General features: G+C 38.7%; 4 protein-coding genes and 2 long non-coding RNA genes across 9 annotated transcripts; 3 read left to right on the forward strand and 3 right to left on the reverse strand.

The window, feature by feature from the left end:
• Positions 1–238: 238 nt before the first annotated feature.
• Positions 239–13,920, reverse strand: LOC132078315 (uncharacterized). Its single transcript, XR_009419244.1, has 3 exons — positions 13,874–13,920; positions 968–1,049; positions 239–396 (listed from the first exon to the last, which is right to left on the reverse strand). It is a non-coding gene; the product is annotated as an uncharacterized LOC132078315 (long non-coding RNA).
• Positions 13,921–15,577: 1,657 nt separating this feature from the next.
• On the forward strand, positions 15,578–17,833 carry SELENOK (selenoprotein K). The gene is made up of 4 exons (XM_059480117.1): positions 15,578–15,650; positions 16,200–16,290; positions 17,072–17,152; positions 17,746–17,833. The coding sequence occupies exons 1-4, from the start codon at positions 15,632–15,634 to the stop codon at positions 17,831–17,833; spliced, it is 279 nt and encodes a 92-aa protein (XP_059336100.1). The 5' UTR covers positions 15,578–15,631.
• A 2,578-nt stretch (positions 17,834–20,411) lies between these two features.
• Positions 20,412–28,859, forward strand: ACTR8 (actin related protein 8). 3 transcript variants are annotated; one of them, XM_059480113.1, is made up of 13 exons: positions 20,412–20,574; positions 20,747–20,917; positions 21,731–21,841; positions 22,107–22,211; positions 22,897–23,070; positions 23,595–23,688; positions 24,473–24,605; positions 24,938–25,091; positions 25,613–25,708; positions 26,242–26,382; positions 26,783–27,047; positions 27,344–27,507; positions 28,160–28,859. In XM_059480113.1, exons 1-13 carry the CDS (start codon positions 20,452–20,454, stop codon positions 28,301–28,303), a joined length of 1,875 nt encoding a protein of 624 aa, XP_059336096.1. In that variant the 5' UTR covers positions 20,412–20,451; the 3' UTR covers positions 28,304–28,859. The 3 variants fall into 3 exon arrangements, with proteins under 3 accessions (XP_059336096.1, XP_059336097.1, XP_059336098.1); XM_059480114.1 differs by lacking the exon at positions 21,731–21,841; XM_059480115.1 differs by lacking the exons at positions 20,412–20,574; positions 20,747–20,917 and adding an exon at positions 20,951–21,071.
• Positions 22,629–33,372, reverse strand: LOC132078158 (uncharacterized). 2 transcript variants are annotated; one of them, XR_009419233.1, is made up of 6 exons: positions 33,335–33,372; positions 29,285–29,375; positions 25,608–25,667; positions 25,342–25,393; positions 24,233–24,299; positions 22,629–23,257 (listed from the first exon to the last, which is right to left on the reverse strand). It is a non-coding gene; the product is annotated as an uncharacterized LOC132078158 (long non-coding RNA). The 2 variants fall into 2 exon arrangements; XR_009419232.1 differs by having other exon boundaries at positions 22,629–23,270.
• On the forward strand, positions 32,060–44,345 carry CHDH (choline dehydrogenase). Its single transcript, XM_059480116.1, has 8 exons — positions 32,060–32,265; positions 34,798–35,595; positions 36,003–36,154; positions 38,931–39,060; positions 39,779–39,913; positions 41,029–41,171; positions 41,961–42,063; positions 42,642–44,345. The coding sequence occupies exons 2-8, from the start codon at positions 34,851–34,853 to the stop codon at positions 43,058–43,060; spliced, it is 1,827 nt and encodes a 608-aa protein (XP_059336099.1). The 5' UTR covers positions 32,060–32,265; positions 34,798–34,850; the 3' UTR covers positions 43,061–44,345.
• A 2,480-nt stretch (positions 44,346–46,825) lies between these two features.
• CACNA1D (calcium voltage-gated channel subunit alpha1 D) lies at positions 46,826–216,268 on the reverse strand. The gene is made up of 50 exons (XM_059480355.1): positions 216,232–216,268; positions 213,780–214,098; positions 211,285–211,390; positions 153,994–154,133; positions 150,132–150,274; positions 148,576–148,728; positions 147,586–147,782; positions 135,236–135,339; positions 125,337–125,506; positions 117,440–117,527; positions 116,707–116,733; positions 114,982–115,142; positions 114,176–114,401; positions 113,824–114,031; positions 112,176–112,296; positions 110,996–111,110; positions 110,243–110,312; positions 109,584–109,653; positions 108,717–108,861; positions 107,075–107,204; positions 104,291–104,350; positions 104,151–104,210; positions 100,083–100,189; positions 98,900–98,987; positions 98,318–98,425; positions 98,098–98,150; positions 97,692–97,838; positions 96,817–97,018; positions 95,534–95,692; positions 94,748–94,858; positions 89,236–89,319; positions 88,822–88,905; positions 80,660–80,698; positions 80,115–80,243; positions 79,315–79,380; positions 78,846–78,937; positions 77,454–77,613; positions 76,162–76,289; positions 75,961–76,057; positions 74,721–74,823; positions 73,577–73,678; positions 68,648–68,778; positions 59,105–59,221; positions 57,235–57,599; positions 56,914–56,940; positions 55,877–56,026; positions 54,754–54,917; positions 51,938–52,059; positions 50,973–51,293; positions 46,826–49,441 (listed from the first exon to the last, which is right to left on the reverse strand). Exons 1-50 carry the CDS (start codon positions 216,266–216,268, stop codon positions 49,148–49,150), a joined length of 6,600 nt encoding a protein of 2,199 aa, XP_059336338.1. The 3' UTR covers positions 46,826–49,147.
• Between the last annotated feature and the right edge of the window lie 39,769 nt (positions 216,269–256,037).

Consider the following 256,037-nt stretch of genomic DNA (forward strand, 5'->3'; position numbering starts at 1 on the left):
TAACTTCATTCAGTGAAGTTACCTTAATTCAGTGATTGTTCCTAGGTATAAGCCCTTGGACAACCACATGCTTTTCTGCACATGGAACTGTGCACCCTAAGCTGTGAATGTATTTAATCTCACTGAAAGTGAGCTCACAGATCAACTTCCACTCTAGCTCCTAACAGACTTTCACATATCACTTTCACATGTTGGTGAACACATGTCTGCAATTTAATATTTGACTACTTTGAAAACTCTCCCAAGTAAAGCAACATGAGCATGTGAAGAGCATGTCTGAAATTCAGTAACAGATACATTTGTGTATTCAATGCTTCTCTAGGAATTTTGTCAGACGCAGACCCACACAAGTGCATTTCCTCTTCACTTTAAGCTCAAGGCCAGGGACTCATTCTCCTAAAGTCAAATACATGAAAATTATACAATAAGAATTTATTTTAGACATTTTTCTTACCCTTGCTCCCACATGTGAACAATGAGAGCAGTGACAGACTGATATCTTTAATTAAAAAAAAAATCAATGCACTCTTTTTCCTTCTTTTGTTACATTAGATTTCTAGCACAGAGATTCCATTATATATGATATCAAATCACTTCATTGTTTCAACTATATGAGGAATTTCAGACAAAGACTGGAAGCCACCTGCACCAATTGCTGCCTAAGTGTTTCTGTGGGTTCGTGGCTGTGGAACTAGCACCAGAACCTTTGCTCAAATTTCTACTATATGCATTTCACTTCACTCACAGGGACTCTTAAACATAAGTTGATTTTCCAAATCAAACCAGTTTAATATGCAGGTTTTGCCTCTAAGTTATCCCTAAAAGCAATATCACTGCTGTCTAGACCTACTGCACACATCTTCAGCCAGCCCTTTTAGCAGTGTCCAGCCAATCCCAATAGTGCTCCCTAGAAAATCCAGCATGGCTTGATGGATCTTTTGAATAAAAGGAACTGCTTGAGAATTACCTGGCAATTCTTCTGAACCACACTGCATCCTGTCCTTTGTAAGACCAATGAACAGATCCAGTTTTCTTCTATTCTAGGCAGTCTTGAAGATTAAAGATAAAAATATAAAACAGCACATTCAACTGGCTAAACACCAACAGGTTTGCAAACTATGGGTATAAAACCACTTGTTACTATGCCAGTGGTAGTTCAAGTGGCTAAGGGACATAGGGCTGGATTTTTTTCACCTATTAGTCCAATATAATTCTAAACACATGAAAACTGAGTAATATCTTGCGAACTAGAGAAAAATTAATATATTCTTGATTCAAGTGAATGCAGAGCATTAGTACCTCCCTTAAATAAGGCAAATGCACTAGGGAGAACAAGATGACAGTGTTAAAGTTAACGACCCAGTGCAGCAGTATTTAAAACACATTTGACGCTAGCTTAATCACATTAATTGCCACATTGGACAAAGTGGAGAAAAATGAATACATTGTCCCTAAAGTCCTGAAGCAGCATCTTGTCCATTATGTTAAGGATGCAGTGACATTCATGATCTCCAGGTAACTGGAACTTGGAGTGTACTTTGTTTGTCCTGCTACATCAGCTAACTATGAATTATTAATCTAAGCAGTCTTCAAAGTATTTTTTCCCTACTCTGTGAAGTACCTTTAACAAGGCAATCTGTCTCTTTACTTAATCACAGCAATGCTTGTCAAAGGCCATTACCAGTTTGAGGATAAAAGGGTGAGAAGAGGAGAGAGAATGTCATCTGGTGCTGCTGCCCTAAGATGATTGGCACTCAGCTTTAAGTACATGTACTCTTCCCTTTCCTAAAAATATTCACCAGGAAGGAACTGGATTTGTCAGCACCAACAGCCATTCCCCCAAAAGCAACCTCAGGTCTGCCGCGATCAGGAATCTGGGAAGTTGACAGAGCCTCATTTTATGTGAGGTTTCAAGGTGATGAAGGGCAGCTGCACTGTGCTCCTGCAGCAGTCTGAGTGCCACTGCAGCCTCATGCTGCCCACAGCCCCCTGAACAGTCTGTGCTGGGCTGGGGGGCTCTTTATCCTACAGCCTCACCATCTAAATACATCAATTAACTCATTGCCCCTCAGACATTCCTCCCTCACAACCAGCCAGCAATGCACAAGAGTTCCAACCATCCCTCCACAGGTCCAGAAACAAGGAATGAGTAGACTGAAGGAAAAAAAAAAAACAAACAGCACTGCCACACTGTCAGTCTTCTTCACTCCTGTGCAATCAATAGAAAAGACAGACATGGCAAGAAAGGCATGGACTAAGTCAGGATGCTACAAAACACATAATGGATCTGATTAACAACAATAAAGATACATAAAACAGGATGCGTGTTACAAAAATCAGAATTCACATAACTGCTATCACAGGCATCAGACATTTAAAATAGGTTCATTGACAAAAGAGAATGAGAAATAACTGGAATAGTATTTCCCATGATACAGTGAATACAGTCAGATTAAAAAGTCCTACTTTCATTCAAAAATGTCTAAGGACTATATTCACTAGTGAAATAGATAATATTATTAATCAAATGACCTTGTAGAATAAAGGCAATATTCATACCTTTTTAATTACATAAAGGTTTTCAGGAAAAAAAAAAAAAGCCAAAACTAAAACCCTGGTTTTCTTTTTCCTTAGTAGATAGAACTAACATAAAAACCTAAGAGTCTGTATTTGTCCACATCTCAGAGTTCAATTTTTAGTAAAAATCTCTTAGGAAAAGAACATCAATTTAGTTACCTTTCATTTCAGCTCCTAGATTAGATAATTTTGCCTCTTTCATTAAATTAGTCAAGTTTGTTTATATGACTATGTACACATTGCTTGAGCAACAAACTGAGAAATCTTCTAATTACATCCAAGGTCATGGAACCAAAGTGGACAATGAGACTTCCAGATTTTTTTCTGCTTACACTCTTTTCTTTTTTTTTTTTTTTGCAAGCATTATCTCTTAAGGGAAAAATCTGCTGTCAGCAACTGCAATATTTTCTGCCAAGTCATTCCACCACCTTGCAAAGATGTTTTAAAACATTAAAGTGATTTACAACAACATTTTACAACAAAATGCTGCACTAGTTCTATGAGAGATGAGCACTGTATCAATATGCAAAGAATAGGAAAGCTCCTGCAAAAAAATTTAGCAACAATCTGTAGGAATTTTGCAGAGTCACAGCAGGCCTAGGACCTCAAAGACCCAGATGATTTCAAGTACAATAAATTCTGATAAAGAACTGACCACGCTTAAGAGGCTCTGTAAAGACTATGCGTGAAGACGAATGAATCAGTAAAATTAAACTGGCTTCAGAACACCGGTTGTGAAAACTCTCTGTATACAACACATGCAGTAACTCTTGAGCCTGGAGAGAGACATTTCTGCCTTGTTCTAGCTGGTAGGAGCCACAACACAGTGTTACAGAGCCACAAAGACATTTCCTGCCTAGAGAGGGTCTTCAGACCTCTGAAGGTGACTTCTCAGCAAGGAGACAAATAGCTGCAGCTCATGCATAAAACCCACTTGCCCAGAAAACACTTTTCTCCCTTGCTTCTATATTTAATTGCTTATTTATATACTTCCTCTAATTTCTGCTTATTCCAACCATTTTGAACTTACCAGTGGCTGTGTAGATGCCATAAAATACTGAAGGAAGTAATTGCTGAGACGAGAGTAAGTGCATAATTTTCAGGGTTTTTCTTACTACGGGTCACATATATTCAATATTGCTAAAAGGAGATCTACACTTCACAGCCAGGGGATGGCAGGCTCAGGGAGGGCAGCAAGAGGGAGGGGAAAAAAAAAATCCACAAAACTTAAAAAAAGACATAGGTGCTTTTTACATTGTACTGAGGTGATTTTGGATCCCCACAATAACATTAATACTAATTCTCTAGAACAAAAATCACAATATAGAATTAAAGTTCTTTTGTTCTCACAGTTCAGATCTGTTGAGTCCATTCTAATGTAGTTTTGGTTTTGATGTACCAGCTGCACAGAGGGAAAGTTTATGTAATGACATGGAGAGGGCTGCAATCCCTGTTCTGTCCCTTTTAATTCTGGCTTTTCAAATGACATGAGGAACCCAGGTGGAAAGAATCTCTCTGCATGTCTGGCCATGTGGCAGAAGGGAAAATGTAATTGATTATTCTTATTAAGGGAACCGGTTTTTCCAGAAGTACCAAGTTTATTCAGTTTCATGCTTAAATTAAAATACGCAGTGTAGTTAAATATTCTGTCTTTATTTTAGACATAGCTTGAGCTGACTATAGGTATTTCAATGATAACCATGAAAACTGTAATGTAAACCTAAGAAAGTTAATGGAAAGGGAGTGAAGAATGCTGTGATCAAAACTCAGATCTTGAAATGCACTCACATCAAGCCTGCACACTGTCCCTGCTTCTGTTTGTAAAAATATTAAGTCACCTCAACTCATCAAAATGAAAGAATGACTAGAAAAAGACTGATATATTAACAGTAATTAACAATAAGAGACTCAAAGGCTTCAGAGGCTTAAAAGGAAGAAGTTGTATTCCAGTTTTTCTTTTATTTAAGTTTAATAATAAATTACTCCTCTGCGCTTAATCACTTTGCAGACACATCAATCTCTGGGTACCCAAATGCTGAATATATTCACCCACTGGATATGTTATCACTGCAGCATTTGTAAATGGACCAGAAACTGCTGAAGGAACAGTTCAAGGAAGGTACAGAACTGTATAAATTATTTACCCATTGGGAGAGACCCCCACATTTTGTACTGTTTGTAAGAAAACACTCAGAAGCAATCTCTGCATTTGTGTTCCCAAAGGACACCTGCTGTCAGTAGTTATCAAGAAACTGTGACTTCTATGCAAATTAGGCAATTTACTGTCCAATTATGACATTTCAATGCAAAAGCAAAGATTTCATAAGCTACTATTAAATTTTTATTTTTAAAAAAATTATTCACGTAGTCAGGTGTCATCTGAAAAAGAGATTTAGAAAATAAGTCTTGAGAGGGGGGAAAATATATCTTAAAATCAACACATGATGCTGTCAAGAAATGAAACACAGCTTAAATTTGAAGGCAACAGTGTCAGTTTTCCATGCATGGAAAGCTACTAACCCAAAGTAACAGAAGGAACTTTAGGCTATTAGTGAAGTTTCTGCGTCTCCAAAACAGCTGTAATTGACAAAAGAAAGCAACCTGACAAAGTACAGCCCATGGTTCCAGAACCTGCATTCTGCCTCTCAGCATTAAACAAGTGAACTCTGATGGGATCAGTCATATGGCAGCAGGAAACAAAGTGATAGCCAAAACTGTTCTCCATTGATTTTTTTTTCAGCTTGCCCTCAGGAGCATGTTTTGAACAGCTTAAAAAGAGAGGAATCTGGAAACAAGCATCTTCTAATGTCTATTAGCTTAATAAAGCATTGTAGTCTGCTGTGAGTTCGATTTTTTGGAAGCTTCTCTCACACTATTTTAGTTGTCATTTCTTTGATTAAGTCTAAGAGATTGGTGTACCTGGCTAACAGCCTGGAAGAAAGCCTTGTAACATAAAGGATTATGTTACAGGGTGAAAGTGTGAGCCCAGAGAAACAATCTTTACACTTTCTCTCTCCTTAATGATTTAAAATTATTAAAGGTTTGAAGGGTGCAGGATAGGTCTTCAAGAGAAGGAAATAGCCAATTAAACACAGAACTTCATCACCAACTGTCTCCTGCTTACCTTGCTGCCACTCACCTGCAGATTTTCTGCACAACAAACAAAACCAGTTGCCTCAGGCCTGGCATCCTTGTCCTTCCCTCTGGCATCCACCTGAAGAGCTGGACACCAAGCCCCTCTGCCCTGTGACCTGCTGGGGACAGTGTGTGCTGTGCTGGGTCAGCAGCAAACCCCAGCCCACAGGGTCGTGGTGCAGCTGGGAAATGCTCAGGGGCACCTTCTCCACCAGTGCCACCCACCTAAAGCATTACACAGGTGATACCCATCATCACTTAGAGCTTCAGGAGATGAATGCTGCCAAAGCAACTGGGCTGCAGCAAGTTGGGTTGGGGTACATCCTTCATAAAGAAACCAGCCATGAGACCTGCTTGTTAAAATCCTTGTGTTTTCATGCTGGTGCCTGACTTCACCCTCACAACCAACTGGTGCTCACTGGTTCTCTGCAAGACCATGTCACACAGTGGGACAGTGCAGGACAGGATTGTCTTGCCTTTGGAATGAGTTAGACAAACTCTGCCAAGACAGACTGAAAAGCTCTGTTAATGATGGGACACATGCAGCTGGAACACAAACAGAGGGAGAGAAGCCAATCCTGCAGCCCAATGGCTGCTTCTAATGCCCATAAAAAGGCTGCAGATCCACAGCAGGAGGCAGCAAGGATGACTGGAAAGTCTCTGAAAGGAGTTCCAGGCATCAAATGCTTTGCTGTATCTCTCTCCAGTACCTGCTGTCAAACACTTCAAAGAAAAGCTCAGGAGATCCCAGTTGAGATAAATCTGAGAATAAGCTCCTTAGTCAAACATCTCAGCTTAACTCCTACTGCTTGGAGACTCAGAGGTGATTGCTTATACACCTGACTGGTTTTAAAGCACAAATTTAAACACTTTGCTTAGTCAAAAGCTTGCAACTCCTTTTGATTGTCACAGATTACTTTCTTTTGTCCAACAGCAAGAAGACTGAAGGAATCCAATGCCTAAGGAAAAAATATCTTTCCTTAAACTCACCTCTACTTCTTCCAAAAAGAAATTTAGTTTTGACAGCAGTCTAGAATGTAAGCATCCTACTATGAAAGCATAAGATCTAAAATGCTTGGTTTCAAGTCTCAAGAAAAACAGTCTGACTCTGCAGGTTTTGTTGGGGTGTTTTTGTGGCAAGAACCACCTCCTTCCACATGGAAGTGCTTTTCTGTCACAAGACCATAAAGATACCATTTACCACCCACTAAATTTCCACTGTCATCAAATATTTGTTACCAAAGAAAACTAAAAATTTTCTGCTGCTTAATCCATTGACATGTTTATATATTTTGACTCTCATTTTATTTTTTCAGATACCACCAGTCTATCTCTGCCTTTGTTTCTAAAAGAAATCAACTTTTACCATCTTCTTCAATACTACTGTAAGACATTTTGTTTAATGCAGTAATTAGAATTCAACATATTACTTTATGGGAGAACTCAACAAGAAATTTTATCATGTCATTAGTTAGTCTGGCTCGCATTCTTTTTCTGTACCACTGAAGCTCAGCTTCACACTGACTGGATTGCTGGAGAACTTTAATTTTTACCACAGTTATTGATGAATAAAATTAGCACTTCAGAATTCTTTACAGGTAGGCTTTTCTGCTTCCTTAAGCACGAAACACATGATAATTCAATTGCAATTAATTTTAAATATAAAGGAGCTACTGAAGATCCTTCTGAATTTGAAACCCATTTAAGTCAGGCATAAAAGGAAGACTATTTACAGTCATGACAATATGACTGTAAAGAACTGAAACTGTGGTTTTTTCATCTAAAATCTGTCATCTGATGAAAAAGAACAAAAAATGTTCAAGTTTATATGCAATTTCTTACTGGGGGTTAGTTCTGCCTCCGATAGCGCAGAGCCCATGTACATTATCTTCTAGATTGTGAGATATAATGCAGTGGATTGCATTAAATGAGAAAAAGATGGAAAATGCAGTAAATAGGATAGTAAAGAATGTCACTTTATCTTAAAATCAGAATCTTCAGGATACTCTATCACGTGATAATGACAGAAGCAAATGTGATTTTTTGCACAAAAGCTAAACCTGGGAGGAGGCGTGTGCTCCACAACCAGATATTAGATAACACTTCTGCAATTAACTCTTTATGGTGGGTTGGACACCAGGCACCACCAAAGCCACTTTATCACTCCCCTTCACAACAGGACAGGGAAGAGAAAATACAATGAAAGGTTCATGGGTTAAGGTCCAGGAGAGAGATTACTCACTAAATACCATCACAGGCAAAACACATTTGAATTTGGTGTATTAACTGAATTTATTACTTGCAAAATCAGAGTAGGATAAAGAGAAGTAAAATAATCTTAAAACTACCTTCCTACTACGCCTCTCTCCTTCCCAAGCTCTGTCTCCTCTCCCCAGCAGCACAGGGAGACAGGGAATGGGGCTGCTGGTCTGTTCATCACAGACTGTTTCATTCACTAGTCAAAGAGTCTTTCCCCTCCTCCAACCTGGGGTCCCTCACATGGGGTATAGTCCTGCACGAACTTTTCCAACCTCCAATAATCACTTCAAAAATGCTTTTAAAATACCTGCACTGTTTGCACTCATTCAAAGGTGTTTTGATTGCACAAATACATTCCATTGAAATAAGAAATTTTTAGAAGACAAAAATTGATAGTAATACAACAAGAGAACCATGCAAGCTCTTTAGAACAATGTTCCAATTATCACTTGAACATTTCACTCACCAAATAGATTATGGAATTGGCTTCATCCACCTACTTCTGCCAAGTACCCCAGGTGCTATTTCTACCTTGGCTGTTAAGTCTGTAGCAGTTGAAGAAAGTTTAACAGCTAAAAGGATATATCAAGTATCAGAGATGCCTCTAGCCACAGCTAGAGCCTTGTTCAATTTGCCACCTTATTTGCATCACCCTTTCAAATGCAGTAAGCGAAATTCTCAAAATTTATGTTAATCTTGTCATGTACGGTTTTATACCATTTCCACTGACAAGGAAACTGCTGGCCATGACTGCTGCACAGAAAGGAAAAAACAGGGTTTCATTTGCTGAAATCTGTTGATTCCAGAACTGCTTATCCACACAGCATCTTTGCCAGCTGCCAGTCCTCAGCGTGCACAGCCCATGAGCAGAGCTGATCACTCTGTGCCCACGCTGCAGGAGAGCTCCAGCTGCTGTGCAATCTCAGCCTTGCTTCATCAGGGGAATCCACTCCTGGCACGGCAGTGGCACATTCAAGTGCCCATTAAAAGGCTCCAAATGCAGACACAAATCTCCAAACACACAGCAAAGCAAATATGAATCAAGAAGAAACACTTCTACTCACTCAGTCATCAGTGTAAATGCAACCCCTGCACATCCAGCAGGAAACAGCACAGGGATGTCCCAGCTGCACACATTTTCAGGGATAGCACATCAGTGAGGCCAGAGGACTCCAGTATCTGTTTTGTGCTGTAGTTGGCTCAGACACAAAAATAAAGATAAATGACAAACAGTAGCACCTTGCTGGAAAGCAAGTCTTCCCAGCTTCTTTTCCACTTTTCATGCAGGAGTTTCCTCAGTCAAACAGCCCATACCTCTCCCACCAGGTGGCTGATAAGAATATCCAGCTATCTGCAAGCAGCTCCACAGCATCAGTGAGCTAAAGCTTTTTTTCCCCCTCTTTTGAGTGTACTCACAACCAAGCTATCACCAAAAACAGACAGTCTAATGTATGCCAAACAATTAAGACAGCTTTTACAGATAACAGAAACACACTATATGCCCTAGCAGGCTCCAGAGAACACATTCAATGTAAAACCTTTAGAAGGACACCGGGTTTACTTAGATATTATGTCTGGCATTTAAACCGCTCTTGAGCATTTTGAGATGCCATTTTCCCCTTCAAATGTTTATCCTTTCAGTCTTTAGAGCATCTCTCCCTGATTTTCTAGTACTATCAAGCTAAACAAATCAGTACAAGCAAATTTTTGTGTGCAGATAAGACCAAAACCACAGTAGAAGACTGTGACATCAGCTGAACTACATGGTCCCCTGCAGCTGATGCACTGCCCTGGTCTGTGGGCTAAACAGTCTGGCAGAAAAGGCAACATTCACATCTGTCTTTACAAATCCATTTCCCTGGTTAATGATTCCTGTTCATTTCTAAAGACACCACAACAGAAAAATGACACCACTGCTAGTACCAAAAAGTAAAATCTAGGAGGTGGCAACAACTACACAAAATCTGTAGGTGTGTTTACAAGCTACCTTTACAAAGAGGATTTTAAAATAAAGGAACAGAGGTGGAAAAGGATAATCTGTAACGTGAACACTTATTCTTCAAATTTCATTGTAATAAATCTTAGTTTTCCTTAGAAAGCCAAATATTTTCAAAGAATTAAGAAAAGACGAAAAACACGCCAAAGTAGGCACCATGTGTGTGCACACATTCACAATCCAGACTCATCAGGTACATGAAAAATCAAATTTTCCTGTATCAGCAGAGAGCATAACAAGGCAAAGGATATTTGCCTTAAACCAAAACACTGACAGTCTGAGACTGCTTTTGCTTCCTCTACCTGACAGATTCAAGTACATCCTCAAGAAATTACATAAGTAGGAGAGTAAGCAGGGCAGTTCTATTTCAGGCTTTGCCATTAACTTACCACAAAGGTTTGAGGACTTGATTTTTATTTGCAGTTGACCCATGTCATGATCATTATTTTTCCTATCTGCTATGTTTCAAAAGATCACTATTACATTCATTTATGTTCACCTTTTTTTTCATTTATACAAAAAGCCAATTGTTCCACTAACAAAAAAGGAAGTTTGCTATCCCACTAATTGGGGGAAGTATGCGGAGCTGGAGGAAAAAAGAAAAAAGGCCAACAACACCACAAACAAAAAAAAACCCCCAATCATTCCCATCAATAAAATAATGATGCGTAAACATACAAGCATGTCTCCCACTTTACCCAAAACGCTGCCTATATGAAGCTTCTAACAAATTCTAAATTTGTGTAGCTGACACCAGTCCTCGACGCGGGAAGAATTTGCCTTTAATGCATGACAAAGTGTCAGGTGGCAGCGGAGCAAGGACTTTTCTCTAAAGGAGGATCCAGCTGTGCTGAGCCGAAGGCGCAGAGCATTCGCAGCGCAGTGGAACAAGGCAGGTCCCGTTCCATCCCAGCCGCGCTGCCGCCCGATGGACACTGCAGGCATCCCATGCCCGAATCCCGGGCATTTCCTCACTCAGTACTTCCAGCAGGGAGTAACCTGCTCTTTCCCTGCCCCAACATTAAATGCAGCACTCTCACATTAAATGCTCACTCTGCCTACAGCAATGAAGTCTCTTTCTAGGCTCTCATACAACTTTTAATTGGTGACCACCAATTTCATTCTAGGGCAGGGTAAGTCTTGGTTTTTTAGAAGAATATGTAATACACACAGTTATGGCTTTCTGTATATAAGGATATGATGTTATCTAAAGAAATATAAAAAGCACAAGGCAGTCCTTTGGCATTCCTCCAGCACAGACATGCTTTCAAACTCTTAAGTGTAATATAACACTCTTAAGTGTAATAATTTTGAACTAAAATGTGATAGATGAGTAATGCGATGATTGACTCACACAATTAACAAATTAACAAATATTTCTATAGGTTAAGAAAAGTTTTATAGATTTATAGTTATGTTTTACCCCCTCATGTGGTTATCAAGAGACAGCCAGGGTCAGGACATCTGGGAGGGCCAGCTTGGCACTATGGTGACATCTGACATCCAATGAGGATTTGAGGAAAAGATCTCTACACTGGACAGAGAAGAAGGTGATGACGGACAGAACTTTGGGAGGGGTTAAAGGGTTAAAAGGCAAAACCTCCACTGTGTAGGTGAGGACATGGTAGGGAAAACCCTTTGCTCCCAGCACAGTAGCCTTTTTCTCTATTCAGTCTTCTGCTGTATTTTTGATAAGGTTTAATAAACCTTTCTAAATTATGAAAAGCAAGCCACCGTTTCTCACAAAAGCTTCTTCATGTTTGTTATTCAGATCTCAAGAAATTGTATAAACAAACAATTTGCAGACAAATTCCTTTAGTAGAACGTCTAGTCTCTGACCAGCCAGGGGAAAAAATTGTCCACAGCATTATGTGCTTATGCACTTGACCTGATTTTATGCCAGGATCAGAGATGCTGATTTTGCAAAATGTACCTTCCAGTTGAAATCTGTACAGGATATTTTTATGTGTTGTGGGCTCTCAGTTAAAGAGATCTCTATCTGGAGTGCCAAAGTTAAAAAAAAAAAAAGGGTTTTCAATCAATTATTCAAGGGTTTAAGCTACCTAAATAGGTAAATTCTACTTAAAATTTTGTCATAAAATCAACACAAGCTAGTCCCAAGAAGTGAATATCAGCTCTTCCACAAACAGCAAATTATTTAAATTTTTCTTATGAAAGCAGTTAATAAATAGAATCCTGTGAAATATCCGCTGAGTGTTATGTTTATGTTGCAATAAACATTCCACATTCATAATGTGGAATTCAGAAGACCTTCTCATTCGAAGACATACCATATTAATTTTGTGTGCATAAAACAAATACTACATAATCAGGTCTGTTATGAATAATTCAAGTCCAAGTTAAGTTTTGAATGCTTCTATTTTAATTGTATGCTGGTGCAACAAGATAATCACTATGTGAAATAACTATAGGTCAGCAAGACAAAAAAAGTGGCTTTCCTATTTCTGCTATCATATGTGATCAGTACATTGCAAATCCTCTTCAGGGCAGGGTCAAGTTTCTGCTCATGCTGTATCACCACTCTATACACACCATTTTCAGGTTCTCTTGCACCACAACTAAAAGATCATCCCTCAACATAGAAAATGCTATCAAAATAGCTGACATGTGGTTTTGTTACTTTCCATGAAAAAATAGAACACATTGCTAAAAGACAGTAATATGTAGCTCAGACATTGGTACTTAGGTGTAGGTATGAAACACAGTTCACAAGGAATGAAAAATATACAAATGCACCTGGAACCAAGTGCAAAAAGCTCAAACCATTTAAAAACAGAAAGTAACCCATTGATAGTTCAGAAGGCATTAAAAAAAATAAATGTAAAAAACACTGGACTTTTTCAATTTCTTGTCCTAATGTACAGCCCATACTACTCTTTCATGGCATTTCACAAATATTTCCTTGGCCTATTATCAAATAATCACAGCTCCCCAGCTTCCAAAGAGCACTGCTGGTAACTTTTAGCTCTTACACACCTCTGCTCACAGCACCCACCCTCACAAGGACACCCAGCTGGTTTGCATTTCTGCTGCTGACTCTCCAAATGCCACTGCTCTTTAAGCACAGGTGCACAGCCCCTTGATCCTCTGAATCTGCCAGCCCCAAAGGGGGAAGCCCAGGTGGGGCTAAGTGGGACACAGGGCCATGGCATTCCCAGGAGTGAGCTCCACCACAGCTCATGGCACAGCTGCTGAGCCGCCAACAACACTACAAACTGTGCTTAGCACAAACTGAGCTGCACAGGGAGAGCTCCTCCCATTCCTCCTCCCTACCCATCCAAGGACAGGCCAAGACACGTTGATAATGCAATTTTTAAAAAGTTCTTTAGTTTCATTCACCAGAAGTACATGTCACAGAGGAAGATTGTCTTTTATTTATATAACCTTAGGGCACTGAACTATTACTTATCCCTGTTATTAAAAAACCTAAGACTAGATCACATTTTATTTTATTTTAAAAAGTCCTCTACCCCAAGAGAAAAAACCAAAAAAAAAAAAACAAATAACAAAAAGCTAAACAAACAACAACAACAAAAAATAGAGCACATTAAGAACTCACTAACCACCTTTGATGTTTGGGGATTTTCAGTCATTGGGAAAGCAAAAGGTACAGAGGTGGTGTCCCTGGATTATTTTAACACACTGCCTGTGTTTATGCCTGGTTTGTTGCACTCTGCAGCACTATTTTCCAAACGCTTTTGTATTGCATCTTTTATCACATTGCAGATTAGCCAGCTCTTACAATGATGACAAATACTTATTTTAGACACCTCATTACTGTCCTAGCAAGTGTCACAGCATATCTCACAGTCAAGAGAGCCACCATACACAGAGTATCCCCATACAATTTCAGAAAGTTTCAGCCCATACACAGTAACACCATACCTCTTCAGAAGGCTTCAGGAGTCTGCCCGTACAGAGGAACATCCCACCACCTCAGGAGGCTGCAGGAGTCTGTCCTTTGTTAGCCCAACCTTTTATCCCCTCCAGTTGATGCACTGCACCTGTGTGGCCTCTGCTCCCTTTGGTGGTTGGTCAGTGCACACCAAGTCTCGTTACCTTTAATGCTGCTCACCTGTTTCTCACAGCTGTAGCTCATTGGGGATGATGAGGCTCAGCCCCACCCCCAATTACCACAAACTGTGCTCATACATGTTACAGACACTCTTCTTTGCTAATTGCTTTCAGTTGTTTGCAAGAGTTTATTCATAAACATCGAACATTTATAAATACCTATCAGGTCCAAACAATTTTTTTACTGTGGGACAGCTGCACTGTCAGAAACACTGTATTACAATTCCACTTTCAGAAAACACTCTTCTGTTATTCCCCTCTTAGCAAAGGACTTTACCCCATTATCATTAGGAAAATATAGCTCTTGCAGAGGAAGTATTAAAGTGTTTTTACATAATTTTTTTAAATTGCTGTTTCACATCAGAATTAAACATTCCTTCTTTATTAGTTCAGCTTAAAAACTCAGAGACAGAAGGTATTGTATTAAATTTGCCCATAAAGCTGTATAGTTACCCCCCAACTTTACAAGTGTGTATTCTCCTAGAAAAGGAATGCTAGCCAATATTTGCAGGGCAAGGTTTTTATAAAAATAAAATAAATTAAAACAAATTCCCGAGTTAGGGTTGAACATTCCCATGAACATAATGTACGTAGCCACATGCTTGTCATTAAATACAGGGCACAAAAGTTCCCTTTGGAGAGAAATGTTAAATTATTTCTGCACTTGGTTGTAATTCTATCATTACCGCAGAAGGCAACTGAGAACACTTCGTTTTTATGAAACCGTGACAGACTATTCCAACTCCCGTTACTATCCTAAACGCGACAGAGAAGCTCCAACAGCACTGAAATGATAAATTATTATTTATTTTATTTAATAAATAATAATATTTATTTATATAATAATATTATTTATTTAATAAATAATTTAACCAGACCCGCCCCCTCGGAGGGAGGAGCCGTTCCCTGAGCACCGCCCGCTTCAGGTCGGCCCCGCCGCGGCTGCCGAGGGGTCCCGGTACTGGGGCGGTGAGGAGATCTCTCGTTAATAACAGCGGCTGCTGAGGGTCCCGGGACCGGGGATGTGAGGGAACCCCTCGTTAATAAAAGCGGCTGTTGAGGAGTCCCGGTACCCGGACTGTGAGGGGATCCCTCGTTACCAGGGGCACTGGGAGGAGCCTGGTTAATAACAGCGGCTGCTCAGGGGGACCCCTCGTTATCCAGGATGCCGAGGGAAAACTCGTTAGTAACAGGGCTGCTGACAGAATAACAGAATCACAAACTTGGAAGAGACCTTCAAGATAATCGAGTCCAACCTGTTCCCTGACACCTCAACTAAACCATAGCACCGAGTGCCACATCCAGTCTTTTTTTTAACACATCCAGGGATGGTGACTCCACCACCTCCCGAGGCAGACCATTCCAGACAGGGACCCCTCGATAACAGGCGGTCCTGAGCGGGACCCCGTTAATCTCATGCCCTTGCCCTGAGGCGAAGGGACGCGGAGCCCAGCGCCACCAAAGCACCCCGGCCGCTCCTCCGCGGGTGCCGCCGTCACCGCTCGCTGCCCATGCGCGCGGCGGCCGCGCAGGCGCAGGGGCGGGGCCGGGCCGGGCCGGCGGGCAGCCATGGTGTACATCTCGAACGGTGAGGGGCCGGGGCCCGCGGCACCGCGGTGTGTGTCCGCAGCGGTGGGGGGCCGGGCCGGGGGCTGGGCACCGACCGGGGGCACCGGGGCTGCGCTGCGCGGAGCGCCGCCCCCAGCGCCGCCGCTGCCGGGACAGCCGGGACAGCCGGGCAGGATCTGGCAGCTGCCGGTGTCGCGTCACCCGGCGCTGCCCTGCGGCCTGTGGCCGAGCCTGGTCTGCTTCTAAAGCGGATTTGGGGACTTTGACGAGTTCAAGTGCGTGCTGCAGACACCGGGAGCGTCACACGGCCACGCTTGAACCGCTTATGGGGAATCAGACTCTGCCTGGTGCTGTTTGTGGGTTTTCTGGACGGAGAGCCCCTGTGGCGGTGCTGACCCTTTTAGCTGACGTACTTGGGCAGTAACCTGCGGAAAATGAAACTCCCTGCCATGAAGAGCAGTTTCACCGTCCCAGCTGCAAACTCTGGACTTAGCAGATCTGGTTTTGTGTAATGCACTGTTCAGTGTCACACACTGAACGTCATTTCTTGTATCTGGATGTGTTACAGGACAAGTTTTGGATAACCAGAGTCGGGCTCCCTGGAGGTTGTCATCTATAACAGATTTCTTCTGGTCAATAGCAGATTTTGTGGTTCTGTTGTAAGTAGAAGTTAATTCTTTTGCTGAGCTTCATTTTAGATTTGACATAGGTAGAAGTTACACAGTGCTATCAGTACACAACAATAAAAATATTATATTTACTCTTTAGCATTCCATATGTATAAATGCTTTACTACAACTATGTGGTTGTGCCTGTTAAGCACAGTATACTTAACAAAAAGTGCATGAAAAGTGACTATAACTTATTGGCAGTTCAAATGAGTTTTCTTACATTTCATCTATGTTGACACTGCAAAAAGAAAATACACATTTTTGTTAAAAAGCATCTACTAGCTGATCAAATAATTAAGGTGTTTGGAGAATTTCTACTGGTGACAATAGATTCTGACTATGTAAAAGTAATCACACAGTAAACAAAAATTTGGATCAAAGCCAGTTAACAAACAGAAAGTTCATGTGATGTTTTCAACAGTTCTTAGTGATTTCAGTTATAAATTTATACTTTATGCATTTCTTGTATATTACCAAGGAAACTAGATTTTATAATTTTAATACATAATTTATTATTATTTATAATTTAAAACATATAATGTAATTTAGATTTTATAATTTAAGCTTCATTGTAATTTGGAATTATTTCAGATTTTAGTTTTGTATGTAGGAGACAAATTGCCAAGATTTAAACAACAGTGATCGTGAGAAGATACACTGTTCATTCCTGAACACTACTTGCTGTTTTTCAGGCCATTTCTTTCCAATCACAATATTCAAAAACTGTACCTGGCTATCAATTCACCTAACCCTTGTTTTAATTTTTCAGTTTCCAGAGCATTATTCAACCAGATTTAAGAAGAAGAGGCTACACATCTTCCTCCTATTCAGGATACCATGATGGAAGAGGGTATTTTTTTCATATTCACACATTTTCCCCTCTCTTGGTGAAGTGACATGAATCTGAGTAGATTACAGTTGTGATTTGGGTTTGAATTGGGTTGTGCAGGAAGGCTAAAATGGTTATCTGCACTATTATTGGTAACAATACACAGCTTTGGACAGCTGCAATAGCAGTACAGACAGACTAACATCTCTGAAAATATTTCTGAAGCCTGCCTAGGAGACAAGATATATCTTTGTTAAAATCTTATTTTCTTAGACATGTTTGTACTCAGCATTTGACTTGCATTAGTGCAGTCATTTCTTGTATTATATTACCTAAAGCAGAACACTGTTACAGGGGTGTAATTTCCATGAACACTGCAGCCAAAGGGTTTTGTAGGACTGTGTAAAAGCATCAGTGCTCTGTGGCCTTCTCACATCACACAGCAGTAATGAAACAGGAGAGGATTTCTGTGATAGTGGGGTTTGGGTTTTCTTACAGCTTTCCAGGTGAAACTCAACTTTAGAGATTCAGACTTTCTCGCTACTGACATCTAGAAGCAGTTATTGTATTTCTAGTTGAAAAGTTTAATGAAGGGAGAACTCCTTTCTTTTCAGGCCTCCAGCAAATCCTCGCCGTCGGATGGGCCGAATAAATCACTGGGGTGCAGGCCCCAGTCCACCACCCATGGCTGGAGGTGGATGAGGAAGGTAATTCCAAATCTGCTGCATCCTGCTTTGGAGGGTTTGGGTTTTTTTTTAATAGCAGTGTTAATGCAGGGTTAAGGTAGAATGGAGTGTTTTGTCCTCCTGCTGCACAAGTTACCAAAACAGAAAAATAACCAAAATTATTCAATAATAAAAGAAATAAAGATACTTCCAGTAAAGGGGAGAAAAAGCAGGGGGAAGGGATGTTAAAAATTATTTCGGTTTAGGAAGGGTGGGATTTCACTTTTAATTGCCCAGAAGTCGATGGACAAAGTGCAGCAAAGATTTTTGAGCACAGCTGATAAGTTATTTATAACTTCTCATCGTTTTTGGCTGCTAATTTAAAAATCGGATTGTTAGAAAATGATGCTTTGTTTGCATTTCTAATAGTTATATGACATATGATGGGTTTTGGCTAAAGTTGATATTTCTCAATAAAAAAGAAAGAAAAATATAAAGTTGTTACAAGACAGTAAAAATGGGTTTTTTCCCCCATTACAATGATACAACCATACCAATCTTGAATTCCAGTAAAGTGTAAAAATCAGAATTTCTTAAAAATAGAGGTAAAATTAAAAGAGGTTAAGATTAGAAGATTTCTTACAGCTGCCTGATATTATATTCTGTTTAATAATTAGTTTGGCTGCTGGGAGTTGCAGCTGACACTGAGTGTATTTTACAGTATGGTTTTATTTACTTTAAGACTTAAGTAAATAATCCTTGTTTTTCATCAGTCACTCTCATTGTTACTATAATAAAAGTTACAAGGAAAAAAAAACCCATGCAGGTGGTTAATACCTGTAAACCTTGGAGGAAAAAGTTCATATACCAGGAAACACAGACACCAGTATTTCAGTTCACTGGAACAAGGATAAGCTTCTTCCAAGTGGGAGAAAAACCCCAGGACGTTGTGGTGTTTTTTTTTTTTTCTTGTTGAGTAGACACAAGGCCAGCAAAGACTGTGGAGATGGCTTCTGGGTACTCACAGCAATGTGTAACCTGCTGAGAAATAGTTAGCAAGTCTTTAGCATGTCCCATTTAGCTAAATTAAAAGCGATATTATTTTAAATTTTTTACTTAATTTTATCTCACAAAGAAAGGCTTCTTTAAATGTACTGTTACTACTTTATCTTTTAGGTAAACGCCTGCTGAAGAGGCAGGCACAAGCATACACATCAGCCAGATGAAAAGAAGAGTTTAGTGCTGGACCAAATGGGGATGTGTATGCCTGACTGGAAACTGTTCTGTGATAGAAGCAGATCAATGAAGTTGTGCTGGGAACTCCTTCCTCAAGGATCCGGTGTAACTGAGCCACAGTTTCATTAAATACATGTTTACTGTCTAAAGTCTTTGTATAGTTTCTGAACATTTTACTGTAGTTGCAAAGTTGTAAGTAAATTATATTTGGCTTGTCACAAGGCTGATTTTCTCATCATTTTTAGAAACGGAAAAAATCTGAAGTACAATAAGTCTTCTGCTATTCAGATGAGATAAAAATACATATTTACAGTTGATAGAGATGGTCCCTCAAGAGTCAAAGCAGCAATTCCTAAGAGTTTTAATACTCACTCTCTCAGGACAAACACTCTCTACTTTGCTGTATTTTCCTTCTATTAATGATACTCTAAAAGCACTTCAAAAATGCTGTTAACAAATTACTTTGTTTTACAACCCTTGCTTCACTAAGGTCCATAATGGATTTTATAACAGAAACACCTCTTGAAAGAGCTTCATTCTCCACTATAAACTTACTGAAACGTGTAAAAACATTTACTGTACAAATTTTGGGGTTTTTTTACAATAAAAATAGGTGTTGTTATTATTACATGAAGAAAAAAGAGGTCAACTCAAATACTGACAGCTATCCCAGAGTAGCTATTTTCTTTCAAATAGTAACTAGCTTTTATCTTATATTCCCCTTTTCAGGATGGGAATTTCTCATTGTTCTTGCACTGAATGTATTCCTTAACAGTCCTTAGCGGGAGATTAATCAACAATGCCCCTCAATTAACAAGCCACTCCAGCAGATACCACTCCTACCTAACACAAAATCCCTCTCTTTTAGACTCGGCTGTGTAACAGCAACTTTGAGCCTTTAAAACCCACATCTCCCCCAGCTCCAGCTAAACATCCTCTCTGCACAGTTTATAAAGGAGCTCACAAACAGGGACGTCCTTACATGGTTAGCTCCTTACAGCTGTACCACCTACACCAGCTTGTATAGAATATTTTAAGCTGTGGTATATATAGAATATACCACGTACTACAGCCTTTGTATGGAGTATTTTAAGCTGTTGGAGGGCCGTATGTCCCTCCTGCAGCCCCTCCAGCAGTACCAGCCCAGCTGACAATGTTTGGCTGGTGCTCCACCAGACCCGCGGCAGCGGCGGGGCTGCTCCCCAGGCTCCCCGTGCCGCTGCCGGGCCCCTCAGCACCGGGGCCGGAGCTCCGCGCTCCGCTCCAAGCGGGGCCATCCCAGGCAGGGCCCAGGAGCCGCCGAGGCCCCTCCCGGTACCTGTTGGGGGGCGGTGCCCGGCCAGGGCCCGCCCGCTTCCGCCCCGCGCCGGGCTCGGCGCCGCTCGGGCCGGGCAGACGCGGCTTCCGCCCGGCCGGAGCATGACCCAGGCGGAGAAAGGCGAGGCGGAGAACGGCAAGGACAAGGAGCGCGACCGGGAACGCGAGCAGCGCGGCGTGAAGCGGCCCATCGTCCCCGCCGCCGTGCCCGAGTCGCTGCAGGAGGTGAGGCCGGGGCCGAGCGGCGGCTGCCGGGCGCTGCTCCCTCCCCGCTGGGGCGGGCCCGGGCCGGGCTCGGCCTTTTAAAGGCCGGCGGAGAGGGGTGTGGAAGTGCCGGGAGGGCTCCAGGTGGTCCCGGGGGCCCGCTCTGACTCCGTGCTCGTTGTGCCGCTTGCAGCAAATACAGAGCAACTTCATCGTGGTGATCCACCCCGGCTCCACCACCCTGCGGCTCGGGCGGGCCACGGACACGCTGCCCGCGGGCATCCCGCACGTGATCGCGCGGCGGCACAAGCAGCCGGGCCAGGCGGCCTACAGGGACAGCTGGCTCCTCAGGGACGGCCTCAATGTAAGCGGCACCGCCTCGCCGGAACCCGCCTGCCCACCGCCCGTTCTGCGGCGGTTTGGTTTGTTGTGCGGTGCATGTGTGCCCTTCATCCTTCATGATTTTCCAGAAGAGAGTTCATCTCCTGTCAAACTTGTGTTTCACCCCTTTAAGGACTGTAGGTGCCACCTACTGAAGTCAGTAGGCTTGGACCAGTCTGTGTTTGCGTTTTATTTGATTCGTTTGCAATGAACTAAACCCGAGGAATTGATAGGTTGAGGGTTTGTACATGTTGATTTCCCTGTGCTAAAGTCTGGTACCACAGTCAGTATTTCTTCTGCTGGAATGCCAGCTGTAGGATTCGAATGTGTTGGTTACTAGTTAGTGACTTGGGTAGCACAGCAAGCCATTTTAGTCCAGTCTGGTCAAAAGACATATGTAATAATCTGAATCTGTAAAAATCGAACTAACCTCTCTAATATTAAACGTCACAGTTAAATAATTGAGATCTGTTTTAAACATTTTTGCTCCTACTTCATATGTCTGTAGTTAAGTAGATAATGGTCTGACACGTCACTAGAGGTGAAGTCCAGTGGCCACTAAAAGCAGTTAAAAGATTCAAGTTGACTTGAATAGGTGTTGGGAACTCTAAACAATATAAACAATAGTTTATTTAAAAATGAGCGTAAGTCCATTTTGGATTGTACCAACATCTGTCCTTTCTACTGTCCAAATTCGATCAGTAATGGTTTCATTGTTTCCTAATAGCTTCAGTATTGCTAGTATACAGACATGGTTTGAAAGTATTTATGTTGCATATTTGGGGTTTTTCCTTAGAAACCTGAAAGTACTGAGCAGAGACAAAATGGCCTTAAAATGGTGGACCAAGCAATATGGTCCAAAAAGATGTCGAATGGAGCGAGGCGCATTCCGGTGTCACCTGATCAGGTAACTTGTTCTGAGGTCTTATTAAATTGTTCATTCACACAATCCTTCAGTGAGATGCTGTGCTTCAGTGGACAAGAATTAATACCCTTTCTAGACCAAACATGGATAAGTGTTATTGTGCTACCTAACTCTGAAAACATGAGAAAATTTATATTATAAGTATATTATAAGGGCTGGGTTCAAAGGGGTATCTCATTTTTCTTCCATGCATAAAAAGTGACTGGTGAAATATTTATCAACAGGATTTGGTTTGGTTACATTTCAGGCCAGGTCCTACAACAGACAGATGAGGCCTGCCATTTTGGATCACAGCTCTGGGGCCAAGTGGACAAACACATCAAATCACCCTGAGTTTTTGGTGGGAGAAGAGGTAAGATTGATTTTCCTGCTGAATGAGGCTTTGTGTGTTTTAATGCAGCCATGGATTAGTTGCAGTCTCTTAGTACAGTTGCTGTAAGTTAGTACATACTGAAAGATGTGTAAAGCTAACCAAACAAAACTGAGAAACTTTACTGTGGAGGAACTGAGTATTTTTTATCATTCAGCAAGACAAGAGGATTCCCCTATTTGCTTAACAAGTATCTTGGATCCCTTGCTACTATAAATCAGTGTTTTTGCAGGGAATAGGTGAGAACTTTACCTATATGGCATAATTCAGAGAAAAGGCAAGAAACTGATAAAAATATCACTACATGAAATTGCTGCTGAGTAACTTGATATTTGTGGGCTTCAAAGTGTTTAAACTATTTTAATTTCTAAAATGAGATAGTGGAAAAATATACCGTTATATTCACTAGATGTCTGTGGGCAAAAACATTCAAAATTCAAACAATTTAGATCATGTATTTGTTTTAAGATCATGTCTTTTTATTTTAATGGTTTATTATCAAAGCCCTGTTACAAAGAAACGTGCTGTATTGCTGTTACATCAGTCTGAGCTCTGCAGTGTCTTCTATGTGCTTCTGAAATACTTTTCTTCCCAGTTGTTCCTCATTTTGTTCCTGGTTTTTTTTTTTGGGAAAAGCAATGCCCAGGATGTAATCTCTCATTTTCAGGCCCTGTATGTTAATCCATTAGATTCTTACAACATACACTGGCCCATAAGAAGGGGGCAGCTGAACCTCCATGCAGGACCTGGTGGCTCCCTCACTGCAGTACTGGCAGACCTGGAAGTTATATGGTCACATGCAATACAAAAATACCTGGAAATACCCCTGAAAGACCTAAAGGTGAGCTGTGAACAGCACATTTTTGTGGTGTGGGCTGTATCCACTTCTCTGAGTGTTATTGTAAAAGGGAAGCAACTTGCTGGTATTGGTAGCCTCTTACTGGTGCTTTCCTTAATAAATACCTTCTTTCTGCGGGTGAGTTCCCAAGACTTCATCTGGAATTTTGTCCATGTCTTTAAAACAAAAGCTGTTGATAGAACCTTTAACAAGGATGTATAGAAATCCCATTTTAGACACTTCAGTCTTAGTCTTTGTTTGGGTTTTTTTTGTTGGCTGTAAAGGAGGCACCTGGGGAAGGGCTGCCTAATACTTGTGTAATTACTTATCCTTGGCAAGTTTGTCTCATGCCTTATGTATTTTAAACATTTTAAGGGCTATAGACTCTTGGCACTTACTTAAGAGCATGTTTTTTAAAGTATTGAAAACCTTCCTCTTTCCTAAAATTTTGATTTTTTTTTTTTTAAATAAGTTGTATATCAAATTTTATTTGAGAGCTGGCTTTAATTTACTCTTCTTGTCTTCAGTACTACAGATGCATTTTACTAATTCCAGACATCTATAATAAACAACATGTGAAAGAACTGGTAAATATGATCCTAATGAAGATGGGCTTCTCAGGTAAAAACCATAATGAAGCAAGTACTTAATTATTAATTGCATAAGGATTTTTTTTCTTTTAAAGCATATTTTTGCACATCAGTCTCAGGTTAGCTGGGACTAGCACCCTCATCTTTTGCCAATCATGTAACTGCTGTCTCTTTTAAAGGGGCAAAATGGTTGGCTAATATTGAAACAAATTTTTTGGTTTACTGTTATGCATTCCAGCTGTGGGTTTCTCATTCAGCTGAGGTACAAGCAGCATCAATCTGTTTTCTTAAATATTTCTACAATGCATGACTGTCTAGAAGGACAGACTGGAATCTCTGGTACTTCCCACGTTTAATAAGTCTGGGCTTGTGACACAAATGTAAAGGTGGATTGTAGGGAAAACAGAGGGTAAAATTGGATCTTATTTCAGAACTACTTAAAGACCATATCTGAAATGCTAATAATGCTATTTGATTAAAACCAGAAAAAAATTAGGAAAGCACTTCATGTACATCCAGTAGCCAAGACCCTGCACAACCAGATTAAAAAAATAATTGCAATTTGGAGACAATACCTTTAATTTTGTAGGAAAAGAATCATTTGACCCTGCTTCTTTAGCTTCTTTTCAGGACTTTTAAAGCCTTATTAAAAAAAAAAAAATCTCTTAAGTACCCCCACACCATCTTCACTAAATAGACAGGCTTTCAGTCAGGCTATTTGTAGCTCTTGAAAAGACATAAAAAGTCCTTTAAATGTCAGCAACATTACTGTAAAATTTGACATAAATTTCATGCAATTTTTTTCATGTTGCTAGGAATTATTGTACACCAGGAGTCTGTCTGTGCTACCTTTGGGAGTGGTTTAAGCAGTGCCTGCATTGTAGATGTGGGAGATCAGAAGACAAGTGTTTGCTGTGTAGAAGATGGTGTTTCCCATCGCAATACCAGGTACCTTGGAGTGTACAAAATTATTAGAATCTTGGACTTATTTGCTTACCAAAGATTGGACTTTTTAAAGGAGACAAAATTTATATAAATATTGGGGTTTTTTTGCTCTGAGGCATTTAACAGAGACAACTGTTACAATATAAACCTTAAAGAATTATCTTTAAAAGAAGAAAACAGGCAGAACTGATGAGAACCAATACTGTGTTCTGCAAGCTGTGGAAGTCATGATTCCAGCATGTCTAAAATGTCCCTAACATTCCTCTCCCTATTGCTGCAGTCAGCCAGTATTTCAGAAACTAGATAAAAAGATCTCTTTCTTCTCTGTGCTTTAGGCTGTGCCTTGCATATGGGGGATCTGATGTGTCAAGGTGTTTTTATTGGCTTATGCAACGAGCAGGATTCCCATACAGAGACTGCCAGTTAACCAATAAGTTGGATTGCCTGCTGCTCCAGCACCTAAAAGAGACATTTTGTCATCTAGATCAGGTGAGAAGGGGAAAATCGTGTGTTATACAAGTAATATTTTTTCTTTTACAGAATGTTACTCTGGGGATCCTTTTTGTGAGTTCAAGTTAATTTAAATATTTTACTCAGAATACTGGCAAAAGCTGTAGAAGCTTTAGACTTGAAAAGTTTAAAGTTGGTTTATTTTTCATCTAGCTGAAAGGAATCCTAACCCTTAGAAAGATAATTTCTTTGTACTTATTGCTGTAAGAATCTGATAATAGTTGCATACTTGCTGGTTTTCAACTTCAGTTCTGTAAGATCTGCCAGCAGGTCTCTTCTTCCTGCAAAACCCCCATTGCAGAGGCTTAGGCATGTAGGAATCTGTCTGGCACATCATACTGCATGGAAAAGACTTTTAAAAACTCAAGAATAGGTAAATAAAGTCCATTGTTAGAAGAGAGTTTTGTTACTTTTAGCTATTTTCTGTAGCTAAACAGATTACACAGCATGATAAAAATAAAAGATACCTTTTTTTTTGTTTGCATTGTTTCTTACCTTAGGATATTTCTGGATTACAAGATCACGAGTTCCAAATTCGGCATCCGGACTCTCCGGCTTTATTGTACCAGTTCCGATTAGGGGATGAAAAATTACAGGTCATTTTTAAATTAAATTACAAATATAATGAGACTCAGAGCCTCAATTTGTATCAGTCCAGTGCTACTAAGCCCATGTAATTTATGGATTGTTCTTAAACTGCTTGTAGATAAAACTAATTCCTGTATGGATGGGTGGGCCTAATGCAGAACTGGTGGATGCACGAGACTTTCTAAGTAGCTTTAGCCACAATTGTTGTTACTTCATCTAAATAATATCCTTCAAGTGCAAAGTATTAATGTTAATTCTGCAAGTTTTTCAGTTCACCATTGAATTTTCTAATTTTATCACAAATGACATTTGAGTACTTGTTTATCATACAATGCTAAGTCTGTAAAGAAACTTGTGTATTTACTGGGATATATTTTAATTATAAAAAACAGAAGACACTTTAGTATTTTACAGACTACTTGGAAAAAGAAAACACCTCTATTTAATTTTGAATTGTGAGAAAAATAGAACATTTCCTTTTTCTGTAGTAAATGCCATAAGAAGGAATATTGTAGTAAAATCATGCCAAATCTCTCTTCAGGCACCCATGGCTCTGTTTTATCCAGCAACTTTTGGAATTGTTGGTCAAAAAATGACAATTTTGCAGCACAGGTCACAAGGTGATCCTGAGGATCCTCATGATGAACATTATCTGCTGGCCACACAAAGTAAGCAGGAGCAGGTGTGTGATTGCTGGTTTTATTTTTCATGAACTATCATTTAATTGGGGAATTAAATGAAGACTCATTAGCTTACCTCAGAAACCAGAGTTTGTAACCTTGGTCAGAAGTATTAAAGAATAAATTTAAAGTGAGTAGTTACAGATGCCTAAACAATTTTTCAATTAAAGTGTGCATTTTTAAAGTCTAAGAAGGGATCCCTCTATTATGGGATTGAGCAATCAGATGGAGTTCAAAACAAGCCCTTACTTAGAACATGAGGATTAAAATGAAAATTAGATGAGGGAATAACGCAGGGCTTAACCTTGCTGTGCAGAAAGGTGAAGGGAAGTACAATGGTGCTTAGTTAAGTCTTTGTACTGTTCTGTGACCTTTTTGCATTTTTGTTTTCTCATTTTTAAGTCTGCAAAAGCTACAGCTGACAGAAAGTCTATGTCAAAGCCTGGTGCACTTGAAGGAGAGTTGAGAGGCCAATCCTCAGACATTTCAGAGAGGATCTACCCACAAGAAGTGGAGCTGGGCTCTTCCCAGGGTGACTGTATGATACCTGGCAATGATTCAGAGGAGCCTTTAACTGCACACATGTCCAGGAAAACTGCTATTTCCCAGTTTGAAGGCAAAGCCTTGGGCCTGGACAAAGCCATCCTTCATAGCATCGACTGCTGTGGTAAGAATTACATTTGTACCAGTCTGTGGAACAGACCTCAGGGTGGATTTATGTGACTCCTGTTTTTCACCAAAGAAAGATGTGTCCCTAGGTTTTACAGTCTGTAGAGTAGCTACACTGTTTCTTATGCTTGCATCTATGTTGATGTTTCTTGAGGTATGTATCCAAGGAATAGAAGAAGAATTTTAAAAGCAAACATCAATTTCCATCTGGTTTGACTTGCACTAAACTAATTGTAACACAGGCCATAATAACTTTAAAACACAGATCTATGTCTGTATATTCTTTCATTCCAGCATCTGATGATACAAAAAAGAAGATGTACAGCTCCATCTTAGTAGTGGGAGGAGGCCTTATGTTTCATAAAGCTCAAGAGTTCCTTCAACACCGAATTCTCAACAAAATGCCACCTTCTTTCAGAAGAGTTGTTGAAAATGTTGAGGTCATCACAAGGCCTAAGGTAACTGTTAACTGATAGCTAAGTAAATAGTAAACTATGATTGGTGGAAATCTTTGAAAGGTTAAAAGAAAAAAATTCTTTTAAAATCCCAGAGTAGTTGAATATCTGAGATTTAAAGGAGCTCTCAGCCTATAACATAGCACTGGCTGGTTAGGGACAGGGAGTTAGAGGCAAAGCAAGAGAGTGACTGGTACAGATCACTGAAGTGTTTATTAGCTCAAGGCCCTATTCTTAAAGAAGTAGTTAGTACTGGCCCATGAAGGTAACCTGTCTCCTCAGCAAGAAATTGGGATTTTTTTATTTTTAGTACTATAAAGATAATAGAAAAATAGACATGGAGATTAATTTTCATTTGGCATAAATCAGGCAAAACTTGTAAATATATTTCCATCTATTTCAGAGCCTCCACTACTGAAGGGAAGATTTTCATTATGTGCTTAGAAAGCATCTTAAAACAAAGTGACTTCTCAAAGCATCTTGAATATCATTTGAATATTTTTATCCCACTACTCTTTCCTGGATAATACTGAAAAACTCTTCCCCTGCCCCATCAGATTCTAACTAGTAAATAGTGTCAGAAAATAGGATACAGCTTTGGAGAATGATGCAGAATGAGACCACTGACTGTGTGCAATGTGTGTTTTGAATTTAGGATATGGATCCACGTTTAATAGCCTGGAAAGGAGGGGCAGTTCTGGCCTGTCTGGACACAACCCAGGAGCTGTGGATATACCAGAGGGAGTGGCAGCGCTTCGGGGTCAGGATGCTGCGGGAGCGAGCTGCCTTTGTGTGGTAAAGGAGGGGCTTACAGAGGAACCTGTGGAAACTTCACTGAAGACTCCTTTCCCCAAATGCCCTTTTTTCCCAGTGCACATGAATTGATCTTCAGATGATAACATATTTTTTGTATTTTATTAATATTAACTTCAACTGAAATTTTTCTGGATATGTTGTAAAATACCAAAAGACTTACTGAATTCATTTGACTTCAGCTACCCTTTGTCTTTTAAATTGTATGCATTGAATTCTGCATACAGACTACCACTGTCATCTCCAGAGTAACTGTATTTATATTATACAGGTAATGTATATTAAAATTGCACAATGTAGGAACTTATGTGAGAGATGTTAAGCTAAGATTCATTCCAGAAACATGTACACAGAAGCAACATTTGAAGAGTTCAGCTGTGGGTTTAATGTAATATTCTGATTGCTACTCTAATGTTACCAGGAGATGAAATTGTTATATAAGTGATCATTAGGGTAAAAGTGAAATGAAGAACTAAAACTACAGTCACTGTTTGTATTTTACTTATGTAATACATTATTTTATTCAATGGAAAAACAAAGAATTTGGAAGTGGAGTATTTTTTTCCTTGCTGTGTACTTATCATCAAAACTTCTTAGTTTTTCATTATCTATTGTAGAGTCCACTTTTTTCCTTATTTTACAAAAATCAATATAATACACTCAAAAGACCAAGCTGCAGTTTTACACAGCCAGCACATCTTCCAGTTCACTCCACCTGAGGGCAGTGAGGCTGCACTCCTCAAGCACCCTGCAACATCAACCAGACCTGGTTTGGTTGGGCAGTTGCCTTCAAAACCACAGGACTGGTTTGAACTGAAGTACTAAAGCTGGAGCTTCCTGAACAACCTTGAGAGCATTCCTATTGCAGTAATACCTAAAAGGCAGTGTCTTTCATATGACCTTATCTAAAAGGATACTTGCAGCAAAACTTTAGAATACAAAAGCTCAGGAAGGTGAGAACTCTTACCTCTGTCTGAGATGGCAATGAGACACAGTCACAAGTACAGCAGCAAGGAGAAATCACTCACATCCTCCAGCTGAATGGATTGTGAGGAGCTCTAAAAGAGAAAAAAATCACTTTGAAACAAGTCTTTAAAAGCTATCATCAGTTATCATAATACCAATATTTGGTATGTATGCATTTGTTTATGTGTATATTAATAGAATTTAGAGAAATGCACACAGATTTACTGAAATTATAATTTCCAATGTCCCTACAGTGAAAGTGTGCTAAAATGCAATGCAAAATTATTCATAATCAATATTAGAGTTGTTGATTACATTACTTAATTTATTTCATTTTCTTCCCTACTTTGAAAGAAACAAGGCATATCAGTCTGAGTCTGCTCCCTGCCAATTCCGCCCATGTCACTGGAATGTACCTCCCCCTGCAACCTGAGGTCTCATCAATCATCACCTCATCTCCTCTCTTCCTTTTTGTTTAGAGTTTTACCCTGAGCAAGAGCTACAAAATAACAAATTCCTGAAGTGCAGCATTACTCTAATGAGCATAAAACTTAGGAGGAAGGTGAAAGGAAGGTGGAAGGTGATTATACTGCCAATGCCAGTATAATCAAGTCGCCTAAGACCAAAATCATCTGCTTCTTGACAGGATTTTAACATCCAAACATCTGTATAACCAAAACATTTCTTTTTCCCAGATCTTTGCAAACATCCCTGGGAAAATCTACTGAATATACCTGATAAATATTGTAACAGGAAACAATGAGTAGTTTCAGCTTAGTTTGCAGTGAATACTGACTTGAGAATGATAAATATTCAAGTATCCATGCATTAAAAACCAGCAAATTCACCTGCACAGAAGTCTCAAAATTTCTGTTTAAAGGCCTTGTGTATGATTCAGTTGGTAACAAAGGGGTGAGATCACCAATTTCTAGTCTGCAAACCTGTGAAATACTGGGCACCTGCAGGAGCCCTTACAATGAAGTGGAAGCTCCTCTATTTTTTCACATTCCAAACAATGAACTTAGAATCTTGTGCTCTACATCTACCCCTATTTAACTGCTGAAATGCCTCTGTTACTTCATGAAACTTCTATACTCTTATACATATTTAGTGCATGTTTTCTATAGACTTTTTATTTCCTTACCAAATAACAGCATTGAAAGTGTACAAAACTTTTCCAACACTGCAAGCACACATCAGTTTCGTTTCAAGAATTCTTAATCACTGCAAAGATTAAAGACCACTTATATCAAGTACACATTTACTCACAGTTCCACAGGGAACAATTACTCTTTTCCATTAATGAATAATTATTCAGAAGTTTGGAATGTGGTGCTTGAGTGTGGATAACCAATCACCCAGAGACTGTCCATTATCTACTTATCTGATTAAGAACAAAAACATGAACAAGTAATTAAGCTAGAAAATTAATAATGGTTCTATACATTCTGAGAAGAATGGTAAGAAAGGACATGGAAAAAACCCAGCATCTAGAAGCAACATCAGATATTACAGCAAAGTCCATTGTCCTTAAATGATGTCAGGAGAAAGTACAAGATGTCACAATAATCTTGGTTTGTCTTAATTGTATCAGCTTTGTTCTGAAAGGGTAAACAAGACCCCCGAGATAACCCTCCCAGAGTGGTACTGCCTCTTCCCACAATACCAATCCCTGGCCATTTCTCGGGGAATTTTGAGATACTCTCATTACCAGCACATTTTGATGCAGTTTTGTCTACAATGAGAATGCACTACATTAGCATACACTGGAGATATTCAGAGGACAAAGCCAATAGAGAAGTAACTTATCTGAGTTATAGTGTGGAATTATTAGTCCTTCTGCCTACCCAGCAGGAAACTGTTCAGAATCACGATTCAACACACATTTTACAGTGCTACAACCAAACCCAAAAATCGTCACTGCTGAGGAAACGAATCAGCCAGCACAGGCAGCCAGGCAGGACAGCACGTTTGCTGCTCTCACTTTAACCAAGACTTTCCTCTGGGACCACGCATTGCACAGGTAAGGATTGCAATTAATTAAAGGCATTGCACGGGTAAGGATCGCAATTAAAGCCCTGAGCTGCAAGTTCCAACTCAACTTTCAGGGGCTGCCTTCGAGCACTGCGCCCAGCGCTCTCCATACAGAGATATCTCCTGTCAGCGCCGGAGCGGGGCACGGGCAAGGAGCGGGGACACCCGGGGTGTCATCCCCAGCCGCCTTGCATCTCCCAGCGCTCCCACTGAAAGCGTTTTCGCAGCCGAGGGTGGGCGAAACGTTTTTTCCTGCCCCGCTAAGAGCGGGGTGAAAAACTTGGAGCGCTCCGGGAAGGAGCGGGGTCGCCTCAGCGCGGGGCTGGGTCTGCCCCGCGCCCCGGAGCTCCTCGGGGGAGCTGCCAGCCCTGTCCCGGGGATACCTGGCGGAACTATCAGCCCTATACCGGGGAAAGCTGGCAGCCCTGTCCCGGGGAACCTGGCAGCCCCGTCCCGGGGGCACTGGCGGAGCTGGCAGCACTGTACCGCGAGTACCTGGCGGAGCTGGCAGCCCAGTCCCGGCGGGGCAGCGCAGCCGCCCGGGGACTCGGGCGGGATGGGCGAGGCCGAGGACTTCGCCCGCTGCCCCTCGGGGCGCTTTCCGCTCCTGCACAGCCCGCACAGCGGCCAAAGGGTGCGTTCCGGGGGAAGTCCCAGCCGCGCTCCTGCCCGGCCTCTCCCGCCGGGGCCCCCGCGCTGCAGGGACCACCCCGCGCTCCGCCCGCCGCGGCTCCGAGGGTCGGCGGCAGCCCCCGCACAGCAGCGGCCTCCCCGGGCTGGGACAGACGCGGCCTGTGGGAGCCCTGACCTGCGGACGGGACCGGGACAGACCCATCTCCCTCCTGCTCCCCGCGATCCCGGTCCGGTTCGGGAGCCTCAGAGCGGGGTCGCGGGCAGCCCGGAGCCGCCGGAGCCCACAGACGCTTGTGCAGAGGAGGAAGCGGCGAGGTAAGTCGGCTTGAGCACCTTCAGCCCTGGAAATGAAACTCACCACGATGTTTTTGAAAGTGAATGAACTTTCTCCCTAGCAGGAATGAAGGGAAAGTTAGTCCGAAACATTCTGCAGCAGATACATTTAAACTTGTTACACTGTCTGCAGCAGGGAAAAACAAAGAAAGAAAAAACAAGATCTGCTTCAGCCTGAGGAGCTCTTCCTCCTGCTCTGCACAGTCAGGCCTGACAGCATTCGGTGGTAACATGAAGGGTTAACGTCCTGACAAAGCCCCATTGCTCCGCTACATTATGTGTTGTCTGTGCTGTGAACATCTCTGGGAGAGGGTCATGATTTCCATCTGCCAGAGAGAATGTTCTTGTTCCTCCTCTGTCAACAGAGCAGGCAGTAAGTGTTTCAGGCACTTTCCTTTTTGTTTTACTCTCCTTTTTGTTTCAGGATCAGTTTAGAAGAAATGGGGTTAGGATAGTGCTCGTGCAGAGGGACCACTGAAAGAAGAGAGTGGGTGTGAATCAATGTGGCAATAAGAATTGTGCACTGAAACTAGTATTTTATTCCATTAAAACTAGTGTTTTAATCCATTCAATCAAAACAAGTGTGCTAGATTTATATCAAATCAGACTGACTTAATTTTTGACCTCTGCACTTCAGAACTCAAAAGCACCAAGGTTTGTGAATCATCTACACACTGACTGCCAAAGTCACTTCACTGTTAGGGCCAGGACACTGCTGACTGATTTTACTCCCAGCTCTCTTTGCAAAACAAAAATTCTCTCAGGTGTTGTTCTGCCAGTCCTGTTCCATTTAAAGTAAAATAACAACAAAATGCAAAGAAAACTGCTACAACATTTAGAAGAGTCAGCCACAAAACTATAGTTCCCTATTGGGACAGAGTGTCTTTTCCAGATTATCAGAGCCCAGGCCCATATTCTGCCAACTTCCCCACCAAAGTGGTGGTCCTGGATCAATAAAGTCCTGTGGCCCCCCAGTCCTGCAGGTTAAACACAATTATTGCAAAACCATAACCCTCTTTCTCTCAACAAAAACAAGTAAAAACCTCCCTACCTTTCTACCTCTACTGCTGCACCACAAGAAGCTGGTAAACCTTTTTCATCAAGAAAGAATCCTTTAATAGACTTCACCTGTAAAAAAAAAAAAAAAAAAACCTGACACTCCCCATCTCCAGCTGGGAACAATTTCAAGTTATCCATGTGAGGAGAATCAGCTGTGTGAACTTTAGGCTCAGAGATATCCCCAGCATCTTTTTTTTTTTTCTTTACAGAACAAATTGTTATCCATGGTTGGTTGTTCATTCAGAAGTTTTGGGGTTTGTACAGCCTCAAACAAGTTTATTACAAGTTTTCCTAAGAAAAGTCAGAGAATTATGCTTCTTCCAATCTGTCTCCCAAGAGTAAAGGAACATACTTTTGCAAATGAGCATGTATAAATTGTAATTGCGCATGGAAATTTTTTAACATTTAGCAGCAATTTGCACCTAATTTTGTTACAGAAGGTTCAACGTATTTCAGGAGAATTCTTGCTTATCTCTCTCAGCTGGGCAGTGCTGGAAGAGATAAGTGTAGTGGACTCTGGATAAGTTGCTGTCTCTAGAATGCAGGACAACAGCTTAGACTGAAGTCATAGGCCAGGGAGAAATATTATTTACAGTCCAAGGACTCCCCATTTCACTAATTGTTTAGACCTAAAGGAATGGTTTCAGAGGGAGAGAGCAGGGGAAACCCTTCAGGCTGGCCAGTACCTGTGACACACAGAAAATGTGCCACTGAGTCCTTGTGCCCAACCCAGTGGTACTTGCAGGGCTCACAGGCTTCTCTGAAAATAAAAAACTTGCCATTCTTACTCAGCCTAAGGAGTTGGTGGCATTAAATTGTAACTGTACTCAGAGTACTCTTGCAGGATCCAGGTTTAGTAGCAAGGTAGAAAGGCACAGATGGACAGATCTTGCCTTTCCCTGTGTTAGGAGACACCTGCAAATCCAGCAGTTTTCACCTTAAGGATAGCTGGAAATGGGTTTTTTACACATTTGTTTTGTGGAGACACTCTGGCAGAATGTGCACTGAGCATACTCATCATTTCCATTGTGAATTGCCTTGTGTGATATCACTGTCACAGACTCACAGAGAAGTTTTTGAAATTGTTGTTCTTAAATTCTTGCTATTAGAGGTGGATAGAGAGAGACTGCAAAGAATGCAAAAGCTTTTGCTTCTTCTGGGTTTGGCAAATGCTTAAAAATATTTATCTGTCTCAGGAACCAGAAGCAAATAAAAATCAGACTACATATAATTTATGATAGTACATTTGACTGCTGCATAGACTGTACTAAAAGAATAATAGGATAATAATAATAATGATGATGATGATGATGATGTTTACCTGGTTTTTTGCCATTGTTGTTAACTTTTTGGGTAGTGCAAATGGGTAAAGTATACCATTGTCACCTGAAAATGACTGACATTTTAGCGGTAGTAATGCTTACATTTTAATTAGTATCTTTGGGTTTTTTCTAGGGTAAACCACTGGATTTTTGTCAGAAATTCTGCGAGAGTGACCATCTGTAAAGATGTCATATTTAATGAAAGGATTTAAATGTCACAGTTCTGCGATGTGCAAAGTAGCAGGAAGCCTGTTTAGAGCACACACGTTAAAGAACACATTCGGCATCAACGAACGGCTCAAAATTTCGCGCGCATCATCCCAGCTGAGCTCTGCAAAGACAGACTCTTATAGTTACATCGTTGTGGGGGCTGGCTCCGCAGGCTGTGTGCTGGCCAACAGGCTGACAGAGGACCCGCACAGCTCCGTGCTGCTGTTGGAAGCCGGCCCCAAGGACACCGTGCTGGGCAGCACCAGGCTGATGTGGAAGATCCACATGCCCGCCGCCCTGACGTACAACCTGTGCGATGAGAAGTACAACTGGTACTACCACACCACCCCGCAGAGGCACCTGGACGGCCGGGTGATGTACTGGCCCCGGGGCAGGGTGTGGGGCGGCTCCTCGTCCCTCAATGCCATGGTCTACATCCGCGGGCACGCCGAGGATTACAACCGCTGGGACAGGGAGGGCGCTCGGGGCTGGGACTACGAGCGCTGCCTGCCCTATTTTAAGAAGGCACAGACGCACGAACTGGGGCCGGATCGGTACAGGGGTGGGAATGGCCCCCTGCACGTGTCGAGAGGGAAAACAAACCATCCTCTCCATCAGGCGTTCCTGGAGGCTGCCCAGCAAGCCGGGTATCCCTTCACGGATGACATGAATGGGTACCAGCAGGAAGGCTTTGGCTGGATGGACATGACTATACACAAAGGTAAATCAGAAAGGGTCCTCGAGTAATGTCTATTTCTGACCCAGAAATAATGTTGAAATATGGACAGATAATCTGCGCTGAATGCCATTTGAGTGTTTAGGTTACTGCCCAGCTATGGCACTCTGTATTTACACCTATTCATCCCTCAGCAGCTTGCTATCAATGTACTGTGCACTTCACTGCAAGTTGCATTGGTGGAAAAGTCCTGATTCACAGTTAAATTATGTCATTGTGAAATTTGTTATGTTAAAATAATATGTTTAATTATTATATCAAATCACATTTGCTTTGAACTCTATAAACTCTATGAAGACTTTCCCTCTGTAGGCATCCTGGTGGTTATTGGCCAAAATCTGAAGCATACTGAGCATGACTGTTTTGATGTTTAATGCAAATATGCATTGTAGGTCAAAGATGGAGCACAGCTAGTGCTTATCTTCGCCCAGCCATATCACGCCCAAATTTCTCAGTTGCAGAGAAGACACTTGTAACAAAAATCTTGTTCCAAGGAACAAAATGCATTGGTATTGAGTATGTGAAAAATGGGCAAAGGAAAAAGGTAAGAGATTTTCAATTTTCAGTATGAGAGGTATGAATCAAAGCTAAATTATATATTTTTTTTTAAAAAGTCTATTAAAAATGGCACTTTACTGTGCAAAATGTTCTCTTTTTTTTAGAGGTTGTGTTGTTACTTTCAATATATGATTCCTTGTCAGTTATTTTGCAGTAGATGATATATTCCAGTGGCATTGATTTAGAGATTAACTTCATCATCACATTTCCATCTGCCAGTGCTGAGGGGACAGGCCATAACTTGATGTTCCACAGAGTGTTGTGTAAGCCTGGAGCCTGTGGTGCAACCATGTCCTGTCCCAGCACATTGACCAGAGTGCTGCAATGGAGATGTTTCTGAAAAACAATTCTGGCAGAGGAAAATCTGTAAAAGCCAGATACTGGAATCTGAATTGCTCAAGGGATGGATGACACATCTTGCCTTATGGTTGGCTGTGGAATGAATATTTCTCAGTTTCAGTCCAACTCCTGCTGAAAATGTGATTGTGTGGAAGGAAGCTTGAATTGTTATTGCAAAATTCTGGATAATGGGTTCATTTTATGTCTCTTTCAATCCATTGACCTCTGTAAGACCCAAACCACCCTCACTTCCCTTAACAGCTGATTATGGATTAGTCTGTAACCAGGATATTGCCTAAATGGGGTTTGTATGCTAATAACTAAGATATTTGGTCAGAAAGGACTATAAAACAATTACAAAGTGTAATAATAATAATATCCTAGAGAGAGCTGAGTACAGATCTGGGTGGTTTGAGTTCAGTAACCCTTATAAAACTCAGCAGACAAGTTCTGCGACTGAGCACCTGCCAGAAGGTAAAATGCAGTATAAATAATCTGCTCTTTGATTTTCTAAAGCACAGATCAAATCTGCTGCTAAGTGGATTGCAAATGATAATCATTTTACCAATATGAAACAAAAGTTGCAGAACCTTTAACTGATTTCATAAGCTATTAAATTTCTGTGAAAACAGTAACTCTAATTGCTGTTCTCATGACATTATCAAGTTCAATTTTGTTGAAGAAAGTCTTGAAAACCCGATTACACACGATCAAAGACTTTCTGAGTACTGGACCATTTAATTGCAAAATTCCTACTAATATATGCATTAATTCTATATAGTTAATAATATATGTTTATATCATGTATTGTACAAAATACATCTTTGAAGTATTTCCCTTCCTTCTTTCCCTCTCCCCTCCTTCCTCCAGCATCAAAACTGCAGGATGAGTATCTGCTTTTACCTTCTGGAAAATTTTATACCTGTCAGGATGGAAGAACTAATAATTTTATTGCATTATGACCATCAAGATGAAGCAATTGACTACATTAAAGTGGTTTTGTTTATACAAAATATATTTATATTTCTAAAATATATTATAATATATTTTAGATATAATCTCTTTTACATCAGTCATCAGCAAAATGAAAAGATCATCAAACCTGATTCAAAAGTTATTCAGAATGTATTCACCAGCCAATGACTTGTTATTTATCTAACACTGAAGTCCTAGAGATCTCCCAGGACTCCAGTAAAAGTAGGAAAGGTAGACTGAACATTCCTGGAGGTTTTAAGTTCAGAATGAAGCTGAAAAGTACATTTCTACTTCATATTTCATATAAAAGATGAAAATGTTTTAATGTATTGTAGACTAACTCAAACAAAAGTGTATCAGTCACTTTTTCCTCTTAGCATGTTAGCTGAGACATTATGAAAAACTCTGTGGGCGAGGAATAACTACAGTGCTGACTTTGCAGGGGATTTAGACTGAGCAAGCATCATTTGAATGCTGCTCTGAAGAAACTGGTACCAGTTCTGTGTGTTCCATGGAAAATGTAAATAAGTTAAATAAGTTTGTATAACATGCAAAATACAGCTGTAAGTATTGATTCAACAGACTCTGATACAGAGTTTATTAGTCTTAACATGCTAATAATTGCCCAGAGCAAAGCAGTAACAAATACAAGGTAACAGCACTGGCCATCTGTTGGCCATATTGGATAAATAGTGTCAAAATGATTTTATTATTATTATTACCCTTGGATATTACTATAGCAATATTTTGCCATCTTTCTGTATAGCTGAGGTGTCATTCAAAAGGGACAGGGCTCCAAATTTATATGCATTAATCTGTTAAAACTCCAAGTCAAAGGCAGAGGAATAATTTAGCAGCCTGAGTCATGACCAGCTCAGGGCTCAGACCAAACCATTTGATGAAAAAACTGTCAGCAAAACAAAATTCAATCTATGCCTGCTACTATTTTATCAGTAGTGCTTTGGTGAGTGGTGGGGAGGGATTTGAGGACTACCATGAGCTGAGAAATCAAACCTTAACCTTGGCTGAATTTAAAAAAAAAGCTCTTTAGAACTTTGAGCTACCATGTCTGTGAATTCCAAATCTTCCTTAGGATTCCAGTTTTAATTTATAAGGGGTTACTGAAAATGGCAGAGAAGCTTGGCTGCCTGATCCGAGTGCCACGGGTGCTATTCCCCTGGCAAGGACAGGAGCTGAATGTTTCTGTGCCATACGGTTTGAGTGGATTGTAAAGATGGGAATAAATACAGGAATGATCAAAGCAAAAGCTTGATTACTTCTCTCTGTGGAAAATTCTGACAAGACAGAAATACATTGAAATGAGGAAAATGTGAGGGAAGGGTGTCTAATCTGGATCAGAGCAGCATATTCAAACAGCAGCCCCTGATGTTGCTCACATTCAGCTCAGGCTTTATAATCTTAGGGCATTTGTGCTCATTTCCTTTTAGGTTTTTGCCAATAAGGAAGTTATTTTAAGTGGAGGTGCCATAAATTCTCCCCAGCTGCTTATGTTGTCTGGAATTGGAAATGCAGATGATCTAAGAAAACTGGGGATCCCTGTTGTTTGCCATCTTCCTGGTAATTTTTTTCTTTCTTTTGTCTTCCTATGGATGCAACTGAATGACCATTAAATTAAATTAATCATGAAACAGAGTTTTCTTTATGCCAAGTTGTGTAGCCTGAAACACATGTTGAAAACATGTGGAAAGATGTATTGATTTTATACAAATCAGTGGAAACATGCATTGATTTTACAGCTAAGCAAAAAACTCCTTTCTTCACCACATCTGACAGCGAAAAATGCCTTTCTGAAGGCATATTTTTATAATTAAGTAGTACAGTTGTCATTAAGAGTTTTGAATTAGTTTTGATCCACTACGCATTGTGTAAACTCCCACTGTCATAAATATTCAAATATAGAAGAAATAACATGAACTTTTCATTAAAGATAAGGAGGTTAGCACAGTGTTTAGAAGTAGTGGCAATTTTACAACAACTGATATATCTTCCATTTAACTTCCCATTGTCATTCCAGTTATGTATGTAACTAGTATTGTTATTCTAGTTATGCATGTAACTAATTTCATTCTAGTTCTGTAAAACCTTACTTTGACATGAGCAAAAGGCTGATGTGACTCATGGCCTTGCTCTGTGTCACCACTGCCCTTTTAAGAGCTTGGTTTAGTTCCCACTTAAGATGTTCTCTGCTTGAAACATGGTGGGCAATCTTTCTGTGCAAAATAACTTTTTTTTCCCTCTCACTTTCTTCTCCCTCCTCTCTTTCTACCCCTTGCAGGAGTAGGGCAGAACCTGCAAGATCATTTAGAAGTGTATGTCCAGCAGAAGTGCACCAAACCTATTACTCTGTATAGTGCACAAAAGCCACTGAACATGGTGAGGATTGGTCTCGAATGGCTCTGGAAGTTTACAGGTATGAAGCAAAGTGTGCAATCACTTTACCACTGACTGATTTAGAATTATGACAGCCTTTTATCTGTGAGTTTTATAGGCTGGGAGCCTTAATATATAATCTTTTTCCATGCTCTGAGAAATAACTGGAATTTGCAAATGGATTTGAACTATTTCTTTTCTTCTATACCAGAATATTTTGAAGTTTTTATATCTTAGGTAATAAAGGACGTTATTATTGACATTCTTATATCTCATGCAAATAAAAATTCTACATTTAAAAATCAGTGCTACTAAGAAAAGCTATTGCTAAAAAGATGGAGAAAATATTCTATTTTAAATCAATGTGATGTCAATAAAAACATATTATTGAACTGACTTCTGCATAACTGTCTCAAAAGAATTAGTTTGTTGCTCTGATCAGAATCCTTTTGCCCTGTAAGTAACTGTGAATTGCCTTTCCTTAGAATGGCACATGAATTTTACAGTACCTTAGTCATAAATTGTACCTTAAAAAGAATCAGTAAGTATAATCCTTGATGGCAGTAAAATAGCTTGGCCAAAGTTGAGCTCCACATAACTAGCTGAATTTTGTTATTATTTGGCAACTTATTCTGGGTATATGTGGCTTTTGACCATGCAAGTAAATACTGAGGGCTAACTTACAGTTTTAAACAGAAATGAAAATAACATAAGGCACATTGCAGGGCTTTATCTTTCCCTTCAGGGCAGGCACTGTGGATGCTCTGCCTGTTCCTTGTGACTGATGGGACAACTGAAGTGCACAGAGTGAGCAGCGCAGGAACATCAGGATGTGCAGCCAGTTCCCTCCACTCCTGTTAGGATCCAAATCTGCTTCTGGAGGCAGAGCCGGTGACATAACTGTAACACCCCATTCTCACATCAGTGGGATTTCCAAAGTTATGCATATTTACATTTATCCAGGAATTTAAAGGCAGATGAAAGTGGTGCACAGTGCCTAAACTACAAGCTGCTCATAATGGATTTGCATTCCTTGCAATTAATACTGTACAAATCAATTATTCATGGTAGTGCATCTACAGGTTAAAAGCAAGTGGACCTGTTGCTCTTTGGAGGTATTTTAATGGCATCTTCTCCGTCCTTTGCCCTCCCTAGGTCAGGGAGCCACTGCCCACCTGGAATCTGGGGGTTTCATCCGGAGCGAGCCCGGGGTGCCTCACCCCGACATTCAGTTCCACTTTCTCCCTTCCCAGGTGATTGACCACGGTCGGGTTGCTTCCACTATGGAAGCTTACCAGGTGAGGCAAAGAGAATGTTCCAGAAAGGCTTTGTAGCCTTTAGCGAGGAGGTTTATGCTCCATTATAAATGTTGATAATTTGGCTACATACTGAAAAATACTTTGTTCAGTTTAGTATGAAATAGACTGCTTAACCTCCTTCAGAGGAGAAAACACAGCCTTGTCATTTGATATTGCCACCAAAATTATCTTCGCTTTTATCTCTGGGAAAGAAGGCAAGTATTGAATGAAGTATTCACTCTGCTGAAGTGCCCTAGTGCTGTGGGTTAGGACACAATTTTGCAATGGAACAAAACCATTCCTCTGTAGTTTAGACAAAGGTTTAAGTGAAAATGTATAGAAACATTCATTCACTGGCACAAATCCAAGCCCCTTTTTAGACTAGCATCTCCATCCAAAACTCTGAGTGATAATTCTGGGGAACTGTCACTGAGTATACATGTTTTTCCTCACTGATCTCCTTCCTTCTGAGACACAATAATTTGGTCCAGTTGCTGATTGTATTAGAGTTCTCTGATACTACTAAATTGGAATGGCTGTATTTTAAATGAAAAGAACAGCTGTGAGTTGATGTGACAGAAATATTTAGTCCCTGCAATGGAATTACATATTTAAAAAATAAATTATATAAAATGGAAAAATGCTCAACGGTATTTTCCACTATCTCTGGTTAATGTTTGTATTTGCTGAATTTGTAGTCTGTCTAAATTGAAAAAAAAACCAAAACAAACCAAAAAAGCCATGCTGAATTTGGAAGTAGACCTGGTGGAATTGTGTTGGGTGTTGCAGGTCCACGTGGGACCCATGAGGAGCACAAGTGTGGGATGGCTGAAGCTGAAGAGTTCAGACCCAAATGACCACCCCATCATTGAGCCCAACTACCTGTCAACAGGTAACTGCAGCCTCTCCCTGCTCTGTCAGCTCATTTCCTGCCTGTTTCAGGAGCTGATTTTTGTACCTACTCAACACCAGTTCAGAAGTGCTGGTTGGTACATTGTTACTTATTTCTCATTTATAAAAGTCAACTAGTATGATAAGAGGTGATTGTGCAAAGCACTGTGTAAGCTAGAAGGAATTTCCTGTTGGGGATGAAGTCAGAATTCTCAGTATCTGCTGTGTCTTGCTGTTTGTTTCATCACCACCTCTGCTTGTGAAGGAATTAATGTCTTTTGCTCCTTTGTGCTGAGTCTATTTTCCTTTTCCTAGACAGTGGGCACATCAAGATAAAGTGCAATTCCTCACAGTTCACGTCTTCCCTTTTGGGCTAGTGCAATATAAGAAACAGTTTTGTTCACAGTGGATGTAAATATCTGTGACTTTAAAAAATATTCTGCTTTATCATGGCTTTCAGCAAGAAGTGAGACTTCCAGCTTTTTTTTTCCCACAATGCTGCTTTTTTCTGTTTTGCATTCTGTGTATACTGGTAAATTAAATGAGTACTTACAATTTTCTCATTTTCTCTCTCTGCAGAAAGAGATATTTGGGAATTCCGCCAGTGTGTCAAGTTGACCAGAGAGATCTTTGCTCAGAAAGCTTTTGAAAAATTTCGTGGGCCTGAAATTCAACCAGGAAATCATGTTCAGTCTGACAAAGACATAGATGCCTTCATAAGGCAGAAGGCTGATAGTGCTTATCATCCTTCCTGCACCTGTAAAATGGGTCAGCCTTCAGACAGCACCGCCGTAGTGGATCCCCAAACAAAAGTCATTGGTGTTGAAAACTTGAGAGTAGTTGATGCTTCAATAATGCCCAGTGTTGTCACTGGAAACTTGAATGCCCCAACTATCATGATAGCAGAGAAAGCTGCAGATATAATTAAGGGCCTGCCATCACTTCAGGAGAAGAATGTTCCTGTATATAAGCCCAAGACCTTGGAAACACAGAGATAAATTAATATTCTCATCCTTTCATATAATTTGATATTTAGGCTTTTATCCACACGTTGGTATCTCATACTGAATATGCCAACATGATAAATATGCAAAACAACATATCCTATAAAAATAGCTATTTTAATTTTTTTTTTGTCTTAGACTACCTATTGGTCTTTTTAAATCAGCTGGCTTAAGTTCCTTTTTTTGGAATCATAGAATATGCTGAGTTTCATGGGACCAATCAGAATCATTAAGTCCAACTCCCGGCCCCTGTGCAGAACACTCCAAGAATCACAAATTTAATTAAATATGACCTTTTGTGGTAAATTCAAATCTTCTGTTGAAGAGAAGCTGTTTCTAAATCACAAGAAGTACCATGTGACTGTATGAGGAATGGCAGAGATTAATGTGAGCTGTTCTGAAAATGATTATGTTATTTGAAGAATTTTAACTGCTACAAATTTTACCCAGGAAAACAGCTTGTCAGTAATCACCACATCCTGCAGAGAATGGTCAAGCAAAAGTAAGCACTTATGCAATTTCAAATTCAAGAGCTGAATTAATTTGTATCAGAATTCATAGGAAAGGGAGGAACCTGCATTTGCTCAGAGTTTGTCAAACATGACAAACATTTCCTTTATGAAAGGAATGCATGGTTTACAAATAGCACCCAGATTTAGGTTTCACTAAGGTCATCAGCCTCTAAATGTAGAGCATTCAGGGAGAAGACACACAGTGTATTCATAAGAACTTATTTTTCTAAAAATGCAGAACTGGAGTTGAAATTTATAAAAATCTACTGGAAAAATTATATTCCTCTTTGTTTTGTTTTGCTTTTGACTTTTTTTTAACAAAGCACTTAGTAGAATTCTGCTCACAATTTAAGCTGATGTAGTTTTACCACTCTAGCAGTAAGAGATCTGCACTTTGTATAATATCCTTAAAGTGACTGGTATTTGCTCAGATGATTGTTTGCAAAAGATATTTATCAGTAAATATTCTGAATGGTGCTTTGCTATCACTCAAATTTTATTTAGAAAAATTACAACCAAACTATATTTAAAATTATATGTTACTCAGAATAACTGTATAAGGTCAGATATTGATGATTGAGAAGACATCTTTTTAAATTAGAAGGCAAATATCTTATTCAGTGAACAAATGCTATATTCTAGTTAGGACTTAAATCTATGCTTTTTTCGTTTTCAGATGTGTAAGTTAAGATACTTGAGCTTTCATGGCTGTTTTTGCTGTCAAACTAACTTTCAGGTACTGATTAAAAAAAAAAAAACTAAAGAAACTGAACTCACTGAAGAAAATTTATTCCATTGATTATTTTGTATTTATTAAGTATTCCAAAGTAACTTCTGACTAAGCAGATGTCAAATCATAAAGTAAAATCTTCTGCAGCCTAAGATTGCCCAGGACTTGTGGCAAAGAAAATAAACATCTTTTCTGCAAAAAAATTGGAATTTTACACAATTTTAACAGACTGTAGAAGACCTTGCTGAGTCATATGTTGGCTGGAGGGACAACTGCAGATGTTTAAGGCAGATACTTGCACCTGCTGCTGCTCTCTGTCAGGCACTGACTGGAAGCTCTGCTGAAGGAAAGGACTTAGTTCCTCAGAGCATCTGCATAAACACAAACAAAACTACTGAAGATGGAAGATAACAGCAGTGAACTCTGCTCCAAAGGGAGACAGGTAAACCCTTTCTATGTATGTGATACATTCTTTTGAAATGAGGGGAAGAACAAGAATATTTCACATCACAGGTGATTGATTAGCTGAGTTAAGGAGACAATTCCTCTGGTGAGCTCTTTGAGAAAAGCATGGACTGTGTATTGTGTACATCCTCATGGCAAATAATTCTTTCTCAGCACTTATGCTTGTGAGATTTATCTTTAAGGGTGTTCAATAAGTTCTAATGTCATTTGAAATACAATAAGGATATTTTAAGTTATATACACTGGTGAGACTTACCACAGCCCTGTGCAGTTGGAAGGGAGGCAGTTTGGCAAGGTGAGACACTGAAATTCCTGCATTTGCAGATTTACAATGTGGGCTTCCACTCCAGGCATGCAAGATGGGATTGTTATTATGCAACTTCAGAGGATTAACTGGCCACTGGCTTGCATAACTTACCACTGAACATGCACAGACCTCTCTGCTGTTATGCCAAGCTCTAAAAACAAGGAGTAAATGGCAAGGTTAGATGTTCATGTGTATTATCCTCATTGCTGCACTGAGAAATCAGGTAATCAGGCATTTCTTCTGAAATATCATCATCTTTTCTTGCAGTTCTAACCATCCACAGACATCTTGTAGATTCCTCTCCTTCTAAACACTTGAACATTTTCATTGCTGTGAGCTATTGCTTTACTAATTCCAGCCTCACTGCTGTAGAACACTGAGGCTCCCTCAGGAGATTGCTTTGATGCAGTGCTGGAGGGTTTGTTGCCCTGGGGAAATCTTTAAGTAGAATCAATTTAGCATTACTTTGTCCTGTGTTGTACCTGGCTGCTGTTATTGAATTCCTGTTAAAATTGTACTGACTTCCAGCAGAGTCAAGTCTGCCAAAGGGTTCTTAAACCAGGTCTAGGTTATTCTGACACATCCTGTGGAGCACTGGCAGTCTCACAGCTGCAATTAATCATCTTTTACACCTTACTGGACTGCAGAACACAGCTTGTAATTCCAGAGTTTTACCTATTTAACAAAACAACACAGTCTGATTATTCCCAATTCTACCCAGATATAAATTCTATAAATATGTAGATAATACATTATATGTTCAAAACCAGTTAACCGTAAAAGTGGTTTAATTCAAGAATTACTAGACCTGCCAGCATGCTTGGACCAGCAATGGTACTGCAAGAGAGAACACCAGCATCTCCTTGGCAATGGCTTGCTGCAGATGCTCCAGGCAGCTGGAGGTCTCTGGCTGGGAACAATGAGATTGAGAAAGAAAAGAGACCAAAAACGTTTCTTTTGTACACACATTTCAACTCAATTTGTTTCAGTATGAGAAGTGCTTTTAAAAGCAGCAGAATATAGCAGTATTTGTAAAATTGCATTGTATTCAATTTATGTAAGATTTTGTAGACCACAACCTTAAAATCCTTGCCAAGTGCCCACTGTCAATTAGTCTGCAACCAAATTAGGCAGGTATAGGAGCACTGGAAAAGTGGGCTTGGAATATACATCTTCTATAAAATAAACATGGATTCTATAAAATAAAAACGGATTTTGAGGAATAACAAAAGCATAAATATATTAAATTATATAAAATTTAGATATATATCATTAAATGATAATAAAAGTAATTAAATACTTTTTATATTATATTTTAAATGAAGAGGGAGAACACAAGCATATCTTATTACATTATTACAATTTTTAGTCTCAATTCTTCTGTCAGCCAGGCTCCAAAAAAAGACTCTGTTCAAATATGAATATGTTATAGATTCACTTTTTCAGTGAATTTACTTCACTGTAGAATACTTACCAGTGTTTAATTCTTTACTAGTATTTTGTGTCATTAAATACATATATAAAAAAATTTGGAGTCTCATAAACAATGATTTAATTGTTGAGAGAACTTCTAGGTTTTTAGTACTAATTACTACGATTTGGTAGTATTCTAAGGATGCCAATTACCACACAATTATGCATATATTGATTACTTGTTACCACATTTGTCCATGTATGGACAAAATACAATTCTGAGATTGTTTTCCTCCTTTTTTTTTAAAGTTTAACATCAGTTGCATTGAAGGTGGTTATCAGAAGTGGCTTTACCACAGTAGGTAGAACTTTGAAATCTACTCATTTTTACTTCATAGGGATAGCTCCATTTTGGCCTCCCAAATTTTGTTTCTGTGAGCTGGGAAAGGGTACAAAGTGAATATTGCTGGGTAACCTACCCAAGAGCTTCCCAAGACAGCATAGAAAATTTATTTAGACGTTTCAGGGTATTCTAGTCACATTTTCCTAATCATTTCCATAGGTCTGTCTCTGGAGAAGTAGTAATCCCTTTTCCACATGAATACTCTGTTTTATTTCTTTGTGGTTAACAGCAACCATTCATAAAAGACTTGCATGATGTGACACTGCAGACTGATTCCGTATTCCACACATTCCCTCCCGTTCTTATAACATGGCAAATTGAATTTAACCTTTGAAACTCCTTGGTGAAAAAATATTAGTAAAAGAACTCCCAGGTATAATAAAATTATTACACAGTTTTATTTTGAAGAACATTTTGCATTTGTTTTAATACAAAATGATGTAGGTCAAGAAATAATTTACAAACCTTTAAGTTCTTATCCTGGCATTTGAAATAAGAACGATTTCAGAGGAAGTCTGTAAGCTATTCATAGGAAACTGTCATTATGTACAAAATGTTTATTGACATGTTTTAAACATCACATTTGTAAAAATGTGAACTGGATTGCTATCTAGCATAGGAACTACAGGTAAAACCTGATAAGATAACTTGTTAGAACAAGTCATTGTTATCCAGTGCTAACAAAATAGACAGTAGCTTTCAGGGTGTTTTATTTATCCTCCAAGGTCATTTCAGCCTCAAAGACATTTCAGGGTTTTACTGCATTGTGAACAATATCGAAGCCCTCTCTTGATTGCATAAAAATAAATCTTTGAAATAGTACACATAGAACAACAGAAAGGTAGAGGCAACAAAATATTTTTTGTATCAAGGTTTTTGGTTCTTTGTAGAATCATACTATCACATTTCTTCTCTTTTCAAGCAAAGAAAGTGGTTTCATTTACTCTGAAATATTCTCTTCCTCAGATATATTCTGTGTCAATTTAGGGTATGTACTTTGTCAAAATTTTCTTATGACCAGGAACACCCTGGCATGAACTTGCCAAGGTTCTGGATTTTTTGCATGGAGTTATTACAAAAATAAAATTAGAGATTACTTTTCAGTGAAAAAAAAAAAAAAAAGAAATTACTTTAAGTTTTTAACCTTTCCAAGTATAAGACTGAGAAGTCAATGGTGTATCCCTTTTGCAGAGAGATTCTTTTGACTCAATTATTTTAAAAAAATCTGATCTGTTGCCAAGCTCACACTTGACACTTTATCCCAAAAAGAGATTTACACTGAGAGGTGGCTCTATTTAAATATTTATGCTATAGATCTGTATATTCCAAGTAAAAATACTTCTATCTAGAATTCTGTGGAGAGTTACAATAATTAGGGTCCATAAATATTGCTGCAGTTCAATTACGGTACAATAATTACAAAATATAGAACATCTCTTTACAAATACAAATCATTGTATATTACAATTAATTTACAATATTTTCTACTATATAATTTTTATCAAACTATCTTATCTAATTCTACTATAACCTGGTTGCAAGTGCATTAGTAAGAATGCAATTATTCCAGTATATTTTGCCCTTAACATGATAGTCAGAAAACAGACCATCTGAATGATATTTTCCTATGTAAACTGATGTTACATATGACGGATTATTCTTTATATAACTTCTTTTTCCAACGATCTCTAACGGATAGAGCATGACAAATCGTGTTTTAGAAGAGCATTAAGAAAAGAAATCAGGAGGCAAGTTTGAAAACAATGTTAGAATGGATATGCAATGGTAGCTGATATGCTTTGAGCACTGAGGTAATGACATTATTGGTTGTCATCACTCATCTCATGTTGCTGTTTCCCACACAATCCTGTGCCAGACCCATAGAGACATTGTCACTGACAAAATCCCGCTCTACTAGGAAGGACAGCAGCACGAGGTTGAAAGACAGGCAAGCTATAACACCTCAGAATCCTGCTCTAGCCCTCAAAAAACTGATTGTCACAATCTGCTTGGTTTCAAAAGAACCTCATTCCTACAGAGGAACGGAAGATTCCATGGGAGGAGACTCGACCTACTGCAGCTCTGTTCACATTTCGGCAACCTGGAGATAATAAATTTATTAGTTATGGCTTCCTTGAGGTGCGGCATCACTCGTACAAAACTTGGATTGGTTATTCACTCCAGCTAGTGCCTAGCATCTTGAAACTACGAGGCACTTTTTCTGTTATTAGAACGTTTTCCTTGCTAAATACTATAAGCTTGTAATGCATATCATTTCATCAGCTAAGTCTTCTTCGTATCGTCCCGTTTCCGGCTCTTCGTCGCTGTAGCCAGGACCAAAATCTTGAAGTTCATAATCTTGTCTGCTTAAAATTGGAAACATATCCCCGTTAGTCCCATTGCTGATATTCCCATTGAGAAGGTTGCTTGCTGCACTCTCCATCTCATCAATAGTCATGTCACAAGCATCAGCAATCTCGTGTTTCGTAGCCGAAACAAATTTAGGGTCCTTTGCATACCTTCCTAGGCCTTCAGATATAAGCACCTGGCAGAGGGAGGGGAGAGAGTGAGAATTTCAGTGGAATTACAGAACAACAGACAGACCAGAGCATTGCTCATTGATGAAAGCACCAGAAACCCCATGCTGAATCACTGGAGCAACCCACAGCCAAACTGCACAGGTAAATAATAATTAAATCAACAATGAAAAGTCTCCAAAGAACACCATGATGTGTGATAATGTAAGTGGTGCTGCTGTACATCTGGCACTTCTCCTTAGAGATCTGGCAGTAGTCTTTGCTGAACATCAGTCATCAGGCTGATGCACTAAAGACAACAGTTAATACATCTCAGATGGTGCAGTTAGAACAATTGTCTGAAATACAGAATTTTGTATGTTCTTGGTACTTTAGAGTACATGGAAAAAAGATGTTGAATTCCCATTGGCAAAAACATAATAAAATGTACAGCTCACAGCAATGGAAAGGAAGTGATGGATGGAAGATACAACATTAACTATAATTAAGAAATTATATACACAACAAGCTACAACAACTAATGTTGTTGAAGCTACAACATTAACTATGATTAAGAAATGCTGTACACACTTTATGTTCAAATATTTTTAAATATAAAAGGGAATTCTTAGCATTCTTTAGTACACCTACAAATCAATCCTTGCGGTTGTTCTCCTCTCTGCATTTAAAACATTGATTCACAGAGTTTTTTGATCTTTTATTCAGATTACTGCAAAAATGGGGATTAATTTCTGTACAAACAATCGAGAACAGGCATATATATCTCTTCCTTATTGCCATTGTGGAAGGATACTTCAGAACTGATGCTCATCTAAAAAATTTAACTTTCAAAATTCTAAAGTGTCTTTAGTTCTCTGATCAATATCTCACTAATTTGAGGACCTGGATTCAGTAGAAACCCTTAACTACACAACAGTTATGAATAAATTCCCCTCTTTACCTAAAACCAGTTTGTGGCTATAAAACTAAAAAAATCCATTTTCATTGCGTTGATGTGAACTTGATGCCTTGTGAAGGCTGACCTAGACCAGAGAATAGACACAGCTAAACTATAAAGTAGGTGATTAGTAGAAGGCTGCAATGGATCCACCTTGAGTAACACCAGAGTCCAACCAGGGCTACACCCAAGATGAACCCAAAATGGTCACAAAATGGACGACTGGTCATAAGGTCTCTCCTTTTTATAAGTTTTGGTCCATTAGCATATTGAAATTAATTATCCAATTATAGATTTAGCTTATGAAGTCCCATCCTTCTTGTTTTTCTCTCTTCAGTCCACATTGTTTATGCTCTTGGGCCTGAGATATGGGCTGGTTGTCCTTGGCGCCCAGCTAGAATTGTTTTGCTTCCCTACTCTGTGAAGAGAGCTTACTTTCTCCTAACATGAAGCTCAGACCCACACACTAAAGCAGCACAGAATCTAAAAAAATATAAAAGATAAAACCTGGGTCATCAAACCTAATTCTATGCCTTGGAGAGTTAACCCTAAACGTCCCAGAGGGGCCCTCTTGGCTGGCTCAGGGTCCGTGCAGCACTCACCGCCTCCACCAGGCTGTCGGCGCTCCTCTGCTTGTCGCTGTGTTTGTGCCGCAGGTCATTGGGCACGGTCAGGCTGGCTGGGGTGAACGTCCTGTAGGAGATGTCGGGGTCATCCGTGTACCAGGAGCTCCTGTGCAGGGAGGGCAGGCTGCCGTTCATGTGCTCTGTGGAGTCAGCCCTGTCCACCTGGATCAGAGGGGTGTAGTAGGGGGAACGCTCCCTGTTGGGAGGGGTGGCGGGCGGGGTGGCCCAGGAGCGCGTTGAGCGACTCGGTGAGTGTTTATGAGCTTTGCTGGAATCCAGACCTGCCACAGCCATCACCTGGCAAAGGGAAGCGTTTTAGAGGTTAGTGATTTCAAATGCTCAGTCGTACTCATTTTTCACTTCAGCAGTTAGCTCAAACCAATTTCTCAGGCAGCAGCTATGCAAAGCTAACATTTTCTGATGTGTAATAGAGGAACAGGACTGAAATTGGTAAATTGAATCAACAAAATGGTATGTTTTTCATTTTACTCATATCACAAAATCTTTTTTAATATATTAAATAAATATATACTAATAAATAAACATATATATAAAAATATATTAAAGAAAACAAAATATAGAAACATTCCTTCTGTCCAGGACAGGATAGGAAGCTGTCAGCATTTTCCAAGCCAGGCACTGAGCGTCAGAAGGTGTCTGAGTTGTGTTTGCAAATGGAGTTGAGATAGGCAAACATTAATAGACAGCTGCTGTATAATGCAGTCCTGGTCAAAATTTAGGGCATGGTGACTCTTTGTGAGCACTCAGGGTCCAAGGGACAGGCTGCTCATTCTGTGTTTTGTACAAGGTCAATGTTTCAGAAGCCTTGAGTCTAGCAATGAGTACACCAGTACTGCTCAAACAACAGTGCAAGTCAGGAGTGCAATGTAGGGGCTAGAAAGATTTAATCCACTGTTGGTTAAGGAAGAGTTTGACTTTACCTGCTGTTGCATTAAGTGAAGTGGCAAAGCCGTGCGATGGTGAAAATTAGGAGAGAGCGGGATGTCGTCTTGGCTACTTTGTCGGCGGAGGCATTCGAAGTTAAAGGAAGATCGTCTGTGTGCTACAGGGAAACCATAATTCATTAGAAAAACAAAGTATTTTTCCTCTAAGTCTATTATTTCCAGAATTCCAGGGTGAGTGAGCTGTGATACAAATTAAAACAGATCCTCCAGTAAGAAAAAAGTTGTACTAATAGAAGCAAGTGGCAGGTTATAAGATAAAGGACAGATTAACCACATAAGCAAAAGCAGTCCAAGGTAGAAATCATAGAAGGAACCTAACATGACAGCACTGGAAGCAGCTCTTTCAGAAAACAAGCTTCTCTGATGCAGCTGACTGGCTCAGACTCTCAACTGCAGAGTTTTGCCATAACCTGCTGTGACTCTTCTTTCCTCCCCATGGCTTCAAGCTCTCTATTCTAATAAACCAGATTTCCCAAAGGAAATATGAAATCTGCAGTTCCTTGGAAGCAATATGCAATATGTAAAACCATATTCAAGTCAACTCAGATTGTCAATTCCTGATTGCTTAGGACAGCAATCATCCACAGTTTATGCTGTTATGTGATATTCATCGTAGAAAAAAAAAGTAGAAATCTGAACTGAATCAAGATGTTTGGCTGACGTGGAGATGTTTCAGCTGATCTTGTTGCAAGCCTGCAGAATTATGGGAAGCATGTGGGTATCATTCCCCTGTGCCAGCTTCAATGCTCAGAGAGCCTGGATGCTGAACCATAGCTGGGATCCAGATCCACCCTCACAGCTGTAAGCGCTGGAGTGGGACACTGGAGAGAACCTAGCTGTACCAAGTGCCATGGAGTTATGGCACCCCACAGTTATCAGCAGACACTTCATGCTGGATACTAACAAAGAGCCACTGAACCAAAACAGGCACCTCCACGAGGTCATTCTGTCCAACTAAAGCAAACTTTGTCCCTCTCCCTTGTCTCTATGACAAATCCAAACAGAGGGATGTAAGCCTTAGCTCCTGATCCTCATATGCTAAATGTCCCAGCACCAAAATGTAAAATAACCAACCCAAAAAGTCCCCTCATCCAACACAAGGCACTTCATTGCACATGCTTCCCTGCAAAGAAGAGGCTGAAAGAAAATCTCAATTGTTCCTCAGTACACTTCTGGAAGCTGCTCAAATACTGTGGAGATGAGTTTGGCATAGAAGCACCCAGAAAGCTTGCACAGAGCTCAATTTACTGACTGCAGTACTCAGCCAAGGCACTGGGTTTATGTTCACTTGGACTGATTCAGATGCTAGCAGGAACTGTTGAGTGCAAAGTTGCATCTTCTATTTTTTTCTTTTTTCTTTATAATGTGAAACAATCAAGGCTTCCTCCCCAGGCCAAATAGCCCATACACTACTTACAAATAATAGATTTGAGATTCTTCTAAAATCTACTCAGATACTGAGCTGTTAAAATCTCTCAACTTTTTTCCTGAGTATAAAATAAATGGTTATGACAGGAGGTCTGACACTGATTGCTCTTATGACATTACATTGGTGAAAGTCAAGGACTTCCTAAATTACCCTTAGGCAACTTCGATCAGAACTATGTCCTCTTATCCTAGGATATCAAGTAATCTTATCTAGTACCTTAATCTAGTTTCCTGTAGATGAGATAAGAAGCATAACTTCCTCTAAATAAATGACTGCCAAACACGGTCATTAAAACTTTATCTCCAAGACTGCAGTTAGAGGAAACCTTTAACCCTCCACTCAAAACATTTTCATGGGCAGACCCAGGACAATTTTTATGCAAACTTTTTTTCTCCTGCAATCTGTGGAATGGATATACAAAGCATCTATCTATTTATTTGGCATAAAATTCCTCTGTTATCAGAGAGGCAGAAAGATGTACAGGGGTCTCCTTTCACAGTCTGTCCTTCATCGGATGTGTTTCCCTTCTGAAAAGAGAGAGCAGCTGAAAGACTGAAAGACAGCCGTTTTCTGTACCCTTCACTACTGTTCAGCTGAATTATTTTCTCTCTGTGATACAAGACTTATTCTGCCCCTGTGCCCCCTGAGGGCAGAAAGCCAAAAAGCAGAGAGCATTGCCAGTCTGATAAGGCGATGAGTGCCTAAAGTGCAGATCCAGTACTGGCAGTATTGCTGGAGAATGCTGCCTTTATTATAGAAAAATATATTTTGCTGCTGCCTTGTACCACAGCTTTCTGCAGCTTTAAACAGTCTGACACTGTACCTCAGATATAAAATTATCTCAATACACTTGAGAATCTCTGAGACAAGAAAAAGCCTTAAAAAGAGGTTGCTTTTGCACTCAGACGTCAAAGACCAAACCCAAGAATTTTGAGTCTGTGCCTAGTTTCACCAGAGGATTAGCACTGCTGATCTCTGCAGCATGGCCTGGAACATACAAAGACAGGATTGCAAGATAAGAACCATGACATTTTGTAGAAATGCATATAAAGCAATATTGCTCTTGAGATAAGGAAAAATGAAGGGATAGATATAAGGAGGAGAAGAAATGAAAATTCAAGAATCAGAAAAAAACATCAGTTGACAATGCTAACTCTATCTATAAATTGAAGCATCTTCTCCCTCAGAAGAAAAACAGAATTTTAAGCATCATTCCTGAGACAGCAGAATAAAGTACCAATGTCAACCTGAAATAAGATACTTAAACTCCAAGTTTTATAAAAAATCCTTTTTAAACTAGAATCTGTCTAAATGTATTTGAATTATTTCAGATTTGCAAAGCAATTGTCCTTAATGCACTTACGTGGTGGTGTTGGAGGTAGCAGCCGTCTCCTAGGAGATCTTTTTGTATCATAACAGATCTGTGAATCATCTTCCTCAAAAAAACCATGTGGGTGATGGTAACCTTTTGGTCTCTCAAAATCTGATTCATGGCAGTGATATCTACAGTGATAATCATATCTATGTCTGCATTTAAAAAAAATAAAGAAAATATTATTTCAGTGAGTTTTTGTAAGTAGTTACAAGTTAAAAAATTAGTTTCCTTCTAAAAGATTTTCAAATCTACTTTTTCTCCAAGAAGAGAATTGGACACTGCATTCTGTAATTGCACAAGTCAGATTTAAAATGCAGTCTCTGTAGGATTTTGAGAGGGCATATACTTCTCTACTAGGTCAATTTTCAGGTTAAACTTTTAATCATATTGTATTTTCAATTAATTTATTCTTATGAGTACAGGCAAAAATGTAAGATCTCAGTCACACATTGCTTAAAAAAATAAAATAAATACTTCCTTCTACTCCTGCCATGTTCTCTTGAGAGCCCTGGGTAAGGTGCAGAGCAAAGAAGATCAGAATGGATTTAAGCCTCTTACATTCTGGATATTCTCATGTTTAAAATCAGATCTTGAAAGGGTGTTACTTGATGCTGACTATCATACAAAAAAAAATAGTGACCTGAGAATTCTGTAAAAATTAGTTTTCATGCAAATCCATGGGATGCAGATTAGGGTGCCAATCTTGCCAGAATTCAGCTGGTGAATGTAGCCCATATAGCAGGAGAAGGAGGAGGAGAATTCAGTGTGTCTGGCACTTTAACATATCCAATTATGGATCTAAGATAAAATGGCAATAAATTCCTCTACTTCTGGGCTAGACTTGAACATTTTTTTAAAATGGACGGAAGTGGAGATTATTTTTGAGACACTACAGAATGTAGTCAGTAGAAGGGAAACATTCCATCTTTGGAATACTCTCCTTTCCTACTCATCATTTCCCATTCCAGCAGTTGTGGAATATTAATTTCATTAGAGAATTGACAGTGTCAATGTGCTTAGTGAAGCCTTTACATCTATGTACCTAAAATACCAAAATATTTTTGCACGCCTTTTTATTTAACAAATATTTTTATTTAACAAATGTCCTCACCTGTTTCCTGACAACATACTGTCGTCTTCATAGTATTCTTCTCCACTGTAATAGTCCTGCTCTGTCAGATAATGATCATCATTGCAGTAGTCTTGCACTTCGTGTTCTTCCCGGCGAATGGTCGGGCGGCGCCCATCACCAGTGTCAGACCTGGAAGCAGCAACCAAATAGGAATTTTTATTCTATTTATATGAATTATATATTGTTTATAATGTTCTTATCATTTTTTTAATGTTCTTCAAAGAGGAGAAGAAAAATACAAGCATTAACAACTCTCTATTCAGGATGTGGTGTTACAGCAGTGCAGTTCAGAACATGAATGATGTATCTGTTTCTTAAGGATGGCCTTTATTTCCTTCTGGTACAATAGAAAAATAATAAAAGGATGCTCAGTGAAATCAAATACATTCAAGACATTTTATATTGTATACGTTGTGATTTGGCAAAACACATCCTCTCTCCAATGCCTGAATTTGCCAAATGGCTCAAATATTAAGAAGTTCTCACTGAGGTATTCAAAACAAAATCTGAAATGGGTATGCAAATCTAGACATTAAAACCACCACTGAGCATCCATTTAGCAATGCACTTTAATTAAAACAATAGATCTTATATTTTAAGAAGTGCCTTAGAAAACAAGTAGACAGAAGACCAGGAAAGATTTTGGGTTCCCTATAAAAGGAACTGTACACATTAACATTTATTAAAGCTAACACCAGTGGTTTTTCCAGTCTTGGTAAGTAAATTTTTAACAAGGGCTGCAATAAGAGGTGATCTTTAGCCTGTTAAAAACTGCAGAAACATGCCTGGACTCTCAAAATTATTCAAAAGGGCTTGAATAATTTTGAACTTTAACAAAAGTTTGTCCTTTTACAACAAGCAGTAAAAAAATAGAAATTGTCACTTGAGTTACTGAGCATATGTATCATTATATAGGTAATTTAGAAAAGAAACAGGAAAGAAGAGGGAAAAAACAAAAAATAAAAACTTCCTGTCCTCTTCAATTATGTCAGGATGTCAGGACAATATCAACTCACCTAATATATGTTTCATAGTAGCGTGTTCTATCCGGGTAGGCCACGAAAATGAGAAAAATATTTTAAGAACAAGGCATTTAGAGAAATTCTTTGGTGATTACAATGTCTGTGCTGTAACTAATGATTTCACTTCAAAGAAAACTGCTACTTTCAAACCTCAGTAAAGCTTTATGCATTTCCCATTCATCAGCGCTACATTTTAAATACAGTTTACAAATCGTTAGGCAACAGAAAAGAAGATTCAAATTAATTTCACTTAGCTCAAGTTTTCTATAGTGTATTTCTAAGTTTATTTAAAAACAAAGGCATATTTAAGTTTACCTCCTACTGCTTGGCCTTCTTCTCTTCTCGTGGTCAGTCCTGGAGTGTGAGCGGTAACTGTTCTCAGATCGGTGCTCACGGTTCCCAAAACTTGGGTGTTTCCCATGGACTTTGGACACGTTGGCATTATTGAGATTGGCATTTGTTGAGTTTGGAACGTGCTTTCCTACCGAGTTGTGGTTATGGTGGTTGTGGTACACAGAGTTTCCTGCCTGATGGTACATGTTTTTCTCAGGATCACTTGCAGAGGGAATTGAAGGCCGCTGGACGTGTAAGGGACGGTGTGTGGTGTTGATTTGGTGAAAGGAATCTCGTCTGTCACTGCTAATGTGGTTTATGTGGTTGCCAAAGAGGGCACCATTCCTCTGTTTTAGGGGAAGAGAAAGAGAAAATTATATCAGATACCTTAACAGAACATACTCTTGACAGTGACAACTTACTTTTCTCTCCTACATGCATAGAAAAGTAGCAATTCAAGTAACCTGTGATTTTTCTTTCTAATTTTATGATGCTTCAGATGGGATCTCCTGAAGTGACAGAGATGTGATTGTGGTGATGACAATATTGTATTTCAGAGTCAAATCAACAGTATGCTGTGATCATTATTCTTTTCCACCCAAGTAAAAGTGACATATCCAGCTTTCTCCATATTTTATTACGCAGGAGAAACCTAGATTCCCATAATGAACATGCACCAGCTTCCTCAGAAAGAGATGTGTTTGATTAATTTTTGGGAAGGCCTTGGTGGAGTTCTGTGCTGCTCTCCCAGGGCAGGGCTTTGCAGCAGGAGTCACTCAGACAGGATGGAGTGCCATGCAACAGCTTGCAAGCAAATCCCAGGAGGGAACATTCAGCTCCAGTGCTTCCATTCTTTCTTCTCGCAGAGGTACAAGAAAGAGTTTCTGTTTATCAGCCCTGGGAGTGTGATGGATGGTGAAAGAGAGGATGAGGTGCTGAGGTATGACTGTGACATGCAGCTGTCTTGGACACCTGACCCAGGTTAGGGAGCCTCCCTGTCTAGCCAGGTGTGGGTCCTGGATGACAGCAGTCTGAGTTGCAGCTCAATCTAGAGAAGACAGGAGGTAATGATGGTTGGCAGAGAAATGCATCTACTGGTGGCAGCTGAGGCACTGTCTCCAGTGCCACATCCTCCTTTCTGCAAAGGACAGTAGCAAGCTATGGGGCTTCTGCTGTAATTCCTGCAGAAGCATGGTTTTACATCTGCTTCTTCTGAAATGCTTGGGAAAAAATAAGTTTTCTTGCTGGCTGACAAATGGTTTGCAGACTGCCTCTGATTATAGCACCAAATTTACATGTTTACCACTTAGGACTAAATAATATAAAGAGGAAACCTAATATTTTTCTGATTGATTCTTATTGATATCCCTCATGTGATTGGAAATGGCATTTTATTTAGTGGATCTCTGTGTAACCCCATGTATTCATTTCTAAATATGCAGCTCTGTATCTGTTGTAGTTTGCTTGCATAGACTTTCATTCTCTCCTTCCTATCTACCACTGCAGAGGTTAAAACCAGTTTCAACCTTGCCACTATCAAAATTTGAGATGGCAAGGTTCATACCTTTTGATAGGATTTGCTTAAGAAAAAATAAGAATTAATGAGAAAGAATTAGGGGCAGGAGAAGCACCCTGTAGGAATTGCTTCCTAAATTTATGAAGAAATGCAAGTGTCCTGATACTACCATTTTTATAGATTTATGTATAACATATAATTATTTATAAAATATTTCTATTTTCTGATTTGAGGGGTTTAAAAGTATCACTATGTTATTTCATATTCAAGGATAAGGTCATTCTTTACTCTCATATTATACAAAAAACAATTCACATGGTTGTGTTCTGACATTACTTTATAAACATCTTCCTCCTCCTCTGGATTGTTTTCCTCTGGTTCATCATCTTGCAAGTCACAGGAAATAGCTCGGCGTATTTCTGGGCCGATATCATGAAGTGTCCTTAGTCCTGCCTAAATCAATGACAACACCATAACACATTAGGAATGCAAATTCTTTTTTGCTCTTTAATTACTGGTGTTAAAATTATTTTAAAGGACAATCAACAGTTTTTGTATCCTGACATCCACAGAGGATGTATTCTGCTGTAAGTTCCTTTACTGTTATTAAAAAAAGTTTATATATTCCAGTACCACCCTGGTAGTACTGAGGTGATCATGTCTTTATTACCACAGTGTAGATTCTGACTAAAACACCACTGATGTTTTTGGACCCCTACAGAAGAAAAATTAATCTTATTAAAAAGTGTAATCAGCAAGAAATATAATAAAATGCATTTCAATGAGATGTATATTTAATGTTCAAAACATGTTTGCAGCCTGTGTCAACAAAGGAAACACAAGGAGATCTTTGCTATAGCAACAGCAATTTTAGCAGAGCTCAGATGGAAAAGAAAGCAGTGAAATAATTCCAGCTCATCTGCACTGCACTGTGATTTGCAGATATTTGGTTTAAAGCTTTAGTTTAGGATAGAAAACAGTTGAGTTACAGCAGCAGAGACTCAGTGTACACCCGTTCCTCTCAAGTTTGCTACCACAAGCAACATTTAGGAAAAGGGATAAAGCTGACACTGTCCAGGACAGACCTGCACATCAGGGAGGAGAGAGACATCACACCCCACCCCACACCAAGAGCTCAGTGCTTTGCAGGCGTATTTCAAAAAGGAGAAAATTTTCCTCCTGATTTAACTCTGCCTGTTATGATCCCAAGCAAGAACCACATTCCTGTTCTTCCCAGCCACTTCTTTTATCTCCTCAGGGTCAGAAAAATCCAAGATGTGTGTGTTTAACCCTTTACTACCACTACACTTACACACTACTAAAAATCCTGCACAGCACTTGGCTGAATTTTTGATTATGATCTAAAAACCTGATTCATTCTTTTTTAACATTTTTTAATGAGATGTGAGGGCTGTCCCTGCACAACACTGACATTGCATGTTACTTGCCCTGGGGTAGCACGAGGATGTGCAGAGAATTTTGTGTTTCAGAGCTGCAGAAGGAGCTGACAGACCCTGGAGGACCCCAGACATGGCTTGGTCTCATTCACGCCGTTTCCTCACACCCTTCCAGGAGCACGCTCAGAACTGCTCAAAACAGAAACAGCTGCTTTGCTGGGGAGAAAAATGGCATTTATGCAGTGTGGGCAATCAGAACCTGGAAAGGGATGAACCAAAAAGCTGTGAACTTTAATGGTGTAGATTTACTGCAGGCTCCACTTCAGGTTTCACTCACTCCAGTATTTCCCTTCCTGAAAAAGGTGCCTGACTAATCACACTATCTACATCCATTTAGCAATTCAGTTTTCCTGCTTAGGGATGAACTTTGAGAGTTATGCTATAATTGAACAAGGCTCTAAAAATCATTTACTAGTGAGTTAATATACAATACTCATTTCATGAATACATTGTGCTTTCTCCCACTTCTTGTGCTAATTGCATAGTCAGAACCTCAGCAAGGTTGCTAATGTCATCATTTTGCAAGGTGCAAAAGGAAAGCAAAATTAACACTTTAAGTACAGCTATACAAATGGAAGACCAGAGGCTTCTATTGATTTAGCAGAGACAAATGCAGTATTTATTTACTAGAGGACTGCTATTATATTTTGGTTATTTGATCATTAGCTAGAAGAGCCACTTCCATTTCACACCCACTACCTGCTGACTTTAGAGCAAAGAGAACTAAAAAGAACAAAAAACCTCAACTGGCACATGAACATAAAAATTAACTGAGCTTAGTATGAACAGAATACAATTTTAAAACTGCTAAAATAAGGTGATTAGCATCCAGAAAAATACCTGACTAGACCTACACTACAACACCGAACACATAATAAAATACACATAATAATAGATATAGGAAAGTCTTGATTGTGCACTTATTCATGCTGGAGGACCCCATCTCCCAACCCTGGCTGAGTTTTCTGCTCTACAACTGCACAAAAGCTCTGAGTTTTCAGCCAGCCCAGGCTGCCTTTGAGCTGAGCCCTTCTGTGAACACAGCACTGTCAGAGAGCAGCACCACACAAAATTTAACTCTGACAAAATCTACTTGCTCAAACTCCTGTCTGCCAAATTGTGACAAAGCCCCACAAATACATGCCTGGAAGCTGAGGAAAGCCACGTGTTTGACAGCAACACACTGAATAGTAATTTAATTTTGATTACATTTCCAGCTGCCTTCTGGCTTACTTCTTGGTGAATTACCTCTCCTTTACTCTAGAGAAAGCAGGCACCCTTTATCATCTCATCTCTCTCCAGTAATTCTCATTTCCAAGTAACAGACCTCTTGCATTTACACAGTCAGCAGAGGATGAAAGAAACCTGGATCACCATATGCAAAGGTTTATGTTTATCACACTAAACCCAGCAGATTTATTCACTCACAGCCAGCACTGATGCTCTCAAGCAACACCAATCTACAGAATTGACATATTCCTCAGTTTATTTGCTCTAATGAATGACCTACAACAATTCTGTGAACTCTCTCCTGAAAATGACTACTCCCACTTTCTGTCTCATCTTACCTGGTGCAACCCAACAGCACCATAATTAATCTAAGAAACATTTTATGGGGATCACCACATCATGATACAAATGCTCATGCTGATCTCTCACTGATAGGACAATCCTTCATAAGATCAGTCGACTAAAGTGGGACTGACATGAAACCACAGCAATTGGAACTTTTATGTCAATAGGAAAATCCCTTTGAATCTTAATGAACACTTAATGTTTTCTGCAAAGACTGAAGAGGCAGCATGGACTGATCAAACATTTGACTTTACATACAAGCACTTCAAAACCAAAGATCTCTAAAACAAAAGAGTGCACACAAATATCAAACCAACCTTTGCCACACCTCTTCTTTGGTTTACAGGGAAGAAGTGTCCTTCAGATACACATTTCCTATATAATATTGCACACTTCAGTCTACCCAGAAGAACCCTGGTGACGATGTAACACACAAGACAGCAATGGCAGCACTCCATGCCCTCCTTTTTTTGGTTCTAAAAACTGCTATATTTAAATCAGAAATAAAAACAAAAGCTGAGCTGATGGGGCTTTTCAAAAAAGAGAGCCTGGACAGTGAATTGTCTACCCTTGCCAGAGGTGTGCTTGTTTCTTTTTCGCTAGGACTGCTAAAGTTCTTAGGAGGTGGTTATTACCCTACACAGAACTTCATGAAACTTTTATTACATACAGAGATTCAAGATGCACCACATTCCTGAAGCATCATGTTATAATGACTTTTTAAAAAATCAAATTTGAGTGTTATAGAGGGATTGCTTCCTCACAGACCTTGAGCATGGTTCTAACTCTGTTCTACAGATTTCACTAGAAGTTTGTAAAAGTTATTTCTTGTTCAGACACATGGTTTGTTCAAAATTTAATTTTTGTTTCCTTCCTTGCTTCATCTTTTCTCCTAGTAGGTGAGAGAAAGATGAGAAGTATCAGTCCAAAGGTTACTCAGCAAAGCAGTGACACACAGAGTGCTGAACAACATAATTACATGAGAAACCCAAGCATGTCTTTAATTAGGCTTTCCCATAAATGCCCAGAATGACTGCAGATGAACATGGTAATTCTGTGCAGCTGTGCTCTGGAGGCACAACAGCACCTGCAGTGTTTTCTGGATGGCACAAGGCACTGTTAAACAGTGCTGGGTCCTAAATAGCTTCTCAAAAAAGGGACAATGACTGATGCCCCTGTCTCTGACACACCATTGAGATGACACAGATGTGTTTTCAAAAGCAGAAATAACAGAAATGTAGGAGTTCCTCATCCTCAGTGAGAAAAGATATCATATGACCAGTAACTACCCCTAGACAGGTTATTTAGAGATATGCCTTAAGAGACTTGAAAGGCAGCTCACACCAAACCATCAAAACATTTGGAAGTTAAACATGTAAACATTATGAAAAGACTGCTTTTAAAAAATGCCAAACAGATTTTAAACCCACTTCCCACATCTACAGTATGCATAAAAGAGTAACACCATTTAAAATACACGTCTTAAATTAAGAAATCTGTGTCTAATGCAAGACTCCAGTCATGACTTTCAGAAAAAACACCTCAAATGCTTACAAATATTGGAATTACAAAAAAATCCTTTTCCCTGTACCTAAATTCAGTCCACAACCACTTTAAGGTATGGTTCAACCTATATATAGATGCAGTTTAAGCTCAGTTTAAGAAGTGCAAGCACACTACCCTTATTTAAATAATATCATTGTCACCTACACTATTTCCAGTGCTCCCTCTTTTGAGCTGCCCTAGAGTGGTACCAGGAACTGGAAGACCCTGGCAAACTTTGCTTCACAGACTTTAGAGCAATGATGCATATTTATGTATATTGCTATATAAACTCACTAGAACTGGAAAAAAGCAAAACCACTAATTCTAAATGCTTAGGTTTTCAGAGTTTCACAATCCTGGAAGCCTGGAATGATGCCAAAAACATTCCTGCAAACCATTAGATTTATAGGTAAAGAACATGTTTTTACTATCTGCTTATTTTAGAGCAGAGAAAACTACAAACAGTAAAAAAACTCAGAGATACACTGACACTTAAAAATAAACAGAGATCAGTAAGAACAGAATACAATGACAGAACTACTTTGAAAAGGATATAAGCATGCAGAAAAAGAGCTGAATGACCTACACTGTAGCAGTGGACATAGGAGACATAGTGGTCAAGCCTGGACTGCCCAGAGTTCTCCATCCTGGCAGAGCCGCTCCCAGCGCTGCAGCTGCACAAAGGCTGCCAGAGCTGAGCCCTTCTGGGAGCACCACAGAACATCAGAGCACAATTAAATGGGACTAGAGCAACAAATTAACCCCTCAGCTGATGCCTACCAGAGGGTTTGGCTTTTTTCTTCTTCTATCACCGTTTACTGCAGGGTTAATAGTGGTTGTAACGTTTGCAGAGAGAAAAAATCATTATTAGTTTAATCTGAAACATGTTTCCAAAATCAGGCTCAGGTTAATAAATCAGTGCTTTTATGTACCTGGGATGGGAAAGAAAATATCCTTTAACTTTTATTTGTGTGTATTAACAAAGAGGGCTACACATAAATGAATATATGAAATATAGATGTGTTACATATATAACACATCTATATACAGATGTTACAGTAAGTGTCTTCAATAGGAAAAATAGTGTACAATTAGTTAATTCCCTCTCGGTGCTAGATGAAAGTAATTAAAATTGTTCATGCTTCACTAGACATCTATTTTACTAGCAATGTGACCACTGTTTGGCTCAATACAAGTTTCCATCATTACACAAAGACATCCCTTTCTGACCCAGAAAATATATTTGTGTTCACTGCACAAGTATCAGTCAATAGCACAAGAAAGGCAATGGAAACCCTTTTTGTTGGTGACCTCAGGGCATGTGTAACACCACAAAATGGCATAAACAGGTGACTCAAACTGGTCATCCCGTCATTTCAGAGCCTCTTTTTGTCTGGCCTCCATAAGAACATGAATTCCCCTGGGTCTGCAGAACACAAATGTGGGGTTCCAAGGTATGCTGGTACTGCAGCTCTGAAGATGGGTTTGGTCACAATATGCAAGTTTAAACAAACTGCTGCTGGTTTTCATCTGAAGTGTCCTTTTCTGAGCGAGGAGGAATTTGAAACTTCATGGCAGAAAGACTTCCTTGACTTACCAGCAAGAGCAGATAATCATCCCCTCCTCACTTTCCAGGCTGCTGTCTCCCCTCTGACATTCCCAAACAGCAGCCTGGGTTAGGCTGACAGCCAATGCTACACCCTTGAGGAAAACCTGAGCTCTACAGGATAAAAATCACCCTCAATGAAGTCACTGTGGAGTAAGAGGAGGAATCCCTGCCTGCTGCATGCTCTGGCAAACACAAAGCAAATCCAGTTCTGCAGGGAGCTCTGCTCTCATGTTCTAACTCAACCCAAGCTTCCACTCTTTCTTCTCCTGCACCAAACACAGCTCAATGCCAGTGTCAGAAGGAGCTGCTTTCTTTATTGGGTTGGGTGGAGGTTCTGGCCCCCAGACATGAGGGGGCTGCCAGGGACATTCTTGTGACACAGTTCACAAGTTTTGTGTTCATATAACCAAACTAAGCTCAGGCAAAGGATGCAAGTTTCAGTTCCATGTGTTAAAATGCCTAAGTCTTAATGACATAAAACCCCTATTCTGTATTTTCTAACGTTCAATCACCCTGAAATGAAATGCTCTGGGTGTCTCTCTGAAGATAACATCTTCTAAGAACAGTATTTTTCCCATGCTCCTTGGTCATTCTTCCTTCCTGAGTGCACAGACTGGATCTTTAGCTAAGTAATGTGGCTTCCAAGGGAAGATTTATTCCCACACCTGGTGAAACAGAACTTATTAAAACAACTACTGTGGGCCACCAGAAAGCCTGACTGGACTTTCTGAGCCCACAGAATTTTACTCTGTGTTATGCAATTCTCTTAAACTAACTAAAGACAGTGTGGATGGCTCCTTGGCTTTCATGCTACACTTTTTCTAGAAGTGTTTTTCTTGCTGCAAATGTTATTTTTATGACTTTGAACTCTAGTTGTAATATCGTGGAGATTTTGTTTTGCAGTCCTAAAAACCCTTTTTATCTTGCATGTAAAAGTTATTATTCTGCATCACTTTTCTGCCTATATTCATACAAGTCATTCTATCAGAGACAGCAACATAAGAAGTACATGTTTTTAAAAGTTTTAGCTAAAAGCAAGGCATCCAATTTAATATCCTATATTACAACTAAAAGACTAGTTTAAAAAAACCCTAAAGTGTAATTCCCTTGGAAAAACAGGCCCTTAGGCCACTTGACATTTACAGGGTTTCCCTTCAGTACCCTCAAAAGTACTGAATGAAATTATTGTAAAAAGCCAGCCTCCTGAGCATGAGGAATAAAAGAGGGCAAAAGATTTATCTATGTTTTAAAAAGGCTGTTTCAGCCTCATAAAACAGGGAAAATGGCAACATCCATTAATGTTTTCCCCAACAGCTGCTCTTTGAATTAAAACACAGAGGATTCTGTCACCAGGAGCCTTCTTCTCACAGGAGCAGTTTACTCTCTGAGGGCAGGAAAGTGTGACATGGCCAACTGAAGGAATCAACAGGATTATAAAACTGTAACTCACCTCTTGCTTCACTCAAAGGTTAGGAAGGGACTGTAAATAGCTGAAGAGAATAGCAGGTGGTTTTCTTCCTCTCTTGCAAGAGATAAGGAAAGCCAGGCTAGATAATGCAGGAACTGCAGGGTTTATTAGGTCCCTAATAACCATGTTTTTCACTAATTAACCAGTTCATTCACCCCAAGAGAAAGTCACAGGTATCAGCAAAAGTGCAAGAGCATTTATGGCTCCTATGGCTTTTGACACAAACTGGAACAGGTGGCATTGCTTTTATCTGCTCGTTTGCTTAAGGATTTTGCAGCATGATATCCAGCTCTGTTTTAAAGCTGTATCCTCACATAAATAATTGTTCGAACAAGCACAGCATTAGTACTTTGAATTTGACATGCTGCAGCTTCCCGTTTAAAATTATATTATTCATTTATGTGCTGGACTGGGCTTTTTTTCCAACTTCAGGTTTCAGGTCTCTTTGAAACAGTATTTCTATTTTTATTTGGTCAATCAAGTTGAGCTTCTACTGATTTGTTAGAAAGACAAAAGAAGAAAAGAGGAAGATGGGAAAAAAGAAAGCAATAATCTTCCCATCTACTGGCCTGTGTCATTTTAATACCATTGTTTTAATCAGAAAAAAAGGCTCATGCCTCAAATCCCATAGGTCTTTGCAGATTTCTAGTAGAGATTCATGGTCATTATTTTAATTGAAAAATATTTTCCTAATGAGAGAAGAAGAGCTGAGTCTTTCCAGTTCCATCTTGCCTTCAGTCATTGAACAAGGAGCAGAGTCTGATAATAAACAGGAGAGCACACTCACATTTGACAGCTCAGCGGTTCTCTACATTGTTATGGGTGCAATTTCAAAAACACAAGTGGAAACCTGCAATACTGAGCCTCAAAACCAGCTTTGACCTCCTTATGCTCAAATGCTTCTGCAATAAAGAAGTCTGAACAGTCCTGCCTGAAAATCCAACAACTTTCACTGCCCTCTCAACTGTTTACAGCCTTTCCATCAGTTCCATTACCAGTAACTTTTTCTTCTTTCCTGTATGGAAATACAGTTAATACATCCCTGCCAAGCCATGTGGGCACAAACCCATAGCAAGGACTGTGGTGAATCTTCCCCTGCCTGTTGCATCTCTGACACTGTTGTTGATTTGGAACACAATGGCAATCAGAGCTGCCAGAAGAGACTTTCTTAGGAAATGGGAGTGAAACACATCACCCACTTAACACAGCAAAGATCATTTTGCTAAACTGAAATACAAATCAACAGGGTTTTAACAAACCAAGTTAACACAGTTCTCCTCTTTTAGGAAGGGATTTTCTAAACATAGTCCTAAGTTTTGGCATCAGAATAAAAAACTACCAGAAACAAATATACTTCCAGTTTGTAGCAAACTGCTAATCATTAACTGAAAATCACAACGTCCCAATCCAATAAAAATGGTGCAGTGCATGATGTCTGGAATTATTTGAGAACAGCTTTCCATTTGCCTGTTTCAAAGTTCATTCTACAAAGGTACCAGTGGAAAGAAGTTGTTAGAGTTTGCTCTTTAGATCACATGTACTTTATGGACTGCTTGCTGCAGGCCTGTTGAGAGACAGAAGGCCAAATCTATTGTCCTTGTTTCCATGTGATAGCTTCTTTTAAGAGATAGACAGAAGTGTGTGACATTAATGCAGTATGTTAATACTTCCTATGATATAAATTCATGGATGAAAAATTCAGAATTTGCAAATAATAAAAAAATAGGAAGATATTTCACCATATCATAAGTGGAAAATAAAAAGAAAAATGAGAATTAAGAAAAATGAGAATTAAGAAAAATGGTACTGTATAAAAACCTAATTACTATGACATAATGCACGGTAGGAAGTTCCCTGAGAATGGGCTTGTAGCATTTCAGGTACACAAGAAATTGAACAGTTGAAGCAAAACAAAGAACATAAATGATAGCTCGGGGCTTTATTTATCCAATATGCAATCAGCAACTTCAGACTGTGATTTACCTGCTAGACTTGCTAAGAAATTTCAAAACAACTGCTACTGTTTGAGTAATCCATAGAGAATAAGTTTTTGCACTTACCTTTAGACAGAACAGCAGGATTAGCTTTTACTTTGCTGATGAATAAGGGCCAAAAGAGTCCCAGCTAAATAAAATCCTGGCAGCACTGCACAATCACCAATATTCATCTACCTGCTATTGCAAGTAAGCTCACAAAATGGTTAGTTAAAAACATAAAACAATCACCTGCAGGGCAATGGTGGTGTTCTTCGCAGGATATTTCCCCACCAGTCCTTGTTCTTTGCGTTTCTTGAATTTCCTAAAGTAGTCCTGTATCAGGAAGGTGGCATAGAACTTCCCCACGGTTACCTCATCATCTAAATGAACAGACCAGACAGATCTCTCCCAAGTCAGCACATTTAGCAATAGCCTGTACACTCACATCTGATTTGGGGGAAATGTGATGGCTGCAACAGGGACTATGCTGCCAACAATGGAGCCTGGCAGGGGCTCAAAAGCAATGTTTCAGCAAGCAGCTTTGTGCAGTCAGTTAAGTGAACTCATCCTAATAAAAGAGAAAATTCAATGCTTTACCAAGACTTGTGTACTTCTAAGTAAGTTTCTACCAAAACCATAAACCATTGTGTTTGTATATACATAGAAGCTGAAGTACCAGCTTTAGTTACTTAGAGTAAACAGATTTAATAAAATCTACTATGTCTGACATACATTGATGTTCATAAGAGCGACTCTGCCTTTTTTTGTCCTTGCTGAACCAAATTTTGTTGTCAGTGTATTTATTGACTCAGTTCTTTAATGCTGAAAGGAAAGAAAATAACTTCCATCAGTGAATTTTATACAATTCAAACAACAGGCAAACAGCCAGCGCAGTAAAATGTAGCATTTGTACAGAGTCACTGTTGTGAACAAAATCCAAATTTGAAAGTTTCCAAAGGCAGGTGCTTTGTGAGGACACCAACATCTGCTGGTTCATAGCAGGTTGAGAATGAATGGGGCTGTTCATGAGTCCATTGAATCATTCAGCTGGGCAAGTTTGATCTCTCAGTGACTAATGCTTGCCAGAAAACTAGAAATAGTTTTCTATTCAAAAACATTGCTTTTGTTGTCACACAGTTTTTTTTCCCTAGATTATCCGACATGAAGTTCCATTTCCCTTTCTGGTGTACCGTCCAATCTCCCCATGTTTTTCAGTATCCAGATGTAGATTTTGGCAACAGGATTTCTGGTTCCTGTAGCACATAAAGAGGGGCTGGTGTGGTTTAGGCATCAATGTTTTTCTGTCCAGTCATAACTTGACTGAGCATGAAAATCTAACAAGCCCAGACGCATTTTAACACACCTCTATTAGAAATTATAGGCTTTTTCTAAACATTTGATTAAAATAAAGTGTCCGTGTATCTTATCAATAATATGTGCCAATGTATCTCACTAAGGATAGTATTTGTAGCACTATTTTTACCTGTAATGACTGGGTTTTGTAATTTAAATTGACTTTCTTCTTTTAGTGACTTGCTCTCATCAAAGAGGTTGGGGAATTCATGTCCATTCAAAGGACAATACTTTTTAAATCTGTTTTTACCTCTCTGATAAAATTTATCTCAAAATGAAACCTCTACCATGCAAAATCATCTCCTCTCATTATAAGGTCTGAAATGGGCTGTATGTATGTGAGAAAGCACAACAGGCTTTAGCTGCAGTGAAAATGCACCCAGAATGTCTTCTCTCAGCAGTTTGTCTTTAAATATATCAAAACAAAAATAGTTATTACAATTGCTTCAAGAGATACTGGTTGGGAGACCAGTCTGTTGCAGGAATTGTCCTAGTGTATTAAAGAGCCTGCTCTGCCAAACTCTGACAACCCCTCAAGGGTCAGAGCCCCCCAGGCCTGCCAGGAAAGGAGGAACTAGCAGAAAATATCAAAAACACCTCGCAAGGAAAGCTCACCAGCCTATGGATTCCATCTCAGCAATGAAAACCTTTTTCATTGACTTCATGAATCTCATTAATAAACTTTTTGTGAACATTTGCTTTGATTTTCACCTGTAATCTTCCTTTGCAGCTCTTCAGGAGACTAATGGAGCATTGTATTAGGATGAGATCTCTTACACAGCATGTAATGCAAACTTGCCTTCCCTAGTTTAGACAAATCCACTGATCTGCAGCATAGCTCTGGTTTAACTCCCCAGATAAGCCTTTCCCCATCCCTCAGACCATTTCATTCCAAGTAATTGAACAGAGCTTTTAAGGAAGCGAGCTAGCAAATGGCTCCCAGAGAGAACAGGCACACAGAAGTGACAGACTGGCTGTGACACACACTGCTGTGGTGGCATTCAGCATGGTCACATCAGGCCACCACACTGCCCCACCACTGACTGTGCCTGAGTGACACCACCTGGGACACACGAGGGGGCAGAAAGAGCCCCCACTGGTCACTTTGAACATTCACCAATTGTTCATAAGCACCTCAGACAAAGGCACTGCCAGTTTGCTGACTGTGCCAAAGGCTGGCTGTGTCCCCAGGGTGCCTGTCCATGTCACAGGCACAGCCAGGGGGACTGCAGACACGAGCACACAGGAGCTGCTGCCTGGCCAAGGGGAGCCATCCTTGGGCTCTTTTCTGGGTCACACACAAATAGCCAGGTACAGACAGTCATAGGAAGGCAGCTAAGCATAACTGACCACAGAACAGACAAATCACTAATTACAGTTAGTGACAGCAGTGGCAATTACTTCAAAAGGAAGCTCTTGGAAGAGGCAAAAGGTACTAGGAAGCCTTAAATGGATTTGCAGGAGTAGACTGGGAAGTTTAGAGAATATAGGTGAGTTCTTAGTGAGCTTTATGTATTTCTCTTACTCTCTAGTCTCATTCATTCATCAAACATTTGACTGACATTCTATGCTTTTGCAAAGCAGTTTCACCTTTCTGTAATGAAAATGTATTGCTAACTATTAACAGTCTCACTGAGTTATAATAATAGTTAGTTTATCAGTACTAAGAATTAACTGTTTTTCTCCAGTGCATCTATTTATCATCTAACGGGGGGAAAGCACATGCTGTACAGATTTCTTTCATTCTGCTCTGGAGACATGGCTGTGACACACAAGGACCCAGCATTCAGTAATATCAGCACAAGTAATACTGGAGCAAACTACTATAAACTGCACCTCTCAATAATTTTAAGGGTGAGTGATTTTAACATATTGAATTTGAATGGTTTTTTGATTCATACTGAAGGGAATTTTCCACCTCTTGGGAAATTGTTATTATCAGCTGTCACAGGTGTTAATTCATAGACAATTTTCCATTGAATATTAAACATCAAAACTAATTTCTACTGTACTCTAAGCTATTTTACACTCCTATGGCATATGAATGTAAAATAGCTGTATTCCTCTTTTTGTCTAGGTGGTTACAATATTTTCAAGTAAATCATAACAAGGTCTACAGAGGAACAAAGTAAACTGGAATTGAAAACTCATAAATCTGCAGGAATTCCCAACCCATCCTGATTTTACTGGCTTGCCAAAGCCATCCTATTTCCTATCAATTGAGCACATCCAGTTTTTCAGCCTTCCAGCTACACTGAAGAGCTACATTTGCAGAATAAACATTTAGCAATGAATTTTAGTATAGCTGAAAATAAATACACAGCTTATACTCAGCAATGAAATGAAGCTGAAGTTAAGAGTGAATCACTAGGTGGGATTAGTTCTAGGAATGTCATCTGTACGGTTCTTTGTCAGATTGATTTAGGCAGGCAGAGCTCGCTATTCTGAAGCATGCGTCTCTATTTCAATAAAAATGTAGGGGAATAAAGTTGGCAAGAGGCAACACTAATTCCATGCCACCACCCTAAAACAGAATTGCTTCAGAATATTCGGAAAGACTCATAGTTGAAAGGAACAGAGGCTGCAGAAAAAGCTCAAGCACAGAGTTACAACAATAACAAAGCGATTCATCTATGCCATGCAAGCACTTAGGTGTAAGGCTAAAAACAACAGAGTAGAACACAAAATTTGTTTTAAATGTGCAGTATCAGTTTCCCTTTGGAGAGTCAATTTAGCCAGATTTTTGGCTTCATCCACACCATTATCCAGCAGCCACCCCACCAACAGGCTGGCTCCTCCAGCCACAGAGCTGCTGCTGCTGAGTGATGCCAAGAGCAGCGCAGGCTGTGCTCCTCCTCCTGGCACTGAGCATCCCCTTCCAGGGCTAGGGTTTGGAGTCTGAGCAGCCCTGGGAGCTGCCATAAGCTGTGAAGGTACAATAAACTTCAAGAAACACCAGGCGATTACACTGGATTTGAGGATTGGATGTCTGGGTAAATATACCCTGGGTATGAGTGACAGTGAGACAGATCCTGCACCTTTAAAACTTGAAAAAGCAAGTAGAAAACAGTCACCTAAACCTACACTAGAGCAAATTAATAAAAATGTATATATTGAAAAAGGCTAAATATATATATCAGAATATATATATTTACAAAGAGAGATACTGACATGTCATTTTATGGCACATAAGAACATTTAATAAATGTGCCTTGTAGTTCTCACAAATGTTTGGTGTCATTAGAATTCAGATATTTCTTTAAATGGACTACATTCATATCTCAGTCTTATCAGCATAAATCTGAACCATTGCCATCACCTGTGGAATGGCTCTGGTTTAAACAAGTGTAACTGAGATAATTTAGCTTTTTGCTTTATTAATTTAGCAAAAAAAAATTTAAGCTGGCAATTCATTATTTTTCCTCCCAGAAGTATTCAACATATACAAGCAAATAAGCTATAATGTAGCATAGTACAAAACATGGTGTTTTGCTCAATGCATTGAAATCAAGCTAGTTTATTTTGCTCAATGATTAGAAACCAATACTATATTTAAATCTAATAAGGTGGGTTTTTTTCAAGCAAGAAAATCAGCATAACATTTTCCTTTCTCTCTCACTTTGACATAAGTTTCACTTATCAATCCTCTATATATTGCCTATTGCAGTAGGATATCATTGCCTCAATATTAATTTTGCTATTTTTTGTTGTCCTTAAGTCACATTATAATTGCAAAATTCAGCAGTTTTATTCCTTTGGTTGCTGCCACTCTAGAAAGACCAAGAAGCACAGAGAACAGCACACGGCAGAGTTTATCGGACTGACCGCCAGCGGGAGGGACAACTTGGTCAAGCAATTTCATGCTCGTTTTCTTCCATATTTTCTTTATGACTGCTCTAAGTTCTTCATTGGCTTGCTCCAGGTTACCTGTGGCAAGGAAATGGCAAAACAGAGGATGGTAATTATGGTTATCAGCTGCAGTGAATGATCCTTTGGATATTAATGAGGTATATACAATTAAAGACTGTGATAGAGATCCTTTGGAGCAAGCCCATGCTCTGTGATATAGCAACAATGCCACAACTAAAGAGAAAAAGGGCATAAGACAGCAAATTCCTGGTACTTTCAAATCCAGCTCTGGAGCAGTGCAAAGATCAAAGGTGAGTTCCCAACTTTGGCCTCACTCTGTCACTCCTTCTGCTTAAATTGTCCAAAAAGTGATGACTTTTTCTTTACAAGCCACTTCTTCCTTGAAGCAAAGCTGAGCCTTTATTTACTTAATCACAGTAATTACTCATTTGTACAGGTTTGGATGTTTAAACAACTTAGTGAGCAGCATTTCATCTCTTGCATTGTTCACACAGCAATGCCTGAGGTGCCTTAATCTAAGTTTGTTACTGCCAGCAGAACCCAGAACTGAAAGCAGTAAAAGATAACAAAAAAACTTGAAAAATGTGTAAAAGTAGAAAGATCTTTGAAATATTCTACTACCTTTAAAAACTTTTCCCTCTTTACGTAAATGAGAGAAATTCATTCAACCCAGCCAGAACTGGCCTCAACCAGAGTGGGAATGTTGTTCTCAAGTGTGCAAAAGTTGCACCACTGTGGGATCCAAGGTACTGAGCTAGAAGGTCAGAAAGGAGCAGGAAGGGAAATTATTTGGGCAGGAAGGGACATTCATTCATTTCTTGCAGTACAACTCCTGCTATGCCAGTGCTGCACATTTTTTTCTGATCAGACAAAACCACAGAATAATTTCTGAAGTATCTTGGGCTCTGGCCCCACTATCCCTTTCCTTTCTTTTTCTAGCAAATCATTCCTACCAACAGTGAATACAATCCATGACCCAAAAGCAAACCAGATTCAGTGAGACCAAGGCAGTCCTACTCAATGAAATAAATAAATTGTCACTTTTCCTCATTGTGCTTTCTGACAAGGGCAGTGAAGGCTTTACAGTGAAGAACCTTACCTTCTGTTTTTATCTTTAGAGCAGTCCTAACCAAAGCAAATAAAGTAGCATTGAACATGACAGTCCCATCACTGTTCAGTGGCATATTCATGGCTACTAACCTCTGAAAATGAGAAAAGGAAAACAAATGTTGATGCTGCTTTCTTTGGAAAAAAAAAAAACAACTCCTGTAATGATAATTTCTGAAAAGCTGATGAGTTCAAAGAATAGTATTACTGAGAGGAACATAAATTATGTAAATTCTTCAAAACAAAGTTGAGTTTTCTATCCTACCTGTGTATAATATGCAGTAATTAAGAACAATTTGCTTCTTTTTGATTTTAATGACATGTATGCTTATACACAAGTTAAAAGCGTACAGAAGATTTCTTGAGCTATTTAATGAGCTAACTTTCAAACATTGAAGCCCAGGTTTTGACTGAGTCCCACTGTGCCAGTACTAAGGACAAAAGCAGTTATTGAGGGCACCCCCTCCAGCTGCAGTTGTGTCCCTGGCTTCCCAGGGGTTCCTCATTCTCCATAAAGAACCAGAGCACCAGGTCTGAACTGTCCCAGCCCATTCATTCCTCAGGTAACTCCTCATTAATGTTATGCCAACTTATGCCAACTACTTAGAACTGTTGGGAAAGGAGCTTTTCTCTTTGGGTCAGTCCGTCCTTGCACAAGAGTTGTCCTTCTAGAGCAGCTTTGCTGTGACCCTGACTGCCAAAAGGACACAATTTCAGCTATCAAAATCTTTTCCTAATGTCTGACTTGGAATTTTTCTATTCTAGTTTAAAAACATTGCTCAATGAATAATTGATGTTAGCATATAGACAGGTAGAAGTTTTCTTTAAGTATGCCTTGTGACATTGAATTCCAGCCCAGAGGTTTACATGTCAACTTTACCTGTTTATAAAACAGATATACAAGGAACCCAAATGACAGCACTTTGTATCAATCCTTCAATTAACAGGTTTGATCTTATTCCCAATCCTATTCCTAAAATCTCAATATCCATAATTCTGAAGCCATCAAATAATGTAACAATCATTCAGCTCCTTTTTATTGCTTTTCAACTTTTACATTAAATGCCACTAATCCTTATCAAAATTACACATTTTGCCTGAAAGATTCTATATAATTTTAAATTCCCATTAATTTTCTGTTTTCTCACTTGCTGCTACATATTGTTACCCACTGTTATTCACTCCAGCCTGGTCTATCCCCTTGCAGCCAGACAGAATCAGGTGGAACCCACCTTGCAGGCCACTCGGTGAGGGCACAACTTGCCAAAACCAAGCGGTGGCTGAATCCTTCTCAGCAATGTCACCACATCCAGGTGCTTTATCCTTCCCCTAGAACAACACACATCAGTGAGCAAACATCCACTCCCAAAATATGCACCCTGCTCTGCTTGTTTTTACCAAATAAATTATGTCAGGGAAATGATCTAACTTACTTTGCTTCAGGGTCATATTCTGACCATATTCTTTTGAATTCATCCAAGTGATGGGGGCCCAGAATAGACCAGTCACGTGTCAAATAATCAAAATTATCCATAATGACGGCCACGAATAAGTTTATAATCTAAAAAAGAAAATTAAAAAGTAATTAAGAACAATCTTCCTTGATTATTTTGAATTTTTATCAATTTAATATGTAGTAGCTTAAGAACTCAAGTAAATCAATAGTTTTTGGCAAATATCATCAAATATCACTGAAAATATTTGCATTTAACTAAATGGAAGTCTATCAAGTAATGACATAACAAGAACATGGTATTTTAGAGTACTCAATATTTTGACATAGGCTACAACACAGTTTTGTTTCTCTTCCTCAGTTTTGCAGATCCCACTACATCAAACTGAAGAATGGATCCAGTACACACATTATGACACAGTGTGTATCTCAGGAATAGGATTCAATTTCAAGACAATACATTTTGTTAAAACAGAAGGTGATACAGAGCAACAGAACATGTGTTTACATCAATTCACAGAATTTTGTTGGACCACTCTCCTTTTGCAAGAAAATAATTACTGTGAATAGAACAAATCAATCTGTTTATACCAGACACCTGCAATGAGGAAAAACATATTTCAATGATTATTTCACAGCAAATAATCCATTTCTGCCACAGATTAGGGTGAAAGGTCACTGTTCACATCTCATGTGCCACACATGAGGACACTTGTAGAGACGCAAATCCAAATTCTGACAAGTTTAAACAAAAGAAACAGCGTTACTGCTCAGTCATGGGAATTGCAGCTCCATTATCAATGAATATTTAATAGTACCATTGAGAAATGCATGAAATAACAGCTATGAAAAGACTGCTAACTCAGCTTTCAAACGTGCAGCCAACCACCCTGCACACATATGCAGTCAAAAGAAACCCTCACCATGGGAATTCAGAATCACAGAATAGTTTGGGTTGATAAGGATTTCTAAAGGTCATCTACACTCATTCCCTGTATTCAGCTGGATCAGGCTGCTCAGGGCTCTGTCCAACCTAACTCTGGATATTCCCAGGGATGGGGAATCTACCATCCCTCTGGGCAACCTGTGCCAGTGTTTCACCACTCTCACTGTAAAAAAATCAATTTAAGACTCTGTATGGAAAAAACATAACCTTGCCAAAATATTTTGAATATGGGATTTTCAGTCATTCTCTCAACACTCTACTCTTCATTCAGAAGAAACCCAAAATTTCAAAGCTCATTGCTGTTAATAAGCACAAACTAAACTCACCAAAAATGCACAGAGCATGTAAAAACTGATAAAATAAATGATGGCAAAATTGCTTCCACATGTGTATTCTTCCCCAGGATTATAATCAGATTCTGGATCACAGCGCTTTCCAGGCAAACATGCCAGCATGATTTCCTGCCAGGCTTCTCCAGTTGCACACCTTCACAAGACCACAAAGATAAATTCAGCATTATTTGATCAAGATTCATTCAAAATTAATTTGTTACATTCTGTACACATGCATACAAGAACAAATGTGAAGACAGACTATGAACATTTCAAAGGAACTAATTAAAGAAAAGTGTAGAGCAAGTTTTAGAACTGACAAGCATAATCTGACATTGCAGACACAGTTTATAAGATAATGTATGAAGGCTTGCATATAAAACTGTAACCCCAAACTGTGATTTACAAGTTAAGTACTTATTGCAGTGGAGATACTGTGTACAAAAGCAGTGTTGTGTATGAAAATCAGTCATAAAATTTCTAAGTACATATTTGTAAAAGATGAACTTTCTCCTGTGTTTGAAGAAATGCCTCTCTCTAATTGATGCTATTGGGTTTTTTTTTCACAGTTGCATAAAGCCTATGTGCAGTCCCACAGTTTAAAATTTTTCAAAGACAATTACATAATTAAGACATCTTTAGCTGTGTTCATTACCTGGTGTCAAAGGCATAAAGGGACTTAGTTCTCAGTGGGTGATGCCTTTGGTGCCAGGAATGTCCTGCCAGTCTTTCCAGCCAGGTGAGTAACAATGCACAGGAGCTGAATTACAGAATTTCAGGCAAGAGACAGCTCAAGGCCGTCACCTTTAGAGACATCCCTGTCCCATGTCATTCTCTCCTTGCTCCAGGACATTTTGAAACACTCCTGTCATGTGTTTGTCTTATTCTTAAATTCTCCAGAGATGGAAATCCCATAATCCTCCCCACCACCATGCAGATTTAGCTGCCTTCACCATCAGGAAGCTTCTCCTATTGCTCAACGGGTATTTCCCTCCTGAAAGTTACACCCCCTTCAGCAAATGTAAAGAACAGTTTATTTCTTTATGTTTGCAATAATTTTTCATTTCTTCAAGTTATCACACCAGTTGCACTTCTAAAGATGCCACCAGTAAGGGCAGAGCCTTTTGCATCTTTCCCCATGCTCAGGCAGGTTGATGTCTGGGTGCAGGTTTGGACTCTGAACACTGCCCAAGGAGGAGTTTCACAGGGGCTGAGAGGAGTTCAGCTCTGTATGAGCCCCTTAGAACCCTCTGTGCCAAAGGACACCCAGCCACAAACAGGAGGGGATTGTTGAGCTGAACTGATTCTCACTTGCAAACACATTTTGCACATTTTTCATAGATCAGTAAAATGGGATGCACTGAGTGAGAGTTAAGGTTTGCTCACCTGAAGAGAAGCAGCACAGCTTGGGGGAAAGTCTGAAAGTTATTGTTTCTGTTTATTTGATTGTTGTCTCTCATGGCCACTTTTCCAAATACCTACAATAAACCAGAATTTTGACTCTCATTCCAGTGACCCGTGCTGTCAGAGGATGTAGACCCTGAAATCTAAACTTCCTTCAGGATGCATGAAATATCACGAAAACACTTTTATTACACTTTAGATTTTTCATTATATATAAGTGCAATAAATATATCACATAAACAAGGAAAAAAAAGGCAGCACACCAAGTTCTTCTCTTGTGTCTTTTGGAATTTCCTGAACAAGAAAATCAGAGCCAAATAAAGATTTTTCCATTACTCTGAAAGCTCTGCCTTATACATAACACAACAATCAAAGGAATGCTGCAATAAGCAACTTAAGCAACAAGTCTTAGATCTGTACTGTTGTTTATTGCTAAAAAATCTTTAATTACCTGCATTCCAATGACAGCATAGATGAAGAACAGCATGGCTATCAGAAGGGCAACATAAGGCAGGGCCTGGAAAGGGACAGGTGCATTGTCTTTTAATAATCTCACACCATCATTTCTATTTCAACTTGCAAAAGTAATTTCTCTGTTCAACACAGACTTTTCCAAGGTTTTTTCTTCCTATGCAAGTGCTTAAAATGTTATTACCTGTCACTCTTAATACTTTGCTGCATGCAATGTGTATCAGCTTCATTGTATTTTAAATTACTTCTGCCAGCAATCCAGAGGGAAGGATCATCTTTAGTATTTTTAATTTTACTTTCATTACTGATTCTGACAACACAAAGATACTTTGTTCTATACAGTTGCAGAGTTTCATTAACTTCACATTAATCAGTTTCCAGGAGCAATGATTCATGTATCTATTTCACTTATGAAATTGGTTTTATGTAAAATATCTGTTAAATTCTTCTTTTCCAGTCATCTAATAAAAATGTGTGGAAGCATGAGATCTATGTATGTCAAACCTATCACAACTCTTTTAAATATGCCAAATATTTTTCCAGAAGTACCATCAAAATCTCACAGTAACAGCTGATATTAAATCACAAAGAATGACCCTCAGACTCCCAGAAGTAATTGGTGAAAATAATTTTGGCATTGGTATGCAAATATATTTAAATATGTCCTTATTGATAAGATTAACTTAAAAAATATTTTTGTGTTTTACAGGGTATTCCTTCATATAATTTGGTGTATAAATGGCTGTAATTATAAAGCAAATTAAAATAACTTGTGCTAACCTGAAATGACTTGATAAATGTCCAGAGCAATGTTCTGATTCCTTCTCCTCTGCTCAGCAGCTTCACCAACCTCATCACACGGAAAAGACGGAAAAAGGTGATGGAGATCCGAGCGCTGTCCTCAGAGTTCTGAAGAGCATCAGGAGAAGTCAAACCAAATACAAACTCAAACATGCAACACTTCCAGAAAAACAACATAAAATGCAAAGGTGGAAGAGGTAAGATTTGGAAATGTATCTCGAAAGCCTGTTCACCTTGATAACCATGGTATGAAAGGAAAAATTACATGCTGAAAACACAGGACCTGTAGAAATGCTTCACACACCACATGCATTTCCAAGTTTTCTGGTTTGTTAATAGGATCATATTGGGTTTGTTCGTAATAGACTCCAATAGAACACTGACAATGGATGCAAACCACTGCATAACACCTTTGCAGTCAGACAGGAATGAAAAATACAGAAAAACTTGGTGGAAAAAAGACATGGTAAAAAGAATAAACTCAAGTATAGGTAAAACCACTGGGGTCACTTTACTGATCTTACCCCAGACTCATCAGTTGTGACTGTTTCAGTTGGCTTTGGCTTTAAGAAATTAAGAACATTAAATATTAAAATCAAATAAAATATAAAAAAAGTTAAGTTAGCTTAACCATAAGCAAAATTAAGAACATTTTTTAATTTCTAAATGAGAATTAATGTCTTTCAACTACAATATATGTCCTGAATAAAACATTAATTCCCTTATTAAACCATCCTCTTATCTGTTTGTGTTGGCTGACTCATAATAAAAATTGCTGGTATAAAACATATTTATAAGATTCAATGGAAAGTAAACACAAAATAAAAGATCTGCTCCTATGCAGGCCAAAAAAGTTAGTCATCAATTTGCACAGGTTGTATGAAATCATAGCAGGAAGCCCACCTAAAACTAAAGAACAAAACTTTGGGGCCAAACTAGCCTTTCAAGGTCCTTTTCTGCTCTGCCCTTTTTGAAGATTAATGACTCCATCACTGGAATCTAACCAGAGTCAGGTAATTTGTGTTTGATACCACAGCAGCAGCTCCCTGACAGCAAAGTGCATTCACTGAGGTGGCTCAGCGATGAGCTCTGGGTGTTGCAGTGGCCAAAAGGACAAAGGGACACAGAAATTTCTGAGCCCCACGCCCTGGGGGCTGAGCCTGCCCCAGCAGCGCAGGGAAGCAGCTCTTGAATTCCCTCCCTGAGCTGGAGGAACAGGATCAGGCATGGACAAAGGGATCAGGATTTGATTGATCCTTCTGGGGCAGATCTGTGCAGCCCTCGGGAGCTACAGGGAGCAGAGAGGCTCACACAGCTCCTTGTTCCCAGAGCCAAACTCTGTGTGCTGCGAGGAACATCTCACTTCTCTCCTTTTATTCTCTCTGTCTGATTTTGAAGAAGCTTTCCTGAGAGCCTAAATGGTCACACACTTCTCAGAGCAGGCAGCAAAGCTTAAAGGACCAAAGTTCTGTGCCTGCTTGTGCAATGACAAACTCGCAGCAGCTTCTTCCAAAATTGGAGTGTCTTTAAAAACATTTATAGCACTAGAAAAAAAAGGATTCTGGATGTTAGATCCCAGTGATGAGTCTTACCCTCTTGCCTAAAATATCCTCCTTTTAAAGAGGCACCTTTCAACAATTGCTGTCAGAGCAGCAATGAGCACAGTGCCACCCCAGAGCTGCTGCAGCACCAGCCACACTCTGTGCCACACTCCTCCTACTCAAACCTCACAGGCTGCTGGTACTCAAGATAGAACTTGAGGAGAAGGAAAGGAAAAGAAAGGAGCTGGTTCTGTTGAAAATATATTATGCAAACCTATTATTGTAAAGAAAAGCAACAAGAGGTAGTACTTTTAAAAAATAGGATCATTATTAAAATACTAATTGTGTTCTCTATTACTTTCTACTTCAATATAAAAGCATCACTAGGGGAAAAAAAAAGGTAAAAATAATGGTTTGCTCAACTATGTGCAAGTCATGTATGGATAAATTACTGCACTGACAGGATATCAATATATTCTGAAACAAAGAATTTTTTAACTGCATAAAGGATTATTACTAAATTTATGCAATAAATTAATAAAACCCCAAATCTTCTTATTAAACCTCATCAAGCAGAGTATTTGTCAAACTGGCTGCAACACCTAAACTTTCTAAGAATTTATATAAAATAGATGGAAAATCTGCTGTTAAGGGAAGACAACTGCTTCATTAGAAATTCTCTGTATATTCCAACAATTTGAAATGAAATCATCAAAATATAATCAAGGAAAATTTCATTATCACAAACACCATAAATGTCAAAATATCACAGTTCATGGAAGCAACCTTGCAAAGCTGCCTACCTAAATCAATTCCAAACCTGCACCAGTGCACACAGACCCACACTGCTACTGACATTTAGCACAGAAAAAAAATGCTTTTGATCTGACACTTTAAAGAAAAAAGATTTAATTACACCTTCTGCAGATGAAGCCTGAAATGTCTTATTAATCTCTGGTGACTGACTCAGGTTGAGCTTGATACTCTCTTAAATAGTGAACAAATTACTTAATTTGCTTTAGTATTTTGTATGATCAAAACCTGAACACAGTATTTGACAGATAGAGATCAGATTAAATTACAGTATCATCACAAATTGACACTAAAAAAAATGAAATAAAATTTCAGGGTTGGCATTTGGGAGTTTTTCCCACTGTGTTTTATGGGAGGAGGATGGGGCCCCAAATAAGTTAGCATCAGTATTAGGATGGCAATATATAATGGGATAGATAACACCAGAAAAAGGATACTTTGGTCCTTCATGTTTTCATTTAATCACTTTTCCAAATGCAAAATTAATGATTTTGCATTATGACTTGGTTATGAACAAAAAGATCTCAAAAGGAAAAGTGAGCAAAACCAATGTTTTCTACGTATAACCCTCTTGGTAATTACTTAATTCTCACTTTTAAAAATGCAGAGGTCAGATTACCCAAACTATGCAATCAGTTCTACTGGAGCTGCTCTGGAATGATGATCCCTCATTTTATTTTTTGTCAGGAAGTCACTGAGGGGATTCGTGTTTGCACAGTGGTGTATGCCCAGGACTGCCCAATGCACACTCCCCTCACAAATCCCTCTTCCTCAGCTTCTTTGGACTAAGTAGTTCAAGTTGTCTGGTTCTGATGGCTGATCTGATGCTGCTGGGGAGTCTTAGGATGTCATATGCATGAAATCACAGATTATGGACACTGGAAAGTGCAGACCAGCAATGAAAAATAAAAACACTCTGTTCACAAAAAGCAAATTGTACAATAATGCCAAGGTGAAGATAAATCTAGAAACAAAGAACATGAACTCCTGATACAAGAGGAGGTTTTCCTACTGAAGGTGAAAGTGTTCATCACTGGGCAAGCATTTTGGGTTTGACATCTTAGGGTGCATCTAATTTTTTATCCTCTTTGGCATTTCCCTCTGATAATACAGCAGCTTAGTTTATTTTACTAATACCAATTTTAATGAAGCTAATGTAGTGATACACCACAAAATAAAACATTATTCATATTCATTTATAAAGGAAATGCTCATCTGGGAGACAAAGTTAGTTAATGGTTACATGTGTCCATCTAGCATGATGCAATGCTCAGATCTGGGAAACTGAGATAAAGATAAGACAAACTTCAGCAACAATAACAGACAGACTGACAAAAACTGAGTGTCTGCTTCCTACAGATAAGGGAAAACCAGACAGTGCCCAAGCTCCAGCCTGATTTGCAGCACCAGAGACATCTCGTGCACACACACACACATAAGAGGGTGGCACGTTTTGATTTTGTACTTGTAGGGAAGTATTAGAATAGACTTGGGACTCTGGGGGACAGGCTGAGCAGAGGGATGGTATCTGCTGACAATAAGGTAAACAAAATTACCTGGTCAGATAATCTATCTCCAGCCTCCTCTTTCCCCTCATTTTCAACCAATGCTGCTTGGTCCCAAACACTTTGGGACTGGCTGGTCATTGCTGGGATTCTTTTGTCCCCCAAAAACTGGGACTGTGTGATTCCTAAGGTGGCAGCTGTGCTTCTGTCTGCTACAGGTCTGGCAATGGTCACAGCTGGAATAAATGGATAATTTCTGCTTTCCCTGCTTGGCTGACAGACACCCTGCAGCGAGGGGAACCAGCACAGACATCCCTCATGGCTCTGCCTGTTCTGTCAGACATGGACCAGTCACACCCACAGCATCAAAGCACTTCACAACCATGTCAATGTGAGCCAATCTTTAAATACTTCAAATAGGCAGTAATATGATTTTTCTTTTTTACTACTGAAGTTCAACACAACAGTTTTCTTCCTCAAACAATCCCAATACTCAAAAAAAAAAATATAACCAATGATCAACCTAAATTTCTGACTCACTAATGAAAATGTTTGCAACCTGCTACCAATTTTGGTCAAGTACTATTGCTGCTTATGAAAAATTCAGCACATTTCCTAAACAGGAACTCCTTGTTACACAAATGTTTGCAACAAATGTTAAAAATAAATATCCTGACTATAAAGAACTTCAGTGTCAAACTGTGAACAGTGTGAAACAGATTGGATCATGCCTTGGAAGCAAACTCTGTGCTTAAACAAAAAATAAACATGGTGAAAACCAGTGATGTTAGTAAATGGTGCTGGTCAAAAGCTTCTTTTTTACATATTGTGCCAAAGGGTCCAAGAGTATGTCAGAACAAATGACACATGATGATAATGTCCTCATCACCATAATTGAAGAAGGAAGCATCTGAATGACAAACACATATGATGACAATAGCATTTATAGCAAAACATTCAGGTTGCCAAAACATCTCCAGAAATGTGTGCTGTGAGTCCATGTGCATAAACACACACAATTTGTTCAGATAATAGTTACTGCAATTCAGATGTGAGCAAGAAATCTTCATTGTCTTATCAGTGCTCTCTATATTCCCTGTTCAACATGAATCAAATGCCCATAGACATTAATTTATTAAAATTTTAAGTCAATGTGAGAAGCCTCTGAAACTATTTTTATAAGTGCCTCTTCCACTGTAAAAGATGTATTTAAGTTCTAAAGTCACAATTAATATTTTGTTATTATATGTTAACTAATAAAAATTATTTCTGGCTCCAAATTAGATATTACAACACTGCAGAGATTTGATATTGCACTAAGAATGCACATTAATGGAAGCAAAGCTGTATGAGAACACAGTTTGCTGACCTACCATTAAGCCTAAAGAGAGGTGTTTGCAAAAGTTTACTAAACATATCAACAGTATCCAAAAATATAAATTACTAGCACCAACATCCAAATTCTAACATATGATAGAGATGCACAAAGTTATACTCAAACTAAATTGGACTGCTCTTGCTCAAAGTTGAATCCTGAATCTCTTACAGGAGGCAGACGGGGGCTTTATTCCACTCCTCCACACAAGCACAAGATCAAGATTTGAGGCAGATGGGTTTTCCTGGGGGGCTCAGGAGGAACACATAAATGCTGTTCCTTTAAGCCCTATTTCAGCAGAGGGTTTTTTATGTCAAGAATAAAATCAGTCCTATAAAGATGGCATTAATAATTTACATAAAAGATGAGGAAAGGGAACTCTCCATTATTTTCTCAACATTTTGGCAGCACGTGAATGGTAAAAGAAACTTATATAAAAAATGTGAATTAAAACCTTCACAATCACTACTGCAGCAATGTGATCATGCTTCCAAGTCATTCAGTGTTGGTCATCCAAATGGCTTCTGAGCTGACAAATAAGATCATTTCTATACAGTCAGGCCAGATTGAAACTTGTATGTTATTTCCTTTTAACAACTTATTTATTCAGATTTTATTTCCAATTCATTTCTAAGTTATATACCCCCTCTCCCAGACTGCACTGACCACACTTTGTGTCTGTCAATCATTACTCTGCATTTTTAATTGAAAAAGAACCATTTCTATGACCACACAAGATCTTGCATGACATGTGAAAGTTTCTGAAAACAAAAGGCCACAGACCCCAGGAGTAATTATATAGGTTTTAGTAGTGATATTAATTTTTTTATTGCTATACCACATGTATATTTACTTATATATACTTGCCTCTAATAATTTCTAAAAATAAAATGAACATGAAAACCAATTAGGTTCAAAAAAGAAGGAGGTTGAAGAAAGGGATATTAAATGAAAGACTAAATTTAAAAGATAATCACAGATAACATTTTATTTCCAAAATATATGTTACTCTGAGGTGGTTGATTTCTTGAGTTGGTCACTGATCCAGTCCTTGGGAATGCTGAGCAATCCTGTAAATTGCTTAATACATTAAAGACTGAATTCCACAGGCACCAAAAATATTCAAACTACAGTAATTCCCTGGATCACATGAGAATGGGAGGCCACTGGATCAGAAGAATCAGCCTCAGGGAAGCATATATATTCTTGTAAAAGGTTGGAAAAATCTAACTAAATAAAAGAGATGACATTTATTTTCCAGTATTTAATAGTGAAATCAAGGCAGTGTGTAACCTAGACAGTCCAATCCATTCTCCTGTAAAAACTGGGTCAGATGCAAACTTGTTGAGGGCTAGAAGAGCTCACTGGCCCTTGCACAGGACCTGAGCATCCCCAGGTGCACTGTCAGGATGAAGCTGAGCTGTTTCCACAGCACAGGAACTGAGGACGTGAAATATTCACACTCACATCTCCCTTGCACTGCTCAATCTAGATGGTTCTGCCCCTACAATTAGAGCTGTGACAAGATCTGGTTTTCTGTCAATGCTGGTGATTTACCCTGCTCCAAATCAGCCCTCAAACAAGGCTGAGCTTCCTCAGCTCAAGAAGTTTCTATTGCAGGAATTTTCACAGGTGCTGTTTCTTTATTTCCAAAATCCCATAGGAAACAAAGTCTCATTAGCATTTCAACAGAGATGTAGCTTTCCCAGGATCACTGCCAGCCTTAGATAACAAATACAGGTGGAATGGCACAATTCGGACTGCTGAAAAAATACTGAGGAAAATATTCTGAAATACTGGATTTGGATGACAGAAATTTACACTCAACTACTCAAGTAGGAATAGTTCAGTAGAATCAAAACAATGAAAGTAAAAATCTAAGAAATTTCCCTGGAAACTCTGCAACATTAAATGCTTCATGTTGAAAATGGGAAATCAAGGCCAGAAATATATAGAAACCATAATACAGTCTTGACTTGCACAAACAAAGCACAGAAAAGTGGCAAGACCAGGAACAGACAATGCTTAGTACACAGAGAGTCTGCTGTGCAAAAGTAAAAGAAATCAAAGATGAGCATTTTTTCTCTTGTGAGAATAACATGAAAACTAAGAAATGGCAGTGCTGGTTGTTGACTGTGGTGTGCACTTATCTTGGACATTATTACTTGGGCTCCAGAATATTTCCAAGACAGCTGTGGGAGTTGCTAAATCCCAGTGTTCTTCACAGCTGACAGCTCAGTGAGAGTTACAAGGAGTGCTGTCCAATTAACACTGCTGAATACAGACACATCTGCTTTGGCCATGGAAGCACCTCTGAGCTACCCCTCAACCTCCTCACAGTCAAATACCTTCTGCAGTTATGAGGGAAAGCTGTTCTAAATGATTGGTGGTTTTACTCTCCTCAAACACTGTGCTCACCTACACCAGTACTACTGTGAAACGGAAATCGTGGGTAAATTGCAAATATTTGAGCTCTAAGTCTAAATACAAAACTTTTCTGGGGAAATAAAAACCCTAAGGTAAACAAAACAGAGGGGAAAAAACAATCAAAATCAATCAGATGCAGCTTTTACAAATGAACTCCATGAAGAATAATTATTCTTAAAGAAAAGTCTCAAAGGGACACTGCAGTTCTGGGCTGACTGACCCTCCCTGTCAGCTCAGGTTCCTTCAGTTCACAGGAAGATCCATCCCCACAGAACTGAGAAAAATCAGTCTTAAATGTAAAGGTCAGGATAAAGTTATCCTGCTCCCATGTTCTCTCATCACTCTTCCATTTTCTTTCCAAAAGTCAGTCAGTCATGAGATTCTCACAGTTTAACACAAGACCAGGAAGCAACTTCAAGGTGAATCTGTTGCCCAAACACCTATAATGTGCAATGGTCATCAGACAAAATTCTGGTAAAAGAGTTTTCCAAGTACTTTAAGAGTAATTCAAACTTCCAAGCATTTACTGCAGGATATGAAAAGCAAAAGGACTGGGGAAAATTAAACATTCTATTTTCCACAGCATGGAAAGCCTGACTTTCTATGTGCAACCTCATGAGATATGAACGGCCTCCAAACCCAAACCTCTCACAGAAAAATAAATCATCATTTGTTAAACCAAGCCACTGAAAACTTACAGAATCTTGAATTATTTTGGTCACATTAACTACAAAAAGCAATGGGCTTCAAGTAAGATAGAAACATAAGCTTAAATCTCTTTTTCTAAATATTTTCTGTGCATATATAGAAAAACAATTTTTATTGTCTCACTGTGCTGTGTGCAACTATACAAGTACATAAATAAATAACAGCAGCTTATACAAACATCTGTATCAGTGTTTTGGTCTTTGATTCCAGGCTTAAACATACTTTTAAAAAAAGGACTTTTTTGGGATTAAGTTTACATTTTCTGTATTTCTTGATGACAGCAATTACTATTTAGTGCATGAACAGTTGCTACTTACATTAACTTCTGTTATAGCAATATCAACGACGCTACCAACAACAATTAAGGCATCAAAAGTGTTCCATGCATCAGTGAAATAGTGCTGTTAGGACAAGCATTCAGCAGAAAGAGAGCAAGAGAAAAACACAAACAGAAAAAGAGAAGAAAAGGACAGTGTTATAACACAGAAACACTCTAGGCTTCTCTGATGTACCACTATACAATCTAAACTTTCCCTTTCATAGCTAAAAAAGATTGGTAGAAGAAAAAGGCTATTTATTTCCCATATCAACATAATTGACCTATGACTGGTCTGTACTCAAAACTTTAGAAACATCAGATCAAAATCTGTGACTTGTCCAGATGATGGAAATAGTGGGGAGACAGAGAAAGAGAAGTAGGGACTGGGGAAAGTAAGCTGGGATATACTCACATCAGCTTCACTGAGAACGACGTCTACTATGCTGCCAATAACGATGAGGGAGTCAAACGTATTCCAGGCATCACTAAAATAGCCCTGAACAGAGCAGGCAGGGTGCAAACGTTTGTGATTACACATGAAATGTCAAATATTTGCATACTTCTGTTTAGTTTTGCATAAACAGAAATTAGTTAAACAAAACCTGTGGTCTAATGAGAAAACAAAACAAAAACCAAACAATATTGCCTACTGAAGGAAAAGCAACATAGATGTGCATGTGTGTGTATATATATAAATATATATATACATGTACAGACACACACACAGACACACACACACACTCTACACATGCAGAACACATCATCAGGTAAGCACGATGTTGGCAAGCAAGCCATCATCCAAAATTGGCTTTGGGCTTCTAGCAAGGCTGAAAAATTCTAACATAAATACCCTAACGAGGACAACAAGGCCCCTTTCATTATATTTCTGCAAGATCAAGCCAATTTAAACCTCCTTATCATCAAGGATTTTGTGATAGTCTTATCTAAGTGGTTGGTAAAAATATTCAAAGGGTCACGTCTCATCACTGGCTAAGCATGCACAGTTATTAATGTGAAACTGTGCATAAAGATTAGAGAACTGACTTAATCTTCTATTCATAAACTAGGTCTAATATAGGAACTCATTCCACATTTGCAGTCAGAGGGTGATTCTGTAGCCAGTGAAGTCAGCAACCTGAACAATTTCTTAATGCTTTTGGTTGGTGCGGCCAGTCCAGTGTCTGAAAACTCATTTTCAATCAATTGCTTCACCACTCTTCTGATGTTGTATGCCTTTAAATATATTCCCCACATGTGTGGTCCTGGGACATGGCTGCAAAGGGATATAAAGGTCTAAAATGCAATTAGCTGACTGTGGGCATAAAACAGCATATTTGAGCAGAGGTTCTTCAGAAGAATCCTCCAGGTAGGTTCCAGTGTGGAACAAATCAAAATGTATTACAATTGTTAAGATAAATATGGAGACCAGAGGTTTCTGCAGCATGTGGTTTTTTCTTACTTATTATAGAAATCCAGAACTGCAAAAGTTATTGAACTTGTCCTTTACCTCATTCAAATGTATTAAAGTATCAGTCTACCGTGACTAAGGAATGCGCATTACATGAGAAAAGCTGGAATGTACATTTTGTACATGTACATTTCTTGGTAATTAATTTCCAAATACTAAATTTTCAGCCACTATTGAAGCTCTAAAATAATACATTTAGCAAGAATTTTAAAATTACATATGTGCTAATCTAACCTTTTATCTAGTCACTTTTTATTACACTGTTTGCTCTAAGATAATGTTTTAGCTGAGTAGTTTAAGTTATTACATGAGTTGTTAGCAGAGTAAAGAAAAATCGGTTCCAAAATCAATTTTAGAATTGGAATGATATTTTTCTCAAGGTTTTGAACTGTTAGAATTTATAGTAATTTCACAGTTTAAAGTAATGCACCTGAGTGCATTAATATTTGCAAAAAGGATTATTTTGAGTGGAAATTTCCTCTTGGAGACTATGAGAGAGCTGCTTCAGTAGACAACAGCTCCACATTCTTGGAGAGGAAGCAGGGTCAGGAAAGGCTCATTATGTTTCTAATTCTACTCTTTTAAAACTCAAATTGCTGCCACCATTCCTTTGTCTAAGGAAGGGGCTGAAAGAGGAAAACAGATCAGAGTATTATCTCCACAACTCTCTGCACTTCTCTGGTTCTTTGGGATCAACCACCAATTCCAGTTTTGGGGCAAAAGCCAGTGCTCTTGGATTTGGCCTCCTGAAGAAATGCCTCCACTCCAAAGAGCTCTTGCACAATTCCCTGCTGCTCCCTCCTTACTCCTCCTGCTCATGGGAACAAGAAATTCCCAAAGCTTTGCTGAGAATCACACTGAACCATCCCAGCAATATTGAATTTTATAATCCTAATGAGATTAGCAGCTGCCAACCAATGAAAGGGAGCTGCTCTCCTCATGTTCTTCCTGATCATTTGCATTCCTTATTTCTAAGTACCTTCCTTGATTTTAGAATAGCAGTATTTTTATCTACAGATAAACAAAATAAGAGACTATTGGCAAACAGCAAACACATAATCAGCACAATCCTGAGCTGTGCTATCCATCTTCCTCTACAAACGGAACCAAAAAAGGTTCTCCAAATAAAGGATAATTTCAGCTATAGAAAAAGTTATTTCACTAGACATGCTACAAGATAAAGCACTGAAATAAAAAAGTCACATTTTGATTCAATACAGCTAAAACACTTCACAGCTAAAATAATTTACACATTTATTTCTTAATTTTGTGAAACCTTTTCCATCAGTATAGACAAATATTGTTCAAACTAATATGTAAAGCAAAAGCATACAAATAAACAAAAAACTAAGAGAAAATAAAGATGGTTTTGGAAAAGGGAGGAATGGACAAGTCACAGCAAATAAACATCATGCAAATAAGTTGTTTTCACCACTGCAAGGACCCAAGATCAATTCACTTACTAGCCATCTTTCCTTTTTTCTTACAAAAATCTGATGTAAAACGACATGGAAAATCATTACAAGTTTAAGCAACAACTGGCTACCAGGAGGCTGTACATACGGTCTGTGTGGATGGATTATTTTTGATTCCAAAGCTGTATTTTGTTTTGAATGGCACTGAACCATGCTGAGTAACAGATTTTAGCAAATGTGAGGAAAAAGACCTGTTCTTTTAGCTTATATTATGAAAAATTTGCTCATTGACAAATGCTGAAGGACAAAATCACAAATCCTGGGGAATAGGTAGGCATAGAGAATTAGCAACAAAATATGTTTCCAGACATCTACCACATAAATATTTTAGTTCTTTTAGTACTCTCTTGGAAAATTTAGGGCCTCATTCTGCAAAGCCTTGTGTGATCCAATCTCCCAGTCAAGTGTGCCAGACACTCAGCATCACCTTTGCTATTGAGCACTTCTCCAGGTTTTATGCATTTCAGAGCTGCAAGGCAGCCTGCAGTGCCTTGGTTTTACACAACACAATATCATAGGAAGAGCATCAATAATTTATAGTAGCCTTAAGTTTATATGACCAGCAAAACCAAAAGATCACCGTTTTCACAGGCCTTTTGTCTGCATATTAAGGGGACACTGTCAAGCAGATGAGATAAAAGTTAACAGGTTTTTATCTATTCTTATTTTTACAGAGTTAAATGGAGTTTTTATCTGATGCTTTGAACATCTCTGAAATAACTTTTTAAAGGCACAAAATTAATAAATAAAACTTTATTCTGGTCAGACTGACCTAAGAAACCCACCCACCAGTGACACAGACATAGAAAAAATTTATCAGTCTTTCCTCATGGATCCTGAAGCAAAGCATTAAGTTTGGTATCAGATTGTTCCTACTATTATTAAACTTTAATATGAGTTAAAGCAATTAATTGCTGTTTTAAACATGCATCTATTTTGAAATTTAGATTAAAGACATTAAAATGCTGCTTAAGGCTGCTATCTGATTTTTGATTATTAATGAACTATGTAATATGTGTTGCCAATAGGTTTTGTTGAAGAGTATCTGATAATTTTAAAGGTTACAAGCTCCAAAGAATAACAGGAACAACCTTAAATATACTTTACTCCTTCCTGCTCATTAGTCTCTTCCAAAAGTCTGATTATCATCATGGTCTTTAAAACTTGTCCTGCTAATTAAAAAGTTTAAGGTGTTCTGCACCTATGGGGGACCGAAATTCAGGAAAGGAGACCTTGCCACTGGCAGTGTCTGCCTTTCAAACTCTCAGGGTTCAGATCCAGGGATGTCTCACAGGGAAAGCATCCAGTCAGATAGAAAGCATGTTGCAACAGAATTAAAGCTCAAATTGTACAGAGTCTTAGAGACCAGTTTTAACACATTGCATTTGCTAACAAGTAGGAAGCCCACAGTACAAATGGAGCACTGTGATTTGTACACTCATGATCAGACCACTGTGTTTGGCATTAGCTGCTATTTCTGACTACAGTCACAAGTGCATGGAGAACCATACAAGGATTCACAATCTTCTTTCAAAAAGCAGATGATAAAATGCAGCAAAGTCCTCTGTGCAAAACAAGGATATAGAACAGGAAATACAGATCAGGAAACACAACCAGCATACTCATGACACTGTGGTCCACACAGCTGAGCTATCTCCTCTGGGGCCTCAAATGGTGCTATTTTTTATGTGAAACCCTTAGCATTTAAATAAGATAGCTGACACAAAAATACAAATAAGTTCATTAGAAGAGTACAATGGACTGGACAGTGCAGAGCGAGACCACGGGAGAGCGGGCAAACATTCACCCCGAACTCCACAGTTCACATCTCAACACCCGATCTCTAGAGATGGATCACTGCTTCACCTCTGCAGGCAAATTAAGCTGGCTTTAAACCAAGCAGCTCAGGCTGCACAGCCTATCTCAGTACTAATACAAGCTGAATAAATAGTTTTGCAAGTCAGCTGCTGCAGCCTGAGCTGCGGGCGGCCGTGCTGGGAGCGCAGAACTGCCTGGCTCAGAGCAGGGATGGGCTGCACAGAGCCAGGGCTGCTGCACCCCAGCACAGGGCACAGCTCTGCCAGCCCCTGGGCACGGATCCTGGCTGCCTGAAAACGAGGGCAATGGGAAAGGAAAAGTACCAGCCTTGGGTGGTGAGAGCAGTAAACCTCAAATGGCTCATCTGGCTTTTCTCAAATTCCAAGTGTAGCAAGTGAGCACGTTTTTACTCATTTACATAGCCCAGAGTAAACATTAATTTCATTGTACTAAAAACAAATTTAGTCTGTTTGTTCATCATTAACTTCTGCACTTCATTAATGCAGTATTAGAACTGAAAAAAGAGGCTGCATTAGCTGTCACAGGACAGTTTTATCTTTTTTTCGATTATAGTTACCAGTTTCTCTTGCAAATCTATTTTAAAAATGTGCCTGCATCATTCATATTGACAGTGTCCCTTTAAAATAAGGAACCAACCGCTCAGTGTGGGCCCTTCTACCAAATATTATGTATATATAACTGAAAACATAAAAATCTAAAAAGGATATTGCATATGTAAATTATTTATGTGTATGTTTGTAATACTTGGCTGTATTTTATAAAGTAAAGAAATTATTTTACATTTTAGAATGGGAAATTATATTGGATACAGGTCTTTACTGGAGATTAAATTAGTGTCAAGTAATGAATGTAGTACCCAGAACAGGAGATGTGGTAATGCTTCTAACAGGAAATTATTTATCTGATTTAGAAAGGGACATTTTTATTACGTCAAAATATTCCAGATCTCATCAACCACTTCGTTAGATTTTTTTCTGATATCTGCATTTCATTTCCTGGAGTTACATTTCTATTATAATTTCTCTGATAGATAAAGGTGGGAAATGTTATTTCTTTTTGTTATTTGAGTAATATACAAGTGTGAAACTCATCATACTTAATTCCTGTGGTGATGACCTAATTAAAGCATATCTTAAACTTACCTTGGGTTTGAATGCAATCAGTTTCAAAACCATTTCAACAGTGAACACTCCTGTGAAAACCATATTCATAATGTCCATGGCATCATTAAATAGCTTAGACTGTCCATAGTGCTGTGAATGAAAAATAAAACACTTACAAAAGTAAAGGCTTTAAAATGTGAACTTAAAGCAAGGCAGCCTAAGACAAAGTTGACAAAAAATCAGCCTAGAAAAACATTTTCTAGTAAAATTTGTGAAGCAGATTTATATACATGAAAGATTAGCTGAGTATCCCTGGTCAAGCATGGAATTGTTCAAATTCATTCTGTTTAGGCACAGAGCAGAACAAAACTGTCATTCCTCAACATCCTAAGGGAATCTCCAGAGAAAACTTGTTCCCTCAAAATAGAAGTATTAGATAACAACATTTGCCCAAGTTTTATATGCAAGGTTTTAAAATTACACAGGCTTGTGTCACACCTGCTTAGAGAGCCTGAAGCATGGTAGTCACAAAATAACACAGTGTGTAGGAGGTATATTTTTAAGAGGACAGTCTATGCAACTATACTGAAAAAAGCAGAATGATTTTGTAAACTGAATTCAAACCATGTTTTTTCTTACTAAAATCTGAAATACTAGAGAAAGAAAGAGACAACTAGAACATGTCACAGAAAACTACTGTAATCAGAAGTTCTTTAAAATTCTACTTCATAAAAAAATACAGGTTGCCATAATTTAAAGGCATTATACTTCCCATACCCTTCCCCTCAATTTATGCCAACAGCTTCAAGAAAGTTTCTGCTTTACCTGCATAGCCAAGCAAAGGGTGTTCAGCATGATGAGGACAAACATGATGTATTCAAATCCAGTAGAATTCACCACATACCAGAACTTGTACTGGTAAGGATTTTTTGGGATATATCTGCGGAGAGGACGAGCCTTCAGGGCATACTCTACACACTGCCTCTGGAAAGCAAATACAGCAAAAACTGTCAGACTAAAACCCAGCAGATCATCAACTGGGAACACAATCATTAAGTGAAAATTGTTAAATGTAACTGTCAAAACCAGCCTGTCTACTTGATTTAGGGCCTTTTATTATTAAGCAGAAGGGGCTCACCACTCCTTACTTGATTATTTACAACTCTGTCTAACCATATCCACTACTCAGCCACATGCAAAAATCAAATAATGCTCATGGAAATTCTGGAGGGTTTTGCCTTTATGCACTAATATATTATGGTATGTATGGATATAGTACATAGCAAGACTATTAAGTCCTCTCTAAACCATGTTTTGTCTTTACTCCCTTGTCAACCACCAATGCACCTAGCATAAATTCCTAGAATCAGCAAAATAAATACTTAGGAGGTGTTATTTCTAATAGCCCAGTTAAATTGCCCAGTAAAATAACATGTGTAGGAACATCATGGATTCATCTCATAATCTACTAGTGCCCAGAATCTTCAGGGCTGAGCCTCCTACTCGTCTCTGAAGGATTTCTTACAGTGCTGTCTAATGGGGCACATGGTGCAGAAAGAATCCTGGCTACATCTCATGCTTGGCTTTCTTTAAATGAAGTCAGCCAAAAATACCAAAAAAATTATGTGTTTCTCCGTCAAAGGATTAAACAGTAAATGGAGACACATTTTAGCAATTTTAATCTGAACATCCCCAGTGAATTTCTAAATAAATGGGGGTGAGAAGTGGAATATATTGAAAACTTGAACTTTGGACACTTTCAGACTATTTGGAACACAAAACCATTTTACAGTTCTTAGTGTAAAGCCTATCTCTGCCTCAGGATAACCTGGCTGTATTCTTATTAATGTGACACCAAAATGCAAGATGCTAGGAAGACAATAAGCTTAGTGGACACCTTTCACAACAAAAACACTCATGGGTTGGGCTCACAGAAAGGTACAACAGCCTGAATAGTCAGTTAAATAAACATCCAGATAGTAAAAAAATTAATAAATACTAAGCTATGTGTTTGGTGCCCTCTTCTGCCCCAAAGCAGAAAGGATGCTCCTCATGCATAAACAAAAAAGGCTACTTTCAAAACTTAAGAATTCATTATTTATTTTAACCTGATTTTTGTCCAGCTCACAGTTCTTGTACTCTTGTTCTCCCTGTTCTTGGAATGTAACAATCACAAAACCAACAAATATGTTCATCATAAAGAAAGCAATAATGATGATATAGATGATGAAAAAGATGGAGATCTCCACTCTATAGTTGTATACAGGTCCTACATTCTCGCCATTTGAATCAATGGCTTTGTAGAGCAGCCTGAAAAAAAAAAAAATTATCTTTATTACCAATGAAATCAAAATAGCAAAGTATTCAGACTGAGAGGACAGGTTTCAGCAATGGTCTGATGTTCACTGATATCTTCTTCTATTTACTGATAGTGCTTGCAAGAATACAGAAACCAGAAGAATCACAGCACACTTTGTTATATTCCTTTTTTTTTCTGAAAGAATTAAGTTAATGACCCAACTTTTGTATTTTTCATTTATTTATTTATTACCTCAAGTAAAATTTTCTCATTTAGGGATATAGTGAGTAGAAATTAGCTCTTTCTAGATTTTTCTATGAGTGTACTGCTGTCTAATTTTTTAGTAAAAGTTTACTTGAAGGCCTAAAACTTTCAAATTAGCCTGATTTAAGGCTGATAGGCATCTAGAATTGTTACTTCCATTAGAGCTGAGGAAAAGTTCCTTATAGCAAATGTAGCAAGACTGGGAACCAAACAATACCAAAATATTCACCTTTTCTTATTTTTCCTGAAATATGGGATAAGTGCCCAGATTCAGGATGATAGGTTTCTTTATTTCCTCCCTTTTTACACCACCACTTAAAACTGCTTTATTGCCCAAAACTGTCTGTTAAATGACAGTGAATTGCTCTGGAAAATGCGACTCTGGAAATAACACTGTGCAAACACAGAGAACCCACTCACGCTGGCCAGCCCTCAAAGGTGGACACTGTGAACAGGGCCATCATAGCAGACAGGACATTGTCAAAGTTGAAATCACTGTTTTGCCAGACCCTCTCTTTGACCATGGGACTATCGACATCTCCGTCCTTATAGACGATGTAAATCCCTCTGTGGGAAAGAAACTGGCATTAGTGAAATGCTGAACTGGCCTCAGGGTAACTCAATGCTCCATTCAAAGCTGTTTCCTCCCTTGCCTCCTCATGTTGGCTTTATTTCCTTGCTAACCTGTGTTTTCTGGTGGGATTAAGATGACAATTCCAATTCACACTACTCTAAACAGCCTGACCCATGCACAATGCCTGCCCATGCACAGTTTAAGTAATTCAGAACAAAATGTGGCACATTCTTAGAGCAAAGCTGTCCTCACCGGCATTCCTCGGGGTTCTGTTTGGCCTCATCAGTGCACTTGTAGAATTTTCCCTACACATAAAAACAGAAAAAGCAATGACAAAATGCAGAATATGCAAAATAAAAGCTTTTTACTATGATTGGTTCAGGATGGAGCCAGCCCAGTCCCAGCAACAAACCACCAAGAATTCAATTCAGCTTTTCTGTTCTTTATGGACTGTAAATTCTCAGTGTCTTACCTTAAACAGCTGCACCCCAATACAAGCAAACATGAACTGCAGCAGAGTTGTAACAATCATGATATTACCAATAGTTCTAATAGCCACAAAGACACATTGAACAACGTGCTGGAAAGAAAGAACAAAATATGTTTCGATGTAATTTGTCACAGACCATATATCATAAAAGTCATTTCTGCATTCTTTTTTAAAATTACTATTTTTCTGTTGCCAGCATAATACCTAACACTGTAATTTGACAGGTTTTCTAAATTTGTCTGTAAGTTTGTTGACACAGACCCATCAACATCAACTGACTAGAAATTACATAGGCATTATGGATAAAGAACTGAAATGCACTGGTGGGTTGGCTTATCACAGTCCAAATGAGCTCAGTGGCAGCTCCTGCACACACAGACTGCTGTAACTGTGGGCACAGCCTGGGCTGGCCAACACCAGACATGTTCAACAATCAATAACTGATTTCTGTCCTTGCTCTGTGAACTTCTGCAGGCAATTTCTCTTGAGCAAGAATTATTAACCTGAGGCAGGACTGAAGGGTCAGGCCAACAGAAATATAACTTAAAAAATAAAAATAAGCACCTTAAGTCCTTTTGCTCTGTTTATTGCCCTTAGAGGCCTCAAGACTCTTAAAACTCTGAGAATCTTCACGACTGAGATAGCACTTGATCTAGAAGAAAAAAAATTATACTGTTACTGTTAAGGTAACAGATTTTATTACAGAATAACAACATGCTTGCAAATACTTGAAATGTGAAATTTGAAAAAAAACCTTCCAACTAGAACTATAAGATACGTATACAATGTTTTTCTTTATTCTTTATTGATTCTTTATTATTAGAAAATAGTACTGACCTCATAAATACCATAAGAATCATTTTGATTTCTGGAGCAAATTTGGAATTAACAGCTTAGAAGCTCATCTAAGACCATAATGGAGCAAAATAGTCCCCACAGTATTTTCCAGTGTTGACAAGCTCTTTTGAAGACACTGAGTAAATCCTGTAAATCAATGAATCCTTCAATTTCCAACTAACCTCAGATGAAAAGATCTCAAATGACTTTGATTCTCTCTAAGTAGCTAGGACTGCATAGGAGGAAATAAGAGTGCAGAGTGTTCTAAAGAACAGCCTGTGAAACTGAAAGTTTGTGCAGTGGGAGGTCTGGTACCAGCAGGGCCCAGAGTGGGGAGCAGCTGCCTGACACCCTCCCCTGCTCTTTAGTCACTAATGCTTTCACAGATTATTATTAATATGGAAAAAACACCCAATGAATCAAGAAGCACATTTAGATTCTTTTACTGTGTTTAGTCTGACCAAACAAATAAAAAAACCCTCTCCACTACCACTTACAAACTGATTAAAGTACAACTTCTCCCCCCTCAAACACGGTCTAGTTCCATATCCCTACAGGTCAACACTGAAAGACCAAGCCCATAAAATCAGATTGCAGGTGTGACAATGGCTCAAAGGAAGGGATTTAAACCTCCTGCAGCTCCAGGAAATCCCTGCTGTACCAATACCAGTGTCATGGGGCTCCTCCTTGCTCTCCTGGTAATTGTGGGAAGTAGTAATTTGTTTCCAGCCCATATTAGTGATGAATTACAACACCCTCCATGGAAAGCACTCCCTGTTGCCAGCCCATCCCTGAGCACTGGCACTGCACACCCACACACCGTGGGGGAACAAAAGGAGCTGGAACACTGATTTCAGTCTGAAACCCCAGAGCAAAAATAAACCATTCACAGTGTGCGTGTAGTACTTACTGAATCCCAAATGATACCAGAGAAACGCCCACAACCAGCAAATCCAGCAAATTAAAATAATTCCTGCAGAAGGACCCTTTATGAAGGAATGCTCCAAAAGCTGTCATCTAAAAATAGAATTGTTACACACTTAGTCTATATTTCAATTTATTCAAATTCACATTTAGGCTGTTTACAAGACACTTGCCTGGAGTGTGAATGCATACAATACTATCTCACTTTCTAAAATCCTTTGAGATATAAAACAAGTCCTCCACATACATTAAATCTTTCATTTAAATCAGAAAAATTCTTCTCAAGCAACATCAATAAATATGCTAATTGTTTCTGATATCAACAAATGTTTTATTTTGTGTAAGAACAGATGAGGCTGAGATCATTACCCTGAATTAATTTGGCCTTTGTTAGAAAAAATTGCTACAAAAAATCATTTGAGATTTCCATGTTTACTAAACTGTAAGGTCAAAATTCTTACTCCTAATTATTCATACTATCTTAAGAACTGAAAAGGAGCTGAAAATGTACTGCCAACACCTGAGAGCCAAAACTGGTCCAGAAGCAGGACAAGGCTGTCCTAAGGCAGCACTACAAGGCTATTTAGCTTTGGCTTATGGCAGACATGAGTGGCTGTCTTGGAATAACCTGGAACAACCAACAGATGTTTTGTGTTCTGTGTAATCAGAGGTCCCTAAATTTTGCTGTTCTGTGGGGAATATCAAACATTGCTCTCCCTTTTGGGCTTTCTCTAAATTTTTTGTTTTCTGTCCTTTTATTTAAATTGAGAAAGCTTACAAAGTGGATCTTGTATGCATCATTTGCAGGTTTCATTAGGAGCCAGTGAAGGAGGCTCTATTCATTATGGCTGCAGCCAGCACCTGAGCAGATGGTTTTTGGTATCATAAAGCTGAATTTGACTCCTAAATCCATCAATTAGCCTTCCTACCATAACTGTAAGTAAATACAAGTTTAAAATGGCACAGAGGAATCCAAATAACCATTAGGATACCTCTGGAAAACACCTCATAGTCAGCTCAATCACAAGAATTCTAATTTCTTCAGCCTCAAGATCCTCTCACAGAGCCTGAACACTGAACTATTCCTTGTTTTCCATAGGTAAGAAAATTTGATGCCATCTAGGGAGCATGCCATACTGACTGTGCATTTTACTTTCCCTTTACTTTCTATTCTGCTCCTCGAGGAGTAGGGAATAGATTTTGTTTCGTTTCCCCTCACAGCAGATTACTGCAGATTTCCAGACAGTGCCCAGCGTAGAGCAGAGCTACAGGCAATGGGCATCCCAGTGCACTGCATCCCTGCTCAGTGTCAGACATTTCCAGGCCTTCTGCATGGCAAACCAGCACCACCAGTAAAGGGCTGGGCCTCTGCAAAGGAAATATGTCTTTTTCTGGGAAGCAAAAATTAATTAATTTCCTTATTCTGTTCTTAAGTCCTCTTTTTGGTGATAAAAATATTCCCAAAAGCTAGAAGAGTAAAAATGCTAAAGCTTTAACCTAAGCCATGGGATGAGACGTGTAACATATTTATATTATAAAATTTCCATTAAATTAGCTCGTTTGCTTACAGCTATACAGAGTACATCTAAACTCTGTTGGGAGCTGAACACAAAAATAACCCTGAAAATCAAATTAACATCTATCTACAACTACCCATGTACATTGTATATGATAAGAGCAGAACACAAAGTTTCATGTAACAACTCCCACAAAAATTAGGTGAATAATTGACATTAAAGTGCAGGTGAGGTACATATCTCTCCATCTTCACATGGAGACTCATATTTCAAACACCACAAATCCCAGTGGAAGAATTTGCTACAACTCTCTAGTAAGTTTAAATGGTGTGGAATCAGCGCAGTAGGGGGAGGTAGAAAGCACAGATCCCTAATTTCACCTTTGCTCTGATGTTTTCACCTTTCCCAAGTTGTCCAAACAGCATGATAAACTGAATTTCAATGTCATGCAGAGAGAATTCTCAAATGTTTAAAAATGATGTTGCAGCTTTTCTGTTATTCACATCCTCATTCATACCCTCAACACTGCAATGTGGAAATCCTTGTTTGAGAGCAGCAAGAGCACAGGGAAACTTCTTACATGCTGAGAGTTATTCTGGTTTAATGCTTGCTTTTGTACAAGTTTCTTCACTACAGGTGATAATATTACCTCTGATTATCCTAATTTCAATTTCATATATTTTTTTTGCCTGGAAATTAAGGAGCACTATTGTTCCTGCAGGTCTAGTTCTGAATTTCCTCCTTGCAGAGCACTCTCCTTCTGCACAGCTCGGACACTGTGGGAAGCACAGCAGAGGACAGGGAGGGCCCCAGGCACAAGCAAGCAAAGCCAGAGGCTGGGACAGGTTAGCAAAGCAGGCAGGGGTCTGTGTCAGCTCCTGACTGTGCACATCTGCATGGTAGAGTTTATTTTCCTTTGCATGTGAGTGCACTACAGAGCTTCCGGGAGAAACCAGAGTCAGAAGCAGCAACATTTTTGGTTGTGATGTAGCTTCTTGTTTCCTTGTAATCTTTAAAATTCCAGATTTCAGTAGCCCAAGCTCTAGAGTTTCCTGCTTCCCTTGGATAACTCATGAATTGCTCAGTGCCAGAATCTCTTGCAGTTTGCAGGAATGTTGCTTTTCTTAACCCATCCACTTATGCCTCTTTATCCTGCCCTTTATAATTCCTCTGCCTCCTAGAAAAACACAAATGAAACTGCAGGAGCTGGAGAACCTGCTGCTCAGAGCATGCGGAAGTTAACTGCCTTTCTTCTGCCACAGTTACAATGCTAAAATATTTTTATGGCTTCCCAAATTCATAGTTGGGAACTAGTCTGATTTAATGCTACAGCTCTTTTCAATGCCTTGCTCTCTCCTTTAGTTTGGCCTTTCTCTAGCAGCAAAACCCCTGGATATTTATTTTCGTGTGCTACAAATAAGAATAATCAATTCTATAGCAAGCTTCTCACTGCTGAAAATGTGAAATAAGGGGATAAACATTAAGCCTGGGAGAAAATTCACAAGCATAAAAATAGCCTATTACTTACAGAACAGCTTATCTTGTAAACAGCCCAAATATTGCACCAATTAGTAATAATCAAATTGCATTGTGAAGAGTATGCACAGCAATATGAGCAAAAGCTGGGAGAAGAGATCTTGTTAAGCTTAATCCTCAACCAGAAATGCATAGTTTATGTACAGATTCTTAGTGTGCCAGCAATTTTTAAGTGTATAAATCAGGGTTACTCAACCAAAAACTTGAGGTGAGAATCAGCACAGCATGAAACATTTATGAATCATATGTAAATCTCTGAAAAAACATTTCGCCAATTTTCAGTGAAAAATTTTACTTCCTTGTTCAGCATTCTGTTTCATGTGAATGCAATTTTTGGTTATTTATCTTCTTTACCACAGTAAATCCTGTACATTGAATATCTGAGTAACCCCAATAGATATCCTTAATAATCAGCACACAAACTATACATTAAAATGTCAATTTTTGGCTCATGCATGGGTAATACATTTAAGCAAGCATAATTATGCCTGTCTGTGAATTTAAATGTATGCCCAAAATAAATGCAAAGTATCTTAGTGTATAGATAGATAAATGCAAGATATCTTGCAAGTCCTATTGCAAGAAAATAGTTATCTACTATTTTAGCTCTGTGGATATAGTTCAGCAAAATAAATGAGAAATTACATGCTCCCTCCTTATAAGACTGATTATCTCTTTCAGAAATGCCAGAGCAAGGAGAAGGAAAAGCTCATGCGCAGTGATTGATTTTTCCCTTTTCTAACAACTGTAAGTTTAAAAAGGGTAAAAAATGAATTATTATACTGATGTAATGATAAAAAATCAGCTTCTTCATGCACCCAATGGTAAAAAAATAACCAATCAAAACTATGAGGAACTGTCAAATAAAAAAATCCTCTAGTTTAAAAAAGTTCAGCTTTGATAGCTTAGAGAAAAGGCAAAGAACACTTCAAGGGCCTTTTCTTGGCAGGTGACACACAAGGAAAATCCTTTTAAACAAGCTTCCTTTAAAAACCTGTTACCTTCAAAATGATCTCAAATGTAAACATACTAGTGAAGACATAATCTGCATACCCTAGGATCTGGAAGGTAAACAAAAAGTTACAAACATTATTGCTAAAGCTGCTTTTGGGCTAACAAGGATCAGTTAACAATGCATTACCTTTAACAGGATTTCAACAGTAAAGATGGCTGTGAAAGCATAGTCAAAGTAACCAAGTATCTGCAAGGTATAATATGTGCCACAGTAAGAAATCCATCTCTTAATAATTTTCACAATTTAGACCACAAACACAACACCTGAATTAATCTAAGTAGACACATGGAGGATTTAGACAAAGTAGTTTAAAATTCTATCTATTGCGCAACCATTTTTATTTGCTTAAAAATTGAACAGATGCCACTGCGCTCAGGTATTAGATTTTACCCCTCAATAATTGACAGGACCAAATAGGCAAAATTTCTTTCAATTCAGATTTTTCCTCTACCAGCTTTCACAGATACTTTCTTCAGCCTTTAGCAGAGAATCTTAAACAAAGAATAAATATTTATTAATAATGTCTGTGGTTTTTACCAAAGTATTGCATCACAAAATAAAACTTCAGTGGCTGCTTCTAGAGTGCAGATCACCCCACATTCTGCTACATTATATTGCTCTTGTATGGGCTTGTGCAGAGTGTCATAAAGAAAATTAATGAATAATTAATCACTTAAAATCAGCACCACAACCCCTTTTCCTTGAAGTGGAAAGATACAGCAGTGATTTATTTGTAGGAAATCTAAAAAACCCACAAGAGTTGCACAGTGATATGAAGTTTCTAAGAGGATTGTGGCTGTGGGATTGACCTCACTGCACAAGAACGGGTATTTCAGAACCACCCAGAGCTGTGGCCACATCACTAACACCTAAATCAGTGAACTGCAGGAGGCTGGGAGTTTAGTCTCAAGGATCCAGCAATCCACCTAGCCAACAGCTGTGCACAGAAATATCCTTCCTGCAGTTCAGCAGCTAACCAAGTGGGAAGGAGAAATAAAATAAAAAGACAACGCACAAAGAAATTAGTCATAGATCAAATAAGAACAAATAATTTTCCCCCCATATTCCGTAGAATATCCCATCCTGCTGTCCCTTGGTGTGGCTGAAAAAACAGGCAAATGTTAAATCCATATGACAAAGGTTAATCAGCAACAATGCACTCCAGACTGAAAATAAAATAAAAAATAGTTAAAGGCATTCCAGTTTCTAAATTTTCATTCTGTTGCTGACCTGGCTGATGGAGGGAACATGAACCTTCAAGGCAGTGAAAAGAAAATTATGCAGGCCTGGGGCGTGTGAGAGTACTTACAACAAGAGGGCAACACCTTCCTGAAATCCCTCACATATTTTGTCTGTGTCCCAAACAGAAATAATGCTTTCAGTTACCACACTCTCCACTGACATTTTCCTAATGCTCCTCTAGTTACAAACACAATTATCAGCCCTTGAAGCCATTTCTATAATAACGATTTCAGTATTCTCCACCAGCTCTCTCTTTTTCCTACCAATTAGTGTGATTTATTTATAGGATTACATTGGTCCAGCTTTGTAGATAAGGGAAGTACACTGCTCTGCTGAATAGTGCATGAAGAGTGTCTTTGTGCTTTGGCCTCTTTTTACCTCTGGAGAAAGTTTTAGCTTTTTGGTTTTTACTAAACTTGCTGGAAAGTTTTCAGAGAATGCCAACAACATTTCAGAGGTTGCACCAACATCAGCAAGAAGCAGAGAGATACAACCTCTGCAGCCCCAGCAGGGCCACCTGTCCTGCAGGATGCAGAAGAGTTTCTCTGACTCTGTGCCCATCTCTACAGGTTATTTTGTACCTAAAACAGGAAAGGGCTGGAAGTTCTATCAAAGCATCCCCAAAGTCCCCACGGATCACTACCAAGCTGCACCATCTCAGCCATTTCTTACCCAATCCAAAGCAAACCCAACTCACAAGAATGTGAGAGTCATGCTATGAATCAAATGCAACAAGGCTAAAAAAGTCCATGGTCATGAGAGTGGATTTATTTTAGTTTCTCTCTCTAATAATTGTGCTTTTGGGTAACAGTTAAGTCTTCCACTAGATGAAGCACTTAAAATGTGCTTAAAAAAATTCAAGAATTTGTTTTGGTGGAACACAGGTGTTTAGTCCCCACATAAACTACAATTTTATCTATTAATAAAGACACTACTGAAATTAATGGTTTTTAGGCTGAAATGGCATTTTTCTCTGAGCCAAGGCAAGAGCTGGGCATGTTCTGATCCTCCTCTTACATGTGCGTTTGTAGAAAAGTGAAATTTGTTTGGTTTCTGATAGCCAATCAAAAACCCAAATATTTTTGAGTCCAACGTGGGGGTAACTCAAACCTCTCAGAGTGGCCACAAACGCTTCCCTGAGAGAGGAGGTGACACCCCCATGAACCCCTACAGTCACTGACAGAGGGATCATCCAAGTGCCCCAAGGCCACATAATAGAGTCAATGAAGAGAGGACACATCAGAGTCTGTTCCAAACATGATAAACAGTGATAATTCTAACTGGCATTTTTAAATCAGCATCAAACACTGTGAGGTAGTAAGAGTGATTCAGGAACTGCACATCAGTTACTCCAGCTGCAAAGTAGGGAAAATATGAAAATTATAGATATTATATTCAGATGGAGAATATTTTATCCTGATATATTTATATTCACAGAAAAAGCATTATGTAAATAATAAACATTTCTAATACTGATGGTGTTCCATCAATAAAGCCAATTGTCTTTACAGGTTTATGCTTCTTAGAGCAAAAGGAATATAAATGTATAGCTTGAAAAAGAAGAAGGAATGTTTTTTAACATGAAAATTAAAAACAAGGCACTAGGCCTAAAGGATTGTATCTGTGAGGGTATATTTGGCTTCAGGCAAAAATGAAGGGCTTGCTTACATTATTTCGAAAAGAGTGGCTGCGAATTGGATCTTCTGCTGCTAAGGAAACACTGCTCAGCATGATGAAGACAAGGATGAGATTGGTAAAGATGTGGTGATTGATAAGTCTGTGGCATCCCACTCGAATTCTAAAGAGGAGATACAGAAATACACCATTTTTGCACACAGAATTCAGCAGATGGTTAACACACAACATGTTTTCTGTTACTCTGCCAGCTCTGATGGAGCAGAGCAGCAATCAGCAGCTAGAAGCAATGAAAGTCCTGAAGCCATCGGTCTCACTCCTTAGAATGAAAATAAATCCAAAATCCAATTCACCCACAGTGAAGATGCACTTAAAGCCATCTGGGAGGGGTTGGTTTCTATTGGGTTATGAACACCACAAGGTGCAGTGCTTGTAGCACTGTGCACGTGCAGTCACAGGTCAGAAAGACCAAGGCTAGATGATAAATCATCCCAGATCCCCAGTTCTATTTAATTCTCACTGAAGTTGTGAAAATTACTCATCTTGAGAGATGCAGCTTAGGCTGCAGATCTCCTTGTGCTACTTAGGACTCAAATCAGAATCTCCATGAAGATTTTCTTATAGAATTACAGGACAAGTGGGTGTTAGAGGCTCCAGAGCTGTCAGGCTTTAGCCACATGACAAAGTGTAACTGTGTATATGCTTAGAGTCACTGAGCCCAAAGTAATCACAAATACAGAGCAGGTCTGATATTAAGCTGACAAAAAGGCAGGATCAGGTTCATAACTGACTAATACTGAAGTTGTCTAAATTCTGATGAAGACTCAGAAGATTCTTGGCTAAATTTTTTTCTCCTGTTATAAAGTAGATGATTGGAGCGTGGTGTATCTTAGTTAAGAAAATTGGTCATTTTAGACCAAGAATGCATGGTGTTAGCTGAAGCTGAAAGCAATTTGTAATGTTCAACAAACTTAATGATTTTGCATCCAAAACATTTTATGTTGATCTCCTTCTAAACTTGATGTCCTCTACCACTGAAAGGCAGCATTCTCCCATGCCAAATAAATATTAAGTAAGGACTTCAACTGACTAGTCAAGCTTGCTGTCTTCACCAGGGTAGAACTCAAAATGCTCTGGAGTTAGACTAAAGTGGTGAAAGATTCCACTGCCTCCCCAAAATCCAACTATTACAGTTCTTGATTTTTTTGAAATCATTTGTCTTTATCTTAGATGCTTTTTTGAATCTGGGAAATGCTGTTGCCCTAAGAGGAATATGTGCAACCTTTCTCCTACTTTTCTCTTTTTCTGGTTTCTCCTCCACAAAGGTTACTAGGGTTACTAGAAATTCTGTCTCATGCAGAATATGTTCAGATCTTTTATATCCAGTGACTAACACAGTACATAGATAATACACCTCAAAGGGTACTTTGCAGGGTACTTGTTAGAACTCAGACTATATATACAAAATGCTATTATCTTCAACAGTGGGAAGAAAAATAACATATTTTTCCAATTCTTGTCATTTACCAAGTCAATCAGAAAATTTTAGGAGGGAAGCCAATCTCTTTTCTGGAGAAGACACTAGATTTCTACTCCTGGTCTCCCTAGAAGGAGGTCTATTACTTCACTGCTAAACCCTGATGCCTAAACCAATATTTTTCAAAGTCATATTTACGGGTTGGTGCTGCTGAAGATGAAGAAGGCACTGCCTTCAGGGATAGGTGTTATCTTCTCCTTCATGTTGAGCTCTGATATCCTACGGGGACGTGGGCCTGCTGGTACCTCTGGCTCATCCTCCTCCTCTTCTTCATCTTCACCTACTTTAGATTGAACATTCTTTTTACTATAAATTAAAAAATATCAAGGTTTTGTTCACAACAATACAAAAGCATAGCTTGTATGAGAATACACATAGGAAATATACATTCATAGCGTGACTCCAAAAATCTATAAATATCCAAATGTAGTCACAAGCTCTCACAGGGTGCTGTGCACGTGTGGGTGTGTGCATGAGTGCTTTAACTGGTTTTGCTGGTGCTGAGCAGCCTCACCTGGGGATTCTGGAGCCCCAGTTCAGCTCAGCCCTGACAGCCTGTCCATGCCTGAGCTGAGGGCTGAGCTCTGGGTGCTGGGTGAGCACTGTGTGCTCAGAATTCAGGGCACATTTCTGTGCCATGCATCCAGACAAACAGGCAGAACTGATTTTTAGATAAGTATGTCCACTGGGCCAAGAAAAAATTGACCAAACATCATCAGCCCTGGAATGCCCTCTTTTGCCAAATGTTTCAGAGAAGTTTAGAATTTGCTTTCCCATCCAGATAGTGTTACCAAAACAATCCTGAGGCTCAAAATATTAACTCTCAAATGCTGCTTGCACTGTTTAGGAAGCTGCAGAAAAAGATAATACTTAGGCCCATTTATCCGCTGATAAGAGAGCACAACTTCACTGGCTTCAAAGGAATTGATTTAATGTTCACCAGGAGCAAGTTTAGGATATTTTAGCAAACAAATTTAAATGTGTTTCTAGCTAGTATTCACATACCTGGTACATCACAGGGGGGATAGGGATCTTTATCCTCTTCCTCTCCTTCTCCATATTCACCAATCGTCACCTACAGCAATGAAAGGGATGCACAGGAAAAAAAATTAATATAGAGTACAAAGCCCAGAGAAAGCAAACCAAATAAGCCTCTGAAGTCAGAGAAGTGAGTTTTCTGAAGCAGAGTAACTCTGAGAATGTAGGAGAGGTGACATTTTATTACTAATTTTTCAAAATTATTTTTCTATAGTATCCACATTACTCTGGCTGTGTAAATCACAATAAGAATAGAACCAACACATTTTGATAAAATCTACCAAGAATGTTTGAACATTGTAAGAGTTTATCATTCGCTGATCTCATTTGACTTATCAAGCAAAATATCTACAGAGATCCTAAGAATAAAATCACTTTTTTCTAACATTAATTATTTTATTCTTTAAGAGCTTCACCTCTCAGGATATCCTGGAACTAAAAGGATTTTTCTAGTTTGAGAGACACTGTGAGGATGCAAAGCATCAGAACTAAGTTTCCTTTGCCTGGAAAAAAATGTAGGGACGATGGGCTCACAAAAGGAATTGTACAATGCACAATACAAAGTACTCCCTAGCAAAATCAGTAAAATTGCTTCTTAGAAAAGAGACAAGCTTTAGGATAAATACCTTACTATCCTTGGGCTTCTTCTGGTCACCTTCTGACTTCTCACTCTTTTTATTTTCCAGACTCTCCTTTCTATAAAACAATACAATAATAATTACAAAGCATGCCATGTAAAGACAGACAATTTTAAATGAACTATACCAATTCTATAAAAATCTGAAAGCCTTATAATAAAATATTTGAAATATTTTGTACAGCATAAGGAGTCAGAGCAATAAAATCTACTGCATTTGAATGCAATGATCCATTTAGAAGATTATTATTTTGAATATAATTCCAGAGGCTAATCCCTAAAACATTCAATGCATGTTCATTACTCCTTTCTAGAGGGATAAACTGTGCCCTTGGACTCATACAAACAACTTTCATTGACTTCAACAGGCTTGCACTGATTTCAAAAGAAGGTTTTCTGCTTGTCTATATAAGGCTTAGAGAACTGATTCCACAGAGAGCTGTGCACTGGCAACAACAGATAAATTCTTGTGCTAATTACACAATAAATCCAACTGTTGCAATGTTTAAATATCAGTTGGTTTATCATTACATTCTCAATTCACCCAAATTACTACCTAACTTTTATCTAAAATTATATTGTTTGTCTACTATTTTAGTGTCTAGACAAATCTTTTTATTTTTTTCCTGAGTCCAGCACATTTTGAAATTGGTAAAGACATTAATATAAAAACATCCTTATGGAATAATTCAATACCCTCCTCCTCCCTCTCCTGCTGGTTCAACATGCCCATCTATTTTACCTCGCATTCTTTTTCCTTTCCTTTTCTTCAGCTTCTTCTTTCTGAGCTGTATTTAGACTTTCAGCATCTGCCAAGTTATCCACAGCAATGGCCAAGAAGACATTTAGCAAGATATCTATTTCAAATCATTTTAAGGACATTATGCCTTACCACACTTGTGTGGTTTATTATCAGCATAAACACTGACAATGTGAGAGATATAAAACACATGTTCCCAACCTACAGCGTGGAGGTTTGTGCTGCTGGAGTGTACTGCAAATAACACCCATTTAATGGACCGGACTGATACTGGCTGTAAAGTGAGCAGAGAGCCATTAGGGTCATGGCTTTTAAAATAGCAGAATGCTTAAGGTATTTTTTTAAACAAATAAAATTCAACTTCATGCTAGCCTGAGCAAGTCCATGAATATGAAATTGTCTATTATATGTGAAGACTGTTCAGGCATTTTGAAAAATTCATTTTTATAATGCACTGTCTTTCATGTCTACAACAATCTATATCAAATTCAGTTCTTCAGTCCATATCAGTTAACCACAAATACTGATACAAATACCATATAGTGCAGAAAATACAATGTTTTTGCCCTTTCATCACCTCCTGACCTTTTAAGAACTTCTGAGCATGGCAATAGTTTGTTTCTACGTGGGGCCAAGGAAATATTTCCAGATCACTGAGGGCAGGGAAGGGGAATGTTGCAGCAGATTTTGTCCCAGCTGTGCCACGGTGTGTGCCCTGGTCCCTGGCTCACCCTCAGCAGTGCCAGAGCCCAGGGCTGCACTGAGTGCCAGGGATGGATGGGGCACCATCACTGCCCACGGGCTCCAGCCATCACAAACAGCAGCAGGGCACAGCTCCCAGGGAAGGAAGAAAGAAAACATTCCCTGCTTTCTGCTTGGTGGTGGCCAGAGATGGCCTGGAGATCCTGCATCTGGTTCCTCAGGAAATAGGGAAAGGAGATGGCCTGGAGATCCTGCCTCTGGTTCCTTGGGGAACAGGGAAAGGAGATGGCCTGGAGATCCTGCCTCTGGTTCCTCAGGGAGCAAGGAAAGCTCTGTTTAAAGGACTCAGCATGTGCAGAGCGCCCTTGCCCGTGGCCATTGACCCCCTCCCAGAGGGATTTTGTGGATGGCCCTGGCACACAGCCCCATCAGAGATGTTTCCAGCCAGTGTAAAGGATACAGTTACCACAGATGAAGAGGATAATGAAATATATACAGACGATCATGCCTGAGGATGAGGGACCACCATATGCCATTATGCCATCATACATGACAGCATTCCAGTCTTCCCCTGTTAGGATCTAAGGAACAGATATTAGGAGATGAATAGTAACTCAGCATCAAAAGTGAACAGAGAAACACATTTCCTCAGACCAAACAACACACTAACTTTATGCATAAAGTAAAACCACATTCTTTTCATGCATTGTTTTAAAATTCCCATTTAAACCTCTCCTGAAATCTTGGGTTTAACTCTAACAGCTTTTATTTTGTGCTATGCATTTAAATGACCGAACTTCAAAGGCAAAAATAATAAAATGAAATTCTATTGAAATTTTATTGATCTTGGCACGCCAAAGTAAGAGCCCTGGTTTTCAGTAATGCCACTTACACAGCAATGCCAACAAATGTCCATCACTTAAAAATCAAGTTAGTACATGTTTTAAGGTTCCTTTTTTCTTCTTTTTTTTTGAATACTGGCTACAAATCTGTCCTATGATAAAAATTCTGAGTATTGCAATGCAGGCTTTAGGGACACTTCATATATTTCTCCAAAATTATCAGTTCCACCCGGAGAAAACATGCAATATTCACTCTCCTTCCAAGCAATTAAATGGTTGTTTAAGCAAATAAAATGCATGCCATTTTTTAAATTCTTTTTTGGAGAGCTAAACTTATCCAACTAATTTTCATTGCTAGTGGGTACCAACAGGTTGGTTGCTCCTGAATGTCTTCTAAAACTGAAGGAATCTCCATTACTTTGAAAATGAGGCAGCCTAAAATCTGAATAAAATCTAACTCAGCTGAATTGGGAAGTAAAGCCTTAAGTTTTTGTAGGGGCAGTGTCAGGTCAAATGTGAACACTTTAACCCATAAGGAAATTTCCCATTAATATTTCCTTATCTTGAAATTAAATGGAAAGATTTTCTGCTTGCTCTGGGCAAACCCCAGATGAGACCTCTTCCAAAGTGACAGGAAGTTGACACCAAGGTAATTCTGCAGGGTCAGCTTTAACCCTCACCTACAGTGACTGAAACCAAATATTTTTTTTCACAGACAAGTGTGAAAATGGTGAGCAAGATGAAACCAAATGCCAGTATACAAATTGGGAAAAATTAGTTTTAAAAAAGCATCACAAATAAGTGAAAAGTAAACTCTAAGTATGCCCCTACCACTTCACTAGTAGCAGACAAGTTTGTCTTAAGATTCTAATGAAACCCGGTCTCTAAAGAAATTAAAGCTTATTTTTATGTTATAGTGATATAACCCCAATGTATATGTTACACACTTAATAAGTTAAAGAAAATAAATTGATGAAAATAAATATAACACTCCACCTATTCTTCTAGTCATTAGTTTGATGGAGAAAGGAGATTTAACTCTGTGAAATAACACAACAGCTATGTTGCATAGATAGATCAAAGAAGATATGAAACAAATGGTACAAATGGTGCAAAGTTACCAGAGTACTGAATTTAATGAGAAGAATGCTACTTAAAGTAAACTGAATAAATAGTACTCATGGTTTCATTTTCAGGCAACATGACCACTTAAACAGTTTTGTTGATCAAAGGTAAAATGTCTCATACAGGATGAAATAAAGTTACCTGGAATACAGTTAAAAGGGCTTGTGGAAAATTATCGAAGGTGCTCCGTTTTGTTTGAGTTTCATCAAAATTAAATTTGCCTCCAAACAGCTGCATTCCAAGCAACGAGAAGATTATGATGAAGAGGAAAAGCAGAAGCAACAGTGAAGCAATGGACTTCATTGAGTTTAACAAGGATGCTACCAAGTTGCTCAGGGATGCCCAGTGCCTATAAATTAAAATGCGTGTGTTAACACACACCAAAAAAACCCCAAACAAAACAGTAAAAGAGCAGTGCATGATGAAGTATTACAAAACAATTGCTGATCACTCTTCAGCTATCCTTAGAATTAGCAGTATTAGATAATCTTACCTTGTTACTTTAAAAATACGCAGGAGACGAACACAGCGAAACACTGAAATTCCAAGGGGTGACATAATTTCCAACTCCACCAAAATGGTTTCAACAATGCCACCACAAACAACGAAGCAATCAAAGCGGTTAAAGAGAGAAACAAAATAGGCCTGTAGGCCCAAGCTGTACATCTTTACTAACATTTCACAGGTGAATAAAGCCAGAAGAACTTTATTTGCGATATCTGGAACAAAATATTAAAGAAAAAAAGATTCTGAATTGCCTCATAGATTCCATTTTTATTTTAACATATTAGTACTATACTTTCTGTATGAGTTTGTAGCTTTTTGCCTAAAAAGGAGATGTTGCTTTTTTTTTATGTTGGACTGTAGTTGATGCTTGAGTGGCAAAAGTTACACAAGGATGTAAAGCTTCTGCCAGCTATAAACTATTCATCTTTCCAATCTGTTGTGCAGTTCATGGTTCCTCAGCTCACAGCTTGAGTCCACACTGTAACTTAAGCAACCAGCCCACAGCAAGTCCCGCTGTGCCAGTTCCCACTTCCTCCTCATCTTTCAAGCACAGTTTAATGATAAAAGTACAGTTATTTACAATTTAGTATTGTCAGGTCTGTGCTGCTGCATTGCTCAGCTGTGTTACAGCTATGGATATCAAACACCACATTCAGTCATTTCTTTTATCTCCCTCTGGCTGGGCAGAATATCCTTCAGACAGCAAACAACAAAATGCAAAGTACAAAAGTAGCCACTGATAGAATGCAGCCACCCATAGTCAAGACCAGGACAAATAATTTTTGACTGTACCTTGGATCTGGGTCAGCCAGTCAGGTTGATTGTAATGCTCTGATGAGATAGTTAACGTGTTCAAAAAAACCAAGACAATAACAAGCCAATAAAATGTGACAGATTTTACTGCAGCCCTACATTTTCTTCTGTTAAAGCGGTTCCAGCGACGCCAGCGTCGACTGAAAGTTCAAATAAAAATAAATTTATTATTATATGGAAAACGCATATGAACTTAAGGAGAGTGTGCTTTTCTTCTGTGTAGAAAACAAGTTCAATTGTGCACATGTGAGCAGGTGTGTTTTCATAAATATATGTATAATACTTCAATAGCTCTGTAAATCATCACCAGTTGCAGATTAGGGACCGCTAACATGTTATTCTTTTTTTTATGTTTCCTTATAGATTTCTAAATGTAAACCACAACATTTGGAGACTCCAATTGCCTGTGACATAATTAGATTAAGCTGCATTTAACATTTCATTGGGTAACAAAGTATATCTATCTTTCCAAGGCCCCATACACTTAATAGCAATAAAGAAAAGTCAATGTATCAACCCAGGATTCAAATTAAATTCAGTCTAAAACTGTAGGCTTTGAGCTAAACCACAAAAGGAATTCTGGCAGGATTAAACAGAATAGGAATGCTGAGGTCACCTTTTAGAAATCTACCCTATAACATCAGAAACCTTCTTTAGTAATTCCTAGAGATTTCTACTGATGTGCACTGAAATTGTGTCAGTGGGCAAATGTCTGTGAAATAAAACAGAGTGACAAGCTGAGACTGTACCTAAATATTAGCTGGATTCAAAAGTGAGGATATATCTTTGGACTCATGATACTAGATTTCTCTGCTTCACTTCTGGGAACCCTGTTCAAGCATTAACTAAGTTTTCTTTGTGCATCTTAAATTAGTACTTGTAGTAAAGGAAATCAATACTGGTTTCAGATATCAGTACAAAGACGATTCAAGCCTTGGCAGTATTCTAACCATATAAAGGAAAAATATCCTGTCCTGCCCTAAATCAACATGGAATTCTAGACACAACATTCTTATCTTGCCAATCCCCTGCTCTAAGGGCTGTCCAAGGCCATCATCAGGATGCCTCAGTCCCTGGGTAGGTTAAACTGACTGTTCTTACACTTACAGAACACCCTAACATTGAAGTCCATGAGACAAGAACAATATGAAAGAATATTGAAGAGCAACAGTGATGCTATATTTCACTTATAAGACTCAAAAGAAGGCTCAAATTGCAAAACTCCAAGCTTTCTGAAGCTATTTTTTTGTTTTCCCTAGAAAGATGTGTGGAGCTAGTGATAGTAAAGTATAGCTAACTGGTGTATATACATATGAATGTGCATGAATAACATAGGCATACATCAACAGACTACAGAAATAAAACAAAAATTCAAAAAGGAGAATAGCATAAATTTCTCCATTAGGTTGATACAAGTAAAGGCATGCTCCCAAAGATTAACTTCTATTTTGACTTGTAGCGCAGCAGGTAGGCGAGCTTGCAATGAAAAGCATTTTCTATTTTGATACAAAGGCATTTTGACATTACTTTCAAAACAATATCCTTGATGAGTTATGGCCTGACTTACTTTGTGCTCACACTCAGTGTACTGACATTGCAGAGTAACATTCCAGAAGCTGGAGTGAGGATCAGCCCAGAAGAGTGAGAATTGGACCAAGATTTTGCATTTACCTTAGAATGTGATTATTAGAGGAAAATACTGACCTGAACTTGGATTTTGAGATGGTTTGACTAGAAGAAAAGGAAAATGCATTTTTAAGAATGGGGGAAAAGTAATTAATAAATTCATTTTCTTTAGAATTTTGCATTGGCATTACACATACATAAAACAAAATTTTAAGAAAACGCTTCATAAATGCTGAAATTCTTTTATCTGTTATTTATTTTCTGAAATACTATTTCAAAAACCTTACAAATTATCTTGGTGAAAGAAAGGAAATCTCCTTTAAAACTCAGTAAATAAACCTTGAATAAACATGTAGAAACTGCCTGGAAGTCATGAAAATCTCAGCAGATAAATACTGAACACCATGGGTTATAGAAATAATCCCATACATTCAGTAATTGTCTAAAAAATATATATTCCCCAGGTCATGCCCCATTTCACAGAAAATATGTGGTTTTACAAGTCATCAGAAACTTCCATTATTTTCTTATAATTTTGGACAAAAATAATAACTTATACAAGCTTCTAGGAAATCACAATTCCACTCCAAGATGAGTTGAATTGTTTTACACCACCTTAACCTGAGAAATTGAGGAGCGCTTTAATACTCTTATAACTGGTCAAATATCAAACTCCTGTGTGTGCCATACAAAGCCTGGCTATTCCAAAGCACTTTTGGCTAAACAAACAGTGGGGAGAGAAGGACCCTTTGAAAAGCTGAGATGCCCTGAGCTGCTGGGGTGTGATCTGGGCTCCCAGCCGTGCACTCACCACAAGCTGCCGCAGCACGCCGGGCTCTCCCCTTCGCCGCTGACGTTCTCCGTGTTCACCGACTCGGTCTCGCTGGTGGGCATGCTCGCTGTGGGGACACACAACTGCCTCAGAGCCAGCCCCACGCAAGGCATGGCACAGCTGGCATCTCCTCACCCACGGCAAGAGGGCCCCCAGCTCTGCTGAGAGCTTGGAAGGCCTGAGGAGTCGTAGATGAAGTCAGACACTTCATCAATCCTCCTCTCTCACCGAAAGGAAGCACGCGGAATTCCAGAGAGAATGGTGGCTTTTTTAGTTTTGTTGTTTCTTTTTAGTGATTCAAGGTAATTGCTTACAATTCACTGCAGAGTATAAAGCAGAGGAAGTTTGTACTACCCCAGCAAAGAAATTAACCTGAGCTAGATTCTGAAACTTTTCCCTTTGAGAAATGTTCTGTTAACACTTTGGAGATGCTTTTCTGGTGAAGTGCTATTAAAAGCTCTCTGATTCCAAGAAATATCATCAAACTTCTCAAAGCAGGAACAATCACACCGTGGTCACGCTGACCACTCTTTGCTTTTACTGACATGGTGAATTATTGAGGCAAGATGCCAGAAGGTAAATGTGCCTGCAGATACTGTGTGAGCAGCAGGCAGGAGCAGGGGAATGGGAGACTAGTCCTTCAAAGCATGATGAGAATTACCACTAATAAAAAGGGGACAAGTACATTTGCCCCAGAGTGAATTACTGCACATATAGTGGAACTGAGTGGTTAGTAATTGCAGCTGATGGTTTTTAGAAAAAACTCATTTTCAGCTGGGTCATCACCATTTGTCTGCAAATCAGCTGAAATATAGAGGGAGGACACCTTATGTCAAAAAGTGTTAGGAAATTATGAACAGCCAAAGTTCTCAGTACTTCCTAGGGGAGAGCACTGCTCCCATGTCTGCAAAGTGAGAATGAAAGGAAAAACTCAGGAACAAGAAAAGGGTTACTTAATGTTGCTGGTCTACACAGTAGAAATACCATTTAAAGTAGGAAACAAAAGAGATGTGAAAGATGCACTGAAATTACTGTAAAACAGCAAGAACAAAAGAAAAACAGAGCATTCTAAAGGTATTCTGGTGTGTACCTTCACCGTTTTAATGGTTTCGTTGGTTGGTTTATTTGGTTTGATTTGTTAGGAAGGGTTTAAGCCAATGTCTGTGAACTGACCTTATTCAGGGCAATACACTGCCAACTTCTGATAGGGACATCTCACTGTTTTGGTAGCTAAAGGATGATATGAGATTTAAGAACCAGACCCTGAATTTTCTGGTTTGTGCACAAATCAGGCACAAAGTGATAAGTGTTAGGAACAGTCTCTCTGCACAGCCTCTATACTGCCTCAACACTGACATGAGGACAGAGGGGAGTGGGAAGGGCAGGTTTGGTTTCTGTGCCCATCAGTCCCATCCAAGCTGGAGACTGACAGGTCTGTGCAGGCCAGGTACTCAGCTACTGCTGAGAATCTGGCCCCATAAGCAAGTCACTGTTATATGGAATGCTAAACAGAGTAGCATAACAAAGAAAGATCCAAAATGTCCATGCAGGTGTTTGAATAAACAGAGCACTTCAGGCAGTAAGCACAGCAAAACCTTCTTTCACAAGGTTCTTCTGTTCTGATGATTCTTTTAAAATATTTCTGTAATGACTTTATATATTAAAATTCTCTGGTTAGCACCTGCAAGTGTCTCAATTCTAATATCATACTTCCCTTTATAAATCAGTTTTAAAATAATGAATTTTTCTAGTCCTGTAAGATCTTCACTGCTTACAGTCAGAGTTCAAAAGGAATTTCACTCAAAAGTAAGGAAAACAATCTTTGATGTTCAAATTCAACTATTAAAATTTCAAAGGGTTAAAGAAAAAAATCACAAAATTATTTCAAGCAAGTCTCAGGGCTTTGGAACTAAGAATTTTTATTTTAAAATGCCAGTTTTGTTTGAAATAACTATAAATATATATAAGCATACCCTGTCTGGTAAATAACTGAACTGTTTGCCTTGTGCCAGGTGACTTGACTGCTGTTAGAAAACATAGCATTGCAGTCACCTAATGATGAGCATTTCAGCACTTGTGATAAGCAACTGCAAAATAAGAGTGCTGAAGTCTTGTTTCACATACCATTAAGAGCTGCCAGGAAAACGCAGCTAGGCCTACTCCCATGATTATTGCATATGTGCAACATGTCCCACACTTGTATTTCAAATTTATCAACCCTTCTGTCCCTTGAAAAAAAAGGTACCTAGAATCCAACTCTTCACAAAGTGTCACTCCATTGAGTGACAAAAAAGCTACATCTAATGCAAGTAATGCAAGTGCATATAAAGTGAAGTACTGTAATTTTAACTCAAATCTACCCTGACTTTATATTTTAGCCCACAATAAGAAATACCAGCCCCTTTTGAATAAGATTTTTTGAAGAAAAACAAAGCAAAAATATCTTTGTCCCTACTGAAGTGAATGTCAGTTCTGTTAATTATTAAATACATCAGAATGTTACTGTGTTTTAGACACCACAGGGCTCTTGCTGCATCTCTATCAGTGACTTGCAGGTGCTGTATTACAAACAGAAGAGGGGAAGAAAAAAGAACCAATTCACATTAGAAACTCAGCTGCCATTATAATATCATTTATATGTCAAAATTGAAACTCTACAGAAGTACTGAGAAAGGCACCGTGTGGAAGTCCAGCTCCAGCAATGCCAGCAAGTCATCAGGTCCTTAGGCAGAAGAAAAGAGCAGCACTGCATGTCCACATCCACTCTGCTAATGCAAGCAGCCTGCCAGGTCCCAAAACAGCTCAGCTCCATGGCCACAGCTCCATAAGGGCAGGTGGTGTCCATGAGGCAAACACAGCACACAATTTTGAGAGAATTTTGGGAGACTGATCTCAGCAGGGTCAGCTCTGAGATCTGTAAACTGGACCCCAGTACTGAAAGGAAGATGCCAAATTTTTGTCTTTTCTTGATTCACCTTTTGCCCTTGTTTTACTGGCATTCTTCTGGAAAGATTATCTAGATTTCTAGATCCAATAATCTCTTCAATTGAACTAACTGGTTTCAAACAAAAGAATGCTTGCATTAGACGATATAAGCAACCCATACAGCATGCAGCTTAATACTTTCCTGAGTGGATAGAAAACAGGTCAAATACATCAACTACTATATTTTACTTCTGTGGATAAGAATATAACATGAGAAAAACAATCCATTGTGTTCACGAGGTACTCTATGTATGGAGTTTCAGACTTGGGAGCAGGGATTTCCAACTCCACTCCAGGATGTAACCTAACTAATGCAAGAAGAGCAATACACTGTCTATCAGCAATGCTGTGCCCTGGCCAGCTACAGTTAGAAGAAATAAATTCCATAATCCTGAAATTCAACAATTCAGTGTCACCGTAGAATCCAGAAGCAGGCTAAATTACAACCTGAATTACCGAATTGTGGTTTCAAGTATTAATGTTGGAAATGTTTTCCTCTCTAATGTAAATTATTAAAATTTTAACCTGTTTCAATTTCAACTGTGCATTTTCACACTGGTGCATGTTGGGCAGCCTTTTGTTTAACTGTGCTGAAGGAAAAGTGCTGCAGAAGAGCAGTGATCTGCCCAGCTCATCAGTATTGGCTACTGCACAGAATCTTGGCATTATATTAAACTGGCAAAATTTTAGATCACTCTTACAAAAAATTACATGTTCTGTTTGCTAGTAACAGCCAACCAATTCCTTGAATTGTTGGTTCCAAAATTTTCCTAATTCTTTCTCAAATTAGTACATGAATTTTCTGAATCCTTTTTACCAAATCTTTGAGGTAGTCAAACGGGAAAACAGAGTGGGAAAAAAAAATTCCCCAAAGTGGCAACATTATCATTGCAAATGCATCTCAAATTTTCCCAAGTCTGCTGTATGCCCAGAAAACACTTCAGAAAGAAGTGGCACTATCTCTTCTGACTGTGAAGCTTCTTGGGGTAAATTCAGTTTAAGGAGAGTCTGCTTGGAAGATGTTCTCCATGATAGTGTAGCAAGATATCTTTTTTCCTAGTGCAGATTTAATGTTGCTGTAGATCATTTTTATGGGCTCTCTGTTTTTATAGGCAAATGGAAAAGCAATATAAGGCTGGCTGCATAGCAGTGGAAAGAGACCAAATAAATTGGGTTTTGTTGTAGTAGCATCACTGAACCAACCAATTGTAGACTGAAGGATGACGCTGAGAACCTTGGAAATGTTGCATAGTCTACACACATGTTACTTTAATGGACATACAGGTAGAGGGTATACAAAGAAAAATATTTAGTGTGGTGTTTCTAATCCAGAGACAGTCTAAGCTTCAACTCCTCAGATCAGCATAATCGTCTCAGGAAGAAATAAACTTAGGCCATTAATTTGTACTTTGGAAAAATCCTACTCACAAAAGGTGCGCCTGGCAAGGCAGACATCAGAACCTGAATCTGCTCATCTAAGGGCTAGTTCAAAGTAAAATTGTTATTGTCTTCTCACAATTTTATAGGAAAACCATTTAAGCACGCAGAACTGAGGGAGCTATCAGACAGTGATATGTATATATCTATATGCAACAGCTGCACAAACAATTTAAAGCAGACTCACTGTTTGTACAAAATGACTCTATCAGGCCCCAGCAACTTCTGACTTAGAATTCTACATTCTCTAAAGTAACTGGATGAGAGTACCAGACTCAGTCTGGGCCACAATAGGAATTGTTAGGACAGCAAAAAATCTAGTTGATCAAATAACTTGCAGATAGGACTAAAACTAGATCTCCTAACTACTGCAACTCTGCTCATGTCAAAACAGGACATCTGCCAGTATTAAAACAGGCAGATTTGAAAATAAATATCATACTGTAAACCTCCATCTTCATTGTGGGTGGGGAAAAGTGAATAAAACAAACTACAGAAACAAAACCATCAACAACAAAAGGAGATACAGTAAAAGCTTGTGTTTTGTTAGATTCTACATCATAAGTATCAAAAGTAAATAGTAAGTATTATCATGCTCTTCTAAGCTTACACTATGATGGATTAAAAAACTTGTAAAATACTTTTATTACTTTCTACATGCCTAAATTTAAAATACACTTTTGATCTGGGTTACCTGACTTCTGAAAAAGAAAACTTATTCTTCAAGAACACCCACAGACAAAGACACTTCAGGGGAAATGTGAATGGATTAAAGACTGTTTTAGGGAGGTAGAGCAGAGCACCTCTATTTCAAACATGCACTTCAACCAGGAGGAAGGTCTGCATGCACAAGGGGTTCCATGCTAGAGGGCTGTGCCTGGGTTAGAGAAATGCAAACAGTCTGTGCTCCCAAAAGCTACCACATCCAATGCAGTATGGGCACAAAAGAAAAGTTCAACTGCAAATCCGAGCACGTTTTACCATGTTTATTGGAAGAACGGCCAAAGCAGCTAAGTCTGCTTTTCTTCTTGTCTTCCATTAAGTCAGCCAGTGTAAGCCCTGGGGAAGCACATGTAATCCCAGCAGTGACGCGGGAGGTGGCAGCAGTCGCAACGCAAAAAAACAAAAACGTGTCCGTACACACAACACAGGCAAGGTTAGGCAGAACAGACTGACATCACCGGCAGCACGACTGTCACAGCTAAACCCCTCACCTCTCACGGCTCCTCGCATTCTGAGCTAAATTCGCAGTGCTTTGAAGGCAATGGAAGTTTTTTTTTTCATTGGCTTCAGGATAATCAATAATAAAGATTTCCAACTTTCACTAAAGGCATGTTTACAATTCTAGTAATTAAAAGGTATTGTTATTCAGCAGCATTGAATATCTGCCCATTATCAGCAGCAGAGACGTACAAATATATAGGACTTATAAATAAATTACTTAATGACTTTTCTGATTAGAAATTTTCAAATGCTAAGGGGGCATTGTAGGAATCTCAACTACAATTCTAAACAATTACATGAGAAACTATTAATCACTGACGTAACCATCTTTGAAATCTCTGCCTGCCACAGAAATCTTGTGTATCCCAAACCCAGAGCTCTTCTACATCATTGAGGAATTCCATGGTCATCATCCATCTCCATAAACCAGCAGTAATCTGGATCACCCAGAGGTTTAGATATTCAAAGCAGGGACACAGTTGTCTAGAAGCCTGAAAATTATTATTCTGAATATCTTGGGACCCAGCTCTACTTCATGCTTCCAAGATGGCTCAAGAAAAAAAATCACCAATATATTTAATCTAAATTTATTACCTAAAAATATCTGAAATGCAAGGAGGTGGAGCATCTCCGCAACCCTTCCTCCTTTAGAGGCTGTTGCAATTGATATTAACATTGGAATACCAAGCCACATATTTAAGGACGTGTGCATAAATCCAGGAGTGCTAGGAGATTGCCTATTCACTGTAAATTTCCACACAAAAGCATATATGTCTGCCTGAAATTAAAATCTTGGCATTTCTCTTAAAGCTCTTTTAATTACTTTCCTTCTATTTTCACTCTGCAAGTCTTCTACATCCTTTAACATAGCCTAAAATTATGCCTAAGTTTACAGCTTAGATATAAAAGTTCTTTCAAACTCAGTAGATATGCAAAGTATTTTTTATCTGTATGACCTCAAAGCTGTTTAAGGAATGCCAGAGCAAATGGGGGGGTTTTGTAGCCTATTAACAGACATCCAATTTGAACAGGACAAAAAAGGTTCCTGGGATTTTACCTGTAAACCCAGTCCATTGGCACCACAGCTGACAACCCAGTCATCCAACACTGTGCAAACTCAGCATCACCTACAATTCTACACAGCAGCCTTGTACAAACGTATTTACTCCATAAAACGTGTCATCTTTTACATCTCAGGCTTAGGATTTTATACTAGTACTCAAACCCAGAGTTTATGCACTCCTTCCACACATAAGTAGCAATAACTAAGTATTGTGAATTCTGGCTTTTTTTGCTCTGTTCTAGATAAAAATTCTATTGGTGCAACATATTTTCCAATAGACATAAATTATTCCTTTCCAGTGGTGCAGGAATCAACATCAACCCACATTTTCCCTTGCAGCCTCTCATAAAAACAGTGTCCTTCCAGTCAGTAACACAGTCCCATACTTCCATACTTTGTTTTTATTGTGAACTACAGGATTATAAAATTCTGAAACTCAAAGATTCTGAAAAACTACTACTATCACTGCAATGCAGAGATAGTATACTGTCTATCATACTTCAATATGCTTCAATATCAAACTACCAGATAAATCATCTGGTTCTAACAGCCTACTGTTAAATAAATACATCATAAATTATATTTCTTAGTGTCAAGTGAAAATCCCACAAGATTTCATTTATTGCACACCCAGTTAAGACAGGTAGTAAAAAATGTTCTCTATTGTATTCTGAATATCAAAAAGAAAGACACAGAATGTTGTTTTCCTATTTCAACAACAACAACAAAACATCCTCAGTATTAGCACAAGGTTATTTCTTGACTGTAACTTCGGTCATATTTTTAAGCACTTTATATCATTATTGTTTTCCTTGTATGCACCCACAGGAAAACACATTCTAAGGATTTACAATAAGATTTAATGGCATATGGCTTCTCTGCACTAACTCTTTCCAGAACACGAATAAAGCAAAGTTTATAAATCTCAGCAGTAACTGAATGCAGACAGTGATTCATACATGGACACCCCAAGCAGAATTTTGTTGTAAGATTCCAAATTACCTTCCATGACTCAGCATCTCCATATTGACAGACAATTGCTCTGCTAACCAACACTTCTGCAAGCTGGGAAAGGGAGAGCACTGGCCAGGCTGCCTTCCCTGCAGTGCAACACCCCCAGGAGGAGCCAAACTGTCCCCACAGAAGCAGAGAGGAAGGAATACATACTGTTCCTTTTGCCTTCTTCATCAGCCTCTTCATCATTCTCGGGGTCAATGTCTTCGGCCTGGGTAATCCAGTCTAAATATCCCTTCAGGTCTTCTTCAAGCTGCTGTTTTTCACGTAGCTTCTGGAAGTCCCCTCGGGCCTTGGCTTTTTCCCTTTCTTTGGAAAATTCCCTATCAAATGCAGATAAAGCAGAAAAAAACCACTGATTGACAAACTCTCAGGCATTTTGAACAAAGTCTTGACACTGCAGATTAGCACAGTGACATAGAAAATACACCAAAGATTGGAGTGCTGCTTTGAAAACAAGGTAGAGGTGCAAAGAAGTCATGGCAAATCCCTACCACCTCATATCTCAACTTTCAGAGCTTTTATGATTTAATCAAAAATTAAGCAGTATTTTTGACACTTCCCATAAGGGAAGAGTCTATTCTTCTCATTTAATTACTGCTCTTCTATACAGATCTCAACATTTCTTTTTTCTACAAACAGAAACTAGCTTGCAATAATGAAGCAATTTCACATTTAAGTATTAAGTTTCAGTAAAAAGAAAATTCTGGTAGCCCGTTCTAAAATCCTTCCTCTCCCAGTCACAGTTCATTGGCCATGTCCAAACATACAGAGCCTCACTTTTGGGCTCTCCCTTAATATCACACACAGACTCCTGTGATGCTGGAAATTTGCTCCCTGCAACAGAACCTAGAAGTTCCTCACAGATCAGAAATAGAAATGTAATCCTCTATCTCACTGCCCCAATCTCAAGACAATGTATTGGACTGTCTATCCAGTTTAGTTCAGGATTGGGATCAATCCCTGAATTATAATGGAATGATAATAAAAGTAATGAAATCATGCTCTTTGATGAGGAGATTTGATAAAATGGCCTCCAAAAGTCTTTTTCAACCTTAACTACCCCATAAATCTAAGATTCCATGAATGACATAAAACTCAAGACAACTAACAATTATATTCTATATTCTCCCCCCACAACACCTCACATGCCAACATTATTACAACTTTTGGTGTGATTCCCCATCTCCAAATGAGAAACCTCCTTTGCTACAAGGACCAACACATTCCAGTTTATCTGAGTATCAATACGTAGTGTTAGGGGCAGGCACGGATCTTTTGGACCGTATTCTAACTACACACAATTCAGTATTTAAAGTTAAGCTTGTTCTGACTAACATGTTAATCATAGAAGGGTTTGGGTTGGGACGCTCCTCAAAGCTCATCCCATTCCATGTTCCTGCAGTGGGCAGGGACATCTTCCACTACCCCAGGGTGCTCCAGGCCCTGTTCAACCTGGCCTTGGACACGTCCAGGCGTGTGGCAGCCACAGCTTCTCTGGGCAACATGTACCAGGGCCTCACCACCCTCAGAGGGAAGAATTTCTTCCTAATATTAATATAAACTACCTTCATTCAGTTTCAGCAGTTTACCCCTTGTCCTATCGCTACTCACATTAATCTTACAATGGGGCTTAAATTACACTTTAAGAAAAGCCTAGAGCAATTTCATTTTCCATGAATTTATTGGAAAATTTCACTTGAAGATATTCCCTAGCTAATATTCTCTTAAGGGGAAATTTATTGAACCACTCAATAATACCCTTTCTCAAGTGGAAAATATTATAAAATTCACATAAGACAAAAATATTTTAAGACAGTCAAACAATTAGCAATAAAAATATTGCCCTAAGAAAGCAGAATAGAGTAACAGAAAGTCTCCATTTTTCAAAATAATATTACAATTTGGTGATATACACTGTTTGTTTAGAATTACAAAGACATAATCTCTCCAGGGGGCATCTTATTTATTTTTACTAGCTGTTTTAGTCTTTAAACATGTCAGAGAAAAAATTTAGTATTTAGATGACATGAGTAAATTTAAGTGTTAAGCTGTTTACATACAACTACAGAGATGCTGGAGGTTTTTTAATGTTATGTTGCAGAAGTTACACAGTTTTCTGCTGCAAATGCTAAGGGGCAGGCACGACATCTTTTCCAGCTGAGGACTTAATTCCACAGCATTTCAGCCTGGCACATGGGGATCATCCTGTTCCATCTGATGGCACTGTAATGAAGCTGAAGAATGCCAGTGCTTGCTTTGCATTTGCTCCCCTTCACCTCCCATCCAGGACCAGATCCTGCAAGAGGCCATCTCCTCACAAAAAGTGAGAGAGAGAGCTGTAAAGAGCTCTCTGAAAGATAATCACTCTAAAAAATAACCAGAGTAATTCCACAAGTCAATAAGAAACCGTTTGGGTTAAGGAATGCCAGGTTTAAGCTTCTCTCAGAGAGAGGATTAGAGCCTGTCCTTTCCACCTGATTGAGGCAGCGTGCTCATGACTCACTTCCCACAGGCAGCATCTCTGGAGAAAGCTATCATGGCAGAGCAGGAAATGAGAAGTAGCAAGCCTTGCTGGCTTTTACTAAGTATTCATGTGCTTTTCATTTATAGTCCTTCAGGTATTTCTTATTAATTCAAAGGAGATGTGATGCATGAGGGTGAAGTAAAACAAAAGTTGCTGTTATTATATAGAGTGAAGTGAACAAAATAATTTTTAAATTAATCAGCTGGCAAGACTGATACTTTGAACAGAACTTCACCCATGGCTGAACTGCTCTTTGACTTCACATTGAAACAGCCACATGCAGAGAATTAAACCTATATACACAGCTGATTCTGACCTTTTCCTTTAGTGCTGCACAGAAGTCAGATGCTGCCTTGCTACAGGCTGCTGCCATTTATCAGTAGGGGGAGATGCAAGGGTGCTCATTTCCATGATATTTAAAAATTTCAATTTTATTTTTAAAATTTGTTTATAAGGAACTATAAAACGTGAGAAGGTAATTTTCTTCAGGGGAGGGAAGAATCTGGCTTTAGGGCATTTTTTTTCTATCTCATCCACAATGAAGGGATATCACTCAGACAAATATGTACATACTCCTTTTTAGGGGAATGCCATGAATAAGAAAGGAGAATTTAATAGAATTGGAAAGTAATGAATTTCCTGTTGGCAAAACAAAAGCATCTCTTTTTCTTGGCCAAGAAATAAGCTATTTGAAAAAGATGATGGGGGTGAGAAGGGGGAGAGGTGTTGGCTCTTTAAAGCTTCTCACAAAGACATCTGGACAAAAAGATACTTGAATATTTAGGTAAAGATACATAGACATTGGCTGATCTCCTGGAAGGAGGACTAAGACAGCTGCTTGTGCAGCATTTCATGGCTGGGGAGTGGGAAGGGTGGTCCAGGGCAATAAAGAAAAGCTTTCAGCTCTGTAGGCAGCACAGGGACTGACGTGGTCAGACTGGTGGCCTGAACTGGCCTCCCTGTCATCAACCCAGCACTCAGGCCAGCAGCCTCTGAAGCTGACAGGCTCAAGAAACTGCACATTAATTGCAGTAAGTGGACTTAAGCTCTGTAAATATTTGGTTTCACAAATGCCTGTGCTAAGAGCTAACTTTGAAACACCTATTTCATTCTGGTTTGATAAAATGACCTGGATCTGATATTTGAAAGCATTTTGGGCAGTGGTGCTGCATTTGCAGCATAATAGAGACATCACTTGCAAAATAAAGCATTTTATGGAGACTAATTTACATAATCTCATTTACTTTTAATGATAACTAACCCACTATATAAAATTCAGGGTTTATTTCTGTTGCTCAAAAATTCCTTGTCTCCTAGCAGAAAGATGATCTCATTTCTCTGTTCAGGCACAACACCATCATCATCAATGGTTGTTGAGGCAGAAGCATATAAAATGCAGGGCTTGAATTCATGCTTCAATAGTCTGGGGTAATCATGCCAGATTTTTCTTTCTTCAGCAGAGTGAAATAACCCCTGCTGGTGTGCATCACTCAGGAATGGCTCGATGCAACAAGGTGGAAGTGGCAGCAGGGAGTGCGTGCTGGCACTCAATTACATCTCCCTGGTTCTCACACCTTCAATTACAGGCAGGGTCATATTAACCAAAAATCCTAAGGCAATTTGTTGAAATTATTTTGGTACACTCTCCCTTCTCTCTATATATTCATAGATATAATAACTAGAGACACCTCCACCACCTCCTACCAGCTGAAAGCTTTCCCATGCTAAAGGCCAGGGACATTTCATCAGGGGGCCTGCACAGCAGCAGGAGTGTTGCTGAAATTCCTGCATCTCTCTAGGCATTGATGATGGGAAACAAACAGTTGCTTTTGATATCAGAGCATAAAGCAGGACACAAACCCTTTGCTAGCCATATTCCTGCCCTTTTGTGTCACTGCAAATGCAGTGGGAGGGCAAGTGAATCTCCTGCATACAGAGCTCACTGCACACAAGGTCTGCTATGTGGAAAGTGTTAAGCTAATTCTATATGTAGAACTGCCAACCAGACATCCCAGACTCATTTATTCACAGAGAACAGTCACATAATAACAAAAATGTACTCACATGAGTACAGTGTTGGGCACCAGACTTGCAGGAGAGGTTTCACACTGTGGTAACCATACCAACCAACAAATCAGCAGAATCTAAAGAGAACTAAAACTACTTCAAGTGTACAAATAAGCAGGGACAGCAAGCTTACAGCTGGGTGTAAAGTGTAACAGATGTGAAGAGACATAAAAAGGTTAAGTAACATCACACCTTTAAATAAAGAAGATTTGGACACATCATTGTCACCCCCTTCTTTTAGGGGAAAAAAACCTCACAGGCTGAACACTAGAATTATTACTCTAGGGCAAAACCAAAAAGTCCTAGCAGGAATTTTCCTTGAGCAAGGAGCATTGGGCCCTTGATGGGGAAATGCAAACCGGTATTGCCTATCCATGGCTGTCTCTGTGCAGTTGGGTAGCAATTACCAAAACGTGCATTCCACAGCTCCAGCAGCTCTGTGCAGCAAGGGCCTGTCCAGCCTTACTGTGCCAGAGTGCCCAGGAGTGCTATGGGATCATTGGTAGGAACAGACAGGGAACCATTTGAGCACCAAAACCGAGATCTGCTGTTTCAGACCATGGTTAATCAGATCTGCACATTAAGATGTGCTCCTCCTCTCCTGGGTCAAGCCCTATTTGGCCCAGGACACTCGGGATTTCTGGGCAGAAGAAGGGGCAGGTGTGAGCCCAGCACCAGAGGCTGCCATCCCCTGACATTGGTCTGTGCCCTCTCCATGGGTTTGTGAAGCTGCCCTGTCTTGTTCCCTGCCAGGGGCTGCCCACCGAGCACCCACAGCACTAATCCCTAAAACACCTTGGTGTGGTGAGTTCAGACAGGACTGAAATAAAATCAGTTCCCTCCAAGCTCTTACTCAAGACTACAGGCCTGGCTTTAGTGGTTTCTGTCTAAAGCAATCTTCTGCTGTATACAGCTGAAAGTATTTGCTGATTAATTATTGTTAGTAGATCCAACTGATTGTTCAAATATAATATTTGCTTTCAAAAGGAAAATTTTACTTTCACCAAGACACAAAAATTAAATGACCCTGCTTCAGCTTATAACTTCTTGAGATCTATAGCTGAAGTCTCTCTCCTTGTTTTCAAAGTATATTCAGTTTATCTATGGGAAGGAGTTAAATTTTCAGCAATAATTTTTATTTTGTATTTTTCACTAGGCCTTCCTGCTGCTGTGAAAAGGATCTCTGCCAAAACCAGTTCATTTTCCTTTTGCTGAAAGGCTATGGATGACAGTTTACTGCCATTTTCTATTTGGTGAATCATTAGTCAAATGTCTTTTTCTATGATTTTTCCCATATATATTGTAGACAACAGTTCTTAGGTGTATAAGCTTATCTGCACCAACATAATTTATATGACATTAATTGACAGATACTGCTGGGGGATAGGGGTGGATGAGTACACACCCTTAGTTTTTAGAATCACTTTGTATATACATTACAAATATTGCTGGGGAAAACAAATTGAAAAAAATTAACATTCACTTAGTAATCTGCAAGATCACATGCAGGAGGATGTAAGGACATGTCAAAGCCTATGTTTTGATGTCCTTTTGCAAGGCAATAAATTCAACTTATAAATTTATTAAAGTGTGCTTGAAAGGTTTATTTGTTCCTGTGGCTGCCCAAAGAAATCCTAATGCCTTGAGCAGAAAGTGCCATCAGCAGAACCCATCTCCTAATGATAAGGACTATCTTCAGGAATAGATTATCATGCATCATTAAAAGCCATGCCTCTTGGTAAATAATTTATTTCCTCTGTTCATAGCAAACCAGTTTAATGCATGCTGAATTACTGACATGCCTATTTTAACTTCTTGGGCTTCTTTTTTTTTTTTTAACTTTTTACGCTTTCAGGAGGGATGAGTATCTCCACCCTGATCATTATTTGTTAACTTTCTAATAACCTTAACCTTATAATTTCTAACCTTCAATTTCAGCTCCCTCTTTGGCACCAACAGCCATTCTAGGCTCTGGTCTTTTACACTGGAATATCTGGAGGAGCCCTGTCCTGAGCCCCCAGTTTCTATGCCTAGTACTTCATGCCTTGAGAGAATTTACTTATAGAGTAATGTGAATACTTCTAGAGTAGAAGGAGTAAAAGAGTTTTCTAGAGTTTTTTTGAAAAAGCTGAATTAACTCAAGCCTATGAATTCTCTCCATCCTTGTTATTCAATGGAATTACTTTGGAAAAAAATCTCCACAGTCAGCTTCCATGCAGAAATCACAATATTTACCACATGCAGATTCCATACACACATTGTTTCTGTTCATTTACACTACTGATATTAAAAATATGAACTGCATTTTAAGAATGTCACCTTCTGCAGGCAAGACTGACATGGATCACCAGGAAATACTCACCTTCAGAAAGAGCTAGATGTAAAACAAAAGATCTGCCAAATCATCATTCTCATCCATTTTACAGTACCTAAATACATCAAACATGCAGCGCACAAGAGGCATTACAGAACTACAAAGGGGCAGATGGTCACAGAATAACAAAGGGGTGCAAAGAGAAGAACTGAATATTTTACAACAACAAACAGATCAAAAACAGCAAACAGATTAAAATGTACACGGCACAACCTGATATAAAGGAAGTAACACTTTCATACAGAAAAGGTATTAAGCATTCAGATTCCAATTTCAAAATCTGTATGCAGAGCCATGCTTTTCAAGTAAGTTGGCATAATTTTTGCATTCTTGATATTTTATTGGTTTAGTAAAATTTAACTTTACATGTGGATTTATCGTAAACCAAGTTTTTGTGTTATGGTTTGAGGAGTATAGAACATAAAAGCTAATAACTTTTAAATAAAACAAAAAAAAATTATGTGTTATATATTCAATGCTTGGCTCAGGATGAAAAATATCATTCTACTAAGAAACACAAAAACATCCATTGGATCTTACTAGTACATCAAATTTAGGCATAAAATTTAGACTTGGAGCTCTAAACAGAAAGTATGGGGAAAATGTTTTATATAGAACTGTCATATACTGCTTAAAATAAATCAGAGTAACAGTATTCCACACTGGCCCTTGTTTGCCATAGTTTCAAACAAGTATGCCAGGACATTCTCTTCACTTCCCTACCAAACATAAGTTTGCTCTGACTGGTATCTTTTAGGAGCATCTCCTTTCTCCTTGCACTTTCAATGTCAGTCCTTGGTGATATTTATACATCACGTGTCTCAGCCCTCCAATGTCATTGTCTCCAGAAAGAAAACAAAAAATTGGAGTTTTAGGAAGGCTCTTTCATGTATTTAGGGCAAACATGGATTCAGACAATTCATCAAGGACCCTGAGCACTCAATTGACCCTGGCTGACACTATGGCAGAAAAATTAATTTAGCAATTAATGGCTTGATAAATATAAGGAGATTTCACATCCCTCTTTTCACTGCCATTTCTGTGCACTGAAAGTCTAAGGGAAGCCAGCAAGGGTTGTGAGGAGTATTAGAGATCCATGGATCACAAAAAGCCTAGAAATGAGTGGTGATTCCTTGTCTGCAGGAAGGAACCCAAGGACAAGGGGACACCTCTCCCCTATATTGGAATAGCAGCTAAAAACTATTCCATAGTCCAAAAAATATATGTATCATAATGTTGAAAACTTCACACAGTATTTTAAGCTTATTAAATCAAATGTTAAGCTGATTCATTAGAGTCTCTCTAAATTTCCATGACTTCAGGAAAAGAAATTAATATGTGCAACAAAACATCAAATTTTGTGTCACTTTCCCTGTAATTTTTTATAAAAACAGAAAAGACTGAATCCAATAACAATTCGAGTCATGGAAGGAAAAACAGGAATATTCATTATCTGTTACCAGACATCTTCACAGGACAGGAAGAAAATTAATTGGTGCTTGTGATGTTCTTAAGGGCCAGAGAAGGAACTGTGAGAGCCTAATCCTGTAATGACTTCAGTGGAAAGGCCAGTCACACAGCAACGTTAGGTAACAGCATCAAAAGAAGAAATAAATTACACTGTAACTACCATCATTTATCTGTCCTTCTTCTTATTTCATTTTACAGGGTGGCTGAAAGCTGGGCCCTTAGTTTTGCAACAATTTACACATTTACACATTTGTCCTTGGAAGGACAAGGTTAAATGTAAAAATCAGCAGTGTTGTTTTAGCACTACCGTATTTCTTTTAAACATCTGCTTTATAAAGCGGGCAAAACTATACTTTTCCTGGTTTCCTGTGTGCAACAGTAATCTGTCACAGATAAATGGCTAAATATTTTTTAAAGCACAATGTAAAACCACTCATCAAATAAAAGTGCTCTTGTAACGAAATTACATCAACACCTGGAAATCTTTCTTGCTTTTCTGCTTTCCAGGAATATAACAATCATTTTATCATTTCTTTCAGATACAGTGTGGCAAAACCATGAACAGGGCTGCAGACACTATCAGCACTCTGATGACACCATCCCCTGCACTGTCAGGCTGCTTTCCATGCAAGGGAAATGTTTCTGTTGGCTGACAAAGATGGCACAACTTGCCTGAGATTGCCAGAGCAATATTGTTCGCTGTATAATTAAAACCTAATGCGTACAACCATAATAATTTTCTTTTCAGCACTTGAATGATAGCTGGATCTTTTATATATTTACCAAAAAATATCTTTACCATAGACTGGAGCTTCCCAAGCTCAATTGTGTTAGAAATCAGGAAATGGCAAAGGAAATAGGGTTGTAACTTCACATAATGGGACTTTGTAAAAAGAAAAACTGGTAAACTCTTGTCATAAACTACAGTTTTAAAGCACATTATACAGCTAGAACTGACATGGCTTTAGTTCTTGGCTGGAGCCTGGAGTGCACAAACCAACAAAAAGCTGTGACAACCTCCCACTGGCAGCTATATTAAATTGATACATTACTATTGATGAATTTACCAGCTCCTGGTGCAGGTTGTCACAGCAGTTCACAGCTCTACAACCCAGGAACCACTGAACACTCTCAGGGTAGTGCAACCACACTCTGTAAGGCGGGTCTTGAAGCACTTATTAAAAATATTTTGCCATATTTTGAGTAAAATATGCAACTGTTAACATAAATAACACTCCAATTGCACTATGACTATTTGAAGAAGAGCAGAAGTTGGTTTTTCAGAAAAAGACATTTGTATATAACAGCAGGGGAGGATATTTGTATGGGTGCACCACCCATCACTGTGCACAAAATCTTTCTCTCTGCAGGAATATTACAGAATAAGGAGATTAGTGCCTCACTGAATGAATATTTTTGGCAAGCATGGTGAACGTGATGTCAAGACAGATACAGGCACTCAAATCACACAGTTCAGTCCAAAGAGCAAACACTGGTAGGATGACATAAGAGTCTCAAGTGCATGCAAAAAAGCCATTGCTGAGAAGCTGGAGTCAATGCAGAGGCCATCTTACAAGTAGCAGTAGCATACACAATGTTAACTCAACTGCTTACCCACTAAGTACACCAAGAACCAGGTTAAGTACGAAAAATGAGCCAAGGATGATAAGACTAACAAAATAGATCCATGGCCACTCACATCCTATTGCATCATTTACCTGTAAAACGCAAGGAAATAAGTTATGATTCAGTCATTCATTAAACAGCAGAGTCCTTTGTGCAGCTGCCAGATCACGTAGGTTCAACGCAAAGTTTATGGCCTATCCAGATCTTTAAAAAGTTAGTGAATAATTGTTTAAATTTACTTACCCAAATTTTGTTGCAGATGTGAGGCTTTAGAGGATTAATTGAAATAACATCCAAATGAGTGCATGAGAATTTTTTGTATTTTTTATAACTTTGCCAAAAGGACATGAAGAATATGTACTGGTACATCTAAACTCCAATTTTGGTGTTTGTATGTTATTTACAGGAGAGCTGCAAGAAAACTTTTTGTGCTGTAATATGAGGAGGAAGAAATAGAGGTTTATTAAAAGATGTCATCCCAACTGAAGTCTCACCTGGATGAGATAACCTGTGTGTTCATGGCAACTGGATTCAGGACTCTGCCTTCATGATGAAAAAGGTGTATGCTTACCCGCTCAATACACCAAGAACAAGATTTAGTACGAAAAATGACCCAAAGATGACGAGACTGACAAAATACACCCATGGCAACTCAAATCCCATTGCATCATTCATCTGCAAGAAATAAGATGATCTTATAGAGTAGATCACTATATTAACAGCAATGAAGAGTCAGAGAAAGGAGAATTTGATCATTCAGATTAGATAACATGCTATGCATACCTTCAGAAATCAAAGAACAATGAGAGCAAGAAGGCACTGGCCACATTCATTTTGCATTTCCAACACAAGCCTAAAACAAAATGCTGAGTGAAACTAGCACTTGGATCAGAAATATTATCGAACATAAATGGAGCACTGCAACAGTTCTAATATTTTCCCTGGAGGAATATTACAGAATAAGGAGTATTAATAATAATAGGTATAATTCTTTAATGCTGAGAACATAAACTAAATTTCAGATCTCCAATTAAGATGATGATCACAAAGTATATTGAAATATTAGGATTTTTAGTTCATGTATATCCTATCTACATTAATGATTATTTGAGAAAATAAACAGAAATGTGTATCTCAACTGTACAAGCAGTGTTACTTCTTGTAACACAGAATTCCCACACTTATACCTGAAACAAAGCAGTCAAATGCAGTCAGACATTTTAAATCAATTCAAGAAGAAATGAATGAGCATAAGTCTGTGTAAAAAGCATGAACACAATTTTAGGAAAATGAAAATTTGTAAACAAATTTTAGAAACACAATGGAAACATGGAAACATTGCAGGAAAACTTCTGAACACGAGTTATATACCCAGATCAAGGCTGAATGAAATTTAAAAGGTTGTTGCGGATTTGTTTTTAAAGTGAGGTTGAAGTCACTGAGCTTCCAATACACTCTTTACAGATTTACACAGGGTTTTCCATAAAGATTTCTTCCACTTGCCATTCTTAGCCAGCTCATCATACCTATCAAAGGATGGACTTGTGAAATATACCCATGGAGATCTAAGAAGGCCTACTCAGAAAAATTGATATTTTAAAACAGGGAGATTTGGCTTTGAGTGTAGGATTCAGGTGGAAAAAGACATTTTGATAAGTCACAAAAATAATTTGGACATGAAGCTTCCTAGAAATAGCTCTTCTTGAAGAGGAATTATTCTGGCTTTTACATTGGATTCTTCTTAAGATGTTTTATAGTCATGAAAATTCAGCAGACAATAAAATTACATATGTCACTGTAAAACAATCTAATTGCAAATCTGTTTTCTTTTCTGTGAATGCACTGGGTTGTTGCATCTGAAATTTGTGATTAGGCTTTGAGCTCTACTGACAGTCAAGTCTGACACCTCTCCTTAACATCTTCGTTTGAATAAACCTACTAAACATGGGCACAAATATTTTTCAAAATTATTTCCTTTATTTTTTCCCCTGTCTTTAAATTAAACATCATAATTTCAGTTTCTGCAAGGGGACCCTCTGGATGGTTAGACAGAAGCTTTTTCAGGTTAAGGCCCAAAGGCACTTCTCTTCCATGGTGACCTGTGATAGCACCAGTTTGTACTTACAGTAAACAAACCTCCTAAGTAACCAAACCAGATGAGTTTACACAGCTTCTTCATGCACCTTTTAAAAGGATCTATCTTTCATCTTTTAAAATGCTTTTTGAATTTAACCGAGGTACTGAAAACTAACTTACAATTACACTTGCTGCAAAAAAAGAAAGAAAACTTGAAAACATGTTTGATTTAGACTTTTTTTCTTCTTCCAATAAAACTGTATTTTGGAGAAGTTAAAATAAGCAAGGGTTGTAGCCATTCAGCAAGATTGGCTTCATTACCTTCAAGAGACCCCAAGCTTTCATCGTTCAGTTGGGGAAGTCTTTGACAATGCTGCCATTGTACCCACCTACTCTCCTGGGCAAAGCCTTCAGCAGCCCTTGGCACATCAGGGGCTTCTGTTAAGGACAGTGCCTGTGAAGTTTTGGGTTTTATCACCCACACCCACTCTGTCAAAGTGAGTCCCCTGTGTTTGGGAAGTTTCAACAATGAAGCCCCAAAGTTAATGAGTAGAACACATCCCATTGCCCAGACTGAATTTCAGCCTCGTCCCAGTGGATTCCCTTTGCATCTTCTTTCAAGCATAGGCATCTGGCCTTATGTTTTAAGAGCAATATTTACTCAATATTTTTTTTAAGTATACTCATAATTATTTTATTATATTAGAAATTAGTTTGTTTCATAGACCTGACTCATACCATACAGGTCAAGTGTTTTTCTAGCAATAACTGATCAGGACAAACATTTTAATTAAATTTCAAATACATTTGAATGTAATTTACAACTAAAAACTCTACAATTAGCAGACAGTTGTTTCCAAGTCACTAGAGTTCAGAGTGCAGATATAAATTCATCTGGTATCAGTGCCAACATTTTTCTGCAATGTGTCATTTTGAAAAACCTGAGAGATTAATATTTGCAATTTTACTTTGAGCAGAGCTCAAAAAACAGAGCTCTGGCAGGCACTGCAATACAACTCTGTGCTCTGCTTTTGCTCATAAAGAGAACATTTTCAGGCAGCCAGGCACTCTGCTAACTTAGTTACCCAGGAGTAAAGCTGAAATTCTCATGCTCTGTCACAAAGGCTCTGTTAGTATGAGCAGCTGGGATTTGTATTCACTTTTTAACGTGTAACATATTAAAAAAATTCTTTCACATTTATGCAGCTGGATTTCAACCCCAATATTTTAGACTAATCTATCTAGGATTATTACTTTGTGAAACAAAAATTGGCAACTGCAGCTAACCAGTACTAGAAGAAATGCTTCAGTTTGGGCAGGTGCTGAACTATTTCAAAAGCATTCCTTAACTCAAGAATACCTGAACCTAGCAGAACACCTTGGAACAAATCTAAGATTAAATTCCTAAAAACTACTCAACAACTTTGCCATTTAATTCTTGATACAATTAAATCCTAATCAAGTAATGCAGTGTAATTTCTATTCATGAAATAATATTTCAGATTGCATTAATACCAGCGATCAAAGTACAAAAAGAAGTCCTTTCCTTTTGGAAAACTTTGCTCCTCATTTCATGCATGTCTAATGGCATTTTCCATAACTTCCAATTAAAGAAAGATTAAAGGAATTGATTTGCCTTCTGATTAAAAACAGAGACAGAGCTTGGTTAATATATGAGAACAGGAAAATCTCATCCATCCTCAAAACCAAGATATATTCATTTGAAGGGATTAACACTGACTTCTCACCCAAAGTGCAGAATGAGTTCAAGTCAGAAATTTCAGATTGGTAAAGTATCACCAGGAGTTCAAGGAGATCTCACATCTGAAATCCTCAGCAAAAGTTCTTGTCTTGCAAGAGTCTCCTGCCCTATGGCTCAGGGTGCACTGTGCCAAAGGAGGTGTCATATTCAATGGCTCTCAATGGACTTGTTCTGTCTTTTTGAGGCCATGGGGCTTTTAGCCTTCAAAACACCTATGGCAAGTACACCACCAAGCACCATCCTTCTTGCCCTTTGTCTTTTTAAAGGTCCAGTCTCACTATTTCAATGTCAGTTCTCAGCAGTTTGTCCATCACATCAACCAGAGGGCAGATGAGTTAATGGACAATATGAAGGACAAAGGTTTCTTCAAATCTTTTCATTCTGTATCACCATAACAGTAGATGTGCACTACACATTATTTATTTGGCTCTTTACGTTTACCTATAGATGTTGGTGAGTCTGCAATCTTGAAGAATTATCTTGTGCTGATTGGACAAACCTGATACAGTCTGAAACTGCCTCAAGTGGCATTTGGAAGAATTATCTTGTGAGCTGTGCTGTAGTTGGAGTCAACTATCATTGCAACACAGCATAAATGATCAGAGACCAAGACTGAAGTGAAACAGGGGTAAAGTCACATTTACTGCAGGTATAACCTTAGTAATACACAGCAGCAGATGGCAAACTTGAACCTAAAACATCAGTTAGAAATCATTAAAACATTATTTATCCCTATCTATGGTAATTGTGAGTAAAATCCCCATATGCAATTGCACACAAATCAAGGTCTTTGCTTTTCTGTACACCCGGTATTCTTTTATTGAAAACTGTTGCAAACCCAATTTGCAATAAATATAAGCTCTACCTGGGGTTAATGATAAAACAAAACCTCTAATTCTGCATTTGTGGCATTACAGATACAATGTGCTAATGCATGAACCTATTTTGATTTTCCACAGTGTTTCAAACTCTCTTAATTTTTTTTAATTTCTTAGCTTCCTTAGGTTTTAATTTTACCTTCCTCTTTTCATAACATGCCAACAGGCATATAACTGGTGGGTTTACTTTGTGCTACCTGTAATCTGCCTCATCATCCTAAAAATTGTTCAGACTGACAAACTCAGTCTCTTGACAGGTGTAAAAATTCTGCAGACATCAGTGTTTTGTGAAGTGGGACTATCCCTGCATTCTTGGAAGCCTGGAAGGGAGGTTCACAAAACCCCAGATCAGTCTATTTATTCTACCCAGTGAAGAGCACAGCAGAGAGCTCTTCAAAGCTGCCTGGCTTCAAAGGTTTTGTCCTGAGTTATTCTTGGCTGAATTTGAGTTAACTTAAAGCTGACTTAAAACAGGCTGTGCTTGAAGCACAGCACCCTCCAGGTTGATTTATATGGAATTTTATATTCAGTGTTCTGGAGTCAAAGCACAGATTTCCCTGGCACTGTCCTGCTTGGACAGACTCAGCCCTTTTTTGTGCTTCTGACACAGAATATGGAGATGCACTGGTGGGGTGTGCACTGAGATCACCCTTTGTTAAGCATTTCAGATCAGCAACACCTGCAAAAATAAGAGTTCCATGGCACAGGCAGCAAGGTAGGGCCTACAGAGAAAGAGATCCCATTGAGAAGTGTAAAATTGTCACCGGGCATAGAGAGCCTCATAATTGCTTAATCACCTCTTAAATTTGGACTCTCAAACTGTACTGTGCAATTACATACAGGACACATCTAGGTGATCCTCTCAAGTTAAACCTCAACTTGGAAGACACTGCTTCAGCTTAATTAATTTGACCAAGCTGAACAGACCTCATTTTCTTCCTTCTGTTGGTTTCATCCATTCTTAACAAATGAATTATAACATTTTGGTATTTCCATAAAGCATTTACTCTTCAAAACATGATTTATAAATTTTTACTATGATTGCATGGAAATGAGTTTAGATGCAGGTCTTTCATTCAGACACTGAATTCTATCTAAGACTATTTTAGCTAATTCCTGTTAGTGGCATTCCATTAATCAGCTTACTGTCATTAACTGGGAGGAGGGGCTGGGCGGAAATCAAGTCATTGTGCCAAGGAAAGCCAAGATGTCAAATGTGACTGTTAAGAAATTGTTTTATCTTTTTCAAATGTGACTGTTAAGAAATTGTTTTATCTTTTTCAGATAATTATGCATCCCTGCTTAATCTGCAGAGCAGATGGACAGAACCATAACAACATGAAGAGTGCTACCTCTACAAAACAGTAACCCAGAGAAAGTTTGCTGTTGAGCACTACCAGGTTAACAAAATCTGTATTCCAGATATAACAAAATCCAAGTGTTTGACTCTTCTCATGAATGGCAGCATGTTAATTTCAGATTAATTTGTTAGTGCTTTTACCTATTTACCTGTATTGCCCAAACGAATTTCACAAAAATTTATAAAATCTATGCATTGATTTCCTTGTTAAGTCTAAGGGCTCAAAAAACTACTAAAATTAAGTAACAAATGTGATTAACAATGTGTTTATTTTTTTAAGAGTTAGTTATCACGTATGAAAATGAGAAGTTTCTAACATCTACACAGGTGTTCTCTATTAAGCACCTTTCTTTTGGCATCTGCTATTCCACCTGTATGTATACCATACATTATACAAAAATTGGATGTGTTTAATATTTCCTATATACTGGACACAAAAAATACAAATACAATGCATTTACTCTTCAGGTAGATTATATAAAATTGTTACCTTTGTTTATGTAGCATCAACAAGCAAAGCCTCAATACTCAGGAAGATCTAAATTTATCTACTAAATTGTTTTCCTGGGACAGACTGGGAACTAGGATTGTTATAAAATAATTGTTGGCTTCTTGTGGCAAAGATTTTGGAGGAAACTCTAGCTGATGGACTAGTGGAGTTCTTAGCACTACCCCAAGTTTAGCCTCTATTTCCCATCCAGTTTTGACCCAGTTTTATTTAAAATTTCTGGGGAGAAATAATAGGTTCTTCTTAGTATTTGCAATGATCTGTGACAAGAAATTAGTTCCACGTTTTGACTGCAGTACAGGTCAGCAGTCAGCTGAGGCTGAGATACCAGATATCTTGTCAAAGTCAATCAAGTTCACTTCATGGGAAAGATATTTCCCTGTGAGTTAGTTTAAAATCCTCCTCTGGTGGGGTCTTTGTGTTAAGATGCTAATTGGAAAAAAATTATACTATAACCATATATATATGTGTGAGATACTTATAAGTCACCTCCTTTTAGATCCTAATGCAAACTTTTAATCTGTACATTCCTTGGCTCGGTAGTTCTGTTTGCATGTCTGATTTTGATCATTCTCTTTTTTCTCTTTCTGAAATTAAGTCCTGTCTCTTTGCAATCCAAAACTGGATGATTCAGAGCTTTTAATAACAAGAGAATATAAAAAAGCAATTAGTACAAATCATTACGTAAAAGGCAGGGAGGGAGGTTAATCTTGATTTTAACATGAAACCAGATTCAAGTAGTTAACACTCAAACAGAAAAATTTCTGCCTGCAATCCCTGGCTCTTTAGGGAGATTTATGCACTTTATTAATGCTGTCAGTCAAAATTTCTATCACTCTGTCTCCAGCTGCACATCATGCGTTAACTTTCTGCTATGTGGTCACGGAGGGCTGGGAGCTCTGTGCAAGCAGCACATGGATGCCTTTGGGGATGAGCTGACTTGTTTCACTCCAGAGCCTCCCTCAGATGACCTGTGAGTGGTGCTGAGCAATGCCAGCAGAACAGCACTAAGCTTTCCCTAAGTACATAAGAGGAAAAGGCAGGAGTATTATCTAAGATTTTTCAGGCACAATTCCCCACAGTTTTTACATTGCTAAATATCTGCAACTGATTTACAAATGGAAAAAAGCTGTGAAGCATTCTTTGACTTCTCTCAGACAATAAGCTGAAATTCATTGCTGACAAATATTGCTTGGAGGCAGGAACATGCCTTTTCTTTCTGCAGGTGGAATGGGACTAACATGGCTTAAATCACCATAAGTAGTTGATTCCCACTTATTAAATCATTCAATTCAAAGTTCTAGACTATTATTGCTTATTTGACTCTTGGTCATATTTTTGGAAAGATATTTTTAGGAGATTCCTTGCCAGCACTCTGATGACAGTTTTGATAATACTTGAAACATATTTTGTAGTTTTTTAGTTTCTAGACTATTTATACATTTTGTGCACGAGCCAAGGGATTTTCTTGTGTGATATGTATTTGTAAAACATTTGTTTGTGTTTAGGAAATATCTCTGGCTGCACATCAGCTGATTTCAAGTACACTATATCTGATTCCACCCTTAAATATTCTTGAATAGAAGAATTCTAAAAGGAGTAGAGATTGAGCTCCTGACCTGATCTGATTGACATTAATACACTAGCTGTGCAGACACTTGTGCAAAAGTGCATGCAGACATACACAAGAGTGCAGTGCAGCCTGAACAGTCTGTGTTACAGAAATAATGGACTTTTTTCAGATGTTCTAAAATGTTTCAAGGAGTATATTGGAGGATTTAAAGCTCAATTTCTTAAACAGGAGAGAGGTGCCTAACTGCACCCTTTTTTGTTATAAAAGCAGAGGAACAATTTCTTTGATGATAATATATGTTATTAGCAAAAAGTACTAACAGTTTTTTAACATTGACATATCAGTAAAAGGTATATTTAAAAAAACCTGCCATCTCTTTCCTTAAACTTTATATAAAGTTTTAGGTATATTTTAGATTGCCTAGACATTTCAAGTAATGATCTGAGTATTTTAAATAAGAATCCTTTACAGAATATCTTTTTAACATATCAGTAGGTGTATTAATAGGCAAAACCATGTAAGACATCGGTGTACCATTATTTAGCAATTTTAGCTCGAGTGCTTCAATCTCAGAAATCTTCAGATCAATCTGAAGAGTTCTAGACAAGTATTAGAAAACTGAGGAGCTTTAAAATTGTGGTTAGTGATGCAGTATCTGGCCATTAAATTAACCTAGCAAAATTCAGTAGCCACTAATACATTTGTCCTATCTTTGAAGCAACTTTGAAGCATCCTCTTTGTTTCTCTGAGGCCCTGACTGTCTCTCATTCAAGCTAGACTTGGATTATTCAAGTGTAGTAAGTCAACTTCACTATGGTGAAAACAAGAAGAATTAAATGTGATCATTTTGGTGCTCATGGGAAAATTGGGGGTTTTGCTGGCAAGTATCACTGCTTATTATCTGTGCTCCCATGTATCAAGTGAAGCAGCTAAAAATAAAAAGCAATTTACAAAATATGTGTTTGCCATTAGGAGATTATACATCAAGATGCTTCAAAGGCATGGGAAAAATCTGGAGCCAGATATGCAAATGCAGATTCAAGTTCTGTAATTCCTGAGAGCTTGCTAGCACAAATTGGAAATGAGGCAGAGAGTACTATGCTCTCAGCTTTAGAATGTCAGCCAGAGTGTTAAAAACTTGGGCACACAGAGGCTGCCACTTGGCTGATAACAAGGACTGCACCTTGGATCCAAAACAAAAACATAAACCTCCAGTGAGGGCTCCAGAGCAAACAGAAAGGACCATGAATGGGAATAAACATGGTCCCAAATAGAAATGGAGAACACAAACAGATGAGCAGCCACAAACACAATTTGGGAGCATACATGATGCACTGGCTGCTGAGAACAAGGACAGCACTCCTTAACCTCTCAATTCAAACCTTGGCACTAAGGAGTCACAATTTTTTTGGACAAACCATGTAATGCAGTGAGTTACAAGTGAGTTAGAGAGAAGAGGCCAGATGAAGACACTAAAACCCAGTAGGACATATGGGATGGGATGCAAACTGGTGAGCAGCAGGATGCCCACGTGAGTCATCATGATCTGAAGGGTGCTCAAGGCCTTGACTCACAATAGATATGCACAAGAGAAAAACCATTATTGGTGCCTGGAGAATTTTCCAAGCAGTTTACTGTCATTAACCAGGTGATAACAAGCTGTGCCAGTGAGGGCTGTTGGAAGCTGTCATTTTCAGCTGTCATCCTTGCTGACAGAATGCCACTTAACACGATGCAAAATATTGCACAGATTTCACCCACTCACATTACACCTGCTACCAAGAGAAGCATACATAAATTTATTTCACTGTTCCCCCAGTGACCAAATGAAAAATGAGAATTTTGTGCAGTTTCTAATATTTGGGGGTTTGGTTTTATTTGTTTTGTATAGAACTCATTCAGTCTGTGAATTAATAACAGAGTTCTAAGTGAAAAACAACCCACAAACCCCACGCACATCGAGCTAAAATGGCTTCCTCAGATTCTTCAATTACAATTAAGTATCCCCCTAATGCTTTTACAATTTTCAAATTAAATCTTTTCCAATTTTTAGCCAAATCTACTTCAGCTTCACTAGGTCAATAAATATTTGCTTCGCTGTCTAACAATCCCAGTATCATTTGTAATAAAATGAAAAATGACACCTCTGTACCTGCAAATACTTTCTACAGTGGAAACTCCTTATAGAGAAAGAAGCAAAAAAAATTCATGCAGTTATCGATTGTTTATAATTTTCTTATACTTTTCATTTTGCCTGATCCTGAAAACACTCAACATCCCACCTTAATGATTTTATTTTTTCTGCTGTCATTGAAGACTCTGCAAAGGGCAGCAGATTAATTAGGGCATTAAATCCCAGGGGAAAAAATTATTTCATTCTGAGACACTCAACTTAAATTGTTTCTGTATGTTTTGTAACAATTGCATTCTAAATACAGCAACTCGTCAAAGCTTTTATATTCATTTGCTTTGAAAAAAGTTGGAGGAATTATCAGCTCCTGAAATGTGGGTATACTTTTGCCTCAAAAGATATTAAAGGTGTAATTTTTCCTAGATAACCATGGCACACCTTCCCTTTTCAGGAAGAATTAAAATAACTGCCATCACCATGAACACAAACCATAAAGAAATGCTAATTCTACATTCACACAGTGTCCTAGTAAATTAGAGAGAGCTGGAGTGCAAATTACAAGGAACTGAAAAACCTTTACAATGGGAAATCATGCAAAGGCCTATGTGTAACCATACATGATTGTTACTCATTAGTGTTGAAGGTTTGTGTTTCTAACCAGTTTTGTAACTGATAACAGGCAGTGGAAGACAATATTCATAGTTGCCCATTTTTTTTCTTTCAATCCTAAAAGAATGTCATTTTACCTTCTTAATTATCTTTAACAGTGATATTCTCTTAAAAACATATCCATATTCTATACTTCAGTATCACAGATTTTATCTGAGACTACAGTCTGTGCTATGTGTTTTAGCAACAGTTTATTTCACCCTGATTTCACATCAAATCATGTGCTCATTTACTGGGTAATACCACATTATTAAATGTGCCCAGTAGTCCACAATCAATGCACAGTTAGTAAATAATCCCACTTGGCCTGACAAACTTCAACAAACTCACAAAGAGAGCTGCTCTTAGCAACAACACCTAAAGTTCCACTAAGATACTCCTTGAGATAATCCTTTTTAACAGCTTGCTAACAGTGATCCTTACCAGTAACTGTGTTTCTTTTTCCATACATATCTTCTAACATTTGACCTGTGAGAATTGTGGTTTTTAGTAAGGTCCTAATAGCAGCAAAGACTCCCTGCTGAGTACCATGTAGTGCAGAATATTCTCACTGGTGTTCAGCACCTGTGGAAGGTTCTGTCACAGACTTCTTGAATGCCCTTGGACAAATCACATCAGATATTGAGATACTCCAAGATTCACAGAACAATGCCATGTCACTTAGAGTGGAATGCGGTTAAGCAGAAAAATGTCTATCTTTGGTTTTAGGTGACTTTACTCTTTTAAAAATCTGTATGTTCATTTTCCTCTATCCTTCAGTTCCCAGTCTGTATCCAGCTGATTGTAGATGTTGCAAGGCTCTAGAAGCACCATATCTTACACCAAAGGATCATTTAAATGTGAGGATTTAGGGAGTTAGGTTTTTGAATACCTTTTGCTGCTTCCATGGAGATGATATCAGGGCCATAGTTCCTGTAAATCTGTAATTTCTGAATGGTGAACATGATTTTCAGTCCCCATGACAAGCAATGTCAGTTGAGAGCTTGCTTTGTTCTAATTTATGTTAACATGGTAAAAAATTCTGCACAAATACTGCAAAAAGAGAGCTCTTAAGCCTAATCAGTGAAGACATACTTAATATCTGTAGGCTCACACAAAAAAAAAAGCTGGTCCAAAGGACATAAATGTACTTTTACATTTATCCAAATGGAATAGGAAAAAAAAACCTCAAATAAGCAATGAATAAATTTGTTTCTAAAATGTCCTTATAGCCTGAGGAACCCAGTAACAGGCTGTGACTGAAACAAGTATGCAGCTGAGTTTGTGTCTGCAAAACTCACCAAGATTTCCTGTTGATGGTGCTGTGAAACACAGCTCAATGCCCACTAGAACAGAGAAGCTTGTTTAAAAGCACACAAAGCTCAGTGATTTATGAACTCACCCAGTAGAGCACATCAGTCCATCCCTCCATGGTTATACACTGGAACACAGTCAGCATTGCAAATGCAAAGTTGTCAAAGTTGGTTATGCCTCCGTTGGGTCCAACCCATCCACCCTTACATTCGGTGCCGTTCATGACGCACTGACGGCCGTTCCCTGAGAATGCACAAGGTGCTGGATCATCTTCAACTAGAATATCTGCAAAAGCACCCAAAAGTCACAAATCTGAGTCCTCAAGCTTTCAGGAGTTACCCCTTCCCATGAAGAAATAGCAACGTTGCTGTGGGATAAATCCAGATTTCATGCTGAGAAAGGCAACACATCAGAGCTTTGGAGATTTTAGTCGCATTCAGATCTGGCCTTACAACCTCAAGAACAGGTTAATAAAAATGATTAAGGAGTGGAAAGAAGCACAATGTAATAATACATCATTTAAAAGCTCCTCACGCTGATTGTTTTTTCCTCTTTACTGCTGCTACTTCACTTCAAGGCACTTTGCACCAACACATGGACTACTAAGGAAAAGTGCATCTAATTACTATACAAAGTTACCTTCATTCCTTAGCAGAAAGAAAAGCACCTTTAGCCACCAGTTAAGATGGCTTCACTCTTACAAAGTTCTCCCACAACACACACTTCCACTTCATTATTTCATCTGAACACTGCTCTCCACTCCTCACTACACTGCCACAATCTGGATTTGTCCCTTAAAAGTAGTCACCCTTATATTTACTTAAGCAACGCATAAGAGAACTTAAAACCTATTCAGAACATGGTCTAGTCTCTAAGTAGTTTGATTTTTTGGTGGCTTTGGTATTGAGGGTTTTTTTTTTTCATTTAATGCACTGTACCTAAAATTGTGAACCAGTGTAAACTGGGGTAACAACAGTTTAAGTGCTTTGGCCCCTAGTTCTACTTCAAACTGAAATCCCACAGATTTAAAAGAAAACATCATCAAACCCTTATTTTAATCAACAGTATAATGACTTACCTGAATCAATAAGAAAACAAGATTTGTGCATTTTTCCAATAAAAAGTTCCAATCCTATAATAGCATAGATTATGATTACAAACAATACCAAAAGGGCAATATGGAGGAGGGGGACCATGGCTTTTATAATGGAGTTCAGGACAACTTGTAAACCTAAAAAAATAAATAAATAAATAAAAATAGGATACAAGATATGACTCATATTTCTGCATCTTATTCTATCAAATTTTATTACATATTATTAGGATTCAATGATACAGACATGCAGCAATAATCAGATTTTTTAAAAATATCTATTACCCAGAACCACAAAATGCTCCTTTAACATAAAAATCTTCATAAGAATCTAAAACTTTCTGTCTAATTAGTTCCTCTGTTAATAAAGTTTATATCATAGAAGTCAGTGCTTGAAATGTGTCACAAGAATCTGTGGGTGCTTTTATAAAAAAGGTCACTTAGTCAGTGTGTGCCTGTAAGTCATTTATATGACATTGAAGAAGTTCTGTGCTAAAACAAAAACTTTGCAGCAAGTTCTGAGAAAATGTGCACTCAGCCAATTGTAGAACTGTCTTCTTATTCTGGGAGAAAAATATAGTTAACTGGGAAAACACATTCTTAATCTGAACAAATCTATTTGTACATCATTTATCCCTTTCAAAACTGCTCCATTTTCTTTTTTTCAATTAAATATTTATCCAACTTTTGGCTTTACCAAGATGATCTAATCCCAGATTAATGAAGCTGCCACAGTACCAATGAGAATAAAATATGCCTCTTTTTTATGTTGATAGACTTCCTCTCTGACATTTCATAGGACTGCTTCTGTCCACACCGAAGCCCTTTTGCCAAAAATCAATCATTTCCATGTAACAGTCCACAATATATTAAACACAGAATCAGCTTTCTTCCTCTGAATGCCTTGGAAAGAGCTGAACTGGAAGTCGTGAACCTTCTATAGCCCAAATTACTCCAATAATTAATAGAGCATTCAAAGAAAACAGGAAATATCAGAAAATTCAATTGCTTTCTTAAACAATATTGCTCTACTTTTTAAGTTTCCTAATTTATCTCTTAGCTCTGCTAGATAAACAGAAGGCATTCATGTGCATTGGAGAGGGCAGGAAACACAAAATGTGTAATGTGCTCTGGCACACACTTACCAACATATAAACTATTTTAAGACCAGCTACACTTTCAGATGCAGGGGTTTAGAATTAAAAAAAAAAAATCTAAATTTAATTTTCTGGGGTATTTGCATTTTAACATGTAATTTACTTTTTATATAAAGCTTCTAAAAAGGAAGTGTATTCCCCTGTCTGCTTACTGAACTGTGTAAGGAGATCATACACTGACTGAATTCACAATCCCTTGTTCAACTTGAAATAGAGTATCACTCATCTTGAAATTCACTTTGTATACATAGCCAGATAACAAAAACTCAGCTTTATCCCATCTCATGTCTGTAGTGCCTGGAAGGAGACAGTTCAACAATGAGAGCAGCCACATTCCTGACTGCAATAAAGAGAAATAAAGGAAATACAGAGAGCAGAGCTTACTGGGCACTCCTGATACGAGTCGGAGAGGTCGCAGTACACGAAAGGCTCTTAGGGCTTTGACATCAAAGCCACCGGGTTTGCCACCTGAGTGGCTGCCACCGTCTGTTTCTTTGGTTAATTGTTCCAATATTACACTAAATAATCTAGAAAATGAGATGAAAGGTAAGGTCATCACTATCTCTTTACCACGCAGTCAAAGATATTACTTTGGAAATTAGTTGAAGTGCAGATCATTCTGTAAAGCTGTTCAGATGTCAGACTGAGAGGTATATTTACACATTAAATCATGACAGACACAGCTATGAAGTGCAAGACTTTATAATCCCTCTAGAGAATGAGGATCACACAGTTTCCAATAATTTAGCATTCAGCTTATATATACAGTTTGCTATTTTTAAATAGATGAAGCTGCTTTTCCATTTTTGTTCAAACATTTTAGCTTTAACATTTGGAGAATTAATCTTCCCTTTAGAAGAAGAAATAGATAATAACTAAAACCATCTGGTTTAATTTTGGTGGAATATATGAACTCTAAGTGGCACAGCAGTACAATATTCTATATACAGTCAGCAGAAAATGAATATTTTAAAAATAATTAGTTCATCATTTAATAACACCAAAAAGATTTGTTTTTTACACATAATACCTCTGAGGAAAAATACGTTCCCAGATGGCTCATTTATTATATTGTATTTTTTCCCTGCAGAAATGAATTAGTCATTCATTAGAACAGTTTGCAAGACAAGACTTTTATTTTGTTTTCCCACTTTTAGCAGCAATTTAAAGTGATGCATGTTCTTGAAATGCAAATTAATCTTAGCTTTATTTTAGTTTGGAGCTCCATCTCAGATGCATGGGTTTCTAGACTGCCACTAGACCACACAAACTGTGTTATCCTTTGCACAGAGACTGTAGTTGCAGAGCTGCACTTCTCCTGAAAGGATTATCAAGTCAATAGAGTCTTGCAATCATGAAAAATGTTTCACACTTGTAAAGGATGCCTGAAATGTGAAGGGTTTTAGTTTGGTCATGAAAAGTTTTCACAACTCTGGTTAAGAACTCTGTCACGCTGGATAGTTGCCTGAAATCATATATTATTTAATAGGGTGCCTAAACTGGATTATTGCAGGCTTTACCCTCCCCCAGTAAGCAGCTGACCCACATCAGTCCATACCCATCCCTAGACTGCTTCATTCTGCTCCAGAGAAAAACTCAGCCCCAAAGACTCCCCCGATGTTAAAGGGAACATCAGCAGCTCACATACTGTTCACCAAACTCAGATATCCAACACCAGGTCCTGATTCAGCCCTAGAATTTAGTGGAAGCATAAGTGCAGGAAAACTAACACCTCAGTGATTTCAAGAGTGACTATTTGTGCTCAAAGACAGATGTTATTAAAAAGGCTTCTGAATCAAGTCCTGAATTCAGAGAACCTCTCAGCTGTCAGTTCATACAACATTCAGAAAATTAAAGGGCATGGGCAGGTGCTATGAAAGCTTTCTCTACCAGGACCTTATTCTTCCACAGAAATCAATGGAAATTACATGAGAGACCATGCAGGTGGGCAGACTACTCAGAGTAATTCATACTCTGATGGGTTACAGAGAGAAGTGACAAAGAATAGAAAGCATCACATTCACAGCTCTGTCTACAGCTCTGTCATTTTGTGTTGTCCAGCTGAAACCAGGACATATGTCATTCCTAAAAAGCCATTAAGGTATAAAACTATTGATCTGTTTTATTGAAATTTACACTCATATTCCTCTACAGTTTATCAAAGTTTAAAGGTTTAATTAAGATTTGATTTTAAAACCATCTCTATATGTGTTTCCCTTTTGCTTGTAGAGATTTCTTTAGGTATAATTAAGATTAATGGAATTGGACTGGCTGCAGTCTCTGCTGAGAAAGCAAATTTCAATACATTCAATATAGGACATCATGGCAGCTCTTTCAAGCAATGAAATTTCCCATTGAAGCTAGTCAAATAGAATCAGGTCCAGAAGTGGTTCCATATCCACCTTGGGTTATATATGAAAATCAATTTTTCACTCTACTACTATGTATTAATTAAATAAATGGGACTCATGCTTGCTTAATCATGCAGGTTGTGTTCTTACTGAAAGAACAAAAACCTTGCTCAAAATTATGCCAGCTCGTGACATGTGAGGAAAGGTCCACCTCGTCTTACAGGCACGCTGCTGACAACCTGCACAAGAGTTTAAATTCCCAACTTCTGGATTTAAATTAGGACTTAATCTTACTGTGATATTTTAGGCATTTGATAAGATTTAGTCCTTTTTTATTCGTATTTTTAACAAATTCGGTGTGAGCATCTGACCTAACTCCATTTAGCCTCCAATAAAGAGTGTTTTAGTGGAAAATTTTTTAGTTATCATGTATTTAGGACACAGCCAAAGATAGAGGTCATGTTAATTAGACTGCTCCAGGGTTACTGTAACTCTGTGGTCACTTGACAAAAGGGAAGAGGTCTATTCAAGGGACTGCTTGGCAAGGGAGCAGAGCTGTGTGTGACAATCTCCAACCTGCCCACCAAGCTTCCCCTTCAGGCACAGGGACCAATCTGTTGAGAATGACCTGACCTGATGAAGGATCTATTTATACACAAACTTTAGTCCTGGACCAAATCTGCCTGCATGCCAAAGGACTGGCCCAAATACCACCTTCTCAGTAACATTCAGTATCTCATAATCAAATAGTTACAAATCAGGCATTCTTATATTCACAGTACTTTCCCAAATTTAACAATGCTTTACCATACATTCCTTTAGTTAGCAACTCTTTCTTTCCCTTAATGCAGTAACAACTTAAAAGCAGCACACATTCTAATTTCTGAGCCTTTTCAAATACAGGCAACCCTTGATATGGTTTGAATTTTAAAATGAAATTAGAATTGCATACTGCAAGCCAAGGTCATGTTTGCTACAACACACAAAGTTATATGTGGATAATGTTCTCCATGTTCTGGATGATGCTTACTTTTAGCAAACAAAATTTGCAGTACTGGTTAAACAACTGTTTAACACAATCTTCAAAACATTTAAGAAATTGGTGAATATACATCAAGATTATTCCCTAGATAGCTGAAGCTAGGATCTAATGAAGTAGCACAGCCACTGACATCGAGTTGCTGACACAAAAATAATTTATCAATAAGTAGGTGCATAATGTAAGTTCCACTCCTCTGAACCTGCATAAGGCCCAAGAGCCCCTTCTCTGGGGCAAAGAACAAACTCTGCAAGGTTTCCTGGTACAGCAAGGTGCACAGGGTAAAGAAAAAAAAAAAAGCATTTTTAACATACATTCAACTCCAGGCAAATCAAAATCATATATATATATATCTTGGGGCTGACATGTAGCACCCAATTTTACTCAGATTTTGGGAATATCAAGGAACCACTGTTAATTCTGTCCCCCCAACTACTCTTCTCCACTTTGAAACATGTGGGTCCTCCCAGAGGTCTTTGTGAAGTCATTCCACATGACTGCAGTGAAGGGTTAAACAAATACATTAAATAACAAGATGCAGCCCTTAAGAGATCAACATTGGGAAAGACACCAGTTTACCTTGGAAAAATCAGATGGAAAAGCTTCTGAAAAACAACTCTGGAAATCTCCAGCAGGACTCAGAATTCTCTGGGAACTTATAAATGCAATACAGTCTGTAGCCAGGTATAGCACTGAAAATTTTAGGACTTTTTAACTTTTTTTTTTACTCAGTTCATTCTTTTATTCCAAAGAAAGAAATCCAGCATAGGCTGCTACTCACAGCCAAGCAGGCCTATACTTAACTCACTGTAAATAAAAGTTTAAATATTTTTATAATGGAAGATAAGCTACTTACCCTACTATTACTATTACAAAATCCAATAAATTCCATCCATTTCTAACATATGCATTGGGGTGTAATAATAATCCATATGCTATAATCTTCAAAAATGTTTCAACTGTAAAAATTATCAGGAAGGCATATTCTACTTTTTCCTGTAGAAGACAAAAAAAAAGTACAATGAAAGACAAGAAATGTAACAGCTCTTTTTACTATTGACAATTTGCAACAAGTGAGTACTGATCAGGACTAAGGAAATACGTTCATGGCAGTTTATTTCACAGGTTTTAATTGCATAACACTTAATTATACCTGTACTGACAAGGTTATAATTACATAATTGCACAAGGTTTTCTTGTTTTCACATTCTGTGAGAGGAAAAAAAGCAGTTTCTGCAAACATTTAAGCATACTGTACCTTTGCTTAAGCAAAGAGTCCCATCCAGGTCAATAGGATTCTCTGCATTCATTATAACCAGAAAATGCTGTAGAACAGAGCCCTGGAAATATCCTTGAAAGGTAAGCAGTGGTACACTTCCTTTCACTATTAAAAAAGTTTTAATTGTTTAATATTTAATTTTACACTGTCTTGCAACTTTTTAATCTTGATATGGAAGCTTGCATTCACTTATTCTCCCTTCCACATTACCAGAATTTTTTTTAAAATACCCTATTATGTGTGAAGAAATTTTAAGGTACTGTACCACCACCTTGTATCATTGAAGCTCCAACATCAGACTTCATGGTTTTTTTTAATGCCATTAGTTTCTGCATTTTACAAAAATTTTTATTTTAGAGCTATATACTGAATATCTTTTCTTAGCTAACTAGATACTCTAGAAAGAAGAAACCCCCAAAAACATTATTAGCATGCTTGACTTGGTAAATTGAAGAAGTCACCACTATCAAAACAGAGCAGTTAACAACTGTTCTTTTTACCTTCAGACATGATCATTTCATTATTTTCTATAACATTTTGTTTCGTTATCTGTTGCTACTCAAATACTACAGCCAAGAATAAAATGCACAAAGAGTATGATTCATTTTTTAAACTTGTTCAGGAACACATGATGTTGCTCATTTATCACATACAAGGTTCATTACATGACTGTAACTGCTCAGGCAGGATTACCATCTTCTACTATCATTACTCAAACAGAACACCAACATTACACACAAAAATACATTATCTTTATTTGTTACATGAAAAAATACACATTCCTTATTTGTGACACAGCTTGGCACTCTCATACACAACCAAAGGAAAAATCAAACCTTAATCATTTGCAACTTAAACAAAGATCTTGATATTCTTATGTGCGAATCTTTCATTTGGGCAGCTAGATTTCTCTTGCTGCCAAAGAGGCCACTTAGGATGGTAATGTATAGGATGTGGTATTTCCATTTATAAATCTGACACTGGTGATTTAATAGAGGCACAGGCTGGTCAATAAACTCCTTTCCAGGCCTTTACCTGCAGCAAGCAGCACCTGGGGTCACTGGGGCAGGTCAGGCACTCTCATTGCGAAACAAGGATTCCTGGATCTCCTCTCCTGCTCAGCTCAGCCCTGCACCCCTGCCTTTTTCCCCCTCTCCTCTTTTGATTACACTTCATGAACACTGGGGAGCTTCATCCCAGGCTCCTCAGCTACTTTCCATTTTGGGTGAGATCTTCCAGCCCAGTGAAACCTCCTTGTCCTCAAGCTTCCTAATACTTCTTTCAAAATTGTCCCTCCCACTTACCCATCAATTTATCACCAATCAGCCAGGACAGCTGCAAGATAACAAGAGTGAAGTGGCCTCACACAAGAAATATCAAGGTCTTGTGCACCAAAATCCATCTGATCTCTTTGGCCAGAGAACACCACTGAGATTACAATAATATGAATTATCAGCATTCCTAAGAAACACACTCAGAGATGTTTAAATACAACAAATCCTACCACACACACATTCCACAATAACAGCTATTTCTGTCTCCCTACATACAGCTAAATTTGCAGCTAAGATATAGGAAGATAAATAATGTAGGAAAACATAAGAAGGACAAAAATATTACAGTTGTCATTTGCCATGGGCAAAATATATATCAAAATCATAGTAGTAAAAAAAAAAGTAAGACAAAATACGTGTTTCATTTATGCCAAATTTCAATAGCTTCTTTTCTTAAAAGGAACACAGAATGCAGGACTGGATGGGACCTTCTGAGCTAAAATAACCTCATGCGTCCCTAAGTCCAGAGTTTTATAGGCAACCATGTAATTTAACTCCCTCCATTAAAGTACCAGTTCCATCCTAAAAACCATCTTTGCTCTTCAGTGCTCCCCTTCAAAAATATTCCAATGTTTTTCTGCTCTCTGGGCTAAACACCAGCCCCAGTGCTAAAGTTACAAAACTTTTGTTAATGTCACACAGCCCTGCAGCTCATTTTAATGGGACAGTTCAAATCTGAACAACTCTGCCCTATCATTTCTCATCCATTCTTGAAAAATAGTATTGGTCTCCATCCTGTTTATCTCATCTCTTTTATGGAAGCAGGAGTTTTTATTGTTTCCTAAACAGTATTGCAAACATTCCATAGAGCCATATGGAATGTAGGACAATCTCATTTTTAAACCCTCCAATGGGCTCAAGATCAGTGTGTGTCACTTCTCAGATGGATCATAAGAAACTTTGAGAGCTGCACCAACAGAAGCCACATGAAATCTCAGCAAGGAAAAATGGGAAGTGCTGCACCTTGGCTTAAATAATCCCACACCAATACGGGCTGAGAAAGGACCTGGAAGTTGCACATCAATTTAAATATGTACTCATTTAAATCAGACCAATTCCATAACTTCACTGTTTCATTTTCCCTTCCTTCCTGCTTTCCTCCCTTTCATGCTCTCACACACTCTATTTATTTATTTATTTTCAAAGCACAACTTGTGTCTTCCACAGAGGCCAGATGAATGACTTGGCCCCACAGTTAGCACACAAAGTACAGGCTGTGCTTTCCTCACAGTCTGTTTGGCTCTTTAATAAATAGGCACCCAACAGATGTTCTCACACAAACTGCACATTTGACAACCTGCTCAGCCTCAGGAAGGTTCTGGTGGGCTCTTCTTTCACGTGGATAATTTCTTGCTGGTCACCATGAACATCAATTTTTGCCTCTGCAGCCCTGATGCATCTGTAGGCCACACATCACCTTGTACATCCAGAGCTTAAGCAACCACTACTCAGAGTAAATAACACTCAATTTTCAGTATCCATGAAAGAGTTGCAGAGGCAGGGTTGGTTTGGAAAAATAAAACTAAAAAAGTAAGAGATAAATTCAAAATACGGACTCAAGACTGCAATTTTAGAACTATATGATGCGTACATTTATCTGGACTCTTTTCTCCACAGTGGTAAAATTATATTTTGTTCAATTTAGTTGATATCTTTAAATGAACACTTCATTCAAAATGGCAGTAGGTACACTAAAAAAGTAGACAGCTAAACAAAATAATAAGGAAATACCTAAGAGTACGTATGGAGTGCTTGCAAAAGATAATCTATTAAAAGAAACCAAGAAGGCAGGTTTGGTTCTAAGAAACTGCAGAGATTATTGCAGAATTTGCACATAATTTCTAACATCTATTATTGCATTTATTTCTACACTGCATGATCAAATTAGCAGAAAAAAGTGACAGCTGTAAACCTAAAGAATATATGGAGCACAACAATATGTCTGCGTTCTGAAGGATCTAATCCTGAGGCTGTATAGATTAATAGCTGTTTGTTCACTGATTTGATAAAGCTAGGTCATCTCTCCTCACAGGCAGCTGATTCCAGCAAGGCTGTCTGACACTTTGGTTAATGCTGCTCGAAATCTTCAAGTCTCAGCAATCTTTTTCTGAATATATGATGCAACAGGACTGATAAAATAAACTGCCCTTCTGATGGAATCCATGCAGTTTGCCTTTGGTATTGATCATGAATCACAAAACAAAGGCCACTCTTACCCTATGAGTTTAGGTGCCATCATTAGATCCTCATTTTCTCACAAAAAAAAAAAAAAGGGAAAAGGAAAAAAAGAGAAAAAAAAAAAAAGGAAGCATTTGCTTTCTTATTTTAAGTAAATCAGCTTAGCAGAAACCCTGTTGCTCAGGAAATCTTTTTTTCCCCCACCACAGCCAGATGGTGTACATTAGTCATCATTTATTATCTTCATTATTTCAAAATCTCAGAAAGAAATATGCAAAGCTACAGTTACATGTCAGAAGGTGACACACCAAAATTCTGCATTTACGTTAAGATGTTTCACAAGATAATGGTTTCAAAATCAGAAGTCATTAATTTTCAAAACCTTAATCTATTATGCTAGGTAATTAAGTCTTACTATATTAAAACTTCTATTCCCTCAGCATCAGAGATGGGAATTATTTCTTAACTGAAGAAATATATTTTTGCATCCAGAGTAACAAATATGCATCAGAGTAAAAACTGCTTAGCAGATAAAGTGACTCAATGTAAGCAAGTTAAACAGACTGATCAACTTTCTGAAGCTTAGACACAACACAAAATACTTTGACATTATTGTTTTAGGGATCAAAAACAAAAAAATAAAATCAGATGTTGTTTAATAAGTTGTGTGACTGATGTTTGGACAACACATATAAAGCCATTTATCTTTTTGACAATCAGCCATTTTTTCAAGTTCTGGCACTGGAAAAACACACTATCTACAAGACAGAAAAGTAACTTGAGTTTTGAATTTTAAAATATAATTATTTCATTTTTCATTTTGTATAGCTGTATTCCTCTGAAAATCCTCTCTGACATGCAGCACAAGTAACAATCAACAATAGGAAAATAAACCTATTTATTCCCACATGTGAAAAAATGTTATAGCAGTTTTCCAATACAAAAAATGAAACACAAATGGAATCCATACACCTGGCAGAAAGAAATCCATATTCTTGCCTTTATTTCATCAACTTTAAAAGTAACGTACTACCAAGATTAGACATGGAAATTGCTCTCTATTCATTAGAAGAATTGGAATTATTTATCTCTCAACAATTCAGATAACTATTGGATTAACTGTGCCTTTAGATACATAACAACAAACAAGGAGGGAGAGTTTGAAAAACATGTTGTAAGGATTCTTGTCCTGATAGATCCAAATAAACCATGTTTCACCACCCTCATCAGTCCTGACCCACTGAATGCAATCACTGCTCTCTACTTTGTCAGATGGCTGCATTACTGTCCTTGTAAGTGCAGGTTTGCTCTACAGCAACTATAGAAAATACCATTATGTTCACAAAACTGTACTCCTTTAATAGAGGCCTGGGCAATAGACCTTGTTTCCATCCTTCAAGAGCACATTTCATGTACATGAGACCTTTTATGTTTGAATACATTGAACACATGTAAAATCCAGGGCAAGACTGGGCAGGAATTTGGCATCAGGCCCAGAAACATCTCCAGCCTTTTGAGGGGCTTTACAGGACACCATCACATTGCTGCAGACCCAGATGCTCTGGAATTTCAGGCGGGTGCATCTCATGGCAAGGCTGACACTTGAAAGTCAACACCAAGTACAAACTCCATACTCAGGAGTAGAAATAAGCAGGTATTACACAGCAAGAACATTCTTACACCAGTTCAATATTAAATGAACAGGATTTCACATTCCTGGTACCACTGCCAAGCAACAAATCTCATTCAACATTTTTACTGCTTTCAAAGAGAGCACAGAATCCTTTCATCTTTTTTGAACTGAGGATTCACAATCCCATGGTCTGCTCACAGTTAACAACAGTTGCACCCCCCAAATCTCAAGCAGGCATTTGTGTTTGCAGGAACAGAGAATAAGAATATCTCTGACACTGAGCACAGCAAAGGAACAAAATGGATGTGCAAGCTATACACTGAGGCATAATTAAAATTAACTTCAATTAAGTTTCTTTAAGTCCCTTTTTATCAATGTAGTCTGAAGGAGCATTTGAATAACTTACATCACTGAAATAGAACCTCAAGCTTCAAAAACAGTTTTAGTTTTCCTTTCATCTGACGGGTTCTGGCGGCCAGAGGTAGAGGAATAAGCAGAGCATATTTAACACTGATTACTTTTTTCATTATTTCCTGCAATCACTTCCTCCAAATGTGTAGACCTGCATTTCATCTTTGAGTGTAACTGCTTCTCATATGTATTTTGCACTTTATGTTGTAATACAATAATGGAGATGTAAACACCTCTACTCTGTAAATAACCATTTCTGCAGAGAGAAAAATGTTGCATCCAAATTAGAATTTTTCATACATAATACAGGCTTCTGTGTGGAGCCACATTGGTTTTATTCATGTAAAAGTTCAATTTACTACATGTTAAGTATTTTCAGTCCATAAATAGAAATCCAACCTCTTTGGTTTTTTCCTCCTTTATATTTAGTCAGAGATCTGCTCTGGGACAGGTAATTCAGAGCTTTGCTGAGCAACAGCTGGGGAAAACAACAGACATCCACTCTGTGTGTACATAATTATTAAATCCACTATTGGCACTGCCTTGCATACCCTCACAGAGGCACAGACAGCCCTTCTGCTTCTATTGCTGTGAAGAAATGAGACAAATGGCGTGGTTTTGAAAATTTGATCATAAATAACCAACAGCAAAACTGAACTCCTGCAAATTGACCATCTACTTAAAAATTATCAAGAAAGGGCCCACAAACAAACCAATCACTTGACAACAATTGCATTCTTGCAGGGTGCAAAAGGTAGGTTGTAGAAATGCCAGCAGGCAGAAACATGTGAGCTTCAGTCCTAAAACCACTTGAAGATTGGGCACAAAGAATTGCACAAATGAAAGCTGGCCAACTAAGCAACAAAGAATATACCTGGAATAAAATCCAATTTACTTGGGTGTCTTTCTGCCCCCATCTAACTGATGACATTCAGGAAAACAAGGCCAGCACAATAAGTAGAAGAGAATATTTGTGTATACTGGCACATGGCCTCATCATTTTCCTTACATAGTTGAATAGAATCAGTGTCAAGTGGTGAATTAAACCTACATCTAATCATAAAACAGCACTAATGTTAAATATACATTAACACCTACTATCAATTTTCTTTGTTTAGAAGACACCAGGTTTTGGACAGAAACCAGGGTATGAGAATATTAGTAGGTCTCAGATACTTTAGAGAACATATTAAAATTCTGAACATTTAGAAATCAAGAGAATTTTGTAATCCTTATAAATTCATTCTGACTATGCAGAAACCTATGAGTAGAAAACAGGCGGGAGCAATGACAGTATTAAATCCTCTATTGAATTTAGTGCAAGGTAGGTTAAAAAAAACCCATCTCCAAAAGCTACAAAAATTATTTTTCCTTAAAAGAGAAAACTACAGACCAAAATTTCACCAACCACATCAAACTGCAATTATTTGGCATTTCACTATGAAACAGATGAAAAAAGAGATCTGCTTTAAAAATACTCCTGTGTGAGGTGTTCCTGTATGTTTTTTCTAACCACACTTCAAAAGCACATATTGATACCACTTATATGTTTCTTAAAATGCTGCCATAAAAACTTTCAGATGTCACAAAAACTTAACTACTCTGGTGATGCTGCAATAGCCTGAATTTAAACCTATCCACAAACAATGCCCATTTTTTCCCTGGTTTTCAAACCCATTTAATTCATTCTTTGGTCAACACAATTCTGAAATGCACAGGAGTGGCTCTCACACCAGTCCTGGTCACTCTGCACTCAGCTTTTCTGTAGGTGAGCTGCCAAAGCAGGAGTATGTCCCAACAGAGCGACAATTCCAAGTGGCTCTGAAGGAATATGGCATCCAAAATGGAAAGAAAGAAGACCAAACAGGTCAGGGTTTTTTGTGTGTTACTTATTCATTCACAGCTCTATAATGATCCAGTGCTGTGTTTTAAGAATGTCAAGGACTTTCTGTAAAAAAAAAAAGAAATAAAATGAAACATTAAAACAATATGGAGAACAGATTGGGCCTGTAGTTCTGTTCTGCACTGGTAGTGTCAGCCAGGAAACAGAACAATGACATTCCTTGAGTAGGTGTTTTTTCCCTTGATTTATTCATCTAACTGCAAATCTAATTTCCACTTTCATTACAAAAGAACTGGACAAAACTGATAGAATAACTTCATCACAATGCTTTACTCATTAATCTGCCAGATATATGACTCCATCAGCTCTTTGCTTTTGTCAATTTAAGAACTACAGAATGATTTGTTAAGAACATACACAATGACACAGTTTGTTTTCCTAAACACCTTTAGTAGGGTAGAAATTTGCATTATATAAGGCTCAATAATTTCATTTGGTGAGGTTTGGTTTGAGTTTGTTTCATTTGTTTGGTTTTGTGAGGTTTCTTTGTTGGTTGGTTTTTATCACAGTGGAAATGGTCTGACCATTTCCCACCAACAAGGTTTTCAAAAACTCAAATACACTATATACCCCATGTCCTTCTCTGACCTTGAGGTGAATACAAAGGGAGGACATGGTTAGGCCTGGTACTTTATTGGAAATTTTCTAATCATCCTTCTCAAGTTTGAAACAGAAGACCCCCAGACCAGTGGTCAATCTGTGAGCTACATCCTACACTTGTGGTCTACTATTGCCCCTGCAAAACAGCAGCACCAAGAATATTTTGTTCAAACCTCTGCTTTTGGACGGTAGTCAACTTTCACTACCAAGACTGGCTATCTGTATCAGGACTGGCTACAGAATTAAAATATTATTTTTAAAAAATTCAAGAGCTTTAAAAGCACTAGAGAATGTGAATCCCTTATATTGGTATAACAGTGTTAAGAAATTTCTTCAGAGAAATTTGTATTTAGTTCTGACTCCTTCTTAATACATCCTAACATCAGCTCAGCACTAGAATTTCATACAGAAGACACTGAATGCAATACATGATGTGAAAATGATGATTCCATACTGAGAGGAAGGTTTGATTGCTAAATAAGTTCCAGTGTGAAATATCTAATGCCTCTTTGAGGACTACATGCTGCTCATTCTATGACCTCTTCACAACTATTTTCTTTTAGAAAGAATTTCTTAACTCCTTAGATAGACTTTGATTTACTCTATATATTTCTTAACAGGTAAAACAAAGTACTGCACTAAAAATCACTCCAACAAATCTGGAAAGACTGCATTATTTATGAGCACACAACCTGCCAGAGCACTAGAAGCCATAAACTACAGAAATGTCAACAGCAATGTTGCTGATGAAATACATTTTCAACTAAAAGAGAAGACAGGATAGAATATTCCTGGTAGATGCTGCCCAGAACAACAATGTGGGGAACCAAAAAAATGCATTTATCCAAACTGACAGGAGAATGGTCTGCAGTAGCCATGAAAACGTTAAAACACAACTTTATCTTTGAGTGTCTCAGTTCCTGAACAAGTTGTCCTTTGCAGTTTTCTTCTCCTGTGGTAGTTTTTGAGCCACATGCTTGAGGTAACTCTTTAATAAAGAATTTATTTCATAGTCAAAAAATTAAATAACACATTAATAAAAGACTTTGTTTTGAAAGACTATCTCATTGTAAATTCCAGACATGAGAAATGTAATTTGGCTATAGAAATTGGTATTTCCCTGCAGCAATAAAATGCAGGAATATTCCCATTTTATGTATCCACTAAGTATTTGGATAATTATGAAAGGAAAGCCCTCTAAATTCTTCCATCTTGAACACAAGGCTAAGTGAACATAGAAACATTTTCATCGCACATCTGAGGATTAGATTGCTCTGGCTGTTCCATAACAACAAAGAAAATGAGAATCTGTGGAGAAAACGCAAGGGAAATGTGCTCTTTTGCCATGACAGTATTCAATGGAAGACCTTTGCTCCACTGCAAACACAGAGCTCTTGGACAAGAAATATTAAAAGGTGGAATGGCTCTCTATAAATATAGAGGCGTTGCAAGAAAAGTTTAAAAAATAGCACAGCGAAACCAGCAATTTGTATCCAGTCTACAAACATGACCCATGATATACCAGCTTTAATTTCAGCAGTGCTCAGGTACAACACTGATCCAATCCTTATGAAAATCCATTAAAAAGTCAGCATTTAGATGGTTTCTCTGCTAATAGCACCACCATGAAGCTTTTCTGTTTTCTTCATTCTAACCATGGTAGAAAAGCATTAAAAGTAACCCTAAATGTACCAATATTGAAATAAAGAAAGCCATGGAATGCTACTGACATCCACTACTAAGGTATCAGGAAAACTTGGCACAGTGGAAACAACTGATACACCTGAATAAAGCAGGAAAAATTTTTGTTCATTTCCTCTGATCTGCAGATCAAACCTTAGTGATAAAAATCTTCAACTCCTGATAGAAAGTAAAATATGAGTCTGCCTGCCCTAAAGCCACATTTCTTGTTTCTTTATGGATGAATCCGTTTTCCCTCTATCTTGTGGAATGTAGCCAACATAATTTATGGTCCCTCCAGTGCCTGCTACAATTACAATTCCAGATTCTGCAAATGCTTCTAAGTGCATCTTTGTAATCTCTAAGTTACAATGCAAAATCATTTTCTTCCTTTCATTCCCATACCATTTGGCATCCCAGGAGATGTATTTAGGTTCTGAATGTCTTATTTCATTTTCCACTTCTCCACACAGAGCACTTGATCAAGAAGATTATTTTATTATTATTCCCATCTGAACTGCATCTAAGCCTGTTTTAATTTTTTCCCCTATCTGGAATATCAGTTTTGATTTCCAGAGAACTCACTGTCCACAACAATATATTCCTAAGTGCTCTGTCACTGCTTCAAGTTCACTTCTGTTATGACTATAAGACAGTTTGAATACACCAACACTTGCTTTTCTTCCACCTATAAAACTGCTTTCCACCTGACATAGAATGCCTTAGTCCCTGGGACTTTTTCACCCATCTATTCAGTGGAAGCACATGTAAAACACATGTACAAACATTGTTCTTCAAAGTAATTACATGAAACAAGATCCATTACCTCCCTTTTAGAAAAATTAGGCTTTCTCTCCTAAAGAACCTTCAAATAGGCAAGAAAAAAAAAAAACATTATTTTGATCAGATAAAAATGCCAGAGACCAAGAGCCAAAAACGAATTTTTTTTTTCTCTTTCAGTTATATGCATATAATTTAAAAACCATACATTTACTGAAGGTCATGGAATCATCAAGGTTGGAAGAGACCTTTAAGATCACCTGGTACAAATATCAACTCACCACCATCATAATCACCCCTGCACCATATCCCCAAGTGCCACTTCCAGATGTCTCTTGAACACCTTCCAGATGTCTCTCCACCACCTCCCTGAGTAGCCTCTTCCAAAGCATAACCACCCTTTATTAGGGGAAAAAAAACAGTGGTTTTTTTCCCCTAATATTTAATGGGAACCTTTCCTGACACAATTAAATGGCCATTTCATCTTGTCCTTTCTGTTGAGATTTGGTAGAGGACAACAATCTCTTCTAAGGGAGTTGTACAGAGTGGGAAGGACCCCTGAGCCTCCTTTTCTCCAGACTAAACAACCTCAGCTGCTTCTTGTAGGACTTCTAGACCCTTCCCCAGCTTCACTGGCCTTCTTTGGACACACTCCAATGCCTCAATCTCCTTTTGAAATGAGGGGGCCAAAGCTGGACACAGGATTCAAGGTAATTTGATTGCCTAAGTAAAGATATTTCACAGCCTGAAGAGCTGAACTGAAAATTCTATTAGTCTCCCACTGTTTCAGTGATTTGAAGACAGCTCTAAAAATTATTTGATTCTACTTCAGTGAGTGTAACTAAAATACAAATCTTTGTACCTTAATGGCCTGAAAGCTGATGACATATGGGAGACACTTAATACTGCATATTGGTTTTTAAAATGACCACTGAAACACTCACAAATATTTTCACAATCCACCACTACACATTGAATGTCCAGTAAAATATTGGAAAAATGAAGATCTGAAAATTAGTCCTTAACATGGGAGGAGGACTAACAGCAATTTACACTCCACAAGCTTAATTTGGAATCACTTTGGAGTCAGCAACCACCATTTTTTGTTTCCTTCTGTGAATTGACAATTTGACATCACAAGTTTTCTACTCTGACTCCAACACCAGTGCCTCAAATTTGAAAAGAGGGTCTTCATCTCTGCACCAAAAATGCCCAATACTCTGCAAATAAAGTCCTCAAAGTGCAACAAAATGCTTTAATTAAGTATTTCCTTTGCTTAGTGCTATTTCTAATTTATGATTTGCCAAAGGCACTGTTTTACTCGTGTTTCGATGGAATACTTAGCACAGCGTGAAATAGATGGCATCTCCTCTGTAGCAAAAGTGAAAGGTTGACTTCTGCCCTGGGCATCTTTTATTTTTTGTGAAAGCTTAGAGGTAGAAACTGAAGCATGATAATTGAACCTTGAAGGAAAAAGTAGTGACATTATAAGAACTGCTTCTGTCAAGTGATAAATATCCTGTGATACGATATATTTAATTTGTACCAATAAATTCATAGTAATAATAAAGATTAAAATGCAGTTATGCCATATAAAATGGGACATGCTGGACATGCTGACAGATAGGGCCCACTTACCATTCCAAGTAATCATGCAGGTTACTATCAGATGAAAATAAAAAGGATAATTCACCTAATCTTGTTTTAAAAAATAATTCTGCATTTACATTTATTATACACAGCATATTTAAAAGGTGGTTTTCATATTCTCCAGCACCCAAGGCATAAACCTGAAAGTGCCAGTGGAAATAACAAATGATGTAATAGAAGTGTGTAAAACCTGAGGCAAGAATACGTCGCAGCCAGAACCCAATGGCTCTGCTCAAGTGACACACACATTTGCACTCAGAAGTTTTGCCTTTTTTTTATTTTGGTTAAAGCTACCACAGCAACATTCTCCTAGTGAGGTGTGTCAGAACTAATGTAGCTGAATGTAGTTCACTGTAATTGAAAGTAATTCATGCTGTCACATTTACTGTAACGAGAGGTCACATCTCCAGGGCCATAAATGTTGTTCACATTAATCGTAACTGACACCTTCCTCCTCCTTCAGGGAAATTCAGCCATATTACATGGCTTAGTTCACATCCTTTTTAAGTATCTCAACTTTTTTATGTTTGGCTGGTTTTGTGGTTTGTTTGGGGTTTATCGGTTTTTTTAAGCTAAAAACACACAAAAACACCAGCAACAAATTCTGTCTGGTGCCTGGCGATAAAGTCATCTCACAGAAAAGTATGTAACAGTAATTATAATTACCCTGATCTCCAAAAATCCGACAGATTTTACCTGAAAAAAATTATGACCTGAAATCTGGGTATTTTGGAAACAAAAGCAGTTCTTAAGTTTTAAATACATATAAACCATATTCTAAAACAGTAAGTAAAATACAACACACTCCATAATGGCCCTCTGGACTACATGCACTAATTTCTTCCTAATACTTACATATATTATGATTAAGGAATCACAAAGCCCCACAGTAAACCATGTACTTATTTTGAAACAGTTACATTCCAGACTGACATGCCAGCGAATGACCTCCATTCTCAACATGACTGTATATTTCAAACCTGCTAATTCAGCTAGGACACCATTTCCTTTATAAATATTACCCAGTTACCTGGGGGGTTATGGCGTGTAAGTCTAAATCTTTTGATCCCTATTTAACAAAGCTACACACCTGAAGAAGGCCCTTGAAAGCACTGAATGCATGTGCACTCCATAATCAACACAGTGTACAGAAAGTGGAAAGCTTTTAATCTGCATGCTTAGTTTATCCTGAATTATAGTTAAAAGATGAAGGATGCTGAAGAAGAAGTGCAGTGTAAAAACAGACTGGCAAGAGTACAATGTGCTTGCCAACCAAACAATAATTTAGGTTTCTTTGGTTTGTTTTGGTTGGGTTGACCAAGAACCTGGGTTTTCTCCTGGTGGTATCTTAACTCAGAATTAAAAGCTTAGGGTTTGGGTTTTTTCTAACAGATCCTTATGAGAACACACAATATAAATTTTCATTCACTCACAACAACAACTGATAATATTAATGATAAAAAGTTTCATCGATGATTCTCAGAATTATGTAATAAAGAAATAAAAATAGGAGGACAGATTCATTCCTATAATAGCTTGGAATAATACTATTTTTTGAAAGGCAACTTAGTCTTAATGTCGCAATTATTTGAAATTGATCATAACACCACAAGAAAATCAGTTGTTTTATTTCCTTTGGTATAACTCAGTAATAATGCAACTGAAATCAAAAAAATTAGATGAGTTTATGAACTTTTGAATAATCAATATTGAAAGACTCCAGACTCACTATCTATCACAGAACACAACCCTTCAGGTATAAATAAAATTGTTTCTTTCAGAGACCAAATTTTCTGTTGTCTGACAATGTCATTTAATTTTGGTGAGGCATCCAGCAATTGTGCAATTTCCTACAGTAGCATTTGGTGTAGAGATACACAAAACATTGCTGTGAGCCCTGCAGTAAATGTTTGCTGAATGACCTGAAACACCAAAACAACAAACACATGACCTCACTGCAATAAAAAGTCATATCATGCTTATTCTTCTTACCTATAATTAACATTAACTGTTATTTTTTTAGCAACATCACTCAACATTTCTCAGAAATAATTCTAGGTTGTTCTTCTAAACAGGGAAGCACTTCATGTTTCAATATTACCACACTATTGCATAATATTTGTCCTGCACCAGTATCTACAATAGCCTTGATGGTGCTTGTTGTACCTAACATATCAACAAGGATAAAAACGTGATTTACATTTCAACTAGTTCCCCATCTCAGCCTTAACTGCATTATAATTCCATCAGTTTCTTACTCTGTAGAAAGGCATTTCAGCACTTCTACCCAAGTACCTCATTTACTCCTAATTTCCAAGGTTATCATTAATCTATATTTTTCTAATATAGCATCACTTAGGAAAATAGCTCAAAAGTCATCGTGAAACCATATTCCAATAAATCACCATTGCCATTAATACCTCAGCACCACAAAAAGTATACATAATTAAATAACTATGGGCTCTTCTAACCAGGGAAGTTATTTTCCTTTAGAAATACTCTTTCCTGTTATAAAGAATAAGTCAGAACATAAAAATGCATTCAGATAATAAAACATGCTCTCCTATTGAGTCCTATGAAATAGAGCTGCTCAAATCAGTTCTATTATTTCCTTGGGACTCTTTATGTATACTTCAATAAATCATCAATCACTAATTTCAATGTTTTTAGTGAAAAGAAGCAGCAGCACTAATTAATAACCTCATTAGTTAATTAATACAACCCAATTAATAACCTAATCAGTTTGCCTAAACTCTGAACATGGTTTTGCAGATATTCTAAAGCTAATTTTTGTACAATCATTTCACAAGGAGTATACAGGCTAACACCTTATTAGGATTGGGGGTAAATCAAAGCAATATGACAGGGAATTCAAATTTGCCCCCTTTTCCTACTTGATTTCTTCGTTCATTGCTGCACTCTTTTCCAGCAGATTTGACAGCCCTGAGATGTGAAGTTGTGGGGCCAAATCCTGCCAAAATGAATGTCCTTTTCACTCCTACTGGAAGTCTGCTCCCATATCTCACCCCTCTGGCATTTAGAAAGCTCTTCTAATCACTAATGTAACTTTACCCACAGCTAGTTGATACCCAGCTGTTCTTGTGCCACCACTACCCTTTAGCTAGAGCAGCTTTTCTCTCCCCCTCATGTTCCCCCACTGAAATTCTCTCTCATTCTTCAATTTTCTAAGCTGAAAAATGTCATGCTGTTAGTTCCCTCTTATGAAATAAGTTTATTCTACACAGTCATCCTATTATCCTTCCTCTGCACCTATTTATTTGAATTGATCCACAAGAGGATGATTAATTTACCCTCTGTCAGAAAGCAATTTCCACATTGTGACGAAGTATGCACATAAATCTGTTACATAACTTTAAAATATGAATTCCTTATATGTCTGTTTCTATGAATCTCTTTAAACTCCATACCTTCAAATCCTTACTTTAGGGTCAAAATTGTCACCACTGAAACTCCACCAAAGAATCAGCACTAGTTTCTCCAATCACATCTGATTGAAATCCATTACATCAGTTTTTGGAACTCCCCAGAATTCCATTTCAGTAGGGCACCTTAAGCATTTATCATTTCTACATAAACACAGTGAGCTTCTTACTATTTCACATGTTGGGAGCCCTTTCCATAGGGATGCTTAAAATACATCACTTTTCTGGGAGGAGAAAAGGATTACTCTGGTAGATTCACATAAAGTCATCTTTCCCCTTGTTACGTAAGCCTTGATGTCTGTGTTGTCAAGTATTTTTCATGTCCAGAGTTAAACAGCATTGTCTTTTAAGTCAAAAGGAGTAGGCCTGAACCCAGAATCTGGAAAGCATCCAGCTGTAGTAATGTTTTCTTTGGATGAAATATGTTGAACAAATGTAAAGCCTTTTTACTACTGCTACAAAATATGGTTGGATTAGGTCTTGGGGCTACACACTTTGTCATTTCAATTCTGTGACAGCAACAAGCCATGAGAGGAGCAGAGAGAACTCAGGCAGTCAGCTCTTGTGATTATTAAACACTTGACATTTCTGTAAAAAATACTTCACACTGAAAGAAATAATCATTTTCTTAACCTTTACTTGCAGTCTTCTAGAGATATGATTAATCAGGGGCTATGCTCTGTAGCTGTTTATTTTTCTGGGTTTTACTGCATGTACTGGCACGGGTCATTTGAAATGCTGTCACTTGTTCTTTCCCTCTCTCTTGAATGTGCACCCTTTCACCTTAACTTGCTTTCCCAAAAATAATAAACCTACTTCAGACAGAGTCATTCTGATAATACTTAGCCCAGGTGAAAGTACATATTTTGAAAGTTAGACCATCGATTACTACATCTATTATCCCATCTGCTAAACAGGAATACTGGAGTACTAATGGCATTTTATGTCTCAGTTAGATTTTGGTTCATTACATAAGAAAGGGCAGCACAGATGTGTAATCAAATAAAATTAAGTTACAGGATATATTTTGATTCTGAAAAATGATGTGTTCAGACACCATTTATTCTTCCACTCTGGAAAAGCATAAAAAATCTCAAGAAAAGGCCAAGATAGGTTAGTTTAGCTCCTGAGTGACCCAGGGTATTCTCCAGACCAATACCCCACCCCTGGCCAAGCAGAGCTCTGCTTCCTCAGAGGACCTGAGACACCAGAAGCCAAGTCTGAAGTCGGGCAGCAAAATATTAGTACAGTAATGGCACAAGGAAATTCACTTGACATGCTCAGGACAGAAAACCGAAGACAAACTGACACTAAGCTTTCGTCTCCCTAGTTTCCCTTCACCTCCAAGTTTCACCAAATTCCACAAAACATCAGTGCAAAGCATGTTTGCAAAATGGAAAGTAAAAATATACCATAATTGCTTCTACACATTCCTGAGAGTGCTTGCTCTAAGCTGGAGAATAATATTTTGTGCTCACTTGGTGTGACATTATTTTAGGCTGTCTATGACAACAGGTATTTTATTTCTAAACTCCCATTAAGCTTTGATCACATTTTTTAATTGGTTCAATGGAATAAAAAATAATTAATACACATGTATAATATAAAATGCATCACGGAAAGATGCATGCAGTTGTAGTTATCTTATGAATAGCAAAGTGACCATAAGATGAAAAGGCAGATAAATATCAAATGGATGTAGCTGAGAAATAACCTTAAAACTGTAGGAGCAGCAGCAGAGGCTGATAACCTGCAGCCTGAGAGGGAAGTCACTGACTCTGCACTGATCTTCCTGCCCAAGCCAGTGAGCTTTAAATCCACCCTGCCTATTCTGTAATTAAACCTCTGGCTGCAGCGAGCACCAGCTGGACCCAGCAGCACCATAAAACCTGGTATTGGCTGCACAATTATTACCTTATGCACAAACACAAACTCCAGCACTGCACACATGGCAGGGATGAAATCAGACTCTGCAAAGCAGAGAGGACCAGCCCAACATCACTCTCTGCAGCTGGGCCAGCTGAAAGGCTGCTCTGTGCAAATTCTACCTGCATCTCATTTGCTTTCATATTTTAATGGTAGCTTAGAAAAAAATACATAATAGAGAGCCTGTGTATTATGGATTATGTGTACACACAGCCTGCAGTCTGCTTACATGTCATACAGTCTGTACAGGCAGAGCACCAACCACTGGCACAGTGGGGAACACAAAGTGCAATCCTTTCCAGTTGGTGGAAGCAGCAGTGACTCCTCACAGCAGCTCCTGCTGAAAACTGGGGAGAAAGGGACATTTCAAGCCAAGCCCCTCAGCTGGGCTTGTTCCCAAATCCATCTAAAGCACAGTACAAGGAAGGAGAACATTCTCCTGCCCTTCAAAAACAAAGTAGGTCAATACGACCTGGCTGTGTTTCCTGACATGTTTATGCTGGCCAACTATTGCAGACTGCAAGGAAGACATTTCAAATATACATCCATCAGAAACTCCTCCATATGTTTGCTGTACCCTCACACATAGAGCCAGAGGAAACAGGCAGAGGTGAAAAACTGAAATTGAAAACACAGAGCTATTTTTATTTCTATCTAAATTATTTCTGCCCTGATATTAATCTAGATAATATCTCCTTGCCAGATCAATATAATGCTGATGAATATTGCTTTTTAAAAAATTCTGTTTCCTTAATTTTTACTTTCTACTATATTATCTTTGCTCCTTAAAAACAAAATGCAAAAATAAATCTTCCCCACCCCAGATGCTGTAAATATTAAAATAACACTATTCATACAGATTTGCATGAATCTGGTTTTCAGCACAAAAATGGGCCAAAAAAAGTCTGAAAATCCTGTGTGTGTTCAGTTTAGGATGAACACAAATACAGAAAGTTTGTGTAAGAAAAGATTAGTAGAGGATTAAAACTTTAAAACATAGGTGAAGAGAAGGTTAAAACAGGATATAGACCCTATCACCTTTCAATCATTTGTTTAAACTCTGTTTAGGTGCATAAGGGTTGAAATTGGATTCTTTGGATGTCCTTCTGCAGCTCCAGTATAACCAATCACCACACTCACAATCCTGCCATGAGTGCCTGCAAAACAAACAACTGGACAATGTTTGGCAGAAACTGTGGAAAGCAAACCTCAATCTACTGACTGAACTGTGGGTGAAGTTATTTTCTACTGAGCAAACCTTAACTAAAATTAAAATATTAATATATACACTGAAGTTTAGATACTGCATTTAGATGTGCAAATACCCAGATTCAGTGCAGGTAAAAGACTAAATAATAAACTTGAACTGAAGTGGAAAGAAAGGATCATACCTACACTCACAAAAGGAAATAACTTGGTAAATCATAACTGTCTGTTTTCTGTTCTTCTATGAAGCACGATAACTGAGGAATTCAAGGAAAGAGTTGAATCCTTTTGGTATACTGAGATCTGCCCTAAATTCTGGATTACATGGCAGGAACCATGTAATCCTTACACTGTGTCTACTTGGAAAATGTCAATTTAATAAAGTTTAGGTCAAGTTCTTCAGAATCCATCCTTATATCTGTCTTCAATCACTTGCCCAAGCAGACCAAGTTCTCAGTAGATAACAGTAACTACAGTACTTGAGGCTCACAATGAAGCATCTGACAACTTCCATGAAGACTGCCTGGGTAGTATCATTTTGTAGATAAGAAGTTCAGCCTGCTTCAAGCAATAAATTCACTTTCCACGAAGAATGCAGATGGTTAGATACCAGCAGGATGAATGCTGTACTGGCCTTACATGAAAGATTTAAGCAAGCAACTTCTCTATTCATCAACTATGCAAGAAATTCGATTTTTTTAGCATTTAATCTGCAAAAGAGTATTTATTATTATGGGATCAGACCGAAATACAATATATTTCACTGTTTCAGTGTAATAAAGTGTGCCAGCTTTTTTGTGTGCTACCTTATCTCAACTACATCAACTTACCAAAAAGTGCATTTTAAAAATTCATAAAGCCCTTATAAAATTTAAAAATGTAGTTTAAGACTTTTCATCCCTCAATAGTACTACATATACTGAAACTACATCCTTAACTTTCTGTAGAATGGATGTTCTTACATTGATTCCAAATTCACACAGCAAAAAACCCACAAAGTGTTAAGCAGAGATGCTGTCCCCTCAATATTTTCATAACTAGCCCACAGGAAAGCATTACCATGCCTAAACACTGAATGCCCCACAGCACTTGTGTAGTCATTACAATACTTTGAGTCACTTGACAACTGCACATAATATTTGTACTTCCAGTGGCAGAAGCCACCATGATAATGCACTTGTAATCAAACTGCCAACACCAAAAATAAGTTCCAAATTAAAAGCATTAGACTACAAAACTTGAAGGTGGAGGAGAGGGGAAAAAAGGATTCAAAAATATTAATTAAAATGTTGTGCCTCATAAGCATTATTTTTACTGTCATTTTGGGGAATATTCTTGTAACATTTTTACATTCATTCATTCAAGCTCCAGAAATCCAGAGCTAGGCTATCTGAACACACAAGGCCCCATGTTCTTCTCTTAAAATTCTGCTCAGAGAATCCAAACCTAGGGAAATTCTGAGGGGTGAGGCTGTACATTTACAGTATATCCATGCCAGTTCAGACAGCAGTGAAAATTTGATTCACATCAGACATGGACATGATAACGAGTATCTTCAATTATTCAACTTGGAGCTGATTAGAAAGTTAGGATAAACACATATCAGACTTCTAGAGCATGTCAGATCCCCAGCAGGGCAAGGAAGCAATACCTGCCACGGCTGAAGTGTCACTGAAAAGTTTATCAGCTGAAAGAAACATTTACCAAACTTGAAAAGCTACATGAGTCTGCTCCAGCTGGGAGTGCTACACCATGTGCACATGGCATTTGGCACTTCCAGCCCCCAAACCAAACTCTATTTGCTGGAGTTTGACTTGAAGGCTAAGTTTTCCACAGGTCCACATTTTACATTAGTTCTACATACAATGAAATACTTAAGGGCTGTACATTCAGTCTTGTGACAGGATAAAAAATGTGGGGAAGGACACTGACAACCTTTTTTTTCCAGCAGGAGTACGGAATTAAACAAAGCATTTTTCCACTTCCATCTTTTCACTCTTTCTCACAAAGGCAAAACCTTTTCAACTACATGAGACTATAGTGGGCATATGTTGATCCAATTAAGCAAAAAGGTTTATTAAAAACCATGGGGAGAGGCCATTTTCACACAGATTTGTTCATTGATCTGTCTCCCCTCACTCTGTACAGTCACTTCAGCACAGTCCAGGCAGAAAAACATGCACTGGAGGATGAAGGCAGTGCTCAACTGAGCAATAAGACTGTTCATCAAGCTAAAATCTTATATATTCTATCTTCAGGGGGAAATAAATTTAAAAAATAAAAATAAGGGAGGAGTTTCAGAAAAGTAAGTCTCCATACAAAATATAAAATTACACAAGAAAGTAAAACAGAAGATATATTTAACATTTTATCAGGGAAATTGCTGAAGAAGTATCAAGAGCTGGATCCTCTAAATAACTTCAGCAGAAGGAGAAAGAAGAAAGCAAATTCAGCTCGATACCAGACTTCATCCTCCAGGAATTTGAAGAAGGGACCATAGAAGTTACCAATAACATCAACACGGCTAAAAGCTCAAGCAGAAATCATCATTATCTGATCTCACCCAAAAAAGCCTAGAGTGCTTTTGCCAGCCTGAAATAATGGCTGCCAAAAGCAACCCAGGGAAATGTTTTATAATCAGACAACTTTATTGCTATAAAAACAAGAACAATTCAACTCAATTAATAAAATCTTCTCCCTTTCTCAGGGCCAAAAAGCAGTGCCCTTCAAGCAACCTAGAGCAAAGAAATTAATCTATGAATAAAAAAATGTCCCTTAATAAGTTTAGTAACTCCATTTTGCCCTCCAAATATATCTCTGACCAAATCTGCTCTTTCTTGGCTGAGATCCTACATAAACTTGTCAGAAGAAAAGCACAACACATGAAACTGTGCTTAAGTATTAAGAGTGAATACCAGAGACTCATGTCATTCACTAAAGAGCTGGGTCAAAACCTCTGACTGATCCCTGAACAAAGATTTTCTTCAATTCCAAGAATGTAGAATTTCTTCTGCCCTCTTTGAGCAGCAGAGACCATCCCAGCCAGGCTTGCAGACTGGTCAGATGCACATGGGGCATCTCCTGTCACCTCTCCCACACTGCTGTGGTGCTACTGCTCAAAGATTCCACCTCACATCACAAACATTGAACAGCTTCCCCATGCTGCATCAAGATATTAAGCTTTTCTATATCCAAAAGGTTTAGGACTTGACAAAAGCAAGGTAATAATCCAACCCAAGTGTTTCATGGCCTGTGCAGGACTCTCTCAGTTCTGTTATTTGTAGGCATTGACAGATCCTAAAGTGACCTTCAGAACTCTAACACAGAATACATAATAACCCACCTAAAAACAAAAGTGGAAAGAATTACAAGATTAGCAAAGAGCTGCATGATAAAATGAGAGGTAATGGAATTAACATTAAATAGGATACAAATATAAATCTAACTAGACTAGGAAGAAAAAAAATCTGATTAGCAAAACAAAATGTAATGAATGAACACAGTTAACAGTAGTCACAACTAAGTCAGCCTACACAGAAATAAGTTTGGAAGAACTGAGTGAGTCTACCATAATTTTGCAGGCAGTAATTTGCTCTAGACAACATCACGAGATCTAAAGTATAATGGGAACAAATTGGATTAGCAACAATTGCAAGGAAATTAAATGCAGGAGTACTCAAAGAGGAAGGAGACATGCAAATTGCTTTCATAGCAATGATTTTCTTTGGGGCTGCAGAGATTAACCCACCTTGTTTCAGGAAGTGCAGGGAAAGTCTTGTTTAAAAGAACCTGGTTTTAACAGGGGAAAGTGAACATTTTTAGGAAGACTTATTTAAATGCTTTTTTAATGCTTAAGAAAACATGACAAACATTTTTTACAACCCAGTTAGAAAGCAAAAGTTAAAAAATACAAGACTTTGACCGAATTATTTTTCCTTTGAATTGTTTTTCTTTTGCTCCCCAGAAGTCCTTCAGGTGCTCTTTGCTCCTACAGGTATTCCTGAAGGTAACCTTGTCCAGGTTTCTAATCTCATAATGAACAGCTCAGCAAAAGTTCACTTTACTCAGTTCTTTGCTTCATACTCAGTATACTCAAAACCACACCACAGAACACCAAAAAAGCCAACCAGTGACATATGCTGCATGCTGTCTTTACAAACAAATTTTGCACTGGAGTATTTTGCTCTGACAAATTCCTTCAAATGCATGCTGAAATAACCAGTTTTTGAAACACTGAGAAATTACTTGCAGCTTGGTTATACAGTACTGATCTTACTTTTTGAAGCTAGCAAAAACTGTTGAGAATTCACTAGATTCATGCTAAGACTGGAGAATCATTTTAACAGCTTATACTAATACATCAATATTTATGTCATATGGCCTTAAGAAAATATAGCTTTGTTCAATGTTATTTAAATAAAGATGATTTGTTTACTAGATCAAATTTTATTAATCTTTACTCCAGTTAAATGAAGTTCTTCTAGCTATCTGATTTTTTAAATTCTTTTAATGCAGATATTTTCAGTAAAGCTATTGCCCTGAAAACACAAATATAAAATTCAAAATTGATCAGAACTAATTTCTCTCATATCTCTGCACCATTAAAATACTAAGTGTCTAATACTGTTTCTTCTTCCTATAATGAACATCCAAGTACAAATAACCAGAAAGATCTGCTCACAAACGTGATTGAAACACCTTCCTGACAGCTTGGTGCAGTGGATATAAAACAAATTCTCTAGAGCCTTTGGCAACACTGAATTCTGCAAGAAATATGGAAATCACCTGTCCCCAGAAATTATTTGTAACATTTTTTAAAGCTTGTTGCTTAAAATATAGCAGGCTAACAAAGCCCTGTCAGGAAAAACATGGTACATGTAAATCACCTTCTGCTTCCAGAGGCTTCTTTTCTCATACAGCAGGATTCTTATTTCCTTCCTTACAGCCATGGAACAACTTTCTAACAAGAATTCTGGCAGGGCTTTAGAAGGTCATGAGCCCCAAACTATTTCTTGTTGACTACAGACACGTTGCTGAAAGAAAAGTAACACATTCCCCACTGTGATCACAGTCCCTTCTAAGGAAACGATCGAGAACACGATGGAATCCTAAAATATTTAACAAGGATGTATTTTAGAAGCTGCTGCTGACAACTTTACTATTTCTGTGAGTATGTTTTACAGCATGACTTCCTTCCCATTTTGAAATATTACTACCTTATTTGGGAATACGGAGATCAAAATCTTACACAGGAGAAAAGCTCCTAAACTGTGCAGGACGGAATGTAGGTAAATGCTGAACATTCTTTCATTACCTATTATATGAATTTTAATTTACAGCCTGATGACAGAAGTGAAAACTTCAATGGGCTGAAGAACATCAGTACAAGTTACTGCAACACTAAAGTGGGAAAAAAGCTCTCAAAAAGCTGTGCTTCATCTGCATGATGGCAGTGCAGAGAAATACACTCCTGCCACTGCTATGTTAGGCCAATATCAACATTGATAACAACATTCACAAAACCCCCAAAACTGCCTACTCAACAAACTCTATCTCCACACTCTTACATTTTTCATCCTCTAATTTGATTCTAAGAAGCTAAACAAGTCACCTCTCATATTTCTGCAAATATACAGCTATACAGATATATATATATAAATAAAATATCCCTGAAAATCACCAACGAACTCAAGAACATTGGCAGTGGCCATATTAACTGGGGAAAAAAAGTGTACCTGAAACCAAACAGGGATCTGAAATTTCTTTGATTACATTTTTGTCCAACTCTCACATCGCTGGTCACATCTAATGATAACATAGTCTAGAAAATTCTCATCTCCTGATATTAATGTGAAAAAAAAAAAAAAGCTGCTATTTAATCTACACTTTAGAATACCTCCAGAGTAAGGACTCCTTCCTCTGTCAACATACTGGGGTCCATTTCCTTTCCGTACTAAGCAAGAATATAAATATTTACTAAAAATAGCTCAGCATGAAGATGAGTCACATCATCATGCCCTTGGAGACCAATTAAAAGCGGAGTCATTCTGATCAAGTGTTACAATAACCATCTAATAATCAAAACAAATAGAATTACACCTTGAGTAGGTACTACTTAATGCAAGAACAGCTGAATCATACCATAAGTTTTAAAAGATTGCATTGTGTGCAGACAGAATTTCATTACTTACAATGGATTACACATCACAACAAGGCCTGAAATACTGGTTCTCACTTTTGGAAGGAAGTTAGAATGTGTGGGGGACATGAACTTTATTAAATTTTGCTAAAGAACCCACTTATCCCCACTCATTTGCTGCATATCATGAATAAGAAAAATTGGCAGGAGTAGGTACTGCTCCCTTTGGGAAGGAGACCAAGCAAAGACCAGCTCTGGGGAGAAACGTTTTTGACCTTGGCTCACACAAGCCCATAGGGCAGTGAGCCTGGTATCTCATGTGTAAGGCTAATGAATAAAAATGCCAGCAGAAATATTCCAAACCATAAAGCTCTCCAGTTAATACCAAGTGCCCCCAAAGAATGGTTGGAACCTGCCCATTGGAGGCAGAGTGACAGAAACTGGAGACTTCCCTTACAGGATCAACTTTAACCCTCAGATTAACCAGAGTAAGACCAAACAGGATTTTCTTGGAACCACAAAGGCAGATACAGAATGATGTCAAGCAGCCACTCTGCCTTTTAGTTCTGCCCAAGCCCAGAAGGCAAATGCTTTTCTCTCTTTTAATAACTCAGTGCAAAATAAAATTGAAATTTAATGAGTAACATTTTGATTTCCCGCTCAATTTTCAGAAGTCCCTCAATTTCAGATACATAAAATCAGCAACCACCTTTAAAAAAATTTTTCTTCTTCACAGAAGCATTGCTCACAATATTTAATGAACAAACCACTGATATCTTAGCAGTATATTTCTACATAAAAATCTAATTTAAGAATTCCTCATCAAGACCTCTTAACGAGCCTAGCCACAAGTGAGGGTCCAATAGGTCAGCATGCTTTCAATGAGCTTCTCTAACACAACTGCCAAGATGAATAAAAAAAATTCATTATTATAATCTTCCCCAAATGGCCAAGAGCATTCCACAATATATGTAATAAAATCCTTTTTTTAAAATTAGTTTCTTCAAATTGATCAACATTTCCTTATTTGGAAGGGATATGGAATATTTACATGGGATTCAACAGATACATTAATGTTTTATTTGACATATTCTGATATTCACAGTGCTTCAAACAAAACGTGGCAAAAAATGTGGGGAACAACTGAAAAACAATAGTCAAGATTTTTTACTGTATTGCACTTTCTGTTTCAGAAAGTTATAAACAAGTTAAAGTACTTTTTCTCTATACTATCCCTACTATAAAGACTTTTTCAATCATTAATGAAAAAGAAAACTGTCAAGATCCAATTACACTGTTTTGAACTCTGCATGACAACCTGTTCTTGTTGTTTCTCTGGATCAATATTCTGTCATTATTCATGCCAGAAAACTTTTAAGACACCTCAATTTAAATGAACACCACAATAGCTGAGTACTTGGAATAAAACTGGCTGAAATCCATTTTCATGCCAATGTGTGCTCGTAGACTGTGCTTCTGTATCCATTTACATTTGAATACTTGTTCTGATGACTAAGCAAAGTCCTATAGAAGCTGTCTTAGTTAATAAAAGCAGTTCTAGCAATTCTAATTAGGAGCATTTGTTATTCTACAGAGATGCAATTTACAGGGGGAGTCATAAAACAAATCATGATAAAAGCCAGGATAATGTTCCTTGACCACCTCAACTTGATAGATATTGTACACATGAGTTAATATTTAAACTCCTTGTCCAGCAGGAATATCCATACTCCTTCTTTGGCTGTTTCCATGCAGAGAGAAAAGCCAAAGGCACTAAAATTGGCCAGTCCAGGTGAAGAATTTTCTTGGTTCAACCTTGCTACAGTACCCATAGTGCTGCCCACAAAATAAAGTGTAGAGCAGTTAACCAAAGTTAAGCACTAACTAATACTTGAGCACTAATATTTCAAATTTGGGGGCTTGCATGCAAAAAGGATTAACGCAATGCTGAAGAGAATTATTGGATGGGCGGCACCTTTTCATTATTGGATGGGTAGCACCTTTTCACCTCTCCTCTAAATTCAAATTAATACAGTATAGTAAATAAAACCAGGTGCCTTTAACTGTGACCTAACAAAATATTCTGAATCAATAAATGGTGAATAAAAAATAAACTTGCAATTGAATACAGAACATATTACTCCTAAATTAGTAATGTATCTAACAAAATACACGTCTACCTCACAATTCAACATACATGCACCTTTTCTACCAAATACCTGATTTGGTCCTATGTTCTACTCCTTTGGCTATGCTCCAAACATAATATACACATGGAAGCACAAAAGTAGCTTAGAAAATCTAAGGGATAGGAAGCAGATCAATTCAAAGATTTCTCCTAATCTGGGCTAGACCAAAAATGTATAATGGGATTTTAAAATATAAAACTAATACTTCTGCTAGAAAACAAAATAGGTGACCTATTTTTTATAAGAATAATTTAGAGGTCTTAAGCAATTAGTAAATGTAATAACACTTCAAGAGCAAAGTCATCTGTAACAAAGTAACATTTGAAAACTGCATCTGAAGCAACTTCCCTTACATAATTAATATGGGCCTGCTTCCTAGATTAGTACATGCACAAGGGAAGTTTTCTTTATATGGAGCTCTGATTACAAGATTGCAGGAAAGGTAACGAGTTCCCAGGGCATGTGACTTTGGCATTCATTGTCTTCGTCTCCTAATCCTCCACAAGGCAAATTTCTACACAGTAGAAGTACTGAAGGAGAAATGCAAATTCAGACCAGAATACATTCAAACTATCTTTGATTTACCATGTCACTAGATAAAGCAATTTTAATCATAAATCCCTGAGAGTCTTTAAAAAGTATCTAGATGATGCTCCTGCAACTTCTTAGCTATTCATTTTCAAATATACAGAAAGACAAAGCTCAAAATGCCCCAAAATGTGGCTTTTCAAGTGCTTTTAGAAATCAGAAAAGGATTCTGCCCCATAATAAGAAAGATGCATGTGTCATGCATAATCTTTTTTCTAGGTTAGCAACATATCCTCTTTCTCTTAGATTAATTTATAGTTCCTTATAATTTATAATCTCTTAAATTATTAATAGTTGCCACTTGTACCACAATTTCCTAATCAGAAGATTAGAAATGCCTTAAAGCTTATAAGGTCCTTCATGGAATTATTGTTTCGGGTATATCTGTTGTATCTGTGTCAGATCATCTATATAATATCTGCTATTAAGATATAAAAGTGTTTGCTCCTATAACCATGTGCTGAGACCAGAATTCAGAGATTCTTATATTCAGGCATGAACAAAACCAAGAGATTCACACTTCTTATTCTCCCAGTAGGTGTTAAATGAGTCCATTCCAAAATATTGAATAATTCAAAGTTACTGCAGAAGGAATGACAGTTTTATACATTTTTGTGACCCGTGCTACTACATATTTCCATTGACCAAAATCTGAAAGTATTCCTGGAAAATTATGTCTTTGCCAATGAGCCAGATCAGTTTGGATTCACATGCAAAATATTCTTTCAATTTTACAGTAGTCTGTGATTAAACCAGGATTATATAATTGCATTCCTGGTGACTGGCTTGCAAAACCATAAACAAACAAAAACTCAAACAACAACAGCAACACAACAAACAGAAAACCCAGTTAAAGGAGTATATTCCATTGAGAGAAATTTAAACTGCTGCAACAGTTGCTGTCTTTGAACTGCTCAAACTTCCCAAAGAAATGCCTATATGTTGTGCAGAAATGCAGTAGTTTCCTTCCTACTTTTTTTTTTTTTTTCAATCACAGGCTTCTTTTTTCTTTTAAGTTCTTCCTAATTCCTTCTTTGGACTTCTAGATCAGACACAGAATTAACTAAGCTGATAGACCTGGCCAAAATAGAAAACAGAAAGGGATCTCTTGCTTTTCAAGTCACAATGATGAGTCATTTGGGTTTTTATAATTCATAGCTGTATAAGAAAATAATGTCAGAAGATTTGGAAAATATAAAGTTGTAACACTTTCATATACAAGTTTAGTGTCATACAAAAGGGAAATCCATCTTTGCAGGGGTTTGTGACCTTACATGAGGTGCAATTCACTTCCTTAAAAAGATAGCCTGACCAAAAGGTTAAAGAAGAATAAAATAAAATTCCAGAAAAAAAAGGGTTTTGACAGTGAATCACCATGCCAGGCTGCTATAACACTCCTTCCACTCTAATCAACTTTACCTTTAATGTGATCTCTGTAATTGTACAGAACTTTATAGGCAGAGTCTGTAACAAGTACTCAAAGCCACCTTTTCCCAGCTCCTGAGAAGATAAAGCATGTGAGAATGCATAAACCAAAATCATTTCAACATTAATATCTTAGTCCACAGTCAGCAGAAACTGTATGGATCACATCACTTGAGCACAAGTTATTCAAGATGATTCATTCCTTCTTCTGATACAGAAATTCCAATAGAGACTTCTAAACATAGGCAACCAGTAGTTTCCAAATCACTTTGGAATACACTTAAATTTGAACTAGAGCTACTGGCATAAACAGGCCTAGCTTATTTATTTGGCAATAGCCACAGTAGTAGTTTAAACCCATGTTTATTGATCTACCTGTTCCAGTTGAACAAAGCAATTACTTGGTTTGTTTTTCATTAAAAATGTAAACAGGCATTTTAAAAATCCTAAAGGATAATGCTCCTAATGAATGGCATTCTTGAAAAATATTAATCTATTTGGTTATACTATCTAAAAAAAAAAAAGATATCTCACAATTCTTCAGCAATATAAAGCAGGTTCAATGAACGTACTGATGAATTTTCCACCAGTCTTAAAACATTACAATATTTTCACCTCCTATTACTGCAATAGCGTGGAAATCTTCTATGGAGGGGAATTATAGCCCTGGTAAGGTCATAGAAGACAAATTAGGGAACTGTGTTTATAACACTAGGTACTATTTTTTTATTCAAACTGTGAAATTTTTCAAGTTTTAATTTTGTCAGTACTCATTCAGTCTGCAGTCATGCACACCACACACATATGCATACACAAAAAATTCCTCTTTCTTCCTGCAAAGTTTCAGTTTCCACATTTTTTTGCTCTTGATTAATCTGGTGCAGTAAGATAGACTTTTATTAGTGATCAATTTTGCCATTATTCTTGCTAGAGAAAAGACACTACCTTTGAGAATGGACTTAGGAAGCAGTCTCTTCCCAAGCTCATATTTTTCTTTTTCTTTCTGTGACACTGAAACAAGACTGAGTTCAGACAAGAACCACTCCTAGCCAAGGAATAGCTGGATAAGGAACAGGGCTAAATAATTTACTTGCTTGAAGAAAGAAATCCTGTAACCTCATTTCATTTATGAGCATTTTCACAGTGCACTTACATTGTGTATGTACAACACATTTCATTAGGACAAAACCCCAGTATTTGATCCTGCAAATAATCATGAGAGCAGTCAACAGATGAGAGGACAACATTTATTTAGTCTTGTGTGTAATCCTTCTGCTCCACATGTACAGCCAAGCCTCTGACCACATTAACAAAGAAGTAAAGAGAACCTGATAAATGAAACAACTGCACATAAGAACCCTGTTTTCTCATCTTAATTTCTTTGACTTTTGTTAGAGAGCTGAAAATTCATCCTGAGTAGCGAACACAAAATTTGCTGCTTTCTGTCATTTTATGGGCATTTTAGTTTCTTTGTAAGATGTAGAATCTGATTATCACATTAAAAAACTATGAATGTTCACAATTTTAATTTAGAAAACTATTGGAGCAACACCAGGAAGCTATAGAGTTATTCAAGAATAACATTGTGGCTTTGAAATTAACTTTATATTCAAGTAAGCAATCAGAGTATCTAAGACTCAACTGTTCTATCAGTCTCTGGATCTCTCTGAAGTAAATCAAAGTTATTGCCTTAAAACTGTCAGGACAGATACCTGCACCACATGTTAGCCATCAGCTGTGCTAGGATCTCCTGGGTACTCTGAAACCTGAATTGAAAGTGAGAACAGATAGGCTGAGCATGTCAGATTTCACTGTATTAGCAGTTGGCTCCCAGTTAATATTTATATAATTTCCTAGTAAGTTTTAATCATTGCATTTGCACTGCTGTGGTAGAAAATATTTCCCTCAGAGAGCTCCAACAGCATGCATTTGGCCATGGAGATATGCCTGCAAATCTGAGGAAACAGGACAAAGATAAAGAGCAAGAAATAGGATTATCTGCTGCAAGCTATTCTTGCTGAGGGTCATTCTCTAATCAGCCTCCCCACGTAGCCACTCCTGTATCACCACAGCTTCAGTGTGTCTGTACAAAGCACTGGTCCTTTTTCCCTCCTGTGTCTGTACAAAGCACTGGTCCTTTTTCCCTCCTGTGTCTGTACAAAGCACTGGTCCTTTTTCCCTCCTGTGTCTGTACAAAGCACTGGTCCTTTTTCCCCTCTGTGTCTGTACAAAGCACTGGTCCATTTTCCCCTCTGTGTCTGTACAAAGCACTGGTCCTTTTTTCCTCCCTGTGTCTGTACAAAGCACTGGTCCTTTTTTCCTCCCTGTATTTAACTGACCCCAAAGGCACTGACCCAAAAACATGTCCAGTGTTATCACTGCAAGTGCCACAGCACATCTGGGAGCAGCAGCCACAGCCTCACTGCATTGGCTCTAAACTTTGCAGTTCACACAAAGACACTGCATTTCCAGTGTATAATTCCTAGTAGAAAAAGAAATTATGCAACATGGTAGGAGGTTGCACATTTGTAAACCCAGTAACAACTGCAAGTAAGCATGTGCTCCTCAGAGCATGCACACCCCTCACTAGTCCCAAGCAGTTTCTGATAAATGAGAGTTTTGGGAAAGCATCTGCTGCCAAAATAACTCACACAGTTCCTCACAACCATCTCTTTGGAGGAACATTTTGGAAGCTGTACAGGTTTGCAACCACAAAAAAAAAAAATTAAATTACTCTTATGATTGCAATCCGTTCTCATATACCAACTTTTCAGGATTACTTTGACTTCTCTGTCACACCACAAAGACAATTATAGCCCTTTAAACACAGTATTGCCAATGACAGGGCACAGGCTCTGTACCAAAACTTGTCTCTATCACCTGATGCCTTCCTTCCACTTGGTTTAGCTCTAAAAACCATTTCTAACAGCAGGTAGCCATGCCTGGTTTGAAGTGGGACAAATCAATTTGAGGGTAATGGAGAGCAAAAAATACAACTTATGACAAAATACAGTGTATGTGTGGTGTGTTTTACACAGCTTGCAGAACACTGAAGAAAGAGCAAAGTCTAAAAGTACAAGTAAACTTGTAAAAATGATCCCCAAGCAGATCCTAGAATGAAAAGAAGCCATCAAACAGCCCCTGGCTCACACATGCAACACCAAGAAAGCCTGGGCTCTGCAGTCCCAGGGGAGAACTGCCCCTGCCTTGCCAGTCAGCAAAACTTTCAGCAGCACAAATAGACACAAAGTGCCCAAAGCCTGACGTCCCCAGCACCTCAGTATCCACATTGCAAGTGTAATAAAATATTTACCTAGCCCAGAGGGACATGGAGAGTAATCAATAAGACCCAATTATACAAGGTATTTAAAAGGTCCCTGGTGACACCTTCCAGCTCTGCACACCTTGCTTACACAGCTAGGAGTGAGCCCATGCCCTGTGGGCACACACCTCCACTCTCCAGGCACTGCTGCAGCACAACAGCAAAACTCACAGATCTCCAGGGGAAGAGGTTGCTGTGGCCAGGTCAGCTTGCAGGACTATGAATTAAATTCTGGTAGTGTTTCTGGTAAAGAGTCTGTGCCTTGCTACCTAATAAAGAACTCTGCTAGAGCTCTTTTGATTACCAAAAAAGCAAACTGGAGCTGCTTTTGATTACCAAAACCACTCTAACAAGAAATGTTACTGCTACTACACCATTTAGATGCAGGATCTGACAAGAAACAGATTATTGCACAATAACTTAAGGTCATATGTGCCTCCTGTAATTACAAATTAACATTTTAATTAAGCACAAAACTCGTGTCCTATTTTTTCCTAAACCTGTTTAATTAAATACACCATGACAATGAAAAAGCTCTTCTGGTTTACTATTAAATCACTTAGAATTTTGTTAGACCAAAGCAGAGACTGGTGACAATTTCTCATTAGGAAGGACAATTTAGTTTCTCATGCTTTTCATAGAAAATTCAAAGCACATTAATTTCTGCTACAGTATTACTAGCAATGCTTTTACAATGCTTATCACTAGCAATACTTTACACTTTCAATGTACAGAAGCATCTTTTAGGTTTCTTTTCCTCCAGAAGCATCAGAAAACAAGACCAGCAAAGCACATTTTTTGTGTGTGATTTGCTTTGGCCACAGCTCTGCTGCATCAGCAAAATGTCACTAAAACAAGGCAAGAACAGCAACTGTTGGTCACATCCCTTTCTGCTGCACACGAGGCTCTGCTCACACTGCTCACATTGTACCTCTACAGTCAGGTAAGCAACCTGAGAGTATCTAAGACTCAACTGTTCTATTCATCTCTGGATTTCTCTGAAGCAAATCAAGGTTATTGCCTTAAAACTGTCAGGACAGATGCCTGCACCACATGTTAGCCACCAGCCTTGTAAGGATCTCTAAGGGCACTCTGAAACCTGTATTTCCTGAGCAGTTCCCTGATGCCATCTAAGCCCTCCCAGGTGCTCCTCTGCAATACCCAACGCTGTCACCTTTGTGATAGAATCTTTGTGAGCTCAGATCTCTATTCCCAAGGCCCACACTACAAAGATGAGAGAGTTATCCTGATGATCAAAGACATCCAACTCACCAGAAGTGTGTCTGACAACACCTTTTATATTTCATGATCAGACTGGAATACTTGGAGCTCTCAGATCTCAGAGTAGTAAAACCAACGTGCAAATTCACCTAAGGAAACTACAAACAGTTTTTTATAATCAGACACGTCAGTGGTGGCAAACACAGCTCACAAACCACGTTAGAGACAGAAAAGCTTTCCCCTGCTCTTTGCTAAGGAGACAGGAGATCATAATACCATTACTGACCTCAACCTCTGACAATGTCAACAGAGAGCAGATGCTCTGTTACTGGCACAGCACTCTGCTCTTTGAGGCAACAGCAGCTTGACACAACATGCTTTAAATGACATCCACACTTGTCACATGGAAGTATGCAGGCTGTTAAAGGCATTTATCAGCTTACCTTGAAAAAAATACCAAAATAGAGAAGCCGCTCCTAACTGAAAACCTCACATGCTTAATATTACAGAAATAAAATAAAATTAAAGCCCCCCCAAAAAAGAGACTTGAACTCACTCATTGCATGTATGCTTCAAGTATTTTTCACTACAGGATAAATTAAATAAAATAATTAAATTATCTGTGTGCATTGGGTCTTGGGTGAGGGGGGAAAAGACATTATTTTTCAGCTGCTATGTTTATTTTTTCCTCCAAAGTCAGGACTAAATTCAGATATAATTCTAGAATGCCAGAATTATAGTCACAATCAGTATAACTAAAATAAGAACTTGGCAACATGTCTCTTCATGCCTTGTATGGCATTAAAGGTACCATCTGTGTGCTTAACAAATTGATAATAATGTCTTGTTACCAAATGTTGCATGCTCATGTATGTATTAAGGCTTCTACTCTGAAAATGCACTGAAGCATAAAAAGAGACATTAATTCTGAATTACCTGAACCAGTACAATTAACATTTTGGCCATGTGCTAATGTAAGTACCATTTATCCACAAAAACAGTCCACAGAGGGCAAAACAAAAACAAACAAGCAAACCCAGGTTTCCATTCCCAGAATTTTAGTTCTTTTTCTTTACTCATTCTGAAATTGCATCACTCCACTGTTGAAGGACCAGCATTCAAATGCCAGTGTAAATGTATTGGAAAACTGTAGAGTGCAATCCATCATGTGAAATTTCATGCAAGCCCTTTGCTCAAGTACTTCTGCCTGCTTTGGTGCAGTCCCTGCTGCTGTGTGACAACAAAGCTCTCAAACCCTCTCCCCTCCTGTGCTTCCAACAAAGGGAGGGAGATTCTGGTTGCAGAACCCCTCACAGAGGGGAAAAGCTGCCAATATTGTATGTCGAATTTGGAAATGAAACTGTGGGCAAACATCTGGAGCCAGCTGAAGAGCAGAAAGGAGAATCCAATTCAGGCCATTCTCAGCTCTTCACCACTGCTTAGTTTAGAAAAAGAAGTGAGCCTTATTATTAAACTATTTCAATTAACTCACTTTGAAACATGAGGGTAGGGAAGAACCACAGTGACAGCTCTGGGAGACAGGAGAACAAGTTCCCTCCAGCAGGGAAGAGGAGACAAGGTCTAATGATGAATCTGGTTTCTAATATAATTCAATACATTTTTAAAATGTCTTATAACATTTCATATGTATAATTAAACTTGACTTCAAATCTGAACATCAGTCTTAGCAGGTTTCTAAAACCTCTCCATGAGTTTATACAAAAGACATTTATCCCACCTTTGCCAATGTTATTCTACTTTTCCAGCTAAAGGTCATGTTAAATTTTAGAAGCATTTGGATTTCAGAAAAAGAAGTAAGGCCTTCCATAAGACAGGTCTTCTGAATATGCAATCATAATTGCTTTATGTAACACTTGTATTTATTTGCATTATGAATATTATAAGTCCTAACCTTTTCAACAATTCTGAATGTTTTGGAAATGTTTAGGGTTTTCCAAAATTTAATGTTTTTTTTTTTTCTTTCTGTGCTTTCCTCCTCAGTCCCAGAAGAACAATTGATTCAATATACAGTCATTTAGTTTGCCAAAATCAAAACAGGAAGCCAGGAATTTAATAAGTAGTCCTCCTCACTGCTAATCAAAATCCTTCCACATCCCTGGTTTCTCAGCTATGAAACTCCAGCTTGCATTTCTGAATCATCCATGTATGGAAGCTTCAGTGGCACAATATCCATTTACTCTCCTGAAGGGTATCTCCCCTTCCTTGCTGTTCAAGTAACTTCACATCACCCAGTGAAGTCACAAGAGTCACTTCACTGTCCCATAAATGCTTAATAGCACAAATGTGATATTTATACAAAGTAACCCAAATCTATGCAGGCACATCTGGGCCTTTTAAATTGAATTACAATGGTTAAAAAAGCCAACACCAACAAAGACTTAGTTCAGACAATAAGAAAATATTTTTTTATATAGACATCTCCTGAACAAATTCCTAGTTTATATGACTACAAATGGAATCAATCCAGGTCTTAACTTCAAAAGAAACAGCCTCTTGTCATATCAAAGTAACAAAGTTTATATAAGAACATAGTTACTTCCCACTACATGCCATGTTCCTGATTAATACTTCAATATTATCAATATTAAGATCTCTGCTGTGCCTTTCAACACTACTCATTAAAAACATTTTCATTTCAACAGCGTCATGAACTGGGACATTGCCCAGGAACTGAACAAAATAATATCCAAGTTTATTAAAGACTTGACTTTCAAACCCAAGAATATTAAACACAGTTCTCACCAAATATCCAGGCACAAATTTAGCTTTAATGAGAATGTCAGGTTGGAAGCAATATGTTCAGCTTGCTCTGAATTCATTCACAAATAACTGTGTCAGTCTCACCTCTATCACCCCTAATTCCTTTTCACCCATTTATAGGCTCTGTCCTCTGTTCTGCAAGGAAATCTAATGTGGATCATTTTTAATAATTTTTAATGTCCCTGAGGCTCTGCACATGAGATTCCCTGGCTGGACAGACAGTAGAGCTCTATTGATGGCCCTTCTTAGTTCCAACCTCCACTTTGCCAGAATTGTCACTCTCCAAAGACACAACAGGGCTCCCATTCTCACAGCTTTGTTGCATTAGCAAGTGAAGTGCTTTTTCAGCCAAACTATCATTACTAGTTTCAAACTCGAGGCGAGGAGTACCATAATTTATATAAATATCACCAATCAGGAAGAATTCAAATATCAAACAATAGCTAGGAAATGCCAGTGAATAAAACAAAAACTGGGACCCCTAAATTGCATGTACATAAATCCACCTTACGTGGCACAGCTCAACACCTGAAATCTACAATTACATGATTGTAAAATCCTAAAAGTCCAAAAGCAAATTCAACACTATAATCAGAAAGCATTTGCACCTTGAGTCTGGCAATATTCTTAATAAAAGATAGATAAAATGATATAACACCATTCCTGTGCCCTGTCTCCACTGTCAATCAAGTATCCACATTCCAATATCTTTCTATCCCCCCTAACTGCAGGTTCAGGCATTGAAACCCACTGGAAACTTGCACATCATTGACACCTCAGCTGTTGAAAGGTGATGAACCTCATCCTTATCACAGCTGGAGAGTTGAAACCAGCTTGCAAATTGAAGACTATACCACTAAGAAAGAAATTAGTATCTCAAATATGTATTTACTAGTGACTTTTTAAATCCTCAAACATATATTTTAGAATAGACTACAACATAAAAGCACTTTGCTTTATGAACTTCCAGTCATGAGCTCCCTTTTGCAAATTACTAAAACTCATGTTGAATTCAACATATTATTGCCCTAATTTGCTGCATGCAGTCATTGTCTAAAATATGAAAATAAATTATGAAAATAAATTATTATACCACAACATATTTTTGCCTAAGAATTTTCCATAAAGCAACTGAAGCATCAAGCAAGCTCTGTGACACTAGTGTTGATTAAAGGTGGTATTAAAAATCTAATTTTAGAAAAAAGACACAAAGAAAGAACAGAACACATATAAGCACCTTGACTTTGTATAACCCAGCCTTTAACAGATTTTGACACCCGGCTATAGAAACCTGATATTTTTTTACAAGCTATCCAGAAAATCTTCATATGAGCCAAAGTTCTGACCCAAACTTTAATTTTGAAAGTGTTCTGGTCCAAAGAGAGAAACTTTGAGACTACAACTTCAGATAAATGAATTCTATATTCACCAGGGGGTTTAGTGCATATGACCTTAATACTAATTCCACACAAAGCACCCACTGAGGACTTGGCTATTTCCTTCCTCCTCTGCACCCCAGACAAAACTGGATTCAGGCACAGAATTTGAGTCCAAGCTCACTGTGTAAAACAAGGGATAAAGTGACATTATGGTAGCTGAGAATAACACTAAAAACCTGCTGCCTTATTCTTCCAGAGGCAGTCAGCACACTTGCAACAGATAGCTAATGCTAATGAGACACACTAAACCTTCTACACTTTTATGGAAGACAGGCAACAAAGCAAGACTTTGCTTCAGCATGAAAGAGCCCTCTCATCATGATTTTTGAAGTATTTAGCAATGAAAGCTTTCAGCAGTGAAAGCAACCCAGAGCGTGCCTCTCCCAGCTGTTGTCTTCATCTGAAGATAAAAAAGAGAGGTGCAGCTGAGTGATGAGCTAAATGAAAAGGCTTTTCTCACCAGTACACAAACTACTACAGACATCAGCCTTCAGCACAGAATAACTTTCTACTTCAAAAAAAAAGAGGATGAGTTGTACTATATAAAAATTACAGTATCAGCCTCAAAAGTTGCACTAACCTGCATTTTGGAGGCTGACAGAAAACAAAACACAGAATAGAAATATAAAAGTGCTATCAAACACACTAATTTATGTGACTGGAAAATGGTGTATGACTTCCAGAACATATTTCCTCATTTTCTTCCACAGAATCATAGAATGGTTTGGGTTGGAAGGGGCCTTTAAGACCATCTAGTTGCACCCTGCCTACCACAGTTTCAGAGTTTCTGGTCAAAATGAGATCCCAACATTAACAGCCCATCATGCTGTAAAGGTTATTGATGGCTGTTTTGCAAAATGTTCATCTCAGCAAGCATCACCATCACTGCAGGCTGCCAGCACAAATGCAGCAACAATCTATGGTTCCCTTAGACCCCATTTGGCAGCTGAGCCTCATATTCTTATCCCCACCACAGGAGGACATGAGATGGTTCAGAAGGAGAACACCACACTATCAGGCTCCAACTTGCTCACCCATCTCCAGCTGGAAGCCTGTGACCTGTATAGAACAGGAAAACCATGATCAGCTACTCCCAGCCTGCCCTGTGGGGAGCTCATTTTGGGGCCTTTCCCAGAGAGACCCCCAAAAGAGCAACTGAAATGTGTAAGCATCTTATCCTGCATAGAAACTTCCTTTTAAACTGCATCATGCCGATATTATTTTGCCAAAGTCCTGTGTCTGGCAGTGTGGGCACAGCAAACAGGGAGATCCCTGACCTCTGTCCTGCCTCCTAAGAAATGTGCATTTAGAAACAAATAAATTTACAGGAAAAGCCACCAAGCTCAGCTGAGAGGATCTGTGACAGACACTCCTCACTGAGCCCGCTGACCTTACACCAGCAATGGAGCTGCTCATGAGATGGCTCCTTAGGAATCTGCACCACTTGGAGACAGATTCTCCTTTGGGAACTCGGGGAAGTTCTTATCAGTGATCCAAAAGCATCTAATGGAAAAAGAAATTCCTGTAACATAGCTTCATCTTTACTGTACTGATTACTACATACTTCAGCAGCAGCAGCTACAGAGAGCTCTTTTCAAGAGAGTAGAATAATCTCCCACTTAAAATTTGAGTTGCATTAAACAATTAAGGCAAAGGAAAGAATGCATGGAGGTGTGCACCAACTGCCAAAAAAAATATCCCACAGCTATATCTCCTGGAGTTTGGAAGACTTTGAAGTTAGCAATTTTACAGAGGCATGCTCTCAGATGACTGCATCCCTTGCTTGTTATCCAGCTTCTCTGCTTTATTGCAAGGGAATAAAGTTCTCAATCAGTTAACTGAAGGGTTCTGCATAACAGAAATTTCAGGCGAAATAAATTTGCAGTCCAACCCGTCTTAACATCTAGGAGACCTGAAGGCTAATAGAACTGCTGGACAAGGCAGGAGAAGAGTTAGGGTGGAATCATCTGTATTCACTAAGAGGACAATGCCTCTTTTCATATCTTGGCTGGATATTTACTAACACCAACACAGCACTGCAGACAGACAACATTTGGCCCAAAGGCCAGAAGAAGACCCTGATAATGAGGGCTGCCCCCCAGAAGAATTTCCATTCCTCCTTACTGAGGTGCTCCTACTAGCAAATGTAGCATCATCATAATGAAAAACATGCCTAACATGACCCCAAACCTCTTCTGATGAATAATTATAAACATTCCATCAATTGCACCTATAAAGAGACTTTAGTCAATCTCAGTGGAAAACAGAAGTGTGATATTGTTGTTGTCATCATCAGCTCCTACAGGACTGGGGAAAAAAGAGCTTTATGAATCAGGGTTGTAATACTGTACCTTTCCTGCCTTCAAGACTTCTACAAAGATTTCTATTTTTAGGAAATGAAGAGCGAGGAGAGCTTTCCAAACAAAACAAGCAAACACATTTTGGCACTGTGTAATTTCAATTGAACTGGTTTTCTGCTGTTTAAATACAATGTCTTATTTTCTCCTAGATACTTCCATGCTCTTGATTGACTAATTCATCATTCATAAGGTAATGAAGACAGTGTAACAGTTGATTATGTTGCTGGTCCCTACTGTTGACCAATTTCAGTCCCATCATGTTTTCCTTCTACTCCACCTGGAATCAGCAGCTTCTTTCACCGTCTTTCAACACTAAGAAGGTTATTGGGGTTTTTTTTATGTACATGTTAACTCAGTAATCTGGTAACAGAAATTTGTTTTCAAGAAAACTATAAACCAGCCAATTAAGAAACAAAATTAGACTAAAATCTTGGGACAAGAAAATAAAGCAAAAGATAGTTGTGTCCACCACACATTTTGATTTGAGAAAATTGTTTGGATATTCTATAGTTTACTTTATCACTACTGGCTGCCTTCTTCACAGAAAACACCAGAGAATGTGAATAAGTTTATGGTGGCATGATAACAGAATATGTTTCTATTGACTAACACATAAACTAGAAAGATATTTATAATACTGTGATACACTTTAATGAGAAATACTGCATGCAACAGTAAACTTAGCTACAGCGTTCTGAGCCAGCATTATGTGTAGGCAATATGTAATGTGTTATTGCCAATAATGCACAGAAATTATGTTTAAATATCTGCAGATGAGCTGATTTACCTGAAGTCATTACTAGAATCTGTCCGACACCTGCTGGCTTTAACTTCTGCCAAAGAAATTACTCAGAAGTGCTACAATGAAATGTTTGAATCAAAATGAGGAACTTGTGGCAGTGTAAGATCTGAAAGGCACAGCTGACGCAGCCTTAAATGATGTTTTAAGTTCCACACGCATATTCTGTTTACTTGTGGTACAAAAGCAGATATATTATTATCACAGCTGCTACACTTCTTCAAAATGCACCTTTCTTACCAACCTTTCCATTATACAAGAAACACCACTACAATTCAGAATCTCAGCAGCACAGAACGTGAAATGTTGGAGGCCAGTTGTAGTATCCAAAATGTAACAAACTGGAGATGTAGTTGAGAGAGGAAAATGAGATTGGTATAGGGATCAAATTTGTTGTTGGCTTCTGTTTAACACCTGACAAAGAAAACTTTGACTACTTTGAACTTCAAAGTTTATTTGCCAAAATAAGCATTACAATAAAGAGAGAAAACACTATTGAATACAGTTTTTACAAGGCATCTGCTAAAATAAAATATTCCATCAAAATAGTATCTGATCCTGATTAAATAGCATCTATCCAGTACACATTAAATGAAACTAGAAATGCTTCACAGGCAGGAAAAAAGCCCAACAACATTCTGGTAACCCAGATCACTATTTGGTAAATACTGGGTCAGACTCAATCTGAGGTAATACTCCAGTGTGACCCAGTGTACATGACAGCACCTCAGATCATCTTTCCAAGGAATCAAAAAGTCATGATGTCATGATGTTTTCTGATTCAAAATATTATTTCTGAACAATACCTTCACAGCAATCACTGCATTCTTAACTTTCACTTCCTGACAGAAAAGAAAAATATCTACTACAGTGAGATAAAAGGATAAAATAGCTTGTTAAAGAGAAATAGAAAGAGTAACAAAAAAAAAATCACAGGTGAGTTGGAGACTGCTCCACATCAGAAGGTTTTTTAATAGGCAAGATGTTAGAATATTTGTCTCTGCTGAAGCATCTCTACAATCAAAATTGCAATAATTAAGCACAATGACCAGATTATGTTCTCTCAAAGCACTTAAAGTATGGTATGAATTATAAAGTGTGATGTGAACTCCTCATCTAGAACCACTGAACACAAAGGCCTTACACCTATAGCTCAACATTCTTGAGCTGAGGATTACTGGATCCAGTACTGGGCATTTATTTTGTTCCCTAGACATCCTCAACTGGCCACGATCAAGAGGTTGATCCCACAGGTTCAGTACAGCTGCCATAATTTGCTGTTCCTACACTAAGGAAAATCTTTATAAAGCAAGAGTTGCATCTAGCATGCTGAAGTTAATTTTGGGGCACAGATAATTCTTGACATTTATCTTCCAAATAATTATGGTGCTGAAGTTATTGATAAAAATAACCTTCTATATCTTTTCGGAGGTGTGAAAGCTTTTCAAATTTACATAAAACCCATATATGCCAACTAGAAATCTACAGCTCAGAACAAACACATTGCTCTGTTTTAGGCAAATATACACACACAGAGTATTGTAAAATAGAAAAAAACCTGAGTGCTTTGCTTGTCCCCTTTGGAAGATCTGTGTCTGCCCAAGCTGAAAAGGTCTCCAATCCCTATGCACAATTAGGACAGCAGAATACAGGCCAGATTTAGCCCTCCAAACAAAGAATTTCTAAGCATGTCTTTGATTTTTATTTTTTTCCTGCGATTTATCCAACAGCGAAGGTCACTGCAAACCACAGAGTGCACATTTTACTGCTTGTTACAGCTTATACAAAACCACAGCTAGCAACTCAAAGCTAAAATATGGGCTATTTTTCTTAACTCATGCAGAACATGCCTGCATAGATATAGCACCAAATTATCAAGTAATCATTGCCTGTGGCAGCATCCAACTATTTCTGAAGTTGTGGGAAACCATTCACCAATTTTAACATCTTTCCAAGTGTTATTATTTTCATCATCAAAATATCACTGCTTATAAAAATCATTTAGTATGGGAAGAAAAACTGTATTGGGAAAAGCTTTACAATAAAATGTGCCAGAATCCAACTGTTTTGGTGGAGTGAAGATACATGCAACACATGGCTAACTTACAAATGAGGGAATCAATTCTCATAAATGTTTATCAACCTAACAGCTACTGACAGAGCAAATTCCATTATGAAGTCATGACATTTATAAAAACTAACCCACTCTGATTTTTGCCTCTGGTTTTTATACAAATTTGCTGTAACATGTACTTATTTATAGACTTTCAAAGATGAGTGAATTCTTCAATCAATTTCTGGGAACTACTGCCTTTTGTCTCGAGCCTTTAGCCCTAGGAAAGAGTTCACTACATGCAAGAAAATGTACCCATGATGGAGTTAACACTACATGTGAGAACACACTAAGTCAGATAAGCTGCTTCTGATTTGAAAACAGGTACAGTATTTAAATTACAAGGCTAGGTATTTCAAAAGGCAGGTTCTGTGTATGATAGCTACACTCTAGGCTCAGCTTAAAAAAAAAATCTACAATCCCTTGAGACTCCACATCCTACTCAGAGTTATAACAATTCTAACATTAATTAATTACAATCTGAAAGCTAAAACTTCTCTGCTCCCTGGAAGTATTTTCATGTGATCATAAGACCACAGCAGTTTATCACTCATTAGCTAAGTCATTATATTTTTAGTGTTCATGGTTAACACCTCTAATCTGCAAGTAAAATTCATTCACTTAAAATATGAGCAGCCATGGAAAAGTGGCATTAAGATGATTCACCCTGCAATTGGGGTTGTCTCAGAGCACCACCTAGTCATTTCTAATCAAGTCAATACATGAAGAGAAATAAATATAAATCAGTCTTTGCGTAAGGATGCGCAATTTTAGGATAGAAAGATCAGTTTTGTCTTCTACATAAAATGATAATGATAAGACATTTTAGCTTCCCTTTCTAAGTCAAGACAAAGGCTTCTAATTACCCCTTTTTAATTTTCAGAGAAATAAATATTCCACCACAAACTTAAATTTGTAGAGCAACATTCAAACCTAAGGATTCAACTTGAAGGATTTTCTTTCATTCCAATAGAGCTTTAATATGCACTATGCGTGACTGAAGTCACAGCAACTAAAAACAAGGCAGCATTTGGAGTTTTGTTACTCTTTTCTAAAATACACAGTAGAGCTTGATAGAAAATTCCTGAACTGTCTCTGTGAACAGTAAACCATGGACATGAAACTCACAGACTTTATTTCTCGTGGTTACTCTTTCAAAGTTTTAGAGGGATATGATAGGATGTGCTGTTATGTTCTTAGGATTTCCCTCTCTTCAGGCACTGCAGGGGGGTTCCAAGCTGTGCAGTGCAGGAATAGCTGATGTCCCAGGGTCCCCCTGCTCAGCACTGACCCTGTACTGGCCTGTCTGGCACTCTGAATGCTGCCTGTCAGCTGAGGAAGTTCCTCCTGCAGACAAATGTGAGCCCATCAATCTGCCCTTGCCCAAGAAACCAAAGTATCTCCATTATGAGTGACCTCTCTAATAAGTTAGCAAGGAGCAGGCATCAGCACCCTACTCTGTAATTACAGAGACTCTAAGTGTGCACAATGACATGGAGAGACACCCAAGTCCTTTAAGTTCATTGATAGCTGATGAGGTTACCTTTCAGTTCATATCACTCAAGATCTAGTTCTCAGAAGAACAGATAAGCTTCACTTTATTTATCAAGGTTAAAAAGTATATTATTATGTGAAAACATCAACTTAGGGCCTCTACTACCAGCTTTCTTCCTGTGAAAAAGGAGAAAAAGTAGCAGAAGGAAATGAATAAACAACTCAGTGGAAAACAGCCTTAGTACCTGGAACTCTGGCACTTTAATTTGTCCTTCACACTTGCCAGGGACTTACTCTGAGATTACTGGTTAATAATAGCCATACATTCCAAACACAAACTCTTCAAAATTTCACATTGGAAACAAGAGTCTGATACAAAATACTTTTGTGTTTTGTGGGATAAAGTGAATACTCTCACTTGCATTTTAATAGTCTGAAGGTTTAAGTAAGATTTCTGTGGGTTTACACTTTTTCTTCCCCATTCTGCAAAAATGTTGTTTACACAGCTGGTTGAAAAATTTCATAATCTCTTCTACAGAATAAATCCTCTTCACATGACAAATATCCATCTCCAAAAAAAAAAAAAAATCCAAAGACTGAATTAAGTACATGCAAACTTTCTTCTTTACTAGAAGTGAAATTTTTGACTAAGAACATGAGAAGTTTTGTACTTCTGTAAAAGAAAATTCAGTGCTGTTTCAGCCTTTCATGGTTGTGAAATACAACAGTGAAGTATTTCATGGCTTTAGTAGTATTCTACAAAGCAAAATACCAAATAATATAACGTGACTATTTAGTCTCCATCCCTGGAAGTGTTTAAGGACAGGTAGGATGGGGCTCTGAGCAACCTGATCTACTGCAAGGGACATTGGGACATCTTTAATGTCCCTTCCAGCCTAAGGCAAGATTGTGATTCTATCTTTTTATTGCTAAGTGATGACAGGCAGAATTCAAACATTTCTGAAGGCAGAATCCTGCAATTCAAAAACATCTTCAATTGTACCATTGCCACCAGTTGGACAGCTCCCATCATTTTGAACACTCAAATTATCACCCTTTCTTTTATCACGTGCAATTTCTGCTGAATGGGGTGCGTGCCTTGGCTTCATTGACAGATCACCTGTTCAAGGAATCACTGAACTTCCCAATTGAATACTGAGGGGTGCTTTTGCCACCAATTTAGCAAATAGAGGTTTAACATTAGCATTTCCAGATACACATGAGACTCTGCCTGGAAGCTTACTGTATCTTCTGAGACATCTAACATTAACTCCCCCAAATTTCCTGTCCTACTGCTGTTTACCTAAATGTCACTGCTTCTGCTGTATCACTATGGGAACAGTGGCTGTTCCTTCTGTTCCCATATTGCCACTACCAATCACTTTTTCCTCGCCAAAATTGCTGCCAAAACACTCTACGTACTCAAATTTAAAACATAGCCTCTAACAACAAAATTCTCCAGAAGCACTCACCAGAACGTCAGCCAAACCATTTCCAGATAAAGACAAAGGAACTGTTTTAAGAGAATTCCCTAGATATCATTCCACTGTCTATACAAACCCCATTTACCATAACTGGGTCTTTCACAGCCTCAAATTTACTTTTCCTTTTGACAACCTTTTAAAGCAGAAAGCTATTTTATAGGCAGGAAACTAAAATTTTAAAAAGATAAATATCCTGTCCAAGAATATCAAGAAGTTCAGGGCTCATCCCTGAAGTTCCTGGCTAAAAATGTTCTCTTACCCTTTTTCCTTATAGCACCACACTAGTTGACTTTCTTAGACCACACAGTCCAGTGCTCCTTTTAAAGAAAAGAACCAGTTCTGTAAGCATGAAAATTAATAAAGCCTGATCCCTTCAGCCTGCCATTGATTAAGTTTTGGGGTGACAAGTGGCTTGCATGTGGGGGAAAGAGGAAACACAAAGTTCCTCTCCCTGTTCTCAAATATCATATAAAAATAACTTGGAAATGTTTGTTTCTGCTTTATTTGGTTGAAATCAGATGCTCTCAGGAGCTGAAGCTAAATCAGCAGCCCATGCATTTTTCATCCACACTGATACACACTGAGCCATGCAGTGCTCAGGGAAAACAGAGATGTGGGAAGCAGTCCCACAACAGGAGACCAAAGTCCTTGACTAAAAAGTCACAAGTCTAACCCGTGCTGACAGGCCAGCTCTGTGCATGCTCAGTCTACCTGGGCTCAATCTGCATTAACTGGGGGTGTTAACACTGCAAAGCCTCCAGCAAGTTTGAGTTCAGGGTAAGGTCCTCTTACGGCATTAGGAATGCAGATGGCACACGCGCCTGGCTTAAGGTGGGCCTGCACCAACACCCCTGTGACCACACAGACACACAGCAAAACAACATGGCCTTTGCCAAAAACATGGTCTAGTGACTTTCACTTCAGTGAGATTTAATTATACTAAAGAAAAAATGTAAAACATTTTAAGTACCATTCAGGTTGGTACTAGAACAGAGAGAAGCTTTCTGGCTCACACTGTGCCTTGAGAATGAGAGCAGCTGAGGCACCTCAACAGGACCAACAGAGCCAGTCACAGACTTTGCACCTGGAACTATTTATCTCTAGTTTTCAAACATGGAAGCATCATTTAATACCATGAGATTTATAGGTATAGTTCAGTTAAACGTTACTTTTTATCACTGAATATTTCATTTCATTTTTCTGAAGTCAGTCACATCAAGAGATTTTGAGATGTTATTTTAATAAACATACAAGAGGTATATAATGTTTTGGGTTACTTTCTTTCAGATTTTTCCTTTTCTATTGCAGGAAATACAATATGATATAAAGTTACTTGAACTCAGAACTGCTAAGTATTCTTGTGATGAAGATAAGCATATAATCATTTAAATATCATTTATTATGAATAACACTAATGCCACACAACATTGGTATGTATTTTAAAGGATTCTGGATGAATACATTAAAAAAAAATCAGTAATGGCATCATAATAAACCCAACAGAGTGAAAACTGCACTAACAAAATGTCTGATAAACATAATAGAGCTTTGGGGTATTTGCTACCCAGTTCCTTGGAAGGACTGCATTTGTCTGATTAGCTGAGCTGCACAAGATGCCGTCTTGCTGGAGGCTGCTGCACTCTGCAGCCACCGTCAGCAACCCAGAAAAGTATAATAATTAAACTACTGAACCTTATTAACAAACACTTCTCGTGCTCATATTCTTACCCTGTAAAGAGATTTCCTTTATGCTGAACAAATGTAAGCAGCTCTGTGGGCTCCTTTGTGCCACTGGATCTCCCACAAGATTTTACTGAAATGCTGCCTGGTAGCTCAGCACAACATACAAAACCTGTCAGGTGTGATTAAACCCAACATATCACCTGGCTTGTATCACAAGAGAAAACAATTGGGCAAATGAATCTTCAGGCTGAACTATTTCCCTCAAACTAATATTTGATGTATCTTAATTACTGGAAAATTTGCAACAAAATAAAACTGAAGACCAAATTCTGAGCTTCTGCAGGTTCTTTATCTACTTTGGTCCCTTCACCTTTACCAACCCTCACAGATCATGGCTTGTATTATCTGATTTACCACACTAACAAATAGCAAGATTCAGGTCCTTAATAACAGTATCACTCAAAGGTAGAATTCTACAAGATTGCAAGCTGGTAACAGCTCTCTACCCCCTTGAATAATGATCAGGGTGAAAAAAAATCATATCAGCAACAGACTTAGACACTGCCCAAACTTCTAGCCATGCATCTAAACAAAAAATGTACTGGCACAATACCTTTTAAGAAGGGGGGGAATCTTGATTCATGGTTAAACAAATCCATGCAACTCAATCTACCTATCATTTCAAAGTTTAATTAATCCCTAAAAACATTGAAAAGTCAAAATATGCATCATGATCAGCCATGCTGACTTATTGAAAAATCACAGAATTATGAGCATACAAATCTTTATCTAACGTTTGCTTCAAATGCTGAAGTCAAGCACCTACATTTCTGAGAAATACCACACTGTGTGATCAAAGGATCCTTCAAAAAACAAAAGGAGCTCTAAAAGCTCTTTCCCTCATAAAAATAACCATGAAAAGAATCACAAACAATTGTAAGTGGCTAATTGGTTTTTCCAAGTGAATTTTATACAAGCAGAAACAACACTCAGTCTCAATCTCTTCTGAAGCAGGCAGTGGGGAGGAAACACAATGATATTCAATTTGCAATTCATTAAATGAAAATGTTATCACAAATGATTACACAATGTCCAAAACAAAAAAAAAAAAATCACTTCCATCCTAATTAATATTCTTCCAGTATCACTATATATCCATTTAACCTTTCTTTGTGGCCCTATTCTTACAGATGGCCCTGCAAAAGAAAGGTTTTGGTACATGACAGAAGGATAAACAAATCCGATTTCCTGCAAAATGAATAGTAAACCAAATCACACATTCAATTAACCATGACCAAAAACAGTTTGTCATTAAAGTTCACCAGATTAGAAACTGCATTTCAGTTGATTTAACAGCTACATGAATCTTTTGAAATACTCAGGGACCAGCTTTCTAAAAGCACACAGAATTATTCCAGTTCTGCTCAAATTAAGCAAGCCATCCTTGACCAGCACTTGCAAAAACCATGGATCCCAACTATGGTATTCCAAGACACAGCACTCACACACAAATCATGCTGAAAACAAGCACAGTTCTCAAAGCCTAAGATACATCTGATCTGAACATCTTTTTGAAAGAAAGTAAACACCCATACTCTGCATTACCTAGAGTTTTCAAACAAGGTTTATAGAAAAAATCCAAGTAATAGTTAGGGTAATCTGCATTTGGTGTGGCATTAATACATGGCAACATGGAAAACTTCTCAGTACTATGGTGTTCTATTTTGAGTAAAACTTCCAGAAACAACTTTCACGGTTTCCTTTAGCATAGCAGCTATTGTCAAGGAACAAAACCATAACCAGTGTTTTGTTAGGTTTACATACTCAGTATTGGAGTAAACAAGAAATTCACATGCTTTACATAAAGTCAGTAAATTAGTTTTATCACCAGGATTTCTCACGGGTTTTTTCAGAGTATTTCAAAACCTACTTTTACTCTACTCCAACAGTTTGCATATAAAGTACAAACTTATCCCACTCATCTAAAATGCTCAATTTATATTTCAATTACAGCTATTTTAATACCAAATCTAACTACTTTCCCCACTGGCCACTCAACTGGTACAGTAACTAATAGGATTGTTCTATGTTGTTAAATTAACAGGTTTACTTTTATTACAATCAGCCTATACTTAAATATTTCACAGGCATATCTTCATGAAGCAGGGAGTAAGGGAAAAAGAGAGTGGGGAATCACTGCTCTCCACATAAAGAAACCCAAAAAACACGTTTTCTCTACCAGTGCAGCACTATTCTGTCTGGGGACTGACTTTAGGCTATAACAGCAGAAGAACTCTTTCTGGTGTGTGCTCTCTCCCCAGGCAGCTTGCCAGCAGTGCACTACCAGCAAACCTCTTTAAGGAGAGACAAGCCCTTAGCAGGAATTCCCCACAGGAACAAGCTTGCAACTTTGAACATGGAAAAAACATTTCCTTTCAAATAAGAGTGATTAAGTACATCTTTTTGTAAGACCTTCTGGTCTGGACAACTGAGAACCTTCTCTCTTGCATATTAAAAAAAAAAAAAAGTTTTGTCATGTCATTACCTGAAACCTGTAATAACAAACTGCAGATCTTCACATTCCCTTAAATTCCAAACAGACATTTTAGGATCAGCTACTTCAGCACAGATTAAGTTTTACTGAGGAGAACAAGGACTCAACTGTGTTATTCCCACACCTCTACAAACCCAAATGACCCTTCTGCCAGCTGGAAATTGCCAGTCATCCTGGTCACAGCTTTCCTCTGGGAACGTCCCTCTTCCTACACCAGAGTGAAATAAAATTTCTGTTTCATTCACAGCTAGAGATGGACTTGACATGTGCAATTACATTCACCCGAAAAAATTCAAGAGCTATGTCACATTACTGGGGTAGTGCAGCATAGACATTGCCCAGAAATTACTGCAAGATAAAGTGGGACTAAAACTCTAACTCAGAGTTTTCATCTGTTTTGCAGAGGTGTGCATTACAACACAAAGGGGAAAAAAATTTCCTAAATTCAAAATCTGCATTGAAAAATCAAAGTAATCCATAATTAATGCATATTACTGACGTTTTGGGCTAACAGTAATATTAAACAAAGAATTGAAATTGAAATAGGAAGATAGGGATGAGTACCAAATTCCAATATTTTTATAGTCCCCTTGCAGAAATGTCATCTCTTGAGAAATTCTTGCAAATGTGCAAAGGTTACTGATGTACTCTTCCTCACCTAATAACCATGAAATAACTTTATTATTAATTTTCAGAGAGATAAGGCATGTTGTTCTTGTAGTTAAATAGTTATTTCATGGATTTTTGAACAAGAAAATACAAGTCAGGGTATCAATGTACATGAAAAATAGCAAAAAAAACATTACCAGAACTATCCCTCAGAGCATTTGCATATAGACAAAAAAACTGTCCCAAGTCTCCTAATTTTAATGTGTGGGGTTTTTTTTTTTTTTTCATAAATGACTTTCTCACAGGCCCCTCCTGTTCATACACAGACATGTAAATACATTTCACTGACTTGAACGATGCACAATGTAAAATTCCTATGGTGTATCAGTTACAATTAGATACTTTTTTTTTTTAATCTTTTTCAGATGAAACCTAATGATATTTTCTCTTACAACAAATTAATCTGATATCCTTAGTATGGGTAGCTTGGCTAAGTACCCATAAGTCATTCTAAGGTCTCCACCATGTTTTCCCAAGCAAAGTGAAGTATTTCCAGTAGAGTCCAAATTATCTTGCATCTTTCCTCAAAAGTTTACTTGGGTGACTTTGATGCCAGCTAACAGGGACATTAGGAGAGCGCATTAGCTAAGAAACCAAAGATAGAAAAATATCAGAAACACAGTATCAAAAAGTTATTTAGATTGGAAGATTTCTCTAAGTGAGTGGAAAGAGAGCCAGGCCTTAAAGACCCTTGAGCTGAAAAAGTAAACATGGCAAAGACAGAAGATAAACACAGAAATCCTTCTGATACAACATAGAGCACTCAGCAATTAAACAAAAAATCTTTAGAATTATTTACTAAATGAGATTAAAATTTACAGAATTCTACAACTGTATTTTCAGATAATCTCCTTATAAAGGACAACTGGGTGCCAGGTAAAAACCAACAACCTTTTCAATGGGTGGATTAATTAGTCATGTGGCCCCAGAACTGAGTGAGTCATCGAGTTGCTAATGAGATAAGGACAGGAAGCTTGACACCTCTAAGTCAAGAGTTCAACCGGTTCTCCTCAGAGCACTCTCCTGCTGTGCCCTAGATTGAAGGCACAACACTGGCTTTCCTCCTGCTGAAGGGACTCAAAGAGCCCCATAAAGCTCCTTACAGAGGAAATCTTGGCCTGAAAGTAGGACACAAACATTGCCTTTCTCTAGCAGTGTCCCCCACTAAGGCTCTCCCAGCCCTTGGGATAAAGAAGAGGCATCCAGGACCATCAGCACTGCCCTGCAAGCACAGCCTGAGACACATGGCCTCACTCAGAGGCTTCCCCACAAACAGCAGCACTCAGACAAGGCTGAAAAATCCTGTTATCAGGGCTTCAGAGACTTGTCATTAACATTAGGGGCCCTTTGTGCACTACGGGCAAGTTCTTTATTCATAGGACTTTGCCAGCTTGCTGTCATTGACGCAGCTGGGTCTCCCACCCCTGACTCTGCTGCCAGTCTCAAGCAGAACAGTGTCACCACGCCAGCCTTGGGGGTCTAGGCACAAGAGATGCAGTGTTATCAAAAATTCAACTCAAACTTCAGGGGTATCACTTCCAACCGCTCTGGATGGATGGATGCCTTCTGACTGTTCATATTTACTTATTAAAAGGAAGGAAAGAAAAATAATAACCAGCAATGTCTTGACCATGGCCAAAATCCATTGTAGGGTGCTGGTCTGCCTGCACATGATAAAGAAAGAAGCCCAGTGCAAGTTGGGCAATGGAAAAGGCAGCAGGAGGCAAAGCACAGAACAGAACATGGGACAGCAGGATGACACCAGGAAGACAAATTGAGGTGGAAGAAGGAGATAGAGAAAAGCATACTGCACAAGAGGACAAACAGAAGAGAAAACACAGAGGGAAGCCAGAGGGTAGAGGCAAAAGATAACAAGAAAGAAATGAGTGGGAAGTTAAAGACAAAAGACACGAAGGGAATAACATAGCGCAGATGAGGAATAAAGGAAAAGACAGAAACAGAAATAAAAAATATATATATATATATATACAGGAAGCCCTTTCTGCTAGAAACTGCTTCTTATCAAGCTCAGGCAAGAAACACTTCCAAAAAGAAGAGCTCAATTAAGCATGGAAAGTTCAGATCACCTGAAACTGCTGAAAGCAGATGAAAGAAACTACCTTAAATTATGAAGCAGGATTTCATCCCAAAGTACATTGCCCCTGCTCTGCTCTAACAGAAAACTTCTCAGTTCCATAATACTTTCACCCATCTACCTGGAGAAGAACAGGGCCCACTTCTGTCAGTACATTCAATGATTAGAGACTAATTATTGATGAAATAGAATTCAGGCTTAAGTTCATCAGTCTGTGCTGCAGTCCATGCAATATACACAGCCAGGAGAGAACAACTCCAGTTAAAATACAGAAAAGAGGATCCCTTCCTCCTGCCTCTCCTGGCACACATCAAAGACACATCAAGGTGTTTTAGACAAAGGATGACACAAATTTTCCCTTACCCTTGGCAAGTGGTCAAGCACAGCCCAGTCTGAATTTGATTCTGCACTTCTGCTTTGTTTGAATGCATTGTTTTGTATCACTCACTACTCACACCTCTGGCCTGACAGAGGGTAAGTAGGACCATGAATCCCCTGAGCAAGGAGATAACTGTAGTGCACCCTTTATCCCAGAGACAGGTAAAAAGCTCAAACACAACCCAGAATTTGTGCACTCAAAACACAAAAAGACATACCAAAAAAAAAAAAAAATAAAGGAAGGGACTCCTCTTCCTACATCATTGCTTCCCATTACCATTTGCTTAATTCAGTCACCAATATACTGAAAAAACCTTTTCTTGCTTCCCTAAATTATCATAAATACCACATAGCATGCTGCTGGCTCTGTCACAAAAACATCAGTAATCACAGCTTGCAAATCAAAGACAAGTGACCAACACAGAAACACACAGTGGAACCATCCCTGCACCATCAGTTTTCTATAAATAGTCTACTAGTTCCAAAAGAAAGGGTTTGGAACCCTCTCACAGACCTCTATCTTAAGATATTTAGGATTAAAGATAGATTCATTTCCAAGAATAAATGATACCCAAGATACAGCCTATTTTCAAAAAATACATAAGTATGTATTTGATTCACTATTTATCTTAAGACACATATACCTGTTTCTTACAATGTTTGTTATATATTTGGTTATAAAATTCACGTTTCCATTACTACTGCAACGTATAAGTGACTTTGTGTTGGAGGCATCAATGAGAAAGGGAGAACATGGCTCACACAACCAGTTTGGGTGGTTGATACAGGGTCAGTGTTCCACTGGCTCAGCCACAGGCAAAGACAGACCCAGAAACCCTCTCAGGATTCCTTCACAAGTCTTGGAAATTCCATCATACAAGCTCTGCCTTCTACCTCCCACCACAGAGAGGTGGGAGCACCTGCTCTGCACATACATCCTTGCACTGAGGTCACCACTGCAAACTTTCCAAGTCATAAAGGATGAACACTTGGCCTGATCAAATTCTCACATATTCACCTTCTCGTGAGCCCAACCAGAAATGAACAAGTTTACATTTCTAGTTCCCATTTACCAGTGTTCCACTGGTTTTTCCTGAGGCTGATTACAAATTTTGTCTATTTCGTATTCATAGAAAACCCTCACTTGTATAAACACTTCATTTTTCTGTTTACAAATTAAAAAAAAAAGAGCCAGTTCAGCTAGCTGATGGAAATCAATTCATCTATTCAATTCAATGTAGCAGCATTGAGAGAACCAAGCTAGATATAATATCCATATGCAAACTAAAATTTATGAAGATGAACTTGAATTAGAGCCAAAGGGGCGGCTCCTAGCAAGACCAAGGGAGCCAAAATCCTGCCAAAGGTTCAATGATGATTAATATTTGGTCTGTTCACAAACCAGAGGAAAGGTCTGAACATTATTAACAGAATAATCCCTACTCCCATTGTAAGACATTCCTCTCTCCAGCACTTATTGACACAAGCACCTCAAGCAGCAGGAAACACAGGATCCAGCAGGCTCCCAAGCAAGCCTGAAGATTTCTCACTCAGCTCTTCTCCTGTATTCCCTCATAGTGCACTGGAATCCACACTAACCAAGGAAAATTGTCAGTGAAATTCCAGAGGAGAGGCATGGACCCAGACCACTGGGTAACATATTTCATGGTAGAGAACCCCAATCATAGGAAAAGCCAATGCTGCTCATTCCAGAACTATTTATTTTATTAGATTGAACACACAGGATATGTCTGTGTGCTCCCTTATTGAGTTTAAATCTGTCCCAGCAGCTCAAAGTACATAGCCAGTATAAATTCTGCTCTTTGAGCAAACTTAGTGGAATGACTCAACTACAGGATAAACAGGATGCAAAATTAAATGACAATTTGAGATCACTTAATGGCCAACTAAACTTTACATACATATAATTGGAGGGGTTCAAGAGCCCTTTTACTTAAAATAGATAAGGTTTAAGAATCTCTTACTAAAAGGAAAAAAAAAAAAAGACACCAATTATTATTTCTTAGACTAGCCTGGCCACATCAAATAAAAAAAGAGAAATCAGCAGGGATGAAAATGTCCATTTTCTTTCTAAATATTAGCACATTGTAGAATTGAAATTGGCTCAGAAACACCAGACAGTAACCTAACAAAACTAATGCTAGAAACATTTTTAAAAATAATTAGCCTCTGACACAAGTAACTACTTTACCCTTTTCATGTAATGCTTTCTGAAATTAGTTATTAGCAGATCTTGGGGTGGACTGACAGCTATGGAGATTTGTGCCCTGAATTTCTCAGGGGAAAAAAAGAAAATCTGTTGGTTGGCTGGATACACAGCTGCATAACTCTTCCTTTACACTGACCTGAATTATTCTGCCTTTCATCAGCAATTTTTATTGTCCATATTTACTTAATTGCAATTAAAAAGTCATCTGCACAAAATCATTACTTTTAGAAAAATAAACACACCACAAATTACCCAAACAAGTTCATAAAATAGAAGACCTCATATCAACCCCAATTTTCCAGGCAAATGAATACAAAATGATATCTACTTCTTGGTACCCACTTCTTTATTTCATGAACTTCTTTCCCATCCTAAAAGTCACATGCAGATTATGAGTACACAAAACCACTCTACTATTTCAAGATGGAGTTTAATATAAACAACAAAATCATTACATGTAATTCAATATTACCCTTGACAGCCTTTGTTTTAGAGAATTAAAAAAAAAATTCCATTTTATCTTTTCAAGTACAACCCTAGTATACTATTTTCAACCAAAGAAATGCATCTGTACATACCACTTACTGCAACAGCATCCCTTTATTCAAAGATCATTTATACCAGCAGTGATTGCTTTGAAAATTCACATTGATGTTCCTATCACTTTAAAATGTATTAATGCAAAATCTCCCACCATCCTCTCATTAAAAATTAAAATACCCAGTAAAATAAACAGCCAAATAACACCATTAAAAACTGCAAACAGAGCAGACAAGTGCACTAGGAAAGGCAGCAAACCTTCAAATCTGAAACAAGTGTCAGAAACAGTAACAGCTAGTCAATATATGTAAGTAATCAATATAAGCAACGGAAACAAATTAAAACTTTTTTGCCACACAAATATATAGACATACACAGCATATCAATGCACATTTCTTTCCAAAGATTTCTACTAATAAAGAACCTAATTTTGAACAAATGACAAAGTAACAGTTAATACTGGGGGGGAACACACACAAAGCAATTCCAAATACATTTTGTATAACACTACACACCAATTTCTTTTGCTGAAATCACCTATATTTAGTGCAATCTCAAATACTAGCAGTTAATCACATTAAAAGCACAGCAAACAAAAAATAAAAATTCAAGATTACTTACCAAATTATGATTAGTTGAATTAGAATCATCTTCTGGGAATGGGATGTAAACAGCTAAGGCCACACAATTGGCAAAAATAGACAGTAGTATAAATATGTCAAATGGTCTGGAAAATCTCGTTAAGGAACTCATGACTTATGAGTATCTGCAAACTTTAAGTCTAGTTCTCCATTCCAGCATCAACAATGGTAAAGCTTTAAGGCAATCTTTTGACTGATTACTCTGACAAACACTTCATCACCTTTAGTTATAGCACTATATATACCATATTATTTTCCATCACAATGATCCTTCAACGTCCTCTTCCTTTTGAAAAGAGTGAAAACTATTACTCATGCTGTCACAGAGCACTTTACATTAAATTCTAAAGATGAATATCATTACCCACTCTTAAATCTACATGCAGGTCATCATAATGGGCAAGGAATACTCATGGAGCTGTTCTGTCCTCATATAAAGGTTTCATAAATATACATTTGTCCAAAGGAGGAAAACCATTGGAAATACAGTTCACAGCAGGATATGGGAAAGATTCCCAGAAAACCACAACTGTTCTCTTACAGGAGAGCTAGAAAGCTGTGCAATTGACACAGGAAAGCTCTGAGCCACTCCATGTCTCTGACAGTTGCATTTCTGAATCCTGGCTTTGGCCAAGACAGATGAAAGTTTAGGTGAGTTGAGTAGAAAATAGAATATAATAGAAATAGAATAGGGCTGGCTTGGCAGCCACACAAAGAGAGGCTACAGACTTCCATACTGACAACAGCATGGACTGCAGCTCTGCTTTCTATACTAGGGCAGGACAACAGCAGTGGGAACCTGGAGATTCCTTCTGTCTTCCAGGAAAATATGTCTTCCTTTTCTTAAAATTCATGCATATGAAGTTCATCCTTCAGTTCATAATTGATTTTCCTTTCTCACAAGATATTTTACTGTTCTCAATTACCAGAAACATGGAGGTACCAAGATGAGCCTATCTGTGGGAGCTTGGAAAAGATGTGCTTGGACCTCAGCTACAATTTTTGGCATCCTTTGATGCACAACTTCTAGATACATTTCCATAAGAGTCCAATAAAAGACTGGGGTAAGAGTACTAAATATATTCAAAAGCATATTTTTGCCAGTTTAAAAAGTTCCCTGGGAAAAAAGAGGGGGGGGAAAGGTCTTAGAAAGCCCATACGTCCTATAAGATGTGTTACATTTTGTTTGCTGGCCTATTAAAAGTTTGTCACCTTGAGGGCCACTTTTATGTCTACAAAGCAGATCAACATGAACAGCTGCTACATTGTGTACAAAATAAAGTTACAACAGCATTTTCCAGACTGGATACCATCACAAGACTGACAATCTTGTTTTATGATGTGGTGCTGCTGGGACAAATTCTCGCTGAGTTATTCCACTCCAGATCCATAGTAATTTCATTTACCTGACCTTAGCCAAGGAGAGGCCAATTTACTGAAATTAGTTGGACTTCTACCAGTTTAAATGAAAGAAGAAGCCATTTCACTATCTTTAATTTGCAATTGAATTTTGTATAAAGAACTGAGAAGCACCAACCCCATAAATGAGTAACAGCTCTTATTGCCAGGTTGGCTGTTCTGTTTATAGTAACAAATTGAGTTTTACTTCAGTAATCTACTGTCTTGAACAGCTGTTTCCCATTACAGGGATGTTGCCATGGCTAATATGCTAACATTTTTCTCCTTGTACCCCAGCAAAACTATTTTCTATTTCAAAGCTTTTCTTGGTAATTAAATAATATACTAAACCATCACGCTATCCATTCTGCCAGAGAAATGCACATATTTCCACATCATAACCACTGAACTAAAGGACTTCCCGTCACACAGGTCATCATGAACACAAGGCAGCACCTCTGCTCTCCCACCTAGATGAACATGCTTCCAAATATGTTTGGTGGTTGACATAAGTTGCACAAGCTCAGAGGATTATTATATTTACGACACATTTCCTTGGCTTAAGTAAAAATCTTCCCTACGTTTAGTACGGGGAAAACAATCTTTTTAAAAAGATTTCTACATCTGACTCATTTGCCCTAATGGCAGTACCCCAAATTGCAATATGGAAGATATAGGTTTGACATCTTTGGCCATCTCCCTAACACTGGATGGCTAAGTACATTCCCATTCTTCCTTATTTGGAAAGGCAAAAAATGCAATGCAGAGATTTGCTGGAATGTGATGTTAGCTTGAAAATGTTCCCCCAACTTCTCCCAGAACAGCTATGAGTTCTCCTCTGACTCCAAGCTGCCTACTTCAGTAAATGATATTCTGTGTCAACATGACACAAGAGACTATCTTTAACAGCAACTGAAGCCAAATTAACTCCCATTGACATTAATGACAGTTACCCACACATACAAGTGATGTAACATGCAAGTTGTGATGCTCCAAGAGATCCTGTAAAACATTTCCCTTTACATGATCAGTAAATGTAAGAAAATCATTTAAAAAGCCAACTGCAAGAAAGGATACTTCCATTCTACTAGACTAATGCAGGCTCTTCGTATTGGATTGTTGAGGGATAAACAGAAAAGGGCACGGGGTGGCCGACTATTGGACGTGTTACCCTGTTTTTTGCTCTTGGCATATTGCTGGCGTTTTCTTTGGGACAGAGATCCTACAGGCTGGGCTGTGGTGGTACTCATGTTTTGGGCAGCCTTTGCTTGTCTAGCAGCATCGATTGCAGCTTGCCAAGATAGAACAGTTTGCTTGGATGGTGCTGAACTGTTTGACTGAATAGCTGGTCCGTCACCAGGGAGAGGAATCCTGGTGCTGCTTGCATAGTTCACCTCTGTGGGACAAAAGAAAAAAGTACTTGGTTATAATTGCTTTACACTAAAATGGGTCTAACCCAAAAAGATTCTTCTAAGACCTCCTGGCAGTGTGATGTTTGCATTACATACACAGATACATATGCATACACTAGTGCTGTGGTATATGCAATTGCACAGTAGAAAATAGGCTCAGGAATCAGTTTTACAACTTCAGGACTGATGTAAGTATTGACACAAACACTTCTCATTTTGATTCTTCCACTTATAATGTCTTTTTCTAACTGGATGGAAGCCTTCCTGTCCTGGTGTTTATTCAGTAAACCATACCTACCCTTTAAGATCAAGTTTGCTGCAGCACCTTCACATTTACTACTCTCTCAATTTATTTTGGTCAAAAGAATAGTCGTTCCAAATTCTTACACACTGTTCAATTAAGAATAAGCAGCAAGGTAGAGGGGGAAGTTCTGTAAGCAAGTTAAATCTTGCCCTGCTTTGCATTCTCAAAGAAAAATGCGTGGATGCCTCCCACGAGCGAAGATCCAATACTGTCTGTGATAAACACGTTCACAAAGCTCTGCTGTCTTGTGCACAAGGAATCACAACCACGGACCCATTGTAGAAGGATACGCTCTGGTTTTGTAAAAGGATGGTGTTTGGTTTTGCCTCTTCGTGAGAATTTAAAAAATAAACTGCACCTTCCAAATAATAATCTAGTGCTCTTTATGCAGATGACAGCAAAGAGGCAAAACACCACCTCCTCGCAAGGATCCTTCCTCGCGAGCTCTTTGACTAGCGCAACAGTCTACTCCTACATGCACCTGTAGGAAGGAGAGGCTCCTGAGTGCGATTCAAAACTTGATGCCTGGGTGGGGAAAAAAAATGGAGGAACGGCACAATATACGTGCTGGGAATTCGGGCTGGCAAAAGAGATGATGTGAAAGGGATCTACCCAGGCAGGGGAGGAAAGATCGCTCCCCGTCAAGCGGCGGAGAGGCAGGGAAAGCACAGCCCTCCCGCCCCAGACGGGGGGCACAGACCACGGGAGCGCCGCGAACGCGCCTGGACGCGGCCGAGGCCGGCGCCGGCCCCCGCTCCGGGGGCGCGGGAGCCCTAAGATGTGAATGCCCTAAGATGGCTCCCCGGGATGGCGGCGGGGAGTGGGGGGGTCACGGCGGGGCCCCCACGGAGCTCCGCGGGGAGCGGCCCCGGCGCGGCGAGCGCTGGCCAGCGGCGGCGCATCAACAGCATCAACAGCATCAACAGCTGGGTGACACGGGGGCAGAGCCGCCGCGGGGGCAAAGGTGGCACAGCTACCTCCAACATTTTCCCAAAGCATCCCTGCTTCCCCTCCCGCCCCCCCCCCCTTTTTTTTTTTCCCTCCCCCAGATATAAATGCAATGGCACAGCCATCTCCCCCGCCTTCCGCCTGCCCTTCGGGATGCCATGAAACGTGGCTCGGCGCAAATAAACCACCCACCTACTCATCTATCTATACAGCCATCGTCTTTTTAAATGGATGCTCGAAAGGGAAACAAAGCCCGGGTGACTGCGTTCCTCGGGGGCAACACAAACTTGCTGCTGATTGAGGAGGGAGGAATCATTTATAAACAACAGCGGGGGCTGTGGCAGCGCCGGAGCCCGTCGGCGGAGCGGATTAGCGGCGCGGAGCCCCGCGTCTCGCCCCCGTGCGCCCCGCCGGGCAGGGGCCGAGCGCATCGCGCCCGCCGCCCTGCCCTCGGCCCCGCCGCCCTCCCGCCCGGCGCGGGGCAGCCCCCGGGAGCCGCAGCTCCGGGCAGGCTCAGCCCCAGGTACACACGGATGAGGCAAACGCAGCCCCAGCCGCGTCCTCCCGCAGCTGATATTAATGGCCCCAGGATAAGGGACAGACGCGCATAAATGCACTCGCACGCTGGTCACACGCCGAGGGCAGCACCTTGTCCCGCCTTCGCCACATCCCCTGCCCTTCGCTGTCCCTCCTCGAACACAGCCGCTCATTCCTTTCCCTTCCCAAACCGACCCCATCCTCAACCCCTTCCCTAATCCCCCCAATCCCCGACTCCCAAATCCCTCACAAATCCTCCCCCGCCCCCACCCTCCCCTCAGCCCCAAGCACGCCGCTGCCCTTGGTGGGCGCCCCGGTCGGCTCTTACCTTCAGGGTGCTGCTCGGGCTGCGGCTGCTGGTGCATTTTTCTCACTTTCTCCAGCGTGTGAGAGGAAAATGAAAAAAGAAAAAAGGGCAGAGACGCCCCCCAACCCCACCCCGAGCCAGGTGCGCGCTGCCCCTGCGCTACCCGACCCCCATGGTAGTGACTAGAGACGTGCGAGGGGCCGCCGCTGCTCCTCCTCCTCCTGCCGCTGCTGCTTCGCCGCTGCCAAATCCCTCAGAGTTTGGGCCAACATGACACTCACATCCGGGTGACACGGGATCTCTCCATCCCTAGCAACCCGGCTGCTGCTGCCGCCGCCGGCTCCTCGGTCCCCTCCTGCCGCTGCCGCCTGCTCCCCGGTCCCCCTCCTCCCGCCGCCGCCTGCTCCGCCTCGGCCCCCTCCTCCCGCCGCCGCCTGCTCGCTCGCAGTCCCCCTCCTCCCGCCGCCGCGGGCTTTAACTCCCTCGCTGCTGCCACCGCCGGCACCGACACCTGCTGCTGCGGCCGGGCGGGGGCGCGGGCCCGCTCCGACCGCCCGCAGCTCCGGCACCGCCGACAGACCCGCGCCCGCCGCCGCCTGAGCCCCGGCACCTGCTCCCGGGGCCCCCGTCCTTCTCAGCCCCCGGCCCAGGGCAGGGACAGCGACAGCGCCCGGGGCACCGACCGCGGCTTTAGCGTCTCCCTGTCCCCGTGTCCCCGCTCAGGGCTCCCCGGCCGCTCCGCCCCTGCCCGCACCTTCTGCCCTCACCTCCAGGAAAACTCCCGAGTTATCCCAACGCCGAGCTCTCCGCTGACCTGTTGAAATGCCCTCGTTCTGACTTCAAGCTAATATAGGATCTTCAAAGTTTATCCAAATAAATAAATTGACTTGGGGGAAAAAAAATCTTTTGGGGGAAGGTAACTTTGGCGTTACCTTCCACTGCAGAACCCTCCAACATTCGTTTTGATTTTGTCTCATTGGTAGTGGAGCTACCCCAGAAGCGCCGTGTCTGGAGGGACTGTGAGCTGCTACCACAAAGGTGCAAACTCGGGACAGCCACCTTCCCTGACGGCAAGGCACTGCTTCAATCACAACAAAAAGTGAATAATGAAGTCCCGTAAGAATTATAGACATAAATTCCAATTTGAAACAGAACTGATCCTTCAAAATTATAGCTTGTTTTCTCTGCAATGAACATTTCCCCATATTTTTAAAGAGTATTTCAAGCCACAGTCAAACTCGGTGGGTGTGAACCCTTATATTTGACAAAAAGGATTAAGAAAACTTTTCCATTAAACTATTTCTACTACACCTTTCCTCTCCCACTTTTGTATTCATGTGCCTACCCACTCTTTCATCCATTCTTCATCCACAACTATCTCTATCTAATTAATAATATATAACATCTACAGACAGTAATTAGAAGATGAGCAATAAAACCTTAATACTGCTGATATTCTCCTGGGATCCAGTGAAGAATAGAATGCCCAGCCAGCAGCTTTATAAGAAGCTCTCCGTTAGGTAGAGCCCATCCTTTTTGGCTTTACCTTTGTTAATTGAAGAATTAAAAAAAAAAAAAGAAGCAGCAAGGCTGATTGGGAGAGCAGCCTTCCACAGATGCTTCCTCTTTTGCAATTTTCTGACCTGACTGGCTCAGCTGTTGCAGATTTGGTTGATTTGGGATGGCACCACACGCTCTCACAGGTTTCATTACAGTGCAGGTGTTTCCAGTTTAAACAATCTTAACGTACTTAGGTACTTGCCTTACATGTCCAGAAATTAACTAGGACTTCTCAACAGCCAGATATTTATGCTTGGTAGATTTTTCAGAAGTATCTAAATCAAGATTAGTTGCCTAACAACCACTGCAGGCACTGAAGAAGGCACCTCATGTGCTTAGCAGGAGTCAGTGCCTAACCCAAGTACCTAAGAAGTATCCTGGCAAAGCTGGACTCCAGCATCCAAATAATATTTTTTAGTTAGGCTCATTAATTTAAGCACTGAGGCACTACTGAGAAATTCGCATCTGCTAAGGTTTAGGGCTAACACAAACAAAAACATCTCCAACAAAACTGCTTCCCTTGCAAATGTTTTCATAAATTTCCTGATTTTGGCCTCACCAATGTCTATTTTCTAACCCCCAGTCCTTATAATGACCACAGCAATATGTACTGAAAGCTACCAAATACTCCTCAAAATCAATAAAACCATTAAACAGAGAAAAAAATTTCACAGTTGGTCCAAACTTGTAAGCATGTAGTTGCGCATATTTCAAAAGCTAACTGTCCCTTTATTGCTAGATCAAATTACCTACTATATTTTCAAATCAAAATTAGAGCTAAAAAGAAAATGCAAGTCTGTTTAGAAACTTTTGAGGAAGTATTCAGGAACACTGATAGTCTTTAATTACAAAAGTGCTAATTACTGAAGCCATCAATTCTTCTCTGAACAGTTTTCTTTTCTTCTAGAAACTGGTGTCCAGTTGTTTCTCTAGTATTGCTTCACTTTTCTGTCACTTTGATATTGGTTACTCACTCCTGAATGAAATGGCCAGCATTCTGTGGATGTTTTAGAGTATGTCCCAGCTACTATAACAAGTGATGACAGTTTGAATGGAAATGACATTGTCCAGAAAAGAAAGAAATATGGATGGTCCCATGTGTCATACCTCTGTGCCACACCATACTCAGTGCACTTCATTTATATGTTACAGATTGGTAGAGCAGGGAGTAGATATATTCAATATTATAATATATTTATTGCAGATTTCCAGCTAAATAACCATCATTCCCCTCTTGATAATATTTACTGCTTCTCAGGGATTTATTCTATGTAAGGGAAAGAGGCAGATGAAGAAACTGACTCAGGGGTATCATAGAGAACCCATTAAGAATTTTGGGGTGCTGTGCAGAAGGATAAATCTGCTTAACCAAAATTTCAACCACTATGAACTGCTGGAGTGGAGCACAGCAATGCTGTGAAGGAGATCATTGCAGGAAGCAAAACCAAATCCAGTTGCAATGCATGTGGGAGGAACTTACGTCACCAATATGTAATTTTACAAAAAATGGGAAGCTGCAGAAGTGGCCTCATCCTTAACAAGGGAGGGATTCTCACTCATGCAGGTTAATCCATTATTAATTCTAATAGTCCAGCTGAAGTTATTACTATCCTAATATATACTAAACTATTACTATCCTTATTCATGGGAGGAATATTTTAAGGAAACATGGCTATGTTGCAAACAAGGATTTGCAGGATTAATTCTTGTCCATGTTATACATTTCCTTTTAATTTTGTATATATTTTCATGTGTAGGCTCTCTTCTTGTCTAAAGACTTATATTTTCATTCTACTCATCTAAAGTATGATGGAGCTACAGTTTGAATTTGAAGATTTAGTTCAAATTTTTATCTAAAAAAGACCATGATGAAATTTAAATATGTTCATATATTGTTTATGTCAGATCAGTGAATATCACCTTTCTGATGTCACTGTGAGTAAGGGTGACTCTTTAAAGAACTTAAAATAGCACATTGTTATTGTGGATGTAATTTACATAGAAAAATAGAAAAAGTACAGACTTCTGAAAAACCATTAACTTGGATCTCAAAAGTAGATAAAAATGTACATAAATGGATTTTAAAATACATTAATCCACTATAGGATAAAAATGATGAGAGGGAGGCTTAATTGTCCATGTTATTGACCTTATCCACACTTGAGATTTAATAGGTAAAGAACTTTCAAGAGGATAAAATGCTGAATTTTTATATGTCCTCTGCAAGAATATTCTTTTATGGTTTTGCATCACTGGGTTTTTTACTAATTTGCATGAGCAAAGTATCCTGATACTAAGCATAATTTTTATTTTCTTCTCTCCTATTTAGCACTTGAAAAAAAATAATTCCAGATACAAGAAACCTACCACACTGAGGTCTTGCCATGTAATCATTTGCATATAATCTCACCAGAAATACAAATTTTTGAAAGGTGAATATAAATGAAGTGAGTAAGACTACTTCAGTCTAGCTGGAGATTTAGCTCTATATTTTGTGAAAAAATCTCATTGTAAAAATTTGTACAAAGACAAGGAGAGTGAGGGGGAGTGAGGGAGAAGGGAAGGAAGGAGGGAAGGCAGCAGGATGCGCGGGCAATGCTCTTTTCATTTGTTTGCCTGAGCTGAAGCTTCAAGTGGATTAAAGAAATGGATGATGCTCTCCAGCATGGCTCACCAACTCAACAAAAGTCCAATTTATTTTGTCCATCCCCTCTGCAGAAGTTCATAGAATGGTACCCAGATAGCAAGGAACAACTGCAAACATGATTTTGAATTAAACATTCCTTTTATATATGTCTATAAAAGACATATAGTCTGCAACTATATTGTTCATTATCTCTATATACAAGTATAAACAGTGTAATCTGCTCTGAACACAATGAAATCTGTCAAATATAAAATCCAGTTGGACTTTTCCAAAACAAATTACTAAGAATGTAATGAAATGTGTTTTCCTGACTAATTAGATTCTTTGGCTTTGTGTGGCTTCAATTAGGATGCTATTACTCAGCAACACAGTTTATATTCTTCCAGCAGCTCCCTCTTTTAGCTGCAGCTCTTCACTATTTTCAGTGTCTACCATATTTTTTCACCAACTTCCTTTGACTGAAAATACAGCTAATTAAAAGTTGCTCAATATTCTGTTGTTCTTTATCTCAAAGTTTCATTTCCTAGATGTCAAAAATGAAAAAAAATCATCTTCTCCTTGTTCCTCTCTGATCTACAGTCATGGGTTGTCCTCACATTTTTCTCCAGGGATCCCCTGCTATTAATAAATAGTTTCCACTCCATGTGTTATATCCACCTTCCAGAGCTCTCTCATGCCTATGCCTGTCCTGCTCCTTTGGGGCCCAAGTGATTTGGCTTTGGTGGGCACCAGACCAGGTTTCCAGCCAGAAATTATTTCCAGCTCTATTACTGTGCTAGCAAGGTGAATTGAAATGGTGACAGCAGGACTACATCACCTTAAATTTAGAGTATCCATATTTAGGATAGAAAATATTTAAACTGTTGACTGCAGGAACACATTTCAAACTGTCATTTAAGTAGATTCAAAATTTTCTCTCAAGAGTTTCATGTCTATTTTTAGTGCTCGGTAGAATGATGATTTCACAGATGGGCAACATAGCCAGCTACCAAAAAAATTCCACTACACATAATTGTGCTTGCAAATGTCACAGCAAAATGGATGGATGACTCACAGTATCAGCACATGTGCCTCATGCAAACAAATAACTTTTATAAATACAAGCCACACTCCAGGTTTTTTCAGAATGTTCTGCTGGTGGCTTGTGATGGAGTTTCGAAACCCCGCACCGGAGGCTGGAAGAGACAACTAAAAACTGCACAGACTTGAGGCAAGCAAACACATCCGTGTGGGGGCTCTCCCCCGGCGCCTGCAGGAGACAGCAGCCAGGCAGCTGCGGCCCCGCCGGGCCGGGGGAGGCTCCGGCAGCGGGGGCGGCCGCTCCCACCGCCCCCGGCGGGAATTCCAGCCCCGGAGCCGCTCCCAGAGCCCCTCAGAGCTGCTCCAGGCGCTGCCCGGCCGCCCCCGGCGGGAATTCCAGCCCTGATGCTGCTCCCACCGCCCCCCGGAGCTGCTCCAGACTCTGCCCGACAGAACCGGACAGGAATTCCAGACCCGGAGCCGCTCCCAGAGCCACTCCAGGCGGCCGCTCCGACCGCCCCCGGCGGGAATTCCAGCCCTGATGCTGCTCCCAGAGCCCCCCGGAGCCGCTCCAGGCTCTGCCCGACCGCCCCGGCGGGAATTCCAGCCCCGGAGCCGCTCCCACCGGCCCCCAGAGCTGCTCCAGGCGGCCGCTCCGACAGCACCCGACGGGAATTCCAGCCCCGGAGCCGCTGCCCGAGCGCAGCCCAGCCCAAAGGAGCGCACGCTGTCGGGCACAATCCCTGCGCTTCCTACAGAAGCCCTTTGATCTCTCCTCCGAAAGCCCAAATGAACCCTTTCAAATGTAAACTTGCTTTGCAGTTTTAAACTGACTCTATCTGCTGCGCTACCTGGAGGTGTTTTTGCCAGAATAAGTAAAATTTATTGGTTCTGTATGAAATATTAACAAACTGACACAGATATTAGGGAATGTGTAAAAATTCAAGTGTTTTAACATTTATCAGAACACAAAGTGAAATCAAATTCTCTGGTCCCTAGTCAAATTCTTCAGTTTCTAAAATCACACATTACCTGGGCTTCAAAAAATATTTCTCTCTTGGCAGATAGAGGAAACTTGAATTTAGCAAATTTCTCTGTAGAACCTTTCCCAAACTGACTTTAAACATTACTTTGAGAGACATTCCTTGTCATAAGAAGACTACAGCTGCATGGCTGAGCACACCAAGGTCAAGAAGTGTCCTACTTCATTCTGGGGCTGTGTCATTTCACAGTTTCACATGATCCATTCTGCCTTTTGCAGGAATACGTGCTACACCGTATGCAGGACAGCCAGCACTTACAGCCAGAAATGAAAGGTAAATACTCTCATATTTATCTTTGCAAACCATTAATTAATTTATGTATTCAGCAATGGATATGACACAAAATGTATTTCAAACTTATTTTGTTGGAAGACAATTTTCTACTGCAGCAAAAGCACACAAGATTTGCCCATACCTGTTTCACAATGAGAAATAGGCACAAACTGGTTTTAAAGTAGGAATTAACAACTGTAAGAAGAAAGCTTTCTCTCTATGCTAATGGTACCTACTGGGGGAAATGCAGTCATGTCTCTGTTGGCATTGGCACCCCACACTGAAACAGGAACCAGAGATAATGAGAAGATGACAGGCCCATGGAATGAGGGGAGACACAGTAAGTGCATTAGAGAATGGGGGAGGCAAATATATGACACTACTGAAGAGGAACACAAGTCTAGATTTCAGATCTAGGGGAAGCATTTAAGGTAATTTTTGTTTAAAATCTGTCAGTCTTACAAATAGATCTAATGAGCTGCATTACTCACAGGAGTAATTAGATTGCAGTTAAATAATTTAGGAAGTGTGATATAATCTCAATATGAAATGATACGACAATTTTTGAAGTGCCTCACCAGGTAGAACAGAGACTGTCACACAAAGGTTCCATCTTTGGCTTTAACATTAACACCTTGAACAAATCATCAGTCTTTGTTTTTATGAGTATCTAAACACATATGACTTATGCATTATTCAAAAATTCCTTTCTCTGTCTCTCCAGATGCTGTAGGATGTCCAGATTTCTACCCTACCGAGAAGTTTTGTTCCTGGCTTTTTGGTGACATTCAACAAAACACAGGACCATGTTAGGTCAAACCTCTCACAACGGTGCTTCCACTGGAGTTCAAAGAGCTTGAAAGGACAAAAACATAAATGAGGAAGCAAAGTAAATATCCCATCATATCATAAGGCTTTACTGTGTAGCTCTTGACAACACAAAGACCAGCTTAATAGACTAGGGAAACAAATCCCTATAGAAAAGCACTGAGGGATCACATTGGTAGCAGACAAGGCAACAGAGGAGTTTTCAATCAGTAATAGAGGAGATGCAAATAACAAAATTCTTCAGCACACTAAGGACTCTCTCTTTATGTGTTTCAGTTAGCAGGTGCAAGTACCAAAAGGGGCTTGTGAAATACACTTTGTCACTTAGAGGGTTTGGGGATTTTTCTGTCATCAGAGACATCACTGCCCAAGCACATCAAATGAGGATGTGCTGTGATGTGTTTAATTCCATGGAAATATTCCAGGTTTGCATCATATTAATATTTCTAAAACAACTAACAAATTCTGTCACACTTTTGCTTTCTTCTGCATGCCCTTGAAGCTAATTGAAAATCAGGTAGTGCAGCCAAATCTCAATATTTTATAATCACCTGCCTCACACAGTTGGCTTGTTGATGCAGTTCACTCACAGCTTTGAACTCATGAGTAAGGCTCCTTTCAATGCCTGTGGAACTGAGGTCTCAAGGTAGGGTGCCACTTCCCAGGGAAGGGGGTGTACCCCATCATGGATATCAGCTTGAGACAGCTGACAGACCTGTCAACACACTCTGCAATTTCAAACACAACAGAGCTCTCTGCATGCAAAATAAAACTTAGGATCAGGTGGATTAGGTCTTGGGGCTTTTCCAGTTTGCTATTGTAAAGAATTCTCCAAGCATTTCTCTGTGCAGGAACCTAGCTAGGCAAATATTGGACACTAATATCTTCAGTCATTTAATATATACATGTTGCTTTTTTTTTTTTTTTTTTTTTTGCTCTGGGGTCTTTTATTTCCTGTCTAATAAAGGGATTATTCCTGAAAATGACTCTCACTAGATTCAGTAAGATTTTTATCCATTTCTACGTCTGAAAGGTTTGCATCATCAAATAAGAAACTAGAGATTATGGCTATGAAAATATGTGAATAAAAGCAAAGAGACAGATGCCGAATCCATAAAAATTACTAAGGCATAATCTGTGCTTGCTGTTCCATATAAATACACAGTTAAAAAAAAAAAAGAAACCAAACCACAAACAAAACCAACATAGAGTAAAATCTCAAAATTTATTTTCAGCTCCCAGCTGATTTAGTAGATGAGGGGGTTTTGTTTTGTTCTCTACAAAGGCAAGTGACTGAGCTTATTTATGGGCATATTTTAATTCTTTAAAGATAGAGACTGCTTCCTCTTGCCTCATACTGAATTTAGAAAATTGTAAACAAAGCAAATGGTGAATTTCTCTTAAAGGTTCAATTTAGATAAGTTGATTTAGGTTTAAGGGCTCTGTGAAGCTGCAGCACATTTTGACCTAGTTTGTGTACAATACAGTGGGTTAAATAACACTTGATGACAGTGAAATAATTTTTAGCATTTTTAGCCCCCTGAGAGCTAATATAGCACTTAGCAATATAAACCACGTGTGTGTGCCCTACCATACAAAATCCCCTTCTAGAGTCACAGTGTGGGTAGGTTACAGCTGTACTTTGTATCTTACACAGCCTTTCATAAATGCCAGCACAAATATATTTAAGAATTCAAGATATAAACCAAGCTGAAAGAGAAAACCACAATTCTTTCAAAAATTCTAGGAAAGACTTTGTCTCAAGCATCACTATTTTTGAAATTTTTCTGTCTCAGAGGAACCTCAGAACTGCTTTAGCCCTCAGTACACTGTGTTCTCAATGGAAATTCAAATGGCTGTGACCTTTGCCAAGGAGATCCCTGGCTAACAACACAGTTTCTTAGTATCTTGCAGTCAGGCATACACTCCAAGGTAAATTAAAGCATGTCAAATATTAGACCAGCCCCTAGATGTAGTCCTGGACTGCCAGAATGTGAAGACATACACAAAGTACCTGTCTCCATCCGTGCCATGTCTCCACAGAGCAGCTGTAATTGAAGAACAAATTGTAGTTGAAAGTTTTCTTTCAGAGTGGAAAGGAGAAAAAAGAGCTCAAAAATATTTCAGGCAGTTTTGACAACAACAACTTAAGAAAAAAAAAAATAGGACTGCATGTCTTACACTGCTTTCAGTACCTGGCACAAGAAAAAGAGGCTGATGCTGCCTTCCCCCTGCCCATATTCCTGAACTGTGGATCTCACCTGGGAACACACAGAGCTCAAATCCGCCCCCACAGGGACACTCACTCCAGCCAGGGAGCAGCTGATTAAAAGGAGGCATTCAGCTGTTCCTCACTTGTGGCAGTGAGAGGTGGTGCTGCCATGCCTGGGAGGGAGAGCTTCAGAACTCTGGAGAGTGCAAATGGAACAGGGGCTTCCAAAAAGGGTGGTTGTGAAGATATTTTTTAGAATAATAAGCTGTTTGGCTACATAGAAGACATAGGGAACAAAGCTATACAAAAACAGACAGGAAAGCTTCTTCATTAGATCGAATTTTTGTCAAAAGTCTACCCTGTAAACCCATGTGAATTATTCTTTTTCTCCATACTTCAAATCTAATTTTGTTTTCAGACACAATATTGCAATGCTATGACTCCATCAGAAAGACTAATTAAATTATATTCAAATATGAAAGTTTGAGGTTGGAGTGTGTGCACAGAAAATGGATTTGATTTTTTCTCTGATGGAGAGGTGCCCACTATAAAAGCAGATGCCACATTTCATAGTGCATTAGCTGACACACTCTGCAGAAGGATGGGGTTTGGCTTCCTAGAAATACAGCACATAATCTGAAAAACGCAGCAGTTTATTTTTTACCTCTGCCTCAGCATCCTGCTCAAATACAGATTTCCCTTTTGGCAAGCAGAATCTGTATCTCTTCAGCCTGTGCCTGTTGCATCAGCAAGCACCACCTTCTCTGCTGTGCAAATGAGCCAGCAATGCAGCAGTGGCCTGGGGGCAAAGGCTGACTCAGAACCACTGGAGCCAAACATCAATGCCTCCCCGAAATAGGCAGACACTCAATATCATTGACTTCCATGAGACCTGCTATTTCTTTCAATCCAGCCATACCCACTGCTAAATAATGGACAAAGCAGGAGTTGGGGCAAGGAAGGGAGGGCAAGGGATTGCAAGAGCATGAGAAACATCAGCTATTCTAAGCATAAAAGAAGGATGAGACTGATGTGGATGACTAAGAATGTCAAAAGAGTTCTTGAGGAAAAATAGAGAGTATATGACACATATAAGAACATGAAATCCAAAGAGGATTAAGAGAATTATGAACTGGAACTGAAAGGATGCAAAAACCCCCAAACCCAACAACAGCACTGTGTAAGGCTGCCAGAATTCACAAAGTGAGAAGACTGCAAAGAAAAGCAATAAAGGACCTCAAAATACTGAAATGATATGAAGATCAACAGGGAAACAGCTTCTGAACTGTTAACAGAACCTATGCACAACAGGAGTTAACAAAACGATAAGATAAACCAAGAAATGTAAATGCTCACTTCTATTCAATATCTATGCAATAAAGAGAAGTGAAATGCCAGAAAAGAGAACACAGCTTGCAGAGGAGGACACCGAATAAATAAGATTTTAAGAAAAATAAAATAAGTTATAACCTTTATGCCATCTAGAATAACCAGTAACACAAGGAAGCTGTGAGGATAGATTATTTGCAACAAATATACTTAAAATGTCAAACAACAGTGACCCTTCAATGGTGATTTTGCAGAAAGAACTCAGCCTGAACATAAAAAGTAAGTAATGCTACTCCAGCCTTCAGAAACAGAATTTGAAAGAGCTGGGAAAGCAGAGATGACTCATTATAACCTGAGTGGCCATTGATCCTACTGATATTAAAGCAGAACGTCAGTAACCAGGTATGGCACTAGAAGAAATAAAAAGCCTTCCATAGCAATCCACAGTGGGACAGTCTTTGTAACTATGGAGTGTTTCAAATTTCATTTTCCAACTTTACTTTGAAGTGAAGTCAATCTGAGGCAACAGTTTGCAATCTTCCCCTGATTTCTGTCTTTTTTCCCACAGAAACCAGTGGCTCACTACTTAGACAGAACCAAAGCAGAGCAGCAGTATCCTTATTTTCAGTGGGAATCTTATGAAAATGTGACACCAGATCTGAAAGAATGGGTGCTTCAGGATCTGTCATGAGCCCTATTTCAGCACCATAAAATAATCCCAAAACTGAAAGTTCTTCACAACAGTGTATTTATCTTATATTCTACTTGCTTTTTGTATAAAAGGTCAGCAGGCCCATTCAGTATCAGATCCCTGGCCTTAAATTCAGCAGCAGGAAGGAAGGAATTCACTGACCCTCTTAGATTCACAAGATAGTAGACAAAATTAAAGAATGTAAAATGTTCTTTGTAACTTAAACTTAATTAAACCCTTTGTATAAAGTAAGTAACTTAGTCAACCAGAGAAAAAGAGAAGCAAGTGCCTTCCTGGCTTCTCCCCACCTGAGCATGCAGTAACACTGTGTAGCTTCTTTGATTAATTCACCGTTTTCACAGCATTTTCTGCCATGGAGAGGTTGTTGAAGTAATGTCTGAAGCCTAAGAACTGCCAAAAAACAGGTTGCGAAATACATTTGATCCAACCATTCTCTTAATCAGATTCAGAGTACTTCTGCCCAGGTTTTCCACACTAAATAAACTCACCACTATGCCAGCTGCATTTCTTTTTCTCTACACATACCCCATTTTCTGAGTGCACATTGAAACGACCTGGTAGCTTTTCATCTTTCTGTCATTGAATGCTGCCTAATATAAATGTCTGGACATGCTCCTTACCTCCTGCCTGACCTTTCTCTGAGAGCCTCCACTCTCCTGTGTGAGGCTGCGCTGAAGCTACTACAGATGCTCTATTTGATGACATTACATCAAAGAGATCCATGCCAAAGCTCCTTGGCCACCAGCAGCACTGCTGATGTCAGCAGAGCTGGAAGAACAAGGCCAGTTAGCTAATTGCTTTTCAGAGCAATCCCAGGCAGTGCAGAGCTTGGAGCCAAGAGCTTTGCTGGGGCAAGCAGGCAAAATGCCACTGAAGGCTCCTATTCCCTGGGCAGAACTGCCCCTGCAGTGACAGCCAGCACAGAGGTCTCTGGACCTGCTTCTGAAACCAAGGAACAAGGTTTCTCTAGGTTTGCATCCCACATAAGCACAGCAGCAATTGTCTGGTTTAATTACAATGAATCTGATCATTTGTGGGCATCCCTCCACAGCAGCTTTCATTGCCTTGTATTGATTTTATCAGCATCAGGAAGGGTTATTCATTTAGGATAAAATCATGGAATGACTGAAAGCAGAGGAAGCTTTGCTGCTAATTTCAATAGTGTTAAGACTTTCTGCTGCAGGAACCATTCCAGCAGTGCAATGAAGATTAAATGAAAGACAACTCACTGATGTTAGGTAGCAACTCAGTGCAGTGAACATGCAGGTGGAATCAGATTCCTATTTTTAATAGCCCTATTTATAAGGCTATGTTCTAAGTTATACCTATGTTTATGTTATAAAGAATATGTTCCATAAGATTTGTCATGATAGATTCTCCACACTATAAAATACATCTTGATCCTACTGTTTTAAATATAATCACTACCACAAGTAATTTTAAATACAATAAATCATGTTAAAAATTTATTATTTAATGAGAATAAAATGGCACATTTTAATATTAAATAGTTTTTCATGGAAAGAAGGAAAAAGTTAAATACCTGTATGATAGATTAAAAGTGAAAAATTATGTGATACTACTAAAGTAACTTTTAATGTCTTTGAAGACATTAAAATGAGCACAGAAGTAGAATCAAATTTGTTAAAATAAACCACCAAATCTTCAGGGAAACACGTTGTGCTGAATAAAGTAATACTTTTTATTGGAGAAAAAAAATCTTCTAATCATGATACTTCTGCAATGAAGTTGCAGCCATGAGAAACATTAGAGCTTAGTTTTAATCATAGCCTACTATTCAGCATGGGATGTAAAGTATTAAAGTAGGAACTCTCTGGAATTCTACAGAGAAATCTAAGAGACAGCATATTCATTTTTAGAAGCTTCCTAAGTACTGCTTTTCCTTCTCTTTTTTTAATAGTATAAAGACTTTATTCACTATAAAAACATTCTCACTATGCCAATGTATTTCAATCACAGCACTACTAAAATTACCATTTGATTTTTTTTTTTGCATCTGCAATAAAGAATGAATGTGGCCATTTCAGAAAAGTCCTCAGTAGTCTTTCACTTCTTTTATATTTAAAAATGCAATGCACACATTGATAAACCAGACTGCTCCCTTGAAGGACCTTCTGAATTCATAATCAACCCATGATGGTTTTGAGTTCTCATAAGCACTGATTTGCTTTTGCAAATTACTTAATAACTAGTAAGATGTTTTAACTTGTCATTATTTGACCTCTAAATAAACCTTTATGCAATAATATAACCTATCATCCCAACTTGCCCTCCTGTGTGCAGGAATTCCAGGGCTACAAAACCATCCTATACTCACTGGCTGCTGGATTAAGCAGTTCAAGAAGATAAGTATTCAAATTCTAACTGCACACAAGTAATTCTTACCAAAAGAAAAATCACATTTTAAGTCATTCTCTACTGCTACAGGTTTTTCCTTTTAGATGCAAAGCCTAATTATATAGAAAACCATTTTATATCTCAATTACATATGCTTGTCATTTCAGGATGTGAACAATACAGTATCAGATATTATTTTTAAATTTTCCAAGGACAGTCTCCCAGCTTGGAAGGAGAAATCAATATTAAAATTCAGCTTTAGAGAAAAAAAAAGCTAAGTTGTGCCAAACAGTGTAAATGGAAGGACCAAGGTAATTTTATGTCTGTCAGCCTGACAGCAATCCTGAGCAAAATAATAAAAAAGGCAGCACTGGAGTTTTTAGCAAAACTAAAGAGGCAACATGATTTATAAAAGGTAGCATAAGGCAATGGAAAATAAATCTTTCAGCCCACCTTGCCAGCTTTTACCCTTTGAGACTAAGAGGTGTCTTGGTAAAATTATATTTCCATTTCTCTCTGGTATTTGACATGTCCTTTTGGTAGCTAAGGCAGGAAGATATCAATGTGGCATACAATGGATTAAACATTGTCTGATGTCCCTGTTGAAGGAAGTGCAAGCTGTGGGCCTGCAAAGGACTTTGCATCACTGTCTATTTTCCTAAAAGCTCAGTTCTCTGTCAGTCATTGCCATTGGACATACTACAATGACTCATTCATAAAATTACATATTTCAAAATAGACATTCACAATAGTCTCTCACAAGTTCAAAATCTATACTTTATATAATCTCATGTAGAATCACTGTAAAGTGGAGATCATTCTTTCAATATCTTTCCAAGGCACAAATTAATGGCTCATGTACCAAGTATCACACATTCAAATGCTATTACTGAAGGCAGAAAAGGCTATTTGTGGGCAGGCAGGATTGTGCTACTTTCTAAAAAGATCCTGAAATTTCTCCTTTAAGGTAAACATATATTGGTTTGTATTCTAAATTTCAGGAAATAAATAACCTCAGCAACATTATGAATTAAGAAGGAAAATAAGAAAAAAATTAATAAATCAGTATAGGTTATGCAGTAAGTCTGACAGATATACAGATCTATATTAATGCATCAGTATCTCAATAGAAATCTTGTTTCTCTATAAGAAGATATATTTATCTTCTAAAAAGCACAAATCCCAGATCTTGTAAGATTTTATGGAAAGTATTCAAAAACACCTAGGGAAAAAAGGAGGTCCGTTCTTGAAGAGAGATCCTCTGTTCCTCTTTAATGCCTACATTTAATCATTTCAGCTCAGCAATCAAATATTTGCCTCAGCCTGTGGAGCTCTGGTCTAAGAACAGACATTCACTACAAAAGCCAAGCACATGAGGCCACGTAAGAAACCACCTGAAGTCATTTCCACGTGGCTGTAGGAGCTCCCAGAGTGACTCCAGGAAGGACAGACAGCGGTCTCAGACAGACAGCTCTTCACTCAGCTAAGCCAGGAGGAAGCAGAAGAGCTACAAGGCATCAGAGGCAAGAAGCAAAGGAATTATGAGCATTAGCACAAGTAAACCTGACTGCAAGTGACAAAGTCCCTGTGCCTGTGTGCTCTGTGAGGTTAAATAAAGCACATTTACAGTTGTGAGGAGATAATAAGAGCGTTCTGAGAGAAGGTATTTCTCTCTTGTTGAATTGCCTTTGTAGAAGAGGTTTCCATCCAGAAGGCACAGACCTCCAGAGCTGTGAGAACTTTCCTTCCTAATAGCAGCCTGTAACAAAACCCTTTTGACTTAGGTAGGTTTGCAGATTTTGCACTTTATTCATGCACCATTTATTTATAGAGTATCTACTCTGCATTGTACTTTATTTGCTCTGTTTCCTTTTTTACAAAAATGTTCTCTTTAAGGTTGTCTAAATTTACTGTGATTGTCTAATTCACCTGGGGCAGGTGTCTCAGAAGTAATTTGTTCCAGCTCTGGAAGTCAGAATACAAACTGGATTTTTGCAGGTGCCTGCAGCTAAAGGTACGGCTCACGGCTTTGCTGGAGACTGCCTGCATCTGTGATTTGGGATTTACAGTTGAAAAAGGTGCTGAAAGAGAGAGAAAAGTATCATATGACAGCGATCTGGGACATTCTCCTGTCTGCTTAAACTGGCCACTTCACTCACAGTGCTGAAGACACAAACTGATACCTCTGTGCACATTAATGCTGAGCTAGGTTAAATTGATTTTTAAAAGATTTCACACTATGTCTTTATTATACATGTTATACTTTTCTTAAAATAATATTAAAATACAATTTTCACCAAAATTACGACCACACACTGAGTACAAAACTAACGAGAAATAGTTTCTTCATATGTAGTATGTGTTTAATTCCCTTTACTCCTGAAACAGCCAGGGAATATAGTGAATTGATTTCCAAAAAGTAGCAAATTGTTGCTTTGTGATCACACCTTTTCCTGTTCCCAAAACAGCAGCAATACTGCTTCATCTGCTACTACCTACTCTCATTTCCAAACTTGTACTTTAGTGTCACAGCAACAGGCTTTTGCAGAGGAAGTAAAAGACAGTTTGCTGAAGGCATCTATTAGGAGAAGCTTTTTGCTGTACAAATTCAATAAAAATCTGTGAAAAAAAGAAGCAACTATTGAACTTCACATCATTTCCCATAAATGTTATCCAGTAGTAATAAGTAAGTGAAGTAATAAAACTTTAGAAACAGTCCTAGACAGAAAGCAGTTAAATATGTGCAGAAGTAATAAAATGTGACTAAAGTATTCCTTAAGTTTCTGTCCCTTTCTGGTAATTTTTCACACCATAAACACTTCTTTCTTCATAAAACAGTTTTATAGATTATAAGGAGTCAATCAGTGTGAAGAGGATCAACAAAGTGGAAGCTAATATAGGTCTGCTCAGTCTACTATGCCTTTAATTTCAGAATTGTTGTGGTATATTTTTCACATTTTTCAAGCACAGGAATATCCCACAAAGCAATTTCTGTCATCTGGATACATCATCAGTTGTTTCCCAGTGCTTATGTAAATCTGGGAATTAACACAAAATTGCAGGGTCTAAATTCTCCATCAGCTGTTAATTAGTATCTATTGTCAGTATCCAATAATTTTAGAGTATTTTTAAAGTAGATGTTGTCTATGTGTTTTCCATCCTCTTTTCCTATTCCTTCTCACACTAAACAAGACTCTCATTCAGTTTATGTGTATTTGAGAATATGAGTGTGAGGGAGATAATAACCCACATTATCATGCAGCCAGATCACAACAGAAAAATGTCTCTCATATAAAGGCACATAGATGACTGAACTTTTGTTAGCTATTAAATGCTTTTAGAACAGATAAATAACTATTTATTTTTCCTGCCCCTCCAGTCCTCTCTAGTCATGGTTGCTTAAACTGCATCCAGAACAGCAGCCACAATTTCAGCTCAGCGTGTGTGGGTGATTTTGGTGCTTAGTTACCATGAGAAAATTATTTCTTCCATTTGGTTTTGTGAACTTTGCTTCATGCCCATAAAGAGAAGCCTTTACTGAAGAAATTAAATGTTCTTGCTTAGTTTAGTTCCTATAGGGTTTTATCTGAACCAGGAGCTCATGCAGAAGTTCAGGATTAGCTCTGACACCAGTGAAGCCAGTTTCAGAGCTGGCCATTTCCATTTATCCTCTTTCTGAACTGAGTTGAGAACTAGGTTTAAAATTCCAATGGACATTTGACTTGGAGCTCACCCTGCACATCAGTCTGGGATGGAAATACAATGTGCAAACCTGTGCAGCAGTTAGATGAATTAAACTTTTCTTAACTGCCTGGGAGGAATACCTCAAAATCTTCCCTGAGATGTTTTCATTGAGCTCAGCTGATGAAACAAAGCCTGACCGGAATAAAGCTGCTGTTTATAATCAAGAAAATGCAAAACTCCTAAAGAATTGTATTTACCAGGAGATGGATTCTCATTTCAGTAGCAGAGTGACCACAACCCATCATCATGAACACTGGCACTGAGAGGTTCACTGCATGTAAGAAATGAAAGTATGAAACAGTCATTTTTGGTTTTGGCTGCTCACAGAGCATATTGTAGGGCCACCCACTAACACTCAATAGTAAAGCACAATTCCACAGAGAAATGAAACAGATGTTTGCCAACTGGCATTTGTGAGTCAGGGTACAGTTTGAATGGCACTGTCAAAATATATTTTCACTTTTATGGCCCAGGAGCACAAGAGTGACTTGAAAGCTGAACCATCACGTTCTGCAGGGTTTTCAGTCACAATACTATCAAATGGGTGTAAAAGATATAACCAGAGCTGAAGCTTTTATATTTCCTCAAATATAAAGCACTAAGAATTTGATATTAAATTATGGCATCATTAGGAAAATTATGTGGGTTTATTCCCTTAAAGTTGGGCTACAATTTCCATATTGTATGTGTGAACACAACACAGCACCCCAAACTCTTGCACACCACATACAGTGCACAGTACAACAGTGCATCTAACAGTTGTAGGAGCAGACAAGAGCAACAAATAATTTATTAAATTACCTTCATGTGCCTGCATCATCTGAGAAGGTGAGTGTCTGTAAATACAGGAGTATATCTGTCACAGTGTCACAAGGCTTTATGCAGGGAAAAAAGTGTAAGCAAGGCTGAACTTGAAAATGAAACAAAGGGAATTTGTATGAGATTGATTCTTACAAACCAGAAAAAGATCTTGAAGACCACATTTGCTACAAAACTGTATTTAACTTTAGAACATTTGGGACAATACTCATGTTTAATTTCAAACTATACAGAATATTTAACTTGTTTCTCACATACCAAATATATACTTGTCCAAATTAAATATTCTGAACAACAAGGATCCTTCTTCTGTCGTTCTGCACTGAGACCTCTAAACAGATGGATATCAGGTCTTCACAGGGAACACAGAAGTGTCTCAAACTTCAGGGAGTGGAAAGCAAGTATCCCAGTGGTGGTTGTCCAGGTTTCCAGCTCTGCCACCAGAATAATCTGGAACCTGAGTGCCACTGGTTCCCCCCATTGCTTCACAAGCACAGCTCAATCTCAAACTGCTGAGGAGATGGCGTGGGCTGACCTACAAGATCTTTCCCTCAGTGAAGTTTGCAATTCTGTGCTCTCTGCAGTGATGATGAGAGAGCTAATTTATGAATGGCTGGGTCACAAGAGAATTAATGTACCACAGCAATGGAGCACGATATGCAGATTGGAGAGGGAAGAAGAATGTGGAGCTCAGCAAATCCCTTCTTTCTCATATAAGCTGATGCTCAGCTTAGAGAAAAACCATACTAATGATGCAGCTGATGTCTTGTTAGAAAACATCTGAACTGTGACCAATTTTTCTTGACAAGAATTTTTATTCTGTATAAAAATGAGATGTTTAGTCATACAGAAAATAAAGACTAAATCAGTGATGTAATTTCATTCAATGATGGAATTTCAAAAAGGTTGGGTTTTTCCTTTTATTATAAAGAAAATCTTTTAACAAGTCTATTGAACCAGCCCATTAATAAGCTGTTTCCCATCACTATGAAAAGAGAAGTGAGAGCACAGTGCCTAGAGGATAAACAAGAATATAAAACCTTTTCTCACTGTTTTATAATTCCAAGTTTCCATGTCCCTGCATAAGGCTGCATCTGCATGTTCATGCACAAATAAGAGTGACAAGCAACAAATATCCTCAACAATTTTTAGCCTCTTGCTGTACACAAATGAAGGGCAAATATAGAAGGAAATGTAATGTGTCAGACATCAGCACACTTCTTCTCCCCACAAGATACATGTGAGTTGAGTTCTCCATAAGGAAATCTGCAGGCAAGTAATGCTTAGAATAGAATGCAGACTTGCTGATGATTTAACACATACATTTAAGTGGGGGGAAAGGGAAATGAGCTAAAGTAGCTGGGACAAGTTTCAGCAGCAGTTAATCAAAGTTGGTAAGTGAGCCCTGAGAATGGGAGGCAGAGGAAGGGACTGTTGTCTCCCACAGGCCTTTGCCATAGTCCCTCTGAAAATGAATTTTTAGTTTTCCCTTAGCATCCAGTGAAAAGGAGGCTGCCAGAAAAAAGGTCACTGGGCAGAGGTGGCTGAGAGCACAGCCACATACCTGGTTGCCTCTTTGCAGAGCAATTCTTTCCATGGCAGTCTGGCTAAGACACATATTTGGTGTCTGTATAACCAACAGAGATTGACACATTGCCATAAATACCAGAATTTCCTACTGTCAAATATTGCCTCTGTATGCAGGGATGAAAAATTGTATTACTTCTTAAGCTATATATATTTATTTATTTATTTATTTTTCTAAAGCTTTCCACTTGACTTAACACTTTGGACTTCCCATAAGCTATTTGGAAAAGCAGTACAAGGGCCAAAAAGTCTATAATTTATTATACTTCTAGTTATGCTGGCATTTTTGGAAGTTTTCTTAACATTTACTAGACACTCAACAAATCAGTATTTTTTTATACATCAGATCACATCTGTGTCTCAAAGTTCAATCAGAATGAAATCAGAATAATGCTTAACACTCAAATCATACTATTCATTGCATAACTTTGGTTCTACACTCAAGAAAATAAGTGTATCTGTCTCCTGTATGTATTCTCAGCTCTGGAGTCCCTGAGATCATCTATCTGTTCTGGAGGTGCTGTATAACTTCTGCCAAGGGCTCTTTATGAATTCTTTATGTCACGCTGCAAACCAAGAGCCCAGAAAATCATTCAAAAAGAGCCACACCTAGATTTTACTACCATTGCCACGCTTCACAGCAGGCTCTTAACCAGCAAATGTTTGGACTCCCATGTCTTCTTCTAAATATTTCAAAATAATGTACAAAGATGAATGGATTAAGCTTCTAATCCTCCTTTTTTATATTAATCAAAACCACTGCACTTTACATGGAGATAAGATGAGGCACTGAGAGAAAAAACAAGTTTTGTTGCTATCACAGACAGGTCTGGGTAAGAATAAACTTCCCAAATTTTTGACTTTCCTTCATCTGCTGTGATCTGCCCCAGAGTACAATGATGGTAAAGCCTAATAAAGCAAGGAGGTTACTTGGGGGTTTTCCCATTAAATTTATTTTGCCCATATGTTTATGACCAGCAGAATGTTGTCAACGAAGAGCCCAGAAACCTGTTTTAACTGAAGAGTGAGGCATAACCCAGAGAAGGCTCTTATCATCTAGTTTGCAATTCTGATTCTCAGAAGCTTCTCCTGATGATTTTTTACCTTCTTTAATCAAACCTGACTCAGAGAATAATGATATCACCCCCACTGCTGCTGTTCTCACTCTTGTAAGCATTGTCCCTCAAAAGACTGTTAATGAATAACTGGTGGTAGCTGTCAGCTCAAGAAATCAAGTGTTACACACACTTGTAGGGACAATGTGTCTGTTGCCTTCTCTAGGTAGTGAAATCTTGGAAAACCAAAGGGAGTTAGAGAACAATCTGAAGAGTTTTTGCTGTTTCTCATGGAAAGCAGCATGCAGCAGCATTCCCCAGGGCTGCAATTGTATTAACACAGTTCCAGGAACCCCACAAGTCATACATAACTCCAGGGAGCCTGAGAAGTGGGTGCAAGGGCCCTGATATTATGCTGTTGTGTGTGAAAAGCAGAAAAGAAAATAAGAGCAAAGGTAGGTACAATGCACAATCATCTCTGTGAATCAACATCATTTCCATACAGTAAAGCAAAGGAAAAGTGGGAGGATTTCAGACAAAGCAGGTGAACTTTTGAGGCATAAGCATTTTGATTCAAAGATTGTATTAAGGATGAGAGAAATACAGAGCTCACAGTGACAGGGAAGCACAGGAGACCAAAGGAAAGCTTGTACCCTAACTTTACTGACAGCAATGAGTTAATTTGTTGCTGGTATAACACACTTGAAGGGTCTGCCTCAATGATCCTGCCAGAGCTATTAATTCCCTGTAGGCAGGTCTAAACAAGCACTGGGTCAGTAGTTGAGTCAGAGTCACAAAGAAAGGACAATGATTTCACCACTAGTCTTTCCTTCAATAGACCAAAGCAATATCAGATGAAAAGGACCCCTGAAGTCACCTGTCCTATCCCCTGCTCAGAGCAGAACCATTTTGGAAAAGGATGCTCATGGCCGTGCACAGTCAAGTCTTCTCCATGTCATAAGATGCAGATTTCATTTCCCTGATGGAGAAATGGGGCTGAGCTTCATGAGGTTCATAGCAGTGGATGTCTGTGGGCTGCTAAAATCCCTCTGCACAGACATCTTTTATCTTTTTAAATATTTGCATACCATTTTTACTTTGTTCAAATCACTCCTCAGTTAATCTCAGGCAGTATGGGGAGATGCATGGTGAAGCTAAAGGGATTATAGTTCCCTCTTCTTCAGCATTACCTGGTCACATGGCAGAAGAGAGCCACACATCCACCCACATGCTAATTGCAGCTGACTGGAATCAGGCAGAGGCGATTCCTGGAGCCAAATCCTTGTCTAATGTAAAATAGCAGGGCCTATTCAAGATGAAACAACTTCTGCCATTTTAGAAAAGCTAGAGATATAATCCAAAAGGCATCTTAAACATTTCTGCTTTCACTGAAATCAAAGGAAAACTCCGCAGGATTGTTACTTTCATTGCTGCAACATCAGGTAGAGGCAGACAGGGAATGGGCACTGCAGTACAGATTCATATCCAGTCCATACATTATTTGTTCTGTGTAATGTCAGAAATGTTTTGGACATCTGCTCACACAGGAATGCAGACATCAGCTTCAAATTACTTACAGGCCAAAATATTAATGCCTACAACATCAACTAACACTTCTTTACTATAAGCTAAATTTTCTCACTCTCTGAGGCTTCATTCTTTTCCCATTTACAATACAAAATGTGCTGTTTCTCCCACCTCAGAGGAGCCTGGCCTTACCTCAGCCAGTGTATATAAAATAAGGGGTTGTTAGAGGGAGTGATCACAGTGGCCAAAGTTGATGGCAGTGCTGGAATGGCAGTGCAGTATTGACCATCTTGCTGACAGTGTTTTTCCTTCTCAAACCTTAAACTTTTCCACACCTCTAAAAAGAAGGTAGCCCCCAGAGAGAGATCCTTCCACCCCACTGAACAACTCACTTAACTGCACAACTTCTAAGCCATAAACCACTTGAGTAATCCCACTGCTCAACACGGGATAAAAGGAGAAAATAGCATTAAAGATTTAAAGTAAAGAACACAGCAAACTCCAGTGATAGCTGCACCATTCACGTCATTACAGCCAAGGGTTTGTCAGCACTTTCATTATAATGCTCATTCCTCTGCTGTCACTCCAGGCTAAAATTTGGCAGAGCATAAAATTTAAAGCCCAGACAGACACAATAAGAACACAGCAAAAAGGAAAGCAAAGGTTTCAAGGACAGCATCCTAAGACACCTTTACATGTCAGGAACAAACAGTGTCTTACAAAGCATGATGCAAGAAATTAAGCCAGGAAAACTATCTCTTCTCATTAACATGGTGTCACAGAGAGGGGATTGAACTGGAGGCTCAGTGACACATATTGTTATGAAACTACTATGAGTCCAGAAGGGTGAGTATTACTACAGTATTTCAGATTTATGCTGCACTACAAGGGAAATAAATAAGTTAGAAAGGCAGACCACACACAAATATTACATCTGAACAGAAGAGATCAGACTTCACTTTGGGAATGTAAGAAAATGTGTAGGCTTGGACTGGTTTGGGGTGCCAAGTCCACCAACATGAGCAATTGCTCTGAAGCACTGTAGAGTACCTTCCTCCCTGCCTCCTTTCAGCATTGAGATTGTTGCTCCAAAAGTCCAAATGTCCAAAATACAAGAAAAAAAGACAACAAAGCAGAGGACCAAATTACCTCTTATACTCCAGTAGTAACCCTTACATTATTGGCATGAATTACTTGCCCCTCAGCTCCTTTGTCCACCATGTAGAGCCAGAGTAAAGAACTGAGACCAGAACTAAGCTATGACAGAGACCAGAGAGGCTTAGGACCACTTCTTGCAGTAACAGAGACAGTTAATGCTAACTGTAAAGAGATTACAGTATTAGATACTATTTTTTTGAAGTTTTTAACGGGGTTGATTAAAAGAACAACAAAGATAAAGTTACTGTTGCAGAGACTTAGTGCATTGGATGGTTTAATCATTCCCCATCTTTGTCAGCTGGTGCTGTGGGACTTATCACAAGACTTCTTAATTTTGTTTCAGCATCAATGAAGATGCTTCTTATCTTTAAAAAGCACTTAGAGATGAACTGCACTATCTATACAACATATGATTGCTATTATTATCTCAGTAAATTTTTATGAGGATTTGAAGAATTCCAGTAAGTCAAAAAAGAGTGTGCTTCTTTCCCCTGTTCAGAATTAGTTATAAAAAGACTGTAAGATAACAACTATATAGATCATCTAATCCCACTGACTTTGTTAGGGTCACATCTTCCTTGACTTCCTAAATAACTGAGAATTTGGACTGTGATATTCTCCCAGCAGCTTTTAAAGGAAGGCAGCTGTGCATCCTTCATAATAAACATTCAAGAGCTTGAGAAACTCTAGTGCATCATTCTTAGAGCAGTGCTACTGCTGAACATGTAAAAACAGCACTGTGCACATCTTAGGAGAGCTCTGATGGCTGTAAGAAACAGAGTATTAAAAGCAATGTTAAAACCAACCTCTGCCCACACAAGATGAGTTTCATTTGGTAGCAAAGGCACTGTAGTAATTTACAGTGCAGGTGCCTAAGCACCACTGTTCTGTCAGGTCATGCATGCCTGTTATAATATAAAATTTGTTGTCATTTGTCACAGAGAAGAGGTGGAGCTCCACTCTCCTGCTTGCCTGTGCTGTCAGGGAAGGGCACACTGCTTGCATAAGACACAGGTCACACTTTCAAAAGCATTTTCCTGGCACTCTCAGTCTTTTGCCCTTGTGCAAAACGCTGCTGCTTTAGAGATGCAATGATTTAGCGTGTCACTGCACTGGCAGAACAGATGGCACAGGAGAGTAGAATGAATGAACAATGGCCATGTTTCACTTTGCTCAGTGTGCAATCTTTCAGCACTCCTGATACAAGTTATCTGTTATTCACTCTTTTTAAACCAATCTGCTCCCTTTGGTCAACAGTGAGATACATCTTTTGAAAAATTAGGTAAAATGTGCACGCAGCATGCAGAATTAATGGGGCAAGAGTCAGGACTTTTCAAACCTGAGGTCTTTCCTCCCTTTAAGCAGGATTACCATCACTGGTTGCCATCTTCATTCTGTGTCTGACCACAGAGCTCCCTGAATGAAACCCAGCTATTTCCTGGTCCTCTGCAAAGCACAACCCTCCTGTGCCACTGAAGCCCCAACCAACACCTGAAGCCAGGTTTTACAGGAGGTTAAACATTTTTGGGCTAAACATAGACTTTGTGATTTATAAAGATAAGGCAATATAAGGATAAAACTTCCAAAAAGAAAAAGACAGAAAAGGTTGAAAGTCTTCAAAGCAGTATTCACATGAGTGGTTTATTTATTTATCATATTTATCACCTCACAAAGAGTAAAGATGGTGGATTATAAAAACCTGTTCTTACCCACAGGTAAATCAGAAATAGCTGCAGTATGATATGCAAAGAATAACTTCTCTCCTGTGGGTCAGAAATCATTGATATCCAGCAACATTTTGTCAGACCTCAGGCAGCTGTTGCATATTTTTCAGGGAGTACAGAAAGGAAAGAGTGATACTCCTAAGTGCCAGTGTGTATGCTAACACAGGAAGTGGATCAATCAGGTAGAAAATGAATTATAAGCTCTTCAAGTGTAAGTATTAAAGCATCAAGCTACGAAAAGCACTGCAGCACTCTGTAGTAACAGGCCAAACATTGCAGTCTAAAAATGTTACAGAAGTGTTTACATAACCGGATCTAAGGACCTAATCCAATGCTCATGGACTTCAGTGAGACTAAAAACCTTGATTCAACTTCCTTTTTTCTTTAAATAATCCCTTGGAACTGTAAAAACTGTTCTATGCTATATATTTGGAAACCAAGGGGTTTCTGCTGATAAAAACCCCAGAAAAGCCATTATCTTCTGAAGCTACTACTGTCTCTGAAGATTAATTAACACTGGCTTGACTTAGTTTTAAGGTGAAAAGAAACATGAATTTTTTGGTCTTGATTTCTTTGATTTTAACCAGTGTGTTACTGATACCCAGTTCTTACATGCTACACATTTCTGCTCATCTGACAGCGCTCATGCTTTGATCATCAAGACCGCAAGAGGAAGCATGTTGTGTAATAAGGACACAGATCCTACTTCAGGGAGCAGTGTGGCAAAACACGCTTAGTTAGAGAAATAAATTGTCTATCCTTTGGGAAATTCAGGCATTTGAAAGTTTATTTCCATCCTTAGTGGATAAAAAATATCAAAACCCCAAAATGTTCAGTGAAATGTAGACTGCAATGTCTTTTAATTTGGAAATATCAGCCAAGTCCTGTTGAAATATTTTTACAGTAATACTGAAATGTTATAGCTCATACAGCTAAAGGTTTGCACAAGAAAACATATCCAAATAAAAAATTTCCTTTTTAAAACATTTTTAATGGTTTCCAGATCAAATTCTTCTTGACAGATTTTGAATTTGGTATTTTTCAAGAGTAAAAAAATCTTTTTTCTACAGCTTACTGGAAATTTAACTGTTATCAGCTTTCAAAGAAGCAGTAAAATAAGATAGAATCACTAAAGCTGTCCTGACTTTAGGAACATGTCTGCACTTGCACATATTTTATAAATTGTGCAATCTGCATCTGTGATCCTTATTAAGGGAGAGGAAAAAAAAAAGAATAGAAACACCTGCTACTATTTTAATGCCTACACCCAAGTAATAGAATATGAAGTTTAAAAGTGTTAAAAAGCCAATTCAGTAGGCATTTTCTGAACTCAGTATTTTATATTAACAGAAAAAGTGATTACAGTAACACTCTTGAAAATATATAAACAAATACTATTTTTTACAAGATTCATACCTTGTGAACTGCTTAAGACACCTAAAAGTTACTTTTATTCCAAAAACAGCTTCCACATCACTTTTTTTTTTGCATAATTTCAAAGCCTTAAATGACCTCCAGCCAGTCAGAAACATGTGTCAAATTATGCAGTACCTATTGCTGTACTGCTCTCCCAACCCCAGAGTTTTGATTGGAATTTTGAGAGAACAGAAGACATTCAAGCATGAAGTCTGGGCAAGGTCAGCATGCTCTCTGCCTGAGCTGGAAATGATGTTGGAACTTCCACTTGGTTGGTCTCAGTGCAGTTTCAAAACAGCGCAAAAGGGATTTGAGAGAAGCAAGGTCATGGAGAGCACTCATCCCCAGCTCTGCAAGGTGGGAATCCTCTGCTGAAAGGCACCAGCAGCTTTTCCTGCTGTGCATCCAGACCATAGCAGGGAAGCCTGGTACAGCCAGGGATATGGAAAAGCAGCAAAATGATCTTATGGGGATGCTGCAGCCACTGCCCTGTTCCTGCCCAAGTGCACCTGTGGCCAGAGGAAAAGGAGCCACCTCCATGCAGAGTACAGGGATGGAGCCATTCCACCTGCTTGTGCAGGGAGTGACAGAGCAGAGCAAGTGCCTCTGAGCCAGGCTGAAATACAGATACTTGTCCACTAATGGATGAGGGAAAATGGAATATTTCATGATAGTTTTGCAAATTTTTGTCTAGTTGAAAAATTATATTAATTTATTCCTGAAGGTCATTAGATTAGTTCTAAGTGTACAATCTATAAAGTAGGCAGGAACTAAAGTGAAAAAATTAGGAGCCAGAATGAACCTTCACTAGTATACACGTGGAGATTAAAGGCAATTTAACCTCTGCCATCAATGTGGAGGCTGTGCAGTTGTAAAACCTCTCACATCCAAGCCAGTACATTCTAAACCAACACCTTCTTAAGGCTGATCCCTCAGCTGTCAACACAGGCTGGTTTAAAGGCATCTTTGATCCCTGACAAATAGAAAGATCTTGTTGAAAAAAAAAATTAAAAATAGATATGGGCCAGAACTTTGAAGATAATCAATTCAGTGGAGGAATAAAAAGCCTCCTATGCTTTGACAGGTCTTTCTCATACATGTGGAGTGTCTGTGCATCATAAAAACTATCAGCCAGCATGTCAGTATTAATGAATAATGAGAAATACAAGGGAGAAGTCAAAGCCTGAGAGCAAAGGACAAGGAAAGCTTCAACGACTTTTCTATCTCTCAAGTCATAGGTGTGCTTTCTAAAATATCAGATTTGAAACGGAGTTACAAAATCTACTATGCATGGTACAAGTCCTGTACAACATCAAATATAAGGAATCCATAAACTTACTTCTCTCAAACTAATGATCTTTATATACACTGCTGAAACACCTGAAACTGTGCATCCAGTCAGTGTGAACAACTCAGGATGAAATAAAACCACAGCTTCTTTTGCAAAAAAAAAAAATGCAGCAACTCCAGTGGTCAGTGAGGTACAGGAGCTGCAACAGTGATGAACAATCCTCCAGACCTTCCCAAAGAGCAAACTGGACCCTCCATCTGTAAGACTGCTGAATTATTCAGTGTAACTCTTCATCTAATTCCACTCAACCATTTAATTTTAATGAAAGCATTCTAAAGAACATTTAATAACATTTTAGTAAGGAGGTTTATATAAAATAAGAAAGGCATCATCATCATTTTAAAGTACCTTTACTAACCCACTCTGCCTCAAAAACTGACTACTCCTTTAAATAAATTTTATAAAATGTGTTTATGGGACCATGGGGTCCTGCTTCTCCTTTACCATTCACATCAGTTCAGTTTTGCTGTTCATATGAAAAATATTCTGAACTGACTCAAAGTCCAAGCTGCTAAAGCCCAAAAATGATGTGGTCTGTGTTGCCCACACCCTTTTACAGACCCAGATGTCTGATCTGTAACCAGAGGACAGTGCCATGTCAGTTGATACATCAGTTCCAATGCTGTTCTTTAACACAATTTGGTCCTGGTGAGTTAGTTTCCTTCATTATGAAAAATTCCTTTGCTGTGCTGTTTACTGCTTTAGTATTCTAATATTGTTGGATGAAACAACAGCAAAACTTCCCCACCACAAACACCTCTAAAGAAGGGGCAGGCATTTAGTCAAGGAAGAACTAATAGACTTAAAAGTATATAATTTAGGTCTCTGCCTATTATATATGAATATCTAAAATGATAATTTCTTTCTTTGTACCATACGCACTTCATAGAAAACAAAGCCTCATGATTTTACAGAAATTGAAAATGTAGCAGCAACGTTCCTTAAGAAACTAAAATGTAAATTATTTTTTAAAATAAAAAATTGATGGCTTTTCTATGACCATACCATGAAATAGTCATGTACATTTATATTAGAGTTAGCAAGCAATGCTGTGTAGGATAATGTTTAACACTTGTTAAAGTGCTGAGTTTTGAAGGAAGCATGTAGTGGAAAGGAGTACCCAAAAAAAGGAGTGTGCTTCCTCCCCACTCAGCAAATCCCAGCATTAAAAGTGACTCTCAGCAATACCTAGGAAACACCTGTGCACACCTTTTGTGTATTAAGATGTCTTAGATGTGCTGCCAGAACTTGTCTTAAAACAGAGTTGGACTCAACCCTCAAATCTACCGACCTTCCATTTTCACTATTCATACAGTAGTATGTTTTACAGATCAAAACAGAAATCATCTGATAAGACATTAAAAGTAACACAAAGCCTGTGCTTTTTTTACAAATTGCTGAGAAGAACGACTATGGCAATAACAGCTGCTTGTACCCTGCAGGAAAAGAAGAAAATAATTTGGGCTTTTGGATTCCAGCAGGGGTTCAGCAAAAGGGATAAAGAGCTGGCAAATTTCAGAATGCTGCTGTAACACATACCTGCTACCAGGAGATGTTCTGTTTGTAAAACAACAGCAAAAATTAGGGGGGTGGGAGGGTGTAATGATGTGACTAGAACTGACAAATGAGGTGTTGATTCCAGACCATATGTATTGAATTCTCCCCCAGAAACCCAAAGAACAGACACAGAGTCCATCTGCTCTCTGTGCTGCAGAACAAAGCCTCCTTTGCTCGGAGCACTCAGTGCAGCACACGTGTGAGGTTCAACTTCACCTTGCTGTGATTATCTCGGTGCATTCCCCAGCCAGTTTGCCTCACCCACCTGACAGCTGCCCGGTGATGTGGGCTGAGCCCAGCGCTGTCCCCAGGCAGTGGCACGTCAGTGACAGCAGCAGTGACAGGGCAGCCCCGCACTGGGCTCATCTGGCACCTCCTCTGCCCACTTCCCCAGCCTCTGCACAAGTGTCAGCACTCAGCAGAGCTGATTCTCCCTATCTATAGCCTTGCTGAGGCTGTGACAGGGATTCCTGTTTGAAATGTTCTTCTGCGTTCCAAACCAGGCCAAGATTGCCTTACTGACTATCCTTTTCTTCTCAGTTAAGTCCAGTAAAATGATGCCCACATGCTCACTTGGAATGACTGGGTCTAATTCACTGAGCTCTGACTTCCAAGAGAAAGGTGTTAAGCAATGAGAATATATTCCATGTACTTCCTCACATCTTTTTTGCTATTAAATATATCAAGTAATTAGTGCTTTGTTATAAAATACTGTTGAGGCTGCCTGAATAGACTTGTAATTATTTAATAAATTACTCAGGAAAAGAGTGAATTTAGCCAGGTGTCCACTGGTGAGGAGACTGCTAATTAACTGATATCCAGGCAGGCAGCAATTACCCTTCTCCTCCCAGACAGGAATATCTCTATTCCAAATATGTGTTGGGAAAGAATCAAGAGCTATAAAATATACATCTCTTCCAGTAGGAAGCAATTTGGAATGGCATAGCAATCAACCTAGAGATTTCAAATTGTATGAACTAAACACAGAACAAGATAAAATAAAGAATCTGTGCTTTATGAAGAGAGCGAACTGGCTTCAGAAATAAGTTTCCAGCTGGGACCAGATTGCAAATGCCTTTATTCACTCTGCAGGAGTGGTTATTCATGCAAACAGTCCCTGCAAAGCCAGGGAAACAAACTCACATGAGCATGTAGTCACAACTGTGAACATGAAGTTTGCCATCTGACCTCCAAAAGCAACAGAACCTTGTGATGCTTTTACTGAAAATACCATAGGGACCTTGGGGCTGTGTTTATCTTCATTAGAAATTATTTTGCTGTCATTTCATATATCATGTTTTAGGAGGAAATTGACTGATGTAATATTAATTTATGAGAGTTTTCAATTTTTACACATTCGGTCAAATTTCAAGGTTGGTATCTCAACAACAGATTTGTAGCAAACAGGATGCTGGGATTTATCAGGCTTGCATCCCTTTTGGCTTTTTGGATGCCCAACCATCAGGCAGACCTGCCATGGCCAGCTGGGGCTGAGGCTGTGCTGGGGGGCACCCACCCACCTGCACATCACACAAGTGTGAGCACAAAGGAAACCAAGAGACTCCCCATGGTGAGCAGGATCAGGGATTCCTGGAAGAGTGTCCAGACAGCTCTGCATCCTCTGTTTAACGAGCCACAAGGGAAGGGATGCATTTAGAATCGAGCTGTTCTGATTACAAGAGTTTTACATAAAGACTGAAAAAGAAATGTAAGAAGTACAATTGGTGCCCTAAGGGGAAAATTTCAAAAGCACATATGAGATTTAAGTGCCAAACTGCAAGAAGCTGTTAGAGCTAATATCCAAAACTGGAATCCAAGGGTAGGACAAGAGGGGATCTGGCACCCAAAGGCCAGCAGTCAGGCTAAATACCAAAGGTCAGGAGCCCAAGCCAGAAACCAAGATACAAACCAAAGGCTAGGACTGAAATAGGTCCTGGATGCAATCCAAAGGTCACAAAATGAGCATTTTCAAATAGCCACACACCTCAAGCACTGAGTGGTCAGTGAACACATTTAGATGCTCCCTAAACAGCACTGGTGCTAGCACTGGGAGCATTCCTGGGCTCAGCCACCAGTCCCTACCAGCCATCACTGAGGCCACTCTGAGGCTGCCACATCCAGACTAAAGCTGGGAACAGCTCCCCTGGATCACACAGATGAGAGAAGCCCATGATAACCACAACTTATCTGCAGTTTCCATTGGAAAAATTAAGTTATACAGATCTGCAAAGTTCCTCTCTTGCATAAGCTCAGTGGAAATGCAAACAAAGGCAGTTCCAGATGAAATATTTAAAAAAAAAAGAAATGGGTCCCACAGAGACTACAGAAGCCTCAAAAATCCCTGAACTAACAGAAGATCTTGTTACAGATCTACATTTCAGTTGCCTTTTTCCTCTATTACCTTTTTGCTGAGTATAACAGAAGTCCTGCTGCTACTGTATCCCCTTGTCTAAATTCAGATAAGACATTCACCTCTGATGATTTTACAAGGTAAACATTTTCTAGTGTTAGCTTATTTATAATGGGACACAAGTAACAAAAGTATAAAAAATAATCTTCTAATGTATAAATTAAAATTAAAAATTAATCTTGATGTCCCATTATATCTTCATTAGTTCATCCTCTGGAGAGCACTTGATGGTTTTGGGAGCATTTCAAAAACCAGCACAATTCTGCTTAAAACTACAATTAAGAGAAATCTTAAATAATAATCTCAGTGAACAGTTTGCAAATAGCCCATATACCAGAAAATGTTTTTGCAAACATTAATAATTAAATTCCAACTAGAGATCCAGATGAAAAATCAACTTAAAGAGACAGAATATAGACAATTTCTTTATCTTCCTCTCTGATATTTTTCAAGGTTATAAAGAACTGATGGGGATTGAACTAAGTTTAATAAGTCTCCCTGTCTTTCTGATATGATAGTAATAAAACACCATTGGTACAATTATCTTCATTATTACACATTGATTTTTTTCTTTGTCAAAGTGTTTGACAAAGTGCCCCTATTCTGGCAGTCATGCTTTTCTGGTAAAGTCAGCGTTTCAGTTACCATCTTTCACTTGCAGTGGATTTCCCTTACTGAGCCTTTAATTGTTTAAACTCAAAGAAATAGTTACTACCCTTCAAACATCTCAGCAGTTGGCTTGCTGCCACCAAGCCACAGGCAGCACTTTGCAGAAGTGTCACCACTAAAGAAGCACCATGAAGTAGGCAAGAGCCTACAAAGGGAATATCTGAGGCTGGATAAAAGTAAAAATCCAGATATTACACAATATTAGGGGGATTTTCTAAAGGAACAAGAATAACCCTTTTAACTTAAGCATTCCCAACAGCTGTTTGTAAGCCAACAGCATTGCCTGGCTCTTGTGTCACAGAAGCTCATGGATCACACAGTGGCCCAGAAGTGCTAAATCTTAGAGCTTTAGACAGCCTGCTTGGCCAGCCCCCACTGCAGCCAGAATTTAAGAACAAGTCCAAAAAAACAAACACTAAAACAATATAAAGGGAGAATGCTACCAAACTATATGCCCATGATATTATCAGTTAAACAGTCCCCTTCCCACACAACACATTACAAAGACATGCCTGGTTTTGTCTCCTAGCCCTTCCCCGAGCCTGAGTTCCCCTGCTGCTCCTGTGTGGACACTTTTGCTGCCAAGGGCAGGAGGAAGAGCCTTTCCCTCAGTCCCTTTGTGCAGGAGCACGACCAGCTCTCCCCTGTACCCAGCTCACCTCCCAGACACAGCACCCCTGATCACTCACGCCCATCGTGAAAACAGAGCTGATGAGAATTTTTCTTAATCCAGTTCTATCTCAGAGTGAAAACACTTTACAGAGGCAATGTCTTGCTCTATGTTTTGGTAGCTGATTTTGAGTCTTTTTCTCTTAGGCAAATGGTGGACCCTGGCCACTCCTGCCCTGTGGGACAGCTCATCACTGTGGAATTCAGTTCTCCTGGCTGACAGGGCTTTTTGTCATGGAATGTCAAGCTGTGTAACATTGCCCTGTCTGTGCCTGAGCAATGTCAGGTGCACACAGGGACAGGAAGGCCAGCATGGCCAGCTTCACCTCCCCATCCCTGCTTTCTGTGCCAGCTGTCAGCAGCCACAGATTGCACTCAGGGGCAGAGGGGGAGCTGGGCAGGCAGGCACTGGCACTGCAGGGCCCAGCTCAACCTGCCAGCTCTGCAAGGAGTCACAGCAGAAGGAAAAAGCAAGAGGAGATGGGGTCCTTCAGCTGTTGGTGCATCTGTGCATTGTTTACACTGCAGCTCTCAAAGTCTGTTCCATGTAATTGTTTTGAAAATCACATGGTTTGTACAGACTTTAGATGAGGTAGTAATTCTGAAAATGAGAACTAGTTGTACTGACCACGAGAGTCTTGAAAGAACCTATTACAGCCTGTCATGAGAACTGGTACTCAAGAGGTCTTGAAATAATTATTTGAGATTATTACAATCTATTGGAGAGCTGTTCAGCAGCTTGCCAATCCTTACCTGAAAAAAATCTATCACCCCTACACAAGCTCTGTACATTCAGCATTCCTGTGCACTAACTCCACATACAAAAGTAATTTTATTATGATGTACCTCTGGGAAAGAAATTCTTGTCTGAATGCAAGGGATGGTTTCAACACACAATTTATTTCTTTTTTCCTTTGAAAACATACCAAAGCAAGCACCCTAATTTATAGATTAATCTCCCAATTTATACTTCTTTTCCAAATGAAAATTCAGGTAATATCTGCACAGGATTTTGTAGAAGATTTTGTAGGAAATAGCTGACTGCCATTTCTCTTCACACATGCAACTGCACACAACCCACTTGAAATTAATTAAATAAGATGCCACTGCTTTTATTCTATAATACTTCATTACTATTAGATAATTTATTTTCTAACACCAATGTCAAGGGACATGAAGTCCCAAAATTAAAAAGCTGCAATTGCACTTCCACCACAGCCCTTCAGGCCTGAGCTTCAGCTGTGCCTTAGCTAAGCTTTGTTCCAGTTTGGTTGCAAATTTCCAGAGCACTGTGTGTGAATGCTTTCCCCTGAAACGCCCTTCCTGAGCCACTCCTCACACACCTTATCCACAGGGCTGCCCTGCTGATCCTCAGCACACAACTTTATGGCTCTTTTCTGAGTGACTGCAGCAAAGGAATTCTCCATCAGCCAGAACTGAATTGGAGGGAAAAGGCCAAATAAGAGGTGAGGATTTCATCCAGTTTATTCCCTTGGAGGAACAGTGACTCCTCCCCACGTCTCCCAGCCTGCCCTCCTCAGCCCTTGCAGGAAAGCCATCCAGAATGGCTGTCTCTACCTCAGAACTGCATTTCAAAGCAGGAGCACATTATGGATTCTTGACTGAATCTGACAGAGGTAGAATTTAGCACATGACACACACTCAATCCTTGTGGTTTAAGTCTCTGAATTCTCTTGGACAAGATAGATCCTGGAGAAAGCTGCCAAAGCAAAGATCCCTGTGCTCACAGCAGGAATGAAGGGATGATGTGCTCCAGCCTCTCACTACACCTGTTTCTGGTCCTGTTTTCAGCCCACAGGAGGTGTTGGCTGACACTGAGGGGCTCCAGGACACCCACCCAGCCAGAGCAGAGCTCCAAAGCTGCTCCTTGGTCCTGGTGACAGCACCCAGTGCTGCTGCCTCTCCTTCCAGAGAGGTTCTGTGATCCTTCAGCATCCCACCAGCCCTTCCCTGGATGAGTGAAATATCACCAGAATGCCTACTGCTCATACCGCTCTTCAGAAAGTATTCCAATTAAATTTATGAGGATGAGTAAATACATTGTACTCATTTTATGGCTGGGAAAATGAAGGTGGAAAGAGTTGCAGAGGTTTAATAACCTCTGAAAGGAAAGCAGGTTTGCTGATTCCCATTCCTCTGACACTGGAAAACCCAAGAAGCATCAAAGGCAGCCCAAACCACTGGGCTGTTTTGCATTTTATTTGTTTTCAGTCATGTCTGAAAAGCTCTAGAAGCTATTTACTCTCAGAATTGTGCTGCATCTTCCTTATTAATACAGTACCACACCAAGAAAAGCCCATTGAAAAATACACATTTGCTTATAAAAAATTAATCTAACCTATTTTGGAGATGATTGCTCTGATATGGGCATATTTTGAAAGATACAATATTTTAAAATGAAACATTAAAATAAAATATGAAAACAAAATATTAAATGAAAAATACTGACAAATAAAAAAATATTTATTAAAATATTTAAAAGGAATACTGACTTGCTATTTTACAGCAAGGCTTCAGATATAAAGGAGCATAGAAACTTACATTTTAAAATTTATGTGATGGTCCCAGTATTTAAAGGGCCAGATACATGGAGCCATCAAATGTGGCTCAGGAAAAAAAGCATGCTTTAAGACGACAAAAATATAACTACACAATAATGCCATAAAGCTGACACTGTATATTTAAGGTAAATCACTCAGTAGTTAAAAATTGGCTGAGTTACAAACCAACATGGTTCTACTAAAGCAGCTTTCTCAAGACTCAGGGTTACTACTACAATACACAATTATTCCTGATGTATTTCTCAGTTCTGTATAGAGCAGGACCTTGCTAATCTAATTATTTTTTCTTTTTTTTAACTGTGCAAGGAGACCTAGGGGAACAGGCTATTCTGCTTGTAATAGTAATTGAATATTTTTCCTAACATTATTATAGCAATAAAACAGCAACTACATGCAAAATGAAATAAGCACTTGAAAATCACTGATGGTGCACTTTTGCTACTGCAATATTTTGACCAATAAATATTTGCAATGGAGCTCATTTTCAGCAATTAAATTCGCACAGCCTAATATACTCAACAGCAGGCCTTGAGGCTACAGCCAGATAAAATATCCCAGAAGTAGTTAAAGATGTTTGTTCAAAGCCAATATATCACATTATGCACATCAATCAGTAAAAGTTACCTGCACACCTGCGTCCAATGGACTTACAGAGGCTGCCATCACTGAAAGGCTTGCATTCAAAAATAAGTTGTATTTAAATTTTTCTACCAATTTACTCAGAAAAAACACATTGCTGGACATTATACAAAATGCAGAGTCCCAGGAATAACATTTTCTCTCTAGTTCTGCTTTATGTCAATGATAAACTTCTCTCTTTCTTCTGTCAGTGACAGATTCTAACTAAGGGTGAACATGATACAATTTGGAGCTGAACCTCTGTGCCCTAGTTAAAAAAAAAAATCATTTTACCTGTCTAATTTCACTACCTACCTTCATCAGAGAAGATCTGTCATATTTTGATGCAAATTCCAGCAATTTACATGTTTCAAGCTGGCAGGCAAGGTCTTCCTAGAAAAACTTGCCACCCTTCCACAATCTCCTGTGAAATGGCAAACCAGGTTAGAAAGATAGAGGAGATTGGATTACCTGTCTGCACCAGATCATTGTTTCTAGGAGATAATCCATAAATGATTAAGCCTTCTAATGTTATTGAGCAATGTAAGGAGGGCTGCCTGTGACCTATTTCACCCTCTTACATTGCTATTGTGGGAGTAGCTTTGCTGTATAAATCGAATTGAGTGTTTTCATTCTTCTGTTTTTATTGAATTGTAACTGTAATTGCATGACTTCTGTTTATTTCGGTATTATTTCAGAATCTCTTGGAAGGACTGTAACTGTTGGTTACACTCATATCCAAAATGTCAGTGGACACACAGATGGCTAACTGCTTTTTTTTTCCTGATATTTTCCTTGTACTTTATTAAGCTATATTATTTCAGAAAGTGATGGTTTTTTCATGTTTCATGCTTCACATTTTCTAGATGATTTTTCCAATTGTAAAAGAAGGAGAAAAAAAAAGAAAAATTAAAGTCATCCATTCCTTTACAGAATCATTACTGCAATTATTTCACTACAAAGAAACTTCAGGTTAAATTCACGTTTCACTATTGCAACAGCTGAGAAACTCAGATGTTCTGCAAAGCAGTTCTGTGTTATCTCTGTTTTATACAGAGCATGGAAACAGGAAAAAATCCCTACCTACAGTGGGTAAGTCAGTAGTACCAGAACAATATTCCTAAACCTTGACACTCCCATGTGATGGTCCTGCCAAACCTGGAGTCCCTTTACACACCATCCTATCCCACCAAATTTCAATTGTTGGGATTAACACTGCTGCCCTATGGTACTGTTAATATGTTGCAATTTGGAAAACTTTCCTCTGAAAGAGGAAGAAGATTTTGTACAGCTAAAAACAAATATGTGTCACCATGAATATGCAATAAGGTACCTCTGGCTGCAGCATTAGTGCAGAGAGAGCACAGGGCAAGCTGGAACTCCTAGGGAAGGCTGCTGATCCACTTGGCCCTCCAAAGAGCAGAGCTGTCAGGGAAGGTAACTACAGACCCTGAGCAGTTTATATCATATTTACACAAAGGAGGAAAATGCTCAAGTAATACCACCTGTGAAGTAAAAGGGTTTTTCAAATAACATGTCAGCACTTCAAAAATTCTAGCATTTCCTGCCCCTTGGTTTTTATCAAAAGAATTAAAATGTGAAATAAGCATTCATTAAGTTATTAAGGAAGTTATGATGAGGACATTTTGTCCTATCTAGAACAGCCCAAACAAACAGCCTGTATAATTACAGCCATTAACCTGAAATTTAGGGTACGGATAACAATGCAATTATTAATCAATAACCCAGAAATTGCCTCCCATTACAAAACAAAGAAAGCATCTGCAAACAAACCAACAGGAGCATGTAATTTGGAAAACAGCTCATGAAACCAGGAATATCTAGCATTGTTTTGAGTGGAAAAATGTACAGATAAACCACAAACTCTGCGAGTCACTCAGATTTGCAGGACTCCCTGGACCCTAATTCAGCCTGGAGTAATACCAGGAAATGCACTGACTGGGAGCACGGGCTGCACTTCTCCCTCATCTCAACAGCAGCAAGAAATATTTTGCTGAGGATATTCAGCCAACAAGGGAAAAAGAAAAAGACTGAAGAATGAAGACTTTTTCTGCAGGAAGTTGAAAGGAGTGACTGTTGTCATCTTACTGCAGGGGTTCCATACTGTTATCTCCTTATCACAAAAGTTTCATACCTTCTTGGTGCTTCTCGTGGGCAGCTCCTCAGAGCTCCGACTCTTCCTTCTTCACAAAGCAACCAACTGACTCCAGCTCCCTTCTCAAGGGGGCCACGCCACTCTTTTATAGCACTCTTCTTCTCATTGCTTACAGCTGTGGCCTGGTAAAGTCACGTCTGTTCCTAATCTTTGATAATTGGCCCAGCTGCAATTCCTTAGGGGTAAGATTACTTTCTACACTATCTTTATTTTCTTATATCCTATCCCCCTACAAGTGACTGCAGCCCAAATAAGCTTTGGGAATACACCAGTAATCTACTGTGTAAAAAGAGGGGCCAGAAAAATAGTTTGTATAACAGAACTGCCAACAGCAGAGCAACAGAGACCTAGCATGGTGTCACAAGCAAATGAAAGAGAAAAAAAAAGAAAGAAAAATCTTTTTTACTTCATCTACCATAATATTTACATAGATTAAGTAGACAACAGTACTTAGGGCAATAAACTATCATATCCTGTCCTACAAAACCTCAGCAGTGTAAGTGAACTACAAAACATGATGTTCTCTTCACTTGTTGAAACACAAATAGAATCTGTCCTGCTCACAGAGCACACATGAAAAGGGCATCCCTGAATCATCCCCTTGTGCCTGGCTCTGTGCAAGAACAGGAGCAAGACCTTTGCACCTCACAACACTCCCAGCACACACCTGAGCAGCTGCAGCTCCCCAGGGTAGCCCCAGACCCTGCCTGCACACACACTGTGCTGTGCTGCAAGGCTGTGTTGCCATCTTATCACAGGGGGTCCATACTGTTATCTCCTTAT

The sequence above is a fragment of the Ammospiza nelsoni genome, chromosome 11, assembly GCF_027579445.1.
Source record: "Ammospiza nelsoni isolate bAmmNel1 chromosome 11, bAmmNel1.pri, whole genome shotgun sequence".
NCBI classification, from domain to species: Eukaryota; Metazoa; Chordata; class Aves; order Passeriformes; family Passerellidae; genus Ammospiza; species Ammospiza nelsoni.

Coding starts and splice junctions, on each gene's coding strand:
- CACNA1D (XM_059480355.1), bottom strand. CDS start 216,268: ATGCACCAGCAGCCGCAGCCCGAGCAGCACCCTGAAG. Junction 97,019..97,691: donor ACCTTTGAGGGCTGGCCAGC/GTGAGTGGGTTC, acceptor TTTTTTTTTCAG/GCTGCTCTACAAAGCCATTG. Junction 54,918..55,876: donor AGTATGTTGTCAGGAAACAG/GTGAGGACATTT, acceptor TTTTAAATGCAG/ACATAGATATGATTATCACT.
- SELENOK (XM_059480117.1), top strand. Junction 16,291..17,071: donor GCAGATTTTGTGGTTCTGTT/GTAAGTAGAAGT, acceptor TTAATTTTTCAG/TTTCCAGAGCATTATTCAAC. Junction 17,153..17,745: donor GGATACCATGATGGAAGAGG/GTATTTTTTTCA, acceptor CTTTCTTTTCAG/GCCTCCAGCAAATCCTCGCC.
- ACTR8 (XM_059480113.1), top strand. CDS start 20,452: ATGACCCAGGCGGAGAAAGGCGAGGCGGAGAACGGCAAGGACAAGGAG. Junction 20,575..20,746: donor TGCCCGAGTCGCTGCAGGAG/GTGAGGCCGGGG, acceptor TGCCGCTTGCAG/CAAATACAGAGCAACTTCAT. Junction 21,842..22,106: donor TTCCGGTGTCACCTGATCAG/GTAACTTGTTCT, acceptor GTTACATTTCAG/GCCAGGTCCTACAACAGACA.
- CHDH (XM_059480116.1), top strand. CDS start 34,851: ATGTCATATTTAATGAAAGGATTTAAATGTCACAGTTCTGCGATGTGC. Junction 35,596..36,002: donor GGACATGACTATACACAAAG/GTAAATCAGAAA, acceptor TATGCATTGTAG/GTCAAAGATGGAGCACAGCT. Junction 42,064..42,641: donor GCCCAACTACCTGTCAACAG/GTAACTGCAGCC, acceptor CTCTCTCTGCAG/AAAGAGATATTTGGGAATTC.